The sequence below is a fragment of the Pleurodeles waltl genome, chromosome 1_1 (genome assembly GCF_031143425.1).
Source record: "Pleurodeles waltl isolate 20211129_DDA chromosome 1_1, aPleWal1.hap1.20221129, whole genome shotgun sequence".
In the NCBI taxonomy this organism is placed as follows: Eukaryota; Metazoa; Chordata; class Amphibia; order Caudata; family Salamandridae; genus Pleurodeles; species Pleurodeles waltl.
The window spans coordinates 857,890,173-858,178,530 of NC_090436.1; the positions used below are offsets into that span (position 1 = coordinate 857,890,173).

The window sequence follows — 288,358 nt, forward strand, 5'->3', positions numbered from 1 at the left end:
AGGACTCCCAGCTGACACACCCCTGTCAAGACATTGGGACTTCAGCAGCCCTCCGCAGCACCACTACAAAAGACGCTCCCTCTGCAACTTAGGAAGTATCTAGGCCACTGGATTCACCCAGCCCCTCAGAACAGTCCGAATCTTACTCGTAAGGCTGGATTTCAAGGTCCAGTGACACCTCCCATTCCTCCCCGAGACAGAGCAAATAGGAATTGGGCTCAGGATCCAATCTGAGAGGCAAGGCTCCTGTCGGCACCAGATACAACTTCGAGCAATACCCCTCCGCTCTGTTTCTGAGTCAGGGATCAAAATGGGGATGGAGTAGCAGGAGCATCTGCAGAGGCACCAGGGAAGGTCAATGTGGTATTACAGTGTCCGTCCATATCCAAAAGTAAATCCTTGGGGCTTCACTGGTGCTGGGGCCGATGCTGATGGCATGGAACCAGCAGGGGTACCCACTGACACCGCGGGCCAGATGGTGCATCAGAGGAGTCAGCCCACCCAACTATGGCGCACATGGCATCATAAAACTCCTTGAGTTGGGAGTCGCTCCGGCTCCCAGAAATTCAGGGAAGCAGGGAGTCAGCCCAGGCTCAACTGCAAAGCAAGGACTAGATGCGAAAGCTTCAGGGTCTCATCGGCCAACAAACAGAGAAGTTGAAGCAAGCTTCAATGGCTATTTGTGCTTATCAGAGTGTCCTGAACATTTGGAGTGGGTGGGACGACCTTGGACTCCACAACAGCTCCTGGGACCTTCCTCTGAAACAAGACCTTGACTGATGTGAAGTGGCACGGTGGGCCGCTGTAAGCTTGAAGCAGCACTCCCCTCAAGGCCTCCGGTTCATTACAAGGCAGTCGGAGCACGACTGCACGTCATGGTTGCGCGCGACTCACCACAAGCAAACAAGGTGCAGCCCCGTCACCGACATCGGCTGCTGACAGGCGCCACGGGGCTTGAAGCTGGTCTTCTTGTTTGACATCCTGCCACACCAGGAGGTAAACCTAATTAAAAAAAAAAGTAAAAAAAAAAATAAAAAAAAAGAAGCTCAGTCAAAAAAGACTGAAGGGGTAGTTCTTCCCAGATCTATACTTCCTGGCATGTAAAAAAAAGAACAGACATCAGGATGCCTGTGTGGCTTCTATTTAGGTGCCACAACGTCACTTCTGGCGCTGGCGGAGCTAATCAATGCCTCACGAAAAATCTTCCAGATCAGTCTGACGCCAGCGATAATTCTAACATAAGGAATCTACAACTAGAAGGCTCTATCAGATACATTTTACTGAGAATTTACAGTCAAAACAGGTGGTGTTTAAGTACAATATGTTGCCACTCCACAATCTACTCACCATAAATATCTCTATACGTCATTCAAACTGACAAACACAGCTGAGTTTCTGAATAAAAATTTGCGGTTTTCATCTTTTAGGCAAGTGATAAATAAAGCTGCGAAAATGCACTTGTATTTCAGCGACAAAAATAGCTTCATCTGCTGTTCGCATGCAAACAGTCTGAAGCCTGCTCCATACGCATGTCTTGCATCTCTGTACACATTTAAAGAGCAGGTTGTTGGTGATTCAATTTGGTTAATTACCATCACTGGCAGACCAACCGTTCTGGAAATACAGTGGCTCCACATCATGTAACCTTTGCGGATCCAAGGAGGAGGACTTTATACACTTGATCTGAAAATGCTCCAATTTACAAAAGGCATGTATCACTTTATTAAAAAAGATTTTTAACGCTGGAGCATCCGTACATATAGGGCCGCCATAATAAAAGTCTTGATCCTACTGATCCCACCCAATTAAACTGCAAGCTGATGAAACATCTATTGTTACATGAAAAACCGATTCCTATTACCAACAGTCATCAATAGACTGGGGACAAAAGCACTGGTTTGCGGTAAGTTGGACCCTCTTGATAAATCTGTACACTAATTAGAGGGTGGTATGATGTTAGCACTTTTTCACTTTACTAGTGGACTTTTCTTTTTCCTATTAATGAAATTAAACTGTTGCGGACTTTCTATATTAATGTACTGGAATTGCTGCATGTCAAAGTTCTGCCCTTCATTTTATAACAAAACTTTGTACTCATCACATGGAGGTACGACATTCGTACTATTGCATTTTACTGGTGAACTCACTTTGTTTTAACGAAGGTAAATTGTTGCTATCAGTGAACTGGAACTGTTGTATTGCACAAAGTCTTGAACATCATATTAAGTATTTCCATACTAAATTGGTTGCCTTTAAAATGACAAGCAACATTGTGTTTTAATTAACCAAAACAATAAGAATTGTATTGATTGATCATATTGCAACTAAACACCAAATTAACTTACACCAGTCAGACTTCAGACACGGTTATGGGTACTCTATGGGTTTTGGATGATACTCGTTATATTTTGGATCATGGTTTGGTCTTGACTGAAGGCACTTCTTGAGCTCTCAGAAGTCTTCAGCCTGCTTAGTATTGTAAACATTGTGGGAGGTAGTGAAAAAATGAAGGCTGTTTTGCCTCGGTTGTAAGTAAAAGGTCCCAATTTGTGAAGGAGACACTCAGATCTTTCTTTTACATGTCAGGCATTGAAAGGTTCTCTAGTGTCATACTTTTTTTTTTTTTTTTTTTTAACATTAATGTGGCACCAGTGAGGACTCTTCCAGATCCCGAGGGTAACGGCCTTGTCTAATATGCTGAAAGTGTTATGCCATTACTGCGTTATGGGCATTAAGGTCTTTCTAGTGACCCTGGGGGTCTGCATGTCACCTCACTTCAGACTTAAACTTACTGAAGGTAGAGCTCCATCCTTGAACCTCAGATTCAATCACAGGCTGGTTATTAAATCTGTGAGGATACCATCCAAAATCATCATCTCCGTGGCATCGGTAGTGTTTTCTTACTATATAATACTGTATTTAAAATCTGTTCCCTACCAGTAACACCTCCTGCAGAAAGCAAAAACATTGATTGCAAGGAATGCCTGTTCTACAGGCATCCGTCTTGTCACATATTAACGAGGAACACTCATCAATTTTAACCAGATCTTCTTGGTACCAATTGGACAGGCCCTCCTTTCGCCTGGTTTCTGGATGAAAATATCTGATCACATCCATAGGGTCATATCTTGATCCTCCACAGGGACATTAATGCTTTCAAGTTGCAATGCCTGATCTGTGACGCTGGTGACTTTCGGTAACTAGCCTATCACTTTAAAAATGTCACTTGTGGCTGCTCCAATTTTAGGGAAAAAAACTATTCTAGAAATTCTGCTAATAAACAAAATATAACTTTCTCCTGCCTCGCTCCCAAAACCTGAGAGAAGCATCAAGCAAACTTGCCTTTCAACAAGCTGTAAAACCCATATTTGTTAAGCACATTTCATAGATTATTTCTACATCCATTTTTTTTTTTTCTGGATTGCTAGTTATAGGCAATAGTTAATATTGTTTCACGATGCGTCTCCATTCTATGCAGCTTGTTCTGATTTATATAAAGGCTTCCTGTACCCATGTCAGCTCTGCACTATATAAACATTAAAAATAAAACACAAAACTGAATTTTGAAAATAGTTTATTTTCCTTTACACAACATATAAAATGACAGTGTTTGTAAACATTTGCAACATGGACTGCTACTTTGTAGCTCAGTATGTGCTAAAGAGACTGGTGTCAGAATTTATGACAAGTACTAATTTATACACGTACAAACCTAATTTTAGTGGAACATGGCAAGGAATAAGAATAAACTGACCAATTAACAGATCCCAAAATTACTTAACACTGAAGGTCCACTTCCCACCTCTATAAACATACTCAATTTAATGCTTTGCATCATATGATTGGTAGGACATCATTTCACATACAGTTAAGTTTTTTGAATAACAGATAATAGGTGTTTATTAGTCCCTGCAATGTTCTAAGATGTAACACTTGATGTTGCAAGCAAACGTCAAAAATACCCCAACTGATGTGACAATGCAAACATCAATATCTTATTAGCAATACAGATAAATAAGGCTTACAAAACTGATAGCTATCAATTTTTCCATAGTTTTTATTTTGTATATAATTTCAGTATTTTTTAATGTAACTAATTTGGCCAGATGCAGAGACGTATGCCTAACTTTGAAAAGCATAACTGAACATCCAGTTTCCCCAAATTTGCCACAAATAGTGATTACAAGTGGTTTCCAAAGCAAATGCCTTATTTGATTCGTTTCAATTTTGGGTGCGTTTGGCCACATTGTTACAAGAAGTGGTACATTCAAATGCCAACAGCCAGTCTCAAATTAAGAAAAAGCACAAAACATATGAATGATGCAGCACACACTGACAATGTACGTGTTTGTGTAAAGCCAAAATATGGCATGATAAAGTGCCCACCTGCTTTGGATTCTTTAACAGTGACAGGATATATGGCACCAAGAACCCCTTGCCATACATTATAAGAAAAGTAAAGCTGCCAGGGAGATCTGTGATCAAAAGAGGAACAAGGCTAAAAGCTGAGTTTTTTTTATAAGGTAATGGAATTCCTAAGTGACTTGTAATAAATGCTTATACATAGCAGAGGATATTTTCTATTTCTTACAGAACATAGTCAAATCATCACTCTTCAAATAAACTGTTTAAATACTTGGTATCTTGCCCTTTCAAATGAAAGAGGTACTTTGGTTACAGACATAACAAAATAAAAGTAGCGTGAAATTAAACACACCAAAAAGCAGTTCAAAATAACTAGTTACACAAATATATTAGAATCAGTTAAGCATGAGTCAGATTAAAAACATGGTGTAGCACAATCTGAAGAAACATGGAGAGAGATTCTATCTTTCCTGTAAAGACCTATAGTGTGCACAAAATAAACATGTTACCATAACCATCTCCTCTCTACTCGTCACTCTTCATTTTAGAAAGGAAAATCAGAAGAAAGACACGTCTGTTTTGGTTACCTAAACTGCTGTTATGCTGTGTGACCTGCCTTTTAACTTGGCTGCCAGCTGGTATTATGACTTCATAAGTCAACAGTAATAATGTATTACAGTTGAGCTGCTTCATCATTTCAGGTGACTAAGGACGTTACAACTTTACTGCAATAAAGCAACTGTAGAATGGCTTTTATATATGGATTGCAGGCTTCCATGTACTATAAAACTATACCAGAACTGGTTGCACAATGAAAGAGCGAAGATAAGCTTTGTTTGGGCATACAAACTATCTGCTGTGAAGCAATATATTAAGGCAAGGAAAGTTCAGACTTCTTAACCCATTCCTACTTTTTCATACCTACGTCACATTTAGCACATGACCTCCTTTTGGACCAACAAAAGTGATGATGTTAACTTCTACTAACTGTTTGATTTAAGGCACTGCAAGGAAACAGACCTCAATTGGGATTTGCCTAGTACAGCACTGAAGAAATCAACAAACCCAATATTCACGTCTAAATTCTAAGCCTTGTTTCAGATGTTGTATAACAAAGTAAATGAATTCTCCTCAAATAACCTACATTCTAATGCCATTTCATTAAAATATTCTGAATCTACATTACTTTTCTCTCCCAGACCATCTTTATTAGTACCATTATGCAATCAGCTGCTAAGCACTCTAAGAAATGGCATCAAATATAAAAGGCATCAGGGGTTACAGCAGGGTATGTAACTAGTGAAGCTGGCAGAGCAAGACCACCTGAAATAACTTGAGCTTCTAAAAGCGTGGAACTCCATACATATCACAGACTCCACCTGTAAAACTGCAATTGAAACCGGTTAATGGTGTGCATCTGCAAGTGCACTAACTCATTCCTCTTGTGCTCTGCCAATGGTTGGTGACAGGAGGAGTTCTTGAAAATGAAAACAAGTTCTCCATGATAATTCTCACAACGGACTTGATTCACAAACGTTCTACTGACCTAATAAATCCAATGTACATTAAAGTAAGCAATTTATGAAAGTAAACATAATTTATGATAGCAGAAAATCTGCAAGTATGCTCACTCCCCTTTTCAAATTAAAAGAAATATGAACTATTGGATGGAGCGTAACACAATGGGTGGGGCAAGGGCTCCAGACTTATGGCTCCAGGGTAAATAATGGTTTAGAGGGTATTTGATTCTGTGATCCAGAGAACATCAACTTTTGATCAGACTGCAGCGCCCTGACAGGATCAGTTCATCTGGCAGTTAAGAGGCATGTTTCATAACGAAGGCCTAATTACGATCAGTACTTAACTGCAGGACTGACCACTGCAATGTTTCTAAGATGTAAAAAAAAATGCGCTTATGCGTTCCACCTCCCACAACAGAAATAAGCTGGTACACAACTGAGAGAAGGCTTTGGAAATCTGAACATACGCCAATCAGGTTTGGTGAATCACCAAAACTGGGTTCATCTATGCAAATTCTTAGATAGGAGTCTGTGATGCATATATTTATGCATTTAACTGAATCATGCCAACGAGGATAGAAGGAGAACTCTATTTATTCATTTATTTGGTTTCTGTGTGTGCACACTGCTCTAGTAAATTAGAAACAAAGGCAAACATGGTATCCACCCCACAAACATCTTTTGAATTAACTCTGTACAGGCTTACTGCATGCAAATGCCTTCAGGGTATTTTCAAGGACACCAATGGTGACCTACTGGGGATGCCAAGCAGTGCTTAATTTGTAAAATAATTAGTGCCAGGACCAGGGATATTTCTCATGGGGCAACTGCTGCCTCTGCTAGTTCAGGTCCCTGCAAATGCTGCCAAATACCAGTAACAATAATACCTACTTACCACTACATTTTTTCAAATGTTACAATTGGGACTGTACTGGGTGACCCAGAGCCTCAAGAATGGCCTTATCACCCTGTTTTTTTTAATTGTATACTGAAATGTTTAACACTTTGCTCAAGTGTGGTTTTTTTAAATAAAAAAATAAAAAGACTGACAGAGCCACTGTGTGGTGTTGTAGGGCCCGTGCTTAGCCTCCATTTTAAATTTCAGCTTCATCTTGACATCTTTTTCTAATACATATTTTTCCATTAACATAAGAATGTGCTGCATGCATTAATTCTTGGTACATATTGTCACCTTATAGTCTGCACAGTTTTGTCCAGGGTCGTAAATCAGAATGCAATACCCTTGTTTTCTTTTTCTGTGCTGGTTCGGAGACATTCTGTTTGTGCAAGACAAACAAAAGTAGCTATTCTGCACCCCGGTCACAGTGCGATAAGAACAGTGTTTTATCATAAAAACAGCAAGTATGCTAGGCTCAGCAAGAGGAGCATTTCATGCTGGATTATCATGAAACCGCTATGAACTGTGAGTGACATGCAGCCCTGCTGACCCTGACCTTCATCCTGCGAAGAACGATAGCCTGTACACTTAAGCCGGTCTCTGGACACCGAAGACCAAGATATGGGGGTTAGGCTATCCCAAAGGATCTGGCAGAGGGAACTCCCTAAATGCTCGCTTTATTATAGTATTATATATAGATAGGAATTAGGTAACAATAGCAACAGTTAACATGGCTAATTATTTGCATTGTTCACCATTCTAATAATGCTGGTTACAGTAACGTCTCATCTTTCTAATAAATACAATCTTTTCAATAAACGTTTTGAAAATACATTTTTGTATCTTTCTTGTGTTAACGTGGGGCATGCAAGAGTAACAAATCACAAGGGTTAAATCTGTTTCTACAAATTCCATGGGAATCAGAGTGGTCATGTTTGAGGTTATCAATAACATCTACTACCCGGACTAGTTTTGGGGTTACAGGTGGTACCGTGAGCAAGCCAAAACAAACCAACATTTACCGATGATACAAGTATCATGAGTCTCTATATTATGAAGTACTAAACAGCTCTACTAAACTTGTAGGAACCGTATAACAGTGGTACACTGCCATAAATATGTGCTGTGTTATGAAGTAGGTGCTAGTTCAGAGTAGTGACAAACACTGGCACCAATTCAGCACCTACATTATGCTTTTCAATGTGGATCTTTTTCCCTCTTTCACCAAATTCTTGTGGGGTGGATACCGTGTTTGCCTTTATGTTTCTAATTTACTAGAGCAGTGTGTGCACACAGAAACCAAATAAATGAACAAATGCAGATCTCCTTCCATCCTTGATGGAATGAGTCAGATAAATGCATAAATATATGTATCACAGACTCCTATCTAAGAATTGCATAGATGCACCCATTTTTGGTGATTCACAGAACCTGATCGGTGTAGGATTATCTTTTCAAGTATACTCCGTTCACCATGCATAGTTAAATGGAGTGTCTACATAAAAGACAATCCAATCAGGTTTGCATGGCAGAAATGTGCAAATTCACAGTTTTTCTTTTCATTTAATTTTTTCCTAGGAGGAAATCATACTTCCAGTTGGAGAACAACTTTCCTGTACATTCCTAAGATCCTTATTCCGTGATTTAGAACCTAGGAATTTCCAGACCCAATTAGTTAGGTAATGCATGACAATTTGTATCTACTTTCATTTAACATATTTAAAGCATCCAGAATCAGAAATATATTGAGCACTATCAATAAATTACAGTGTGTTTAAAACACACATTTATAGGACAAAAAGAAAATTAAAACTAAGGATGACTTGCTCAACAGAAATAACCAGCTTACGTTGTCACCGACATGTTAATCCAGAGTGTTTCTATCTTCCTACTTGAGTCAAAATAAATGAACTGCATCAAAAACAAGGACACAGTTCGTGTGTATAGTTAGTGACCATCATTTATATTTTGGATTATTTTTCTCTATACTATGAAGATATGCAGTCTTTTTGCTACTTCACAGCACCTAAGAGGCTTCTGGTGCAAAACGTTTGATGCACCTCTGGTTAGAGAGTTGCACAGGTCAACAAAGCTGGAAGTGTGTAGCCTCTCTTCTTGATCAAGACAACTTCCAAGGATTAGTACACAGGTTTCTAAGGGTACTCTTTCTTCTTCAAAGCAATACCAGCGGCAGTAGGATAGGAGACAAAAACATTCTTGGACACCTGTGTGTTTGGAGCATTCTTGAAAGATAGAAGACTGGGTGATGGATTTAAGGTATTCTAGAGTCATGATCTGAGCACTTAAAGGATTTCAACTGATGTATTGGCGATTGAACTTGGACTGAGCAACTAATCTAGTATTGCCCAACAAACATTTTACCTGGGCAATTAGCTTCTACAGTGTGCTGGTCATCTTTCTCCACAGGATCTGCAGACACCACAAATATTTTAAATAATTATTTCCCCTCCTGTATCAAATAGTAATCATTCAAAAATGGGATGAAGACATCTGATTACTTTGTGTCCAGGCATAATCTAGTTGCTCACTTTGGGTCCTTCATTGTTTGTGCATCTCCTGTGGATGCAATGCACATACAACGTTCCAGCAGTCAAATCTGGGCTATATCAGGGCCTTTATGATGCAGATCCAGTGGTTTATATAGATGAGAAGAGATTCTTTCTTAATGTCATGATCTGCAGATGGTGGTTTCCATGACAGTGGTGATCGGCTACAAACAGTTACAGGTCAAACCAAATCCCAAGGCTTTTAACTTTCTAAACTAATCTTTTGCGCTGCCCAAATTGTAAGGCTATTGCAATGGGAAAGAGATCTCTAATGGGCGACCGCTCACTATAAATGTGGTTCTGGCATTAGTTGTCCTTTATACAGCATTTTATCAGCTTTTTAGAATTTGTGATTTTGCTTAGATGGTCTAGGCTGTTCCCCAGTTTAACGTGGATTTGTCACCCATGTACATCCGGAAATGCAGTGATACTGCAAAATATTGCTTCAAGAATTGATGCAATAGTGAGGACCCTTGAAAAAGTCAACAGGTAACATGTCCGAACAACAAGATGATGTTGACAATTCAGATACGGTGTCTCCAATTTAACAGAAATGAAGAAAAAACGCACCAGATGCCAACTTCCATCAGTCTGCAAGTAAATAAAATTATTTCCTGCTGTTACAATGCTGAATGCTTCAGAGGAGACCAGATTCGGAATTGTCAAGGCGCTCTTAGCTTAGGGGGCTAATACCAAGCAGCCAATTAGGTGATTTTGACACTGTCTGGGTAACTATCAGTACAAGTGAGAGCCACAAATTGCCAGAGATGTTTAAGCCAGTCAAATACTCTAACGCTTTTCATGCAGACGTGGTCAATTAATTCTATGTGTAAGGACAAACCTCCCAACTAGCTGTGCAAGCTCTCCCATCCATGCATTTTTCTTGTTCCTAGAGAGTACATGTAACTTTTCTCTCAGTTTTAGAAACGCTCTTTTTTTTTTTAACCAACATCTCTGGCTCGACATTTGTACTGCCACAGTGATAACTGCATTTATATTGCCCCTAATCTCGACCATCATATCATCGTCTTTGAGCTAGGCCTTGCTTGCTCAATCAAGCTACCGCGGAGAGTTAAGGAGTACATTGGGTGCTGGTTTGTATGAAACAGTATCTTTTTTGTATAGCTGAGTAAGCTGAGCATATGCAAAAGAGATCTCAATACAATGGAAGGTATGAATCCACAATAGAGAAAAATCACTGCAAGTCACAAAGTTAAGATTTTAAAAAGCAGGCTTCAAGTTTGCTCAGTGCAATAAAGCTTCCTGGGTAGGATCGGTCCCCTGTAATATTAACACACACCAATGAAAAGACCACTCTTTGGAACAACGGTTCCAAGTGATGAATTTTCTGCAACAGGGCAGCAAACGTTTATGAGAGACAAGAAAATGGCCTTTGCGCCTACTACAGAAAATTTACTAAATTCTGAAATAAACAGGATCGTAGATGAGACATGGCCTTACTTGAAATGGAAAACATTTTCATTTCAGTCATGATATATGTACAGCCATGCTGAACATCAATTGATCAAAATATACAAATGCACTGGTATGAGAAAAAAAGCCAAAAATTCCTTTAAAAAAAAAAAAAAAAACAGAAAGAAAACTGGAAGCTGCAAAAAATGGGACAAAACAAAAACAGATGTCACAAACATCCACATCATCACATTCTGTTATGCTCTAGCAGATCTATATTAAAGATTCCAATAAGTGATGCTGTGGCTCTAGATCGACAACTATGGCTATGCTTCTCTCCAGCCTCATAAGAGTCGGCCATGACAGCACAAAAGTAACATCAGTACAAGATTCCTTCCGCTTTCTTGTATCAAGAGACCTCAAAAGCCAAGTATTGTGACAATGTAAACCTTACTTCAATTCTTTGGGGGAAAGTTTCGGTCCTCTATTTGATATTCAAAATTATTTTTGCATATCTACTCCTGTTTGCCAGTACCTGCAGGCAGACTTGAGTAAGCATGGGTTATCTGAAAGCGAGACCTGTTTATAGCTCACAATGCATATTGTTAAAAAGAAAAGCGCAAGTTAGGCTTCCACAATAACCACTGTATTAGCAGTGCTACGGGTGAGGCCACAGCAGGCTTCCAGGCTTTAAGATCAGATCTGAAAAATATTAACCAGAAGCCTGTCCTCCTCTTCATTTCTTACACAATGGAATATTTTGTCTAGTCTATCATGTGCTGCAAAAGCTTGTATGTTCAAAGAAACATTAAAGGTGTTCACTTAGATAAGACTGTCTCAATCTGCTTTGCATCACTGAACCAAAGCCATCCAGACCAGACAGCTGGGAATTCAAGTGCTACGAGGGGTCTCAGTGTGGAGACATCATCCTATAGCTAAGATTTTCATGCTGGGCCAGTCAGCGTATTGGTGAAATGCTCCAAGTGCTTTATTGACCCATCACCTACAAAACATAATATGACAACTTAAACTAGCTGAACTGGAAAGAAGATAATTGCTGAGCATATGCACTGTGGAAAACACAAAAAAATTTGCAAATCACGTTCATCAGAAACTGAAACAATTGGACAAATACAGGTGAACCGAAAGCTAACAAATAGATTAACACTGGTACCCAACTTGTTAACAGAATGCAGAGACAAATATATTTGTGAATAAATTGGAAAGAGTAGATGCCACCTAAGCACTGAAAATACTGCAATGTTAACTTGACACTGCAAGACAAAGGCGCTGGACTTAGAACTCAGAATGTATGTAAGCAAACATTGCACAAACTTATGTCATCACGTTTGGTTGATAAATCAACTTGGATTTTCTCAAAACGCTGCTACCCCCATTTTAAATATTATGATCAGGGCCATACCAGGCAACTGTATTTCACTGTTCTGCCCATTGCACAGGGTTGCTATCCCACATTTTTGAGAATTCATGCAATATACAATTAGATTACCAGAGTGATGCTCAAACAACTGCCCAGGCAGAATTACAGCGAAGAATTTAGTTGTTTTTGTGTGAAATTATTTTACACTTAAAGAAAGCTGCAAGACAACTGACACTGCAAGAAAACACAATATCAGGGGTTTGGGTGGTGGCAAGAGACACAGATATAATGAGATCAGCATAATCTGGAACACACCGAGATATTCCAAACAGGGTGCCAGAAACAAAAACGTTCAATTGCACTTACACAGGTTGAACGCAAAAGTGACCTTACACGCTCTCCTAAAAACAGAACAAGAAGGTACTAACTTGTGATAAACTGTGGTTAGTAATGCAAGGCGCTCCATGTCTAAAATGGGAATCAGTATCATAATGGTATGTAGGAAAATGCAAAACATAGAGACACTAAACAGGAGATGTGATTTGTCACTGTACAAACAGCACGCAACTGCTTCAGTCATCATGTTACAAAAATGTAAAGCAAATAATAATTGTCTCCCGACAAAGGGTCTTTTTCTCTTAAGGAGAAAAGTGTGGAAATACCTGGCATAAAAAAATATAAACATCTAGCAGGCCTAAATAGACGGGATAAAGATGCATTGCTTCGAACAGTATGTCATAAGATATTAATAAATGGTTCAGCACATTACAACCCCCACACCTTCAGAAATCACCCCCGCCATACCACATTTAATAATTTTCAAACAATCCCATCACCACGACAGAGGTCACTGGGAGCTAGAACAAAATAAGGCCTTCTGAAAAACAATCAAGAGCGATCATCAAGTATGGGCACCTGTTCACTGTACAGGCTCTGCAATACTGTCATACCATAACATGTGTGTGCTGTCACATTAAGAGTAAAACCTTGTCAACATGGCACGAAATTGAGTCGTAAAAAAGGGACAGGCAATGGCTACAGATTGAGGTCGCTGAACCGCTATAAAAACTAGGTTTTTAGGATAGTTGCACTGTGCCGCTTATGGGTACAGGGGAAGATGAGGTGTGCCTGATGTTCAAAATGTACTTTTGTTATGGTCATACATTTCTGCGAAAAGAATTGAGCACTTAGAAACGGTAGCAAGCAGTGTGTGCTTAATAAGTGTTCAAGACCGCTACCTAAAATATATTTGTATAAGTGTAATAATTTTAATGAAACAGCAGTCACCATTTTTGCTTATAATAACTACAATCCATCTGAGATCACATAATATTTTGTGACACATTTCTTAAAGTTATAAACGTCTGCTTCAACTGAACTTACAATAAATATGTCTACATTCATCTTATCACATCTTACGTTTTCTGTAAAAAACATTATGGCATTTACAATCTGAAATTCTTCAAATTAAGTTAAGGAGTAGAAAGTATGGGAAAACCTGGTGCACTGGAACACATCAGTTTTCAATGCAATGCTTCCTAACTCTAGTGCAATACTTGTCTGTGAAGTATTATAGTACAGAACAAACTGATATATAACCTTTATAGTGGTTGCAGCAATTGATTCCTGACAAAAATATTCACGAAAAGAAAAATTAGGATATGGAAAAGGCTGGAGGGAAGGCATATCAATGACCGTTCATTATATTGTTTTTATTGTTGTTGAAGAACTGGTCTTTGAGTTTTACGAATTCTGGCAAATCCAGTTGATTCTTGGCCTCTTCAATGTCAGAGCGTATGGCAGAAATAAGTGCATCTGCAGAGACAGGAAAAATAAAAACATATTAAACATTTATTTTGCAAGCCATCACATTCTGCAAACATAGCAATTATAAAGTATGAAAATTAGAAGAATTGAGTGTGCTCAAAGAGCAAGATCTTACTGAAGATTAACTTGAAAAGTTAGATTTGTATTGCACATCACACACGCACACATGCATGCATGCATGTCCAGCAGTCAAATTCGAATGCCTACATTGTCAATTCAACCTCAACTGAGTAATTTCACATCTGGTAAGAAGTAAAACTCTAGACGTATCAGAACACAGGGATCATATTTACTGGTGATTAGGAGACACTATTAACCAACATTTATCTTCTTAACTAGATTTTTAAGCCTCTAATGAATTAATATATATCTTAATAATAATATGTTCTGCATGTACGTACATACGTTACACTTTATACGTCATTCTGAGAGCTCTTTCTTTAGAACTAGGTCACATGCCTCATTTTGCCGGGGGGGTTCGGCTTCAAACATATAATTGCAAGGGTCCCCATTTTATAAGCCCATTTGGGAGCTTGAAGTTAGGTTGGTGGATGTGGTGATAAACAGAAGACCTCATACTAGGTAACCCTCTCTATCACAGTGTTTTGTGATAAACTATAGGTATTTACAGTATTAACTTTCGGTTTGAGTTTTCGATGCTAATGAACTTCAGTAGTCACCAGCAGCTGGGGTATTCCTGTGGGGTGAATTGTGGGAAGATGGCACTTGAGGGACGCTGGGAGGAAATCTATCACAATCTGCAGCACTGTACACATAAGAGCTTTATAAATCTGTTAGATATCTGGCTACCATAACTTGGGCCTTCAAGAATGATTGGAATGTATAACCATTTAGGTGCACTTCAAACTTTTCTTCGCTGGAATATCAAAGGTATATACAACTGTGCTAAAGATAAGTGAATAATACAATTTTTAGAAAAAGTCATTAGGTTAATGATACTAAGGTCCATGAAACCTCTTTCTGTCTTGGAACAGTCAACCTTTTCCAAAAGTGGGGTATGAAGTGCCAATACTTATCGTTTTTGACTTGTTCATGGCAAGTGCTCATAAGAAAGTCTAATCCATGTGTTTTAAATTTCAAAAGGAGATTTTAGACTCTGTGGAGCTTTTCAATAGGGTTGAAAAAAACTAATATCGATCACTCTAAACTCTGTTAGCTGATCATGGTAAAGTATCAGGGGATTTACTGATTCTGCTATAAAACCGGCCAGAAATGTTAACGTTTCTATTAATGTAGATCTCCCTAGGGTAAGATGTATTGCACACAGTGACATAGTTGGTGTTTTGTGCACCCTAGTGACTAACAATATAATTATTACTGGGCACTCCATAATGTGCTCTTTCACTGAATTTCAATTTTACATGATTATATTTACAGACCTATAGCTATTGTAACACATAGTTGGGTTGGATTGTGCCCAGAAATTTCTCGTTTTATAGCACCTTATTAATAAATGCTCCAATTTTGAAGGTCTATATTTATCAACATGGGTGGGCAACATTGCAGACAGATTTTTTGGATTTCTCGGAGGGAAAGTCAGCTCTCTAAAATAGAATATAACTGTTTGGGAATCGCAGGAATACACATGATGGATCTTTAACAGGAGAAAGCGATTATGGGTACACTTATGATAGACATGGATAATCTTGAAAAGTGACTGAAAAGCTTGCAGGAGGATTATGCCCATATTAGAATTTCCCGTATAACTTTAGAGTACTTCCTAATCCAGAACTAAAGTAAGTGCCAAGCAAGACAAATGCTAGGGAATATTTTTTAAGTGAGAGCCGGGGGAGGTCATTTGTGTGGGATGCAGATATAGGTACAATCCAGAATAATAAAACTCGACTTACAACAACTGAAGATAAAAAGTCCCTTTTTTGAATTTTGTAACAATGCAATTACAAACAAAAAAAAACTCTCCTCAAAATTACAGCAGAGAGCAGTACATATTTCTGTTATATGACGTCCATCCACATGTCGTTTAAGTCTATTTCATCATGTGATCCCCTTTCATATGTCCTCTGGTCTACATTGAGTGGGTGTAAGTTCCCAGTATGCATCCAAATGTTTGTGACAATATGTCACATTGCAAAGCCAGTCTCCGACTTTCAACCCCCTTTCGCCCCGGTGAAGTGCAATTCTTCGCTGTGTCAACAACTGGGCCAACACAGTTAGCTTTCTGTGTGAGGACAGAATGTCTTTTACATAGCCTATGACGGTTACCATCAGGGAAAACTGAATTTGATAGCCATTGATGCCAGAGCTTATCCCTTGCGCATCAGACTATTACTTTTGTATTACTGGGCACTGCCAAGCAACATTTAAAAACAGTGCATTTAGTACGCTGCTGCTGGTGCATTTTGAATCTTGTCAGAATCCTATCTGTGTATGGAATCAGGAGACGTAAAACCGAAAAATCGCAGAAATGGCTGAAAGATAGACCGTAACTGTGCCCACAGCGGAACCCTAATGAACCAGAAGGAAGAACAAGTAATAATACCTGGGAAAGCTGGCCATATAGAAGGATTAATGCTTTTTGATACATACCATGCCACAAATCTCTCGTAGCAGGAGGCATATATTGACTGCCAGAATAACATCATCGGCTTTGTAAGGAAGGTTGAAGGATGTAAACTGCCGCTGCTCAATCTCTATGCATAAAGGAGAAGAGTATGCAGGTTTGGATGCCGTTGATGAGACAGAAGATCCTCCCGAAGAGGCATCATGAACTGAGGATTCATGCTCATGCTCAACAGCTCGGTATACCAGGCTCTCCGTGACCAATCTGGAGCCACAAGAATGAGTTGGGTTGATCCTTATCATCCTTATTAAGAACTCTGAGCTGGGGTGGTACTGGTGGAAAGGCATAAAGGAAGCCGGAGCGCCACTCGAGACAAAAAGCCTCTCCGAGCAGGAACCACCTTTGAAACTGCGGCAGTTGATGGTGTATCCTGACCACCCATGGATGCTCCTGTTGGCAGGAGGGCAAACTAAAGGAGTTAGGAGGCTGCGCCTGCTAGGGAAGTGGTGCATGGGCCCAGCCTATGGCAACCTGTCCCATTTGGTCTCTGGAAGCTTGCTGGCCGTAATGGCTAGAAAGGTCTTTACGCAGTTGGAAACCCCTTCCGTGCTCATTAAAGGGGCGAAAGGCAGACAGAGGATAGAGGCCCTAGAATCCTTAACAAGTTATAGTGCTAAGTCCACCTTCTCCCTGAAGAGACGAGAGCCATCAAAGGATATGTCCATAAGCGATGCTTGGACATCCCCGGAGAAGCCAGCAGACCTCTGCCAGGTGACGAAGAAATGGCTCTGCCAAGTGAGTCAACCATGTCCAGACCACAACGTATGAACAAACTTTGCGGCATCTCTCCTGTCGGCAATAACCTTAGAGAGCACGGCTCAGGCCTCCTCCATGATCACTGGCACCACCTGTGCAACCAAGTCCCAGATCATGTGGGAGTAACAACCAAAGAGGCACGAGGTGTTCAAGGACCACAGTGCTCGGCTGTCTGAAGAGAATATTCTCTTGCCAGAGATATCCAGCCTCTTGGATTCCCTATTAGGTGGAATGAAGGAACGCACAGGGGTTAATTCTGGAAGTGGAGGCCTGGATCACCAAGCTCGCCAAAGTGAGGGTGGTAGGTGAAGAAACTGGGGTCCACTGAAGCGGGACTGTGGCAGTGGACAATAGTCCTGTGCACAGGAGCGTGTGTACAGGGCTTGGACCCGGCCCCAAGGACGTCAGTGAGGGCTTCATTGAAAGGGAGCAAGGGTTTGGAGGGGGACGTAAAGATGCCCACCGAGAGCATCTGAAGGACCAAGACCTAAGCTGAGCTCTGCACCACCATAACAAAAGAGGCCCTTTCCTTTGTAGTCACAATAGGAGGGGATGGCCAGTGTCCGGTGAGGTGTCTAACCCACTGGCATCCGCCAGATTCTTATATCAGGTGTGCTCGATATCCTTTAATATGTGGCGATAATTACTAGGGTCATCATACTCATCCAATTCATCTTTTGTACAAGGCCTGTCAAAGACAAAAAGCCAAGGCTCCGACCCAGAAGCCATGGCACCGGACAGCACTGAACCTGGCATTATATGAAGCTGAACCTTCTCCGTGTGGAAGTCGAGGACGATGGGGATGGTATTGACTGTACCAGGGGCATTGGCGTGGAAGAGGGCACCAGAGAAGGTCTCGGTTTCGCTGCTGGCCCTGCTCCAGATCTAGCACGGATCTATGAGGACCAACTGATGCAGTGTACTGCCAACTTGAATCCAGTAGGTGCACCTCCCGAGCTCATAGGACCCTAGAGCGCTCCAGAGGATTTGGACCGCTCACAAATGAGCTGCATGGTCTCACAGAACTCACACAGTTGGGTGGGGTCGCTCCAGCAAAAATCAGGGCAGAACAGAACAGATTCTGGTTGATACTCCGTGGAGGAGTGGGGCCCGGAGTGCGAATTCTCCCTCATCTTATCCAAACATCTGGATGAATGTCTTTTTCTTGTGTGACTAACCTGACGATGACTGACTGGGATGATGCCAGTCAGGTTCTGCTCTGCAAGCGGTGCTGAGACCTTTGACGCAACCGGAATCTTGATTGTCAAGAGGCCATCCAACATTGGGCGGCGCAGAGCTTGAGGTATCGCTCCCTCAGTACCTACAGGTGCTTGGCGCAGCAATCCTGGCAGGCCTTGAGTCATGGTTTTTGTTGAGGCACCAGAGACAGACCAAGTTGAGGTATGCCAAAGTCATCTGTCTGTGACAGGCATCACTTTGTTTCAAACCAGCCAGTTTCTTGGGAGACAGCCCTGTTACACCAGGAGAAAGGATTTTTTCTCAAATGCAGTTGAGAAAACATATTAAAAAAAGCCAGTCAAAAGGAAAAGAACTGACGTCAGCTCGTCAAGGTGGCACCTATATAGACACTGCCTGAGTCACTTTCCATGGAGCCAATGCGGAGCTCGGCGCCACCACATACCGTCGCAAAGAGGTACTGTTTGAAAACTTCTAGATCCAGTCTGATGCCTGAGGGTAATTCTAAGGTAAGGACTCTGCAGCTATACTCTCTATCAGATTCAAAAGATTTGTACTCGTCAAAACATATTTACCCGTTAAATTAGAGGCATAAAAGTCTAGAGGTCAAAGTGACATTCACTATTTGGACAGAGATGTGTCCCTGTACCAGGACCAGTCTTCTGCTACATACCTAAAATAAACTTTCTTGTTGTTAAAAATGGGGGAAAATAATATTGATGAGTTTAAAGCTGAACCCCTTTTCACCAAGGACAGAAATCAGTTACCAGGATGGTCACTTAACCAATCTATTGCATATTCTCTTTTAATACCTTTGGTCAAGGATGCTGGAGGAAATTATCCAGGATAATGGAGAAAACGATATACAATTCTTTCGGAGCCAGAAAAATGTGCTTAAAAAAGCCAATAACAAGAAGTCTTGCAAAGCAAGATAGTTAAATATGCCATTAGAGTTGAGACATCTAAAATTCAAGGGTGGATTAAATAGTCAAAACATATTAAAATGGTACCAAACAGCCCACTAGAATACATTGAGAGAATGGACCAGAAGGGAATCTGGAAAGAAAATCGGTATATATGGATCAAGGTCACTAGACTGCTCTGTAGGATATACTATGGCTGCCCAAAAAAGGACAGACCATACAACCTTAACATTAGGAAGGTCACAAAGGCAGTGTTGGACATGTGGAACCAAACAGTGATGTCTCATTGATTTATTGCTCAATGCACACTCATTTGTACTTCAACCTTAAGTTCTCTCGTTGAGTGCACATTAAATGGTTTACACAAATTGGTTTCCAGAATCTGAGGTGAGAATTGTAGAGTACTATTAGATATGTTCAGATAAGGACCCACAAAGTCCATTTTAGAAGGCAAAGAGAAACTTAAACTATTTGAAAAGGGAAGAAAGGGGATGTTTACTACATCCCAAACATAGAAGAGCCACCCATGCAGACGACACATGGAAAACCTTTATCAAAGTTTTTCAGGCAGTAAAGCCACAATATCTGCCCTGTACAGAGAAATCAATGCCATGACACAGGGTTAAAGTGATGCTACCAATCACAATGGAAAGTAAATATCGGAAAACAAGTTACGCAAGATGAGTAGAATACAACAGTGGATGATTAATTGCAGGACTATGGATCACTGCTAATTATTTTTTTTAAATGCTCATTAAATATTGGAGATGTTGATGTAAACAGCTAATTTTTTACAAGAAGCAGGCCTGCTTGGAAAACTAATTATTTTGGGGCAGAATATTGGGCACTATTAAAGAAGTGATGGGTTATGCTTTAAGTTACAAAGGAGCAATGGTTAATTAGAATAATACTATAAAAACATCATCATCAGAACACTGAATGGTACATCATTTTTGATTTGGAATGTGGTTCATTTCATGAACCCATGGGCAAGTGTATAGACCTGTGGGGGCGGGGATTCCTGGGGGTCCGCAACAGCTACTCCAGGGGCCTGTCACGTCTTAGGAAATTAAGTAATATTAACACAATAACAAAGTATGTGAATAAAGAAGAAATCAAAATAGAAATTTCTAAAACGTTCTGTATATGTGAAGGAAGGTGAAATTGAAGGTTAAACATTAAGATGGTATCCTCAGACTGGTTTGTGGGAGCAGTGCAAATGCATCAAACAGAGTACATAGTATGAATGATGTGTAATCACAACTGAATTTAGAACAGATCCATCCATTCATCAATTGTGCATCTGTTTTAATCTTGTTTCTGTGCGATTGTGTATCTTTCATGGTTCAAATCAATAGCTACATCTAGGGTCTCCAGAAACAAATAATGACTCACTGAGGGTCCCAAGATTCCAATTATGACTATGTTAGGGGTTCCCAGGATTCCATTAACGATTCAGAGGGGTTCCCCAGATTGCATTAATGATTTAGTGCAGGTCCACAGACACCAAAAGATGAAGAACCAAAGGTACAGAATTTGTCATAAAGGACTTGGTTCCCTTTATAGAACAGTACATAAAAGACAACATGCATTCAATTAATATCTCCGAAGAGCTGTCTTTTTATCAATGCACAGAAGAACTTGAACAATGGATACAGAGTCCCCTTGTATAAATATACCACTGGAAGCAAATATTGTATTTATTGATAAGAAACTGCAATCATGGCTTTCTCTAGTAAAGGTCGTGACACGTTTAATTATCTAATTACTATGTCTAGCTATAGCCAAAAACTATAGCTTGTTCAGAATAACAGTATTATCTAGAATCTAAGGGGACATCGATGGGAGCAGTATGCACCCCTAACCTTACAGTTCTTTTTGCTGACCATCTTGAACGTACACTGATCTTATTACTCCTTAAACCTTTCGTAAGGTTCTTAAGTGTTTGTGAGTGCTTAATTGACAATATTTTTATTATTTGGGATGGTAATAAAGAAGAAGTTGATGAGTTCTATAAAAGGTTAGGAAAAAAACAGCAAGGATGTTCAGCCCTGGTAGGATTTGAAACTCACATTATCAGTGCAGTAATGTCTCTACGGACATTGGATTTCTCTCATGATTGATTACAAATTATTACCAACATACAGAATTACTTGGCTGCCCTAATCTAGTTTCCATCCTAGATCACTATGTGGCTCCTTATCCTTACCGCATTAGACTGAATTGTAAACTCAAAGCTGACTATTTTTGAGAATCACAAGTTCTCTAAATGAGACTTCAATAGAGAGGATATACATGCTTGCTTGTATCCCGTTCTATGAACGGGGCTTGAACCTGTCCCAGTGAGGTCTTGCTTTCACAGTCACTACCTTTAGTTCAGTATCAAACAGTCACCTGCTGCATTAAGAAAGTTTCTAACATTTTAGGCGTGGGAGACCTTGCATTGACTCTTCCATTATTTTCTTTTCATAGAAACTGTAACATCAAAGATCATTTGGTATGTGCCAACTAACCAGCCACCACTTCAAAAACTCAGGGATTATCACTGAATATTACAAATGTGGAAATAACAGCCTCTGCGCTTGTATCATAGACACTATGCTGGAATTTGAAATACAATTGTTAATGGGCTGAATACTTAGGACGATGGGCACGCTGTGTTGTACCCACAACAGTGACTGGACCATTGTATTCCTTTGATCTATGACTACCTTGAGTTTGTCCACTTTGGTGTTTTATTTTAATGGCTTATGTTTATATCTTTCTTAGCCTATATCTTTTAATATACATAATTACTGTATGTTTTTGTTATTTAACTGTTGTTTCATTATTCTCATTTGTTTTTGTTTTGTTTTTGTTTCATTCACTTTCCTCTATATTTAGTAATGCTGTGCATGAATGTCCTTTCTTTTTCCGGTCTTTTTGGTTGGTGTTTCCTGGCCTTAATGCTGAATAACACACTCATTTGGGCTCTCCAACTCTAGATATAATTTCTAGTTCTTTCGACACCACTTGTCTCATTAAATTCGATTGTTTGAACAGTATCTTCCATAGGTCTTTTTTTGGAACTTAATTCCTGCGGCGAATAACATTCTCATTTCTCTTTTTCCTCCATTTCCTTCACAATTGTTCATGTACCATCGCTCTTGCAGCTGTAGTTCGATATAGAGGTCGAAGTGGGCGAGATTGGAGAGGCATGACATGCTCACACTTATGAGTTATGAAAAACTGTTCCCCTACTTTTTGCAAAAAGACCACCGTCCCAGAACGGTTAATTTCGACAGTTTAAATGCCCCAGCAGAAGTGTCATTCACTGAATCTCCTGTGAGGTGAAACCAAAGCAGAGCAGACAGCTAAACAAGCCTTCCTGAAGGAAATGCAAATGTAAGCTATGAGTTAATCTGCAAATGTAAAGGATGCTTTGGAGCCAGTACTGGCTTAAATTGACGTAATCACTTGAAACCTTGTGATGACAAAGATTTATTTGTTTTGAACGGTAGTGCAAAGAGTTAACAACTGGGGAGTGAAGTGTGTGCTTTTAATTATAATTAAGTTTATACTGAGCTTACTACAACTGAGGGCTTGAAGGCACAGCAATTTAAAACAACTGCACTGTGTACACTCTGGATATCACTAAAATCTATTTTGGAAGCACCATTTTATCCTAAATGTTTTTGCAGTTTGTAGCAGTCTATCTTATACTGTCTGTAATGTAAGTTTAAAATAATGAATTACGTATTCACTGTGCTTTCTGTCACAGACTATGAACTCGTAGCACTAAAAATACACAAGTCACTTTTCTCCACTGCAGAAACCAAGACTTAAATCTGTGGCTCTCTGGTTACACACAGACTTCTGCAGTGTAATATAAGGGACAAAGTATTATTTTCCTGGTCTGCAGCTTTTTTACCTGTCTGCGTTTCAGCAGCTTCTGTTGACCGGATTACATGGTCTTTATCAGGCTCGCCAGTCCTTCGCCCCTTCCTGTCCAGTATTCAATTTTTGCAGACTCCTCTCTCATCACGAGCAATCTAATATGCCAGTTGTGCAAATGCTAGTAGGGCTACTCTTGCTGTCATATCTTCCTTTCTCACTCAGTTTATTTTGTCTTGAACCGTTATCCACATTTATTTTTCTTCTTCTGTCCCAAATTTCAGGCACGAGTCACCATTTTGTGAGTAGGCTATTATGTATTCTCACTTTTTCATACATGTACCTGCACACAGGTTTACACAATTATATGTAATTTTCCATCTTATCATAAGGGATCACGAAAGCTAGCCTAAATTGAAAGTACGTTGCTCTGCACATAGAGCATTATGCTTTATTGATTGTTTTATTCTGACTAGCTTTCTCATTCATCCTCTCATGACAGCCTTCTCGAGCTTCTATTGTATGCCCTTGTCCAGATGAGGACTTAGCTAATATTGTGGGTCGAAACACTGTTGACAATCAACATATTAACTGCATTGAATATATTGGTCTGTGTTGTAACTACTTACCTCTAATGAATAGGACTTAAAAATAACTCATTTTCAATCACACATGCTTTATCTTTCCATCACACTATGTATCTTTTATTCAACAGTGTGAGCTCCTTCATCATGAGCACATATTTATTTCACTAACTGAATAGTCTACATTAAACAATTTCTTCACCACAGTTTCTTGTTTGAGATTCACTATTTGATAGGGCCATTCATTGTTCAGATTGTGAAATTATGATGGTATTATTCTAATGAACCACTTCCCCTTTATAAGTGATTACCCAAGGCTCTATAGTGAATAAAAGGGTTGTCCCTAAGGGTTATGCTATAAGGTAAATATATGGCTGAGATATTAGGTAGGACCAACCAAGATTGCTTGATCACCGGCCCTGGGCATCCAACTCTCTGATATCACAAGACTAGACATTGCCAAACAACCCCCACCACATTGTGCTCATTTCATAAACTCTGGGGCCTGGAGAAGCTGACACATAACAGCATACACAAAGACTGAATTCTGTCACCCTTTGTAGCTTCTTTTGCTGTTGTCCCATGAAAATCGATTTTGAATGACTTTGCCCTCAAAGATAAAGAACTAAAGACCAGCACACCTGGCAGGGTGGCTAGGGTCGGCACTGAAGCAGATGTGGACGGCAAAGAAAATGGAATTCCCTTACAAACGTTAAAGTTATTTTGTGCCATGATTTGATGGAAAGCAGTAGGGAGAGGAGAAAGAGTTACTAGTAGGAAGGGCTTTCGCAGTTTCATTTTTCTGTTTAAATACAACATGCTTAACCAAAACAATGCCAGTGTGAACCACATTATATTGTAACAATGTGGACACTGCACTGCCAATAATACAAATAAAACCGTTTTACACCTAAAACGTTATCACATTGGAACAAAGCCCTGTGACAGGGTGCACAGTCTCAGCATTTGTATTTCTGTGATGGCAAAGAAAGACATCCACTATATGCAAAAAAAAACAAAGGATCCAGAATATGATTAACTGCATTGCATCCAACTCTGGTGCTTCAAAAATGTGCCTGCTGAGTTGTCTGCTGTGAGTGTCTACCTTTGAGTTCAGTAACTTAGAAGGAGAACTTATTTGATGTACAAGTTACTTACCTTCGGTAACGATATACCTGGTAGAGACAGTCTAGTTGAAGATTCCTTACCTTAGATTTTTTCCCCAGGCGTCAGTGTGGATCCAGAGACTTTTTCTTCGAGCAAAACCCTTGTGCGGCGACAGGTGGCATCGTCAGAGTCGTTGTCGCCATGATGATGTTGGGAGTAGAACGTAGATGCCGCCTCGGCTCAATGATGTCAGTTTCTTTTAACGACTTTCCACGCCAAAGCGCAGACCTGCAAAGAACACTGAGACTGGTGCACCAGAGCTAAGGTCCCTACAAATCAGTTCGCAAGCGGGGAGGATGGGTGGGTCAGTAAAGAACCTGCAACTAGAATATGTCTCTACCAGATATATTGTTACCAAAGGTAAGTAATTTGTACATCTGAAAGAGACTTCTAGTTCCAGATTACTTACCTTAGAATAGATGTCCAAACAATGCCATCCTGGGAGGTGGGCTGCGAACCAAGATCATACTAGAAAGTCCTGCAAGACAGAACAACCAAATTAGCCATCCCAACGGACCTTACTGTCCAGGCAGTAATGTGGAGGGATGCCCACGTCACTGCATAGCAGATATCCTGGACAGGAACTCCATGTGCTAACACAGTGGAAGCAGCAGATGCTCTGGTGGAATGAGAGCGCATGCCCACAGGGGGTTGCTTCTTAGACAAAGCATAGCACATCTTGATGCAAAGAAGCAACCCTCGGGAGATGGTATGTTTTTGCAATGCCTTCCCTTTCTTCGCACCCACATACCCAACAAAGTTGATCATCCACCCGGAAATCTTCAGTACGCTTTAGATAGAATGCCAATGCTCTTTTCCGGTCCAGACGGTGGAGCCTCTCCTCCTCATGAGAAGGATGTGGGGGTGCGTAAATGTAGGCAAGGTGATGGACTGGCCTACATAAAAAGGTGTAAAAACCTTGGGATGGAAGGAAGCCTTAGTGCATAACACCACTTTGTCAGGGTGCACAGACAAGTATGGGGCTTTGAAGAAAGCACCTGAAGCTCACTCACTCTGCGAGAAAAAGTGAGGGCAAAAAGAAAAACAGTCTTGACACTGAGGAGCCGTAAAGGGTAATTGTGCATCAGCTCGAATGGAGTACACATTAAGAAAGCAAAATTGTTGGTTAGAAGGTGATTTTGAGATTTTACACCCCATTCAGAGCACCGTCAGGCTGTTTTTGTGAATTACGAAAAGGAAGCGCCATCATACTCCACAAATGAAAATCTCCTTACTAGTGAACATAACATTTGTTTTGGAGTAGGCAGCTCTGTCCAGATTCCACACACTGTTTATTTACAACGGAGAGGGAAAGAATGGCTGAAGATTTGTTTAGTAGTTTACTAAGAGGACATACAGTCCAAGAAGCATTGAAGAGTGGCAACCAGACACATAAATAAAGTTTAGGGGATAAATTTAGGAGACTAGAAAAATAAAAAAAGACGGAAATGTCAAAGTGGTGGGATGGGACCACATTAATACAATACAAGAAATTATATAGAATCCCAAGGGGTCTCAGGTTGCAAACTTTCGCAACATGTGATGATTTAGATACAGATCTATTAACACAGTGGGATAAGGAATTTACATCAAGCTCCATGAGACTAATAAACATTCTCATTGAGAATGCAGAGAGGAAGGAGTCTAAATTACAAATAGAAATATCAACATTAGAGCAGGAAATTAAAGACACAGGTTTACTTGAAGCAATAGATAAAAATGACACTATATTGAATGAAATTTTGTCTAAATATCAGGAAGAAATCAAACAAAGGAAAGCAAGGAAACACAAGAGGGATGAATGAGACTACCAAAATGGTAGAGTCTTTACTTATGCCAGGAATTATGACTTTTCAGCTAAGGAGACTATCTCAAAAACCTCTTCGATATCTTCCTTAAGCTCAAATTCATCTTCAGTAGGCACTGGGCACATAGGAGAGAGGGAAATTAGGATCAGGGAAGGGAGCAGAAGTCACAATCACACGAATGGGAGTAATTGTTTTACAAGAAATGTTGAGAATAAAACAGGGGAATCAGCTACAAAGAAGAGAAATACCATGAAAACTAGGAGGGGGCACAGAGGAAGGAAATGGTACACACAGGGGAGGCATGAAAACGAGATCTTGGAACAAGAGGGAACAAGGACCCCCATAATGCAACAAATTAATGTAATTAATTTGTCAGAAACATTTGACCACAGATATGATCTCTTTGCTGAGTAAAGGATTAGGATTCTGCCCCACCGACAAGGGGGATATGTGTAAACAGCAAATTGACTTGTTTAAATATGTTAGATGTTTGAAAATAAAGAGATTTTTTGAAAATGTAAAAACAGTTGGGACAAAGCATTGATCCAATAAGAGAGGATAAGAAATATAATGAATTGACGATACAAGATATCCATAACACAGCAACTATAATGTCCATTACAGACTATGAGGAGGCACCAACCACTGTACAGCAGATATTGAATGATCTGAATATGTTATCAGACTTACATAAAACTAGTGGTTTGAAGAAGAAATCAAAATTGGACACCGAGAATGGGGAATGATAGCAATATTGAAGTATTTTAAAAACTAGTAAGTAGGGACTTTAAAGAACAAGTATCTAGAAGAAGGCAAAGGAGAATGAGAACTAATCTTAATATGAAAGAATGGCAAGATTTAAAAATATTACAAGATGATGAGAACATAGTAATCAGACAAGCTGATAAAGGGGGAAACATTGTAGTGATGAACAAGAATGACTATGACGAGGAGATTTATAATCAGTTAAGTGATGGGGATTGTTATGAAATTCTCCCCTCCAATCCGATATATAGACTCACTAATTTGATCAATAAACAATTAGGGATGTGGCATTAACAAGGATTATTGGATGAAGAAGAGTATGTTTATCTTAAGATAGATCGACTTAGATATCCTTGCTTTTATGCCCTCCCAAAAATACACAAGAACTGTCCCTTCCCCCCAGGGTAGACCAATTATCTCAGGAATTGGAGGACCCACAAAAAAAAATCTCAGAATTTATAGATATATTTTTACAACCACTGGTGGTGAACTTACCATCTCATATTAAGGGCACAAAACACATTTTGGGGTTAATAGGGGATATACAGTGGGAAACTGAGATGATGCTAGTAACATTGGATGTGGTAGCACTTTATACCAGTATCAGGCATGAAGTAAGTCTTGAGGCACTGAGACACATGTTAAACCGCAGATCAGTGAGTCTGCTTAAACATACTGAAATGATTATAAATATGGTGGATCTAATCTTGAATCATAATGTTTTCCTTTTTAATAATCAATGGTATAGACAAAAACAAGGAGCAGCGATGGGATTCTCCCCTTCTTATGCCAATCTCTTTATGGGATGGTTTGAGGAGAGGTGGGTCTGGGGACCCGGAGCAAAGAATTGGCAAAACTATATTTTGTACTGGGAGGTTTCATTGACGATTGCCTCATGATATGGATTGGGAATACAGAACAACTCATTGAATTTTGCGAATATCTAAATAGTAATGATGTGAATATTACATGTACTTATAAATACAGTAAAGAGAAAATAGAATTTTTAGACATAGAATTATTTATCAGTGAAGATCAAATTCAGAGTAGATTGTACAGAAAACCTACCTCATGCAATGCAATTTTACATGCCTCCAGTGCACACCCACAGCACCAAATTCAAGCAATCCCATATGGGGAATTGGCAAGGGCGAGACGCAACTGCAGTATGGATACAGATTTTGAAGAATGTTTACACGATATGACAACGCTCTGAGCAAAGAGGATACAATAGGAATATTATTTTGGATGCACAAAAAAGGATTAAGAAGATAAAGAGAACAGAGACTTCATTATCTTGCAGAAAGCCCTGAGAGGAGGATAGAGAAAGACTGCGACTTATTACAGATTATACGGACACTACTGATATAATGGGGAGAATGATGAAACGGCATTGAAATATTCTTAAACAGGATAATATTTTGAATGCTTTTATCTCTTCAGGTCCGGAAATCACATATAGAAGGGGAAGAGCATTAAGAAATTTGTTATGTCGAAGTTATCCGAAATGTAAGAGAAATGAAAATTGGCTGACTGATATGAATCAAGTTTTTTTTTAAATGTGGACAGTGTGGGGTATGCAAATGGGCCAGCCATGGCATGAAAGAATAGGTTGATCGAAGTGGTAATATTTATAGATAAAGATCACACATGACTTGTGGTACAAAATACGTAATATATGTTATTAAATGTGAATGTGAACATATATATGGTGGGAGCACAATACGTCCGTTGAGGATAAGAATTGGTGAACATTTAAGAGCATTGAGGCAAATGGATGTCAGATACCCAATTGTACAACATGTACAATCACGTGCTGCACAGGGTACACATGAAACTATAAACTTCTTTGGTTTGGAATTTGTTCCTGTGGACCCTAGGGGTGGTAACAGAGAACTGCAATTAAGATGTAGGGAATCATTATGGATCATGAAATTACAAACTGTGGGAGAAGGTTTAAATACAGATCATGAGTTAGAATATTTTTTGGGAGTCTGAGAGATTCAATATAAATTGGTTAAGTGTTACTGAATTTGTGAAATAAGATTCAATTAAGGAAACAAATAAATATATATATCCCTTGGAGTAAATGCACACTCATGTCTTTATTTAACAAATATTTCTTATAAAGGTACCATTAATATATGAAACAGAGATATTTCCTACCCAATACACTTGCCTAATATTCTTATTCATATATTAATAAGAATCAATTGACAATTTGCTTTATGACAAACATTGAATAGAAATAACCATCTTAGTTTGTGTAGGTTTACTATGCAGTCCTTTCTTTATGTTTATGCTTGAAGGACGATGTAAGAAATAGAAATAGGACAAATTCGGTGGAAGATTAGCTGCACGCACGTAGGTTTACTGTGCAATCCTTTCTTTATGTTCATGCTTGAAGGACGATGTAAGAAATAGAAATAGGACAAATCGGCAGATGATTAGCTGCATGTACAGCACGCACATAACGATATTTAAATGATGAGCGGCCGTCGGAACAATTTGATGAGCGTACTCCCATCGGAGCCGAATAAGGGAACCAAATACAATGAACAGGTAAGCGTACTGCAAGTATGTATCAGGATTATATTGCTAGGGATAGATGTTCAGAATACATTCCTGTAATTCTGGTTCGGTATTCATTGGCTAAGAACAACGAGGGAAGCATAAGTTTGGATATTATGACAATTCTTTACATACAGACGTTCGGTTAAAGCAATGAGGTACACTTGTAGTGGGATATTGGCACAATGTTAACAATAGTAATAATTATTTTTAGATAATAACAGAGTATCTTATACAGATTAGCTACCATCAATAAAGAACAAGCAAATAGGAGATATAATAGCAGGTCCTTGCTATTTCCATTAATAGATTAATGGAATAAAACAAATTAAAGGAATTAGTATCAACAACACATGAACAGTAAACATCTTGATTAGAAAACCCAACGGAGTGACTGTCGAAAACAAGACAAGGTCAGTCTACATTATAAATCAATTATTTAAAATTATCACGTGTGTGCATGTACACAGGGTGTACCACAATATGGGAGTAAGGTATTCAACAAAGAACTAATAATAACACATGATAAACAACTATATATATTTTACGAATTGGATTATATAATATTATTAATATAGGTATTATTCAATGGTTACTACTCACACTATGTAGGGAGTAATAATGTCACGTATAATATACTGACTTTAACCAAGAAATAAAAGGGTGGGTTAAGAATAATGTGAATACATCACATTAAGCCTCATAATATGTTGTGTATAAATTACAGCCCTGAGGAAGTCTGGTGGGAGATATCCCTGACAAAACATGTGATGGCTTGGCATGGAGGCCGTGGAGGCTGGTGATAGATATTGATTAATCAAAATACGAATTACATTAGAAGATATACCATGGAGAAATTAACTATATTCAATAAAGACTGATTATGGACTTATATAAGGACTATGAATGGATATCAGCTGGATGTGTGCCTGATTAATAGATTTGTACAAAAGGCATGCAGTATTCACGGATCGCAGCGCGAGTCTGGAGGAAGAAAACATTTTCTTCCCAAATTGTTCCAGCCTTTTTGATTCCCTATCTGGGGTGCGGAAGGGAATGCGCCAGAGGAAGAGGAAGCCTGAATGACAAGGCTCTCAGGCGTGGGGTGTTGGGACAGGAATTTAGGGTCGTTCAGGGTGGGCTGATGGCAGGGTGAGTTATTCCTGTTCACAGGAGCCCCTGTGTTGGGTCTGGACTAAGTACGCAATAGATCATCAGTGAGGGCTTCAATGAATGGTAGAAGGGTCTCAGATGTGGAAGCCCCTGGCTGAAGCACCTCCATTAGATTTGACCTGACCGGAAGAGTAGGCAGCTCAAGGCCAAGGACCTCAGCCTCCGGACTGACCACCATAGAATAAGTCACTCCCTCTGCTGTAACCACGGTAGGAGGAGACAGCATGCCAGTGTCTGGAGAAGTGTCCAGGAGCGTAGACAATCGAACCGGCGCTGGGGAAGGTCTCAATGGTACAACCAGCGTCAGTGCGGATCCGGAGGGGACTTCAGTGTCCGGGGCTGAAGCTGCCGACATGGAACCCGAAGGCCCCCCGACTGAACCCCTTGGGCCCCAAAGGCACCGTTTTGGGGTCGGCCTGGCCAAAAATGAGGCACATATCCTCATAAAACTCTTTCAATTGGGCAGGGGTTGCTCCAGCTCCCGGAAACTTAGGGAAGCGCGGAGCAGAACCAGATGCAGGCTCTAAAGACAGAAACCTTGAGCATCAACGCTCCTCCTGTGTCGTATCAGCCGAGCAACGGGGTGAAGTCGAAGGGTGACGGGACCACTTCGACTTCTTCTTCTTCTTACCTTGGCCCGAAAACTTCGAGGAGGAAGAATGGTGGTGGCGCCGCGAGCGGTCTCCGAGCGCCGTGCCGCCATGAGCTTGAGGGACCGCTCCCTCAAGGCCTTCGGGTTTATGACCCGGCACTTTGGGTCACTGTCGCGCTCCAGGCACCACAAACAGACCCGATGCGGATCAGTCAATGACATCATGCGGCGACAGTCCTTGCACGGTTGGAAACCGGTGTTTGGGGACCTCCTACGCACAGTAAAGTCACCAAAAAAACTCGACAAAAGTGTCGAAATCGGTCAAAGAAAGACCAGGGTAGCTGGCATGGAAAGAAAAGAACTGACGTCACTGCACTGAGGCGGCGCCTATGTACTACTCCCGACATCATCACAGTGACTACAATGCCAATGACACACACGGAGCCGACTGACGTCACCTACCGACGAACAAGTGTATGCCTCAAAGAAAAAATCTCGGGATCCAGTCTGACGCCTGGGGGAAAGTTCTAAGGTAAGGATATTATAACTACTGACCTTTCTCTAAATGTAAAACAATGCAGTGATGTTACCTGTTTGTATCAAGAGGACATCACTGGGAAACTAGTTTTAAGGCAAGATGGAACACACCCAACTGCAGCTTGTTGACAAGACACTCCGAGGGTGACCACTTCATCCAAGTTGAGACGTCATTCTAGAGATGCTTGTGATATGTGACACTCTGATTAGATAGAGGACTCACTGAACAAGATCTGGTCATCCCAGTCTCCTGAAACCTGAAACCACAGATTCCCCTGCCATTTATGAGAAGACCACCTGACTGATCCAATGTTCTGCACTAGGATGACATACGAGATTCTTCAGCCAAGAAGAATAGACTTTTGCTGGATGTGGAATTATCAGAATAAGACATTGTGATTTAAGAGCAAATAGGCAATTATCTGACGCAAAAAATATTTTGAGTTCAACAAAGTTACCAAGTCTTGAACCCGAAAATCACTTGCAACATTGACTCTGCTGCACTGGTTTGAAGCAAGGTCCTTGGGAAGGTCCAAAGTTGTCTTTGTGTCACGCCCAGCCATATGCTGACAGCTGGCCCGGAGGACCAATTGTCTGGCTAGATGGTAGATGAAGAACCCCTTGCACTAAAGAGAAGCTGCTTCCACCAGCATGCATTTAAAATAAACCATCTTTGCTGATAGGGAAGACCTTTTTAAATCAGAAGTGTTTTTTTTTTTTTTCTTGTTTTGAACCTCAGGAATAATATTTGTCTCACAAACTGGGATTTGAAAATAGACATCTTTGATGGTGTACATCCAATCTCCTTGACCTATATGAGTGGAAACGTGGAGTGCTAACATTCACAATTCTTTCTGACCCACTCATTTGTGGTCTTGCAATAAAAATAATAGTCACTATTTCTGTAGTGGTCCCTTCTTTTTGCCTACAAAGAGGTTGGGAGAGATGCCTTAGTTCCTTTAATGTTTTGAAACTCTCCCAAGTGCTATTTTCATTAGGAGAGACTGGACTTTCTGTACTAGTCAGTCCACGAATAACATCTTTACATTTTAGGTGTTGAGTGGAGAACAGCAAACTCTGATCTTGTACCAATTTTACACATTACTAAATGGTTATTTGTCTCTTGCTACCTCTGCCATGTGGGATGAAATCTGAAATGCTTTCCCTCTCACCAGGTGGTGGGTGACAGTGACAGGATCCACTGATTTGGTTGAAGTGAAGTGTATTCCCTGAGGAGAAGGGCGGCTACTGGTTACTTCTTCCTTTGATCTACTTTCACATTTGGGGGAAAAAACTGCTGATGCTGCGCTCTGAAGCAAAGTTACTGCCTCTCCTCGTATGGGACCTAAACACCCTACTGTTTTTTTCCACTGCCTCACAGCTGGACATTTGGTTGCTTCCTCAACACTTCTATTGTACCAGATGAATTTGTTTCATTCTTTGCATCTCACCTTAGGCTTAAAATCCAAAGAGGAATGACCACAATAGAGGTAGTCTCCGATACTTGTTCACAAAGAGATATGCTGTGTCCATGGCAGCACTAATGCTAATATTCCAGCTTTAAGACTTATTCTTCGCTTGAGGAGGACGTTCCATTAGGTGCTAAACGGACTCCCACAGGACCCAACTGCAGCATTTCAAAAGGGCAGATGTTAGGTGATGTCTAAGCACACTTTTGTGTCCCATAAAAATGTTCTCTTCTCTACTTCTCAGACAGCATTGGGGATGCGGAGACTACTACATCATTCCTTTACTCAGCCTCAGAATCAGTAAGAGTACATGGGCCGAACTAGAAAATAAAATCAGCCTTGTCAACAATGTTCAAACCAGCCCCAACTCTATAAAGGTGCAAATAGATTTTGACCTATGACCAGCCCAAATCTGGAGATACAAGTGCCTTACCCATTGTTTACATAAATTACTAGATCTACTCCAACCCAACTCCCTATAAAGATTCTACTATCCCTAGGTACTCAGGCAACCGGGGAACATATAAATGGGTACTATCTGGGCTCTATAAGGTTGTCACAATCCACACCTTCCTCGAACTAACCTCCAAACAATTAAAATACAAATGGACCAAACATTTGTGAACATATTATACAGAAGGTACCTGAACAGAACTTATGCTGACCCAAGACAAACCCTTTAGAGAAGCAGGTATGAATCATGCACCTTTTAATGGACTGAACAGGTGGCACTAGTCATTCAAACGACTAAAAGACAAAGGGCTAGTACAAAGGGTAGTTTCCTGGAGATGTACACACCAGAGCGGAGATATTGCACATCTACTCTGGGGTTGTCCAGGCTTGAAATTCTTCTGGACAGCGGTACTGGACACACAGGGAGGAATTTTAGATCCATCAAGACCCTCTGCAAGTCAAACAGTTCTTCTACACAAAGCTTTTCACCTTCCAGCTGTGGAGGACTGAAGCCTAGAACTGGAAACCAGGCTTCAAAAGATGTACAAAACAACATCTTGTAAAAGGGTGATTTACCAACAGGATGACCAACTTGAAAAATTCCAAATGGTCTGAGGAGCATTTAGATCAGACTCAAATCAATAGAGGAAGTAGCGTATTGCCTTTCACCTCAGAAGGGATCTTATGAAGAATGAAAAGAGTTAGACCTGTGAAAGATTTAAAAAAAATACTGACTTCTTAGAAGACAGACTTAATCAATGTTAGGCTGATGCTAAGGGATGGTTTATATACTTAGGTACAGCCATATTTTAAAGACAAGTTTGTTAAATAATAAAAAAAAAGAGTAGCATGTGACAGATATATGTGATTAAGGTTAGTGCAAAGTACAGTCCCATCATACCATCAATAACTTAGTTGTAGGGTTGATTTACATGTATCATAACAGAGAAAAGATAATTATCTCTATAAGAAAACTATTTAGATACCAACAGTTTTAGAATGATAGAAACAGAAGTGAATTATTTTACATGTGTGAATCTTAATGTAAAACATGGAAAATATGTATGACTGACATACTATTGATAATCTCAATCAAGAATTGTTAAAAACACAAAACAGACCCACAATGCAGGAGACTGCAACTAAAATGGGGCCATTTTGAATCATGGCAGCCCACTTTGCTCTGAAACAGCTGATAAGCCTGAAGCCTACCAGAGAAATGGCAGCATGGCAGAATGGCCAGTTAGGCTCTGGAGAGTTCAGAGGCAAGTTTCCACTTAAGAGTGTCTCAAATTCAGAAGCTTTATCTTTCTTCTCTAGCCTTTTGTGCCTGAACACATCCATGAACATTGTGGATGGTCACACTGCTGGCATCCATGCAAAGGAAAGCCAGGCACATCTTTCAATGTCTACATTCCTTCCCGAGAGGGGACTTTGCTCTGCCACCCACGGAGAATAGACAACAAAACTGATTTTTTTTCTATAAATAAGATGCTTTAAGCACAAACACAAGGTTTACCAGGACCGATTTTTCTGTTAGAAGGGTGCAAGAAGGGATTGATTGTATGATGTTCTCATGAGTGCAGTTCACTTAAGCGATGTGGGTTGACAATTTGTTATTCCTTTATTCCTGTCGTCGAACCCATATACCATGCACTCCAAACCAGAAAACACTTCTCTCAAACGCACCAGTAATAGACACAGATACACAGTATGCGCCCCTGCCATTCAAGCATGTAAAAATGCCCAACAAGAACAAATAGCTTCTGGAGACACAACCAAACACACTAAATATGCACATACATTATGTATACGGCTACATTTATTTTAGGTAACAAGCATTCCTAAAGATTTGCAAAGAAGCTATACATGGCGTCTACTGAAAAGACATACCTTTACCAATATCAAGTTAGGCAGCCAGTATGTACACAACTGCTCAAAAAGGTTCAGTAGTTAACTTTACATACTTATTATTTATAGTAGAATGATCATACCTGGAAATTACCACATCCATGTGCACTGTAAAAGGTGTATTGTTAGGTTCTAATAGATACATTTATACAGCATTAACAACTGTACAAAAGCAGCCAAGTCTGAGAAAACAAAGTTAAGTTTATACAAGCCTTTAACTCGATGTCATTTGTTATGTATAGTCAAACTTAAGATGATTACTTTATTTATAAAAAAATATATATTTAGAGCCAGTTGTGATCATCAAGGTACAATTTCAGATAATACATGGTAATAGTAATACATAACTTAGCAATGATTAAGTAGATTAAAACAGATCGGGGGAATACTAGTAGAAAAAGGCAAGAAAAAGTAGTTAGAAAGCATCAACAGTTACATTAACGACTGCTCTGATCACGATTAGGACGAGCCCAAATTTTGAGGGCATTAGCAGCTTCATGACCTCTAATCTTAGCAATAGCTGACTCGCAATTGCAGTCATATACTCATATATTTGGCACACTGCCTATAAACAGGATGATGGCACCCTATCTAGTTTTTACCCCAGCAATTACACTGAAAATTTCTCTTATTTCCAATTAAGACCAGCCCAGAATTTTTTGAGACATTTTGCTGCTTTAGAGCCTCTCGCCTTACCTATGGCTGACTCGTATTCATATATTTGGTGTACAATTGCCCACCAATCGGCCACCTCTGGAGGAAGAGAGGATATTCATGACCTGGCTACACATCACCGCGCAGAGACCGTAATGACTGTCATCAGTGATCTACAACAATACTTGTGCTCGGTCGTATAGCCCTGTATGATCTTGTCGGACAACTGAAAATCACAGCCTGAACCAACTATAACTGGTTGAGCCACATCTGCCCAAAATGTGTGTAACGCAGGGCAGCTTGCAAACATGTGTACAATACCTGCTGCAGAACAGCCGCACTTCAAGCATAGGGTCTTGTTTGTACTGTGGTTCGCAGTCCATTTAGCAATCCGTATACGCCCAGGCGTATTATAAAGCATACCAATTGTTTTGAACTGCTGTAGCTTTAGACTTACAGAGTGGACAGATTTTTCAACCATCTCTAAGGCACCCTGAATCTGATCTGGAGATATCTTGGAGGTGAGCACCCTGCTCCACTTAAAAGCGAGAACTGAGCTATCATCATTACTATATGTACGGAATCTCTAATATAGTGCACTGATCGAATCTTTTCCGGGTGCCCTATTTAGATACAACAAAATGTTTGATTCTTCAAAGTTAATTAACTCCTTACACCCACGCAGGAAATAATCCTGCAGCAGTAAATATATATTTAAAAAAAAGATGAGGAACATCATAAAGAACCTGAAGGCAGGCAAATGAACAAAATCCATGTATGTCAAACAGCTGCCCCAACAGTCTCTATCACCATCCTTGCCCAAGCCTTTCCCATTGAGTCATGGAATATCTTGGGAAATGATGGGTTTTCCCAAAGTGGCATATATGCATGCGGTGTAGCTAAAGAGCATTTAGAACTGGTGTCTCTCCATATACGGACAATGTCCTGATAATTTTAAATCATACCCGTTTGAAATAACTGGGATCCATGAACCTATAAAGAAGAACCCTAGCCTCAGTCCCAAGAGCAAGTTAATAGCCCAGAATGGACAGGTCTGGTTCCCGCCCAGTAAGCAGATTGCATATACGTCCGGCAAAGGCTGCCCACATTTACAATTTAAAGTCAAGTAACTGAAGCCCCCCGTTTGTACAGAAGTTTCAGATAGCGAGAAGCCTGCCTGGCCTATCTGTACCCGCAACTAAAACTACTGATGCCCTTAAGACTTTAAAAAAAAAGAAAAAAAAAAAGTCCAGAACCCAAATTGGAATAGCTCTGAGCAAGTACCGAAATTTTGGGAGAATATTTAATTTTATGATATTACAGCGGCCTATTATGCTGACAGGAAGACAATTCCATAATAGTAGTTTAGATGTTACTGTGTGCAGTAGAGGTTCGTAATTAAGTTAAAAAATATTATCAAACAGGCTGCTCATCCTGACTTCCAAATAAGTAGATGTTGCTACAACCCCCGGGATCGAATCCTCTGGCTTAAAATTTAACAGTATGTGTGTTTTCGATAGACTTAGTTTACAGCTGGAGAATGCACCAAACTTATTAGCCTCCTACGTTACACGAATAATAGCCGCTATTGGATTGGTTGTAAAAATGAAGACATCGTCAGCATAGGCTGCGAGTTTAAGTTCACAGCCATTGAGAATCAACTGGCCGAAATAATTGATTTAAGAGGAAGGACTTCAAATAGGTCTCAATATAGAGAGCAAACAGGAAGGGGGGGGGATAGGAAGAGCGGGCAACCCGGCTGACTGCTCCTAATAATCTTAAATAGTATAGAGCAATTCCCAACATAGACTAGCTTGGCCATACGGCCCGTATAGAGGGATTGTATCCACTTAAGTAATCTGCCCTTGAAACTGAAGACCCTCATCGTTACACAGAGACTTTCCCATACTACCTGGTTGAACGCCTCCTCAACGTCATAGAAACATATCGACTGTGCTGTTGTGCCGAGATCAGATTCAGCATTAGCACGACAAATCCAGCAGATAATATCTTTGCGCATATCTTTACGTCCGAGATGAACAGGGAGATAAGAACCCCTATCCTCTGGCAGCTTGTCTTTCTTCAGAAAGATGGCAATGTTACTGTGATTCCATGTGGGAGGTACATCTCCACCTACGTCAATATGACCTAGCAGGTTAATAAATTCTGGTACCAAAATATCAATAAATGTTTTATAAAATTAGAGGGAAATGGCATCTTCTCCAGCAGCTTCCCTGGAAGGCAAAGCTTTAATAGCAGCCTCTATTTCACACTCAGATATGACTATCTACAGGGAGTGCAGAATTATTAGGCAAATGAGTATTTTGACCACATCATCCTCTTTATGCATGTTGTCTTACTCCAAGCTGTATAGGCTCGAAAGCCTACTACCAATTAAGCATATTAGGTGATGTGCATCTCTGTAATGAGAAGGGGTGTGGTCTAATGACATCAACACCCTATATCAGGTGTGCATAATTATTAGGCAACTTCCTTTCCTTTGGCAAAATGGGTCAAAAGAAGGACTTGACAGGCTCAGAAAAGTCAAAAATAGTGAGATATCTTGCAGAGGGATGCAGCACTCTTAAAATTGCAAAGCTTCTGAAGCGTGATCATCGAACAATCGAGCGTTTCATTCAAAATAGTCAACAGGGTCGCAAGAAGCGTGTGGAAAAACCAAGGCGCAAAATAACTGCCCATGAACTGAGAAAAGTCAAGCGTGCAGCTGCCACGATGCCACTTGCCACCAGTTTGGCCATATTTCAGAGCTGCAACATCACTGGAGTGCCCAAAAGCACAAGGTGTGCAATACTCAGAGACATGGCCAAGGTAAGAAAGGTTGAAAGACGACCACCACTGAACAAGACACACAAGCTGAAACGTCAAGACTGGGCCAAGAAATATCTCAAGACTGATTTTTCTAAGGTTTTATGGACTGATGAAATGAGAGTGAGTCTTGATGGGCCAGATGGATGGGCCCGTGGCTGGATTGGTAAAGGGCAGAGAGCTCCAGTCCGACTCAGACGCCAGCAAGGTGGAGGTGGAGTACTGGTTTGGGCTGGTATCATCAAAGATGAGCTTGTGTGGCCTTTTCGGGTTGAGGATGGAGTCAAGCTCAACTCCCAGTCCTACTGCCAGTTCCTGGAAGACACCTTCTTCAAGCAGTGGTACAGGAAGAAGTCTGCATCCTTCAAGAAAAACATGATTTTCATGCAGGACAATGCTCCATCACATGCGTCCAAGTACTCCACAGCGTGGCTGGCAAGAAAGGGTATAAAAGAAGGAAATCTAATGACATGGCCTCCTTGTTCACCTGATCTGAACCCCATTGAGAACCTGTGGTCCATCATCAAATGTGAGATTTACAAGGAGGGAAAACAGTACACCTCTCTGAACAGTGTCTGGGAGGCTGTGGTTGCTGCTGCACGCAATGTTGATGGTGAACAGATCAAAACACTGACAGAATCCATGGATGGCAGGCTTTTGAGTGTCCTTGCAAAGAAAGGTGGCTATATTGGTCACTGATTTGTTTTTGTTTTGTTTTTGAATGTCAGAAATGTATATTTGTGAATGTTGAGATGTTATATTGGTTTCACTGGTAATAATAAATAATTGAAATGGGTATATATTTTTTTTTGTTAAGTTGCCTAATAATTATGCACAGTGATAGTCACCTGCACACACAGATATCCCCCTAACATAGCTAAAACTAAAAACAAACTAAAAACTACTTCCAAAAATATTCAGCTTTGATATTAATGAGTTTTTTGGGTTCATTGAGAACATGGTTGTTGTTCAATAATAAAATTAATCCTCAAAAATACAACTTGCCTAATAATTCTGCACTCCCTGTATAAAGCCAATGCCTGACTATATTCTAAACGGAGCAGTTTACAACCCTGTGGGTATTTCACCAGTTCAGGTTGACTGAATAATTGGGGCTGGCTATATTAGAAGATCGTGATAGAAGAGTGAAACCTGCTCTGTAATAGCCTGGTTGGCTAGTATGCAGAACTCCGTCATTACCTTTAATACTGTGGATAACACACCTGGATCTTTTATCAGAGATCTGATGAGCCAATACTCGACTGACATTTTCATCATACTCATACTGAAGTACTTTGATTTTATGATAACTGGCGGCCACCCATTCCCTGAACCCTGATCCAAAGACAACTGTTTTGAATTGCTCAAGATAAAGGGCTTGTTCGCCCGGATCTCTGGTTAGAATCATTTGGGCATACCAAAGCTCTAATTCCTGTATCCTCTGATGCAGCTGATTTAGGCCCTCCTGCATTGCCCTATTTTTATTAAAAATAAACTGAAGCATGACACCATGTATATGCTTTCAAAGCATCCCAGACGACCTGCGGAGAGACTGTTCCAGGGTTCAAACTCCCTTAAAAGCCCAGACAGAAAAGTTTGGCAGTCCGGATTAGTAAGGACATGTGGCGGGAATGTGAAGTGACGGCTTTCCCTTCTCCCTGTGGCTGCCCACAGTTTAAGAAGTATTGATATGTGGTAATTTTAGGGCTGATTTCCATTTTGGCACCCTGAACTAACTGTGCCCCAGCGAAGATCATATCTATCCTTGAATATTGTGTGTGACAGGAGGAATAGAAGATATACCCTGGTTTTGAGGGATATAGAGCCTTCCACACATCAGTCAGCCGTGCAAACGGGAAATTTCTAGGATGGATGCCTTTTTTAGCCACATGTCAGTATGAAAGACGATTAGTAGTATATCCCATAATAAATTACACAATCATCCACCAAGATTAAGCCCCTGCCTACTCTAATAACTTTAAACAGAGCAAATCAAAGATCCCCAGGTCATCAGAATTTGGACCATACACTACGCAGCCGATCTACTTCTGACCATATACGAAGAGATGAGCAATCGCCCACCTCCCCCTTGAATCAGCTGCAGTTTTAAGAACGTTAGCCTCAACATGCCTACCAAGCATATAAACCCACGCCCCCCCACCGAAATGAAAACAGACTGTCAAGTACTTATAATAGTATTATAGCCTAAATGTTTCAATAGCGAGCGGTCTTTTTTTGCCAAATGAGTCTCAGTTAGGCACAATAACTATGGTTTATACAACATTATCTCTTTTTGTACTAACTGTCGTTTGATGGGGCAATTAAGTCCAGTGAGATTCCAACACATCATTTTAAATCCCTCCACTGCTATAAGTCATAAGAGCAGCCACCCCAAAGTCACCTCTCAGATACTGACAGAAAACAAAATGAAGTACCCGTTGGGATAGCACCTTGTGATCCCTGACTCATTTTACCCCTGTGCCCCCCAAAACACCAAATAGTGAGCAGCTTTTGAGCAACACCACCCTCCACACGATTCCCCCCACACCACTCCTCCTCTCCCCATATCCATAGAAAAGAATCATCCCACCCCTAAGCGGTCAGATGGAATGACAGTACTGTGAGGTCTAAATCCCGGTACTGCCGCACCCCAAAAACCCTCAAACTGTTGCAACGCTGGCAGTTTTCCAGGTCTTCAATATTAGATTGGGCGGATTCCAGGCAGCTCTTGTGGTTTCCGACAGTCTTTACTGCAACTATTGTGGAAAACAGGCACCTTGTTGCAGTACCTCCCCACTTTTTGCCTGGCTTCTGCATGCAACTTGGAAAGGAGTGCACTCGGATCCTGCTAACCAGGTTCTCAGTGTTCTTTCCCTAAAACATTGTAAAGGTAATTGGATACACCTTCAGCTACCACTATAAGTCCCTAGTAAAAGGTAGTTAGGTACCCAGGGTATGGAGTACTAAGGGTAGGCCCCTGAGGGCAGCAGCACTGATTGTTCCACCCTCTAGGGCTATGCATCCAGATGCACCCAGCATTGCCATTGCAGGCTGGGTGTCCTGGTGCAAACCTAAAACACAAACTCAACATGGCACACTACCTGTATGCCCTGTCCACCACACACTGCATACACTATGGATAAGACACCCCTCTTGTAGGCCTTCTAGCCCTAAAGCAGGGTGCACTGTAATATATGTGAGGGCATAGCAGCATGAGCAATATGCCCCCACTGTGCCCTTGTCAAACTTGGGACATAGTGAGTGAACAGAGCAGCCATTTTAATATATGTGGTGGACACTGGTCAACACTAGTTTCCCAGCTACATGATGGCTAAGCTGAACCCGGGGTCGTTTGATATCAAACAACTCAGAATGATAAATCCAAACTAGTACAAGTACTGGATTTATCATAAAATGTACCCAGGGGTCACCTTAGAGGTGCCAACTGCAAAAGCTAACTACCTCAGCATGGTTGCTGACTAGTTCTATCCAGCCTGCCACCTCCAGACATCCAATCTGCAAACCTTAGGGGAAAACCCTGTCTCTCTGGTTGGTAAAACATTGTCCTTCCTAGGTTGAGGTGTTAACACCCCTCTCCTCCAGGAATGCTCACTGCCCTGCTGGTGAGCTTCAAAGGGCTTACCGCCCTTGAAACGCGAACCCAGGGCCTGCTGCTAGCAGCAAATGGCCTCTCCCTTTGTAAACCCCCAATTTTGGCGGAAGCAAAGGCGGGAAACCACACAAAGTGTAGGGGGAGTGGCCCCATCTGGCATGCACCACTCCTAAGGGGCTGTCTGCGAGGTGGACACTCCATTTCATTTTCCTCCATATTAGATGAAAGGAAAATAGCCAATCAGGGTTAGGGAAGTGACCCTTCCCACAGAAGTGGCCACTATAGTGGGTGTAGCCACCCAAAGGTGAGTGTCCCATTAGACTCTACCAGGTTCCTCAAAACATCCACTAAATTCAGTATTAAGTGGGTATCCTTAGCCCAAGAAGACAAATTTGAAGAACACAAAGAAGACCAGCACGAAGAAGATCCAAGGCACGAGAACTGTGGACCTGCTGCATCATGAAAAGGCGCCAAACCATGCCTGCTGCACCCTGGACCCGGCAATCGCGGTTGCGGAGAAGCTGGACACTGGACTTACCTCAAGAAACCCAGTTGACCTCCAGGCTTCACTGATCACCCAAAAACTCCTTCCAGAGTGGAGGTATCACTCTGCAACAACCCAGGGAACCAGCAACCCAGTACGGGCCACTTCACTGACCAGCCGATATCTCCTGAACCGGAAGTCGCAGCTGGACCCGATGACACACCGACAACCAGGAGGACAAACCCTGCAAGTGTGCCAAGTTTGGTGGCGCTGTGCCCTCCAGTGGCCGTACCGTACCAATACACTGGGATACTGGTCAGCTGACAGACACCAGGAAAACCAGCTCACCCAGAACTGAAAATGGACCAGGAGGAAGCCCCAGTTGAGGGACTTCGGGAACACCCCGGAACTCCCGGCAGTGTGCCCCTGTAAGCGACATTCAAAGAGGCTTACCCCTGGATCCAAAGGGCTTTTTTGCGCACAGCCTCTGGCTCACGATTCGCTCTGCACCCGGCCACCCTGTGCCCTGCAATGAAGAATCAGCTGTGCCCCAAGGGTCCCTCACCCCTTGCGTCCTCAACAATCCAAGGGGATCCCAAGGAACCACCTTTAGCTTGACCAGAGGAAACCTTTTCCAAGTGGTCCCCCTCAGAGGCTCTGCACCAGCTTCAAGTGACTTTCCACTGCTGCTCTCACCGTACCCAGGAGCCATCCGAACTTCTTCTGCTGGCACAGCGTGCCCACCGATGATCTCGATCAACCCGCAACAGCAGAACTTGGTAAAGCAACTGTGTGATTTGTTATGAATTTTTAAAAATGTCTTCTTATTGATACCTATGGCGCGTAATTATGCACAGAAAGACTGCATTTATTAAAACTTTAACAATCCATATCTTTAAAAGTACTTAACCAATTTTGCTAATCTGGGCCTTGCAATTTTTACAAAAATCTGAAGTATTTCTATAAAATGGTCTTGAGTTATTCCTCTGAATGTGTGAGTTGCATGATTGATACTGTGAGTACAACAAATGCTATGCACTTCTCCAAGATTGGCTTAACTGCTCAACCAAGCTACCTAGAGCATTAGGTGATCTAGTTTTTACCTCTGGAAATCAATGTGTGGTTGCCTGGAATCCCTGCACAGTGTGCCTAGTTTTGCACACTACATAGGGGGCCAGCCTCCTACAGCTATTCCTACTTCCTCAGCCACTGCCAGTCACTGCTGAAGCTCAACAACTTGTGTACTAAGTGCTGTGACCTTCCTGGTGACCACTTCCAGGGATTGCTGCAATGCGTGATTATATGCTCTGACTTGGGTATAATGCAGCAGTGCCTCCAAGTGCTGGACCTGCATAAGCTGTAGCATTGTGGACAGTGATGGCTCTGATACTACTGCTGACACACGAATGCTGGCTAATGCCACAGGTACAGAGTGTCCCAAAGGAGTAACGCCAGAAAAATCAGAAGTTTGTCCCCGGGTCGAACTCATTTCAAGACTGAGAGGGGTGCTGTATGGGGGTATTAGAAGTGGTATTGGAATGCAGTGTCACCAGAAGTCAGACCGACTGAGTCTCTTCCCTAAAGATTGATCCATTGAGCATGTAGCAGATGACTGTGATATCAGTGCTTACCCCCTACCCCGCCTTAGAAGCAGCACAATTCTGTAAGGAGCTACCTTTAGTGGCGCTTTTAGTGCAAGCAGGGGATAGATAGCCATGCTGGGCGCTGCCTTGGATAGACGTACCTTTCTTCATTTTGCCTCAGCCTTTCTGTGCTGGCAGCTTGCCTCAACCCCCCACCCCTCCCAGTGGCCCTTCTTTAGGATGAGGTGCCCCTCTAGACACTGCACTAGGTTTATGAGCTGCATCCTGAGCTGCATCAGCAGTATGTCACACACATTAGTAGGTTCACTAGTGACAGCAACTGATAAGGCTGATTTACTAGAGTGTTGAGTCCACAGCCCATTGAGTTAATACATGGGAGAGGGGCAAAATAGCCACAGGAGACCCTCCACATACTCAGTCTCCACCATGCCAGTCACATACTCACACTCCGTCACAGCATCATAAGACTTATCAGCTTCAGTTTCAGCAGGGGGGTCAGACATCAAACTCTATTGGCCCTTCCTCATTAACCTGGAGGACAGAGGATGCAGAAGAAACAGCGCAGGTATAAGAAACCGTTACAGGGTTACTTGTATAAAAGTCAAAGGATCAGCTGCAAGATTGTTGTTAATTGCTGCCATCAGTGAGGGAGCCACCAGAGCAAATGAGTCCACCCCAGCATGAACTGCATCCATTAATATCTTAGCCATGTCCGTGTCTGATCAGCTGTCTGCACATGCTTGGAGCAGGCTAGCCACCATATCAGTTCTCAGAAATGTAATTATCGGATGGCTGACTCGGGAAACAGACCCCTTCTCTGCTGCTAAACAAGAGCTGGCTGTAGTGCGTGAAGCATCTCCCGAAGCCTCGTCTGATGCCGTTGCAGCTACTGAAAGGGCCCCAGCAATCCGCAGAGCGTAATCGTCCTGGTCAGCGCCATGTAGCGGGCAGGGGCCGCGGGTCCAACAGCGACAGTTAGGGACCAAAAGCACCATGAAGATGAGAGGCTGCCTCGTAGCCCCAAGCCGCAAAACTGCCACATACGATTTCCCCCTGTGTACTGATGCACCAAAGAGATGCCAGAATCGGCTGTCAAAGGTGGGTGGCACTGAACTGTTGGTGTGAGCAGTCAGATGCTAGTTGAGGGAGCGCTCACAGTTGTGGCATCAGCCCGCCATCTTCCTTTCCCTTCAGGCTTAAGATAATGACTACATATATATTTGTACACACAACCAGCAGTATTAATTTCAGTAGACACAGAAGAATAAAAGGCTGAGTTGAGATGTCTGGATTTACTCATAGGCAGTGGCGGTTGGGGGCAAAAAAATAAATGTAAAAAAAATCACTCACCTAACTCGGTGTTCTGCAGCATGTCGGAGTGCGAAGACCACAGCCAACTCTTTCATCCAATTATGTTGTTCTTCTCACGCTGTTAAACAGCATGAGTAAAACATCTTGATTGGCTGCAGCGGGCTGGCTCCATACTACAAAAGGCACTGTAGGCTTGTGCCTGCTCTCTGTCTTGGACAGCCGGGTTAGAGAGGTTTGAACTGCGCATGTCGGTTTGGCCATAGGAAGGCAGCCGGACAAACCAGCATGCGCACTTCAAACTAAAGTGGCCACACCTCAATGCTGCCAATCACGGCAGCAGTGACACAGTGGCCCTGCCCTGGCCTCACACTTTGTTTGCTGGCAGAAAGCATCAAAAATAAAATGCTAATAAATTCATTTTATTATCATTTTATTTTTGATGCTTTCTGCACAGCAGTGTGGGGTGGGAGGCAACACTCCTCCACCCCCCAAGGAGGATCAGCCGCTTCTTCTTGGACACGAGACACCACACAAAACCTTGAAGGAAATACACAACAACTAAGCTATCAGGCAGCTAAGCTTTTTGTTTCACTAAAGTGTTTTATCTTCAACGTGCTACAAGGGGTGGACAGGGGAAGGCAAGGAAATTATTAGAAGGTCTGGTGAGGTCAAAGGGAACTGCAAATGGCAATACACTTGTAAAACAGCTTCAGACCTTTTTAAGATGGGAACCTGCAAACAGGGACAAAGAGGACAGGAGGCTGTAGCCCAGACAAATAACAACAAGGATTTAAGCAAATAATGCACAAGGAAGGAAAGTATTTTTGAAGTCCAGCTCTTTGGTACAAAATCTGGATATCTTTCCATAAAGGGGATGTTGCCTAATGTATCAAACAAATATATATTATACACACAGTTCCAAAACACAAGGGGGTTTCTTTCAAGATAATGGTTCTGGAAAAATGAAAATTCATATATTTGAAGCAAGAGCCCTCACTCACCTTCCGGTGACATGCTTCATCATAGGGCTCTGCTCCTCGTCAGGCCGGCGCTGCAATGCCTGACGGGCCCCACGAAGGGGCTCTTTGCCGGAGATCTTTTGAGAATAATGCACAGCCGGTCAAGGGTAATATGAGGATTGGTATTAGGGTGTTAAAAATGCCTAGAGGTACAAATTGCTATTTATTATGGTACTAATACCTCTGGCATGATTAAAAACGGCAAAAGGGGATATGGTAAAATAATGTCTACACTCCCCAGGTGACAAGAAAAAATATATAAATAATATAGAATCACTAAATCCCACAGTGGAGAATAGTGAAGGTGAACACAGGATCCCCTGCGTTACTCTATCTGATAGGTCAAAATGTTTCTCGCTGCTTAGTCAATACATGATCTTGTGCGATTCATCAGGACCTTGTCACATACCTAATCCTTTGAATAGTTAGTACCCATACTAGGGAAATCAGAAACCCTCCACATTATAAAGGTAGGGCCTCATCGGGGAAATCACCAGGCTTGAGAAATCCACTCAGGTTTCTAAGTAAATCTGCCCACTTCGGTAAACCTACGATCCTGTGAGACCCCAGAACTATGTAGTTCTGGGGTCTCCCAGGACCTCACAGAATCGTAGGTTTACCGAAGTGGACCGATATACTTACGGAAAGAAAAGGGTAAGTGTCAAAATTGTTATCAAGCCAATCTAAAACAAAGTATAAATAATAAGAACAGTGGATTTAAAGTTTAGAGCAGAGACTCTGTAAAAGAAAATTTTGCTAGAATTATTTAGAAAAAGAGTCATTGGTAACCACAACATATTCCTGTTAGTGAAAAGAAAACAAGAACCAGAGAGAGTTCTGTCATGTCTATGAGCACAACATATAGCATACAACACCAGGCCTTGAAGAAGATGTTAGAGGAGCATTTCCATTTACTAGTAATTTGCTGAAATGCAACAGGCAATTAAAAAAATGCAATTTTATTTATTTGGGAACTTAAGAACTAGCTTTCAGATAGACGTCCTAGAGAAATAGCAGTTGCACTAAAGGGAAAGGAAGTATAAAAAATGAAATTAGTTTGTTGCCAAACTTTGTACTAAAAACCCAAAGTCTTAGGCCCCCAAAACAGCAAGTGAAGTAAATTTTTGTTTGCATTTGTGTTTGCAGCCCTAGACGTATTTATACTCTTTTCACCAAATTTTATTCCAGAAAAGGAAAGACCAAGTCTCAACTAAATAACCTTCCCAAGATAAATCTGTCTTAGTTTTAAATCTGAGGGGACCTGATTGTAACCAGAATGTATAAATCAATGCTGCCTTTGGAGAGGATAATATTAGAAGAAAAAGGGAAAAGTCCTTGGAATATATTTTGCAGTGTTGGATATATTAGGGACATTAAAAACAATGTTGGTCAAAGAGCAGAAGAGAGATGGATTATGGGGAAATGAAACGGGAGCGTCATCTTCAAATAAGTCAGGTATCCACATTTTATTTCAATCCCTCTATGAGTTTAAAAAAAAACAATTTTATAAATGTATCACGCCAATAAGACATATTAAAGAATTTAAAAAAGCAGCCGGTGAATATCTGTTAGGGGACAAAGTAGGCAAAATGCTATATGGTATTGCAGAAAGTCAGGGAAATTGACACAATCATCTTTTATTTTTAAACTTTTATTACCCCACAGAAATTTAGAAAGCAATGATTCAATTATCTTAGAAAAGGAATATAGAAAGTTTATGGGCATCATAAAGATAGTGTTAAGTACAATAGGGGGAATCTAAGTGACCCTACCAAGACAAAAATAGAGTATTCTAGGAAAAAAACAAAGACTTATTTTTAAGTTGTAGCTCTTAAATATTAGTATTGGGTGAGCTATAAAGCGAATCAGTGAACCAGATACCTAGATAGTATATTTGTGAAGAGTTTCAAACAAAACCTGAATATTCAAACACAGGTCTGGAACAAAACTTGTTTAGAGGAAGGGTTTCTGTTTTACCTGAATTAATGTCATATGTTGGGATGGAAAAAATAAAGCAACTTCATCCTACAAGTTCAGCAAAGACGTTTCAGGATTTTAAATAAAAAGAAGAATATTATCATTGTATGATGACAATTTGAGATGTTTATCTTCATATGTAAAACAGATATCAATGTATTTTCTAATTTTAGAGGAAAATGGTCTAGAACCAAAACAATAACAAAGAAGATACGAGGAAATGTTGTGGAACTTCTCAGTGATGAGGAAAGAAAGAGGAGACGTTACAGTTTACAATTATAGAGGCTTAGGGGGACTTGTAAAGTAAAGAAACTGAAGGATAAGTCGTGTACTGAAACTAAGCAATTTTTAGGACATAAAACTCCGATCAAGTCTATCAAAGGATTTCTCATAATCTATAGTTTTAGTGGCTCAGGGATAATCCAAAGCAGAAACCTTGTGATGCCTGATGCAAATCTTCCTTTTATAGAGCCTAACTGTTTACGGTACAGTAATAAAGATAAAAAAGGATCCAACCTTAAAGATAAACGTTTATAATCGACATTTACAAGAAAAATGTGCCTACAGTTTTTACAAATGATAGGATCCTTGCTCTCTTTATGAATGAGACAACTTAAAGCTTCTTGCAGGGTACCTTGAGTAAAACTAGTAGAGGTTAAAGTAAATAAGTGAAATTGCTTCAGGGTAAGTAATTTAGAAAAATAATAACAGAATTCACCCGATAAACCATCAGGACCAGGAGCCTCATCTTTCTTTAAAAAAGCACTGCTAATCTCTTGGAAGGAAATATTACTGTCTACACTAGAAAAATCAGCTGAGTGTCATCTTTTATGGAAGAGAAAAAGGAATCAATAATGGATTGTTGTGGTGTGATTTGTTGTGTATAAAGTTTCTAATAAAAGTTCCAAAATTCAAGTGGGATATCACTATCTTCAAAGAGCTATGTGCCCTGTGAACTCTGCAACTCTTCTATTCACGTGTGTTGTTTCCTAACTTTTAAATGTTAGTTGGTAAATTTCCTACCTTATGTCTTCCTCCATAGTAACACGCACTACTTTTCAAAAGGACCAAGAAATCATTATAAACAGAAACTTTATTAAAACAAAATTGAGCTTTGAAAAGATCTTGTAAGACTGTGGGCAATTTTGTAAAATAACATTTGTGCTGCAACATTTTAATATTATCCGTAAATAATTTATGAGCAGACGCAAGCTTTTTCTTTTTTCTTGTAACTAATAGGCTACAATGCTTCTAGATGCTCCTTTAGAAATGCCCCAAACCAAATGAACAGAATAGGATTGCTATGAAAGTTAAAATAAGCAATGGCAAAGGCTGTAAAGGAAGAAGAAGGCAACCAATCTTGCAACAGTAATTTATTACATTTTCACCTACTGAAATCTTTACATACAGGAAGCAAATTTAAATTAGCAATAATCAAGGCATGATCAGAAAACAGAATGGATCCAATTTCAGTGCTTTTAATATTCTGGAATAATGTTTTGCTTAAACATATCTAATCTGGAAAATGAGTAGTGAAATGGAGAGAAATACATAGAATTTCTCCATACTGGATTACATATCCTCCAAGGGTCAACCAAGGCTCTTTGGGAAATATTATGATTAAATTGCTTGTGCATTATATGCAGAATTACTTTTACTGAAGATTGTCTATCAAGAAAATGATCCATAATTCAACTGCAATCACCTTCAAGGACAAAATATTGACCATCATACTGAAGACATTATTTGGAAAAAAAGGATAAACATTGCAAACAATATATTATTAACCCTGCCATACAAAAAGTCATAAAATCTTTTGCTAATGTCAAAGAAATGCTAATAGGTGTTTCCTACTGGATTCCCCCCCCCCCCCCAAGCTCCATATACGGTCCAGCTGCAAAGCACATTTCTTCAGTGATCCTTAAGCAATTGCTGAATCATTAAGGACTTTCCAGATTGCGGCATCACTCACCAGCAGGATATAAGAACACTGGTTATAAATTATGAGATCAGGGTTGTGAAGAACACCATGCTCAGTAGCTTTGTAAGTTATCCCTGTACTAATCTCTTACAAAGAATTTGTAAAATTCTATGAAATATCACCTACCTTACTTTCTCCAGCATCTAAGGCAATGAATGACCTGTAATGTATTGGGTACTCTCCACAAACTTCCTGAGTAGTAAGCAGAATGTAGCAAGCTCACCCACAGATAATATGTGAACCAACTTGAATTTGTTTTGTTCTTTTCAACATATATTACGTTTCTATGGATTGTGGCAGAGTTTTTTTGTTTGGCTCGACTGACTGTTCTGGGTTTCTGCGTGATGTTTTAGAGAGAGAAAAATGCAGAGCGAAATAAAAATGTTAACTGCGTGGTCACACAAAATGTTACATTGGAAATCTAATATGATTTGTGGACTGAGTACAGAGGTATTAGGGTAGCAGTCTATTACTTGGGAATAGTAAGTCCTTTTTGGGATGGCGACTCCAATGTGTGCCGAGTGGATAGTGTTCATTATTCATCCTAATTTGAAATGCCTGTAGGGTGAACAATTCAGTCACAGTGTATAGCTGCCTCATGGTGCACTCACTGCCATTCTGCTTATAAGTTTAACTTCACAAGGGGGCTCCTTGCCTCAATACATACATTTATTCCTTTCAGGTTTCTTGAGGCAGTCTCAGACCTCGACAGCTGAATGTAATAATACACTGGTATGTCAATTGGATCAAAACATACTTCCCTAATTCTTTGGGGAAATATTGCTGGGACATCCCTTGTACAACTAGAAGTTGTTATTGTATGGACTGGAAAGAAGAAGGACTTTAATTTACTACTAAACCCGAACTTGGAAAGTTCATACGAGATGAAGAGCCCCATTAGTTGTGTGCGAGCTAAATTGCTACACCTGAATGGATACCGAAGATTGATATACATGAAGTTAATGCCATCATGGAGGAGATACAATATATTATCTTTTATATTCCAGTTCACAATAAAGTTTAAAGAATCTATTACATACTGCTGTCTCTTGGCTGTATTGGCAGGATGGAGGAACATTTTGCTCATTTGGAATGGTGCATTTGTCCATCACTAGTCTTTTTTGTGGTAAAGCTCGCAGCTCATACTAGATCTCTGCAGATTCTAAATTACATGTGGAGGCTGCTGGTTCTTCTGCTGCTATCAGTCTAACACGAAAGTATTTTGAAAGACTGCTTCCTCCCACTATGAGGACTGCAGTTCTCATCATACTGTTTAGACCAAAAATGCCATTGACAGGTGTAGCTATTATCAGCCCGCATACCTGTTTAACAAACAATACAATCCCAGCCAAAGTGGCAATCTCACCTTTCCTACCCAATACCACTAAACTGATCGGTCTGAACCAACTGTGTTTGTCCATTCACCACTCTGACCGCATAGGTTATTATTATTTTATATATATATATATATATATATATATATATATATATATATATATATATATATATATATATATATATATGGAAAATGTCACTTACCCAGTGTACATCTGTTCGTGGCATTAGTCGCTACAGATTCACATGCTGTGCACATCCCGCCATCTGGTGTTGGGCTCGGAGTGTTACAAGTTGTTTTTCTTTGAAGAAGTCTTTTCGAGTCACGAGACCGAGGGACTCCTCCCATTTCGACTCCATTGCGCATGGGCGTCGACTCCATCTTAGATTGTTTTGCCCGCAGAGGGTGAGGTAGGAGTTGTGTATGCTAGTAATAGTGCCCATGCAATGGAGTGAATGCGTATGTACATAATAAAGTTTTAAGTAATATATTTACAAATGTACAAATGTTTAAGATCTACTTCTAAACGGCTACAGGCTCCCGGGGAGGCGGGTGGGCGCATGTGAATCGGCAGCGACTAATGCCACGAACAGATGTACACTGGGTAAGTGACATTTTCCGTTCGATGGCATGTGTAGCTGCAGATACACATGCTGTGCATAGACTAGTAAGCAGTTATCTCCCCAAAAGCGGTGGTTCAGCCTGTAGGAGTTGAAGTAGTTTGCAATAATGTTCTTAATACAGCTTGACCTACTGTTGCTTGTTGTGCAGTTAGCACATCTACACAGTAGTGCTTGGTAAATGTATGAGGCGTAGACCATGTTGCTGCCTTACATATTTCGTTCATTGGAATATTTCCTAGAAAGGCCATGGTAGCACCTTTCTTTCTGGTTGAGTGTGCCTTTGGTGTAATAGGCAGTTCTCTTTTAGCTTTAAGATAGCAGGTTTGAATGCACTTAACTATCCATCTAGCAATGCCTTGTTTTGAAATTGGATTTCCTGTATGAGGTTTTTGAAAGGCGATAAATAGTTGTTTTGTCTTTCGAATTAGTTTTGTTCTGTCGATGTAGTACATTAGTGCTCTTTTGATGTCTAATGTATGTAGTGCTCTTTCGGCTACAGAATCTGGCTGTGGGAAGAACACTGGTAATTCTACCGTTTGATTTAAGTGGAACGGTGAGATTACTTTTGGTAAAAATTTAGGATTGGTCCGTAGAACAACTTTATTTTTGTGTATTTGAATAAATGGTTCTTGAATGGTAAATGCTTGAATTTCACTCACTCTTCTTAGAGATGTGATGGCAATTAAAAATGCAACTTTCCACGTTAAGTATTGCATTTCACAAGAGTGCATGGGCTCAAAAGGTGGACCCATGAGTCGTGTTAGGACAATGTTGAGGTTCCATGAAGGAACTGGTGGTGTTCTTGGTGGTATAATTCTCTTTAGGCCTTCCATAAACGCCTTTATGACTGGTATCCTAAACAATGAAATTGAGTGCGTAATTTGTAGGTAACAGAATTTGCCGTAAGATGTATTTTAATGGAAGAGAAAGCTAGGTTAGATTTTTGCAAATGTAGTAAGTATCCTACTATTTCTTTTGCAGATGCGTGTAAAGGTTGAATTTGATTATTATGGCAGTAATAAACAAATCTTTTCCACTTATTTGCATAACAGTGTCTAGTGGTAGGTTTTCTAGCCTGTTTTATGACCTCCATACATTCCTGTGTGAGGTCTAAGTGCCCGAATTCTAGGATTTCAGGAGCCAAATTGCTAGATTCAGCGATGCTGGATTTGGATGTCTGATCTGTTGTTTGTGTTGTGTTAACAGATCTTGTCTGTTTGGCAGTTTGATATGAGGTACTACTGAAAGATCTAGTAGTGTTGTGTACCAAGGTTGCCTTGCCCATGTTGGTGCTATTAGTATGAGTTTGAGTTTGTTTTGACTCAACTTGTTTACTAGATATGGAAGAAGTGGGAGAGGGGGAAAAGCATACGCAAATATCCCTGACCAGTTTATCCATAGTGCATTGCCCTGAGACTGATGTTGGGGGTACCTGGATGCGAAGTTTTGGCATTTTGAGTTTTCTTTTGTTGCAAATAGATCTATTTGTGGCGTTCCCCACATTCTGAAGTAAGTGTTCAGTATTTGGGGGTGAATTTCCCATTTGTGGATCTGTTGGTGATCCCGAGAGAGATTGTCTGCTAACTGATTCTGAATCCCTGGAATAAATTGTGCTATTAGGCGAATGTGGTTGTGAATCGCCCAATGCCATATTTTTTGTGTTAGGAGACACAACTGTGTCGAGTGTGTTCCTCCCTGTTTATTTAGGTAATACATTGTTGTCATGTTGTCTGTTTTGACAAGAGTGTATTTGTGGGTTATTATGGGTTGAAATGCTTTCAGAGCTAGAAATACCGCTAACAGTTCTAAGTGGTTTATATGAAACTGTTTTTGGTGAATGTCCCATTGTCCTTGGATGCTGTGCTGATTGAGGTGTGCTCCCCACCCTGTCATGGATGCATCTGTCGTTATTACGCATTGTGGCACTGGGTCTTGAAAAGGCCGTCCTTGGTTTAAATTTATACTGTTCCACCATTGAAGCGAGATGTATGTTTGGCGGTCTATCAACACCAGATCTAGAAGTTGACCCTGTGCCTGTGACCACTGTGATGCTAGGCACTGTTGTAAGGGCCGCATGTGCAACCTTGCGTTTGGGACAATGGCTATGCAGGAGGACATCATGCCTAGGAGTTTCATTACTAATTTGACCTGTATCGTTTGGTTTGGATACATGGCTTGTATGACATTTTGGAATGTTTGGACTCTTTGTGGACTTGGAGTGGCAATTCCTTTTACTGTGTTGATTGTTGCTCCTAGGTATTGCTGTGTTTGAATCGGCAGAAGGTGTGACTTTGAGTAATTGATTGAGAAACCTAGTTTGTGTAGGGTTTGTATGACGTAATTTGTGTTTTGTGAACACTGTTTTTGCGTGTTGGTTTTGATTAACCAATCGTCTAGGTACGGGAACACATGTATTTGCTGCATTCTGATATGTGCAGCTACTACTGCTAGACATTTTGTAAAAACTCTTGGCGCAGTTGTTATTCCGAATGGCAACACTTTGAATAGGTAATGTATCCCTTGGAATACAAACCTTAGGTACTTCTTGTGTGAAGGATGTATTGGTATATGGAAATATGCATCCTTTAGATCCAGTGTTGTCATGTAGTCTTGTTGTTTGAGCAGTGGGATTACTTCTTGTAATGTAACCATGTGAAAATGGTCTGATCTGATGTATGTATTTACTATTCTGAGATCTAGTATGGGTCTTAGAGTTTTGTCTTTTTTGGGTATCAGAAAGTACAGTGAGTAAACTCCTGTGTTTAGTTCTTGTTTTGGTACTAACTCTATTGCTTCTTTTTGGAGCAATGCTTGAACTTCTAGTCCTAGAAGATTTATATGTTGTTTTGACATATTGTGTGTTTTCGGTGGAATGTTTGGAGGGAATTTGATAAATTCTATGCAATAACCATGCTGGATAATTGCTAAGACCCAAGTGTCTGTTGTTATTTCCTCCCAATGTTTGTAAAACTTGGTTAGTCTCCCCCCCACAGGTGTTATGTGTTGGGGATTTGTGACCTTGAAGTCACTGTTTGTTTGGAGGAGTTTTGGGACTTTGGAACTTTCCTCTGTTCCTTTGAAATTGTCCCCCTCTAGATTGTCCCCGAAAACCTCCCCGCTGATACTGGCTCTGGTAAGTGGGCTTTGTTTGTCAGGCTGTGGCTTCTGTGGTTTGCCCTCGAAATTGTGTCTTTCGAAATGTGCCTCTGCTCTGTGGGGAGTAGAGTGCGCCCATGGCTTTGGCCGTGTCAGTGTCCTTTTTAAGTTTTTCGATCGCAGTGTCCACCTCCGGCCCAAACAACTGCTGTCCGTTGAATGGCATATTCAGCACAGCTTGCTGTATCTCTGGTTTAAATCCTGATGTACGCAGCCATGCATGTCTCCTTATTGTTACAGCTGTGTTGACAGTTCTAGCAGCTGTGTCTGCAGCATCCATTGCTGACCGTATCTGATTATTTGAGATACCCTGTCCTTCTTCTACTACTTGCTGCGCTCTCTTTTGGAACTCCTTGGGTAAATGTTCAATAAGGTGTTGCATCTCATCCCAATGGGCCCTATCATATCTGGCTAGCAAAGCTTGCGAATTTGCAATACGCCACTGGTTTGCTGCCTGTGCCGCCACCCTTTTGCCTGCAGCATCGAATTTTCGACTTTCTTTATCTGGAGGTGGTGCATCTCCGGAAGTATGAGAGTTGGCTCTTTTGCGCGCTGCTCCCACTACAACAGAGTCTGGTGTTAGCTGTTGTGTAATGTACACTGGGTCTGTTGGTGGCGGTTTATATTTTTTATCTACTCTTGGAGTAATGGCTCTCCCTTTAACAGGCTCCTCAAACACTTGTTTGGAGTGTTTTAGCATTCCGGGTAGCATAGGAAGACTTTGATATTGGCTGTGTGTGGACGACAGTGTATTAAAAAGAAAGTCGTCCTCAATGGGCTCTGAATGAAGGCTGACATTATGAAATGCAGCTGCTCTTGACACCACTTGTGCGTAGCCTGTACTATCCTCTGGTGGCGATGGTTTAGCTGGATGGCATTCTGGACTATTGTCTGACACTGGTGCGTCATAAAGGTCCCATGCGTCAGGGTCATCTTGACTCATTCCTGTATGAGTTGGGGATTGCATCATTGGTGGAGTGGCTACCGGTGATGGTTGCAGAGAGTGATGTGGGGATGGTGGTGGTGTTACTTGTTTAGCCACCTTTGCGTGTGGCTGTTTGTCTTTGTCTTGGAAGGCAAGCTTGCGTTTCATTTTGACTGGAGGAAGAGTGCTGATCTTCCCTGTATCTTTTTGAATAAAGAGCCGTCTTTGTGTGTGATCTGGCTCGATTGCCTGTAATTCCTGTCCAAATCTATGTGTCTTCATTTGTGTGGACAGTCCTTGTTCCTAAGTGTAGGAACTTGTTTTCGGTTCCGAGGCCGGATATTTCGGTACCGAAACCTTTTCGGCTGCTTTTTTCAGCTCCGACGAAACCTTTTTTTACTTTCGGCGTTGTGCTCTCTCGGTGCCGACCCGTTTCGGTGCCGGTGTCTCGGTGCCGAATCTTCTCTGAGCCACTATCTCGGGCCCGAGATTGCTGTGTGCCGGTATCTCGACCGGAGTCGGATGACTTCGACACCAACTCGCCCTTTTTCGGTGCCGATGAACGGTCACCTACTTTTCGGGTTAAGCCATGGCCAGTTGGCGGTGGCGTCCCCTGGGCTTTAGCGCTTTTCTCATGAGTTTTTGTTTTCGACGTCTTACTCACGGTTTTCGGCGTTTCCTCGGGATCGATCTCCTCAGAGTCCGACTCCTGGGTGGAGAATGTTTCTTCCTCCTCCTCGAAACGCTCTTGTCCTGTCGGCGCCGACGCCATTTGCAGTCTTCTTGCTCTTCGGTCCCCGAGTGTCTTCCTGGACCGAAACGCTCGACAGGCCTCACAAGTATCCTCCTTGTGTTCTGGTGACAAACACAAGTTACAGACCAGATGTTGATCTGTATATGGATACTTGTTATGGCATTCTGGACAGAAGCGGAATGGGGTCCGTTCCATCAGCCTTGAAGAGACACGTGGCCAGGCCGACCAGGCCCCGACGGGGATGGAAGAAAACCCCGAAGGGCCACCGGAGCTCTTCTTAATTCGGTGTCGATCTGTTGTAACTAACCCGATACCGAACGCAAACAATACCGACGATTTTTCAGAGATTCTAACTAACTTTCCGACCCGAAACACGGAGCGAAAAGGAACACGTCCGAACCCGATGGCGGAAAAAAAACAATCTAAGATGGAGTCGACGCCCATGCGAGTCGAAATGGGAGGAGTCCCTCGGTCTCGTGACTCGAAAAGACTTCTTCGAAGAAAAACAACTTGTAACACTCCGAGCCCAACACCAGATGGCGGGATGTGCACAGCATGTGTATCTGCAGCTACACATGCCATCGAACATATATATATATATATATATAGGCAAATATTAAATCTGCACAGAATGCTTTTACAGCCCAACTTAAAGTTCAAAATGCCTTGTACCCAATTCACTGGGATGTCATGTGGGGTGCTCAGCATAACATTGGTGAGTCTATTCTTGCTAGGGGTTCTGCATGCATCTTCACAGGCCATTTTCAGATGCAGGAACAACTCAGAGACCAGCATTTTAGCTTTCAGTATCAGTAGACTGGTACGGAGTTTCCTTCCTTTTTGTCACAACAGTGCAACGAATTACACGTGACCCATGTGTGCTGCCAAGCACTGCCGGAAAGCATATTTTATCACTGTAGCCTAAGGAAAACTAATGAAAAGGGGCTTGAGAGGGCTTCCCCACTAGGGCGCTGGATGGAATGATTGCCCACAGTTAAACAAAGGAACCTCATTACTTCCTTGCAAAGGAAATGTAAAAATGTGTGTCCAGGCGGTGTATCACACATATCCAATCTTTTTGTTATAAATGTGAAAAGTTGTGGTGCATGATGCCAGTATCATGAATTCTTCTTGTTTCAATCATATTTGCAGGTTTGAGGGTTAAGATATCTCTCAAGACTTTTTCTGGAAATTCAATCTCTACAGCAAAATAATGGTAACGGATGATATTGCCTTTTTGTAACCAGAGCATTTCCTACTACATTCTTTTCTAGAAAATCATACATTGTCTGCACTAGCCGGTGCACAAGTTGTGGATTTCTTTTGCTAGCTGGGACGACGGATAGTGCACTCTTTAATCGTAGTACCTATTGATTCTCTACAATGTTGAGTATGCAATTATCTGCACTATGTCTTGGGATTCATATTCCTATCAAAATGAGAGATAAATAAGGCCGATGACAGTAAAGAAGCAGTCAATATTCTTTGTCAACTGTTGCTGCGGATTGGTTTAATCTTCTGCATTCCAACATTTCTGCTGATGGGCTTTTGCTTCTCATACTGCAGCCTATTATCAGGGCTGTGTACACTGTCCATGATCCTTTATACTGAGTGCTTCTTCTCAAGATTGACTGTTTTCAGGATGTGCACTGTGGCCTTAATTTAGTAGACACAGTCAACAGTATGAGATGTTTAAAACCTTTTGCCATGGTTCAAACTCTAACCCTGAGAGCCAGAAAACTGGCAGATTCCCAATGACTATGTACGTACCCTGAAAGATTTACCACATCTGCTGCTTTGTTATCCATTGCTCATAGTGACCAGCCATTCATAGACAAATCCAATACAATTAAATCCTTTATTCTTTGACCAACATTTTGAGACTTAATTAAATCAGTAAGGCAGTGAGCTGTATCATCTGCAAAGAAACAACTGTTTCTGTAGCTTCTATACGCCCTCAAGATTACATTGATTAAAGTTGGTTCTTTGTAAGTGAATAATATGAAGGATCAAGTGAATAAGATCAAGGATATAAGAAATGCTATGCACTTCTGTACACGGACTTAAGCATGCATGGCTGCATTTCTGAAATATCTAAGAGCATTGTTGAGGCGAGAGAATCAAAGATCTATATATTTGTTTGTTTTGCAAAGCGTTAGATTGTGACAGGAAACTTATTCTTGGAGGTAACTTGTGAAAAGCAACGAGACCTGTAATGGGAAATACTTCTATTAAAGGTGGGATCCCATGTATATTAAATAAGATTAGGATGTGCAGATTTTGGACATGGTACACTGAACTTTAAGCATAGGAATAAAAGATTATTTATAGATTCAACAGAACTTTTTTTTTTCTTTTTTCAACTCTGACATTCTATCTACAGGGAGTGCAGAATTATTAGGCAAGTTGTATTTTTGAGGATTAATTTTATTATTGAACAACAACCATGTTCTCAATGAACCCAAAAAACTCATTAATAGCAAAACTGAATATTTTTGGAAGTAGTTTTTAGTTTGTTTTTAGTTTTAGCTATGTTAGGGGGATATCTGTGTGTGCAGGTGACTATCACTGTGCATAATTATTAGGCAACTCAACAAAAAAATATATATACCCATTTCAATTATTTATCATTACCAGTAAAACCAATATAACATCTCAACATTCACAAATATACATTTCTGACATTCAAAAACAAAACAAAAACAAATCAGTGACCAATATAGCCACCTTTCTTTGCAAGGACACTCAAAAGCCTGCCATCCATGGATTCTGTCAGTGTTTTGATCTGTTCACCATCAACATTGCGTGCAGCAGCAACCACAGCCTCCCAGACACTGTTCAGAGAGGTGTACTGTTTTCCCTCCTTGTAAATCTCACATTTGATGATGGACCACAGGTTCTCAATGGGGTTCAGATCAGGTGAACAAGGAGGCCATGTCATTAGATTTCCTTCTTTTATACCCTTTCTTGCCAGCCACGCTGTGGAGCACTTGGACGCGTGTGATGGAGCATTGTCCTGCATGAAAATCATGTTTTTCTTGAAGGATGCAGACTTCTTCCTGTACCACTGCTTGAAGAAGGTGTCTTCCAGGAACTGGCAGTAGGACTGGGAGTTGAGCTTGACTCCATCCTCAACCCGAAAAGGCCCCACAAGCTCATCTTTGATGATACCAGCCCAAACCAGTACTCCACCTCCACCTTGCTGGTGTCTGAGTCGGACTGGAGCTCTCTGCCCTTTACCAATCCAGCCACGGGCCCATCCATCTGGCCCATCAAGACTCACTCTCATTTCATCAGTCCATAAAACCTTAGAAAAATCAGTCTTGAGATATTTCTTGGCCCAGTCTTGACGTTTCAGCTTGTGTGTCTTGTTCAGTGGTGGTCGTCTTTCAGCCTTTCTTACCTTGGCCATGTCTCTGAGTATTGCACACCTTGTGCTTTTGGGCACTCCAGTGATGTTGCAGCTCTGAAATATGGCCAAACTGGTGGCAAGTGGCATCGTGGCAGCTGCACGCTTGACTTTTCTCAGTTCATGGGCAGTTATTTTGCGCCTTGGTTTTTCCACACGCTTCTTGCGACCCTGTTGACTATTTTGAATGAAACGCTTGATTGTTCGATGATCACGCTTCAGAAGCTTTGCAATTTTAAGAGTGCTGCATCCCTCTGCAAGATATCTCACTATTTTTGACTTTTCTGAGCCTGTCAAGTCCTTCTTTTGACCCATTTTGCCAAAGGAAAGGAAGTTGCCTAATAATTATGCACACCTGATATAGGGTGTTGATGTCATTAGACCACACCCCTTCTCATTACAGAGATGCACATCACCTAATATGCTTAATTGGTAGTAGGCTTTCGAGCCTATACAGCTTGGAGTAAGACAACATGCATAAAGAGGATGATGTGGTCAAAATACTCATTTGCCTAATAATTCTGCACTCCCTGTATTGATCTTATGGATCTTAGACACTGAAATAACACTTTAGACAGATAAATAGACAGACAGAAATAGTCAAGTCTCAGTAGATTAATCCTTGCTCAACCCTTGGCAGCGTTGCAAACGAGCAGTCAGGCTTAACTTATGAGATAAGTATGAGCATTTAACACCACCAAGACAGTAAATAAGTAAAATCCAACACCAATTTATTAAGATAGAGAATATTTGTATCTTCAGAATACCACCAAAATGACAAAAGGCCAATATGAGGCACCGGAGATATGAATTTCTAAAGATTTAGGCAATAATAGCACCAAAAGGCAGCACGTGCAATCTGATGGTATCCTGTCGCACTGGGCTGGGGCAAAGTCACAAGTTCAGGCAGGCCATGAAGGAGAGCAGGCTGGCCGCAGGACCAAGATATGCCCGCTAAGTTCGTACCTTATGTCTTTGGTGCAGGGTTTGTGAGGCTTCAGCTCATCCTGCGACGGGTTACTGGGAGCTGGAAGGGCTGCGATGCAAGGTCCTGCGTCGTGTCCAGTTGCGCCGCGTCTGTTCCAATGAAGCTGTGAGATGGGGCTTTGAGAGGCTTCCCGTACTCTCCCATTGGTTTGTGTCTGTTCTAATGAGGCTACCAGCTGGTTCCTAGTTCCTTTGCGGAGATAAGTGTCCTTTACTACTGAGCAAGAGTTCAGAGTGTTTGGGTTGCCACTTGAGTGCACAGACAAAATGTCCCACAATGTACTTGCACAGTCCAGGACAGGCCTAGTTACAACTGGGGTGTCATCAATTTGGCTTTGCAGGAGACCTTTTCAGCTCGTTTGTACCTGTTGCTGGTCAAGGAATCCACTCCTTTAGTTTTGGAGCCAGGCACAGTTCTTTCTTTGTGGAGCACTGCGAGTTCAGCAGGTGCAGTCTTTCAGAGTGCAGTCCTCTCTTTGTTGCAGTCTAGGGTTCCAGCAGAGCAGTCCTTCTCTTCTTTTTCTAGCAGTGATCTGAGAAGCTCCTTGAGATCTTAAATATTTGTCCTCCATTCTGGGCTGGCAGGGGGCTATAACCAATAGGGCAGTGGTTCCCAAACTTTTTTGATCCCCGGCTCCTTTGACCTATTGGCCGTGTTGGCCACGGCTCCCCGTTATGTTACTTTTTTTGGTGGGTGGGGGAACGTAATCCCAGCCTGTACCTGTACCTACACTATTTACTGTTTGTCTTCTTTATTCTCTCCTTCACGTTGCTGAAAACCATTTATTGGAAACAATTTTTGTTACAGGGATATTATTAATGGTACTTTGGCGCCCTCCGCTGGTCAGAATAATTAATGCAGGGTGTTTTTTTCCAATACCACGAGGAAAAGCTACCGATTCAAAGCACCTCCGAGTGGTTTCCAGACTGTGTGCGGCGCCCCTGGCTAGTTTTGACGGCGCACCAGGGAGCCGCTGCGCACAGTTTGGGAACCACTGCAATAGGGTAAAAACCTACATCCCTCTGCTTTGACCACTTCCTGTGGAGTTTGGCATATTTCTGGACCAGAATAAACGAAAATGGAGAAAGTGTCTTATTGGTGCATGTCTGTGTAACCCAACCCAAAGGTGTGGCCAACAACACTTCATTGCCAGCCCCTCTCCTAATCCAATTTTATCTAATCAGGGAGGATCCCAACTGGCTAGCGATCAAGGAAGCAGGGGTGGTCTGGGTCCTGTGAAAAATGTTTTCTGCAGAGGCTCCTGCCTTTGAAGTCCAGTTTAACTACCCAGCCCCCTCTACCCGGCTTTACATGGAAGGAGCTCTCCCATCAAATGTCTGTATTGTTACAGCCCCAGGCCTTTTCACACCTACTCAGGGAGCAGCTTGGCTCAGGATGTCAAAGGATGAGCAATCAGAAGATGTTGCTATACGACTTCTTTAAGTAACGTAAGGATAGTAAGTTCTAAAACGATTTTCCTGTCATTGTTATATTTGGACTTGGCAAATTGTTTGATTTGAGATAACTATTAATTTGATGCTTTGAATGATTTGGCTAGCTAGCGCCAATCAAAAGTTAGATTTTACTAAGTTTAAAATATACTTCCCATGTTGGCCTATGGGGCTCGCAGCACTACAATAGAGAACAAGCATTTGCAATACAATGGGTCTCGCGTTTGCTTGAGTTAGAGCTTTTAGCGTTGTAAATTCCTCGCTGGATTTTTCTTGCCACATAAATTGAAAATGAAAAGTGAAACAGTTGACAGAAGCAAGCCAATTCAAAGCATCATGACCGCAATGAGAGTGAGTGCGGGCGGAGAGTTATCGGCTCCCTGAGTGAATGTCTAGAAAGGATCGTGGCTGGGATTAAAGGCAAACCGAAACTGGAGGAGGGACCACCACACGCTGTAACAGGACAAAGTGTGACATAGTGTGATGGTCAACAAAAATGTTCACTTAGTGAACTTGCGTGGGAGGGAACTCAGCACACAAAGGAGGGACATTTCACAAAATGCACCAATAAAAATGAAGCATTTAAGGCAAGCACAACAAAGAATGAATAGCAAGAGTTGGCATTATTAAAAGCCTACAGAGAGACTACAACAGGCCAGAGCGCTTGCACGCTCAACCCTAAAAAGGACTTTCGGCTGTTTTTCCTTACCATCCTTTATATTGCTCCTACTTTTTTTATAACTACGCAACTACCCTGGGGCTGGAGCCTAGGGCAGACTTAGGGATGACTTAAAAGTATTTTTTTTTAAATAGTTTTGGACTTTGGAAGTGCATTTAATTTCTAAGTCGAATGTGGACACAGTTTTATTTAAAAACCAGTCTGCAAGGCAGACCTGGCCTTCAAAATGACAGACACCACAGCAGGGCACACTTAAGTGCATTACGTCCACTGGGTTCTCTACAGCTATACTAGGGAAGTGCAGGTGGGTTGTCTCTGCCAATTAGAATTATACCAATTTACATTAGAGGATAAAGCACTGGGACTGGTTAGCAGAGCCCAGAGCACATTTGGAGTCAGTAACTACTGGCATCAGTCTGAAAATGGGGGCGATCAGTGCTAAAAGAATGGCTTTCCTAAACATGTCTTGACAGGGTGCATGCTCAGTAGGAGGTAACACCACACAAGGCCATATTCGCCATTGTTCTCTGAAATAAACATACGGCTGGCTGGAGAACATCATGTCTGATACAAAGAGGGTAAGTTGTAGAGGAGATTCTCCTCACTCTATTTGGTAAATAGACCCTAGGAACATTAGGCTGTAAGCTAGCAAGTTAAACACAGATCTGAAGTTGTCCATAAAAATACAGATCACTTTGTGGCTCACAATATTGGAACAGAGGTGTGGAATTCCTATCGCTCATTTCATAGAACTTATTTTTTTGGGGGGGAGGGGCAGGGCTAACAAGTTGTCATGCTTATTTCATTTAGTGACCCCCTACATTAGAATCCTGTTGACTGACAATTTAGAGTACCACTGTATTTATTGATCGGAGAAAGGACATTCTTTCATGAAGGCAAGTATGTATCTATTTGAATAAACTTGTACTTAGAATTCAATAATGCAAAGCCTCCACTATTAAAGCGGGTGCTCTAACTAAATGCAGTGAGCTTTGTACTAAGCTTATATTCGTCAGTACTTCTAGTATGAAAACATGCACAATTGTAAAATGTAATAATATGAGGCTATTTACAATGTTGCTATATTATATGCGAATACATCCATTAGCATGGAAGCAGGACTGATGATTTTTAGCCTTCAAAATAAACTCTTACCAAAACAAATTAATTGCAACTTAAAAAAACAAGTTTTGCCAAACTATTGTGCCACTTTAAATACCTTTGTCCGAGCCATAATTTAGCAAAACGTGTTTGATGGATACCAATATTTGAAAAGAAGGAGGACTAATGGAGAATCTGAATAAAAATCATATGGGGATCATTGTGGAACTCATGGGCTACTTCAAAATAAATCCAGGGCCCAATTCTTAAAGAAGGTCACAAAAGGGTACCCAACGGTTGCATCTGACTTTCAGGACCTAGCAAACGTTTGTGAATGACATTTTGCACGAGCAACAAACATACAAATATATATTTGTTCAAGAGAAAAGCTTGTTGGCTCAAGGAAGCATGATGCACTGGGGCGGACTGCATGACAGTGTGAGACAGGGTGCTCCCTTTCTGGTTTTCCTGTTTAAGAAGGTTTCCTTGAGCCAACGAGCTAACGAGCTCTGGTTCAGCACCTGCGTGCCAGTGAGTGTATATAAACCTGAGAGGATTTATGGCAGCATTTCCAGCAACCCTACAGACAAAGGTGCTCTCTGCAGATGAAGGGCTGAACCCAGAAACACGTGTCTGGAGATTTACAGCACTTGCTGCACCTACCAAGGTGAAAAACTAGTTTACTTTATGGATATAAAACAAACTTTGACTGCATTTACCATGATGCATGGGAGCTGACTGCATGCTGGAGTATGAAGCAGGGTGCTCCCTTTCTGGTTTTCCTTTTTCATATATTTTGGAAGAGTTCAGTGGATATTGAAAGATGGGCCAAGGAAGGAGGAGAACATGAATTCTGGCTTGTATGAAAATGGGTGAGGTGAGGGAGTGAGAATTATGCTACTTTCATTTGACATGTTACAATTATTATAAAAGGCATTCTGTAGGACAGTAAAAGAGGAAATTAAACAATTACACAACTAAAAGTACAAGTTACTTACCTTCGGTAACAAAATATCTGGTAGAGACATATTCTAGTAGTAGATTCCTCACCTTAGAATTTTCCCCCAGGCGTCAGATTGGATCCGGAGATTTTTCTTCGAGCAATACCCTTGCGCGTCGGTAGGTGTGCATCGGTCGACTCTGTAGGCATCGTGGTTGTCGTGATGACGTCGGGAGTAGTACACAGACGCCGTCCTTGCACAGTGACGTCAGTTTCTTTTAACGACTTTCCACGCCAGAGCGCAGAGCCGCTAAAAACGCTGAGAATGGTGCGCCAGAGCTAAGGACCTGGAAGGGGGAATCCCTGTCCCTAGAAATCAGTTTGCAAGCGGGGAGGATGGGTGGGCGGTAAGGAATCTGCAACAAGAATACGTCTCTACCAGATATTTCGCTACCAAAGGTAAGTAACTTGTACATCTGATAGAGACTTCTGGTTGCAGATTCCTTACCTTAGACCAGATACCAAAGCAATGCCATCCTCGGTGGTGGGCTGCGAACCAAGATCATACTAGAAAGCCCTGCAGGACAGAACAACCAAAATAGGCGTCTCGAAGGACCTGACTATCCAGGCAGTAATGCTTCGCAAACGTGTGCAGGGATGCCCACGTATCTGCCTGGCAGATATCCAGGACAGGAACGCCACGTGCTACCGCAGTGGAAGAAGCAGTTGCTCTGGTGGAATGAGCACGCAAGCCTTCAGGAGGTTGTTTCTTGGCCAGAGCGTAGCACATTTTGATGCAAAGAAGCACTCATCGAGAGATGGTACGGTTTTGCACCGCCTTCCCTTTTTTCACACCCACATACCCAATGAAGAGTTGATCGTCCACCCAGAAATCTTTAGGACGATTGAAGTAGAACACCAAAGCTCTTTTTGGGTCCAGACTGAAGAGTCTCTCCTCCTCATGGGAAGGATGTGGGGGTGCATAGAAGGTTGGCAAAGTGACAGACTGGCCTACATGAAAGGGTGTAACCACCTCAGGAAGGACGGAAGCTCTAGTGCGCAACACTACTTTGTCAGGGTGCACAGACAAGAATGGAGGATTTGAGGAAAGGGCCTGAAGCTCACTTACCCTGCGAGCAGAGGTGATAGCGACCAGACAGTTTTGAAGGTGAGGAGCCGCAAGGGACAATTATGCATTGGCTCAAAGGGGGTACACATCAAATAAGTGAGTACAAGATTAAGGTCCCACCGAGGCATGATAAATGGAGTGGGAGGAAATAAATGGGTGAGCCCTTTTAGGAATCTACTCACAATAGGAGATTTAAAGAGTGAGGGCTGATCAGGTAGCCTAAGAAAGGCCAAAATGGCAGCTAAATGCCCTTTAAGGGTGCCCAAAGCGGAGCCCTGCTGGGCTAAAGAAAGAATGAACAGAAGAACCTCTGACAGAGGGGCAGAAATGGGATCAACAGATTTGTTGGTACACCATGCCACATATTTATTCCAATGACAGGCGTATACAGTTTTAGTTGATGAACGCCTGGCAGCCAAGATAACATTGTAGACTTCGGGTGGAAGGGCAAAAGCCATCAACTGTTGCCACTCAATCTCCATGCATGAAGCCAGAGGTTGGACAGGTTTGGGTGAAGAACCGTCCCCTGTTGCTGCAACAGAAGATCCACCCAAAGGGGTCGGAGTGGAGGATCAATGGACATGCTCAGTCTTCGAGCCCAGTCCGGAGCCACCAAGATGACTTGGGACCAGTCATTCTTGATTTTCTTGAGAACTCTGGGCAGAAGAGGGATAGGCGGGAAGGCTTAAAGGAGGCCGGAGTTCCAATCGAGACGAAAGTCCAATGCGCAAAACAGCTGACATTGCGCGTTCTCTGCAGAGAGGAACAGATATAACCAAGGCTCTCCCCACTGCTGAAAGAGACCTTGCGCCACCTCCGGATGGAGACGCCATTCGTGATCCGCTGTCCATCGACGGCTGAGTTCGTCCGCTCTGGCATTGAGGGAGCCCGCCAGATGTTGAACCATCAAGGTAATGCCCTGATGTTCCAGCCATGTCTTGAGGTGTAGTGCCTCCTGACAAAGGGTCCAGGACCCTACTCCGCCCAGATTGTTGGAGTACCACATGGCGTTAGTATTGTCCGTGAACACCTGCACTACTTTCCCTTTGAGAGAGGGAAGAAATGCTTTCAACGCAAAACTGATAGCCCAGAGCTCCAGCAGATTCCGCCAGAGATCTGAGGCCTCTGAGCTCCGCCTCTCCCATGTGACCACCCCAACCTAGAAGTGACGCATCTGTCACTATAGAGAGATATGGTTGGGGGAAGGGAGAGGGATCTGTCGTGGACCCAATTTGGATTCGAAAGCCACCACTGCAGGTCTTTCGCAGTTCTCTCTGAGATCTGGACCAGGTCAGATAGATTCCCCTGATGCTGCGCCCACTGGAACTTCAGGTCCTACTGAGGAGCCCGCATATGCCATCTGGCACATGTTACTAGTAGGATGCAGGAGGCCATGAGGCCCAGCAGCCTCAGAGTCAATCTCACCGAAATCCAAGACCAAGGCCGAAAGATCGGAATCATAGCCTGAATGTCTTGGACTCGTTTGTCGGGAGGATAAGCCCGAAACTGCACTGTGTCCAGAACTGCCTCGATAAAGGGGAGCGACTGAGAGGGAGTCAGGTTTGACTTCGGCACGTTGATAGTGAACCCCAGCGTGTGCAGGAGGTTCGCCGTAGTCTGAATGTGGGAGATTACTTTCTGGGGCAAGTCTGCCTTCAAAAGCCAGTTGTCAAAGTAGGGGAAGACTGAAACCCCAAACCTGCGCAGATGAGCTGCAACCACCGACATCCCTTTCGTGAACACCCGAGGGGCACTGGTAAGGCCGAAAGGGAGCATGGTAAAATGAAAGTGCTCGTGACCTACCACAAATTGTAGGTAACGTCTGTGGGCAGGCAGGATGGGGATGTGGAAATAAGCGTCCTGCAAGTCCAACGCTACCATCCAGTCTCCTGGGTCTAAGGCAGACAGAACCTGAGCCAGGGTGAGCATTTTGAATTTCTCCTTCTTGAGAAAGTAGTTTAGGTCTAGGATAGGACGTAAGCCCTTGTCCTTCTTTGGTATCAGAAAGTTTTGGGAATAACAACCACGACCTGCTTCTGGCACAGGGACCTTTTTCTATAGCTTCCTTGGCCAAGAGAGCCACGACTTCCTGGTGGAAAAGCACCAAATGATCCTCCGGAAGGTGATTGAAGGATGGTGGCATGTGTGGTGGAGCAGATTCGAAAGGGAGGGAGTAGCCCTTTCGAACGATCTGCAAAACCCACCCGTCCATGGTGATGTGTTCCCAGTGGGGCAGGTGATGGCAAATTCATAAGGGCCCAGGCACCCCTCCAATTCCCCCCCCCCTCCCCCATATTTGTACCCATAGGAAAAAGGGTCCGATTCCGACCTGGGTCGAATAGGCCCCACCGAAGCCAAAGGCGACGTCTGCCGATGCCGCTCCAACTCAGAGTCGTCGGGGATAAGAATTGGGTCGACGTCAATAGTGGGCACCACTGACGTCGGGAGCATCGATAATCGACCCAGTGCCAGGGAAGGTCTCAAGAGTGCGACCGCGCCAGTGCGGATCCGTGCACAGATCCGTAGGTGACCTCGGGGGGTGAAGCCGCCGGCGGGGAATCTGAAGGCCCCCTCTCAGCTGAACCCCTTGGGCCCGAAGGCACCGTATTGGGGTCGGCCCGTCCAAATATGAGGCGCATGGCCTCGTAAAACTCTTTTAGTTGGGCGGGGGTCGCTCTGGCTCCGGGAAACTCAGGGAAGCGCGGAACCGACCCAGACGCAGGCTCCGAGGATGGAGGCCTAGTGCGTGGATGCTCTTCCCACGTCGCATCAGCCGAGCGACGGGGCAAAGTCGGAGAGCGATGGGACTTCTTCGACTTATTCTTACCTAGACCCGAGGATTTAGAAGAAGACGAGTGGTGATGACTCCTCGACCGATCTCGAGACCTTCCTCTCGAGCGACACCAGGACCTACGTGGAGTCGAGTGCCAGGCCGCCATTAGCTTTAGGGACCGCTCCCTCAAAGCCTTCGGGTGCATGGTCCAGCACTCGGAGCACGACTTTGGGTCTTGGTCGCGCTCGAGGCACCACAGAAACACGATGAGGATCTGTCACCGACATTGTACAATGGCATTCCTCACAAGGCTTGAACCCAGTCATCGGGGGCATCCTCGACGCACCAAAGTCGCACACAAAAAAACTTGACAAAACTGTCGAATTCGGCCAAAAAGTAGCCAGGGTAGCTCTTCTGCGGATCAGTGCGTGGCGCGGAAAGAAAAGAACTGACGTCACTGCACGAGGGCGGCATCTATGTACTACTCGGAGTCGACCGACTCCACCTACCGACACGCAAGGGTATTGCTCGAAGAAAAATCCCCGGACCCAGTCTGACGGCTGGGGGAAAATTCCAAGGTAAGGAACCTGCAACTAGAAGTCTCTATCAGATACAATGGTTGAAGCTAAAATATTACCAGATGTTGAGCACCACCCTCCTGTGCCTCTGAGGATGTGGTCAGTCTCCCTTGAGGATGTAGTGGGTCTTGGACAGGTAGCTGTGTACTCCCTCTGACAGATGTGTGTCCTACACACACATCTGGGGATATAGTATTATGGACTCTATACTAAAGGGAAATTCTCATGAATTGAGCGGTTCTGCTCTAGATTTTGTCACTTGTTTGCTTTTTGTTTGGTTGCTATTCAACTGGGGAGGACGCAATCAAGTGACTGCCCTTTATCCTCTCACTCCCTTGGACCTTTTTGAAATTTAAGGTCCGCCAGTTGTCATAATATTAGGGCTGCGGTGGCTTAGCATCAGGAAATTGGTTTGGGCATTTATCTATTTTACACAGTAAGCGCAACTGTTTAGTTGATGCCTTGGTTGCACCTATTCAAAATGTCAGTAGAAGGTTCCTCTGGTTGGCATTTGGAGAACACAACAATGTTTTGGAACCCTTTCATGCTGGTTGCGTGGCACCCCACCATGGCTAACTCCTGAATAGGACTACCTGACTGGCTACTAGAAGATATCAAATTAATCGCTGCATTAAACCTAATCCATTGCCCAGGTTGCATTTAGTGTTGAGACTACAGTTCTGCAACTTTTAGAAAGGTGCCACTATGTGCTCCAGCTAGTCAAGTGGCTTCAAACGGACTCTGGCCCGCAGACAGCTTTCTGCCCACCTGGGGAGACACGTGAACGACTCCCAGTTTAGGAATAAAGGCAGCTGCGACAAGGTGAGGTGTTATCTCCCCTCTCAGGAAAGCCACTCTAGGTGTTAGCCAAAAAGGTGAGCATCAAAGGGTAAGCCACTTTTGAAGTGCAAATGCTGATATCACTCCTGGGCAGACTGCCTTTATTTCACATAGACAAGTTGGAGACAGGGACAGAAAAGAGAAAACCCATCTCCAAACCAGTTTTCTCAAATGCGTATAACCCTTAGGTAGCCACACCTATAGGGTGGCATACCAAGCTCCTAACAGTCAAAGGACGGGTCAGACATCCTGAGAGTAGCTAGGACAGTGCACTCTGGGATTGCCAAGTGCCACACATTGCTGAACTGCGTCACCAGAAGGGAGGGGACCTGGTAGCCCATTAGCTAGTGACTGCATGGGCCCCTCAGGGCACTTTCCTAGGATAAATAAGGCACCCTGACCCGCAGATCACATCAGATTTGGAGAAAGGACTGAAGGAGGACTGCCCTCCTGCCCCTGCAACTGCACAAAGAGAGGCCACACTGTCAGAAGAACTGCAACTGCTGCAATTTGGGCTGGTGAAGTTCATACTGTGCCTGTGGCTTCTGGCTCTGGTGAAAGTTGACTCTCGGGCCCAGATCTTAGTAGCGACTCCAAGGATCAGTTGACATATACCCTAGAATCAGCTCCAGTGACAACAGAGCTGAAGAAGCCCAAACAGGCAAGTTCATAGCCACAGCAGATGTTTCACTGCTACCTGACACCATCCACTCCAAGAGTCCGATCTGCAACAGCCAAAGGTTGTGCCCGAGTATGCTGGACTTAGCCCTCACCAAACTGTTTTGCCCCACCCACTGCATCAAAGAGGACTTTGTGGGACCCCGAGCTCTGTGGCCAAAGTCACTCCACAATAACGAGGAATAACCACAAAGGAACCCCCACTGACCGCACTTTAAACGGAGCATCCATGAGCTTTATTTCATCCTGCATTCGCAGCATCAGGACCACTACATTATAGTCTATGTCTGATAGTCATTCTATAAAGGCTAGAATAGGACTGAAAAAAAGACACTGGTGGTCAAGTAACTGTTCTTCAAAGTATGCTTTCTGACCCCCTATATCTCCAACCCATCGGATCTGGTTGCCCAACCCGGGTCAGAGTAGACATACTAACTTTTACAAGCTTAAAAAAAGTTTCCACATTTTTTTTTTTGCCCAATGCTGGTTTGTGGTTGCATTTAAAAGTGATAATATATTCTGAAACTTGTATCTCCAGTGGATTTTGCTCACCAAGGTCTCTAAATATTCATAAAAATAAACTATTTTTTATAAATTGGTGTCAGATTTCTTTCATGGTGTGTGAACTTCTTATTCTGTTGTTTTGTGCTGTTAAATGCTTTACGCTGAGTTCCTTTGTTAAGCCTTGGTGCTTGAAGCCACAGCTATCCAGGGTTGAGCTAAAGGTTGTACAAACAAGCCTGACTGGACCCAAGACAGTTTTTGCAAATGTACTCCACGGTAATGCCCACAGCCATTCCATGTAATACACCTGAATTCTAACAGGGACCTCCTCATTACCATATATCGAGGCCTTCTACATCAGCATACCTCACAAACGCTCTTGAGGTAAGAGAGGGTATTTTGAGGAGTGCCACCTTAAATACTATCACCCCGGAACATTTTATTTTAGAATGCACTGATAGCACCCACTGATCATTTCTTTTCATACAACACAACACTAAACTACACCATCAACTTCAGAGCACTTCTATGGGTAGTACCTTTGCCCCAAGCCTGGCCCGCCTGTATCCCCACCAGTTCCAATGTGACTAAATACAAAATAAATTTGACGAATTTACAAAACACCATAGACTATGGTGAAGACACACTAACGATGTGCTAATAATCTGCTCAGGCTATACAATTTGTGGAGGGGGGCAACAACTGTGACCCATTCTTAAAATGCACTCATACCATTGATGCCAAAAGAATTACACTATTAGATTTGGGAGTCAGGGTGAAAGAAGGACTATTGAAACCCAACGTCTTTGAGAAACCTACTGATAAGAACAGACTTTTGCATTTTGACAGTTTTCAGCCCAGATCGGCAAAGCAAACTTTTTCCCTTTGGACAATACCTACGGTTGAGATGGAACTTCTCCAACTTACAGCCATTCAATGGACAAGCAGACGCACGGACTAAGACTAAGACTTAATGCCCACTATACCCAAATAGATTAACTAAGAAAGCTAGGAAATGTGCCTCCAACATCCGTTGTGATTGACTCTTAGAGACACATCAGAAAACATAACAGAATAGACCTACGTGTCTCACTACATTCTCACCAATAGCCCATCAAAATGCCATAATTATCAGGAAACAATAGATACTTTGTGGTACGGAGAACAACTCCCCCTATTCTGTTATAAAAGAGGTCAAAGATTCAGGGACAGACTAGCTCACACCAGAAATAAGAACATTCACACAGTAATGAAGAGAACACTGCGGATACTACCACCTGGTACTGGGCCCTAGGTAGATGCACAAAAGGATGATGGACGAAGTGCTAGAATTTTTCAAACACTAACCCCCAGTCACAGATCTTGGTTTAATCCATTGTTCTTTTGCTCACCATGCCACCTCGGTTTGGACCCAGCCATGGGCAAATCAGTCTTGACCCTGTTCCCCACTGGAACAATCCAGCCCAAACTGCCAGACCAGGTCCTCTCTGGGCCAGAAACAAGCTTCCTGCGACAAGTTTTGGGTATTACCACTCATCAGCCCGGATAGCTAGAATCCAGTGGCATAGTGAGCAAGGGACCCATGTCTAGACATACCTTGGCCATACAGTTATGAGCAGCATATCGCATGACATGAACATTTCATGCCTTTTATTTATTAGGTATATGTGTTGTCAGTCTATGTTGCCAGTCATGTGATGATTTTCTATGCTATATGCAGGGATGTGGAATTCCTATCGCCCGACGCCCGGGACATCTTGTTTGGGGTCAAGGGCAACAAGTTTTTATGTTTGCTTTGTCCTTGGGACAAGTAGGCCCAACCCTCTGCAGCACAAACCCTTTGGCTGCCTGTTTTCAGAGAGTGGAACTCTCTGCAGTTGAGGTAATGTGTTCCCAAAAGATAATGCTGTTCGAACTTGTATTTATGGTTCATTATTTGAAATCCTTCATTATTAGGGTGAGTGCTGTAAATAAATGTTTTAAGGTCACACTTCACTACTGATGTTGGTTCCAGTACAAAAAAAAAAAACGTGTATATACGTTTGAAAAGTTTGACCTATGAGGCTAAGTATAATGCTCCCAGAATGCTCTCTGGTTAGATGCAAATGAAGTGTCATTTAGTAAAATGTGTTGGTGCATGCTAGTATTTCCCAAAAATATTTCTAATGGAAAATCAGTGTAACCATTTTCAACACGATTATGGCAAGCATGAAAATAAACAAACACTGACAAAGCCAACTGATCTGACATATTTTTATAAGTCTTTTAGTTTCATCAATGCGTGTCTTGTTTTGACATGGCTTTTGTAACACTTTATTGTTGTGGGAGCTATCAGGCCCTCATCACTGTAACAAACACTGGCAAAAAAAATAAAAAACGTTTTGAACTCTAAAAGCACACGTTGCCACCAGTGGCATAACAAAGGCCCCGCAGCCGCCCTCCTGGGGGCCCTTTCAGCACAGCACCTGGCCTGAGTGAGTCTGGAGAGGGGGCTCCTCCATGTTCTTTGCAAAGGGGCACCCTCCAGTTTCGTTACGTCAATGATTGCCACTGTAGTTCCTGACACTGAACAAAACTACTTTGTGTGCCAATATGCTCCTTGTGGAAGAGCAGAATGCGATCGCTCACAGTAAAGACAGCCGAAAGAGAGAGAAATAGAAGTTAAATAAAAACAAAATGTTTTGTTAACACCAGACCTAATTAGGGACCAAGACCCACATGTAGGTAGCTGTTTGCATGTCGCAAACAGCGACTTTCGCTGTTTGCGGCGTGCAAAAAGCACATTGCGATGCACAAACCCAGTTTTGCCATTCGGTAACCTGGTTACTGAATCGCAAAACGGGTTTGCGACTCGCAATTAGGAAGGGGTGTTCCCTTCCTAATTGCGACTCGCAGTGCAATGTAGGATTGTTTTGTGACCGCGAACGCGGGCGCAAACCAATCGCAGTTTTCACCCATTTCAAATGGGTGCTAACACTTTCGCTAAAGGGGACCCCTTCCCCATTGTGAATGTCACTGTAAACATTTTTTCAGAGCAGGCAGTGGTCCTGCGGAACACTGCCTGCTCTGAAAAAATGAAAGGAAAAGTTTCATTTTTCGTTTTTGTAATGCATCTCGTTTTCCTTTAAGGAAAACAGACTGCATTACAAAAAAAAAACAGCTTTATTAAAAAGCAGTCACAGACATGGTGGTCTGCTGTCTCCAGCAGGCCACCATCCCTGTGAGGGCCGCCATTCGCAAGGGGGTTGCAAATTGCGACCCACCTCATGATTATTCATGAGGTGGGCATTTGCAAAGCCCTTGCGAATCACAGATGGTGCCATCCTACATTCGGATTTGCGACTCGCAAATTGCGAGTCTCGCTGACTCGTAATTTGCGGGTCGCAAATCTGAACCTACGGACATGTGGCCCCAAATTCTTAAAGAAAGTCACAAAAGTGCACCCATGGTATATGTCGTACCCCTATAAAATATTTGTGAACTGTATTTTAGCATGGGTAAATACGATGTGTAGATTTGCTCATGTGAAAATCTATTGAGCATTTGCAAGTTCATTTTCCCTCCAGCCACTTTCTTCCCAACCCTGGAAGAAGTTCTAATTCTGCCATTGTCAGGAGTAAATGTCCAACCTTTCTTATTATGGGAAAATATTAGAGAGAAGCTGGTGAAAATCTTTAAAACATACAGGTTAGTAGGTTTGCAGACTCAAAGGCATTTCAGCCCTGGAACTATTGCTTACTGCTTCCTCCAGCCCCAGTATGCAGATCTGCAGAAAGGTGAAAAAATAAGGAAATTGCTACAGTAGGGATTGAAACTGCAAGTATTCAAGCCCTACTAAGGTAGTAGCCCTGGCATAATCAGAGAGGCTATTATCAGAGCTCTTACATAATGAGATTGCTGCCATAATTTGTCGCCACACTACATGGCACCAAAGGGACAAGTAGATCTTTTTACAGGACAAGTAGATTTGAGAAGCAACCTGACCCCTGGACAAGTAGATATTTTAATAAATTCCACACCCCTGTATATGCTTTCTGATTTAGCAGAACCCCTAAAATGAGATTCCAGCATATGCTGATTTACTAATGTACTAATAGGTACTGTGTGCCTGGTGACATAAGAATGTTATGCATGTTCAGAACAAGGAGTTAAGAAAATTAGGATCTGGTGTCCTGAATAAAGTGCAGGACCCACTTAAGGGTTGGTTTATAGGCTGAAACATGTTGAACCCCACTGATGCACGAATACTAACTAATCTTGTGCATCAATTCAGTATTTAATCAACCTCTAAAAGTGCCCACATGAAAGGACAAACCTTGGAATTAGATACATGGATTTTTATTGAGTCTAGATCCTCCTTCCACTTTCACCCACCATCTTAAAGTATATTGGGATGACCTCTAATAAAATATGCATTAGGATTGGTGAGCACTGGAACATCATAAGGTGAAAAAAAAGAAAAAAAAAAGCTCCACTAAAATGACATCATCGTGAGAAGCCCATTCACCGCTGAAATGTTTATTGGTGAATGAAGTGTGGCTGATGATGAAGCGTGACGCCCAGGTGTGTGAGTGAGGCCACCCCATCACATTTTTAATTTGCTATAACTTCTACACGTCTAGAGATATAATATTATGAACCCTGTAGTAAAGGTAAATGCCCATTAATTGAGTAGTTTTGCTCCAGATTGACACGCTTTTTGTTTGGTTGCTATCCCAGAAGAAACACAGACTGTTAAAAGGGCAAGACGATATGTCAGAGTGGGTCCTCGTGGAATAACTTTGATTAAAGTTGATCCAAGCAGACTCAAGTTCAGAGAATGACCTTATGGAGTGGGTAGAGATGTTAAACTGGCTGACAGATTATCCTGTAGTAGGGAGGGTGACAGATGTGGCAGGATGCATATGATTAGGGGGGGGGGGGATGAGGAGTACTTGTGACAGCCTTTCAAATTTCTCTCCTGAAACATTACAGAGCAGAATCAGAAGGGGCTTAGCCATTGAGACTTCAATCAGCCCCCCCAAAAAAAGAGGCATGTAAAAAGGGTGCATATACATGGGACTGCTATATTGCTGAGGGATCTGGGACAGGAATGCATTTATGTTTGTGTGCCTCGACTATGTCAATCAAACCGCATTTTGTGCATGAGCTGTTCTTTCTATTTCTGTTGATATCTATAAAATAACTGCCATGTTGGGCAGTCTCATTTCAAACTTTAACAAGTATCTGCAATGCAATGGGTCTCGGGTTTGCTCGAGTTAGCGCTATTGGCATGGTAAATTCCTAACTGGACGTTTCTTGCCTGATAAACTGAAAAGTAAAACAGCTGACATAAGCAAGTCAATTCAAACGGATCAGCAAACGTGAATAATGGGTATCAAATTAGAACAGCGCAATTAGCCTTAGTACTTCAGTGATAACTTAAAGATACTCAATGGAGATGTGTAATGCTCATGAGTTTCTAGAAAGCTAGCACAGTTTTTTAAGCAAAAGAGGAAAAAAAATATCTTTGGTTAAATCGGAAATTTACATTTATTAATGCTTGTGTATGCTGGGAATGTTGATGTGTACATAGACAATCACTTCTTTGTGCATCAATGCACTTTAAGTAAGAGACAAACAGGAGCCCAAGTGGCAGCTGTAACAGAATTTTGCGTGTGTGCAAGTAAAAGGAGGCCTGAAATAAAATAAAAAATAAAATATTTTTTGTTTACTTACCCAACGAGTTAAAGGTTCTTTCTGGTCTAATATACCCAGCAATAACAATACTGAGTGTTTCTCCATAAAAATCTTCCTCGAAAGTATGTATAATGTGGGTTTCCTAAAACAAAACAAAATTTATTTCAAGTTTCAATACTTTGCTTGCAAATTTTCTTTTCTTTGCAGTATTAGGAGGGGCTAGTTATGAGCTTCATATACATGAATGCAAAGACATGGAGAAAAAAAAAGGAGGATCATCAGGCCCATGTGACAAACTCAAATCCCTTCTCTCTGCAACTCTACAACAAGCGGTCAGTATCATTCAGCTTTGTTCCCTCATAACTAACACTACAATAAGTTCCTAAGTTATCTCCAAACTCTCTTTAGTAGATTAAACCTCTTACTATGCACCCTGATGTTCCCTTGGTTTTGAATACTAAAACAATGGGGAAACATAAAAAAAAAAAAAAAAAAAAAAAAGTAAAAAGCTAGCCTCCAAAATTCTGTACTCGGGTCATATGCAGTTCTTAAATGGTTTTATTTATTTCCCACTCCGAGAAAACTATTTTTCAGTTATGAGATGTTACATAGGCATATCTTTCCATTTATTTTGTCCCATTTTCCAAGGAAAAAGGACTAAAAACTTTAAGCACTGAGTCAAATGGAAATGTGTCACCCCCTAGTACAGCATCTCCCCTTCCCCGTCTTCTGGAAACAGGCAAGATGGGTGGGCACAGAGCGAACAGTAATGTATTTGAGAGAACTACATTGTAAATATAAGACCATAAGACTAATAATGTAGGCCCAAATTTACACATAAAGGGCAGCTTCCATTGAAGGCCACAGAGTGGATAATACAGGTTGCTTTCTAGTGATACTGAAATTATAAATTATAACCAGCAAGTTTCTGCAAGCCAATCACAGTCATCACCCTAATTGTGACAGGCCAGCAAAAGACTACAAACCCAATCCTCCTACAGCAACCCTAAGAAATGGAAGAATGATCCACTATTAAGGTTTTTCAGTCTGTTTCTGGAACTGTGCTGGAGTGAAAAGACATATCCACTCCAGTGGTAATAGCCTACTTACTTTTTTTAAACAACCACCAAAGGATATGACTTAAAGGATCTTGGAAGAATTCATGGGTTAATTTACCCAACTTTTCCACATATGAAATAATGGCTACAAAGAAATACATCAGGTCACTCAAGTGAAGGACTGAAGAAGTATTTTAAAAAAAGTCTGAAAATTAACTCTTCCATTATCAGATCTAAATTCAAACACCTTCTTACAGTCTTACCTGAATATCATTACAATAAACACATCATACCGATAGATGTTTATTTTTCTCCTTTACTAATAAAGGAAAAAATAAATATCACTCAACTGTAGATAAACTTTCTTACAGTCACATAGAAGATTATTTATAATTTCGACAGGTGATTTCAATCAAAGCTTAAAACAGCCAACTCAACCGGGTTATATTAAGGACTTACCAGATCTCATCAACAACATTCAAGAACAATCCTTTTCAAATCCAAAAAACAAAAAGATGCATTCTGCAAACAGTAAGCTCACATACAACCTATTTACCAATCTAGGTTATGGGTCATTAACCCCTTCTGTGCAGAGGACGTAGTGGTTACGTCCTTCGGCACAGTGCTGCTGTGCCGAGGACGTAACCACTACGTCCTCGGCACACAGCCCAGAGGGAGCACTCTCGCTCCCTCTGCGTGCTTGCCCCCACCCCCCCAAAGTCAGGGCTGGAAGGGGAAGTCCTTCCCCTTCCACCCCCAACTCCCCCACCCCCCTGTGACGTCAGCGCGCGAGCTCATTAATCACAGTGTCTCCCCCATCGCGCTGGAAGCAAGAGAAATGCTGAGCATTTCTCTTTCAATCACGTGGGGGAGACCCGGAGAGGCTTCAAAGGGAAGGAAATTTATTTCCTTCCCTTTGAAGTCTCTCCCAGGGTTTCAAAAGCCTTAGGCAAGGGTCACTCCCCTAGGGGGTCAAATTATATTTAGGCCATTTCTGCCCCCAAGGGAGTTTTTTTTTTTACGTGAATTTCACGCAAGGGGAGCGACCCCTTAGGCAAGGGTCGGTCCCTGGGGGGGGTTTACTTGAGGCCATTTCTGCCCCCCCGGGGGCAGACTGGCCTATTGTTATTAGGCCGATCTGCCCCCAGGGGGGGGGGGGGGGCAGAAACCTCTAGGCGCCAGGGAAATTGTTTTTTTTTGTGTTTGTTTTTTCAGAGATGGGGAGCGACCCATTAGGCAAGGGTCGCTCCCCTGGGGGGCAAATTGTATTTAGACCATTTCTGCCCACCTTGCGGGTAGCTTGGCCGATTTTAGGTCAATCTGCCCCCAAGGGGGCAGAAACCACTAAGCACGGGGGATTCTTTTTTTGGCGCCAATGTCACGCAGGGGGAGCTACCCCGTAGGCAAGGGTCGCTCCCGGGGGGGTTGGGGGGGAATTTATTTTAGGCCATTTCTGCCCCCCCGGGGGTAGATCAGCCTATTGTTATTAGGCCGATCTGCCCCCAGGGGGGGCAGAAACCTCTAGGCGCCAGGGCAAAAAAAAAATTTGTGTTTTTTTTTTGTTTGTTTGTTTTTTCAGAGATGGGGAGCGACCCATTAGGCAAGGGTCGCCCCCATGGGGGGCAAATTGTATTTAGACCATTTCTGCCCCCCTTGGGGGCAGAAACCACTAGGCACCAGGGATTTTTTTTTTTGGCGCCAATGTCACGCAGGGGGAGCGACCCCATAGGCAAGGGTCGCTCCGGGGGGGGGGGGGTGTCAGTGCGGGGGCAAATTTATTTTAGGCCATTTCTGCCCCCCCTGGGGGCAGATCGGCCTATTGTTATTAGGCCGATCTGCCCCCTGGGGGGGGGGGGGGGGGGGGGGGCAGACACCTCTAGGCGCCAGGGCAATTATTTTTGTGTGTTTTTGTTTTGTTTGTTTTTTCAGAGATGGGGAGCGACCCATTAGGCAAGGGTCGCTCCCTTGGGGGGCAAATTGTATTTAGACCATTTCTGCCCCCCTTCGGTGCAGATTGGCCGATTTTAGGTCAATCTGCCCCCAAGGGGGCAGAAACCACTAGGCACCGGGTATTTTTTTTGGCGCCAATGTCACGCAGGGGTAGCGACCCCGTAGGCAAGGGTCGCTCGCGGGGGGATTGGGGGACCAATTTATTTTAGGCCATTTCTGCCGCCCCTGGGGCCGGCTGAGCTAGAGGCCAAAATCCACAGGTAGGAACTGTTTTCTATGAAAAAATGTGAAGTGTCCACGTTGTGTTTTGGGCCATTTCCTGTGGCGGGCGCTAGGCCTACCCACACAAGTGAGGTATCATTTTTATCTGGAGACTTGGGGGAACGCTGGGTGGAAGGAAATTTGTGGCTCCTCTCTGATTCCAGAACTTTCTGTCACCAAAATGTGAGGAAAACATGTTTTTTTAGCCAAATATTGAGGTTTGCAAAGGATTATGGGTAACAGAATCTGGTCAGAGCCCCACAAGTCACCCCATCTTGGATTCCCCTAGGTCTCTAGTTTTCAAAAATGCACAGGTTTAGTAGGTTTCCCCTAGGTGCCAGCTGAGCTAGAGGCCAAAATCTACAGGTAGGCACTTTGCAAAAAACACCTCTGTTTTCTTTAAAAAAATGTGATGTGTCCACGTTGCGTTTTGGGTCATTTCCTGTCGCGGGCGCTAGGCCTACCCACACAAGTGAGGTATCATTTTTATCGGGAGACTTGGGGGAACATAGATTAGCAAAACAAGTGTTATTGCCCCTTGTCTTTCTTTACATTTTTTCCTTCCAAATATAACAGAGTGTGTAAAAAAGACATCTATTTGAGACATGCCCTGTAATTCACATGCTAGTATGGTCACCCCGGAATTCAGAGATGTGCAAAGAACCACTGCTCCTCAACACCTTATCTTGTGCCCTTTTTGGAAATACAAAGGTTTTCTTGATAGCTATTTTTCACTCTTTATATTTCAGCAAATGAATTGCTGTATACCCGGTATAGAGTGAAATCGCACTGCAGGGTGCAGCTCATTTATTGGCTCTGGGTACCTAGGGTTCTTGATGAACCTACAAGCCCTATATATTACCGCAACCAGAGGAGTCCAGCAGACTTAACGGTATATTGCTTTTGAAAATCTGACATTGCAGGAAAAAGTTACAGAGTAAAACGTAGAGAAAAAGTGGTGTTTTTTTCACCTCAATTTCAATATTTTTCTTTTTCAGTTGTTATTTTCTGTAGGAAACTCTTGTAGGATCCACACAAATGACCCCTTGCTAAATTTAGAATTTTGTCTACTTTTCAGAAATGTTTAGGTTTCTGGGATCCAGCATTGGTTTCACGCCCATTTCTGTCACTGACTGGAAGGAGGCTGAACGCACAAAATGTTTTAAAAATGGGGTATGTCCCAGTAAAATGCCAAATTTGTGTTGCAAAATTGGGTTTTCTGGTTCAAGTCTGCCTGTTCCTGAAAGTTGGGAAGCTGGTGATTTTAGCACCGCAAACCCTTTGTTGATGCCATTTTCAGGGGAAAAACCACAAGCCTTCTTCTGCAGCCACTTTTTCCCATTTTTTTTAAAAATAAACGAAATTTTCACTGTATTTTGGCTAATTTCTTGGCCTCCTTCAAGGGAACCCACAAAGTCTGGGTACCTCTAGAATCCCTAGGATGTTGGAAAACAAGGACGCAAATTTGGCTTGGCTAGCTTATGTGGACATAAAGTTATGAGGGCCTAAGCGCGAACTGCCCCAAATAGCCAAAAAAAGGATCGGCACAGGACGGGGAAAAGGCCTGGCAGCGAAGGGGTTAAACAGAAGATTCATAAGCAGTCAACCTGCTAAAACTATTTTTCAAAATGTGAACTCAAACAATTTACTTGGCTATATGTTTGTTAATTATCCTAACTTTAACAACCGCAAAAACTTTTTAATCACTTGCGGACGTGAAAGTAATCACATCCCTAAAGAGATACACATCCTAATATCAATCAATAGCAAACAAATCAGATGAGACGCTGACCTTTATTTCTAAAACGCAAATAAAAGAAACAGACTTCACACAAACCAGATTGTCACCTGCCTCTCAAACTGAGCCAAAGACAGATAAACTGGTTATGAGACAGGGAATAATTGATTATTTATAACTTTTCATCAGAACCAATTAATCACAATAAACTTAGGAAATAAAGTGAATCATGACATAATATAACTGGTTTAATCATGTTAGAAATTGGGTCTGTAGTTGGCAGAGGTATGCACCATGTCCAAGTAGGGAATACAATCCTTATCAGGTTAAGACAGATACACAACCTAAATTACCTGTGCTCACCCTATGGTAGCTTGGCGCACAGCAGTCAGGCATAACTTAAGAGACAATGTGAAAAGTATTTGTGCAACACTTAGTTCCAGTAACACATTGAAAGACACCACAAAAAAGACTCTACATCAGTTTAGAAACTGGGAATATTGATTGGAGTAAAACAAGACGAAAATGACAAAATCCAATAGGTAGAAGTCGAGATATGACTTTTTAAAGATTCAGGGGGTCATTACAACATTGGCGGTAAAAGGCGCTTACAGCCGTGCAGAAGACCGCCAATACACCGCCACAGCCACGGAATACCGCCACAGCTAATATGACCCACATCTCAGAATCTGCCGAAATTCAGACACCCACACAAGTCCGCCACACCAAAGGTCAGTGATAAACTGGCGAAAACAAAACCTCCACTGTCACGCCAACAGAAACACGCCCATGCTATCACGACCCACGAATCCACGCAGCGGTCTTTCAACCGCGGTATTCCATTGGCGGTACACACCGCTGCGCTCAAAATACGCACACATCTCCAAAACACTGCCACATTGGACAATTCAAAATACACACACATACAAACACCACTCCCACACACCCAACACAATATAAAACACACACCCATATCACCCACAAAACCCCTACGAACCAAAAATCTGAGAGAAGGCCAGAGAGAGACTACAGCAATAGACAACCACACCACACAGAGGCACACAACACCATCACCCATAAAACATCCATGCTCAAAACACCACACACCACCACACTCATCAACACATCAACACATGCACCACCCCACACATCACCTACACCACCCCATGTCCCGCCAAAGACACCCCAGGTTTTCAGAGGAGGAGCTCAGGGTCATGGTGGAGGAAATCCTACGGGTAGAGCCACAGCTATTTGGAGCACAGCTGCAGCACACCTCCATAGCCAGGAAGATGGAGCTATGGCGAAGAATCGTGGACAGGGTCAACGCTGTGGGACAGCATCCATGAAATTGGGAGGACATCCGGAAGAGGTGGAACGACCTACGGGGGAAGGTGCGTTCAGTGGTCTCCAGGCACAACATCGCGATTCAGCGGACTGGCGGCAGACCCCCACCTCCTCCCCCACAACTAACAACATGGGAAGAGCAGGTATTGACCATCATGCATCCAGAGGGCCTCGGAGGAGTCAGTGGAGGAATGGACACTGGTAAGTCAAATCTTAACTATCATATCCTCCACCCTACCTGCATGCTATCACACACCCCTACCCTCACCCCCTCCCCTATCACTACAACTCCTCACTAATGTACTAATAACACAAACCACACATCCCAACACCAAGCCCTGCATGACACAACTAAGAATGGACACCCAGCACTAAAGCATGCTCACTGCACATACCCATAACAACCCCCCAACCATCATCATACAAGCCCCCACACAGGAATGCTTGCACTGGGGTACACGCACACCCGCCCATTGCACACCATGACACACACACATGCAATAATCATGCTCTTATACCCCTGCAGGACCACTACGTAACGTCACCACACAGGAGGGTCCAGACATCTCCACTCCACACACAGAAGAGGCCCACAGTGACGACAGCAGCTCTGGCCAACTGGAACCAGATGACCAGCCCGGATCATCGTGGGCCTCAGGACAGTCGGTTCCCCTTGCACAGGCACAGCCCAACACTGACCTTCCACCCTCTGGTAACACCAGCACAGCACCCACCCAGCGGGCCCATACCTCCGTACCCAGGACACGTCAATCAGCGGTGTGTCCACCACTACAGGTAACCCGGGGTAACCCACCACCCCAACAACAATAGGGACCTGGGGGCAGTGGTAGTGGGCACACGGTCCAGGGGACGGAGGCACAGGAACACAGGGGAACTGGGAGGGCTGCTGTGCGACAGGGGGCGGACAGGCCAAGGGAACCCACCCTCCATGAGGCCCTCTCCTCCATCATGGGAGCATACCACCACTCCCAGGAGACGATGGCGACGGTCCTGGCCAAGTTTCAGGAGACCCAGCGCCTGCAGGACGAACAGTATTTGGGGTTCAGGGAGGAGCTCAGAACCATCAGCTCCGCCCTGGGCACCATCGTAGGGGTGCTGAAGGACATACAAAAGACCATAAGGGACACTGTGGCACTCCAAGGGGCCCCTGACACTAGCATGGACGATGAACTGCCCACCACCTCCACCGGCGCTAGTGGACAGGACGCCCCCCCCACAGGACCACCACACCAGCACCCCACCCCCTGCAGATGGACAACCACCCCGCAAGCGGGCCCGGAGATCCAGGAACAGGACAGATCAAGATGACAAGACCCCCGCCAGGAAATGAGACCACCCTGATTGTCCTCCCACTGTCTCACTTTGTTACCCTGTCCAGATTGGAACTGCCCCAGCTCCACTTCCTATGCCCATATGGGCAGTGCACCTGTGAGACTAATAGACTGGACTCTGCCATGGACATTCCTCCACCATCACCCATCAATAATTAGCACTTCAATAAATACCCTTGAACCACAAAACAATCTGGAGTCAGTCTGTGATTTTGAAAATGTGTATTAGCAATGACAGTGACAAAATGCGTTTTCAAATGTAATGCCAACATACCTATGTCACACATCACAAGTCCATGAAGGATGCAAGCAGATGACACACGTTGGTAACCACACCTGTGAAACCGTAATGGAAATGTACAACTCAGTTACCAAATACTGCTACTAATTGACAGACACGATAGAGGTACAAGTGTGAAAGTGAATGTAATAGGAAAGAAATTGTTCTCACTTGTGTGTCACTGGAAATATTGCTGTATGACTGACTGACTCCCTGTTGTCTATGTCTTCTTCCTCAGCTTCCTCCTCATAACTGTCCACAGGCTCCACAGCTGCCACAACACCGTCATCTGGACCATCCTCCTGCAGAAAAGGCACCTGGCGTCGCAAAGCAAGATTGTGAAGCATCGAGCAGGCGATGATGATCTGGCACACCTTCCTTGGTGAGTAGAATAGGGAACCACCTGTCATATGGAGGCACCTGAACCTGGCCTTCAGGAGGCCGAAGGTGCGTTCGATCACCCTCCTAGTCCACCCATGGGCCTCATTGTAGCGTTCCTCTGCCCTGGTCCTGGGATTCCTCACTGGGGTCAATATCCATGACAGGTTGGGGTAACCAGAGTGCCCCAATAGCCACACCCGGTGCCTCTGGAGTTGACCCATCACATACGGGATGCTGCTATTCCGCAGGATGTAGGCGTCATGCACTGAGCCAGGGAACATAGCATTTACCTGGGAGATGTACTGGTCTGCCAAACATACCATCTGTACATTCATCGAATGATAACTCTTCTGGTTCCTGTACACCTGTTCACTCCTGCGTGGGGGGACCAGAGCTACATGGGTGCCATCAATAGCACCTATGATGTTGGGGATATGTCCCAGGGCATAGAAGTCACCTTTCACTGTAGCCAAATCCTCCACCTGAGGGAAAACGATGTAGCTCCTTACGTGTTTCAGCAGGGCAGACAACACTCTGGACAACACGTTGGAAAACATAGGCTGGCACAACCCTGATGCCATGGCCACTGTTGTTTGAAATGACCCACTTGCAAGGAAATGGAGCACTGATAGCACCTGCACTTCAGGGGGTATTCCTGTGAGATGGCGGATTGGCGAGATCAGGTCTGGCTCCAACTGGGTACACAGTTCCTGGATTGTGGCACAGTCAAACCTGTAGGTGATGATCAAATGTCGCTCCTCCATTGTTAACAGGTCCACCAGCGGTCGGTACACCAGAGGATTCCGCCATCTCCTCAAATGTCCCATCTGACGGTGCCTAAGAAGGACAACAGCGACCACAGAGTCAACAAATTCCCAGGTATGTACCCACAGCTACACAGAACACGACACCAAATACAAAACTCTTCCTGTATGTGTGTTGAGTGTAGGCCTAGGTATGTGTGACGCAGTAGTAAATGAAGCCATGTGGGCCCCTGAAATAGCGGCTGCCTGACCTCTAAAGTGGGACAATGGGATGTGAGGTATCTGCGCTGGCGTTGTACACCGTCGCAGTAGGCGGTCGTGGGCCGCAGTGCAACGCTGCATTGGTTAACATTGGACCCTACGGGTCCCAGGAACCAATGATGAAGTCCGCCGGCGGTGATGATACGCACCGCCACGGATGTCACCGCCGCGGACGTGACCGCCATTTTCTAACTGTTCAATCACTCGATACCTGATCTTCGACAGGAGAGGACCTACACTGCAAGTGCTGCTGTGACCTCGGTCTGGAAGAGACAATGGCTGCTGCGTCTGGGGAAAGGGCCACTGCCTTCACTGCTCAGGAGTTGGAGAAGCTAGTCGACGGGGTCCTCCCCCAGTACACGCTACTCTACGGTCCTCCAGACCAACAGGTAAGTGCACAGGGAGCACGTTGTATGGGCTATGCTGGGTGGAGAGGGCTGGATGTAAGTAGGAAGCGGGCATAGTTCAGCGACCATGAAGGACTGTGAATGCATGTGCCACATGGCAAGGGTAGGGATGGGGGCCACTCACTTAGACGGTGCAGTTGGTAATGACTTATCTTCTTCCCCTGTACATGTCATGTAGGTCAGCGCCCACCAGAAGGACCTTTGGCATGCCATCGCCAAGGACGTCCGGACCCTGGGGGTCCACCAGAGACGGGGCACCCACTGCCGTAAAAGATGGGAGGACATTCGCCGCTGGGGCAAGAAGACGGCGGAGGCTCAGCTGGGGATGGCCTCCCAACGTGGGAGGGGTGCCCGTTGCACCATGACACCCCTGATGTTCCGGATCCTGGCGGTGGCCTACCCTGAGTTGGATGGGCGCTTGAGGGCATCACAGCAGACACAAGGGGGTGAGTACAACATCATTCAGCGGACTTTGCGCGCAGTGGAGGGGTCTGGGTGGTGGAGGAGGGCTGTGGGTTTCCCTAGGCCAGGGTGAGTTACGTAGGCTAGGCCCCTCCGTAATGCAGGCCATGTGGCACTCCACCCCACCTCTGTAGAGTGCCAAGTACAGGTATACATGCCCCTGTGTCATCTATGTGTGCAGATGTCCACCATAGCCATGTAGGCCAGATCCCAGGAATTGCATCTGTAGAGGCCAAGAGCACGGTGTAGTGCAGGGGGCTGCTGTGTCTGTATTGTCCGCCAACGGTAGCGGTAAGCCATGCACTCAACCTGTCTTTCTTCTGTCATCCCCCCCCACTTTTTGTGCTCTCCCTGTTCTTTTGTGCATCAGCATCATCAGGCGGAGGTACAGTGGCACCGGAGCACGAGGGAGCTGCATCCCACATGGCCATGGAGGGCCACACCACGGACTCAGAATGCACCAGTGGGACAGAGGGCGAGGGGAGCTTCACGTTGGTCACCGGATCACCAAACAGCGACACGGACTCGTCCGCCGATGGGAGTTCCCTTGTGGTGGCGACACCATCTGTGCCCCCCCACTTCTACAGGTACAGCCGCCACACCCCCTACCAGCACCGCCCCCCTACCAGCACCGCCCTCCCACCAGCCCCTCAGCCTTCGCTCCGTGCCCGCTCACCCAGGAGGGTGGGCATCACCTTCGCCCCAGGCACCTCAGCCCCTGCCCCAGTCACCCCTGCTGCCCTCAGTGAGGAGGCCATTGACCTCCTCAGGTCACTCACTGTTGGGCAGTCTACCATTGTGAATGCCATCCAGGGTGTAGAAAGGGAGTTGCAACACAGTACTGCATTCCTGGAGGGCATTCATTCTGGTCAGGCTGCCCTTCATCGAACCCTGCAATCTCTGGCCTCAGCACTGATGGCAGCCATTGTCCCTGTGTGTAGCCTCCCCCCTCCAACTTCCTCCACCCAGAACCAGTCCCCTGTACCCCAGCGTATCCCAAGCACACCATCAGACAAGCATGCACACACCTCAACACACAAAAGTAGCTCAGGCAAACCTAAGCACCACACAACCCACAGGCACTCACACAAGCAACACCCACATACAGACACAGCAACATCCACTGCCTCCACTGTGTCCCCCTCCTCGTCGTCTCCCTCCTCCCTCCCAGTGTCGTCTACACTCTCACCTGCATGCACTACATCTACAGGCACTAGGACTCGCACCAGAACACCCAGCACCACACCCTGCTCACCTGCACTCACCACCCCCACTACCATTTACAAGTCCCCTGTGTCCACTCCCAGTGTGTCTGTGACGCCCCCTCCCAAAGTACACAAACGCGGGCACCCACACACCCAACATCCATCCACCTCACGACAGCCTCCAGTACCTGCACCTGCACCCAAATCACCTAAAGTTACACCTCCTACAACCACCTACTCTTCCTCCACTCCCAGACCCCCTCCAGCTACCCATCCCAGTCTTCGTCAGAAACTCTTCCTCAGCAACGTTGACATCTTTACCACCACCCCCACCCCTCCAATTCATAGGTCGCGTAGTAGCACCTCAGCCAAAAAAAGTCCGGTACCAGTGGTGCGTGTTAAAGGTGTGTGGAGTGCACCGGCCACCAGGGCAGCCAGTGTGACACGGAGCCAAAGCACTGCCAGTCCACTCCCTGTAAAGCACCTTAAGTTGGAAAGTGGCCGACGGGAGAGGGTGAAGACTCCTGCCGGCAAAACAGCTCACAAGGGTCCCGGGGGGAGTGCCGAGTCAGCTGTGACTCCTCCCAAGGTGGTGAAGGGGCAGAAGAAGTCTCCAAAGTCTGGGAAGAGCAGCACGGTGGAGAAGGCCGCCATTCTCCCCGCCGGCCGGGACGCCACCGCCAGCACTGTCGTCACTGGTCCGGAAACCACTGCCAGAGTCAGTGCCCTGGAGGGCAGCAGTATAGTCACTGGTCCGGAGACCACCGCCAGCGTCAGTGACCTGGAGGGCCCCGGCAGCCACAGCCCCGCTGGGCACTGAGGGACTGTAATGCCACACACCGCTGAACAGGTCAGAGACAGCAGAGGCAAGCACCGCTGAACAGGGCAAAGACCGCCATGGTGAAGACCGCTGAACAGGGCAAAGGACCGCTGAACAGGTCAGAGACAGCAGAGGCAAGCAACGCTGAACAGGGCAAAGACTGCCATGGTGAAGACCGCTGAACAGGCCAAAGACCGCCATGGTGAAGACCGCTGAACAGGGCAAAGACCGCCAAATCAAGCATCGTTAGCCCATGTGCAGCTGGGACAGTGACGGAACTGGGACCGTCACGGGGAGCGTGATGCACTGTGGGCACCATTCCCCCTCCAGAACCAGTGGAAACCTGCATCCACTCTGTCTGATCTTCACAGGATGAAGCACTCTGGGCACCAGTCCCCCTCCAGAACCAGTGGAGACCTGCATCCACTTGAGAGACTGTGGCTTTGCACTCCCCAGGATAAAGCAGTGGGCAAACCACCCACTGCAGAGACTTCAGAGACTGTGGCTTTGCACTCCCCAGGATTTAACAGTGGGCAAACCACCCACTGTAGAGACTTGAGAGACTGTGGCTTTGCACTCCCCATGATTGAACAGTGGGCAAACCACCCACTGTAGAGACTTGAGAGACTGTGGCTTTGCACTCCCCAGGATTGAACAGTGGGCAAGCCACCCACTGTAGAGACTTGAGAGACTGTGGCTTTGCACTCTCCAGGATGGTACAGTGGGCAAGCCACCCACTGTAGAGACTTGAGAGACTGTGGCTTTGCACTCCCCAGGATAAAGCAGTGGGCAAACCACCCATTGGAGAGTCTTGAGAGACTGTGGCTTTGCACTCCCCAGGATGGTACAGTGGGCAACCCATCCACTATAGAGACTTGAGAGACTGTGGCTTTGCACTCCCCAGGATACATCAATGGGCATGGAGCCCCGTCGTGGATCTGGCGTGGTGCTGTCATCCGGCTGAGGTGCCCCCCTTCCCTTCCCCCTGAGGTGCCTGTTGTATTTCTATCTGATGCCCCTGCAGTGTTCTCTCCGTTCCAGGACAGGTATCGTGTGTGGGCCTCGCCCATGCATTTTGGGCCCAGTGGTCCACGGACATTGAAATGTGCATACCTGTACTACTAATCGTGATGTATATATTTGGAATGTGTATATATTGATGTATATATGTGCTTACTGATTTTTGATACATTACAATGGTTGAACTCATTTCCTTCTGTCTTAGCATTTTTCCGGGGGGGGGGTTGGGGGTTGTTACTGTGATGTTCAGAAATGCATTGGTGTGTGCGATGTAGTGGGTGAGGGTCGAGTTGGGGGTGGGGGTGTCGCGTGTGTGTCCCCATGACTTTTGCCTCCCCCCTCCCCTATGTCGTAGGTGCAGTACTCACCGTTGTCTTCGGCGCCTACGTTGCTGGTGATCGTAGAGGAGCAGGAAGACAAGCGCAGGGAGTATTTGTAGTTCGGGCTCCATGGTGGGCTCCTTCCTCGTGGAGTGTGTTAAGGTGAGCGTTTTCCCATTGCAAAAGCTGTTTCCGCTGTGTTTTTGTCCACGGTGAATCCGCCCCGGAAAAGGTGGCGGATTGTGATTCTGTGGGCAGTACATAGTCTCCCGCCTGTCTGTTGGCGGTGACCGCCGCGCTTCTTGTCTGTACCGCCGTGGCGGTCGGAGTGTTAAAGTGGCTGTCTATGTTGGCGGTTTCCGCCACGGTCATAATTCCCTTTTTTTGTCCGCTGGCCTGTTTGCGGTATTACCGCAGCTTTAACACCGTCCGCCAGGGATGTAATGACCCCCTCAATGTGAAAATAGTGTTTGCAAGTCACTAGCGGTCAAAAGGTTACAAGGGACCGGTGCAAGTCCAAAGATAAGGTTGACCGCAACAGAGGGTAAGCACGCTCGAGAACCCACACAGGGGCTGCTGAAACAGTGCTTTTGATGGGCAAAGTGTCAATGTTGAGAGCACTGTGCATCAATTTTTGCAGAAATCAGCTGCAGAACCCACTATTGAGGCCCAAGGCCTAGAGAGGGCACCTCTTGCAAGGGTAGGATTCACAGACTGCAGAGTCTAGCAGCACCAGAAGAGTTGCAGGCAGTATTCGATGTCCCTGAGACTGTGGAGAACAGGGGGCAAGCTAACAAGCCCTTGGAGAATCTTTAAGGATGTACAGAACAGGTCCAGTCCTTCTCACTCCAGCCAAGAAGCAGCAGGTCAACACTGCAAAGCAAGTAGCAAAGTGGCAGTCCCACTTACAGCACAGCACACAGCAAGCAGTAGGCCAACACAGCAATGCAGTTGCCTAGTGGCAGTCCAGCCTGGAAGCTTAGCAGTCTTTATTCCTGGCAGACTGTCCATGTTTCCAGTAGAGTTCTGTTTTGGTGGGTGTTGGAGTCCAGTACTTATACCCAAATGTGCCTTTGAAGTGGGAGAGACTTCAAAGAGAACTGATGCTATAAAGTCAAATAACATTAAACTTCTTTGGTTCCAGATTCAACAAGGTACTGAGTCTCCCAGAACTTCTAACGATGGCAGTCCATTTAAAAGACCTACATACAAGTAACAAAACTGGTTCTATTCTTTTTGTCTTATGTCAAAATCGTACTCACTATAACTGAAAAATAAATTATCACCTTGATCTAAAATCCCACTTGCTATTTTTTCAACTATTGTCTTATGTCCTGGCATTCGTGACCATTCCCACATCATGGAAAGGGTCTATCATCCATCTTATTCATAAAAATGGCCAAAAAATGACCCTAATAACTATTGGCTTATATCCCTTTTAGATTGTGAAGGCAAGCTATATGCAAAACATCTACTCAATGAATTAACTATGATAAACACCTAATACTCTTCGCTCAACAATATGTTGCTCCAGTTGTATCACTGTTGATAATATTGCAGCACTGGCCATTCTAGTTAAGAAGGCATGCATAGAAAACATCACCTATTAAGTCTGCATTATCAAGTATAGTACAGCCTTCAATAAAATAAAAACATTCCTTATTACATCTTATAATAGAGCAACACTTGGCTGAGAATCCAATTAACATGCAAAAATGCTCTGACCGCCAAAATGAAAATGATAAATGACTTCTAAAACAAGGCTGCATCGTAGCCCCTTTACTGTTCTCAATAAAAATGCTGACTTAACAGAATGTCTGGATGGAGGGCAAGGTTTACCACCCCAATAACACCTAAGGAATAGTCTTATTACCATTAACTTCAAAAAGGCTGCAACACCAGTTGTTAAAAATCAATTAATGTAATCTGGAGAAATACCTATCTGTCAACTACTCAAAAACAGGGGTAATAACATTTGGGAAAAAGTCAAGTAATCGGTATGGCAACTCAGCAGTGCAACATCAGAACATGTAGCTTGATATCAATACTTAGAAGCCACCATGGACACATAGCTAGAGCAAAAATAAATCATGATTATCAAGTTTGTAATAAGTTTTGCTAGCCTCTACGGAGGAAGAGCAGTTGTTCAATCAATTACAGTTGTAAAATGAAGCTTGCCCTACTACTGCACTAGGAATTTACAATATTTAAATAGCAACAAAAAAAAAAAAAAAAAAAAAAAACAGACTTTAGTAATAAAAATATTTATGGAGAATATAAGACACCTTTTAAGCCCATGAACAGCAACTACCCATAGCAAAATTAGCTTGGATTTGAACATAAAATCACTAACTTCCACATAGCTGCAACAATAAATTATGTACGTAATACCAGTAACACCAAACTCCATGATAAAGGAGTTAATTTTTAAATAACTAAAACAAAATAAATGTGTACTTTAACAAGATTGGCAAGTACAGATAAGCAAACTTGCTGCCTTGCCGCACTCGGGGTGCAAACAATTGTTTAAAAAAACGAACTAAGGCAAAACAGTTGTGAGTAAGACATTTAAGCGCTAGCTAACTATAAAAACTCTGATGTGGTAAACAATGCCTATTTAAATATCAAACAAATGTATCTGGATTCAAACCTGGGGGCAGTTAAAATAATAAAATACCCGCGATTTAAGACAATTTTCTCTTCCACTATACCAATTTGAAGGAACCTGATGCTCTTGTTTTAAAGGAAAGAGTCCATGCCAGCTATGTGGCTATAAAGCAGAAACCCTGGACCATATCATCTGAAATTGTTAGTTTTACAAAAAAATAATATATATATATATATATATATATATATATATATATATTTGTGACTTTTCTATTGAGGCAAAAACAAAGACAGTTAAGGAGGTGATAGAATATTTTATGACACAATCGTCCGTATTAATAGCATCTTGTTTATATTAAGTTGTGATAGGGGACTAAATCCAGTTAACTGACGGACTCTCTTGTACACTTTTATAAATAAAAATGCACTTATTGTAAACAATTGTTTAATATAATAAACGTACTTACTCACTCACTAATTTGACACTTATTTTTCACTGAGCCAGCTCTAATGAGATTCAGGTTTTGAACTACCCCTGAAATTAATCACTCTACTGACAGGGCAATGCCTCCCCTGGAGGTTAGTTCCATTTACAGGAAACTGCAGTGGAAAATTACAAGGGGCCAAGACAATATACACTGCACATGCAGAAGGTGGACATTAATGGCAATGGAAATAACTGTCAACACTAGGGCAGTGTGCTCTCTACGGGCGACTAGAATGCAAAAACCCAGCACTCTCAAGATAACGTAATTTATGCATTGTGCTGATATGTTATTGCTTAACCTTTTGCATTGCAGAGTCCAATCCTGAAGACTTATTTTCAAGGTGCTTATAAATACTGTTCATTTGCAATGTATTGCTGCAGGCTTTCAGAGTGTGTCAGGGTGTGGTCACTTTCCAGGGCCTTCTAGAAGCTTTCCCTGCAGCATGCCTGGGTGTGGTTGTGGGCTGGGCCAACACTCCATAAAAGGGAGCCAGCCCAGCTCCACGTGCTCACTATTCAGAGGTCCCGGTGCAGAGCAGCAGCAACTTCCTAAGCTCCTGATCCGGTGGCCTACTTTGATCTTCCAGGCCTCTGCCCTTCATTCTACATTGGTGATCCTTATTCAAGGCGGTAAGACGGAGGGTTGGGCTGGGCCCCCGACTCAGTTATTGAGGACGCTCAAATTCTTGGGCCTAATTCTTCCATGATAAACAAATTACTCTTGTGCGCGTGAATGTGCGCTTGGGCATTTCGTGGCATTTGCATGCTGTTACTAGAATGGGCAATACGCGCAATTCTTTCTCCATGTTTAATTCATGTTATTCAGTGTGCGTTACCATTCCTTGACAGTTACATGGTGGCCTTCGAATTGGCAAGACGCGCAATTCGTTTCCTTGTGATTTAACCCTTGATATTCATTGTACCCTACCATTTCTTGACAGTTACGTGGTGGCCTTCGAATCGGCAAGAAGCGCGATTCGTTTCCGTGTGATTTAACCCTTGATATTCATTGTACCCTACCATTCCTTGGCAGTTACATGGTGGCATTTGAATCGGTAAGACGCGCAATTCGTTTTCTAGTGATTTAACCCTGGATATCCATTGCACACTACCATTCCTCAGCAGTTACATGGTGGCATTCGAATCGGCAAGAAGCGCGATTCTTTCCTCGTGCTTAATTCATGTAATTCATTGTGCGCTACCATTCCTTGGCATTTACATGGTGGCATTCGAATCGGCAAGACGCGCGATTCTTTCCTCATGCTTAATTCATGTTATTCATTGTGCGCTACCATTCTAAGGCTTTTACTTGGTAGTACTCGAGTTGACAAGTCATGTGATTTATTCCTTGAATCTACGTTGTGTTATTCATGGTGCACAATCCTTCTATGGTGTTTACTACCTATGTGAAAACCTGCAATGTGCGCAATTCATGTTCCAACATTTGGAGAGATGTTCCAGAGTTGCCAGAGTTCTAGATGTAATGTTGTGCGTTCCTAATATGTATTCTCAAAAAAGATTCATGTGATGGTTCAGAACTTATTCAGATTGTTTTCCTGATTCTCATGCAAAGGAAAGTACTTGAATTTGAAAGTTTCATTTAACCTCTCTTGATTCCCTCACAGGTATCCAGTCATCTTGAAGCCTAGTCATTTTAAGTCTATTCTTAGGTTGTTCATGTTTTCAGAATGACGATGCTTAGAGTCATAGCCTAGTACTGATTTCATGAGATGTAATTTTGATGTTGTGTGATTTAACCTTTTGCTTCCTACAGGTCTCCTTCCCAGCTGTTCCCTTCCTAATCCCCTTTTCCCCACTTGGACTCTCTTAGACTCTGTGACAAATCTAATCAGAGTATTGGAGCCGTCTTGTGGTGGAAGTGTTGGGAACGTGCACAGACCTGAGGATCTGGTGACACCGACAGAATAGTGAGAGCCCACAAATTATTATCCTCCTGGTTTGTGTATGTTCTCAGCATGGCCACACTGGACGAGCTAGTCAAGGCTATCACCCAGCTCCAGGCAGAGGTGGTATCATCAAAAGATTTGGCAACTAGCCTAGTTGAGAGAGTGAGTCAGTTACAGGATAAGGTAGAGAAGAAGGAACAAAGTCCCACAGGTGTGCCTTGGCCAGGTACTTCTTCTCAGACTTCTGGAGGTAATCCGACAAACATTTCCCTCAATGTTCCTTCAGCCATTCCTTTAGCTCCCCCAGATCGTTTCTCAGGTGACCCCTTAAAAGCGCAGTATTTCCCCGCAGACCACATACTTTACCCGATGCCCAGTCCAAAGTAGCTTTCTTGTTATAATATCTGTCTGGAGATGCAGCTACCTGGGCTATTCCTCTTGTGCGTAAAGATAGTCCCCTGTTGTACAACTGGAGAAATTTTGTTTGTGAGTTTGAGCGAGTTTTTGATCGTAGAACTGTAACACTGTCAGCAGATCGTGAATTATTAGACTTACGCCAAGGGAAACAGGACTTAGTGTCATATTTAGCCAACTTTAATCGGCTGGTCGCTGAGACACCCTGGCCTGAAGAAAAACAAGCAGCCTTGTTTTACAAGGGACTCAAAGAGGAGCTAAAAGATATCTTAGCGCAGATTAACCCGCAACCTACAGACTGTCAAGAATTAATAAACCTTGTCTTGAGGATTGATCATCGTTTAACAGAACGAAAAGGAACGCGCAAAAAGACTGAAAAATATTCCTGGCGTGTTCACGATAACAGAGACTCAAGAACTCCGAAAGAAAGAACACCAGAACCGATGGAAATTGGAACCATCATGAGACCTTTGACCAAAGATGAAAAGGACCTATGTAGAAAGAATGGACAATGTCTCTATTGTGGGCAGAAGGGTCATTTTGCCAAAGATTGTCCAATCAAACCAAAGAGCAAGCGAGGTCCAGTTCAGAAGGTTGCAGCCAATGCACAAGTCTTGTCGGAAAACTAAAGCACCCAAGATGCAGAGAAGTGTTGATCTTGGGTGTCACCGTGGACCCTTCACAATCTAGACATCTCAAAGTGGGAATAAGATGTTCAGGTTAAGAAAAAGACCTATCTCAAGAAGGCTCTAGTCGATTCTGGGGCTACTGGGAACTTTGTTGACGCCCAATTGGTTCGTGCATGGGGGATCCCACGTATTGAAAAGAAGACCCCAGAAATCATCCAGGCAGTCGATGGAAAACTCTTGACTGGAGGTCCGGTAACTCTTCAGACTGTCCCCTTGTCGGTGATTTGTGAAGATAAAAATCAAAGAAAGAAACATAAAGAGAAACTCATCCTTGACGTGATCCATGCTCCCCAGTATGGGATTATCCTTGGCTTGCCATGGTTAACTCATCACAATCCAGAGATTAATTGGGCAGAACGAAAGGTTGTGTTCTTATCTGCGCTATGTAAAGAACAATGTCTCCAAAAGGTTCAAGTATCAACAGTTTGCAACTCTTACACAGCTACTGCTGCGGAGAAAGAATTTCAGTTGCCCAAACAGTATTCATCTTACGAAGATGTATTCAATGAGAAAGAAGCTGAGAACTTACCTCCTCATAGATCTTATGACTGTCAAATTGATCTAGTCCCAGGTGCGATACTTCCCAACTGTCGTGTGTATGCCCTGTCAGAACATGAAAATCAACATTTACGAAAATACCTAGATCAGTTCTTGGAGAATGGTTTCATTCGCCCTTCTAAGTCTCCCGCAGCTTCACCTTTGTTTTTTGTTCCGAAGGCGAATGGAGAACTTTGAACTTGTATCGACTATAGGGGATTGAACAAAGTCACCATCAAGAATAAATATCCTTTGCCCCTAATTCCGGTCTTACTGGAGCAAGTAAAGAAAGTAAAAATCTACACGAAGCTTGATCTTCGAGGTGCTTATCATTTGGTCAGAATGAGAGAAGGTGACAAGTGGAAAACAGCGTTCAATACAAGATATGGCCTTTTTGAATACACAGTCATGCCTTTTGGTCTGTGTAATGCTCCAGCAGCATTTCAATTTTTCTTGAATGACGTTCTTAGAGAGTACCTCAACATATTTGCCATAGTCTACATCAATGACATTTTGATCTACTCAGACAATGCAAATGAACATGTCCAACATGTCAAGAAAATTCTAGCAGCCCTTTGAAAGCACCATTTATATTGCAAACTAACCGAGTGTGAGTTTCATGTTACCACAGTTGAGTTTTTGGGGGTTATCCTTAACCCTCAAGGGATGATGATGGCTGAAAAAAAAGTAAAGGCCATATTTGATTGGCCCACCCCAAAAACTGTTTGTGATGTACAATGTTTCGTGGGGTTCGCAAATTTTTACTGGAGATTCATAAATCATTTCTCCCAGACAGTGGTTCCTAATCACTAAGTTATTAAGGAAGAAGGAGAAATTTGTATGGTCCCCAAAAGGTGACCAAGCCTTTTCAACTTTGGAAGAAGCTTTCTCCACTGCCCCAGTCTCGACTCACCCGGACGCAGATCCCCCCTTCATAGTGGAAGCTGATGCTTCAGATGTGGCAATAGGAGCAGTCTTGTCCCAACGAAACAAGGACACTGGTCAACTTCATCCTGTAACTTACATGTCTCGGAAGTTGAATGAAGCCGAACACAACTATGTCATTGCAGAAAAAGAGCTTCTGGCGATTTGTGACGTCTTTAAAGAATGGAGACATCATTTGTTGGGTGCCAAATCCACTGTCACGGTATACACTGATCATCGCAATGTTCAATTCATGAGTTCAGCCAGACTTTTGACTCCTCAGCAATTACGCTGGATGCTGTTTTTTGCCGAATTTGATTTTGTGGTAACCTTCTAGCCTGGAAAAGATAATCGCAAAGCTGACGCCTTGTCCCGCCAAGAGTCTACCACGTTGCCTGCAGTTCAAACCTCCAGAGCTATCATTGCTCCTGACAAAGTCCTATGTATCATAAAAACGGAAGATTTCTTTGAAGACATCCGCAATTCTTTCACTGTTGAGAAATGGCAGACATGGGCCCAAGCAGATCCCAAAAGGTCAATCAAGCAAGGACTACCTTTTCATGACGCTCGTTTGCTCGTGCCCAATACCAAACTTCGCAAGATAGTGTTTTATTGGTTGCATGTTATACCTACGGCAGGTCACCCAGGTACTCCTAAAACTCTTGAATTAATCCAACGCTATTTTTGGTGCCTACCCTAACAAAAGATGTAAAGACAATGGCAAACAACTGCGAAGTCTGTGCTCGCTCTAAAACAAGTCATTCAAAACCAAAAGGGTTGTTACACCCACTCCCAACCCAAAGTCGTCCGTGGGAGCACATTTCTTTAGACTTTATTACCGGTCTGCCAATGGTTCAACAGCATTCAGTAATTCTGGTGGTAGTAGATAGTCTCACGAAATATGGACATTTCATTGCCTGTAAGAAATTGCCCACTTCCAGTGAACTGGCAACTATTTTACTGAATAGAGTGGTTCGTTTTCATGGACTGCCAAAAATGATCCTCTCCGATCGGGGGTCGCAATTTGCCTCCAATTTCTGGAAGACATGGTGTAAAACACTCCAAGTGACATCTACACTATCTACTAGCCACCATCCTCAAACAGATGGTCAAACGGAGAGACTAAATCAGACCTTGAAGCAATACCTACGTGCTTACGCTGAAAAAGCACTTCATTCTTGGAAATCAATGCTCTGGTTAGCTGCGTTAGCCTACAATAACTCATTCCACACTTCTACTGGCGTTACACCTTTTTTTGGCTTGTTTGGCTATCATCCTGACACCTTGCCCATCCCAATCCCTCAAGAAAGTTCTCTTACTCCAGCTGTGTCAGAAACCATTCAACATTTGCATCAAACTCAGAAATTGATTCAACAGCATTTAGAAAAGGCCAAACAAAGATACAAAAAACATTATGACAAGAAACATTGTGAAGGACCACAGTATCAACCAGGTGACAAAGTGGGGCTTTCCACAAAACCTACAGACTTCAAGAAGAAGCACATGTTCAACCCCAAATTCATAGGTCCTTACACTGTCCTTCAGCAAATCAATCCTGTGACCTATAAACTGCAATTGCCAAGATCATTACGGATTCATCCAGTGTTCCACACTTCACTCTTGAAAAAGGCAGTCCAGAAGGTCCGCCCTCAGCCACCTCCAGTTCTAGTACAGGGGGAAGAAAAATACTAAGTGAAGAAAGTGTTGGATTCTAAAGTGAGAGGGCGTAACCTATGGTACTTAATCTCATGGAAAGGTTATGGCCCTGAAAGTAACTCATGGGTTTCCGCATCTGATATTCATGCTCCAGTACTTGTGAGGCGCTTTCATCGTCTCAATCCAGACAAACTAGGCCCTAGAGCGCGTCTGGGAGACGGGAGTATTGTCAACACCATGGCAGTGCGCGCTCTACGGGCGACTAGAATGCAAGAACCCAGCACTCTCAAAATAACGTAATTTATGCATTGTGCTGATATGCTATTGTTTAACCTTTTCAATCCTGAAGACTTTTTTTCAAGGTGCTACAAATACTGTTCATTTGCAATGTATTACTGCAGGCTTTCAGAGTGTGGCAGGGTGTGGTCCCTTTCCAGGTCCTACTAGAAGGTTTCCCTGCAGCATGCCTGGGTGTGGTTGTGGGCTTGGCTAAGACTCCATAAAAGGGAGCCAGCCCAGCTCCACGTGCTCACTATTCAGAGGTCCCGGTGCAAAGCAGCAGCAACTTCCTGAGCTCCTGTTCCGGTGTCCTACTTTGATCTTCCAGGCCTCTGCCCTTCATTCTACATTGGTGATCCTTATTCAGGGCGGTAAGACCGAGGTTGGGCTGGGCCCCGACCCCTTTATCAAAGACGCTCAAATTCTTGGGCCTAATTCTTACATGATAAACAAATTACTCTTGTGCGTGTGAATGTGCGCTTGGGCGTTTCGTGGCATTTGCATGCTGTTACTAGAATCGGCAAGACGCACGATTCTTTCTCCGTGTTTAATTCATGTTATTCAGTGTGCGTTACCATTCCTTGACAGTTACATGGTGGCCTTCGAATCGGCAAGATGCGCGATTCGTTTCCTTGTGATTTAACCCTGGATATTCATTGTACACTACCATTCCTTGACAGTTACATGGTGGCCTTTGAATCGGCAAGACGCGCGATTCGTTTCCTTGTGATTTAACCCTTGATATTCATTGTACACTACCATTTCTTGACAGTTACATGGTGACCTTCGAATCGGCAAGACGCGCAATTCGTTTTCTAGTGATTTAACCCTTGATATTCATTGCACGCTACCATTCCTTGGCAGTTACATGGTGGCATTCAAATCAGCAAGACGCGCGATTCTTTCCTCGTGCTTAATTCATGTTATTCATTGTGCGCTACCATTCCTTGGCAGTTACATGGGGGCATTTGAATCAGCAAGACGCGCAATTCTTTCCTCGTGCTTAATTCATGTTATTCATTGTGCGCTACCATTCCTTGGCAGTTACATGGCGGCATTCGAATCGGCAAGACGCGTGATTCTTTCCTAGTGCTTAATTCATGTTATTCATTCTGCGCTACCATTCGAAGGCATTTACTTGGTAGTACTCGAGTTGACAAGTCGTGTGATTTATTCCTTGAATCTATGTTGTGTTATTCATGGTGCACAATCCTTCTATGGTGTTTACTACCTATGTGAAAACCTGCAATGTGCGCAATTCATGTTCCAACATTTTGAGAGAACAAAAAGCCAGAGTTATAGATGTAATGTTGCGCGCTCCTAATATGTATTCTCAAAAAAGATTCATATAATGGTTCAAAACTTATTCAGATTGTTTTCCTGATTCTCATGCAAAGAAAGTACTTGAATTTGAAAGTTTCATTTCACCTCTCTTGATTCCCTCACAGGTATCCAGTCATCTTAAGTCTATTCTTAGGTTGTTTATGTTTTCAGAATGACGATTCTTAGAGTCATAGCCTAGTACTGATTTCATGAGATGTAATTTTGATGTTGTGTGTTTTAACCTTTTGCTTCCTACAGGTCTCCTTCCCAGCTGTTCCCTTCCTAATCCCCTTTTCCCCACTTGGACTCTCTTAGACTCTGTGACAAATCTAATCAGAGTATTGGAGCTGTCTTGTGGTGGAAGTGTTGGGAATGTGCACGGAACCCGAGGATCTGGTGACTCTGACAATAACATCATACAATCCGTGGGACAAACACAAGAAGTTTCAAACAGTCTGGAAATCAGTAATAAACTATCTATAAGATGAAACACAATTTGAACATTGATAGCATTGAGGTTAAATTGAACTACAGAAATATTGAAACAGAGGGATGTCCAAGATAAATTAGAGGAAATTAGTAGGACTAAGTTGGTAAAGAAGACAATTTTGATGTTGATACTCTTGTCTAAGAGTCACGAGAAGAGAGGGGAGGCACAGTTACGGGAGGGAATGAGGTAAGGGGAATGGAATAAATGTTACACACAGGGGCGTAATACAGGCCCATGCAGTGCAGGAGGTCCACCATGCCTTCAAGGGGGCCCGTTTCAGTCAAAGTTCAATGAACGTCTGTGAGATACAGGAGCCTTGGGGGCCCGCATCACAATCTGCAGGGGAGTCCCATCATTTTGCATTACACAGTTACATTGGGATTGAAATCGGCAATGCAAAACCTTAGGAAAATGTTTTAGGAAAAAAATATATATTAAGAAAAAGTGATAAAAGGGACTCAAATATTTTATAGCATTCCCTGCCTCGGATTAGTCATTCTTTGGACACCAGCTCTTGAGTGAGTACAGTTAAGGTTCTGTGGATGAATCCAGAGTTTGCAAACTTCTGGGCTCTTACTTTCTGATCTCTTTTAACCCACTTCTATCTGGCCTCAAGTCGACTCATTGCTAAGAACCAGAAGTGTCAGACACCACACCTGTGGCAATTCAATTAATCCCACACTGTTTGTCAAATGCACTTAGATAGACCAGCCCTGACTTTTGTAGTTCATCTGGCTTTGGGTGCATAACAGGAAAAACAAAATACAGGTATTAGAATGCATGATATAAAAACCCTTGACAGTATGAACCCCGCATATCTGACATGCGGCAACTCAAGAAACCAAACTCAGAATGGGATGGGTTGCTTACACTAGATGTTGACAAATGGAGACTTCTTTCCATCAGCTGTGCAGTATAATTTGTTCAATTGAATTCCAGAGTCACCATGGTGATGTGCAGGAGCTTGGGCAGCTCTTTAGAAAGACCCTGCCAAGACAGAGAAAAGAAGAAAAGGGCAAGAGACAAGGGTGATGGGGGGACAGAGTAGAGCTAAGATGAAAAGAACACAGGATGAAAAGAACAAATAGGATGAAAGAGGGGAATAAAAGAGGATATCCTCCAAATATGAAGAAGCCAAAGCAGACATTGTCAGTAGGACCAAAAGCCCTCACAACACAGGAGAGTATGAATGTACCTTTCAGTCAAACAGGCAAAACACACAAGCATGGCAACTTGACCAGATACAGGCACACAAACAAGTCATGTACAGCACTAATAACCCACAACGCCTCTTCTTCAAGATACTATTCATTCTTCTGAGGGCAGGCCCCACCTTCCCATACCTCTTTGGAACTCTCTGGACCTGCACAGTACATGCACCTGGAGAAAAAAAAAAAAAAATTGCGAACCTATTCCCTTACAATTCCTCATACTGCTTAACCAACCATCTCTCCTTTGCTCCTAACCCATGCAAATCACTGTTAGCCATTCAACTCTCCTACCACACTGTTACCTTCCCGAAGCAGCAACATCGATCTTGCCCACTTTTCACTTTGAGTTCAGTTCCCTTTTCATTCCTAGTATCTTTTCTATGTCTACTTAATTAGACAATCAAATCTTCCTCAAGCAATACCTACCTACCTCCCTTTTCCACCCAAGCCCTTCTTATACTGTCTTATATCTATCCAGACAACTGCCTGTTCCTCCCGTTACTAATACCCTTCCTCCCGCTCTAGGATTCCAAAGACTCTAGAATACAGTGCCTCTTCCAAACACCCCACTTACCGTCTTGCAGACTCCTGTAAAAACATAAGAAAAGCTTGGATTCTTCAAGCTGCAATCAAGTCACAAAAACCTACATCCCCTGTCTGCCTCAGTCACAAACCACACCCGGTAGCAGCATCTCAAACCATTAACTACCTTTCTAAATGTTGCTAAAATCTCAATCTTTATGAGCTTCCCATTGCTCCCAGGGGCCTCAAACTACAGAACACAAACTCATGCTTGGCTCCGAGCTCAGAACACAGGAGTCAACAAAGGACAATTTCAATGTACAACCAAGTGATTGGCTTTTTAGAAGAAAAAAAAAAAGTTTGTTCTAATCCCAAAGCAGTGATAAATACTGCACAAGTCAATCCAGTAAGGAGAGCAGTGGATCCTTGTCACAATTCTCCGTAGTGATGCTACACCCAATGGGTCGCCCCTCTTGCCACCTCCCATACAGGAGACCCTTAACGAACTTGTTCTCCCAGCAATTATGTAAGAATCATGAATCAGGCCTAGGTGCAGATTCTGGTGCCCCACAACTGAAATGTATAATCAGTTCAAGTGTATGTCCTGTTCTTACACCTGATGGAGTAAAGGGTAGGAAGTTAGTCTAAGAGTTTCTTGCACTCGACTAGTAGAGAACCAGCGGTTCAGTTTCCTTACCGCAGACCGAGGTCTGCTGTAGCTGAAGTCAGTCCTCAGAAGCCACCTATGAGGCAGGCACAGCCTGTATTTCATCTCACACAACTTCCCGGGATTACAGTAATGGTTCTCACAGCATATAGCACTTGGGCTGTCTCCAAACTGGAGCACCCATAGCATGGGTATGAAGTGAGAGGTTTCTGCACCTGGCTGCCATCATCTGCTCAAAAGTAAATATCAGCAACAAACAAAATAGCAGGAGTGATTAGAAACTTCCTCACATTTCACAACAGAAACTGCAGGCCCACACCACATCCCTACCATCAATCCCAAGGCAGTGATTATGAAGAACCAATCAGGAGTTTCTAAAAGTAGTCCTTTGTCCATCCTCCTCACTTTACTTCTGGGATCTCTCCAACCACATGAATGCATGCAATACACTTCAGCTATCATAGGTAGCTGTTCATCTGATGTTGTGTCTAACCAAGAGTATCTTAAAGGGATCCTACTAGCTTCAGTACTCGCACCCAGAGTTTACTACTGCACAAGGGCTTTTGGTGCTCACACACCCTGCCCCCCCACCCTCACCCCCGAGGTTCTGGGCATTCACTTGAAAGAAGATCATTACATAAGTGGAGCCTGCTAGTCACGTGCTTAGTGACACAGATGTAAAGGGCGAACACAGACTACTCATTCCAGCATTGCTAAGAGTCAAGTCTGCCAACTCCCCTTCTGGATATCAGCACAAGCATGTCAGCTGCCATTCCCTGCTGGCATTGAAAAACATCAAGATATCTCTGAACTGAATCTAAATCACAGCAGACCATCTCTTCTGGGGCTTAGAAACATCAGATCTCCCATCACCGGATATCAACTAATCACTAACACAAGTATAAATCAAATCAATCAAATCAGTCAAGCAGACAAAAACACTGTTTTTACTCATTTGCAAATGATAAACTAAAGAAAAATGGGGAATCCAAATAAGATGCACACATATTGACAAACTGACAATGAACCTTTCAGAGTTCCAGAAACTGACAATTTTCATATTAAACAGGACATGGTCAGTCAGTCTGGTTTTGGAAGGTAACCCAGAAGTCCATATCCTATGGTTTTCTAAACACATTGAGGCAGTCAGGTGTTTTTGGGGTTCAGAGATCATACCCATCACTGTGAACTAGGATCACAACTAAGTAACTTTTCATTCTCTGTCAGGGGATGTCAGACTAGAATAGCAAGGTAAACAAGCCACTGACTCAGATGGGAAAAAACAGGGGGAATAGAAAATAACAATAAGTGAGCAGGTAATAAATAGAACCATAACCCAGGTGGTTGTGCATAACCAGACCCCCAGATGGCCAGATTTCAAGTTTCTGGAAGCCAACAGCTGCTGCTTTGCCTCTGGTAAAAATGAATTTGGGCTTATCTAGTAAGGGTCATTTGGCCGTTGGACAAAAAATAATAATATGAAACACAATTCACCTCACTAGTTCTGCAGATAGTGAGCCTTGTCAGACAGCCACAGAATTAACAAATAACTGTTTATAATGTCAAATATTTTGTTTTGCCCAACCAGTACACCACAGCCCTTTCTATATTCGTTGCATGGAGAACCTTCTACATTGCATAGAAAGTGCTTTGGAAAGACTAGCACAGAGACTGTCTAATAAGATGCAAGACCTGAGCTAACCTTTGGAACAAGATCCTTTGGAGATATTTTACTGCCATGGAAATTTATGTAAGGTTCCATTACACAGGTACCAGCATATTTGTGGCTCAGTGACCCTTGTATCAGATAAAATGCCTACTAGAAAATCTACTTACATTACAGGTTTTGTAGACTGGACTTGGGAAGCAGGGAACTCATCAACATTGACAGAACAATGCTCAGCTCCCAGGCCCAAGAAGACAGTAATAGCATTTAAAAGCACTTATGCAGTAAAGGAAGGAATGCAGATATTGAGAAATAAAGATAAGGCAGTACTATCTCTTCTTGACAAGTTCTCAGTATACCTGTTTTTGGACACACAGATGCAGGACCTCTTCCACTTGAAGGCATATAATGATTGGATGGAAGGAAACTTCAACTCTTTCTGGTTGCTCACCCGTTTGAATGGAAGGTTCAAATGGCTTTACTGCAGGTACTTTAAAGACAGGTGGTCAAGTTCGGGGAGGGCAAGCTGGCATTCAGGACCTCGAGAGACATGTTCCTTGCTGAATCCTAATCCAAGATTATCTGGGATTCCCTCAAAAGGAAATTAGATTTGGTTCCCTCTTGCTTGCTGAGTTTGTCATGCTACTTACTGTCTGCCTACAGAACAATGAGGGATGCAGATATGTGGGAAGAAGGACTTTAGTGCCAGATGGAGTGGTTTCCACAATGATGTGAAACAGACACTTAGATGGGAATTATTTGCCTTGGGTAGAAGATTCATTCAGGTGTGCGCTCTATCCCTTCACTGATGCATCTGTTCTTGCGGTTAAATTTGTGCAAGTTTTCTGAAATGGAATTCTTTGGAGGATGTTGTATCCCTCAGTCCACCAGGAAAAAGAAAGACTGGTGTTGGTTAGTTGAATTCTTTCTTACCATTATCAGACGTTCCTGAAGAAAACTGATGTGCTTCCTGGGTATGGAAACAATAAAAGTGAAATGGTCTATGCTCCCCAAGGAAACAAACTTGTCAATGTCAGGAAATGCCCTTTCGAAAGCTGAAACTTGGATCATACAAATTATAGTTTCTGTGTCAACATGAACAGTCTTCCATGGTTAGCACCAAAGTACTGGATGACCTGCACGAGTTGTAGCATTAATTTGGAAGAACTGATCTGAAAACTTAGTCTAGGAGGAGATTTAGCACTGTCTTAATGTAAAAGCTAAATCTGCTTTTGATGCTGAGCTCCCATTCATTAGTCGGCCCATTCAGATACAGATCGATAAAACTGCAACATCATCTAAGAACTGTCACCTCCGCTTGTGGGGCTCATTTCAGGTGCATGTGCTAAAACCTGCATTATAAGTGTTAATTACCTATCCAAAATAGGCGGTTGTTGTGATTCTTGTATATCCAGACAATAAGATATGTTTTGTAAAAGTTAATGGCCCCATCCAGTAGCTCTGGTGAAGATTGTGAAGGTTTGGTGAAGAGACAACTTTTCTCTCTTCAACCACTTGCTGGAGTACATAACTTCTAAAAATCGGCAGATAGTCGAGATGTGGGTATTTCATTTTCACCAAGTGGCAGAAATATATTTGCCCTTCTTTTGGAGTGTTGGCACCTGCCTTTAGCATTTTTCTGTAGGAGGCTTCGAAATTACTGCAGCAGCCAGTCTAAAAGCCATCAACCAATCAATTAAGTAGATTTATATAATGCAACTTATTACCCAAGAGGGTATCCAGGTACTTGAGGGTCATGAAGGTTCAGGTGACTCAAGGAGTCCGGTCTTGAGTTCCCTCAGGAACTCCAGTAAAGAGGTGGAGGTCTGTAGCTGCAGAAGGAGGTCATTCCAGGATCTCGCAGAGAGGTAGGAAAAATGTCCTCCGTTGTTGCTTCGGTGGATGCAAGGATTGTGAGCAGTGAGGAGGCGGAGCATAGATGTCTGATAGGTTGGTGGAAGTCCAGATAACAGTTGATGTTGCTGGCCCTTGGCTGTGCAGTGCTTTGTAAGCATGGATCATCAGCTTGAATTAGCATCTCTTCTGTCTGGGAAGCCAGTGGAAATTTCTGAGGTGAGGGGTGATGTGGGTCCATCTCGGGAGGTCGAGGATGAGTCTGGCAGCAGATTTCTGTATGGTCTGGAGTCTCTGTAGAAGGTGTGTGGTGATCCCAGCATAAAGTGCTTTGCTGTAGTCCAGTAGGCTGGAGAGTAGGGCCTGAGTGACAATATGTCTGGTGTTCAGAGAGCCAGTTGAAGACTTTTCATAACATACAAAGTGTCTGAAAGCAGGCAGAGGCAAATGCGTTGATCTGGGATTTCAAGATTAGTTTGTTGTCCAGGATTATGCTGACATATCTGGCGTGGTCAAGGGGTGGTATTGTTGATGAAGATCAGCACTTTCAATCTGTCCATGGTGAGCTTCAGGCTGTTGTCCTTCATCCATCTGACGATGCTCGTCATGCACCTGTGGAAGTTGGTTCTTGTGTTGGAGGGGGGGGATCTTCTGAGAGCAAGAGGATGATCTGGGTGTCGTCTGCATAGGAAATGGTGTTTAGTTTGTGGTATCTGACAATGTTGGCCAAGTGAGTCATGCAGGTGTTGATGAGGGTCAGTCTGAGAGAGGATCCTTGAGGGACACCTCAGATGATATTCTTGGGTTCGGAGGTGAATGGAGGTAGGCAGACCTTTTGTGTTCTTCTAGTGAGGAAGGAGGCACTTCACTTGAGGGTGTTTCCTTTGATACTGATGTGACGCCATCTTCTGATCAGGGTGTGATGAGATGCGGTGTCGAAAGCTGATGAGAGGTCAAGGAGGATCAGAGCCGCTGTTTCTCCTCGGTCGAGGAGGGCTCTTATGTCATTTGGTATCGATGATCAAGGAAGTCTCAGTGCTGTGGTTGGTGCAGAATCCAGATTGGGAGGTGTCTAGAAGAAGGCTCTGCTCAAGATACTTTGTGAGTTGTTGGTTGATGGCTTTTTCCAGGACTGTGACAGGGACAAGGAGATGCGTAGTAGCTTTTTAGTTCACTTGGGTCGGCATATGGTTTCTTGAGGACTGGTTTGACGTCTGCATCCTTTCAGTTTTCAGAAAAAGTGGCAATTGAGCAGTTGAAGAGGGTAGTGAGCTTGTAGCTGATCCTGCGTCTTCCAAGTTTAAAAATGTGGTGCAGACAGGCGTCCCTGAGGACTCCTGAGCGAATGGGGTTCATGATGGTGCTGGTGTCCTGGTAGGGTGAGATGGTCCCATGAGAAAAGTTGATGGTACGTGTTAATCTGGGTCAGTGCATGAAGAAGTCTGAGAGCGAGGGCTGGGGTTCGAAGTTTTTATAGATGGTGGTGATCTTGTTGTGGAAAAAGTCGATGAGTCTGTCACATAGTTCTTGGGAGGGATTGATGACATTTTCTGTGGCCACTGGATTGGCAAACTCTCTGATGATGCTGAAGAGCTCTTTGCTGTCGCTGGAACTGAACTCGATGTGGTCGGCTAGGCTTTCCTCTCTCAGTAGCAGGTGGTAGAGGTTGATGGAGTTCTCAAAGGTGGTCCTTTCTGCGGTGTCCTTACTTGTGTGCCATCTTCGTTCAAGTTTCCTGCAGTGGCGTTTTGCTGTACTCAGTTCCTTGGTGTACCATCATGCTGCTTGGTAGGTTTCCTGTGTCTGGCTGGTCTTGATGGAAGCGATGTTGGTGCAGTTGGTGATCCAGGAGTTGAGATTTTTGACTGCTTGGTCTAGGTCTGATGCAGTGATAGGGAATGTTGTCTTGAGGGCATCGGCCCTTTTGCTATCTAATACTTTGCTCCCGCTATGGTGGGGGGAGGGGGTGCTGGGTGGCTCGGCAGTAGGGGGTGTGGGGGCTGGAGATGTTGAAATGTACAAGTGGTTGGTCCAGGTGAGTTTGGTGAGGTGGCTGTACTTCACCCTGTTGCTGAAGGTGAAGATGGGGCCCAACGTGTGTCCTGCATCATGGGTGGGGCAGGTGATGAGTTGGGTGAATCCTAATGTGTTCATGCTGTTGAGGAGGATGGTGGTGTTGTTGATGTTGAGGTGAAAATTCAGATCTCCGCGGAAGATTTAGTCTTTGGAGTCAATGGTGAGAGGTACGATAAAGTCTGGGAGGACAGTGCAGAAGCTGGGGTGTTGTCCAGGTGGTCTGTAGGCGAGGGTGCATCTAATGATAGTTTTGCCGTCTGTTTGCTGTTTGAACTTGAGGTGGTCCATGGTCTGGATGGAGTCTTCAGTCTTGTGGTACAGTGAATGTTATGTTTGTGGATGATGGTGACCCCTCCTCCAGGTTTGTTGGTGAAGTCTCGGTGTGTGATCTTGTATCCATTGAGGGCTGCTGTGGCGATGTCACAAGCGGACGAGGGTGTGAGCCAGGTCTCAGTGAGGAAGACTACGTCGAGGGTGAGGGTGGTGATGAGGTCCCAGATCTTGGAGGCTTGTATGCAAAGTGAGCATGTGTTAAGGAGGAGGCAGGCAAATTGTTGTGAAGTAGGTACATTGCACTGGTTGGTTTGCATGGTGGTGGATGGTGTGTTGGTGGACAATCTGACGATGCAGGAGAAGGAGCAGTGGATGCAGGAGAAACATTCTACCATGGATTGAGGGGAGCAGCAGTTATGACGTCTGTGGTTCAGGGCTCTGAATTCGTCAGAAGTGTAGCTGCAGGGTGTAAGAGAACCATGGTTCCTGGCGATGGGTGCAGTCTTGGCTAGGAACGGGCACTGACGGGCTTGCCTTTAGAGTGTCAACAGCGCAGCCACGCTGTAGCCTCCATTACGTAGGTCCCGGGAGGAGGGATGGGTGATGGGTGGCAGTGGACGAGGTTAGCAGGAGGAGGGAAAAAGGCAGCAGCTAAACAAGCGGGGGGAAAAAGGAGGGGAAAAACTAGGCACAGGCATGCACAAAAGAAAAAAGGCACTAATGCAAAGGCACAAAAGTCAAAGAGCGGAAGATGGAAAAAAACAAAAACACAAGGAGGGCAAGAATCTGGTTGATTGTGAGCAGACAATGAGAGAGAGAGACGGCCTGGGACCTACTCAATAGGGTCGCACTGCAGACTCCATTAAATAGGTCCCGGGAGGAAGGAGGGGTGCTGGGTGGTGATGGGTGGAGCAAGAGGAGGCAGGAAACAGGCAGGGACAAAACAAGTGGGAGAAAAAGGAGGTTAAAATGAGACACAGGCAAGGCACAAAAGGTAAAAGGACCAAGCTAAAGAAAAAACTACGAACGGCAAAGATGAGTTGAAGGAGCAAATGAAGCAGAAGGAGGGCAAGAATTTGGCTGATCAGGGCCGAGAGAGAGGAGAGAAGAAAAGAGAAAAGAGAGCAGCGAGAGAAGAGAAAGAGAGACCTGAAATCTGCTCAAAGCAAAAGACTGGACACAGTGAAATGCTGATTGAAGATGAATGGAATCAGTTTCTTCATGCATTGATGAAAACATTCAGCACACCAATGCTTTTCACGGCACTGCAACTGCTGTCCTCTGATCCACCCCCGATTATGCAAGTGTTGTTACATTTTCAGGGTGCTTTGCAGTGCTGGGTTGATGGAGGAGGCTTTGCCTCAAATGTGATCCTTGCCTGTGAAAGCTGTTGGCTCCTGCTATCATTAGAAACTTTTGCTAAAACTTCCTCAGGGTATATATGCCTGGGAATTATGCCATTCTTGGAACTGAAACCGCTGTGTTAGTTCCTAGTACTGGAGCATCTGGCATACTTATTAAATGTGAACAGTGGAAATTCACTTATATTTTCATAAGTCAAACGACTTCAGGGTTTCTGCTTCACATTTCAGGTGTTGGATTTCTTCATCTGTATAAATACCAAACCAAGATATTTCAGAGAATGGCATATTCAACATTTTTGTTGTGCCTGTGAACCAAAGCCAGGAAGAACCTTCCATTGAAATACCAGATCTGTAGTCTCCTTGACTGCACGTACACTCTGGTCAGATACAACTGAGAGAGCATTTGTAATTGACAAAACACTGAGTGCAGAATTAAATGTGTTGAAAAAACAAGGGCCTGAAAACGAGAAAGAAATGCATTTATTTTTCTTTTTTGTGCTTTCTTGGAAAGCAAAAATATCTGCAGGCTTTAGCTCAATATTGCACCATCAAGTAAATATTTTTCTTGATCATCATTAGTGACCTAGGTTACCAATCTATTAAGAATAACTGAAAACCTGTTTGGAACACTTGACAATGGTCCATGTTGTAAAGTACATTCTATTTAATCTTCATACGTTCATAAATTCCTTAAATGAATAAAATGTTTAGTTTGAAATCACAAAATCGGTTTCTTTATGAATAAACTGGACAGAAAAAGGTGTATAGTAAAGGAAATGAGATGTGCAAAGATGCATTACAACAACCATTAACTTTTTCTCTTGTATTTTTTTTTACAATGGTGTGAACCGGCATCCAGTATAGTTCAGTTGCAACCTTAGAAGATAATAAATAAAATGTTTCATAGCTGCTTTGTTTAGGTAGATAAGTGGACGGAAGCGGTCCTGTTCTCATGAAGACATCAAAGCCTGTTTGGTTGACCCAGTGGTGGAGACTAGGAAATAAGTTACGAGCTACAATGTTGAATTTTTAATAAATGTGTGTTCCAAGACAAGTGATAACTCTCCCTATTCTGACACTTTCACTTGCTGAGGGTTCTCAGACTTCTCGCAGACACTCTGAGACGCTTCTCAGACTCACTTTGAGCTGTTTTAAACTTGACACTAAGATTCATTCTGAGACTATCTGCCTGAAACTTTTTTTTAACTTTTTTTGCTATGACATTTTACTGAGTTTCTCAATGCTTTCACATTTCTGAATTTACAAACTCTTTATGGGTTCTTCTAATCGATTGTTTATTATTTCCTTTACACAACCATCCTTTAGATTAGAATAGGGAATCAATTATCTGGAACGTGCTTTATGCATTGTTCTGTTTAACACTGGTTTTTATTGATCATTGATCATAAAATTTGGTACTGCCAAAGTTGAGAAACTAAGAAAATTAATAACACAAATACTAAACCTTCATCCAGCTCTCATTTTTGACACCTATAAAAACATCATTGATAAATTAATGTTTTGATTTGCAGCTTCTCCCTGCTCATACACATTCCCAAGATCTAATACCTAGAGTCCAGTAGTAAGAAGAGATTTAGTAAATGTATTCATTCTGTAACTCCGAGCTATCGCAGTCATTCCTTACGGCACAAAATCCTTTCATTTTCCCCAGTACTCCTTGGGAAGGAGATCAATGAAGCAGTCTAGGAAATTCCATAATTCTTGGTTGCACTTTCCAAAGAGGGTGGTGGAGAAACTATTATCAAGAAGCAGCAGAAATCTGCATACTTTTATCCCTATGAAATATGTCATTTTGCTTTATTTTTCTGGAGGAGCTATGATGGTGATTTAAGGACACTGTAGAGCGTTTTGGCTGCCAGGACAACAAAGAGTAATGAAGAGGTATTGTCCCTAACGAGTGACTTCAGCTTTTTAACTTCCAAATTCTTCATTACTTAACACACATCTTTCTGTGTGTAAGTAAGTTGAACAGTCACCGAACCAATACTAGCCTTGCTTGAGGAGTTGAAAGCAGGATTTCAAAAGCAAGACGTCTCATTCACAGTAGGCACTTTTGTACTGTTGAGCGTCAACATTATTTTAGTTATTTCCAGGAAGGAGACCCTATCATCCACCAATAAGAAGGATTTAGATTTAGCGTAAAGTTCTTTTGGCTTTAGTATAAACAAAATCACCTTTCAAACAAAGAAAAATAAAGCCAGCAGCCTCTAAACACAATTCCTCACAGAATATGTGTAAAAAACAATTATAATCACTCGCATTTAAATCCCTAAAGTCTGGTGGTACAATATACAATCTATAACACAGATACACTTTTAAATATATAATTAAAAATCACTCCAATTCAAAACCATATGATTGAGCAGTGCAGGATATAAATTCTTACTCTTGCACTACTGCTTCTAATTCCTGCCAGGTTTGTTATTTTATATGAAACTTCCACTGAATGATCCAGTCTCATCCTTAGATACACGTGCTTTTGTTGGAACACTTGAAAAATACCTGAACAGAAACATTATCTCTGCTGCATTCTCTAATTGTTCTGTGTATAGAGTCTTGGCTATTGAGAGCAACCTAACCTTATTATACAGATGACAATGTAACAAAAAGTGTGCCATATGCTCTTTTTCCCCACAGGCACACTTATCTGAAGACGCAGGATTTCTTCTGTTCTTAATAGCATGAAATAGGAGGCAGCCTCCTCTTGCTAATGCAAACAGTTTTCTTTCCCTCCGGTTTTCTGGTAGAACAAATGGGTATTGCATGATGAGTCAAACAGGCCAATTTAAGATCTCTGACATAAATTGGTTAGAGCAGCTATTTTCTGTTTATGCTTACTGAAACTGGTTGTTTAGGATGCCTTTTATCCCTCTTGTGTGTTAATAAGTTTATGTTTACTGTTACAGACAGCCTTCCATTTCCCAATGAATTACGTACGATGATTTGGGATTCATGGAGAATGTTCTTTCCAGGCATGATCCACTAGACTTGTGCCTTGCGATCTCAATCTTTTTAGTCCATACTTAATGGGGGGCCGCCTGACACCTAGTTTCAATCGTGGGGTAGCCTGTGTCCGATTCTAATGCTACTGCTGGGAAGTTAGATGGCAAGTTGAGCAGAGATTACCAGAACTTTCTTTCAAATCTACCTACTCCTTGCATGGACCTATCATTCATCAGAGATCTGCTCCATATGCAATTTGACTTCCGACTTTTGCCTGGAAAACCTTATCAATGAAGCTTAAGAACTGGTGACTACATTTGCGTGCTAATTGTCAGAAGGCATTTGTGGCAGCTTTAGTTTTCTCAATAGTTTATTGCATGCGAGTTTTCCTGCTTACATGTCTATTCATTATTACGCCTAGATACTTAAATGATGCCATTTCTTCCAGTTTGAGATGATTTATAAAAAAATAAATACTTCCTTGAACACTTGGTCCTAAAAGTGATTATCTTAGTCTTCCCTGTATTAATTTTTAGATTACTTGTTTTATTATACTCTTCCATTGTCACTAGATGTGCATTCAAGCCGTCAGGGGGTTCTGCTAACAAAATGGAATCATCAGCATAAAGCAGGGCAGGGACATTGAAGCTGTTTACTGTGGGGATGTTGTCAGTGGCTTTTCTAACTTTGTGGAACAGATCATTTGTATATACAGAAAACAAAGTGGGGCCAACAGACAACCTTGCTTGACACCTCTATTAGTATACAGTTTTTGCTGGTATACCCTGCTTGATTAAGGCTTACCTTGGAGGAAGTCCCAGTATACAGCAGCTGGATTAATGCCAGGAGCCTGGGCTCAATGCCCGTTCTGGTCAGTTTCTCCCAGAGTTGATTTCTTGGGACCAAATAAAAAGCCAACGAGAATCTACAAGTGCATGTACAGGGGCATTCTGATTGCGGTGGTAAATTTGTAAAGTATATGTGAGAATAGGATCAATTGTCGACAATCCTTCTCTAAATCCTCCTTGTATTGGTGAAAGAATATTCCCTTTGGTGAGTCCAGCGCCTTAAAATTACATTGGAGAAGATTTTACAGTCCATGTCAATTAAACTTACTGTTTATAAGACTTTGGGTCATCCTTTTGGCCCTTCTTACATAACAGCACGATTGTACTGTTCTGCAATGAATCTGAATAGTTATTGGTCTCTAAGATCCACAAGTAGTTTAGGACCCAGCTCTTTCCCCGTAGTACATTCATATTTCCAAACTTGCTCCAGTCGATGATCTTAATCAGGATTTAGCCAATTAAAGATTGTGGTGTACGGGCATTATATGTGGACACAGCGTAGTCTTTATTTTCAAAAAATTACAGGCTGAAGCAGAAGTGGGCCAATCGTTTGCCTTTTGCATATTTCTTGGGAGATGCATGTCTGATTGAGAGGATGCCACATGCAGCTTTCAATTCCATTAGAGCTTTGCTGTTATCTCTCACCTTAAAGTTGAAGTCGCCACAAATTAGGGTGAAAAACTTGGTATGACAGGGCAGCTGCGGTGCATCCTTAATGCGTTTTAGAAGATGAATAAACCCACCCACCTTTTTCTGTTGCACATAGGCATTTATTGTTCTTGGTGTTAGATTATCTAATAGCTTGATATCCACAACCTCAAGGTTTGCATTAACATCCTCCCTTGCTTTCGTTGACAAGTATCTGTCGGTTCGACACAATATCTGCAGGCCTCCACTGTTTCTTTGTTTCTCTGGTTCATTAGCACTTTTTGCGTTATTGATATGGCCGGGTAATAATCATGGTGATGAGGCCCATGTTTCTTGAAGTATAATTATATCATGGGATGTTAAGAAATTCAAAAAGTTAGTGTTACCCATTTTGTGGGAGATTCCTGACACATTCCAGGAGATAATGGGGCTTTTAGAATCCCATCTGCAGTTTTCAGGACCCCGTTGCATATGTCTGATATCTAGTCAGTTTTGCCTGGATTTGTTGATCCATAACATGCAGTGCCTTGGACCTGTTCACCTGACGTGCACCATCCACCAGTCTGAGCCCACCTTAACTTCCTGCTTTAACATGATTTGGTGGGTCTAGAATGTGTGGGACCTTTGACTTGTATTTCTGGGGAACGGTGTCATTCGGTCTATACCCGCCTGAGATTTTTATTTCCCCTTCAAGTGTTAGCTTACAAAAATGATTTCATATCGATATCCTTGTTCCTGGGAACATGCCCATTCGATCATCTGCTTCAGTCTGCACTATCATGTCTTTTGAGAATGGCAGTTTCATAGCGTTTACCATTGTTTGGGGGAGACTTCCGATTGCCCTGCCTTGGATTAGAGTCAATCACAATTATGGAATCCAAGAAGGGATTTGCTAGTGGCACAGTCCTGCGCATGTACTCAATTAAATTTGCACGTTCTGTACCAACTAAGATGCCGCTAGTGTTGAAAGTAAGACTAGTTTGGTAGCATCTCACAATCTGCAGGTTGTTCTATCGCTTAATTTATCAATTAGCCATTTATATGTTTTGTTTTTCAGGGACTCCCTTCCCTTCTCTCTTTGTTGACAGTGGCAGGTTACAAATAGCAACATTTCTTGTGTCTATTATCCAGTTTTGCACCACTGGATCTATGGTTCCGTACATTTTTTCTACTATCAGGAAGAGGTCTTCCCTGAAAACTGACTTCTTGATTTTCGACCATTGTGCATTCCCAACTTCATCCTTCATGACATAATCCTTTTTCACCACTGTCTTTGAGAGATGATCTGTTAAAACAGTAACATCCTCTTGCGGGGTAGTTGAACCAGAGGCAATGACTCAAATGTCTTATCTTGAGCATTAGGCCATGGTTTTGCCTCTTGTTGACGTTTTAAATTATGAGGATGGAGGACCCTATTGTAACTTTCCGATCTATTCCTATTTAAAGTTTCTTTGCTGCCCAGGCTTGCGGCCATAACTCTGTTTATTGTGCTATTATGATGCTGTACTGTTTGGTTCTCTTTTAAAGTTTGTGCCATTGGGAATGGATCCACCTTTGTGGTAGTTTCAGCACACACAGGAGTGCTCTTTTCTGTGGTAGGGAAAAAGGAACAGATAGGGGTGTTAATCTGGACGCCCTTTGATTGATAGTATGATTCCCCTAGTGTTTGTGGTTGCAAAGTGGACCCTGACGGGTACTCCAAAGATTTTATAAAATCCAATTCCATAGCTGCTTCTGCACAGTTAATTGCCATGTTTCTCACCCAGGTGGTATCCACAAAGCTGAATTTTCCTATGGGGGGCCTGTTTAAAACTTCAAGCTCCTTAAAGGACAGGTGTGAGGGAATAGCAAACAATTTCGCCGAGACATTCAGCTACTCTGAAGGAGAATCTGGTGTTCTTGCTGTATAGGATGTCATGTCGGTGTCAGAGTACAAAGATGTAGATTGAAGCAAAGTAATCTGGTGAGGTACAGTTTACAGGATCTTGGACTTTCTGTGTCTGACTTCTCTTCTTTCTTTTTAGTGAAAAAGGTAGTGGCACTTCTTTTCTCCATACTTGGAGATTCCTCACAACTTCTACTTTCATGACTCCTATGTATTTAAGGCATCCCAATTGCCCTAAGTAGGCATGAACGGTGATGGAAAAAGAACAGCTTAAGTTGATCCTGAAAGAATCTTGATGTATAGAAAATTAGTTGAGCAGCTGGTGCAGTCTGGGACTGGAGTTCTCCAGACCTTCTTACTATATGTCGGAGACTTGCATCTCAAAGTTGAGTATACCAGCACACACCACAGTTGCCCACCAAAAAAGTTCATCAATGCTCTCTTACTTTTTTGGATCAGTTGAATCACAAGGGCATTGGCAAGGGCACTGGCCTCACTTTCCATTATTTTGGTCCAAAGGACGCTCTTTCCCTATATCTAAGTCTCTAACTGGGCATCCCAAGCCATATTTGCACTTCTTACTTACTGTAGAATGAACAAAGGAGACATACAATGCAGACATTATGCTCATCTTTCCACAACTTATTCATTTTGAAAGAAGACATCAAATAGAGTCTCAGAGCTAGGAAGATGCAGGTTAGCACCTTGAAAAAAAGGGAAAATAACTTTTTTCTTTAAAGAACCGAGGCCCAAATATGTCAAGAGAGAGCAATAAACCTAAAGGAAAGGTAGATATGTCGGAGATCCTTCTCTGTGAACTGAAAAAATGGTTTGACTCTCACTGTACTGCATAATGGTGATGCTAGTGGTTTCTGGAATTCTCAAAGGTGCAGTGTCATGGGCCTAGTCCAGTAAACATTTAGAGAGATATCTGTCCTGGTGATCCACCCTGTAACCCAATTCATTTGCTGATTTTGTCAGCTTTGAGTTTTCCTGCCAATGTTTGTTTAGAGGCCAAAGAAGCATCTTTCCAAGTAAGCGGAGCAAGGCCCTGAAGCCCAGAGAATTGCTAGACGTTTCTGAATCCAAACTGGCAGCTGTGCCACCTGGCAATCGAACGAGGGATTTCAGCAGGAGTGAAAGCCTGGAAGAGAACAAACCTACAGGAAGTGACGTGATTCTACTTCAGAATTGGCTGGTGCATCGCAGATGTTCTGGAATACTGTAGCAGACCCAGAGAGCAATAGGTTCATCTAACCCCTATATTAGTTGTAAACAACCAGTCCCTCTCAACCATAAGACTGGGTCATATGCAGACAAAAGACTATGTGGGAAGCTTCATCTTTATTGTTTTGGGGGCAACACTGCACAGCACTGACATCCTCCAACATTTGCAGAAACAATATGGGGGAAACCAAACAATGGCAGTCCTCTATGGGAAGGTTTAGGACAAGAGGTTCTGGCATCCATGAAGCACTACTGTTACCATACTCTTCGCTTTGGCACAAGCATGCCTTTGACAAAATGAGCCACTCAGAAGAAAAACTGAATAATACTAGAGGAGAAAAGGGCTTTAATATCATCAGAGAGTTGGCACAAAAGCAGGATGGCATTACATATGTGGAAGCTAGTACAGAGCTCTGGTCGACAAAGGTGGCACGGTTGGAAGCACTCATGCAAAGAATAACATTTCTACAAAATGTTGAAGCCACGCAATAGGAATCCAACACCTCTTGCTAATTTCCAGTGTTTTGTAGTTACTTTCATCATTAATGTTGAGGACCACTTGGAGAAGCTGGTAAATTAAAGGAGACTGGCTAATGCCAAGTGTGGGGTTGAACGATCAAGGAGATGCCACTGAGCAAGGTTTTCATTCTTGGCAAAATGGACCCTAAATAATGTTACCCAATCTCTTACTTTAAGGAAAGCAGTGAGATTGCCTGAAAGAGCCTGTTCTTGTTGAGGATTGGGGTGGAGGGGCAGAGGTAATGGTTGTGAAATTTATTAGTTGTGTATGATGAGTGCTCCTGTGATTAACTCCAAAGCGCGGTAAGGTGTTACAAGAGGGTCAAAGGCTCTGGGAAACACTGCTAGAAGAAAGGACTGATAGAAGCTTAGGATGGACATTGAGGATGGAGCACTTGCCATTGTACATTACCTGGTTCAACCAAACGGGTTCATAGGTGACAAGGTCTTCTTATTTGGGCATGTGGAATCAGATGCTCTCCTAAAACAAAATGTGCATCCTCACTCTATGCCTATTCTAGTGGTTCGTTTTGTTATTTTCTCCTACTGTTGTCTATTCATCTTAATTGTTGCTGCTGGCTACTCCTTTGATTTGAGGGTCGAGATTTTTGCCCTCTTTGTTCAATGCGCAAACGTATGCCCGCTACCATTTGAGGAAGAGGAATGTATAATATTGTGACCAAATTTAACTAGTTAATAAACCCAATGAGTCCCTTTCTGTTCCCATATCAAGGCCCTTCTGGTGCTCTGCACCACAGATTTTCCTTTTTACCCCCAGTCAGGCTCAGGCTGTTCAGGAAGAGCTTCCCGACCAGCCTGAGCTTTTTGGTCTTTTGGGTTGTAAGGATTAGCGTGCAGCATACACTGATGCTAATGCATTCCAAAAGTGAAAGTAAAACAAGCCAAAAGGCTTGTTTCACTTTCACTGAATCACTGCTCTTGACATATTCCAGCCAACGAGCATTGATTCTTTTGGGAGAGCTATTGTTGTAAATTCTCCCCTTTCCAATGGTACCTAGCCAGTGGATCCCTCTAGGCCTCATTGCATTTGGAGCTAAAGAAAGGGGAGTGGGTGTTGCACTCTGGCATTGGCCGCCCCCCACCTCAAAATGAATAAATCAAACTTCCTTCCCATCCTCAGTGGTAGACTGGGGGTTTGTCCCCAATATGTCCCTGCAGGGGGTAGAATGTCCCCTAAACACCAGGGAATTCAAAAAGGTGCCACAACAAACAAAAGGAGGTGGCGACCCACTCTTGCATCAAGGCATGCCCCCATCCAAAAAGGGGCAATAGCATCTTTCTGCACTGCTCCCCTCCCCCGGGCAGCTAGAATGTTTGTCCCAATTGGGGAGGTTGCTCCGAATCTGCCCCTAAGGTGATAGAAAGCCCACTAGATACCAGGCATTTTGCATTTAGGGCAAAATAAAAGAGCACAGGTGTTGCACTCTGGCATTTGCCACACCCCCACCCCAAATTGAGAAACAAATCTTCCTGTCCCTCCCCCAAGGGTAGACTGGGGCTTTGCCACCATTTCGTCGCTGGGGGAGAAAGCCCAGTGGATGACAGGACTATTTTTGTTCTAGAATACAAGGGTGGGTATGGCCCATCCTGATATCAAGTCCCACCCTCAACCTTAGTCTTTCTACTCTCCTATGGACTATACCAACCCGATCCGCTATCTAGGGAAACCAACCAACCAACAAATTTCTAAAAGGTAGACCGCTAGGGGAGTTCAGGGTGGGATGCTTCACCTGTATCCCATGAAGTTTTCTTACCCACAATGCCAAGCAAACCTTAATCATTTCCTAAAAATCACAATTTTTCTTTCATTTATGTGATGTAAACGTCTGAAACCAAGAAGAAGCCACAAAATTCCTACCACCCAGTGTTATCCTACTTGTGTTGATAAAAACGCTGCACCACCTGTGTGGCTGGGCCTACTGCAAGTAACATGAATGGATCACACCAAGGTCAATGGGAGTCCCCTTGCAAGGGCTTGTTTTTAAAAAATGGCTGCGTTAAGCAGGTTTGCATGGGTGATGCCACAGCACAGCCCCAAATGCTGCAGCTACCCCTATTTGTGTCTCTTGTTCTCTTGGCCCACTAACACAAGTAGAGTACCATTCTTATCAGGGAACATGTTGCAACTCAGAGTAGTAGGAAACGTGTGGCTCCCCGCTGATTCCAGAACTTTCCATCTGAGAAATTTGAGAGGATTGTGTTTCTCTAGTCAAAGTTTAAGGTTGGTAAGACATTCTAGGTAAAAAAAGAAAAGAAAATGGTGAGAGCCACGCTAGTCACTCCCACCCTGGATTTCCCAAGGTGTCCAGTTTTAAAAAATGTTACAGTTTTGCTAGGTTTCCGTAGGAGCTGCCTCAGCTAAGGTCCAAAATCTGAGGTTTGCAAGGAATTCTAGGTTAAAAACAAAAAAGCATGGAGCCATACAAATCAACCCACCCTAGATTCCTCCAGGTATCTGGTTTTCATAAATGAGCATGTGTGCATGATTTCTCTAGGTTACGGCTGAGCCACGGCCCAAAATTCACAGCTACCCACTCTGCAAAAAAACAAAAGTCAGTTTTGAGTGAAAAAATTTGATGTATCCATACTGTGCTTTGATCTGTTTCCAGTCGTGGGCAATAGGCCTACCAAACCAGTGCGGTACCATTTTTATCAGAACACATGTGTGAGCACAGAATATTAGAACAATTTTAATTATCAATTGAATTTTGCTGCATTGGTGACTTCCAAATCAAAGTCAGTGTGTAAAAACGGAGACATTTTGAAAAATACATTTTAAATCATATGCGGGAATGTGTATCCACAAATGCAGAGAGGTACAAATAACCACTGCTCCTAAACTCCATATCGTGTGCCCATTTCAGACACACACAGGTTTCCTTAATACCCATTTTCACTCTTTATTTTTCACCATTTGAATTAGCTTATACTCTGTACACAAAGAAATACCACTGTACGGTGCAGTTCCGTTGTTGCCTCTCTGTACCTTAGTTTCTTAAAGAACCTTATATATCCCCGAACCAGAAGGTTATACAGACATAATGGTATCCTGCTTTTGTAAATCGGCCATTGTGACAAACATTTACAGATGAAAACGTTGTCACAAATGGCCGTTTTTCCTACTCATTTTCAATATTTCTTTTTTTTCAGCAGTTAGTTACTTTGGGTAAACCTTGAGGGATCTACACATATTACCCTTGCTAAATTTGGAATTTTGTCTACTTTTCAGAAAGCTTCAGCTCTCCGCGATCACCCATGTTTCACATGGGTTTCCGCCACAAACTGGAAGTAGGCTGAGAACACAAAAAAAAAAAAAAAAAAAATGGGCTTACCTCTGAAAAATGATAAAACTGTGGTAAAAATAGGTTTTTATTCAACTTTGCATGTTCCAATGAAGGGCTTGATCCCAAGCCCTTCATTGATGCCATTTTTAGGACAAAAACAACCACCAAACACTTTAATCCGGAGCACTTTTTCCTATTTTTACCACAAAACACAGAATCTAGCTTTACTTTGCCAATTTTCCCAATCTCCTAAAGGGGAATACACAAACCGTGGGTACCTTCAGAATATCCAGGATGTTGGAAAAAACGGACACAAATGTGGCCTAAAAGTGGACTAAAAGTTATGCAGCCGTAAGCACAAACTACCCAAATAGCCAAAAAAAGGGTCAGCATAGGGGTGGAGGTGGCAGGGGCATGAGGGGCAGCAGTTAAGGGATTAAGGTTGAAAGTGCTGAATAACTAACACCAAAATAACAAAATTCAGTTGGGTTTAAAAACATCCAACATATCTGCAAAGAAGGCCCAATGAAATTCTTAAAATATACAATTCTCAAAACCACATCAAAAAGTAAATGGTTTTTACTCCCTATCTTCATTGCACGGCCAGAAACCAAAATCAGCCCTTGAAATTTTTTTCAAAACAGCCTTGTACTGCTAGTTGCTGTGACTAGAATAACACCTTGTCAGCTTTCATGGTTAGGTCATGGAAGCCCATCCATCACTTTAAAAAAAAGAAAGAATAAAGAAATAAAACTGCTTGTCAGGAAAATGTCAGAGTGGTAAAATGTTAAGTCTGATTCTGTTGTGTTGGTTATGATAAGACAGACAGCAGCAGTTGCTTCAGTAATCTAACTCACTGAAATGACAGCGACTACAAGTCTACAACTCATCACTGCAAGCAGGTGGAGCAACGCAGTACAAGATAACCTTCTCAAGCAACAAATATTGCAACAATGGAGGCTGTAGCTTCATGTGAACTAGTAAGTAACGAACAGTTAGCAAGGGAAGAGACTTCATTCTGTATGAAATACTATCCTAATAACATCAGTGTGTAATGATCATATAAGAGAGATAGGTACATTCTGGAAGTTTTAGATTAATTTTCTTTATTTTGGAATTAAATGTTGACATGTACACAATGTCAATGCGGGAATAGAAAGTAGATTTTACTTTTGACACCAATTTCTGCATTTCAGCACTATGCTGAAGTGTTCTGTGGAGCTGAAGAAGCAGACAAGCAAACAACCAGTGATGGTGCAGGATGATCTACCATTAGTAGGATGCTGCATGCGCCAACAATGTGTGAGAAACTTCGGTAGCTTGTGCAGGATTGGGGCGCCAGAGAGCCAGCACACAAGATGGCCACACTCATGAGGCTCCTGCACTTGGAGGACACTGGCCGACAAAATGCCCACTCCTTGATATGCTAGGGTGCTTAGTGTCCCAGATGTCAGTGTTGATCGCAAGGGATGAGAGACTGCCAGCCTGCCAACTAAGAACACTCCAGGGCGGACTGTGCAATGGAGCATGTGACACGGCTATTCTACTGCAGTAGATCCTGCAGCCTGACTCAGGAAGTCTGAGCTGCCTTGCGGAATGCCAGGTCTGCTCCCACTGTAGGTGAGGTCGCACAACAGGGGTCCTGTTCTGGCAGTTCAAGAAGAGGCAGAGTGCTAGAAATGATGTGCACAGCCAGGGCGCGGCCATGGAGGTTCTGATAGGGCTGTGGCCTGCGTGACAGGGAGGCTAGGAACACATGCTGCAGTGAGACAAAAGAGGATAGTAGCATTGCGCTGATATGCACAGTCGGAGGACCCCCTTCACTGATACAGGAGGCACCACATAGGCATGGGACTCCAGTGGGAGAGGCCTGCACTGAACTACATAGAGGACAATCTCCCTCACAATCACTGACAGCTTGTGGTCGTCACTCTACTGCACCTGGTGCACCTCCTATTACTGCATTGGGCCCATCTGCATCATACTGAGGGATGGTCTGCTCATGGCCCTCACTCCTGAGACTAGTGGAGAAATGCCATGAGGGGGTGAGGATGGACCATCCCTTGGGTAGCGCGGCAGGCCCTGACACTAACACAACAGATAATCCTGAGCTGCAAGGAGGACCACTGAGACACAACACATCTGGTCCACCTATTTCTGCGATGTGAGGCTGCTATGTGGTTGCTCGTGTCCCCTCCTCACAGAGCATGAAGAACGCGTGTGTAAGGGCATGAGGTGGGACCATCCCACTTGCCACAAGGACACCGTTGTTGCAGGAGTCTTCCCCCCAGTTTCTGTTGTACTAGACATCCCTGTGCTTCTTGGATAATATTGAGCCACACCACTGAGAGACTGCTGTACTGCCAGGGGCACTATGGTCTACATGCCGGTGTGAACCGCAGAGATAAATGAGCCTGAAATGGGGAAGATAGAAGGTGATGCAGGACTGCCTGGCTTCAACAGAATCCAAGATGGATGCACTGGGCTCTAGAATGGGCACGATTTCCCATAAACTGGAACAGCACGACATCTGACTGCAGGAAGCAGAGCAGCATGTATCAACAGAGAGGATGAGATTGCAGAGAGTCTCTTCTCAATATGGAAAAAGTAATAAAAGGTGATAGCTGCAAAATATGAATACTTGGAGGCCAGATCGCACCGAAATAACATTGGTATGCTGGAAGTACCAGAATCAACAAGCACCCAGTGCGCCGGCCAGACACATCACTGCTCAACTATTAAACTTTTGTGACCATAAGACTGCCCGCCATATGGCTAGATAGAAACGTATATTAAACTTTCACGGGAATACAGTGTCCATCTTCCCTGACTTTACTATAGAAGTGCAGGAGGCGAGATGGACATTCACTGCTGCCAAAGAGTAAATTCAGCAAGCCAACGTGCAATCCCCAATGCTACACTTAGCTCGTCTGCATATCTGGCACCAGAGGGAAAACAAAAGGTTTTCCAAACCCTGCAGCAGGCAACAAATTAGCTGCGTAAAACAGATTAGCTGCATAAACTCTCATAGAATAAGAGCCAGGGAACCCACTGGCTGGCTAAGTCCCTGGCTTGGTCCCCACTGGCTGGTCAGGAATAAGTATGGATTAATTATGGTTACTTTAAGTGGAGTAGGGGGTATGGATCCTGCACAGTTTACTTGATGTTGTGTAGAGCTCACCAGACTGCTGCACTAAACCGGTCCACAGCCTTAACAGAAATATTCCTGCCCTCTGGGGTAAGGGAATGGAGGCATACTGCAATGGGGCTACTGAGATGCAGTCTGACGGACGTGGCGGTGTGGTTGGCGTCACAGTATCGAGCATCAGCCTGTAGCACAACACAGGGACTCAGAAGACTATATAGATTCCTCGGATGCAGACTGGGGGTCTCCCCACTAAGTTAGCCCCAAATTATGTTTCTGTTGTCTGCTCTTAAGTCACGTTTTCGTCTTATATGTAGGTTGCATGTTGTTATGAATGGGGCTGGAGATTCGTCATGGCGAACTGGGCTGCCAGTGTGGTTGGGGGAGGTTGGGAGTCTGCGGGGGGAGGCACAAAGGATGAGAAATTCAACTGCTCATAGATGTTTTGCTGCATGGCACTTACTCTGAGCAGAGGTCATGTTAAAAGTTTATACATAGACGTAGACACCCTGCAGTCCACAATATAAACATGTACAAACATAGGTTCTCCTAGGCCACTGACATGTATAACCTGGAATGTTAGAGACTGAAAAATCCCTGTAAAATGAGGCAGGTACTATCATACTTAGAAGGGCACCAGGTACAGATTGCATTCCTAGAGAAGACACACTTGGAACCCAGCACAGTAAATAGCTTTGCTACTAAATATGCTTCATATTGACTGTCATTGTATTCCTCATACTCCCCGGGGATGGCCATAATAAGCAAACAAGTAACCACATACCGGGACTGGGATCGCTCACAGATGGCTAGGGGCGTAATGCTATGCCTTTGGGGATACTGGGCACACAGAGAGTGACAACTGATACTTGTTATCGCCAGAGTATCGATGATCTGGGTTTCTCCAACAGCTTATGGGGTAAACTTCTCTCCACTGACTCATACTCATGGATTGGGGGAGGAGAACTTCAACTGTGTCCCCCACGAAGATCTGTACCAATCGTACATCCCTCTTAATTACTATGGCTTTGCATCCATGCATTTAAAAGATGATACAAGCGCACTTGTGAGATATCTGAAGGTTCAAGCGCACCACTGTACGTGAAGGCACATTTTTCTATAGGGTACACGGGGTAGTCACTTATTGACTACTGGTTGATAATGGGGGAGACGGCCATGTGGGAGTGCGGCATACATCTGCTGCGTACACGCTTTCTAATCACTCGCCTGTGTAGTTGAGCTTGGAGATCACAGGTGTCTCCTAAATGTGGCAGCAGTGGTGCCTCGCCCTAGATGATCTACTGGAGTCGGTCTTTGAGGATAACCTGCAGAGAGGGATTGTTGATTTCTTTGAGCGAAATGAGGACACTGTTGCCTCCTAGGTACAATTCAGGGTACCTATACAGCTAAACACAGTGAGATCCTCCATGGCCTTTCGTGGACACTCACGCAGTTGGAGCATGAGCTAAAGACACTCGACAGAACACTGGAGGAGAATGAATGGGGTAATACGCTAAGTAAATCAGAAGTTAAATTACTGAATGTAAGGAGACAGCCACACGAGAAAGCAAATTTAGAGGTGAATATGCGTGAGGTTTGGTGATGGGGAGAAGCCAGGTAGATAATTGGCAATGCTTATACGACACCTAAAAGCCTCTAATGACACAATAGAAATACTAATGAGAGGGGTGAATCCTGTCAGGACCCTGCTGGTATTAATAATGCCTTATGAAATGTTAAATGCTTCCGCAGGGAGCGCCTTGATGAAGTGGCTCTGGGCAGGTTGAGCAGCCACCACAGGCTCTTTCTAGAGCAACCTTTCACACTAGATGAAATACTGGTAGTCATAGGATCCTTGCCCACATGTAAGATGCTGGGCCTGAATGGCCTGCTCATGGAATTTTATAAGCGCTCTCATGGACTGCTGGTCCCAGGCTCTTGTTGGTCTCTGATGGGGCCCGACAAAGTGACTCCCTCCCCTAAACTATGTAGAAAGCAGTGACTACTGTCCTAATGGGACTCCCTGGACCTTCATGCACCTCCTATACACAAACCCTATAGCAAGGGTCAGGATCAATGGAGAGTTGTCCAGGCCATTTGCGCTTTAGCCTGGCACCAACCAGGGATGCCATTCTTCCTGCTCCTGTTTGCGCTTCCTGTGGAGCCACTGGCGGCCAGGGTGCGGCAGTAATATGCAGAACATGCTCTTCGCTACAGAAACTGGCATATATTGATATCCCCTATTTATGTGCACAAGCCAAGCGCAAATCTTAACGAGATACTGCAAGAATTTATAAAATCTAAATCACACTCAGGCATACATATCAACTAGGGGTAATCATGGATATTAGCATTAACAGCTTAGATGACAGAATTTGTCCCGGATTATTCACTGCACTGGTGCACAGAGGAATTCAAATACTTAGAGATTTGGATAAATCGAAAACAGAGACGGTGACACAGATGAACTACGGGGTTCCTCTAATCTATAGCTGCCCAAGACCTCTGCTCTCTTTGGCTGGTCACATAGGGCTTATTAAGATGGTGGTGGTCTCTAAATTGCTCCATCCATTCATCAACATACCCCTCCCACTGACCACTGCCTTTTTCATAATGCTTACATCGCATTAGGTCCACCTGGCCTGGGCTGGGAAGTTGCTGCAGGTAAAATGGGAGATACTTACACTGCCCTTCCATAAAGGGGGGGGGGGGGGGGGAGGGAGTGTTCAAAACTTCAGACCTGGATTTATTCTACCTATGTGAGCAGGCTCATTTTGGTTTCCACTGGCACCGACTTACGCTCTTCCTTCCACACTTGGCAGTGGAGACAGATTACGTGGCGCCAGTTCCACTGTCCTCCCTTATCTGCACACCAGCAACTGCTAACCCTGGACACTATGGTGCAGCAGAGAGCATAATAAATGCATGGAACAAGCTGAGAGGAAGAACTGGAGTGTAGGTACTTTACTCCCTTCATCTCTCTCCACTGAATCACCCACTGATTACAGTTACACACAAGGTTACTGCAGATGCATTTATAGGGTGAGAATCTCAGATGCTGGAAGGCGTATATGAGCAAGGGACTTTTTTGTCATTGGCTGCATATCCAGTGGATATCTGGGCACACCATAGCGATCTTCAGCTGAAGAAAATATATCCCTAGGGAACCCTTGGCTAGCATCACACTAAATAGCTTGCTTGAGGCAAGGTCCACAAAAAGCCTGAACTCCAGTGCTCTATGATAAAGCATGGCAAAGACCGTGGCCCAGACCTGGCGGTGAGAAAAGGTTGGGAGGAGGAGGAGCTGAGGAATAAAATTCCTGAGGCCCTCTGGAAACATATCTGCACTCAAACTGGTCAGGCCTCCTCCAGCAGAAGATTTTGTATAATATATTATCATATCTGCAGTCTGCCTATTGTACCCCTAAATAGTCACACAGATATAGCTTAAGACAGGATTGCTGCTGTTTGTGGTGTGGTAGACTGGATGTGGGCTTCTTGCATTTACAATGGGCGTGTCCTGTGGTTCCTAAACACTGGGAGGTCTTTGCAGCCCAGTCAGTTATGACGAGGTGTGAAATAGAGATGGAACCACATGTGGGTCTCCTAGGCTATGTGAAAGATGTGGACCTTGCAGATATGAAGAGAGTGGTGGCCTGTAGATGGGGTGGAGAATGAACCCCAAGCTCAAGCACTGGATTGTGGACCTAGTGTATTCTAATGAAAAATTAGATATGTACGCAGATATGTTGTCTTCCTCTTCCAGACCAACAGACGTTTGGCAATCCTTCAAAACATACTACTTGCAAAATGAGGGCTAGCAGGAACTGACTGCTGGTTACCTCTAAGCACAGTACTCGTTAATGATTGAACTTATACTAATGATACCCTCCCCTGGGTGAAGGGGCCGGTGACACTTACCCTGGGCGCGAGGTACCAGCCCAGCCTATATCAGACTATAGCTGCTAAACCGAGGTGCATTCGCAGAAATGCTGTATGTGTTCATTGCTCTGCACTTACTTTGTTTGTGCTATGCTTTGTACTGTCTGGGTGATGCACATGCAGTAATTGATTGCTGATACACATCTGTGCATTCCTTCACTTATGGCTGATTTTGACGAGGTGTGTTCTATGCTGCTATTACTTTGAACTTTTTTTGTCTCTCTCTTTTTTTCTCCAATACAATTTTAAGAAAAAAGAAATTGCATAAAAAGGGTAACCCGGTAATTGTGTGAATCTGGACCTGCTGAAGAATCAAACATAAGCAGTACAAATCTCACACATCTTTTAAATAGAAGCAGACTGAAGAGTTCTTTGATAGAAGCTTTCTTCCGTTGAAAAACGTAATGCAAATTTTCATTGTATTCCACCATCCTTACATTCACAAATGCTTCCAAATACTTTAACATGCCAAAGTCATGATTATATATGTACATTTCCCAGCCTCTACGTCCTCACAGCTTCTGTTTAGTGGGCCTACCTCCGTTTTTGCCCATCACTGAAGTCTACAGGCACTTAGTACCATCAACGTCCATCGCATAGTGCTCCCAGAAGCAATAACAAATTTCAACAATCTCCAAGTTAACCATAATACAGCACAATGGGCAACACTGAGTTTCTGGACACTGAACATTCACAAATAGTAAAAATAGGTTTAGAGTTTGAACACAACAGTTATCCTGAACAAGTTATGCGCTTACCGCTGACTTCTTAGTGTTTTTGTAGAATGGGTTCCAGCCAATGCTCATAACCATCTTGTGTACCTCTCCATTACCGACACAACCCCAGCCGTAGTATATGCCAGTGGCTATATCTGAAGGAAGACTGTCAACTACATCTTCAGGAAAATTAGCTGTGGATAGGTAAAAAAAAAAAAAAAAAAAACCTTATCAAAACATTGCCAATATCAATGTCATTCTATTCTTCTGTGTGTGCACGGATAATATGAAGCAACATCCTGGGAGTACTATAATAGCCACATAGTTATACTTTGCACAGATATGTTTTCATCTTGGACCCACTGCCAGTAAAGCAAGCTGAACTTACACCTCACTGTATTTCTTAATGGCGCTCAACCGAACAGTGAAAGTTTTGTGATAATGAATCACATATACAAGTCAGAACATCTTATACACTGGCATACATATCTTATCTCAGTAGCATTAGACAATGCTCTTTCCCACAACTATACTGTGGCACTAAACTACTGGAAAGAGGGGAAGCTCTGTGGGATTTTGGTCTACTTGCCAGAGGAGAAAATAAAGAGGAAGATTTGTTATCCTTGATCCCAAACAATACAACCTGGGTGTCAGACAATAGTAATTCCCTCAAACGCCTGGTGTTCAAAAGCATTTGGGTTGCCTTTAGAACAGAATCTTCTCTTGAAAAATATTGAGCAGCGGTTTATTAGGATGAAATATTTATGGATCTTTACCAGCGTGGCACACAGAGCCCGAGGGGATGGAAATCCCCTCAGGCTCCATGAGGACTTTGTTCACAGCAACTTCTGTGAACAAAAACATTGCAATGCTGGAGCTACAGGCTTCTACCAGCCATTTGAAGTCCGGAGCACTCCACGGTCTTCAATGGAGCTCCCAACATTCCAATGTTGTAATATAGCCTTAGAACCCGCTCTACCGGCTATTAAAGGCCCGCTCCTGCGTTAAAGGCCCGAGCCGAAGGCAAGGGCCTTTAACAGCCGGTAGAGCCCGCTACGGCGGGTTCTAAGGCTATTAGAACATTCTGCCACTCAGGGCAGAGTGTTCTATTAAATAAAACAAATTCCTCACGGAGCCCGAGGGGATCAAAATCCCCTCGGGCTCCGTGAGGCTTTGTTCACAGCTATTGCTGTGAACAAAGCGAACATTGGAATGTTGGCGCTGCGGGCTTTTACCGGCCAGTAAAAGCCCGCAGCACTCCATTGTTTTCAATGGAGCTGCCAACGTTCCAATGTTCTAATTAAACTTCTAGCCGCTCTGGTGAGAAGTGCTAGGTTCATATGATGCAAAGCATGGGTCATGCTTGCAGTGTTCTAAGTACATCAGCAATGCAGAAAGACCAATGCTGTGTCCAATCCAGAGTATCCAGCTCTGCTCAGTAGTGTTATAACTGTCATATTAAAAGCAGAGCAGGCGGCCTCCGCATACCACTTCGTATCAGAGTATATGATCTGCTCTGGAGGGTAAAAATGGAGTTTCAACCCCCCATTTTTCTTTTAACCTCTAGCCTCATATTTGAAAAAAAAAAAACACAGGAAAACAATGGTCACTGAACAGAATGACATTTTAAGTCACTCGTAAGGTTTACCACTTTTATCTAAGCTTTAGCTGCTTTAACATGTCCTAAAGTGCTATGTGGCATAAAAGGAGAAGAGACTTTGAATCACATGAATACCAAGTTTGCTTCACTCAGATCTCTTGGTGCAAACACCAGTAAAAGACGAACTACTTTTAATTTGCTGCAGAGACCTGCAACGTTCATTAACCACTTTCAGCAGCCTTCACTATTAAAACATATTAGTCCAATCCCTCCACCTTAAAGAACAAGTATGTGTTTGTTCATTTGAACATCAGAGCAGGGCCCTTACTTTCATAAGCTTTAGTTACGTCATGGCATTATTTATCAAGTTTTTTTTCAAGTACAGAAACGCTGGTGGTTGCATATGCAATAATGAGGCATGAATCATGCTCTGGCATATGATGAGCTGAAAAGTACAAACTATTAGCCTAGTCATCAGTCATTAAAAGTAAAAACCAAAGGATTAGGCAGAACAATTTACTACTACTCGGAAATGGTGTGGCAACGGCGCTTGCGAAAGAAAACGTGTGCAAGATCGAGTATATATTACAGAAACCCATTTCGAAATTAAAATGGACACGCAGTGAGCATTATATATATTATGCATTTATTGAAAACGTGGCCTGTTACATACAAAAAAACAGGACATATGCAAGTTGAAACTGTTAAATGTTAAAGGCGCTGGCATAAAAAAAGGGAATAAAGTCCTAATTAGGGATTCAATGTTAACATATTAAAGTGGAGGGAAAACAAGCGTACGAAACCCTGAGCAGTTTTATAAACGCATACAGCATACCTATTGTGGTGTCAAGAGACATCCCAGCGGGTGTACTTTATCCCATCAAGGTCCTAGTGGTGTGCTGGAGGGGCGTATTCCCTGAAGGTTGGTGAGAAGCTGGGCATTACCAAGCAGTACATCTGGCGTTGCAGATGTGGGCACCAATAAGACACTGCATTGAAAATTCAACCAAGGTTCACATTATGAGTTCCCCTTTAAGATCTGGTACGTGCAGTAACAACTGTTACCACACTTCGGAATTTCAAGTTTCGCATCAAGCACCACACTGCCGAAAATGTACTTACCCACATAAATTTCACCGGGGAGAGGGGTGTCTGGTAAATTTGGGATATGCAGAACAGATTTTAGTGCAGATAGCACAAAAAACTACAAAGGAATGCCCCCTATTTCAAGATCAAAGCTTGTACAACGTGCTACTTCACGCACCAAATCAATTCAGTTTGATTATGTGCAATCAATTTCAAATATCCACCCTACCGGGGCACTCAATGATGGCCTTAGTGAGAAATAAAACCACACATTCGTTTGGATTTCCTTGGTGTTTCTTGTAATGGAGTATAACATCGAAATAACTGGCAAGTTATTATTGTTTGGTCCATCCTTTTCAAAAGGCGGGAGTGCCGAAGACCTGTGTGTGCCTCTTGTGAAGCGGTGACCCACTGTTAGTTACGTTTTGTTCATTACGATGTTAAAACTGTGTTGGTTTATTCTTTTGTGCAGCTTCTGGGCCGTCTCACCACCATACTGGCCTTAATGATACTGATCTGGTTGATTGAAAGTAGCATGTCTGTTTAACACATCCTGAGCAGCTATGTGGAGCTGTTCTGGAATAATAATATGTGCCCTTTACTTTCAAGCTATCCCACTCACACTTCACCGCTGTGGTTTAGCTCGGTTATCAGTGCTGGACGATACCCAACAACCAAAAGCACTCGAACTGATCTTTCTATATGACAGTACATTCTCGATGGGTAACTATGATGAACAATCTAAGCAGTCGTTTGTTCTCAATGGAATAGCAGTAATTGGCAAAAGTGCTCTCGTTTTGTAACGTACCACTGCAAACTGGATAAAATAGTGGAAGCCGTGGCATGCTTTGTGAAACTGTTCCAGAGATTATTTCAATTCTGTCCAAGTCATGAAAATGACACCTATGTACAGGTAACTGGGCTAGAGGTTCGCATCAGTCAGAAATCCTTTCGCAGGTTTGTCATTAAGAGGTCCGTGTCCTGCAATGTAGTTCAAGGACCCATGTTTACCACTATTTTTACAGGAAATACCTTACATTGAAAACAAATTATTATGGAGTGGATGGTCAGTGGCCATCCCGATCATAAAGTCCATCCTCTTTTCCCTTTGTAGAAATCTCCAGGAAGCAACCTTCCCATCATTATATTGGTTGTACAGGTTGGGCAGCAGAGAGTTATGTGCCAACTTTCCTATCTTTCTGCATATCCCTCAAGAAGTAACTTGTATTCTGTACAAGGCTGGAATACTCAGCAGAGATCAACAACGGCAATGCCAGGAAACAATTACAGGACTCTGAGTTATCCATTAATATCAACTTCTATAGATACAACCTCATTAGAAAACGCCCAGTTGAAAGCACTGTAAGTAGACTACATAAAGGATAACTATTAAACAGAACTGAGATACCATAAAGGCCACTTTTATAATACTTTACGATACCCCCTGTTGGCTCCTACATATGCAACTGGTAATTGAAATCACTTCTAAAGACAACATGAAGACGCGTGAAGCAATTGGGAGGCGTAGGATCCACTGAACCTATACAACACATCAAATGACCAGAGACAGTTTCACCACACTCAGTTTAACTAGGTCATTGATAATTACAAACGAGATTCTCTTATCACTCCTGGAAATTACTAAAAATCCATGTGGGGTAATGGGTTAGATATGCTACAGAGAACAATGATACCCTCATTATGAGTTTTGCAGTCTTTTGGCAAGACCGCCAGTGATGGCGGTATCCTGCCATTTAACAAGTCACAAACTGAGGACTGCCCAAATACAGCCACAAATCCGACACTGCCAGGCTGACCGACGGAGGGAGAGAGACTGTCCTACCACCAGCCCAACCACACCGATAACATTCCTGCCCTCCATATCACAACCCACAAATCTGCACATCGGTCACTGAATGGCAGAAAACCATTGGCAGTGCAAACCATTGCGCTCAAAAGATCACAACCGTCAGAATCCAACACCTCATTGGACAGTATGAATACCCCACACCTGCACACATACCCACAGTACACAAACAACCCACAATCCTTTGTAACTACAACCACAGACACATATTGACAGCACGCAAATACAGATATTTAGCACCTACACACTACAGGCACACGTACAAATTGCACGCAATACACAACACACACATTACAACTGCAACCACCCCAACACATCTGCACCCCCAAATAAGCACCCAACAGACACCATCAGTCCTCAAATACCACACCCTTGCGCATATCACCCCCCCCAAACCACTACATCACCACTATGTCCCCACAAAAGCACCCACTCTTCACTGATGAAGAGTTGAGGGTCATGGTTGATGAAATCGTCAGGGTAAAGCCACAACTGTTTGGAGCACATGTCAATCAAACATCCATTGCCAAGAAAGTGGAGATATAGCGGAGGATCGTTGACGAGGGTCAACTTAGTGGGCACCCATACACGCACAAGGGAGGACATAAGGAAGAGGTGGAACGACCTTAGGGGGAAGGTGTGTTTCATTGTATAACGTCATCAGATTGCCATTAACAAGACTGGCGGTGGCCCCCCCCCCCACCTCCTCCCCCAGAGTTCACATTGTGGGAGGAGAAGGTCTTGGACATACTGCATCCTGAGGGCCTGACTGGAATCAGAGGACTCAACTCTGGTAAGTGAACAACACTCCCCAGGCACCAACCGCTCCTGGACAGCATGCATCCCCACCACCCTAACACACCCCAATCCACCCAACGCACACTTCTGCACCCCCCCAATCACCACCCCGCCCCTCCCCTGCATGCCACTCCACCCGACTTCCACTATCCCCAAACAGTCCCTCCCTGTCATATGGATACCAATCACAATGCCAAGCACCACAATTTCCACAATGCATCACTCCCTACACATCAAAAGATGACAGTCCCACTTCACAGTGGAACACCTGCACGGAAAATCATAGCACATGCAACAGCAACTGGATGCTTCAATTGCATTCTACTACATGGCAATGACAGCAATGATATCCACTATCCTGAACCCTCAATGGAACATGGAAACAATGTCACAACCGTCACCTGCAAACAATGACTGCAGTGCTGCATCTCTCATTGCCATCACTAGGAAGCAAATCAAGTTACTCCATGCATCAGACGATGACACGAACAAGTACATCTCCACAATGTAACTGTCTCCCTTTCCATCCACAGGTACCCCTGTCACTGCCACCCTGCAGAGGATGCCAGAGACAGACAGCCCTCCCCAGGATGAAGGGCCCAGTAAATGTCTGGATAGAGACTACTTGCCTGGCCCATCTGGGACAACTGGTCAGTTCACCACCACCAGTCCCACCCTGGACACATCGCAGTCCCCCACTGCAGTGGCTAAGACACCACAGCCAACCCTTTTCCCCAAACCATGTTCAATCAGCAGTGTGCCCTACAGTACAGGGACCACAGTCAAGGCACATACCCAAAACGATGAAGGTCCCGGTGCAACTGGGAGTGGGCACACTGTGCCAGGGGCACAGGCACAATGGGGACAGGGGCTGTGGGACGGCACCTGTAGCCCAAGGGATGGGGCATCCAAGGCAAACGACTAGCCAGGAGGTCCTCTCCCAAGTCCTCGGAGAATACCAGCAATACCAGGACAAGATGGGCCAGATCCTCACAACCTTGCAGGAGAACAAGAGGCTGCAGAGGAAATACCACCAGGAGTCCATGCAGCAGTTGCAGACGCTCAACACCAACATAGCCTTCACTGCACGGGTGCTCAAGGAACTCACTACCATCCAGCGTGCGTCCTCCACCCACCAGCAGACCCCTTCCACTAGCCACATTCCAACCTAGCCCTCCACTTCTGTGGCAGCTAGTGGAATGGAGGCCTTGTAAGAGGACCCGCAGACCACCGGCCTCCCTTACTCTGTAGCTAAGGAACCCACACGCAAGCGAGGTCCACCATCCAGGCATCCTGCAGGACCTGATACCAAAACCACTGCCAGGAAGTCAACCTCTTCTAAACATTCTCCCATTTGTGCCACTGACACACCCTGTTGACTGTCAACTGTCATGTCTCATTTTCCCCTGCCCCCTTGGATACTGGACCTGGACTACCTACAGCTGGGACAACTACTGTGATGATTTCACCCACCATGACCCCGCTCGTCACCCACTGAACTTGTGAATCACGTTAAACACCTTGGAGCACGGCAACTGCATACGTGTCTTTATGGTAACAAGTATGATTTTCTGTTGTACAACATGTCGTAACATTCAACCCACTGTCCTGCAAAAGTCTGTGAGATTGACAGAATGGGGAGCAATATGCAGCAGGGATGATGGTCGAGACAACATATTCTGGCTACATGTGTCAAGGGAGCCACTAGGCAGGGCAGGAAACATAGCTGCACCACACAAACGGCCTGTAAATAGACCAAGACAGGGACAACTATCACAATAGGAGTCAATGTTTGCCAGCCAATACACATGTAGTACTATGTCAAGCTCCTTAGTATGATTTGGCGAGTGGTATCTCAAACCATATTTCCATGGCAGATCCACATCCACTTGGCATCCATATGTATGGTCTTTCCATCACAGCTGACAAAACTCAAGTTGAGGAATGTTCCACAGTCAGTAAAAGTTAGGTAAAACATTCTGACATTATGGACTGAGAGGATAAGTAGCATTACTGACGACACCAAAATGTTGGTCACTTCATTCGCAGTTCAGTTGAAATAGCAGTACAGGGAACATACAGCATGGGAGGTACTTTGCAGATGTGATGCTACACAACAGCAGAGTGAAAATAGCACTCACATTTGAACAGTAACACCACCCCTGATGGGCAATATGTCCCTCCCCAACCCACCCAAAGGGATAGCTGCACTCAACACCTCCACTGATGACACACCAGGAGGTGCTATGTCACTAGGAAGACAGGAGTACAGTTCAAATACAAAACAGTCTAAACATACCTGTTCATACCTGTCCTGAGTCAGCTGCATCCTCATCACTTACTATGTCACTGTCATCAGCCACTGGTAAAGCAGACACCTCCTCTACAACCAGCAATGGGATGTGACGTCTCAGGGCCCGATTATGTAGCATGCAGCAGGCAACAATGATCTGGCAGGCGGAATCTGGTCTTCAGAAGCCCAAAGGTCCTCTCGATGACAAGCCTCGTCCAGCCGTGGGTCTCATTGAAACGGTTTTCACCATCTGTAGTTGGATATCTCACAGGTGTCAGCAGCCAGGGAAGGTTAGGATAGCCAGAGTCACCTGAGTGCACAAAGGTTGGACCCATCTCAATACGGGTAGAGACACAGGGCAGATTGTGAAGAAAGGTGAGATTACAGTGGCACACATACTATATGAATTGGATACATACCAATAAGCTAGGCCCTGTCCCTCCGCAGTTGTGCCATCATGAGTGGGACGTTGCTGTTCCTCAGAATGAAGGAGTCATGCACAGAACCAGGGTACTTGGCCGTAACTTGGGAGATATACCGGTCAGCGAGACACACCAGCTGGACATTGATGGAGTAAAAGTTTTTACAGTTCCTGTACACTTGTACATTTCTCCTGGGAGGAACCAAGGCAATGTGGTTGCCATCTACAGCCCCCTATCACATGAGGGATATGTGCCATATCATAGAAGTAAGCTTTGACAGTGGCCAAATCTGCACGTTGGGAGAACCTGATGCAGCTGGGCAGATGTTTGAGTAAAGCACCCAGAACATCCTTCAACATAAAACTGAACATCAGCTGTGACATCCCTGCTGCCAAGCCCACTGTCATCTGGAACGACCCTGAGGCAAGGAAGTGGAGCACTTTCAACATCTGTACTGTGGGAGGATGGCATAGGGAAGACGTATGGCAGGCAACAGATCCGGCTCCAAATGGGTACTCAGCTCCATGATGGTTTGATGGTTCAGACGATACGTCTGTATGACATGCCTCTCTCCCAGGGTAGTAAGGCCAACTAGAGGCCTGTACACAGAAGCATATCTCATTCTCACCATTGACGGTATCTGGGAATAGGAGAAAGGATAAGTCAAAAGGTGATGTCTTTAATGTGTGGACATAGTCAATCCATGCAGTAGTCACTATATTTCATCCGTGACGCACCTAAAATTCACCTACAATTAACTAAATACATGTAAAATGGCAGCCGCCTCTCCTGCATGCACAGGACAGATGGAAGTGACCTCATTCTGCCTGCATTAGTCACCATGGCAGTAGGCCCTCTCAGCCGCCGTGCAACTCCTCATTGGATAACATTGTTGCCTATGGGAGACTAGGCCAATGGTGATCACCGCCAGCGGTGACTGTTATGTACACAGCAGCCGTGACCGCCATTTTCAGCAGCACAGCTCACTTGACTTCTGACACTTGTGCAAGCAAGACCTCCATTGCGTGTACTGCTGTGTAATCTCTCTGGGAGCGAGAATGCAAAGTCCTGCAGGAAATAGGGCCCCAGCCTTCACCCAAGAGGAGCTGGAGTAGCTTGTGGACGGGGTCCTACACCTGCATGGACAGTTGTATGGTGCACCAAAGCAGCACGAGTCTTATGTCACTGTCCTGTCTGATAGCGATGTTAGTATGGTCATGAGATGTGTCTGCTGTGTGATGTCCACTGCTGTCCCTGTGATGCCACTCTACATGACTTTGTCCTTCTGTCTGTGTCACTCACGCAGGTCAGCACCCATCAGAAGAACGGAGTTTGGCGTGCAATTGCCAAGCAAGTGTGGACCTGGCTAGCCAGCAGAGCACCCACTGCGGAAAGCATTAGGAGGACCTGAGACGCTGTGCATGTAAGACCGCAGAGGCTTAGCTGGGGACATCGTCCCAACAAGGTAGGGGTGCCCGTCGGACCCTGACCCCTAATGGCCCGCATTTTGGCAGTGGCCTACCCTGAGGTGGATGGGCGCTTGAGGGCAGCAAAGCAGCCACAAGGGGGCAAGTCCACACTCACACCTAACTGACGTAATGCTTGAATGGCTTTGGGTTACCTACTAGTGGGAAGATGTAGCGTAGGTCATTGGTAGATGACTGTCGACTATGGGTATCAGCCACCCTGGCAGGATTGGTATCAAAGATGGGTGCACATTCCTTGCAGACAGTGACTTATGAGGGCATTTACTTCTAATTTGGGATTTGTGTGGTCACCTTCAACAAAGTTTGAGAGCCCAGATCCTACCACCAGCATCAGTACACCTGAGGTGTCAGGGCATTGCCATCAGTATCAATCAAACACTGACAGAGGTAAATAGTGAATCCTCATTCAGCTGCCTTGTACTGTATGTGTAAATAGGCACTGTGGCCCCAGATGTTACTGTGCTAAATGTTAAGTGATTAATGGGCATGCTACCTAGCCATGCAGGATTCGGTTGAGTAAGAAGTACAGAATATGTCTCCATGAATGACCATGAGAATGTGCAAAGTACCGGGCAAGTGTGACAAGTATGACCCTCATCAAGTAAATGAGTGCAAATGTTCCCACTTCAGCGGTTTACATTAGCATTGCTGTACTGTCCCCCATGGTGTCCTACTGTTTTAGCACATATAGGTGAAGGCATGGCCTGCCATGGCATAGCAGCAGATAATCATGTTGTTACTCTGTGTGAATGTTGGGTTGGTATTGACCCACTGCACCATCTTTCTCTGCTACCGTCCCTCCATCTCGGCCCCTCTCTTTGTGTGCATCAACATCATCAGGTGAAGGAGAAGGGGCACCGGCGAGTGGGGAAGCTGCAGCCCACGGGACCCAGCAGGCTGATACCAGCGGAGCAGAGGGGACGAGGGGGGACGAGGGGGGGGGGGGGGGGGGGAGGGGTGGGTAAGGATTGACCACATCTTCAGATTCCTCCTCTGATGGACGCTCCCTGGCGGTGGCGGACCCATCTGGGACCATCCCAGCACCATTCCTGGCCGCCACCCCCTTACAAGCACTGCCCTCCCTGTAGCTCGCCACCCAGTTGCCCGTGCCCGCTCACACAGGAAGGTGGGCATCGCCTTCACTGCAGGCAACTCTGCCCCTGCCCCAGTCAGCCCTGCTGCCCTCAATGAGGAGGCTATTGACCTCCTGAGATCCATCTCTGTGGGGCAATCAACCATTGTGAATGCCATCCAGGGACTGGCATCACAGATGCGGCAGTCCAATGCCTACCTGGAAGGCATTCACAGTGCCCTGGCTGCCCTGCAGAGATCCTTTCAGGCTCTAGCCTCATTGACGGCAGCCAGTGTCACTTCTTCCATCCCGCCTCCAACTACCTGTTCCCAATCCCACAGCCCGCTCCCCACACCCGTCCAAGGCACACTTTCATGCCAACATGCATCCACATCAACAGACATGGTTCGCAATGACAAACACAAGCACCACCACCGCCATGCACACACACACACACACACAACAGACAACATCCACTCCCTACATGGACTCCCTACCACCTTCCCCCTAACAGACAATACACTAGTCAAACCTGCAGTCACCACATCATCACTCCTAAATCCTGCCACATGTGCCCTCATTCCCAGTCACAAAGCAGACCCCCATACACTACATGCACACTCAGCACAACTGTCAACACCTCCACATGCAGCACATCCACCCCACCTGCAGGCACCACCACAATATACATTCACAAGTCCACCCTACCATCTCCCTGCATCTCCTCCCCGCCGCCTCCCACTACACCTGAACTCCCACACTCACCCACCTAACAGTCACACAGCACACACACGGCATGCACACTCACACCCAAGGCACATCCAGGTACACACCTCTCAACCACTCCCCCTCCCAAACGTTTTTTTCCATGACCACCCTTGTGTCCCTAAAAAACGTTTCCTGCAGGAATTTTGCAAGTTCCTTCCCACTGTCGCAGTCCCTGTTCCCCCCCAAGCGCCCTGTTACCCTCCCTAAACCCCTGCCTTCCACCTCCCAGTCCTCTCATGGTCCCCCTGGTACAAGCCATGCCCCCCCACCTCAGACTTCTACCCCCGACAAGGCCCAAGGCTACCCCTCCCAAACCCAAAGCCATGCCCCCTCCCCCAAAAGTCCAAACCTAACCCCCACAAACGAAGGGACCCCCCCCTCCAAACCCAAAACCCACCTCGCCACCACAGGTCCCTGAGGTGCCTGCATGCCCCATTGATGACCCTGTCCTGTGGAGGCCACTTTACAGTCAGGAGTCAAGAGGGGTGCCTGGTGCACCTCATACAGTTGGTCTGGCCAGTAGGCCTATGTTGTACATAGTTTTTTTTAATATATTGCCATTTCTATTTAATATATCTGTACCAGATACCCGTTGGGGTCGAGGGGAACAAACTTGTCCTGGATTTCCATCCACATGTATGTGTTGTATATGTGTGATTTGGGTGTGTGTGTGTGTGTGTGTGTGTTGGTACAGGTGTTTGTTTGCACGTGTGTGTGGCTAGCCGTGGCGGGGTTTTGTGTGGTTGTGTACTAATGTCCTTCCCTCCAGTGGGTGCTATGTGGCTGTACTTACGGTTGTTGTCTTCACTGGTGTCACTAGTTATGGAGCTGTATGGCCTGTGGGAGCAGTAGGAAGACTTCCAGTTTATGTTCCATGGCGGCTGCAGACGTGCCTGTGTTCCTGAAGATGGGTGTCCCCTTTGATGTAGTTAATTTCCGCCAGGCTTTTCGTGGCAGGGCAACCGCAGCAGAGATCCTGGCTGAGTGCAACCTTGTAATATGGTCAGCGGAAACTTGGTTCCCGCCGGCAGTGGCGAGACCACACTGGCGGTGACTTGGCTGCGTTCCGCTCGGAATACCACCATGGTCATAATATGGCGGTCTGCTCCCTAGGGCCAGCGGTGGTCCTCGGACCGCCAAACTCAGATTGAGGGCCTGAGTGTAGACAGAAGTCTGTTTTTTTTTTTTAAATGCACCCATTGACACACCAAGCACTGACGTTTTAGATTTTGTTTTTGTAAAAGCAGACTAACAATTGCTGTAGAAACAATGCACATTATGAATGCAATCAGGGGGTAAGGCTTTCACATAAGCAGTAGGCATGGGCTGGAGAAGCACTTACATAAAGACATTACAAGGCACTGATGCCTGGCATAACTCAACGAGACACATTCAAACTCAACCTATCTGTAAACAGCTGGGGATGCAATTACATGGGAATTCCAGTGCCTTCATGGTCAGTGTGTTTAATGTGTTTCTAAGCATGAATTCACCTACATGGCATTGGATAAATTCATATGTTTTCAACAAGATGTTGAGCCGAATTTAAATTATGTCCACCACTTTTTTTGTTCCTGAATTAAACATTCTTCTATGTGTGGAAAAAAGGTTTTCTCCAGTCAGCTACTTTCATCGTTCTTGAGCTATTTTGAACAACACCTGAGATAACTTTATTGCAACCTGTAGGAAATGGCCCGCTTTGCAGGGTTATTCCCAAACCTTTTGCTACTGACCTCCTCTTTTAGATCCTGTGCTGAATTTCATTGTTGCTGGCTTTTGGGCTTTGGGCACTTTACCACTGCTGACCAGTGCTAAAGTGCAAGTGCTCCATGTCTAAATTACATTGGTGAATGGTTTATCCGTGACTGGCATATCTGACGTACTAGTAAGTCGCTAATATAGTGCACCATGTGTGCCCTGGGCCTGTGAATCAAATGCTAGTATTGGGCCTGCAGAACTAATTGTGCCACCCACATGAGTAGCCCTGTAAACATGTCTCAGACCTTCCACTGCAGAGTCTGAGTGGGCAGTTTTAAACTGCCATTTTGACTTGACATGTGCACCCCCTAGCCAGGCTCAAACATTACCTTTTACTACATGCAAGTTACCCCCAAGGTGGGCCCAAGGAATCCCCATAGGCAGGATGCAGTGTATTTAAAGAGCAGGACATGTACTGGTATGTTTTACATATCCAGATAGTGAAATACAGCTAAATTTGTTTTTCACTTTTGCAAGGACTATATCTCCCATAGGGTAACATGGGGATTGTCTTGAAATGTCTTTTAAGTGTAATTCCCATTGGGGGCAGATAGACATATGGAGTCTGGGGTCTCTGAACTCTCAATTTAAAAATACATATTTTGGTGGAGTTGGATTTAAAATTGTAAGATTGGAAATGCCACTTTTAGAGAGAGGGCATTTTCTTGCTTAACCATTCTGTGCCTCTGCCTGTCTGCGGGATACACGTCTGGATGACAGTTGGGCTGTTTGTGAATTCACTCTAGACAGTCCCAGTCCGGCTTCAGAAGAAACCACAGCACCGAGACCGCCCTCCTCGCCACCACAGATGACATCAGAAGCCATCTCGACAATGGAGAAACATCAGCCCTCATCCTCCTAGACCTGTCGGCCGCCTTCGACACTGTCTGCCATCACACTCTGAAAATCCACCTCCTCGAAGCAGGGATCGAAGACCAGGCCCTCGACTGGACCACATCCTTCCTCTCCGGCAGAACCCAGAGAGTCCACCTCCCCCCGTTCCTATCCAAAGCCTCCAACATCATCTGCGGCGTACCCCAGGGCTCATCCCTCAGCCCAACACTGATCAATATCTACATGGCCCCCCTCGCACAAGTGGCCCGTCAAAACAACCTCAACATCATCTCCTACACCGACGACACCAAAGTCATCCTCTCCCTCACCAAGGACCCACACATCGCCAAAACCAACCTCCACGAGGGCCTGAAAGCCGTCGCCGACTGAATGAGAAGCAGCCAGCTGAAACTCAACTCGGACAAAACAGAGGTTCTCATCCTTGGGCCCAGCCCCTCCGATTGGGACGACTCGTGGTGGCCAGCCACGCTGGGCACCCCACCAACACCAAACGACCACGCATGAAACCTCAGCTTCATCCTCGACTTATCCCTCTCCATGTCAAAACAAGTCAACGCCGTCTCCTCTTCCTGCTACAACACCCTCCGCATGCTTCACAGAATCTATAAATGGATCCAAACCGAAACAAGAAAAACAGTACCTCAGGCCCTCGTCAGCAGCAGGCTCGAATACGGCAACGTACTCTACGCAGGCATCCCGTCCAAACACCTGCAACGCCTCCAACGCATCCAAAACGCTTCCGCCCGACTCATCCTCAACATCCCTCGCCACAGCCACACGACCCCCCATCTAAGAGACAGTCACTGGATCCCCGTCGACAAGAGGATCGCCTTCAAGCTCCTCACCCACAAAGCACTTCACAACACCGGCCCAACCTACCTGAACAGCAGACTCAGCTTCTACACCCCAACCCGACAACTCCGCTCCGCCAACCTCGCCCTCGCCTCCATCCCCCGCATCCGGCGCAGATCCTCCGGCGGTAGATCTTTCTCTTACCTCGCCGCCAAAACCTGGAACACCCTCCCATCTGACCTAAGACAGATCCAGGACCTGCTCACCTTCAGAAGACACCTCAAGACCTGGCTCTTCGATCAGCACCCTCCCTCCCCCCCAGCGCCTTGAAACCCTAACAAGTAAGTAGTGCGCTTTAGAAATAGTTTGATTGATTGATTGCCGCAAAAGGGAATCCAGGCGTTTCCTGCAAATCCTGATGGGCTAGAGTGGTGGGAGGAGCTGACACTTGCACCTCAATAAGGCTGTGCCTGTTCTTACACAAAGCAGTCTCCAACCCCCTGGAGAGCGTCTGGGACCAGGGTAGGAAAGGCAGGGTCTTGTGTACTGCAAAGACTTTTCTTTGAAGTTTGCCTGCTTCAAAGGCAGAAATGGGTATAAGTACTTGATCTCTGACCCCACAAAGTTAGAATCCTTCTGGACTGAGGACATTGGCCAGGAAGAAGAGCTGGATGCTGTAAGACGGACTGCACTCTGCCTGCTGCTTTGCTGTACTGGCCTGCTGCTTCTATCCTGCGAGTGAAAGTACTGGACTTTGCTTTTGACATTCTGCTTTCAAAGTTCCTCCAAGGGTTGGGACTGAGCTTGCCACCTGTTAAGAAGGCTCAGGGACATCAAAGACTTCATTTGCCAGCACCAGGGCTCTCTAGCGGAAAGTCCTGACTTGCCTAGTGGTGCCAAATCCAGTTTCTGGGGCTATGGGAGTGAGTTCTGGTGCAACCATGAAGAAACCATGTGACTCGACTCCAGAGCACCTTCGGAACAGACACCTGTGTCTGACTCCGCGACCCTGCCTGCACCGGAGCCGCGGTCTCCAACGACAGTGAACTTCAGCACAGGCCTTGTGCTGCCACAGCACCTCCGAGGTCCCGCTACAGCGTGTATCCCGAGTGCAGTGACACCGGCGTCCGTGACACCCCACTCCGCTGCAGCACCTGTGGCGTGATTGCGAATCCTCACATCTTTCCCTGCTGGATTCACCGACCCTGCCGGGTTGTAAGGAACGGATGCCTCGCCACTGATGCCGCATCACCTCCCCTGCAACCGTGAGGAACCAATCCCTCACCTCCCCTGCCTACCAGTAAGGAACCGATGTGTCATCTCCCTGGAAGCAGTAAGGAATCGAGACTACACTGGCTCCAGCGACGCCTCACCTCCCACACTCCATGCAACATTTATGTTTCCTTGTTTTCCAAGGTACTGTACCTGGGGTCCGAGGGACTGTGATGGGGGTTTTCTTAGCTGTGTGACTCCCTTACCCCGTCTACAGTGAGGGCCCCTACTTGGACAGGATGCAAACCACTGCACACTAGAGGCCCCATTTCTAAACCTTTACATTTTGTTTGTGAATTCAATTAAAATGTATAAAAACGTTTTTATTTGATTGAGAGAGACATTACCAATGGGAGTGGTGTCACTAGTAGAAGGATGATGTAAAAAGACAAGGAAATTTTATAAAATTTCCTTGCATAAGTTATTTGACAAGCAGATGCTGCTTGAAAGGTGCTAGTGACTGAAAAAGGAGGGTTGAGTAGAATATCGGACCAACAACTATTTAGAGTGTACACAGGATGAGAAGAGACTGGGAACTCACTGCTTTTTTGTCTTGTGTAGATTTCCACAATTTGTCTCATCTGGATTCACAAGGGCATGGGTGGAGAAATGTGGGCTGAATTTAATTTGTCCCATTTACCTGTTCCCACAGAAAAGATGAGCTTTGATGGGAATCTGTCTGTTGGTTTGTGGTGGAATACGTACTATTTCTGTGGCAGGGGAAGTGCTGCTGAAACAAGAGACAAAGATGTGACAAGATGAGGTGCTCATACTTAAAGGACAAGCAACTCCTATTTACAGCATCACAAGAAACTGCCTACTTTTTAGAAGGATTCATTTTATTTTTGAAGTTTAAGTGTTGTTCTCTTTTCGTTTGGTCTACAATGCTTTACTAAGTCTTAGCGTTTACTTTCTATACATACAGTGTTCATTTAATTTCATGAGGTGTTGAAAAAAAATGGCTGGAGATATTCTAGAGCGCTTAAAAAGGGACAGGGGAGATTTCATGGGCTAACACTTGTATGTGTTACATCCATGTGACAAGTGAAATGTCACTACAATGTTTGCACAGGTTCTGAGAAAATGTCTACGGCACAAGTACACAGAAACTGTGGACATCAACATATTAAGGTGAGTTTATAAAGTAAAAGCATTTTATAGTGCACAACACAATCAACAATGTCTCTAGGAGCTAAAGTGCCAAAAGCATCCACCTAATGCCATTAGAGAACTAGAGAACAGCCACTGGACACTAGAACAAAATAGTCTTAAGTGAGTGCACTTACGTGCACATGTCTGTTTGGCCGGCCTTTCTACACTGGCCTAACAGACATGCACACTTAGGTTTTTGTAACCCAGCTGTATTTGACAGCCGGGTTGGAGAAACAACACAGACTCACTGGGTCTGAGCAAGCCGTAACACAGCCCACTCAGGTCAACCCACGGGTTGCCCTTGTGCTTGGTAATAGCACTGAGAGCAGCGCAGGGAAAGCATAGGGAGTCTCTGAAGCTGCTGGGACCAGGAAGAGGAGTGAGAGATGGCCGGCAGCACCAGCTACGTTTATTTATTTTAATGTTAAAACCCTCCTGCGTCTGCCACGTGCCCCACATCCCCTGCACGCCCCTCCACCCATGCTCCCTCCACCCACCCCACCACTTTTAGTATGCGACGGCCGCCCCTGGCTTGCAGTTTCTAAATCATATCTCGTCTTTTCAGCAGGCATGCTCAAGAATACAGCTACAGCTCTAACACTGATCAGGACAGAGGTCTCCAAGGAAAAGGTAATTTGGGAAGCAGAGACATACCCTTTGGAGGCAGTACCATGGAACATGATGGTAGACATTGTAATGTTACTGACAGTACTTCAGGGGCTGAGCATACACTTTTGCAGTGCACGCACTGGCATACAGACCCATTGATTTAAGATGCGTACTGCGGCACAATTATCACTACCTTCTAGTGCCTAACCAGGGGGGTACATAGATTTCCTGTTTTACTTGTCTGCACTAGGGCCCATGGCATCGTTACCCTGCTTACCGCAACACTCCAACATAAAATAAAGACCATTACGATTAAGAATGAAGAATACAAATTTATTATAAATTAGTAAGCATGCCAGACTAAAAAACTTCCAAATAAAAACTATGTATCCACCATGATAATGGAAGCTATAAACTGATTGATTCCATGGCCAAGAGTGTAGTGTACATGAATGCAATTAAAAACGTATTAACACCGATGAAAGCAGTTAATATTGAACAGGCTGCCAGGTAAGACGGCCCTGCAATTTCGGCCATTTTAGTGATGTGTCAACTGGTGGTTATTTATTTCTACTGTACCATTTTCTTTGTTTTTTTTTTTACAAAATCTAGTACAAATTTTCGACAAAAAACAAACAAAAAACAACTTACAAACATGATAGAATAAATATCAATAATTTAAACGTTTATATAGTAGCAAACTTATACAGTTTTTTAAAAAAACAGCTGACTGGGGGGGTGGGCTACAAATTGGTGCCACTCAAAAACATTCTAAGACTCCACTGGTACAATTTCAGACTCCCAACGAACAAAGGATTGTCTTATTAAATGACTTTACGGACCAGACATACCCAGACAAATATACAGAACATAAACAATATTTTATTCACCAGCAAAGCTTAAAGGGCATCATATGTTTTCCAAACTTTCTTGCCAGATAAAGCGAAAACCCAATATTGTAAATCGGCAGAATCCCATTTAATAAGCTCTTGTTTCCATTCTTAACTCAGAGGGAGATCTAAATATTCCTAAACTGCTTTACAACAATAGGATTTTATGGTCATCCAAAAATATTTTTCAGCTTTACCAACGGACAGTCTTTGTAAAAATGAAATTAGTATTTTAACTTGTGACACAGCATTAAAAAAATCATAAATGTATCAAACCATCCAACACCCAATTAATTTTAAACAACATATTAGGAAAATGGTTAAAAATGTGCCATTGATGTCACTTTTGGGATTTCTTGTTGAGACTTTAGCCCTCAAAAGACCTTTAATAGAACCATTACACTTATGGTTCTTGAGCGCTCCATTACTACAAGACTGTTTGACTCATAAAATGTCCATCTTCCAAAATGGCTCATGTCTGGGTGCAAGACAGTGAAAACCGTCTGGTCTTACCACAAAGTCATAGGAAATTATATTCTAATCTTTGCATGATGATTTCTCTTGTTTTATTTATTTTTGTTTTTTTACACATGCAGAAAATAGAGATGTAAAAAAAAGATTTTAAAAACTGTGCCCTGTAGTTAGTTGTATTCTTGGGTTCTCAACCGTGGCGTAACTAAACCTGAGCCCCCGCCACCTTGCAAAGTACATGTGACACTTCTCCCCCCCCGGATCCAGGCATTCACTCTTAGGCCAGGAGCCTGCCGCCGAAGTATAGTGCTGGTCAGTGTGCAGTGCGTGACTGTGTGCTGCTGAGGGGGGCCCCTTGAACTGGAGAGCCCTCCCACACAACGGGGACCCCTGGCGGCTAGTGTTATGCCACTGGTTCTCAATGTGAAATCCTTTATCCACAATCTGTGCAGCAAAAGTGAATCTCTGCCCATAGTTCAATGCACTTAAAATTAGTCAATATAACTGTTCAAGTGGATTGATATAACTCCCTTTTTCTCAAATTGTACATTTATTATGTAGTCTGTTGCACTGGCGGCCCTCAACATTTTGAACAGGTGAAGCACTGAGCGTGAAATTGTACAGCTCCTGGAAAAGCTTTTCGAAGAGGTTGAAAACTGTATGCCTGTTTAAAGCAGTTATGCTGCAGTGAGGCTAGTTCAAACAGCAATGATGTATTAGGTAATAACTACATCCATACATTGAACACAACAGAATTAACACTAATAGCAGGTGTCCAACCGACAGCAGAAGCACTTTCCGGATGGTAAACGAGAACACTGTTAACACTTGTATGTTAAATCACTCATCCACCTATACATTCATCTCAGAAATTATGCAAAAACTCCAAATAATTGTCTGTAACCTATATGTCAATCGTGTCATAACCCTTTATGTTCTGTGAACACTGATAGCTTGTACAACTCTGCCATGCTAGATTTGTCCTAAGGAAATGGAGGCTTTTACTTACTGCCTTCTGTAAGAGAAGGAAGCTGACTTTGCTACTGTCATACAATCCCAGTTGTATGAACAAGGCAGGCCTGCACTGGTGCTGCCCAATTCAACCTGGCCTGTGATGGGAAAGGCTTGTGCCGATGCTACCCTAGCTGTACCTGTCCTGTGAAGTTGTGACGCTTTCACTGTTTCTGACCAAGGTGTACCTGTTCTATGAAGAAGGGTATTTCCAATGCTGTTGCCCCATCTTATAAAAATACAAAGAATATTTTGAATCTACCTACCTAACATGCCCAGGCCAGTCAGAATCTTTTGTTGGACCGAGGGCAAAAACTAGCTGCGAGGCACTTACCCAACGACTTTGGTTTCAGTCACAGTTTCACAGCTTGACCAAACGGTGTGCCCCTGGGAAATTATTTTATTCCCTCTGACTCCTTTTATTTGATCATCACATTTGAGAGCACCTTGAAATAATTCAGTTTAGGATGTGTGTTGTATATAAACCTCTCTCTAATATGGTTTAACAGACTCTAATGCTGCTTCATCTATAACAACAATAAAGACCTGTTTTTATCTCGTCCACGTATAATTTGAATACAGGTCTAACAGTTTAAAAAAAAAGGAGAAATAAGTCTACATTAGTGACATACATGCAATCAAACTAGGAAACCCGTACCAGGAGACTGTACAACCAGTGACCACTACTACTGTTGGATCCTTCCCAATGCAAAATATGGAAGCCACTAATGAGGCATCCCTCATTAGGTACATAAGCATTCAGCATCCTATACAAGTATATGAATGTATCTCAATTCCGTAAGAGGTTTGGCTGTTCCTTCCAGGAGTTTTGAACTTTTTTTATGTTCATGGAAATCGCACAGTAGTCATTTACCACATCTTATTTGTTAGTTAGCTATCTGTGCAATACCTGTTCTTTATGTGTGAGTGAACTGTGATATGTTCCTTCTGTAACTACCACCTGTCCTTAACTTATTTGTGTTAGGGAAGGTTGTGTTGCTAAGCATGGTATACCTTTATAGTGTTATAAGCTTAGTAGAAAACACTACTCTATACATAAGGAAAGAATTATTCACATTTCCGATGCTTGTATTAGTGCATGATGCAAGGAAAGCTCACATAACATATAAGCAAAGTTTAGTTTTGGATTTACATGTGAAACAAGCTTTTTTTTTTTTTTTTTTTTATAAATGGAGCAGTCAACGTTGCAAAATTTTAAAATAGCTGACAAGGCAACTTTGTATAATTTTACAACATAACTGACAAGTGACCAGTTCAGATGTTTTATCCACCGGCACTTTGTCTGCTGGGGGTTTTAGGCCACAGTGAAACTTTAAACAAAACAAAAAAACTACAAGCCCTACAACGTAACATGCCATTGGTTGGGGGGAAAAATAGAGGATGATATACTGTGTCACAGTGCCACAGGACAGAGTTGTGAAATGCAAAGTAAACTTTAGTTCCAGGCTTTCTTTCTGGTAGACCATCACGTGTTAAACAGTCCAGTGGGAGAGAGTGCAGAGATGAGTTTCAGATGCAATTACAAGCATGCACTGCTAATGGGGTAATGTTAACATTCCTTAGAAAACCTTCAAAAGGTGCCATTTTCCAGAACAATGCAATCAGCAACAGCTAAAAGTCTCAAGAGAAATTCAGAAAGAAAAAGTAGTCCTGTTGCTGCTATTGCCAAACACATCCTGACCTAGAACCTGGAGCGATTTAGGTGGCACGATTACAACATACTGTGAAATGCTCTGCTTGAACTGCAGCACAGTTTCAGGGGGCCACCTGTAAGCTGTTGTGCCCATTCGCTCTATTCCCATAACAGTAATGGGGTGACTGCTGACAAAAGTTGTCGACCACTGCAAAGTACAACCAGGAGGATAGAGGAACAAAGTGAGGGTGAAGGGGCTGGGGGGGAAGAGCCAGTGACAGAAAAGGGCCAAACAACTAGAGGAAAGTGAGAATCAGCAAGGGAGCTGACTAACCTATAGAAATTTAAGGTAAAGGAAGAGGGAGATCTGATGAAAAGATCATGCCAGGGCTCGAAAGGGGGGCGATCTGGATGGATTATGGATCCAGCAAGTATTATTGAGCTGGATCCAGACCAGCCCTAGTGAAATAGGTTGGCTGTGTTCAGTGCAATTTACCAGCATTAGCGCACAATTAGCAGTCACCACACTTTGTGAGCTTTGCATTCTGAGCAGCAACCTACAGGAAGTAAAGGAGACTTATTTTCAGTTTCAAATGGACCTAACACAAATGTCCGACTTAAATGGCTTTCAGCACTTGAAGTAAACTACTTCCACTTGAGTTGATGATGTAGAAGGTTTTTTCGAAGCTACATGGTTTATACAAGCTCCACCCCACCAGCAGATCACACTGCATCCCCCTGCTGTCCTTTTCCAACTGTCTCCCACTACATTCTTGTGATGATTTCAACATTCCATTTACACATCATCACTTCGAGCACATGCACATATGATGGAACCTTACAGTTAACTTCACAGATACCACATCACCTCCTCCTCCAAACATAACAACAACATAATGACTAAAGAAAAGCACATTATGACTAATCATTTCTGGAAGGTGAAATTATAAACAAATTTGCATTTAGACATGTAAAAATACTAATGTCCATTTAGACATGTACAAATACTGATGCCCCAAACAAGCTCTGTGAATTATCTGACACATAATCTTTTAGATTATTTTACACCTAGTCTTTTAGATGAGCTGGTTTCACTACCTTTCAATTAGGTCTCACCTTGACAATGAATCCAACTTTTGATCCAGAGTGACCCACCTCACTCAGGAAGTGAGCACACTTAGCAACCCTGTTAAGGTTCTAGATCCTATGACCACTCGTATTTACTGCATTTCTAAGCAACTTTATGACCTTATAGGGCCCTTTGTATTCTGAGAACACATCTTCTTTTCTAGGAGACTTGATTTTAATCCAGTCACCCACCTTCACCGACGTGTTCTTCACAGCTTCACATGCGTCAAAAATGTTTTTCCTCTTCACTTTCTGCAGCCTCTCCTTTTCTCTCCAACTCTCTAGATCTTCCACATGTTCATCTATATCTTTTCTTTTCTCCTGTGCCCATTTGAGAGCAACTTCACATATAGGCAGCCTGCCCCTGAAAAGCTGAAAAGGCGAAACCCCTGTACTAGAGTGCAGCGTTAAACGATATTCACAAACTTTCTTTCTCATCTCTTCCTCCCATCTCATACCATGTACTGAAGACAACTGTAAGCATTATTTGAGAACTTTGATAAAACGTTCAACACCATTAGACTCTGGATGGTACAGTGCTGTCTTTATGTTTGATACCTTTGTCTCTCAAAAACATCTCCACTAACTCAGAGGTCAATTGAACCTCATTGTCTGTGAGGATAGATGAAGGAAAACTCTCCCTCTCAAACAGCTCTTCCAAGAAACATATTACATCTTTAGATTCCACTGAATCTCAGGCCATTTTGAGTACATATCGATGCAGACAATGACATATTGATCATGTGACTTCATTCTCACTGGACCAAGTATAGCCAATGCTATATCCACCCACAGTCCTGCAGATTCTTCCCTTATGAATACTGGTTGCGTACTACATTTTAACACTTTATCAGACCTTGCACATTCATGACAATTTCTGACCCCCCCCTTCCACTAGCATATCCATGGCAGGCCACCAGTAGTTAGCTCTTACTCTCTCCTTAGTCTTGAAGATTCCGATATGCCTAGCATGGGCATGATTGATTGGTTTGTTTCTCAGAGTAACAGGAGGAATAAACTTGCTTCCCCTTACTAAGACGCCATCAACAACAGCTAACTCATTCCTTGCCTGCCAATAAGCTAACACATCACCACTACACTCCTGTTTCGTACCCCACTCCCTCTGTGTTAACCTGATCACCTCTTGTAAAACTTCATCCAGAAGTTCACTTCTCCATTCTGACTCATGTATCACTTCATTCGTAATCATGCACACCTTTATCTCCTCATCAAAATCTTCCCCCACAAAATACTCTCCACTTCCTATAACCCCTTCCTCATGTGGTTCACATAATCTCAAAAGACAATCTGCTTGCACATTCAAAACACTAAGGGGGTGATTCTGACCGCGGCGGTCGGCAGTCGCCGCCCGCCAAGCGGTTCCCGCCGAAAGACCGCTCCGCGGTCAAAAGACCGCGGCGGTCATTCTGGCTTTCCCGCGGGGCCGGCGGGCGACCTCCAGAAGACCGCCGGCCGGCCCAGCGGGAAAGCCCCGTCAACAAGGAAGCCGGCTCAGAATTGAGCCGGCGGAGTTGAAGGGGTGCGACGGGTGCAGTGGCACCCGTCGCGATTTTCACTGTCTGCAAAGCAGACAGTGAAAATCTTTGTGGGGCCCTCTTACGGGGGCCCCTGCAGTGCCCATGCCGTTGGCATGGGCACTACAGGGGCCCCCAGGGGCCCCTCGACACCCCACACCGCCATCCTGTTCCTGGCGGGCGAACCGCCAGGAACAGGATGGCGGTATGGGGTGTCAGAATCCCAGTGGCGGCGCAGCAAGCTGCGCCGCCATGGCGGATTCCCATGGGCAGCGGAAAGTCGGCGGTACACCGCCGGCTTTCCGCTTCTGGCCGCGGCTGTACCGCCACGGTCAGAATGCCCGGCGGAGCACCGCCAGCCTGTTGGCGGTGCTACCGCCAACCTCCGCCCTGGCGGTAATTACCGCCAGGGTCAGAATCACCCCCTAAGTATGCAAGATACTTGAAATTCATACTCTTGTAGGGCCACAACCCACTTCCGGATCAGATATGAAACCATACTGATGCCCTTCTTCATAAATACTTCTTTGAGAGGCTTGTGATCCATTACAATTTTAAACTTGTGCCCGCACAGAAACTTCCTTAACTTTCTCACCGACCAGTGCCTCTTTCTCAACAACTGAATAGTTACATTCTGCTCCCCTGAGTCCTCTTGGAATTAATAATATAGTCCTACTTTTCCCATTCACCCTTTTTATTAAAACCGCACCTAGCCCTCTAGAGCTTGCATCAACCATTATCGTGGTTTTGTCCTTTGCATTGAAACATCCTAATTCTGATGCTTTCTCCAAGCTTTCTTGTATGTCAGAAAATTCCCTCTCACATTCTGCACACAAATTATATTATTATCCTTTACATAGTAAACTTCTCATTTTTGCTGTTCTTTCAGCAAACCTAGAAAAAAAACGTATTGTAGAACTCTGCCATCCATAGAAATGCCATCAACTCTGCTTTATTGTGGGAAGGCAAAAGATTTTTGATGGTGTTTACCAACTCCCTTCTTAGTCGAATGACCCTTTCTGATATCTGGTGGCCCAAGTACTCAATATTATTCATATGTATCTTACATTTTTCCACCTTTAATGTTAAACCATTTTCTTGTAAGGACGCCAATACCTCTGTCAACCTTTGATCATGTTGTTGCAAATTAGATCCAAATACTAGAAGATCGTCTTGATACACCTTTACTCCTTTTATGCCTTTCACCACCTGTTCCATGGGCCTCAGAAATACAGAGGCAGCAGATATTAGACCAAACAGCATTCTGGGAAATGTGTACGCACCGACAGGTGTAAAAAATGTTGCAAGAGCTTGAGATGAGGGATGTACTATACTATTATCTGATGGTACACGGACGTAAGGTTAAGCGCTGAAAAGTGTTTAGCTCCATCTAAAGAACATAGCATTTCATTTATGTTAGGAAGAGGATAATGATCTACAATGACAGACTTATTAAGTTCTCTAAAATCAACGCACAATCTGGCGTCACCATTGGCCTTCCGTGCCATCACAACGGGTGCCACCCATTCTGAGGCTTCAACCTCCTCTATGATGCCATTTTTAACTAATTTGTCAACTTCTTCCTTCATTTTCTCTCTTACTACTAACGAGACCCCCCCCCCTTAGTTTAGCAATTTTAGGTTGAGCGTTTGATTTTAGTTTGATCTTGTGTACACAATTCCTAAGACAACCTAGTTATTTCTTGAACACCTCTGGAAATTTGTCAACCCAGCGACTTGTACTTTCTGTTACTCTCTCTAACTCTGGAAACTCCTTAAGCCTGACTGGGGAACTCTCATTCGAGTCAAGACAGACATTCAAATCATGCTGGTGAAACCACCTGATTAAGGAATCACCTTTTATTGAAATGTAAACCTTTGCAGGTACTATTTGTTCTTTAAGTTCTATTGTTCCCCAAAAGTAACCTAACAGTTTGATTGGTTCTCCACCTTAACCCTTAGGATTTATATCTGGTTTCATTATCTTGACTTTCCCTTTTAAGTGATGATCATAAAATGTTTTGTGTATGAGCGTAATCTTTTCCCCAGAATCAAACAAGATTTTGACAGCTTCACCATTCATCAAAATAGTGTCAATAGGACCACTAATGGGACCACAACTATTTTGTAAAATGTCATTCTCACCCACCAAATCAACCTCATTCTTCCTCTTCTCCTTGAACTTCCCTTACTTTCTTCATGTCACTTTTTGATCTACAACACACTGCTAGATGGGCTTTCTTCCCACAGTTATTACAAACTACTCCCCAACCTGGACATTTTTTTTTATTATTAGCCATATGGCCAGTTTTCCCACACCAAAAGCACCTTCCTGTAAATATTTCCCTAGACAGTAAAGTACTCTTATTTCTCATTCTGATAACATATGGAGGCACACTGGATACTCTCTTTATCTCAACTTTTTCACTCCTGTCTTTTTCAGTACATTTTTCTCCATCTGTGCTACCATTGCGAAGGATTTCTACACATCTTCTTGAATGTTCATTCATTTTCGCAATCATTAATACTTCATCTAGTGAAGGGTTGTGTTTTTACCACATATTCTCCTTGGCCTTTCGAGGGAACACCCTAACATGAACTGATCTCGTAGACGTTCCTCACACGAATTACCAAATGAAGAGGTAGAAGCAAGTTTTTGTAACTCTGTTGTGTATTTTTCTACTGTTTACCCTTGTCGCTGCATTATTTTGCCAAACTGATACCTCTCCAACATGTGCTGACTTTGGGTAGATAATGCAGGTCCAATTTCTTTATGCAAACCTCATATTCATTTAAACCCGCTGCATCACTGGCAGTAAGATCAGGAAGATTTTCAAATCCTTCTTGCCCCTCTGTTCCAAGGCAGTGCATTCATAAAGACATTTTCCTTTCTGCACTGAGGGATGTACCACAGACTTTCGCATAATTGGCGAAAACCTTCTTTAATTTCTGCCAACATACTGGTGGATCACCTGGTGAAACTAGAAAAAATAGTGCTGCTGGTACATTCTGCACAGCGTCTCTGAAACTGTACCAATTTAAGTTTGAGACAATCAATATTGCATATACAGTGAAAAGGAGAGAGCTCGCCCATCTCTTTACACCAGATTGTTCAAAATAAGATTCAAATCATTACAAGACCTTACCGTCTTTTAGCTTATTAAAAGAGTAAGCATTTTCCACAGTGAACTGGAGGCTTGGAGTTGCTAAGCAACTAATGTACTTGCAACTGACGCTTTTGCATTACTTGGCAGCAGGAGCATTAGCGTGATGACATAATTGCATGGGAACAGACGCGTTACAAGGTTAGGCAGCAGGTGCGTTAACTTCTATAGTGCGCACCGTCCTCCCACAGCCGCACATGTACCAGTACAGTTAAAGTTGCCAATCAACCAACACGCTTCCTCCTGGGAGCTTCCATGTTACTAGGCAGCAGGAGTGTTAAGGCGATGACATAACTGCTTGACAACAGTTGTGCCACAGGATTCCACAGGTGTGCTCAAGCTTGCTAATCTCTTCACACCAAATTGTTCAAAGGTGAGATTAAATCCCAACATTTTACCGTCTTTTAACAAGTTGAGTCACTGCATTGGAGCTTGTGAAATATACAATGTTTGCCCATCCCATTCTACACACTGTTTACGCATTTCATTGAATTGCAGTTTTGTGTCTCCAAAGCACGTTGTTCGTCATTTGTCACCAAAGTGAAGTAATCTACTTCCATTTGAGTTGATGATATAGAAGGTTTATTCGAAGTTACACGATTTACACAAGCTCCACCCCACCAGCAGATCACACTGTATCCTCCTGCCGTCCTTTTCCAACTGTCTCACACTACATTCTTGTGATGATGTCAACATTCCACTTACACATCATCACTTCGAGCACACGCACATATGATGGAACCTAACAGTTAACTTCTCAGATACTACAGCACTCCTTTTGTCCCATGCTGGCTGCGAGGTAGCTAGCACGTAATATCATGATATCAATTTAACTCAGGAAAACAATGGCAACCATCTTTTCACTTCACAACTGCTTAAGAACTAAACTATGATGATGTAAAGCCAAGTTATTTTTCCCCAATGTCTGCATGTTAGATTTACGCATGCACTGTAATGGTGCCAGACATATCGGTTTATGAGAAACTACACAAATAACTATGTACGTACCACTTACGTATTTATTACTGCCAAAATAACCTTTATAGTATCTTAAGAATAATAAAAGACTGAGGGAAAACACAGCGAAGTTCTAAACGTATGCCCTGCAGTGTGCATGCAGCTCCCTGATGCCACCTCATAACTCAGTAAGCGATATTACAAGATCGTATCTTGCGACCTGTAGTTAACACAAGTAACCACTGAGCTGTATACATAAAACAAACATTTGTGACCTGCGTGTGAGAGGTTTTGCAACGGACACATTAACTCTCTTTGCTGTTTTATGATGAGTCATGATGAGCAAGTCCTGCGACTGGACAGCTCACTGATCCCTCCAGCAAACATATTAACTAACAGAGGTCATACCGCTATTATACCCTGAAACTTGCTAGGTACGCAAAGATATCTGGAGCAGGTGCCATAACCCAGTTAGAAAATGTAAATGCAGAATGTTTGTGACCAAGTAACTAAGTCAGAACTCTGGCTGCTTATATATTTAGCGGTACAATATCAGTGCTTTTTTCCCCTCAGTAAATGCACAAGTAGATTTCCAGCAGAGTGCGTACCTTGTCACTCCGCCTCCATTCCGCTTTCAATCGTGACCCCAATTTCGAGCACAGGTTTATTTATGTACAACATGCCAATGGATATGAGCCCTTTGGATAAAAAATAATCTGTGCACGGCAAGAGTCTTAAATTACACACGTAGTCTTCCAATCATAAATGACTAACTCTCGGCGCGCAAAGAGAGGCCAATAATAATCAAAATCTTCGTTACGTTTTGACTGTACTTAATATATGTTTAAAGGGTCACTGGTAAAACTGTGTACGTTTAACAGAAATCCTGAGCCACCCAAGGGTAGATTTCTCTCACGTGTTCCTCTCTTGAAGAGTACCTCTAAAGCGAATCAGGTAGTACTTTGAATTCTCGATGAGGGAACCACAAACCCTACCTCCCGTGTGGGGTGAGGATTAATGTGACGTACGTGTGCGAAAACAGCTGAGATGCGCTGTGAAAAAGGATTTCATCATAGAGAAAGGGGATAACGCGCGCGCTGCCCCGACAGCAGGACTCACCAGTGGGTATCCCCAGCTCCTTTGAACCGCGGCCGAAGCCCTTCACCACCTCCCCCTCACAGAAGTAGGGTAAAGCGTTCATAGTGGCGGCTCCAAGGGTGTCCGGGAGTAGAGCACACGCTGTCACAGCACAGAGCGAACCGGCGAATGACGCGATTGGGTAATGATAGTGACAGGCAGAGGCGGCGTGACGTCGCATCGTACGTAGATCATTCACAGGCACAATCTGAAGGGCAGGGTGCCCAAGACTAAAAGAAAGACTAGACAGCCAACATTAGAGTCACTTCTCAGACTGCGGCCATCTTACATTGCTAATTTCTTTCTCGAGTAGAGTTCGAACTTTATCAAGGGCGAGCTCTCCATGTTTATCGACTCGTCATCATACGAGGGCGCAAGACAGTTCTATGATAGGAATGGAGGGAATAATTATGCTCAGACTTTCTTCTGCTTTATTGTATCAGCAGCGTTTTACCAAGTAAATGAGCCAGACTTCATATAAAATGTACAAGAACCTTTGTTCGCATACAACCTCTACTGTGGAAATTAGGGGAGATTTTGAAAAAAAGGGGGTCTTTATTTTCATCCTGGACGTACGTTGAAGCAAAGGCAATTGTGGACGGGGGACAGCTTAGATAAAAACATTTCTGGTTTAAAAAAAAAATAGAGTTTCCCTCTTGAAATAAGTTTCCTGGCATCTAGCTACTTGCCTCAACTTTGCTCCAAACATTACTTATGAGTTCAACTAATCTCCAAGACATGAACGTTATTTAGGGGTTACCAGGGGTCGCAGCTGCGACCCCCCCAGCTTGCCCCTTGCCACCCCTGGCACTACCTCTGCGACCCCTGGCACTACCTCTGCGACCCCTGGTCTCAGAGTTGGCAAAATCAGTGCCAGGAACTTATGGACGTTCTTGGGGCTCCACTTCATTGTTTTCAATAAGGTTTGTTAATTGCACTAAAAGTGAATAATATATCATTCACTATTAGTGTAATAAAAAATGAAGTACATTTAGCTGGAATATGGTCCTCCTTGGTAGCTGTGGTAAGCAAAAAACACTTTAAAATGTATGTTGTGTGCATGCTTGCGGGAGAGATTTGGCTTTTGTAAAAGAGTATGTGCATGAGTGAATATATGTTTTAGTAAGCATGTGTGTGTGTGTGAGTGAAAGTAAAGATGAAAGGACATGTGGTGTCACTTCTCCTACCCCTGGCATTTTAGTGAATTGACGTCCATGCTCCAAGACTGAAAAAACCCAGGAGATTTTGAAAATGAAAGCCACACCCTGCCTGAAAGGTCTGGGCAGGCACAAGCCCATACATGCAGACATTTTAGAAGATGAAAGTGGGAGATTTAAAAAAAAAATACTCAGGAGCATGGATTTTCCCCATTGACTTCCATAGAAATACAGGCAATTTCAGGCGTGAGACAGCCTAAATAAACCAATTTTTGGCTGACAAAAGCAGGAACCTCCCACCTGAATCAGATCTGCTGGCATGTATGCAAGTCCTAAAAAAAGAAGCGGGGGGACTAACCAAGTTAGACACTATGCAAGTAACATCAAGGCACCTGACATAGCACATGGCATCACAGCACATGACATTGCACGTGCAATCAAAAGAAGTGGCATCACAACCCATGACCTCACAGGAAGTAACATCATAAGAAGTGACATAAGATCTTAAGATCTCAAACATGTTTAGCAGGTCTATCATGAGTACATTTTTAATCATGATTTTACAAATTAGATTTTTGCCTCAGGGTTGTGGCAAAAAATTGACAAGATACCCACAAAAAATGGGCCTCAACTTGAACATTTATTTTTTTAAACACTCTGCCACAAAGACATTGACAAGAAGGAGAAATGTGGCAGTAAATCTGGTCTGCTCAATTGGTTGCAAATTCTGCATTTTAAAATATATTACGGAGTTAAGGCACCTGATGCAGATACCTTTGTGTGCCCAGTAAATATCAGGGAATACTAATAATGGTAACATACCTCTGAAGATTAACACATTTCCGAGAGATAGCTTGGATTTTTTGTTCTTTTCCCAGTTTTGAATCAAAGTAGCATAGAGGGCTAATTTGTATCCTGCTAAGCACACCATGTAACATGCAGATGACAGTTCTTTATTTTATGAAGAAAGGTAAGGGGGTTACTGCTTTTAACATAGAGATCTGTTTGTCACTTGCAGCTCATAAATTGTAATTATTCTAATATAGCACAGTGAAGTATGAAGGACATGTTACTCCAGCACCTTGTAACCATCACTGTCATACGTAACACATCCTGTACAATTGATTTACACATGTATATGATTTATTGTCATAAAATGTGTACATGTGATATAAAGCTCTGACACCCTGCATTGGGATGGGTAGTGCTATAAAAAAGTAAAACAAAACAGTGGTTCTTAAATTGTTATTTGTGTAATCAGTGGGAAATTGTGTAAATAGACCAACACATCAGACATTGTTACAGTGCATGCATATCTCTTATATACACAAACTGAATAAAGTCTCTTCATTACTAGTGAAGCAGTAACAAACTGTGCACCTTTGTTTCCCCTCTACTGCATTTGCATCTAGGTGTCAGACTCCAGATACCTGCCAACCGGATATTGGAGCAAAAAGAGGCCTGATAGCCCCTTAACTTCGGCCTTTGTTTTGGGCCCAGCTAAAATTTGAAATAACAAATTCCCCTCGCTTCCTTCACGTTGCTGCTCGGAAAGGAAAGCAGACAAAGTGGAGGCAATGCTGAATGTGTCCTGGTGTCTGAAAATTACACCAGGACTAGTTCAGCATATTTCAGCGGTGCTCAACTTCTTGGCAAGGTCGATGTCCTCCACTGTGTGAAAATAGTGGGTACATGCAGCGTGTACCTCTGACTTGTGCCCTGGGTCTGTGCAATATATGGGATAGACATGTATGTCTTGTTTTATGATTCTTGCCATTGCTCTGTGTCATTACATGTTATTATATATGATGAGTGTTAGACTTTTCATCCTTGGCGTGGTCTCCCTTAACTTTTTGCCTCTGTTTCCCAGGTTGTTGATGTGTGCTGGACTCTGATTTTGCTGTTTTTGTTACCCTGGGCACTTTACCACTGCCAACCGGTGCTAAAGTACAAGTGCTCCTTTACAAAATGTGTATGGAATTGGCTTATCCATGATTGGCATATTTGATCCACTAGTAAGTCCCTAGTAAAGTGCACTAGAGGTGCCAGGTCCTGTAAATCAAATGCTACTAGTGGGCCTGTAGCACTGGTTGTGCCACCCGCATAAGTAGCTCTGTAATCATGTCACAGACCTGCCACTGCAGTGTCTGTGTGTGCAGTTCTAACTGTAAATTCGACTTGGCAAGTGTACCCACTTGCCAGGCCTAAACCTTCCCTTTTCTTACATGTAAGAAACCCCTAATGTAGGCCCTAGGTAGCCCCAAGGGCAAGGTGCAGTGTATGGATAATGTAGGACATGTAATGTGGTTTATATGTCCTGACAGTGAAATATTGCTAAATTCGTTTTTCACTGTTGCTAGGCCTGTCCCTCTCATAGGATAACATGGGGGCTACCTTTAAATATGATTAAAGTGTAGATTCCCTTTGGGAGCGGATTGACATGTGGAGTTTGCGGTCTCTGAGCTCACAATTTAAAAATACATCTTTTAGTTAAAAGTTGATTTTGAGATTGTGTTTGAAAATGCCACTTTTAGAAAGTGGGCATTTTCTTGCTTATACCATTTCTGTGACTCTGCCTGTTTGTGGATTCCCTATCTGGGTCAGTTTGGCAGTTGGGCTGGTTGCACCTCACACTAGACAGTGACACAAAGGGAGCTGGAGTGTAGTCTGCATTTCCTGATGAGCCATCTGTGCTAGGAGGGAGGGGAGGAGCTGTGCCTGCCCTCACACAATGCAGTCTCCAACCCCCTGGTTAGTGTCTGGGGCCTGGCCTGGGCAAGGCAGGATTTCACATTCAAAAGAGACTTTGGGCCTGAATACAACTTTGGAGGAGGTGTTAATCCGTCCCAAATGTGACGGATATACCACCAGCCGTATTACGAGTTCCATAGGATATAATGGACTTGTAATACGGCTGGTGGTATATCCGTCACTTTACCGTCACTTTTGGGACGGATTAACACCTCCTCCAAAGTTGTAATCAGGCCCTTTATTTTGAAGTAGGCCTACTTCAAAGGAGAAAATGGGTATAAGAAGGTCACCCAAAACCACAGACTTTAGAACACTTCTGGAAACCAAGAGTAACCTCTGCCTGGAGAAGAGCTGAGGAAGAAGAGCTGCCCTGCCTGCGACTGTGCTTTGTGGATCTATCCTGCAGTTGCTGCTTCTGCCTGTGCAAGGGGACAAAGACTGAACTTTGTGGTATATTACTGCTTGAAGAAGATCTCCAAGGGCTTGACTTAGAGCTTGCCTCCTGTTTTTTGAAGTCTCAGGGACAGCAAAGACTTCTCTCTGCCAGCACCTGGAGTCTCTGGAGAGACACCCACTCTGCCCTGTGGTGCCCATCCAGTTCCTGGGACCCTGAAAGGAGAAGCTGGCAGCCTAAGAGGAAGAAATCCACCCACAGGACACCGTGGGGTGAAAAGAACGACGCAACTCCGATCTGCGGCTGGAAAAATGATGCGCCGCCGGCTTTGCGGCTGAAAATCGATGCTCTTCTGCAATGCTACCAAAGAAACGACGCACGGAGCTGGAGAAACGACACACAGCATCGCAGACGGAGGCTGGGAGATCGCAACCGGCGCCGTGTGGTTTTTGGATCATCGTGCAGCTGAATTTCTGACACAAACCCTCGCTGGGCGTGTAAAAACAACGCAAGGCCTGCCCGGACCCGTGTGCGGACTGAATTGACGCATCACTTTTCTGCGGAGGGAAAAATAGACGCACACCAACTCGACATAAGGGGAATCAACGCAAGATCTCACTCCTGAGTGAAATCGACGCATCACAAGCCCTTTTTGATGCACAGCCGCCCTGTGCAGGGTTATTTTTGACGCGCATCAGGTAAATTTTCACGCTAGCAGCGCTAGCGTTGTGTTTAAAACTACATGAAGGTTCTTTTTAGTTTTTAAGTGATAACATGACTTGTGTATTGTGGATTTTTTTTGTTTTGGTCTTGTTTTGGTTAGATAAATATTTCCTATTTTTCAAAACCTGTGTTGTGTCATTTTGTAGTGTTTTCATTAAGTTACTGTGTGTGTTGGCACAAATACTTTACACCTAGCACTCTGGGGTTAAGCCTAGTACTCTGCCAAGCTACCAAGGGGGTAAGTAGGGGTTAGCTGAGGGTGATTCCCTTTTACCCTGACTAGAGTGAGGGTACTTGCTTGAACAGGGGGTAACCTGACTGTCAACCAAAGACCCCATTTCTAACAATGAGGCTAGCTGTGACTTGGTGGACTGGTGCAGCTAGCATTGTTTGCCAGAGTCAGACTCTTCAATACATCTCTTCATTTTAGTTCAAGTCTTTGTCACATACTTATGTCGTAACAGTGACAACAAGTGTACCCACCTATCTTCACAGTTAGTGCATGTGATGTAGCGCTTTCCCCCTAAAACAATGTAAAGTGCTTATGATGGACCAGGGGCAGTGTTCATCAATAAGGATTTTGTTGCTCCTCAACTGGACCTCGTCAACATGTAAATTCAATATCAAATTCAATTTCAGAATTAAATGTAAAGCATATTAGGCTTCACAATAAAGGCTGGCAAATATTTAATGAAAAGCATGAAGATTTATTGAAATCTTAAAGGTAACAGAAAGCAAATTAAGTGGTAAGTCAGTCAGTCATTTGTCATTTAAATCATGGAGCTCAGAGTAAAATGCACTATATTAAACAGCAGAACAAAGTTTAATTACGCTTAAGTAAATGAGTCATAAATAAGAGGTCAGACCAACAGACTGCCACCTCCTAAAGATCAGGAGACAGCAAGTCGACACCCTCAGAAAAGGGGGCTTCTTATAATGAAAAATACAAAGGAAACTATACACAAATACAACAACATGAGGATCTCACATGTTTAACCAATCAAATTAAAGAATGAAAGGTGCAGTTATTAAAGTCACATTATTCGACGCTCTCCCACAGATTCACATACTACAGATCCCAACCTCGATGCTTCTGAGACACCTTAATAATTAGTACAGACATTACTACAAATCAGGGTTATGTTGTCATGAGAATCACATTGGGGTGAGACCTTGGGAAAAACATTCACTTTGTTAACATCATGACAATGGAGCATCATATTGTACATGAGAGAATGATGTTTCAAACCATTGTTTACAAAATAACTTGTATGCCATGTGCACGGTGAGAAAAAAGGGAGAGAGATGACTGTGTGCAAGAAATAAGATGACTGCAGACAGAAACAGCCATTTTGAAATTGAGGTCTACATCAACCAATTTGAAAATAAATTCAGCTTCTGAGCAGAATAGCTCATTATGTGCTAATTACATTTTGTTAATACAGCTATTCATTTTATTAACAGAAAAATTCTGTGTCAACCCCGATGATTTTTTAAATCATCCTAGCACCACTTCATGAATCACATTCCCTAACTATACAATATTATCGGGTTTCAGCTTCTTGCATCTGGCTTCTCCAACTCCTTCATCTCATCAAAGGACTTAGGTCGGATATCGTCCAGTTCTTAATCTTCCCTCTTCTTTTTGTCTGCTCTTTGGTGACAACTTCTCCTTACTTCCAAAATACAGTCTTTCTTTCAATGTAATGCATCTAACACCCATTATGCAAATTTTAATTATTATCATAAAGGTTAGTATCAAAATAAGTATTTCCTTTTCTAGGTTACCAATCCTTTGAAAATACTTTTCCAGTCTCACCAACCCATGAACTAACTGTTTCCCAGACACCTTTTTCTATGAGGACTTTTATCTTGCAAGTGATATTAGTAATATTGCCCACATACCTGTTAATCTCATTACTGTTATCAGGCACATTCATGCAACACTGCTGTACCTTCAACATGCAACAGGCTTCACAATCTTTTTCTAATAATATCTTTAAAGCACCTGCTTTGTTAGTAGTCAACTTGTACACCAATGTAAATAGATATATTTGCACACGTAACAGTAACACAAAAACCATTCAAGTTTCAATGATGTATTCAGATCATATTGCACATCTAATATATACAGAAACAAAAATCAAATTGTTTTGCAGTCCAATCTCCAATCAAATCTTCTTCCAATATAGGTTCCACACAAATCAGTCCAAAATATTTGTATTATCTCCACAGTCCAAAAATAGTATCTACAAGTCCAAATTGAGTTTCCTATATGATTAATTTCGGAGTTATCAATTTAGTCCAGCAACTTCCTCCTTTATCCCTTAGTCAAATTGTGTTGTCTTATGTAATTTGTTCCAAAGTTACCATTCAGTCCAGCAACTTCCTCCTTTGTCCCTTTGTCAACACGTGTTTCATCCGGGGAGTACACCAATGTAGACAATCTTTAAATCTTCACATCATGAAAAGCTCTACAAACTGTAGTAATCAATGGTACCACATTTATCCTTTACCACTAGACCAGGACTACGCTTCTCTCTTCTCACAAATGTAGTATGCTTCTCACTCAGTTCATCCACATGATAAACATAAGAAAACACTAAACATAAGTAGCAGTTAGCCACCCAATTTTGGGATAGTTTAAAGTAAGTAGTTCATCTACACACATAGTAGATCCCCTAATAATGGGCTTCACCCAGTCAAAATCATTTTATTTTCCACACAGCTATCTTCACCCTCACTCCAAACCATTAATTCTAATAATTCAGTTTGTCTCTTTCCACATATCCTACTCAGTTGTCCTCTCTAGGCATTGTCAGGACTAAGGGCATGATTTATAACCTGGATTATGGCCCATTGTCCACAGTGGCAGCAGTTCCTGTCAATGCATTTTGCTGTTTGATGGAGGCTACGGCAACAACACAGAGCCCTGCATCAAAGAGCATTTATTTTTACATTCACAAAGAAAATCCCAAAATATGATTTGCTACTTGGAAAAAAACAGTAAAGGCTCCCCTCACAGTGGGAGACTTCTCCTATGGTGAGGTTAGCGTTACCCCTTGCTCCAGGGCTTTCCTGGCAGTAATAGACAGTAAAAACTGACCTCTAATTCTCCCATCTAAATCAAGTGGGTAGAATTACAGGTCTGCCTCCAACAGCCCTTGCTCCACAGGACTGCCGGAGGGATTTAATCACAGTGGAGATGGAGCAGTCTCTGCCCTGATTAAACTTTTGCTCCACACACTTCTAAATGAGGTGGGCAGACCATTAGCTTGGCAGTACATCTACTCCATAGCCATTGTGATGGAGTATCTATACCACCAAGGTATAAATCAGCCCCTAAGTCTTCGATGCTTTTCATTTCCAAGTTTTTCGTCTTCACTATCCAACTCAACCTTTTTCTCCTCAACATTTTTACAGAATCTCATCTTTCACTCGTTTAGCTCTTTTGCAAACTCCATCTCATCTTTATTCAGTCGACATGTAAATTTATTAAGAGCTTTGTTTGGTTAATTTGCGTAATGTGCGTCATGTATCTAGACACTGTGCTCAGGCTGTGTTTTTGCTTCTATAATAAGTATGCAAAGCTGTGAGAAAGCAGAAAATTAGTTGAACTGGATGGTAGTCCTCCTCAATCAATAATGGCACTATTCCTGAGTAGGTCCAGTTAGGTCTCAATACTTTAAACCTGGCCTCAATCCTTGGTCACTGTAGCACAGAGCAGACGGGGTAACTTAGGAGAAATGTGTAAAACATTTATCAGTACCTAAACAGATAAATTGTAAAAAAACACAACACAATACAAATCCCACTCCATTTTCTAAAATAGTGGCACATTTAATGTGCAAATTGACACCCAAATGACAAATATCAGATGTAGGGAACAGAAAATATAATTTTTCATTTTTAGATGTTTCTAGCGCCCAAATGTGCAAAGCACCAATGGTGGGTATCTGGTCATATTAGACAGGGTCAAAGGTCAAGGCCAACCTTGATGGAGCCTGGGTCAGATACATGTACCAGGGTCATCCTGGTGAAAAGTTTACCTTCCGACTTAGGGCCTCATTAAGTGGTTGGCGGCCCAACTGCTGTCCTGCCAGCCCCATGGAAAGGTGACCACTGCAGAGCTGGCAGTCTCCCCCAGCCCTATTTAGATGTTTCCACTGAACTGACTGGCAGAAACCTCCATATTTGGAGGTTTTCACTGGTCAGCCCAGTGAAGGCAGTGTGGCAGTATTGGCCTCGACTCCACCTGGAACCAAGGCCAATGCTGTCGTACAGAGTGGGCCTCCAGCACCCTCGGAATACACACTGTCTGCCGTAGCAGACAGTGCGCATTCTGAGGGTGCTATGCCATACTGTCCATGGCCATGTTGTGGGCAGGGCAGGGGCTCCTCTAAGGCCCTCAGCACTGCCTTTCTGCCAGACTTTTCATGGCTGGGACTCCGTCATGAAAAGGCTGGCAGAAATGAAGTCGCGATCAGCACGGCGGTGCTGAACTCTGCACCTCCATGGCTGGACACGACTCTGACCGTTGCTATGCTGCTGGGATCCATGATCCTGGCGGTGGCAGTGGTCTCCTGGCAGTCTGACCACTAGGATTGTAATCTGGCGGTCAGACTGCCAGGAGTGCAGCGGTCTGACCGTCACTTCGGGTATGGTGATCCAAGAGACCACCGTACTCGAAATGAGGCTCTTAGTCTTTTTCTTGGGGAGAAATCTTTGTCAACTGGGTTATTGGAGGGACCCGCTGTAGGTTGGATCTGAAGAACAGCCTGTCTGTGGCAGCTTGATGGAGTTCCAGGTCCCAATTGAAACTTCACGTTGGCGGGAACCACAGGATGGTCATTGACATGAGGGGCTCCACATAGGGAAGTCCAGAGTCAGTATCCAGAAGAAAGTTCCACTTTGTGCTTGGTGAAATCCATTCATCGGGAAACTGAAGACGGTCCCTTATGCCACAGAGCCTTACAAACATTAAAGACCTTGCATTTGAAAAGAGGTTTGTTTTCACAAAGATGTGCTTTCTTTGTCCCCAGATGCTAGACAAGAATTAGAATGGTTGCTCTCCCAGATGGGTGCCAGATACGACAGAGCCACTTTTGGTTTCTCCCTGGATCTCATCATAGAGTCCAGCACCAGCTTATCAGGCTGGAGCACCACATGTGGCACTTTCCCCACAGGAGGGAAATGGTCAGAGGAAGAAAATATTCTCTGTATCAGTTGCCTTAAATCATTAGCAGGCTCTTTCACAGTTAAGTGCATAACAAGCACAGAACAAATTATTGTGTACTTCTAAGGAAGGGCAGCATTTACACATTCCATTATAAAAACAAACTGGGAAGCACAGGTTAGGGTTCGGACTGAAAGCAAAATAGGCCTGGATACCAAAATAAAAGTGGCCCCATTTGCAAATTAGATACCTCAAGAATGGACCTACAGTTGCAGATTGATGCAGTTTTGAATATGTAAAGACACAGTGTAGGTGGTTTGCAAGTTGTGGGAAACTGCAATAATTTGTGCTTGCTGCAAGCAATGTTTGTGGAAGAATTAGTTAACTCAACAGTAAAAATTGGCTTACCAGACCATAAATGGATGCCCGCAAATGGCCAGAAAAAAGGCCCACACACTGACTTGTCAGGCCAGACTTTCAGGCATTGCCAGATTACTTATAGGCCAGTCTTACCCTGCACAAATTGAAAGAATGTAGGAGACATTACCAAGGAGTTTTGGCTCTGCTGCCTAGAACATCACATTGCAAAGTATCCATCAAGCAGGAGCTATTCAGTGGCCAACTGAAACTCCAGATTTCTGAATGACTGTAGTGACTGGAGAATAGACCCGAAGACAATTCTACTTTTGATTTCTTAGCGGTGTCCTTGAGAAGAAGATCTTTTTGCACTGCAATTGAATTTTTGACCAACACATTTCTTCAGTTGGTGATCTAATCCAGGCACCCTGGCCACAGATGCATTCCTACAAGATTGAACTAAGCACACCCTCTGTGTGTTTCCTTCCTTCACAATGGTACTGCAGGTCTCCCGTCTGATGAAGCAACAACGAGCCAAACTAGTTTTCATTTCTCCGCTTTGGAGATCTCAAGTTAGGTTTCCGATTTTACTGCAAATGACAATAGCTCCACTGCTACTGAGGTTAGAACTGTTGTTGTATTGTATTGCAGCATTTATATAGCACTTACTACCCCTAAGTGGGCGCTGAAGCACTTGCCTACATGAGTAGCAGGGTACAACATGTAGGATGTATCTTTGGAAGGATGCTATTTGTGTTTTGATCCTATGTGGAAAGTCTTTTCATGCCATGCGTGAAGACCACTGAAGTGCTGTTATCGCTTTATGGGTCTCAGCGTGTAGCAGTGTGTTGGATGATGAATTGTGAGAGACAAGTTCACATGTTTATGGTTTTCAGCATGCTGGCAGCTTTGGACATCTCTGCAGGTCCCTTTCTGGTATTTCATATACTATTGTCTGCTTAGCTTGTTACTGCACTGGGGTGTCCAATCTGAGATTTTGTATATAGTTGTGGTCCTGAGCTGGCATGGTTGGAGGAAGAAAGAAGTGCAGAGCTCTGTTAGGGTGGACATTTTTATTACCAACCTATACCTGAATGTTTTTGTGAAATGTAAGGAAATGGTCAGATTGTATAGAGTTTTGGGACCTGAGATGAATAGACTATCTTAAAGTTCTCCAAATTATCCAGTAATATGTGACAGATCTCTTCATTTATTCCATGCCTGTTCCTTTGGTGAGGCTTGTTTCTTTGACTATACAGAGCTGGTGATGGACAACCCTCATATCAGATATGTCTTATGTCAATTTAAGAGGAATACAATACAATTTCTTGCTGACTGCTGCATATTATGGTATTAGTATTATTGTGGGCTATAACTGTTATATATGGAAGTACATATTTATATCATTTCACAGAGAATCAAAGGTCAGCCATTTTTTGCTTACCTGCATAAGCAGTTAGCTGGTTGAGTTGTTTGCTGTTTATGTTATGTTATGTCATTTTACATCATGTTATCTCATGTAGATTTGTAGAGCGCACTATCACCTGGGGAGGGATCCTGGCACGAACCATGTGTGAGTCTAGCCACACCCAGGGCCTAGTGGGACTACTCGAAAAGCCAGGTCTTCAGTTTCTTGTGGAATTTAAGAAGTGAGGAGGAGACTTATGTGTAGTGACTGGTTGTTTTGTGATATAGCAGCAATGTAGGTGAAGGCTCGATCACGGATATGGTTTTCTGTATGCGGGGAATTGGGGATTTGGGCCAGCGGAGGTGTCTAGAAGGTAAACTTCGTACTTGTATAGCGCACTACTCACCCGTTAGGGTCTCAAGGCGCTGTATGCATACCGCTGCGGAACCCCTCCTGGCTTTTCCCTGTGAGGTGCCCACTCCTGGGCAACCTCCAAGGTGAAGCCAGGCATCCCAGCGCTGTTGGGGCCGTTGTGGAGATTAAGCAAGCTATTGCCCAGAGTTACAGAGTGGGACCCATGAATTAGATTAGGCACCAATGCGAGAATTATCAGGTCTGAGGAAATTGAGCTCAAGACCCGCCGAGGCAGGAATTGAACCCTGGTCCCGGGCCAGATTTCTGCATCAGGGTCTGCCGCTCTAACCATTGAGCTACACTTCTCCAAGGTTTGTAAGAGGAGATGCGATTGTTGAGGTAGGCTGGGTCAGTGTTATGAAGTGCTATGAAAGTGTGGGTGGTGAGTTTGAATTGTGCTAATTTGTGAATGAAGAGCCAATGGAGTTCCTTCAGTGTGGCGTGATGTCAGTGCAGCGTGGGAAGTTGAGAGTGATTCTGGCTGCCAAGTTCTGAATGGTCTGGAGCCTTCTGGTGAGTTTCTAGTCCATCTCGGCATCAAAAAGACACACAATCATGTGTTGCAAGCTGAGGACTGCCCTTGAGAGTGCAACTGTTTTAGGGGTTCTGTAGCTGGGATGCAGATGGTGCAGTTATCTAGTAAACAGGCAAGTTTCTTTGCAAGTTTAATGCTCCTGAGTGCTTCTAATGATTACTAATAGTGAGTCCAGTGTGTGGCAGCTTGTACTGATAAAGCAGTGCCTCCTACAGATTTCTTGTTGTAAGGTGCTCTGATGATAAGTGGTGCAAACCTGGAGTGCAGTGTTCTAGTTGGTTTGTATTTCTTGAGTCTAACTTGTATGTACAGCGGTCCTTTTCCATGGGAGGTTTTGTGGACTGCATAGTGCCTGAAGATTGGTCTTCAAGATTGCCCTTCTAGCTACAGGGAGCCAGTGGAGCAATTGAAGAACTGGAGTCATGCATACTATTGGGTGGGGGTGGAGAAGAAGCTTTGCGGCAACATTTTGGTTGAGTTTTATATTGCTTATAAAGAATGCAGGTACACCCAGGTATAGGCTGTTGGCATATTTAAGCTTGGAGATTACGAGCATAAGGTTTGCAGCGTATGTTGGCATGAAAGGTATGGCAAGTGTTTTCATTGTGTAGAAGGCACTATTGGCATGCTGTATCAAGGATAGGTCTGAATCCATTGTTACTCCTAGGTTTCTAACTTCTCTGGATGTTTTCAGAGAGGCTTCAAATTCTCTAGATCAAAAGTTGATAGGCTGGCAGTTTTTCCATTGTTCACATGTCATAATCTCTGTCTTTGCGTTACTGAGCTTTAGATGGGTATTCATCATCCAAGTGTTTATGGTTCGAAGGAGGGCATTGAATTTTGAATTGTAGAGGTCTTCTCAGCTACTAATTTTCAAAATGATTTGGGCGTCACCTAAATAGTTGTAGCAGGCAAGTTTGTATGATTAATCAGATTTGGTAAAGGGTTGAACAATAGAGGTGATGTGATGGACCCCTGAGAAAAACCACAGTGTTGTGTATGAGGAGGTGATGTACGCCTGTGAGATAAGAAGCAATCCATTTTAAAGGATCTTCACAAACTCCAGTATTGTGAATTCTGTGCAGTAGCATGGGGTAGTGAACAGTGTCAAATTCAGCTGATAAATCCAGAAGTAATAAGGCAGCTACTCCCTTTTTGTCCACTGTGTGTTTTTGACCATTCCAGATGAATATGAGGGCTGATTCTGTGCCTCTGCTTGGTCTAACACCGGACTGGCCATAGTCAGACCCTGTGGCCAACTCCCACGCAGCAGGGTTTGAATGCACAGTACGTATTAGAAATACTGCTGTGAATAGCGAAATATAAAACATTAGAGTTGAATGTAGTATACAAGGAAAGAAAGAAATAGTTAGTTAAGGGTAAGATATGGTTTATTTTGTTGTCTTAACAAACTTCAAAAAATCCCTGTACAGTTAAAGTAAAATAATGATTATGAAACAAAACCTAAAACCCCTTGTAATTTTCAAGTTTTGTCTAGGTACACAGACTATAACTCATGTTCTGCTGGGACAGCTCTTGACCTCATTAATGGCATTACAGACATCTCAAATGAGACAATCATTGTCATCACTGATGACATCTCAAATGATATAATGGACAAGGTCACTTATGACATCACTGTATGAACATGTGTAAGGTATGGTGCAGAGAATGTGCACATCAAGAAAGTACAAGAAATTATTAGAGACTTTTCTACATAAGAAAGGCAAAATGTATTGTGCTGGAAAATTCTTTGTAAAATTAATTGTTAAGATTCTGGTTGCATACTAAACCACTAAGATTATGGGAACTGTCACCAGAAAACTGAGGCAGCATTAAACAGGGTCACAATAGATAGTTTATCTAATGTGTCACATATCCATCCCTATATCTATTCATCTAATCCCTAAAATAGTGTTTCATATGTACAATATGCATAGGGCCCCTGGAATTATGAAGCAAGGGAGGGCGAAACTATGTTGCAGGGTTGACCAAATTATACCTATGAAAAGGCAAATGAGGCAGCGTAAGGCAGCTCATTTTGTGATAGTATTACCTCATTATTCCGTGATTTTTACACTTGTTAATACTGTCTGGGCATAGGTTGCACCTTATTAGTCGCAGTTTAACACTTATATATAGCAATAAGCAACAGAAAGGTGGTCAGTCAACCTTTGCAAAGTGCCTTCCACTGCACAACAGCCTGTGTCTCTGTACTTTTAGTAACATTTGATTCATTTGAGATAGAAACAAAATTATTTTTTTAGGTAAAATATGCACAATATGCAGCAGATGATGGATTATGTGGCAAATGCAGAAAATCCATAATTATGCTGAAAATGCCACAGCTTCACATTCACATCATTTCAGTGGAGTGTAGTAGATGCAGTGTTTATATATACAAAAATATGAGACTTGTTGCAACACATTCATGAAACAATAATGGTTACCTACACAGGATACAAACCAGTATACCTGTACACCTCTCAACTTTCGTCATTGTGGTTCAAGAATTAGCCTCTATGTTTGTCTTCTTTCAGCAATACAGTTTTGCTTGCTCTTTCAACAGCAGGAACAGAAGGCTTTTGACCTATGCAGGTGGTCAACGCCCTGCACACTAATCCAAATGATGACAAGTGTGAAGTATTTTGGAGGAAAATCCAGCCTGCAGCACCTGATAATTCACCTAAAGATCTATTAATAGAGCTGTTGTTTCCATTGTCAGCTCCAAGCTTTAGCGAGCCACTGCCCTTTATCTAACATACTAAATTGTCTTTTAATTAATTGTGGTTTGAGAGCATCAAAAAGTAGCATTGTCCACTGTGGCTTTGGTACATGATCATCATCTAGGGTTATCTGCACACTGACGCTTGGGCGGAGCATAGGGAACAAGACACCATAATATTTCAGACAGTAAACATTTCTGTCCTCTCTCTATTTCTCCTCTTAAGACTTCCTTTCTAGGCAGGCTGTGAGAAAGGCAGTAAAAGTCATCCACTGACATGCAAGAAGTGGAAATATGATCTCCACTTTAGTATCACCTTCAAGCTACTCACCCACACATACAAGGCCATACACAATGCAGGACCAGCCTACCTGAATCACCACGTATCCTTCCACACCCCCACCGGATACCTCCACTCTGCCCAGATTGCCCTGGCCACCATCCTTCGCATTCGCACAACCACCGCCGGAGGACGATCCTTCATCTACATTGCAGCAAAGAGCTGGAACAACCTCTCCCTGCACCTCAGACAAAGCACATCACTCACCATTTTCAGGAAGAACCTCAAGACGTGGCTCTTCGAATGAGGCCCCTCCCCTCCCCGCGCCTTGAAACCCTCACAGGTGAGTAGCCACGCTTTACAAAAACTGATTGAATTGAATAGATTGAATTAAGTGGTAACCCAAAGCATCTTAATAGGTTTCTAAACCAAATAATGTCCTGCTGAAGTTTGTGCAGCCCAGACGTAGTTCTCTTGGGAGCACTACTGCTCTTTCGAAGAATGCAACAAATATGAATGACTTTGATGGCTTTGTAACTGCCCAGGGACCTCTTTTTACTTACTTTTTTTTACATGAGAGTCACCCTGCTAGTTTTATCAAGGGGAAGGTGAAATCCAACTCCATTTGTTGCTTTTGCCGTAACTCTAGGGCTCTTCTCAGGTATCTATCTACAAGGTGTCTCTTCTCTTTCAAGAAAGCTATAAGGCAACTATTTTATTTTCGCTGGCTCCCATTTAAACTCAGGTAGTGTGATGTCTTGAGCTGTTGGCAGTGCATCACCAGATTCAATCTTAGAGCTCCAGATGTACAATGTGGGGACTTGGAACGCTGGTTAATTGACATAGGCTGAGGTGTTCAATAAGGAGGACCTATCTAACCATAACTCTTGTGTAGTCCTTGGTGAATCACATTGTTACACTGGTGATGACCGGAGAAGAGTCCTGCATAAAACAGGACACCTCAACATGGAAATGTCTCAGAATGTGAACTGCAGGTGTTGGGAATTTAAAGCTGAGTGAAGTTTCTCAAAGATTCAGAGTTTGCTGTGACAACATTGTGGGAAGGAAGAACAAGCATAATATACTTCAAGTTCCAGCGAGTCAGTTTCGGTGTTTGGTGATTTTAGAGCTGTAGGCCAGCGGTAAAAAGCATCTTTTTCCCAACACAGTGTTCAGCCCAACTCATGGAAGAAACTATGCAGAGCGACGTCAGGAAGGCGTGAGAGTGCACCACTTGAGAAATGCATCTCAGTCCAACTGCCTATAGAAATGTGGGTGGAACAATGTTGGAAGAACATGAGCTTGCTGGAAGAAAAGACCTGTCACCCATAACAACATGACAGTGTGCAGTGAGCTGCGCGTGTAATGCATTTGTGTTCCTGTGTTGTATTCTGCCCTACCGCCTACAGAAAACACGGCAGAACGTCAGAAAACAAGATCTATCACCTTAGAAAAATGACACTAGGTGACCCCACTTCACCTATCTTTGGCAGTTGGGAAAATCACTATTGAAAACAGTGCTGTACAGGAATTCAAGGAGGTGAAACCGCAGCTTAAGGGGAAACCAGGTGTTCAAAGTAATGACAGGCACACCAAATCTTACTTTCCATCAAGTATCTGTCTTGTGCGGTGACTGGCACATTGGACCTAAACCGGGTAGACGGTGTGTTTGTCACTACCATTTGCCACACCTTGTAGAAATATTGACTATAAAGTCAAGTTTTCTACGCCTTGCACAATCGTAGGTGATACCGTGTGTATTACCATAAATATTTCTCAGGCTAATCAAAGTTTGTTGTGTTTTCTTTCGCATTTATTATACTTTTAAGTTTGTTAAAGTACAGGACAATAACCAAGTGATATGCAGAATGTAACAACTCCATCATTCTATTTGAGTAGCCCAGGGGACCACCTTTAAGATGCAGTAAGTGGAAAAAGATATATAGTCATTATACTAGCGTTCGTGGTACTAATCTTTGTGCGGAAAGGAATTACTCTTTGTTGATTAATTATCTTGGGGAGAGGATCAGGAAGTTTTAGAGACCTTGCCTGAACTCAGTGTGGAAGAGAGGAGGAATCTCAATGAATATGAAATCTGTTTTTTCAAGTGGATTGACATTATCTTCCACAAGTGAGTAATGGAACATTACCATTTTAGTCTAAGAGAACAAAGGGAATGAAGAATCAGTGGAAGAATATATCACAAGTTTGAGAAAACTGTCCACCACTTGTAAATTTGGAGCTACAACAGCTGAAAGGATTGAAGGTCAATTTGTACTCAACTGCAAGGGTGACAAGATGAGAGAAGAGTTATGGCTCCAAGATGAAGAAGTGTTGGCAATAGCAAAAAGAGTTGACCATATGCTGAAATGTGTCAGTGAGATGAGCAAAAATCAGAACAAATTTGACTTTCAATCACATAAGGTGGAAGAGGTTGTTTGAGAAGTCAAATGTAAAGAAGGGCATACAGATGTGCAAAGTATGTTCTCAGGAGAGTGTTTTAGGTTTGGGGTGAGTGGACATAGATGCAATATTGTATTGGATGTATAAAAAAGGGCCATTATGGAAAGTATTGCAGGAATAAAGGAAGAAGAGAGTAAAAAGAGGTGATGGAAGTGTCCCAGGAAATTATTTTTCAGATCAAAGGTCACTGTCATGATCATGCCACCAATGTGGTGATGGTAGATGATGTAGGGATCCTCATGAACTTTGATTCCTGTTCTCCTTTGACTATAACCTCTAAGTAAACTTTTGATCTTCTGTTTGATGAATAAATCAAGTTGAGAAGCAGGGATGTACAGCCATGGGGTATGGTGGAGAACTCATCAAGATGTTACGTTATTTCTGTGCCCGCATAGAAAATGGGAAGCATGTACACTGTTGGTAAAGTACAGTTATCAAAAAAGGGCATTACTTGATAAAATGGCCACATCAAAAATCATCGGGTGTTTCTTTGAATCATAAAACTAATCCCCAAGTTCAAATAGAACAAGTGATTCCACATACAGCACAGTTTATAAAGGATTTTGTATGACTGTTTGTGGATAAGTTCGGATGCCTGAAAGGTTACAAACATGTTATCAGGCTTAGTCCCATAATGGCTAATGTCAGATGTATTCCAATCAGTGTTCAAAGCAGTGTTGACTTTGAGTTGCAGAAACAAAAGAACCTTGGAGTAATTGAGCTAGTTGAAGCTTTAGAATGGTTAAACTCCACTGTGGTTGCTAAGAGAGAAAGTGGGGATATCCATCTATGTTTAGACCTGCAGGCACACAATAGGGAAGTGATAGTGAATAGATTTCCACTACACAACATAGATGAGGCCATTTCCACCATAGCATTTGCAATGTACTTTTCCACTCTAGACTTGACTGCTGCCTGTCATCAGGAAGAGTTGAATTCTAGCTCACAGGAACCTAGAGCATACATTTAACATATGAGACCTTATACATTCAAGAGAATGCTTTTTGGGCTTGTTTCTACTGATTCAGTATTCCAATGTGTGATGGATATGATATTGAAATGGGTACATGGGAGTTCTGCGTTATCAAGAGAATGTGTTAACCTATGGTAATAAAAGCATGAGAATTTAGTGCGTACTGTATTGAGTAAACTCAGGGAGACAAGGTTGGCTCTTAGGAAGGATACATGCAAATTCTTTTATGTGTGAACTGAATTATTGGGAGGGAAGGGTATTGTGCCAAAAAAGGGTATAGCGCCAAAAAAAGAGTTGGTTGAACCGACTGCTAATCTGAAGGAGCCCTGCTCAAAGAAAGAGATGGTTTCATTTGTAAGCGAGTGTTAAATATAATGAGAAATACATTAAGAATCATGCAGACAAATCAGTAGCCTTGAGATCCCTTTGAGGAAAAAATTGGGAATTTAAGTGGAGTCAAGCATGCCTAGGTGAATTTGAGGCCTTGAAAACTGAGTGAAAAAGGCACCAAGTTTACAGGCAGTCGTTCCTGGTTAGAAGACCATGATTTTCACAGAGTCTTGTTCCAGAGACCTGGAAGCAGTTTTGTTACAAAAGAGAGATGGTGTAGAGTGTTTGATAGCATGTACCTCTAGGTGTTTGAGGGGGTTCAGAAATTAAATACTCTATTATCAAAAAAGGAGCATTCACAATTTTCTGGACTTTGAGAAAGTTCAAAAATTGATTAGGGGGACCAGTTTTAAAGTCAGTTTTAATCATAAGCCATTGAAAAATGTCCTTTAGGAAGAAAGGTCTGAACTCCATTCTGTCCAGGATAAGAAGGCAGGTGATAGCTTTGTAGGAAATTTGTTTTGATGTGAAGTAAATTCTTGGTATTAGGGATGTGTCAGCTAATTGTCTGCTGCCTAGACCTGGTAATAGGGAGACTTAGAGGAGCCTCAGGATAATGGTTTAGAAGAGGAAGTGAATGTGTGTGAGGTCACATTGGGGACTGTTAATTAAGAAGAGTGGAAGGGAGAAGTAGTGAACGATACAGTGTTAATGGATGTATAGGGGATAATTTGGCTGAGTTGAATAAACTACAGACCATAATAAAGAATGAATTGTCTTTTGACAGAGGTATGTTGTTAAGGGGCACTCATTTGATTCCCCCTCTTAGTTCAAAAAGCAGGTTGGTAGGAAAAGCTCATCTTCTAGGTATTGTTAAGACCAAGGAAAGATTATGCACAAACACTTTGGCAGCCAGATATGGCTATTCGGGTAGAAAGGTCAGTTTATGAGCATCTGGAATACAAAAATAATGATAAGATCTTAACTGCTAGACAGGTACCTATGGTTTGCAGGCATCCTTCTGATCACGAGTGGGAAGAAGTTGACATTGTTGGACCCTTTAAAGGTGAACACCATACACCCTATTTGGTAGTTTTGTTGGATCTGTATTCTAGGTAGGCAGGAGTGGCCTGTGTACAAGACATTACCTCCTCAGCAGTATTTAATTTTCTGGAAGGGGTGTTCAAGAGTGATAGTTTCTCTAATCGTATTCTCTAAGACAATAGACCTTAGTTTTGTTCGAACAAAATGGAGAAACTCTTTACCTCTTATCATATTTATTCTTCTTAAGCGAAGTTCAGTCTATCACCCTGAAATGAATGGAGGTGTTGAGAACATAAATAAGATATTAATAGAATTTATTCAGTTGGCTAGGGCTCATAGTCTTGATTGGAGGAAAGAGCTACAACAAAGAATCCCTGCATATTTCGTGAATAGCTCTATCATCCACTGGTAATAGACTGTTAAAACATTTTAAAGGGAGGTCTCAAATACAGGTTTGTGTCCTGGTTGGATAGACTAGGGAAAATGTGGGGGATACATTGGGGTGGGTGCTTGTAGACAGTGTGAGACTGGCATACGCTATAAGTAGAAAAATATTTTTACCAAAAGAAATGTGTTACGAAGTTGAGATTCATGTAGGTGATTGGTTAAAAATAAGAGCTCCAGTTGGATGTGCTCAGTCGTTCAGATTTGCCATGGTACAAAGGGTCATGGAGGTATTTAGGACTGATGATGAGAAACTATGGTGAGAGAATCATGTTATGTTTCCTAATTCTGATGTACCAACAAAGGGTACAAGTGAGCATTCCCAGGAGGATATCAATAGAAGTGGAAACTATAAACGTTCTCCTGCAAATGATATGGTAAATATAAAGAGGAGTTTGAGTTCACATAAAAGACCTGCCTTTCTAGGTGAATATGCAGAAATCAAAATATCCAACAGGGATAGATATATACCAAATATCTGAGCGAAAACCTAAATTTTTCACTGAGACGTAATTTCTTTATTACAATTAAATAAATTCAATCATAGTGCCAACAGATCGCCTATACACCTAAAAAACTAATACACAAAATCTATTTATATACAAATCTTACACAAAAAGAAAACAACCAAAAATTCAATTCGGGCACCGTAATACATAAGATATAGGCTGCTTGGCCATCCAGTGGCAAGCAGTCAACAATAAAGGTAGTGGCAGTTGTACAAGGAAAGTATCTAGCAGCAGTGAGAAGAATCAATCACTGGAATAAATGTCTGATACAATCCACAGATTATTCAATCCAAGTGTTCAGGAATTCCAACAATCACTCCTCAGAAGTTATAGTTGACGCGTTTCGGCCTTAACAAATCCGGCCTCCTCAGGACAATGAAGACAGTGCCTGTATATACAACACTGCAAATTACCTAAAAACTTGTGAATCATAACAACCATTAACACCACCAGGTGTAGAAGACCCACACCTGTTCACCAAGATAACCCTCATTTGTGCATGTAAAGGAAAATATTTATTATGAAAAAATAAAGAAGTTTTTTTTTAAATTAGTCAGGCTGAACACCATAGATAGTCCATTTGGTTAATTGTAGAGATGTTATCTAGAAAAGAGTCAGTCCAAGAGATATGCCACAGAAAACTAATAAAAATAAAAATATTAATAAAGTAATAGTGATACTGGGTAGAACACCAAAAGTGTCATATTAACCTCAAAAACCCTTGAAAGGGTTGATGATAATGCTTCAATATAAATAAGAGTACATAGGAGGAACGCGTAGCCAAAGGGACTAACCTTAAGTCGGTAAATTCATAGACTACACAAGCGGTGATTCAATAATGAGCGCAACCAAAATACTGCTATTTAGACATAGACAAGAGCTTACTGAAACAAGCTCAAAAAATGACAAGAGCGCTACAAGCCGCGGGCACGCAAGAACACAAGGCGCCTACCTTTACATAAAGAAGCTGACAGCTGACTTTCTTCAACGGTTAAAGCTTCGCAGCATGCTGCGCTGAATCAGCGCGCGTTTAAATAAACATCATGCAGGGCAGTCACCTTAGCTACACGTCCTCACTAGACATCAAAGAGGTGACTTGACATGTATCTACTCCTGCAGCAAAAATGTGGGGGCCATTTTGAAGTGTGCAAACGACATAACTAAAACATTAATAAAGGACAAACTACTTAACATGCTTAGATTGTAACAAAGCACATAAAGAGCATTAAAAAGACAAAACCTGTTATCATGTTATTAGCAGTTTGGAAACTAATTACAAATATAATAGAGACGCCAATGAATAAATTTATAATCACTAAAAAAAACTGAAAAGGACTACACAAACAATACATAATTCCAGAGCTTGTAATAAATACACAATCTGTGGGGACCACTGCATAAATTATTAATAGTACCTATCTCATCGATATCTACCCCAATATAATATGCTTTTCAGAATGTCCCATATATAGTGGAAAACCACAACAATCAACATACCCAATAAAATTAAAAAAACATTGTATACATCTCTGGGACTGATTCCAATCGACATATTCTACATAACAAAAGCTATATAGATAAAGCCACTATTGAAACAATTACAGTTTAATTAGGGCCCACATTTCAGACAAATCATTTAGACCCCGCCTAGCCGTCCCAAATCTTTCTATCAGACGAGCTTCCATTCTATCCAAAACGGAAGCTATTGTGCTGCCTGTTTTTATTTTGTCAACTACATGTAGAATAGACCATCTGATGTCTTCTGGACGATGGTCCTGTTCAATGTAGTGATCAACCAGTGGGGCACCACATACCGCACATCTGATCCTGGACATATGTTGAAGAATAGGTGTTTTTGCGGGTTGTGTTGTCTGACCAATATAGGTAAGTGAACACGGACATGTGATACAATATATCACATGACGTGTGTTGCAATTTGAAAAACAACGTTGGTGGTATATTTTACCGTTCAACTCCAACTGCCTACTCTTCTCTGTATACTGGCAGGCCAGACAATTCATACATTGGAAATGGCCAATGATTGGGTGAAGAGCTAGCATACTTCTCAAATCGGCTTTCTTCTTAGTATTAGAACTAAACGGAGCATGTACTAAGGAATCATAGATGCTACTGCCTCTTTTAAAAGCAAACAGAGGTTTATCTAACCCTAGGGGAAGAAGTAACTTCCAGTTTTTTTCAATAATGGCTCTGATGCGGTTCGCTTTAGGGTTATATGTCAGTACGCACGTCAAAGGGCAAACCTTATTTTTTGATTTAGGGACTAACAGATGTTCACGTGGAGTGTACCATGCACGTTTACATGCCCCCTTAACAATTTTCTTAGGATAGCCCCTATTCATCAATCTAGATGTCAAAGCTTCTGCATTTTGGAAGTTATCTTCTTTAGTGGTACAGTTTCGGCGAATCCGAAGAAATTGGCCATAGGGTAGATTCTCCTTAAGAGACCGAGGGTGATTACTTGAAAAATGAAGTGAGGTGTTTCTGTCGGTAGGTTTTTTATATAAACTCACCGAAATATACCCTTCAGTAGATTGAATCCATAGATCCAAAAAATTGATCCGTTTAGAATCAGAAGACAACGTAAACTTAAGATCAGGTGTTAGATAATTAATCCAATGGTGAAAAGCGGAAAGGGCCTCCTGATGACCTTCCCAGATCATAAAGATGTCATCAATGTATCTTAGCCACGTTTTAATGTGGATTTGGAAAGGATTATTTGTATCAAAGATCCATTTATCTTCAAAGAATGCCATCACGAGATTCGCAATTTCGGGGGCAAAGTTGCACCCCATCGCTACACCCTTAACTTGCAGGTACAGCTCATTGTCAAATGTGAACACGTTATTTTTTAAACACAACGTGGCCAGAGCAGCCATGAAAGAAGAGGGGACCTTATGAGGAAGAGGTCTTTGATCTAAATAGACGTTCATTATTTGTAATGCCTCGTTTTGTGGAATGTTAGTATAGAGTGCCTCTATATCTAAGGTCACTAATAGTTGTGTTCTTTCATTAAAAACATTACCTTCAAGTTTATTGATCATATGCATAGAATCCCGCACATATGCTTTAGTATTGTACACTAATGGTTTAATGAAGAAATCCACATATTGGGCCAAAGGTTCTAGTAAAGAACCGCAGGCCGCAATAATTGGTCGCCCCGTAGGGTTAATAGCATCTTTGTGAATCTTGGGAAGAGTGTAGAGAAGGGGAATGCGTGATTGACTTTGATTCAGAAAATCATATTCTTTCTTACATATCCATCCTTCTCTAAGTGCATCATCAGTGATGGTAGTAATAGTAGCTGTCAATCTAGATGTGGGATCTTCTGTTATCAAACGATAATGGTCCCTGTTGTTTAGTTGGCGACGTATTTCTGTACTATATATGTCTTTGTCTAATATCACTATGCCGCCACCTTTGTCAGCTGGCTTAAAAATGATGTTATCATTTAGTGACAAAGAGAGGATGGCATTCTTCTCTTCCTTAGAGCAATTAGACTTGAAGGATACTTTAGTGTTGTTAAGTAAGTCAATTTCACGATAAACCACATCTTCAAAAATGTGTACTTCCCGAGGCATATTAGTGGTGTCAGGGCAAAAAGTAGATTTTATATGTAGCCCACTGACATTAACATAAACTACCAAAAATTCCATTCGGGCACCGTAATACATTAAATATAGGCTGCTTGGCCATCCAGTGGCAAGCAGTCAACAATAAAGGTAGTGGCAGTTGTACAAGGAAAGTATCTAGCAGCAGTGAGAAGAATCAATCACTGGAATAAATGTCCGATACAATCCACAGATTATTCAATCCAAGTGTTCAGGAATTAAGTCAAAAAATAAGGTTTGCCCTTTGACATGCGTACTGACATATAACCCTAAAGCGAATCGCGTCAGAGCCATTATTGAAAAAAACTGGAAGTTACTTCTTCCCCTAGGGTTGGATAAACCTCTGTTTGCTTTTAAAAGAGGCCGTAACATCTATGATTCCTTAGTACATGCTCCGTTTAGTTCTAATACTAAGAAGAAAGCCGATTTGAGAAGTATGCTAGCTCTTCCCCCAATCATTGGCCATTTCCAATGTATGAATTGTCTGGCCTGCCAGTATACAGAGAAGAGTAGGCAGTTGGAGTTGAACGGTAAAATACACCACCAACGTTGTTTTTCAAATTACAACACACGTCATGTGATATATTGTATCACATGTCCGTGTTCACTTACCTATATTGGTCAGACGACACAACCCGCGAAAACACCTATTCTTCAACATATGTCCAGATCAGATGTGCGGTATGTGGTGCCCCACTGGTTGATCACTACATTGAACAGGACCATCGTCCAGAAGACATCAGATGGTCTATTCTATATGTAGTTGACAAAATAAAAACAGGCAGCATGATAGCTTCCGTTTTGGATAGAATGGAAGCTCGTCTGATAGAAAGATTTGGGATGGCCAGGCGGGGTCTAAATGATTTGTCTGAAATGTGGGCCCTAATTAAACTGTAATTGTTTCAATAGTGGCTTTATCTATATAGCTTTTGTTATGTAGAATATGTCGATTGGAATCAGTCCCAGAGATGTATACAATGTTTTTTTAATTTTATTGGGTATGTTGATTGTTGTGGTTTTCCACTATATATGGGACAAGTACGAGTTTTTCTGAAAAGTATATTATATTGGGGTAGATATCGATGAGATAGGTACTATTAATAATTTATGCAGTGGTCCCCCCAGATTTTGTATTTATTACAAGCTCTGGAATTATGTATTGTTTGTGTAGTCCTTTTCAGTTTTTTTTAGTGATTATAAATTTATTCATTGGCGTCTCTATTATATTTGTAATTAGTTTCCAAACTGCTAATAACATGATAACAGGTTTTGTCTTTTTAATGCTCTTTATGTGCTTTGTTACAATCTAAGCATGTTAAGTAGTTTGTCCTTTATTAATGTTTTAGTTATGTCGTTTGCACACTTCAAAATGGCCCCCACATTTTTGTTGCAGGAGTAGATACATGTCAAGTCACCTCTTTGATGTCTAGTGAGGACGCATAGCTAAGGTGACTGCCCTGCATGATGTTTATTTAAACGCGCGCTGATTCAGCGCGGCATGCGGCGAAGCTTTAACCTTTGAAGAAAGTCGGCTGTGAGCTTCTTTATGTAAAGGTAGGCGCCTTGTGTTCTTGCGCGCCCGCGGCTTGTAGCGCTCCTGTCATTTTTTGAGCTTGTTTCAGTAAGCTCTTGTTGTCTATGTTCTAAATAGCAGTATTTTGGTTGCGCTCATCATTGAATCACCGCTTGTGCAGCCTATGAATTTACCGACTTAAAGTTAGTCCCTTTGGCTACGCGTTCCTCCTATGTACTCTTATTTATATTGAAGCATTATGATCAGCCCTTTCAAAGATTTTTGAGGTTAATATGTCACTTTTGGTGTTGTACCCAGTATCACTATTACTTTATTAATATTTTTATTTTTATTAGTTTTCTGTGGCATATCTCTTGGACTGACTCTTTTCTAGATAACATCTCTACAATTAACCAAATGGACTATCTATGGTGTTCAGCCTGACTAATTATAAAAAAAACTTCTTTATTTTTTCATAATAAATATTTTCCTTTACGTGCACAAATGAGGGTTAAATTGGTGAACAGGTGTGGGTCTTCTACACCTGGTGGTGTTTATGGTTGTTATGATTCACAAGTTTTTAGGCAATTTGCTGTGTTGTATATACAGGCACTGTCTTCATTGTCCTGAGGAGGCCGGATTTGTTAAGGCCGAAACACGTCGACTATAACTTCTAAGGAGTGACTGTTGGAATTCCTGAACACTTGGATTGAATAATCTGTGGATTGTATCGGACATTTATTCCAGTGATTGATTCTTCTCATTGCTGCTAGATACTTTCCTTGTACAACTGCCACTCCCTTTATTGTTGACTGCTTGCCACTGGATGGCCAAGCAGCCTATATTTTATGTATTACGGTGCCCGAATGGAATTTTTGGTTGTTTTCTTTTTGTGTAAGGTTTTCGCTCAGGTATTTGGTATATATCTATCCCTGTTGGATATTTTGATTTCTGCATTGTTATTGTCCCTAATCTAGTGGGGTAACAGGGACTTCCCCTCCGTCTGTTTTTTATTTTCTAGGTGAATATGTCAGTGGTTAAGTAATGTGGGTTTCAAATTCCTTTTGTTAAATCCAAAATATTCATTTGTTCAAGTTTCCTTATCAGGTAATTATTTCATTGTTTGTATATTTGCCAAGAAAGGTTTATATTGTTGTTAGTAAAGCTGTTTAACCGCTTCTGTGCCGGGGATGTAATGGTTAGGTCCACCGGCACAGTGCTCCTGTGCCGAGGACGTAACCATTACGTCCTCGCATATGAGCTCGGAGGCTCCCTCCGTGGGCTCCCCTCCCACCCACCCCTCCAAGGTTGGGATGGAAGGGGAAGGGCAACCCCCCTGGCCCCCGTGATGTCTGATGACATCAGCGCCCGATTGCACGCTGATCTTATCAGAGGCCACCTCCCCATCGCGCTGGCTCTTCCAATCATGTGATGGGGGCCTGAGAGGCTTTAAAGGGAAGGAAAGGAGTTTCCTTCCCTTTGAAGTCTCTCAGAGCATTTTAGCAGCCAGATCGTGAAGCGATCTGGCTGCTGAAATGCCCACTAGACACCAGGGATTTTTTCAAATAAGGAAATTGGCATCAGGGAGCGACCCCTTGGGCAAGGGTTGCTCCCCAGGGGGGCAATTTTTTTCAAGGCCTTTTCTCTCCCCCCTTAGGGCAGATCGGCCTATTGTTATTAGGCCGATCTACCCCCAGGGGGGTAGAAACCTCTAGGCGCCAGGGATAATTTTTTGTTTTTTAGAGTTGGGGAGCGACCCCTTAGGCAAGGGTCGCTTACCTAGGGGGCAAGTTATATTTAGGCCATTTCAGCCCCCCTTGGGAACAGTTCGGCCTATTTTTATGAGGCCAATCTGCCCCCAAGGGGGGCAGAAACCACTAGACACCAGGGAGTGTTTTTTTTAAGGCGAATTCACACAAGGGGAGCAACCCCTTATGCAAGGGTTGCTCCCCGGGAGGGGCAAATTTATTTTAAGCCATTAGATCGGCCTATTGTTATTAGGCCGATCAAAACCTCTAGGCGCCAGGGATCATTTTTTTTCCTTTCGTTTATTAGAGGTGGGGTGTGACCCCTTAGGCAAGGGTCGCTCCCCTGGGGGGCAAATTGTATTTAGGCCATTTCTGCCCCCCTTGGAGGCAGATCGGCCTATTTGTATTAGGCCAGTCCAAACAACTAGACACCAGGGATTTTTGTTTTATATACTTGCGCACAAGTGGAGCGGCCCCTTGGGCAAGGGCCGCTCACCAGGGGGGCAAAATATTTTTAGGCCTTCTATGCCCCGCTGGGGGCAGATTGGCCTATTATAATTAGGCCGCCAGGGATATATTTTTGTTTATGTTTACTTTTGTTTTTTATACATGGGGAGCAACCCCTTAGGCAAGGGTCACTTCCCTGGGGGGCAAATTGTATTTAGACCATTTCTGTCCCCCTTGCGGACAGATTGGCTGATTTTTGTTAGGCCAATTTGCCCCCAAGGGGGGCAGAAACGACTAGACACCAGGGATCTTTATTTGTTTGCGCCAATTTCACCCAAGGGGAGTGACCCCTTAGGCAAGGGTCGTTCCCCTGCGGGGGGGGATTTATTTTAGGCCATATCTGCCCCCCTCGGTGGCAGGTCGGCCTGTTTTTATTAGGCTGTTCTGCCCCCTAGGGGGGCAGAAACCTCTAGGCACCGGGTTTTTGTTTTTGCACCAATTTCACGCAAGGGGAGCGACCCCTTAGGCAAGGGTCGCTCCCCCGGGGGGCAAATTTATCTTAGGCCATTTCTTCCCCCCTTGGGGGCAGATCTGCCTATTTCTATTAGGCTAATCTGCCCCCAGGGGGGGCAGAAACCACTTAGGCACCAGGGATTGGTATGTGTGTATGTGTGTGTTTTCTTTGAGGCGGCAGCCTCCTGGGTTAGGGTCGCTCCCCATGGGTGCACATTACTGTTGGCAATATGTGCCCCCCTTGGGGGCAGATTGGCCTATTTTTGGAAGGCCCATCTGCCCCCAAGGGGTGGCAGAAAGCCCACCAGACCAGGGAAGATTTTATTCCAAAATTAGAGGCTGGGGGTATGGCCATACCCCCACCCAAAATAAATGGGGCCAAAGTTGTTCTGCCCACCAGTGGGCAGATGGGGCAATTACCCCTGATCCACACCCTAGGGGCAGAAAGTCTACTAGATGCCAGGGAATTAAAAACAAATAGTGGGGTGTTGGCTACCAACCACTATGGGCCTGGTTATGTCCCCACCCCAACTGAAGGGGGTAATAGTCTTTCAGCTCTCCCCCGCACACTAAAACATCTTATCCCACGGCAAGCAAAAGGACATTTGATTATTTTGGGTTTTGGTTTTACATTTGGGCCATGAGAGCTTGGCTAACTCTCAAAACCCTCCCACTTGGAATGGTGAGGGTTGCACTTTATGGACTTTGTGACGCTGCCATGTAGAAAAATCCACAAAGCCACACATCTGAAAACTAAACATCTGGGTGATTCCAGGGCAGTGTGTTTCACATGCACCTGCACCATTTTCTTACCCACAATGCCCTGCAAACCTCCAACTTTTCTGGAAATCACACATTTCTCCCACATTTTTGTGATGGAACCTTACGGAATCTGCAGGAATCCACAAAATACCTACCACCCAGCATTGTCTCCTCTATACCGATAAACATTCTGCTGCACTTGTCAGTCTAAAAATGTTTTTTTTCAAACTGCCCTTTTGGACCCGCTTTGGTTCCCCCTCAATTTCAACATGTTTTTGGCTCTTCCCTGTCACAAGCACTTGGCCCACCTACACAAGTGACGTATAATTTTTACCGGGAGACTGAGAGGAACGTTGGGTGGTATGAAAATTGTCCCGGAGCAATGATCCCACGCAGAAATGTGGGAAAAGTGTGATTTTATAGCTAAATTTTAGGTTTGCTGAGGATTCTTGGTAAGAAAACATTGGGGGAATCCACGCAAGTCACACCTCCCTGGACTCCCTCGGGTGTCTAGTTTTCAGAAATGTCTGGGTTTGCTAGGTTTCCCTAGATGGCTGCTGAGCCCAGGACCAAAAACGCAGATGCCCCCCGCAAAAACAAGTAGTTTTGTATTTGATAATTTTGATGTGTCCAGATAGTGTTTTGGGGGACTTCTCTTCGCGTGCAATAGGCCTACCCACAAAAGTGAGGTACCATTTTTATCGGGAGACTTGGGGGAATGCTGGTTGGAAGGAAATTTGTGGCTCCTCTCAGATTCCAGAACTTTCTGTCACCGAAATGTGAGGAAAAAGGATTTTTTAGCCAATTTTGAAGTTTGCAAAGGATTCTGGGTAACAGAACCTGGTGAGAGCCCCACAAGTCACCCTATCTTGGATTCTCCTAGGTGCCTAGTTTTAAAAAATGCACAGGTTTGGTAGGTTTCCCTGGGTGCCGGCTGAGCTAGGGGCCAAAATCCACAGCTAGGCACTTTGCAAAAAAACAAGTCTGTTTTCTTTGGGAAAATGTGATGTGTCCACGTTGTGTTTCGGGGCATTTCGTGTTGCGGGCGCTAGGCCTACCCACACAAGTGAGGTAGCATTTTTATCGGGAGACTTGGGGAAACGCTGTGTAGAAGTAAATTTGGGGCTTCTCCCAGATTCCAGAACTTTCTGTCACCGAAATGTGAGGAAAAAGTGTTTTTTGGTCAAATGTTGAGGTTTGCAAAGGATTCTGGGTAACAGAACTTGGTCAGTACCCCCCCCAAAAGTCACCCCATCTTGAATTCCCCTAGGTGTCTAGTTTTAAAAAGTGCACAGGTTTGGTAGGTTTCCCTAGGTGCCGGCTGATCTAGAGGTCAAAATCCACAGGTGGGCACTTTGAAAAAAACAGGTCTGTTTTCTATGGAAAAATGTGATATGTCCACGTTTTGGGGCATTTCCTATCGCGGGCGCTAGGCCTACCCACACAAGTGAGGTGTAATTTATATCGGGAGACTTGGGGGAACACTGGGTGGAAGGACATTTGTGGCTCCTCTCAGATTCCAGAACTTTCTGTCACCGAAATGAGAGGAAAAAGTGCTTTTTTGGCCACATTTTGAGGTTTGTAAAGGATTCTGGGTAACAGAACCTGGTCAGTACCCCCCCAAAAGTCACCCCATCTTGGATTCCCCTAGGAGTCTAGTTTTCAAAAATGCGCAGGTTTCCTAGGTTTCCCTAGGTGCTGGCTGAGCTAGAGGCCAAAGTCCACAGCTAGGTACTTTTCAAAAAACAGCTCTGCTTTCTTTGGGAAAATGTGATGTGTCCCTATTGTGTTTTGGGGCATATCCTGTCGCGGGCGCTAGGCTTACCCACACAAGTGAGGTACCATTTTTATCGGGAGACTTGGGGAAGTGCTGTGTAGAAGTAAATTTGTGGCTCCTCTCAGATTCCAGAACTTTCTGTCACCGAAATGTGAGGAAAAAGTGTTTTTTTAGCCCAATTTTGAGGTTTGCAAAGGATACTGGGTAACAGAACCTGGTGAGAGCCAGCCCCACAAGTCACCCCATCTTGGATTTCCCTAGGTGTCTAGTTTTAAAAAATGCGAAGGTTTGCTAGCTTTCCCTAGGTGCCGGATGAGCTAGTGGCCAAAATCTACAGCTAGGCACTTTGCAAAAAACAGCTATGTTTTCTTTGAGAAAATGTGATGTGCCCACATTGTGTTTTGGGGCATTTCCTGTCGCGGGCACTAGGCCTACCCACACAAGTGAGGTACCATTTTTATCGGGAGACTTGGGGGAACGCTGCGTGGGAGGACATTTGTGTCTCCTCTCAGATTCCAGAACTTTCTGTCACCGAAATGAGAGGAAAAAGTGTTTCATTTTTGCCAAATTTTGAGGTTGGCAAAGGATTCTGGGTAATAGAACCTCGTCAGTACCCCCCAAAAGTCACCCCATCTTGGATTCTCCTAGGTGTCTAGTTTTCAAAAATGTGCAGGTTTCCTAGGTTTCCCTGAGCTAGAGGCCAAAGTCCACAGCTAGTCATTTTGCAAAAAACAGCTCTGTTTTCTTTGGGAAAATGTGATGTGTCCACATTGTGTTTTGGGGCATTTTCTGTCACGGGTGCTAGGCTTACCCACACAAGTGAGGTACCATTTTTATCGGGAGACTTGGGGGAACGCTGGGTGGAAGAAAATGTGTGGCTCCTCTCAGATTCCAGAACTTTCTGTCACCGAAATGAGAGGAAAAAGTGTTTTTTTGGCCAAATTTTGAGGTTTGCAAAAGATTCTGTTTAACAGAACCTGGTCAAAGCCCCACAAGTCACCCCTTCTTGGATTCCTCTAGATGTCTAGTTTTGAAAAATGCACAGGTTTGGTAGGTTTCCTTAGGTGCCGGCTGAGCTAGATGCCAAAATCCACAGCTAGGCACTTTGAAAAAAACAGGTCTGTTTTCTTTGTGAAAATGTGATGTGTCCACGTTGTGTTTTGGGGCATTTCCTGTCGCGGGAGCTAGGCCTACCCACACAAGTGAGGTACCATTTTTATCGGGAGACTTGGGGGAACGCTGGGTGGAAGGACATTTGTGGTTCCTCTCAGATTCCAGAACTTTCTGTCACCGAAATGAGAGGAAAAAGTGTTTTTTGGGCAAAAGTTTGAGGTTTGCAAAGGATTCTGGGTAACAGAACCTGGTCAGAGCCCAACAAGTCACCCCATCTTGAATAGTTTTCAAAAATGCGAAGGGGTTTCCCTAGGTGCCGGCTGAGCTAGAGGCCAAAATCCACATCTAGGCACTTTGCAAAAAACAGCTCTGTTTTCTTTGGTAAAATGTGATGTGTCCACGTTGTGTTTTGGGGCATTTCCTGTCGTGGGCGCTAGGCCTACCCTCACAAGTGAGGTACCATTTTCATCAGGTGACTTGGGGAAACGCTGCGTGGAAGGAAATTTGTGCCTCCTCGCAGATCCCAGAACTTTCCGTCACCGAAATGAGAGGAAAAAGTGTTTTATTTGCCAAATTTTGGGGTTTGCAAAGAATTCTGGGTAACAGAACCTGGTCAGAGCCCCACGAGTCACCCCATCTTGGATTCCCCTAGGTGTCTTGTTTAAAAAAATGCGCAGGTTTGGTAGGTTTCCTTAGGTGCCGGCTGAGCTAGAGGCCAAAATCTACAGCTAGGCACTTTGCAAAAAACATGTCAGATTCAATGTAAAAATGTGATGTGTCCATGTTGTGTTTCCTCTTGCGAGCATTCGGCCTACCCACACAAGTGAGTTACCATTTTTATCGAGAGACTTAGGGGAACACAGAATAGCAAAACAAGTGATATTGCCCCTTGTCTTTCTCTACATTTGTTCCTTTCAAATGTAAGACAGTGTGTAAAAAAGAAGTCTATTTGAGAAATGCCCTGTAATTTACATGCTAGTATGGGCACCCCGAAATTCAGAGATGTGCAAATAACCACTGCTTCTCAACACCTTATCTTGTGCCCATTTTGGAAATACAAAGGTTTTCTTGATACCTATTTCTCACTTTTTATATTTCACCAAATAAATTGCAGTATGCCCAGTATACAATGAAAACCCGTTGCAAGGTGCATCTCCTTTATTTGCTCTGGGTACCTAGAGTTCTTGATGAACCTACAAGCCCTATATATCCCCACAACCAGAAAAGTCTAGCAGACGTAACGGTATATTGCTTTTAAAAATATGACATTGCAGGAAAAAGTTACAGAGTAAAATGTGGAGAACAATGGCTGTTTTTTTCACCTCAATTTCAATATTTTTTTGTTTCAGCGGCTATTGTCTGTAGGAAACACTTGTAGGATCTACACAAATTACCCCTTGCTGAACTCAGAATTATGTCTACTTTTCAGTAATGTTTAGCTTTCTGGGATCCACCATTGGTTTCACACCCATTTCTGTCACTAACTGGAAGGAGATTGAAAGCAAAAAAAAATAGTAAAAATGGGGTATGTCCCAGTAAAATGCCAAAATTGTGTTGAAAAATGTAGTTTTCTGATTCAAGTCCGCCTATTCTTGAAAGCTGGGAAGATGGTGATCTTGCCACTGCAAACCCTTTGTTGATGCCATTTTCAGGGAAAAAACCACGAGCCGCCTTCTGCAGCCCATTTTTCCCATTTGTTTGAAAAAAACAAAATGTTCACAGTATTTTGGCTAATTTTGTTATCACCAGCAAAAATAGCAAGGGGTCTGGGTCAGCTGCACATCAATCACCTGCAAGACAAGCTCCACCATCCACACCCACATCTGTGCTAGTATCCAGCATTCCCACACATATGCAAAAACATCACTCCTGGATGTCCGAACACGGGCATACCGGAGACGAACCCGGGAACATCTTATGATCCGATGCGGCATAAAGTAGGTCTGGTGTAGGTAAATGAACTGCGTAAACTTCAGACAGGCATTACATATTCAAGGGCCAGCCTCCACTGTTTATCTGTAAGGACCAGATCCAGACATGTTTCACACTTGGGTTTACTATGCAGTGCGTGGGCGTTGTCTGCAGACAGTAACTCATTATACAACATCATGATTTCTCTTCTGCCCAGCCAATGAGTTAGGACACATTGCAATCCTTAATGCAGCTGTGGCTCCTCTTGGCCCACTTCCCAGGGGCCTGGAACAATTAGCACAAATGCTTAGTATTCCAGGAAGTGGCCCACCCCCAGGTCATGTGCTTCCTGCAGATCCTGCAAGGCTCGTAGCACTCCCTCCACATAGAAGTTGCCCACTTGATTCAACCCTGCCTCGCTCCACTGGGTCAGGTCATGAGCGGCCAAGACATCCCTCACCTTCAGTATAGTCCATATCGGCAGCTGTGGCACCCTGTGGTGCCCGGGCTGGATATAATTGTTCCAGCAGAGCTCAGCTACCCAGCCAATCTGCTCAGCCCTCTCAATGGGCATCCCCTATCCAGCAGCCAGTCTAGCAATTGGGTGCCCTGGAGTTCATCTTGGAATGCCACACTCTATGCCAATGTACTGCTGGCCATCCAGCGCACAGAACACTGGAGCTGTGCTGTGGCATAATAAAGCTCCAGGTCCAGCACCCCTAGACAACCCTCCACCAGCAGCTTCTGTACCATGGCGATCAACACTTTTTCCCGATCACTTCCAGATCAAGTCCACCATCATTCTTGTCAGTTCCTTACAGAAAGACCGAGTGGGCATCGCTGGGAAGGCTGCAAATAAGTGCAGAGTCCGTGGCAAGACTAACTTCTATGCTATGGACATTTGTCCCATTGGTGAGAGGTGAAGAAGCATCCAGAAAGCTTTTACTAATGTTACTCTTGTATTTCTAATTTCTCATCTCAAGTGCCCTCAGCATGCAACATAGGTTGCCTTTCTCCTTGATTAAAGCGCTAGCGGGTTATATGGCATGGAATAGTCTACACCCTAAACTTAATCATTGGCTGTTGGTATGGGAGTATCTGTATCTGAGATTAAAGTGCTAGAAGTCAGTTTAAATCCTGTTCCAAATCTCTGGCCGTTGTTAGGGGGAAGCCTTTATCTCTGGTTAAAGTTTTTTTTGCAGCTGGTATGATCAGCAGGCTTATCAGCGATTGATGCATTAGCAGTTGGTAAGGGAGAGTCATATCCTGGACTAAGCATTTGCAGTTGGTATGGGGTAGCCTGTATCCTGGATTGAAGCACTAGCAGCCTGAATTAGATTGACTAGCCTTTATCCTTGATTGGCATTTCATTAGAAATAGCCTGTATCTTAAACCGAATGTTGCCATGTGAGTGTAATAGCATTGGCAGTCAGTATACTATAGGATGCAGTACACTATTTCTCAGCACTTAAAAGTGATCACATGGTTTTCGAAATCTGTTGTAATAATTTTAGTACAACATAAATCACATGAGGAGTGTGTCCAATATTTATCCTTATGTGGAAAAAATATGAAATAGTCCAAATGTGAATCCCAATCCTTTATTTTTCAAACTTCTTTTTAAAATTTGAAGTTCAATTGTAGCCAAGGCCAACGCATTTCATCCACTCTGGACTTCTTCAGGGTTATAAAAAAAAAAATATATATATATATTTATATACGTGACCAAGGCTGCTGTGTCAGCTGAAACGCGTTGTGCTTGTATTAAATGATTTTTGCTTTTTCTTGAATCCTGAGTGTGCGAGTCTTAACTCTTTATTTTTGGAATTTATGAATTACCGGCTTGCTCGTGCCGGGTCTCGTGCCACCCCTCTTGGGCCGACTGTGTTCTATTTTTTGAGCACTTGGATTTATTTCCATATATATATATATATATATATATATATATATATATATATATATATATATATATATATATATAAACATTTAGTATATTTATACAAGTAAAACAGTATTTTTACAAATGAAACTAAAACCACATTTCCTTAATACCAGTGATACTACTGGTAAAGAAGCAGTCCTTCATCAAGCACTTCTGCTTTTCCTTATGGAAATTTATAAACTGAACTGGTTATTTACTATAATTTCCATTCTTCCTGATGTAACTCATTCTTAATTTCTTAATGACACAATCCGAATAACAGTCTGATATTAAACTAATGTCAAAACCACAAAAACCCCAACCCAATCTTGTTGTTGATTCCATATTTTAAGGGATCATTATGCCTATACTAAAATATTCATCATGCACCACATGTATCCATAAATATAATAACATTTCAATTCATATAGCTCACAAAATATAAATGCAAATACAAAACACTGCATTTGCATAGGCACATCCCTCCAAACACATCATCCATTACTTTGTCAGTAATATCATTCTTTTACAAGTAATGCAGAAAAATTATATCCTATTATAACTTAAATAAATATCACCAATGGAATGACCAAAAAAAGTACCTCATATAATCCACCTTATTAGAGAAGAATAGTATATCATATGTATGCGTCATGATATGTTATGGACAAGAAACAAACATCTTACATACCATTTCTCCTTGTATATATTGACAATAGTTAATATCAAAAACTATTTACCAAGAGTATCAGTTTTGTTTGTCCCGTTAGGTAACCAGTTGGGCAGCGTGTTCTTGTTGTTCTCATTGCAAGTCATATTAAGAGCATTTATAATGAAGATTTTCCTTGCTTTAGAAAAGGAAAGTCTATATTTTATTGAAGACACAGAGGGAGTATTATGATTCCTTTTCTTGCTTTAATTTATTAGCAACCAAGATATCACAACAAAAACTACATCTCCCATGAGCCCATGGGAAGATGAAACCACCAAATGAAGTCATAAACAAATAGCCAATAGGGAGACTTCAAGTCCAATAACTGTCTTAACTATGAGCAACAATTCCTCTTTTCTTGCGGGAGTATGTCAAGGACAACAAAACATTGAAATAATAGCAGGGAGAATAGAAATGGCCAACAATAGAGTAAACAAGTATTAAGCGAAATCCAATATAGGAGCTGAAAAGATGTTCAACTGCTCCACAGTTTGCCAGGAAGAGAAAAGATGCCATTGATGTAGTCTTGCTGATGTAGACAAATCCTAAGGGGTGAACTTTGTAGAATGATTAACATTCTTATGTTGAATTAGTGAATGCAGGGGGAACCAGCACTGAAAAACAAAATAGGGAGGGTTAGCAAAGAGAAAGTGGTGGGATAATACTTGCCTACACATCTTTAATAAAATCTAGACGTTTCTTAACCAAAGCTAGGAAAATCTTTATTTTATTACAAGACCAGAGCCTCCTATTGTGCTTGTTTAGAGCACATTAACAACAGAGGTAGCAACATTAGAAATTGGTTTACAATAAAAGATTTTTGAAAATGGAAATATTAGACCAGAGTGACTCAAAGGGCTAGTCTTCTGGCCTCCTGATTGGAGCCTCAGGAAATATATATATATATTTTTTTTTTTTTAAAACATGTTTTTATTAGTTTTTCAAAACAAAAAGCCATACATTTCCTTGCAAATAAAGTCATTGTTACAGTTCAACATCAATTTGCGGTGTGTCATCCGGCTTTCCCCTATTAGTATCTATCTATAAACTAAACTACTAAGAACTTGTGTGCACTTCCCGGCCCGCTAAACCTGCCCGACACTGTCAATCCAACGCCACGTAAGGAGAGGCGTACAGGTGCAGCGTGGATCTATCGCCCCCGGTGATCAGAGCCCCCGACACCCCCCACACGGGAGCAGGGGGGGGGGCGAAGGAACCCAGCGTAGGAGGGAAGGGGGGAGGGGGGGGGGGGAAGAGGACAAGGCGGGAGGATCCCATGATGCAGAGCTCTGCGCTAATGTCCATTGGTCAAGTGTGCAGAACTATTGGTGCCTTGGCATGCTTGTGTTGGGGGGGGGGGGGGCGAGCCGTCAGGTCATCGGTGTTGGTGAGGTATTAATGCAAGATGTGTGTGTGCCTCCAAGTGCATTGTTATCTTTCTGCAGAGGGCTAGGCCCTCACCCCGCTAAGTGGGCACAGCTGACTATAATTCAGGGGGGTCTTTCGTCATTTTTAGCTTCCAACCTGGAGACTAATACACCCCAGGCCTCCTCTCCCATCCGACCCAGACCCCTACGGGCTAAGTTTATTAGCAACTGATGCTCAGCGCGAGCCCAGCGTAGCGTGAGGGCAAGCCAGACTTTTAAGTCAGGCATGTTACGAGCCTTCCAGCTCATAGCTATCAGTCTTTTGTAGATTACATACGCTAAGTCTACAAACCTGTGTGAGTGTTTATTTCTTTTCGTTCTTGGCCTCAGTCCAAGTAAGCAGGACCTGGGATCCATGTTCAAGTTGAGCCCCGTGATCTCCGCTAAGGTTTTAACCACCCTCTCCCAGCCCCCTCCCAGCCTCGGGCACTCCCAGACCATGTGATAGAACTGTGCTGCTGGTTTTTTGCATCTGGGGCAGGCTGGATCCGACCCGGGGAACATACGTTTGATCCTGGCCGGTGCCAGGTATGTCTGATGTAAGTAATTAAACTGTGTATATCTGAATCTAGGGTTTCTTGATACCTCTCGTGTGTGGCTCAAAGCTTTTGACCATTCTGACTCAGAGACCGGGTTGGGCAATACACTATCCCACTTCTCCCTGACTTTCTGCAGGTTGTCACCCGGGGGTTTGTTCAGAAGCTTGTAAAGGTTTGATACTGCTTTTACTTGGGAGTCACACCTCAGCATGTGATGCAGGGTAGCTGTGATATCAGGCTCTGAGTCGACTGATGCCCATGTTTTCCTGATTGCATGACATATTGCGTGATATGCCAGGAACTGCCCACGATTAATCCCTGTGAGGGCCTGTATAGCTTCGAAGGTCATCAATTTCCCTTCCTCGAAGCAATCTCCCACTTCATTTATACCCGCCTCTAGCCAAGTTATGGGTGAAAATGAACCCGCGTCTGTCCAACCGGGGAGCCACTCCAGTGGGAGGAGTGGAGAGTAAGGAAATGCTTTACTCCCCCCTTGGACATACTTCTTCCAGTATGAATGTGCCGTTAACATCAATGGATTGGTGCATGTGCTTTTATTCTGCTTATCCAGCAGCCAGGTCAGTATCGGAGAGTCTTGAAGACGGGACTTCAGCCATATAGTTTCTGCTGAACTAGGTCTATGTAGCCAATATAAAATCCACTGCAGCTGTGCTGCCGCGGAATAGAGCTCGAAGTTTGGAGCGCCCAGTCCACCCATTGCTACCGGATGGTGCAGCGTGGTCAGTGCAACCCGCCTTCTGCCCTCACCCCACACCAGCTGTAGTAGAATAGAGTTCAGACCGATAAAAAAACTTTTGGGGATAGTGATTGGTAGGGCCGCAAAATAATACAACAGTCTAGGTAATATCAACATATTTGCTATAGCTACCTTACCCAGTGGTGAGAGTGGTAATTTATTCCAGAAGCATAACGAGCTCTTTACAGAAGACACTGCTCTCCCCAGATTTCCATCCCTTAGATCTTCAGGCTTATGGTAGACATTGATCCCTAGATATTTAAATGTGTGAAAACACCATTTTAGGTGACCCGTTGGAACATTTTCTTGCCTCACAGGGGGCCAGCTGACTAGTGGGAATATACAGGATTTCCCCCAGTTAACCATTAAACCAGATAACCTTCCGAACTCAGACAGTAGCGACATCACTGGGGCCAATGCATCTTCTGCCCTGCGTACGTATATCAGGGCATCATCTGCGTATAATGATATAGAGTGGAGAGTACCATTCCTTGACACCCCCCATTCTTCTTTTTTGGCCCGGACGCGTGCAGCTAGCGGTTCCATTGCCAAGGCAAATAGGAGGGGGGAGAGCGGACAACCCTGTCTTGTTCCTCTGCAAATCGAGAAAGCATCTGATACCACTCCTCCCGTCTTTACCCTAGCCTGCGGGGCAGTATATAAAATGCGTACCCAGTTTATGAATTTTGGGCCAAGGCCCAATAACTGCATGGTGGCGAACAGGAAGTCCCATTCTAATGTATCAAACGCTTTTTCTATATCAAGCGATATCACCGCTTCCTCGAGTGCAGTCGGGAGGGAGTCACCCATCACGCTGAGCAGCCTCCGAATGTTTAGGAAGGTGCTACGTTTCGGGATGAATCCATTCTGGTCCTCGTGTACCAGGATATGCATGTAGGGAGCTAACCTATTAGCCAGAATTTTGCCCAATATCTTACAGTCCAGGTTTAACAGTGAGAGGGGCCTGTAGGATCTGACATCCGTGGGGTCACGCCCAGGCTTTGGGAGGACCACTATCATTGCTTCTCTCATCGAGGGGGGCAGGTTTCCGTTGACCTCTGCTTCCTCGAATATTTTCAGGAGATATGTGTTAAGGTGTGTCGCAAACGTGGAGTAATATTCTGACGGCAGTCCGTCCGTCCCTGGGACTTTATTCCTAGGTAATTGTTCGAGGGCCTTGTTGAGTTCCCCCAACGTGATGGGGGCTTCTAAAGACTCCCTGTCAGTGTTTGTTAGTTGGGGCAGGGGAGAGTCTGCTAGGAAGGACTCAAGCTGTTGGATGGTACATGATGTTCTTTTGGTGTATAATTGTGTATAGTATTCCCTGAACGCATCATTTATATTTACCTGTGTGGTGGCTATTGCGCCTACTCCTGTAATTATCGACCCTATTGGAGGGCACCGACGGTCCTCCCGCAACAGCCACGCGAGCAGCCTACCAGATCTATCGCCTTCCGCCTGTAGTCTAGCCATGTGATGTTTGTGATCGTGTAGGCGTAATGTAGCATCAGCCTTTGCATGTTCCGCGCGCGTTTCCCTCAGAGCCGAGTATGGCGTTACATTGCAAGCAACTGCGTTTTCTAATGCCCTTAGCTTTTCCTCCAGTTTGCTAACCTCTGCATGAAGTGTACGCCTAACCCCCCATGTAGTGGAGATACAATGCCCACGGATTACCACTTTGTGTGCATCCCATTCTGTTGCCCTTAAATTTGTGGTGCCGGTGTTAGATTCCCAATACTGTTTTAGCGCTGTCCTCAGTGCATCTATGAATGCAGGGTCGTGTAATGCTTCCACTTGTAGCCTCCACGTTGGGATAGCATGGCGCCTCCTGCCCCAATCCAAAGTGATACTGAGCGGTGAGTGATCTGATAATGTCTTGGCTAGGTAGTCTGTACCGCTGACCCCCGTGCAGATCTCCTGAGTGCCCCAGAACAAATCAATCCTTGTGTGTACCTTATGAGGAGCTGAGTAAAAAGAATACTCCCTAATTTGTGGATGTTTCATACGCCATATGTCGTGAAGGCCCATATTACTGGCCCATGACAATAGTGGACGGCCGAGGAGTCTGATTGCTGTTGAATGTGTGGGGGGATTTGACCTGTCTAATGCTGGGTCTGGCGTGCAGTTAAAGTCTCCTCCCCATATAGCAGGTGATTCGGGATGCGTTAATAGCGTTGGGGTAAGTGAACTCAGGAACTCAGATAGTGCGCTGTTAGGAGCGTATACCCCTATGATTGCCAGTTGTTTGCCGTCTAGTTTGCCCTCCACCACCACATACCTGCCCTCTTTATCTATCTTGCATGAAGTTTGAGTAAAGGGGACATTCCCTGCTATCCATATGAGAACCCCCCTCGCAAATGATGAATAGGATGTACCCACTATCTGACCTCCCCATTTAGCGCGTAGATCCTGCAAGTCTGGGTCACGCAGATGAGTCTCTTGTAAGATTGCAATATGCGTGCAATGGCGTTTAAGTCTTGTGTGCACCCTTGACCTCTTACTCGGGGTCCCCAATCCCCTGACATTCCAGGTGATTATGACATATTTGTACGCTCTATAAGCAGTGGGTTGGGCCATCATTCACTTGAGGGTAAACGAATGTCCTGTCCCCCTACCCCCAGGAGGCCTCCCCCAGCCCCCGGCCCCCCACCACACCCCCCACCCGGGTCCCACACCCCAGGGCGAATAGCTAATATTATGGTCAGGCCGGTAGTGCACAAACTAACGATTACCCACTTCCCCACTCCAACTGGATCCCAACCCCAACTGTGAATTTGCAACAAGCAACACACCCATAGTGGGTGTGGGTAAAGATATATCCGCATGGATATCTGCGGGGGGGGCAATAATACTATCCGGATGCGGCTCATTTTAGGGGCTCGCATCCTTTTGCGGACGCAGTCCGCAGTTGTCTTAGGGCACTCCAAGGGCACGGCCCCGCAGGCCTCCCCGTACCAAGCCACCACTCGCGCCTAGTACGGATAGAGGCGTTATCACCAGGAACAAACAAGCAAGGATACATAAGTTCAGGTGATGTTACCACCTATTTCAGGAGAAAGTCGCAATTTTAGATTCTGTGCTCCAGACTTGGAGGTTGGTCCCCACTCGGGGGGAAAGTTCGGTGGTGAACATTTAAAGTATGTCTGCGGATCTGGGGGTGATCTCCGGGCCCCTCACACCCTCCGTTAGTGTAGAGTCCGAGCTGAACGAGTCCGAATCCGACCCCTCCACCGGGTGGGTCCTGAGCAACTCGAAAGAATTCTGAGTTAACAGGGGGGTTTCTTTGAGGGCTCTTGCTCTCTCTTCCGCCGCCTGCTCCTCCGTGGGCTGGCCCCTGGTATGTTTCTTGGAACGTTTCCTTTGTTTCGTCGTTGTCCAGTTTGCATCCCCCCCAGCCTCCCCGCGTGGCTGGGCTACACCTTTAGCATGCATCCACGTCCAGGCATCTTCTGGTGAGGTGAACAGGTGAGTGCGTTCCTCTAAAATTACACGTAATTTGGCGGGGAACATTAGTGCATATTTTATGTCATACTCCCGGAGGCGTTGTTTGACTTGGTTAAAGGAGTTACGTTGCCTTTGTACTTCCTGGGTGAAGTCTGGATAAGCATGCACTCTCGAGTCCTCATAGCTGTATGGGCCTTTGCTACGGAACCGTTGGAGTATGGTATCCCGATCCCTGAAATTCAGAAATCTGGCTATCAGTGGTCTCGGAGGTTGGCCCGGTGCTGGAGGGCGTCCTGGTATTCTATATGCTCTCTCCACCGAGAAAAATTTGGATGGAGAGCCATTCAAAACCTCCCTGATTAACCATTGTTCCAGCAGAAGCTCCGAGCTTTGATCCAGCGTCTTTTCAGGAAAGCCAAGAAACCGAACATTGTTGCGGCGGGATCTGCCCTCCGCCTCCTCTGTTCTTCTCTGCAGTGACTTAACTTCTGCATTCAGGCGGAGAATTTGTTTTTGATTCTCCTCGACCTTTGGGGTCAGCGCACTTATTGCCTCCTCCGTTGACTTCACTTTATCAGATAGTTTGCCGTGATCTACCCTGAGGATGTTTAAGTCTTGCGATACCGTATCTATCCTGGTTTCCAACGATGTTTTGGTGTCCATGATTGCTTGTAACACTTTCTCAAATTGTGAGGAGTGAGTCATGAGTGTGGACTCCAGCGACTGTAAGGAGGGCGTATGCTGCTGGTCTCCAGGTGCCTGACCCTGCGCGTTCCGATCCTGATTCTTTGCTGATTTAGACCTCCCGGCCATTTTGACTTGTCTATCGCGACCTGGTGCCTCCTGAACTCTGGCAATCGCTTTCGTACTCTAGGCCGCGATAGCGAATAAGGCGCGCTCTTCTCCTCAGGGCCACGCCGGTACAGGCTGCAATTTTTGCGGTCTCAGGCCTACTGGTGGATTTTTAAGTGAGTTCACGGGCAATCAGGCCAGCCAGCACCACACGAGGTCAGCAATCAGTACCCAGCTCCAGTCCCTCTTCGGCACGCAGAAGAGGAGTGGGGCCCACAGTTTTGATGACTCACGGGCTCGCTCAGTACTTTCATCGCCTCATATAACATCCGGAGTATTCAGGGGCCATTTCCCAGCCCGCACTTGTAGTAGGCTACCCCCAAGCCTGCTGTTGCTTTCCTACAGGGCCCCCTGCAGGGGGAGGCACGACACCCCGCTCCTTCACTCCTCCACATCAGTCCGGGGCCCCCGTGCGCCGCCCCCCCCGCTGCTGTCTCACGAGGCCCCCCCTCACCCGATATAGGGGGGGGGAGGGGAGGAAGCCTACGGCGAACGAATATTTAGCGGGGGGGCACCCAGCGCGGGACTCATCCAATGTTGGGCTTCACGCCCTCACGAGGTGGGCCGCATCAGCTCCGCGCACCCACCTCTCTGCCCGGCTCCAGGGCCTCGTCCAGCCCGGCGCGGGCAGCAAAATGGCGGCCGCGGCACTCCGGCGCGATTCACTTGCCGGCGAGTCCTCCGCGCGGCCGCCCAACGATCACGGAGCCAGCATTGGGGCGAGAACGACCCACAGGACAGGTCCCGCCACAAGAGGTGCGGGAGCGGCGCCCCCGGAGCGCCCCGCAAGTTCTTCTTGGGCGAACCCGAGAGGAGCGCCGATTCAAGCGTCTCTCCCGGTCGCCATCTTGGCTCCGCCCCGAGCCTCAGGAAATATAAGGCTCCCAAACAGCTCCTGGACCCATCTTCAGTGGGTTCCTGACACCTAATTGGTGCCTCTCAGGTCCTGGACCCTTGCTGTGGCTCTCGAGCTTTTGGGCTCTTTGGAACCCCAAACAGGCCCATTCGTACCAGAACCGCATCGCTTGCTTGAAAAATCAGTGTGAGCTGTCGTCTCACGCAGCAGCTTTAACGGCCCACGGGGGTGGCCAACACAAAGTATCAGCCCACTTGTCTGCAACATCTGACCTGCTCTTTGCTGCAAGCTGACTGCCACCAGCGACGCTTTCCTTGCTCCTCACAGCCCTTGCCAAGGCAAACAGAACTCTTGGCACAAAACTTGAGATAGTAAAACTTCAGCAGGGCTAATATGGGGCTGTATCTGTGCTCCATTGCTGTTTGCCTGAAGTTTTGACTTTGACCTGGTCCTGCATGATCACATAGCCACAGTTGGTGCTTTCCTCTTGCCATATTGCAGCTTATTCTTTAAAAATCATAAGTCGGGTTCTACTGATTGGATTTTTGTTGTTTTGATTTCAAATAATTTATTAAACTTTACTCTATTTTTCTGAATTGGTTTGGGATTTTTCTTATATTTTGTTTTCATGTTATTACTGTTCAGTGATAGTCATAGTGACCGGACTTATAAAACGTTTGGTTACTCAGGAGTGTCCCTGCGCTGATGGCCTACTCAAATGCAGAAACAATTATTGTAGAAACAATCAGGTCCTACGCTTTTTCTTAAAGACAGGCTATAGATTAGTTTGGCGCAAATCAAGAGGTAATGTATTCCAGCCTCACAGACCAAGAGAAGAAAAGGACTGGCTGCCCGCCGTAGCCAGGTACATCCTAGGGATCTTAGCCAAAGAGTTATACCACAGTAATCTTAGTAGGAGGAGATAGAAGATACAAGCATTTCTTATACATCAGCAGGATGCCAAAACATACAACAACCAATTAAATAATATAATTGTGAAATTACATCTTGTTATCAAATTTAACCCTAGATGTTTTACAGCGGTGGCCTGGGTGTCAGGTGATGGTACCCCAGTAGGCCAGTGGACATCTAAATTTAAGATGAAATTATGTCCAAAACTAATCACTGAGGTCTTCTCAGTATAACATTTCAAATGGTTACAAGTCAGCCATTGAAAAACAGATGAGAGACATGGTTGAATCGCATTAGAGTCAATATACATCCCTTTGCTAAAAGCAAAGACAATCTTGGTGTCATCAGCATAAGAAACAATCTTAGCTCCAAAGGATTCCACTAACTTAGCGAGGGGTGCTAGGGCCAAAATTAGTGGGAGTACAAGGGTCCAATGGAGAGCCTGATTTAAGATTCAAAATCTCCCTCCTAGAATCTTCCAAGGAGATAGAGCCAAACTCAGAGAGGCAACAAGAAGGTGGAATATCCATCTGGATTGAGCTGCATGCAGTTGTATCCTGATCATTAACTGTGGGAAGGCCACTTGTATGTCCAAAACGTTATTTTGAAAAAATTGTGAGAGTTGCTCTCACCAGTCCACCAAAGCGGCCCTGCCTTTCTGGATGGCCACAAGATCAGCAAAATCTTTCACAATCTTAAAGATTTCTTTGGATTTATTGCCTGGTTTTTCTTTAGGTCTCTAATAATACTGTCTCTTTGTAAGATGTATTAAAGTCATATATTTTTTCAAAGCTGCTTTATATAGTACTTTGGATTTTGGAATATACTTTTTCCTCCATGCTCGTTCTGCCTTTTTACATATCTTTTTCTCATTTTTAGGAGCTTCCTAAAACCATGAATTGGAGATTGTTTTCCTAACAGAAACACAGGTGGAAAGAGGAGCAAGTTTTTCTACCTCAGAACGTACCCAATGATCATACTCAGAGATGGTTGTGTCAGTAGGACCCAGAATAAACAGAGTGGAGATTTCCAAAGTCAGACACAAATTATCACCTGTAATTTTGCATAAAAGGGTGAAACTGGTGCAACTTTCCACAGCCATTCCGTAAGCTCAATCATGTTGTAGACCAATTAAACTGAATCAATCAATGATCTGTCCATGCTAATGGAATAGGATCCGACAGAAGCAGATCAAAAATTACAATAACAATTGTATCTATAAGTGCTTCACTATTGAAATATTGGGGAACTATAAAATATAAATAAATATAAATAAATAAACAAATTTAAAAAAAGTACCTATGAAATTAGCTGTATGGACAGCAAATTTGGGAGTCAGAGTTTCTAATTATACGTAGATGTACATATGAGACTTTATAAATATACAATGTTATATACCTTTATTATTTTCTAGATACACGCCTTTCTATGTAATTATGTATCTATATATCTGTTACTCTACTTCAACCGTATAAAAAATAAATACATAAACAGCGGGGGAAACCCCTTCAACGTTCTCCAATTCACTACTCTATGTCTCATCTGATACCACTTTCATTATATTCTCTACTTCTACTCTCTGACTTATCCCAAACCTTATTACACCACTACAATATCCCTAATAACCCTTTCTGGACTCTTCGTTGTCTTCTATCCCTTGTTTGTCTCGTCCCAAACTTATTTGAAAAACTATGATCTCCCACATAACACTTTCTAGACTCTTTCCTCTTGTTTCCTTCCTTTCACTCATCCCAAACCTCATTTTACTACTATGATCTCCTTACTAGCCCTTTTTAAACTTTTCCCTTCTCTGTCATTCCTTTGGCTCAACCCAAACCTCTTTTTACTACTATAATTTACTAAATAACACTTTCTAGACTCTTCCTTCTTCTATCCTCCCTTTATCCTATTCAGTCCAACTAACAGACTCACATGTCCAACACTCGAAGTAACAACTTAAATATCCATATACTAATCCATCACTAATCTACTTTGTGTTTTGGAGTAGCATGCCACTCAATGAAAAGCACTTGAATGACTTGGTATAGAAATACAATTACAGTTACAATTTTTTCACCCTTTTATTCAAAGATGTTATGATTATTAATATACACTAATTGTACCTATTGGTTATGTACAGCAAATCAATGCACTAAAAGAGATTTGATGAAAGGGTAAGGTCTATAAAAGTAAAGGGCTGTGATTTTATCGATTTGACATTTTTTGTATAAATATGGTGGTTGTTTCGCCAATGAGAAAGTCCTGCCTTGAATTACGGTAGTACTATATTTTGGTTTCCATTTACAAACATTCACAATGTGGCGTGCTAGTAAAACATCAAAAGCGTGCTTCCCAACTTAGCACCTGATAAGACAATGTACTAAAAGAGACGTGATGAAATGGCACAGTTTGTAAATGTAATGGGTTCTTTTTTATCTTCAGATGTTTTTTGTTCTCAAATATTTTTAGTTTGTTATATATAAATATGACATCTGCTTTCCCATTGAGAAGGTCCTCTCTCTAGTTCTGCTATAGAAACAGCACAGTATTCTAGCAACTGTTAATAAATGCTCTCAATATGGCATTTAAATAGAACATCAAGAGTACACTGCCCTACTTGTTATCTGACAGGACGAAAAAAACTGATACTCAAAGTAAATACGTTTTGATATTAGCCAATGTCAATGGATAGGGGAGAAATGGGATGTAAAATGTTTTTTTGTTTAAGGAAAAACTTTAGTTATTGCAATAGGATTGAACTGAATCGAACCGACTATTAAATTCTGGTTACATCAGAGGTGTGATGATGTGCTGTCCATAACATATCATGACGCATACATATGAGGTACTATTCTTCTCTAATAAATGGATTATAAGAAGAACGTATTTGGTCATTGCATTTGTGATTTCTGTTTGTTATAATGCAATGTGAGTTTTCTACATTACTTGCAAACGAATGATATTACTGATAAATAATGAATCATGTGTTTGAAGAGTTGATGCCTATACATATGCAGTGGTTCATATTTGAATTTATATTTTGTGAGCTATAAGAATTGAAATTTTGTCTACTGACATGGTGTATGATAAATATTTTTGTATGGGTATAAGGATCGCTTGAAATATGGAATCAAAACAAGATTGTTTTAGGTTTGATTTTTTTGTGGTTTTGACATTATTTTGAAATCAAACGATTATTCTGATTGTGTCATAAACAATGACTTACATAAAAAAGAATGTTAATTTATAGGACGTAACCAGTTCAGTTTATGAAGTTATATATGAAAAAGAGATAGTGAGTGATGAAGCTCTGTTTCCTTTGCCAGTATTTTCACTGCCATTAAGGAAATGTTGATTTCAAATTGTATGTGTATTTTTAATTGTAAAAACATACTAAATGGACACATATGTATATGTTTGTAGCGCTGAAGAAGTTGTAGCCCCTAAGAAGTCGAGAGTGGATGGAATGCGTTGGATTTGGCTACAATTTAACTTGAAATTTTAAAAATAAGATTGCAAAAAAAGAATGCATTAAATGTTGGACACTACTCATCCTATGATTTATGGTCTACTCATATTATCACTACAGATTTTGGAAACTGATGGATTTGAGTGCTGAGTAATATTGTATTGGATCTTGGAATCAGGAATTGATTTCCTGTCAGGGATTAAATAGTGACTGGTCTCCCATACTTGTGCACTTTCTTTCATTTTGTGTGATTATGTATTTTTCTATGATAATAGGGGATAGTGATAGGTTTGGTTTTCTCTGCTGCCTTAGTCACCGATTATGAATCATTTGTAGTATACTTTAGGATGGCCTATATTCATGGATGAGCTGTTGGCTTTTGATTCGAGATAGTTTAAGTATAAATATGGCAACTTAATAATTAATATAAATATTGTTAATTGTTATCCTGTGCTTGCCTTCTGTATGATCTAGGCCAGCTTGTTTGTTAGTGTGAGTTGTTGGCTTTTTTGGAATGTGAGTCAGTATCATGTAACGAAGCACTGGCATTTTTTGCTGGGATAATCTACATTCTAGATTGTAGCATTAGCCAGTTTATAATATTGTTGTTAGTATTAACTACAATTTGTGTAGCACACAGTCTAGTTAGTATTAAGCTAGTATGGCAGTGCAGCACCTTTTGGTAGTCCAGAGTATGATAGGATAGCTATAGCATTAATGGACATATTGACATGATGCATAATATCGGATAGCCTGGATCCTGGATTGATAAATAGCCAGTTTTATCATAATATACAGTAGCTTTCATCCTAAATGTAATAATTGGCAGTTGACACAGTGTAGAAAAACTTGTGTCTATAACTGGAACATTGGTATGGTGTAGAGAAGCTGTATCCAGAATTAAGGAAAAGACAGACATATGAAATGAGATATCTTGGGCCCGTGACTGTCACATTGATAGCATAGCAAGAGGCAGCCTATGTCCTGGATTGAAACGTTGGGAGACATGTGATATGTTGTATCCTAGAAGACAGGCATGACACTTGGGCAGTCTGAATTGTATGCAATAGACTGTATCCTGGATTGAAGTGTTGGAAGTTTTATAAAAATAACCTAGCATTAAAACCTTTGTTGTTATTGCAAGGAAATTCAATATTTTATAATCTAAATCCCCAACACTGTTACCCCTTTTTTAGTAATTTTTAAATTATAAAATTGTTGATTAAGGTCAGGCAAGGCGATGTTGAAGTTCAAATATGTAATAAAATACAAGTCTTTCTGTGGTGTCTGCGAATAGCATTTGTATCCTGCGCAGACATCCAGGAAACATACACATGCCCGTGCGCGTGCTTGCACGCGCGAGGTCACACATCACAGACTAAGACCTAGGCCTTCCCAGTTAAAAAGCCTTATCTCCGCCAACAAATGTCTTGAACCCATTCAATCTACTTCTGAAATGGGAGCATCTATGTTTGATGACAAGGAACAAATTAGGGGATGATGAATAATTTCAGGACTTTCAGAGGAGTCTGCGTTCTATATCAGCCAGGCTGTGGCCCCTGATGCTACCAAGAGATAGTCCCTTGAATGGTCAAAACGGTATAGTTGGTGTGTGCAACAGAATCTCAATACCATTAGGTAGCTAATTTTATTACAGACATTGTAGATCCGGGCATGGCGTACAGAGCAGTTAACTCCTGTATGTCAGCCATTACAGCAGAGCATGAACCTGTTGCAAATGCTTATTTTGGTGAACACCCTCCAATTAGGAATTTGTTCAAAAGAGTTTGATGGTCCGTTCCTTCAGAACCTAATCATCCCTTTTTGTGGGCCATCAACATTGTCCTTAAATTCTTGGAAAATTGTTAAGCACATGCAGATTTACATAGGAAACAACTTTATACCAAGCAGACTATGCTGGTGTGTCTGCTCTTATGTCAGATTGTATCAGATGTTAAAGTACTAAATGTAGAGAGGACGAGATTTACTCTTGTCTGAAAGAATACATGGATTCCATGAGAATTTAGACCTAGGGATGCTAAGCAGCTTTAAATTTTCTATGTTCCATTGACTAAATGGATTAAGTCATCTGTACAAATTTATGTTGAATATTTCCCAGAAATAATGACATCTGCAGATTTGTCTTGACAATCCATATTCCAGAAGTTTTAATTCAAACCAGTCTCATTGGTGGCCTTACAGGTAGTGTCAAAGGTTTGAACTGGCATTATTCTTGCCTCTGATCCTGTCATAGAATGCAAACATAATGCATGGATTTATTTTGCTCTGATGCACATACTGCCAACTATGTTTGTAGGTTTGGATATTTGTTGTTTATCTAGAGATGTGATTCTATTTTTTGTTTTATGATCAGACGATGAGCAGAATTAGAAACAGAAGTGCGAGATGACTTTCTTTGGCCTGCAGCAAGAAAAAGAGGAGAAGATGGTATCTACCAAGGAGGTTATGCACCATGTTGTTTGGGAAATGGTGGTTATTGATCATGTGTTATATTGATAGTGTTGTGTTAATACTAGAAGGTTTTAGTTCTATTGTTTTAAATATGGCTGCTGTGAATAAAATGGTAAGTGAATGCATAATACTCACCTCTGTGCCCTTAACTGAATTAAAACTTGTAGGCATGAAAGCTAGGGCATTTTGTATTCAGTGTTGTGAAATTCTGGGGGTGATTCCGACCCTGGCGGTAAAAACCGCCAGGGCCGGGGTCCACGGGAGCACCGCCAACAGGCTGGCGGTGCTCCTTTGGGCATTCTGACTGCGGCGGTACAGCCGCGGCCAGAAACGGAAAGTCGGCGGTGTACCGCCGACTTTCCGCTGCCCATGGGAATCCGCCATGGGGATTCCGACCCCCATACCGCCATCCTGTTCCTGGCGGTTTCGGCCGCCAGGAACAGGATGGCGGTATGGGGTGTCGTGGGGCCCCTGGGGGCCCCTGCAGTGCCCATGCCAATGGCATGGGCACTGCAGGGGCCCCCGTAAGAGGGCCCCACTTTGAATTTCAGTGTCTGCTTAGCAGACACTGAAATTTGTGACGGGTGCTACTGCACCCGTCGCACCCCTTCCACTCCGCCGGCTCCATTCGGAGCCGGCTTCATCGTGGAAGGGTGTTTCCCACTGGGCTGGCGGGTGGCCTTTTGGCGGTCGCCCGCCAGCCCAGTGGGAAACCCAGAATGACCGCCGCGGTCTTTTGACTGCGGTACGGTCTTCTGGCGGTTCCCGCTTGGCGGGCGGCGGGCTGGAATGACCCCCTCTGCCTGCAGAGCAATCTTTTCAGTTTCCTCTGAATGCATGGAGCCTATTGAGAAGGCAAAGGAGTGAGCATCACAAAATGTGATTACTAAAATGTGCAGACAAGTGTTAGTGAAGTTATCATAACAAAAGTTGCATTAATTATAGGCAGTACTTCATTTGAGCCAGTGGTTGCAGGTGGGGCCCACCTCCCATCTTTTTGGGGGGCTGAGGCTTACTTTTATTCATCAAACTTTCACCTAGAAGAAGAGCAAGAAAGCCAGCAGAGGGGAAAAAAAGGAGGAAGAAAAATATGGGAAAACAGTGTAAAAGGGAGAAAGCAGGGCTGAAAAGGGAACCCACAAGAGTGAGATGAAGAGTCAGGGAGTGTATTGTGGTGGTTGAAGGAGGCACGAGGTGGAATCAAAAGTAGACATCCCTGGTATTTGGCATCCCTGACTTTCAGTAGTGGCACTGAGTGCTTCTTAGAACAAGTTGGGCATTAGCACTTATTCTATTACAATTTAAGCACTGAGTATAGGGAAATCTCGGATTTCCTTAATGGGTGGTGTGAACCCTGATATACCCAAGGTCATTAGACTGATATTCCCAGGGTTGGTGAAATAAATTTCCTAAAACAGCAGTTGAAAGGTGGGTTTCCGGCATCCCCTTTTACATCTTACCCTAAGACTAACATCATAAACTTGAATATAGGGAACCAGCATACCTTCCGTCAAGAAGAAGAGCAGGCCTCTACTTTAACAAATGCCCTTCAATAAGCCTTGAAAGAGTATGATACCTCTCCTCTCACTCAGTGCCCCTATTTTGCATTGGAGAAAGGGTTGGTATATATGGTAGTACCTCAAACCCAGGGATCTGCATCCCATCAGATATTTGTACCTAAGCCTTTTAGGGAAATAGTATTGAAACTGGGATATAGCCATATTACAGGGGGCCATCCAGAAGCAGAGAAAAACCTAGCATGCTATCCTGAAGCAATACTATCGGCCAGGGATTTATGCAGAAACTGCTAGGTACTCTTAGCTATGCCTTGACTGTCAGTTCGTAAATCCTGGTTATACTCCAAGCACTCCCTTGCAACCCCTGACAGTAATTAACAAATCCTTCTAAAGGATTGCGATGGACTTAGATCCCCTAGAATTCTCAGGTAGAGTTCATAAATATATCCTGGTTCTAGTGGACAGCGCTACTTGGTACCAGGAGGTATTTTATTTAAAATGGACTTCAGGTGCTCACATTTACGATATCCTTATACCTTATGTTTCCCAGGTGGGACTTCCAGAGGATATCTTGAAAGATCAGGGCACCAATTTTATGTAAAAAGGTCTAGCAAATGTGTGTGACAGACTGCCTATATGCCATATCAGAACACCTGTGTACTATCCACAAATGAATAGATTGGTTGAACATTTCAATACAATACTATAACAGATGCTTCAAAAAGCTGGCAGTAGACACTAGAAGGATTGTGATGGAGTATTACAGCTAGGTTTGTGCCACAATCCTCTACAGGGGTCTCCCCATTTGAATTACTTTGTGGCCAACAACCAAGATCAATATTTGCTATGGCCCTAGAGGAATGGGTTTAGTCAGAGGAACAGATGGTGCCCTCAGTGGAATATGTGGCAGCTTTCACTGTCCAATTACATGAACGAGGACAGATTGCAAGTACAGATCTGAAAGATGGATAAAGAACTCATGAGCAGCAATGCAATAGAGGAACCCATCTTAAAACCCTGGAAATAGTAGACAAAGTATTGATATTATTAGCAACTTCAGAAAATTTGATACTAAATGCCCGGGATCCTATGTACCCGTTCGGGGATTGAGTGCCCCAATCAGAGAGGAGAAAGAAATCCCAGGACTGACAAATAAACCTCTTAGAATGGAAGGAACAAGAGAGAGAGTGGCTTATTGGACATATGGAACAAACCCCAAAAGTAGATGATAATATGTGCCCAGTTCTGAAAAACAAGTCATGGGAGGATTTGGTCAAGAAAACATTGGTATCAGAACAAGAAAGGAAAGAGTTGGCCAAACTACTTAGGAGAACAGAAAGGTATTTTCCTCCAGTCCAAGTAAAACAATTAGTAGAACATGGTATTAACGTTTCTCCAGGAGTTCAAATCCGGGTGAAGACTTATTGTATTCCAGAAGCAGATAAAGAGGCAGTAAAAGATAAGATTAATACCATGCTGTCTAAATCTGGGTATAGTCGAGCTATGGGACATCTACTTATGCCCAGCATCAATGATCTCATTAAGCGACTAAGGTCTGCCCAGTACATTAGCGTGCTAGATCTCAGAAAGGGATAGTGAAGCTCCAACAGATCCAAAAAGGTCTTTTCAACACCATTTGGCCTCTTTCACTTTAAAAGTACTACCATTTGAAAAGGATGGAGCTCCAGCTAAATGTTAGCGATTCATCAATCAGATTGCTAAACCTTGCTAAAATTCTTCAACTGCCTACCCACACGATAGTGTTATTGTCAGTCCACATTAGGTGTCCCATTTAATACATTTTGGTATGGTGCAGGGTGCATTATGACAAGTGGGATTAACAGCAAGTCCAGCTAAGTACAAACTGTAGCTGCAACTCAAATACAATATCTAGGTGTGCTCTCAGGTTAAGAAAATTGAAGCTCTTAGTATGTTTGAGAGCCTTTAGAATAAGAAGGAGCTCTGCTCCTTCTTGAGTTTTGTGGCATACCATTGGTAGTTTGTTCCATACTTTTCAACCTTATCTGAATCACTTACACAGTTTTAAAGAAATTGTCCCTGAGTCAGTTTCCTTGGTGTCCAGAACAAGAGAATGAACTTAGGGCATTAACAACAGCTTTAACCAAAGATCTTTTTTTGAGTTTTTAGGATTAGGATAACAACCCTTTATGTTGCAAGCAGATACTTCTCAGATCGGCTTGAGGCAGTAGTGGTACAGACATGTAAGGATACTGAGCACCCAAAATTGTATTTCAGTAGCGATTTACTGTCTTATGGTCTCATATGCAACAGTTGAAAAGAGAATTCTATGTCAGGACTGGAGGCGAGGATTATGCTTAAACTTTCCTGTCTTTATTTCTCCAGCAGCTTTAAAGACAAACTAACTTTCCCAGAAGTCTGCAGGAAAGAACTACAAAATCAACAACAGAGATAGTCCATATAACGCACTCTCTCCGTCAACAGTTCCTCTTTCTTTCCTGCTCTGGCGAAGAAAGATAACCATCAGTGAGCGCTATGAATGTTTTCTATCAGTAATCAATTGTACCTTGCTTATTTAGCGTCTGCGTTTTCTTCACCACAGGAGCGCGTTCACCACCCCGCATTTTGGTCCAAATAGTCTATCAGGGATCCGCTTCATGCTGGGAGGCTTGTTGGCCCCTAGGGTGTGGGGTCCTTCTAACGTGCACATGGCGTGTCTCAATATGCCAGAGGCGTGTATTTCACAATGTTACCATAGAGACGCCTTCCTCCCGGCCGATTTCAGTCTGCCTCCAAGAGTGCCTGGAAGCCCACATGCTCTGGTTTTGGGATCAGTATCTGTGTTTGACAAGTGGAGACGCCCAGAATAAGGGTCTGTAATAAAAATTACACCTGTCAAAAAGACATTGGAAGCGCTTTGCACTTCAGCCACTTCAGGGGCTGGGCCTAGGCATGCTTCCCTGCATTACTGAAGGGAGTTTGCCCGGGGGCTTGACATCTTGAGCACTAGTGCCTTAGTAGCTCCAACATTCCTATTGGGTTTTTTCTACCCATTGAATGTTGGTGATTGTGCCTTCTCTCACAAAGGGTTCTTTACTGTTTTTCCTGTGTGCATCCCAGCTGCCTCGGGCCTTCATTTAGCACACCCCTAGGGGTCCAAAATCCTCTTTCTAAGTGCCTTTCAATGCCCTTCTTGGGTCCTGTATATATACTGAGCACTGCTTCAACTGCACTACCTTAACATTCTGCTTCGGAACCATGCAGGCATCAGACAACTATGTTGAGGAGGAAACCCTTTTGGTCCTCCCCATCGCCAATGAATTTTGTGAAGTGATTGACGCCTCCATCCACCATGATGTGGCCTCGGCCATAGAGCCCCTTTGAGAGGCGACTCCTGAAATTGGCTTACACCTGCCTAGTGCCTTTGAACCTCCCAGAGTCTCAGTCCCTATCTAAGGCCACACTAATGGGCTTAGAGCAACCAGGGCTTCTCGCTCCTAAGCACAAAATGGAGCCTGACATAGACATGACAGCCTTTGACAGGGTAAAGCAAGAGTTTTTAGAGTGCTCCACTTCTCCACTTCTGGCTGCCTCTGCAAATGTCTTATGCAACCTGGCAGAGGTTTCTGGGGTCTTGCCTTCTAAAGATGTGGATGACGACTTCCCTGGGGACTCCAATAATGAAGCTGGGCCTTCTAGACCTTGGCACCCTTCGCCATTGGTGGCCTACTTGGGCTCAGACTCCCTGTTGGGACTGAGTGAGCCTTCAGATATGCTGGGCCTGGAGGATCTAGTCCATCCCTATTCTGATAAGGTAGGATCATATGTGGCTCGCTGTCTCAGGAAGCCCCTAGAGAAAGAGGTTCGAGCAAAGCTCCGGGCGGAGTGCCCTCACCCCTCTCTGTCAGGCAAAGCTGCCTTGAACCCCAAAGTTGATTCACGCATGGCCACCTTCCTCCAAACATTTGTTTGGGATCCCGAGAAGGTATTAGATGGACTTGGAAGTCCTGCCAAGACAAACTCTTTGATGTAGTGGGTCCTCTTACCAAAAGTCCTCGAATTGGCAGAGTAGGCAATATCTTCGGGCGCCACACTTTCTTCTGAGGTTGTGACAGATTGGGCCCAGTGAGCGGTCATGTTTTAGGCAATGCTAATTGCGCAGTCTCCACAGAGAGATGCTGTTCGTTGCTCATTAAGGGGACCCTAAACTGTTGGACCTCGCCTGTATGGAGGCTGAAGTGACGGCGCAAGGGGGTCTTTTCAGGGATCCTTTTTTTTTTTTCCATAAATCTGTTTATTCAAGTTTTACAACATTACAACGTATACATGAATCATCAGAATTTGGGCTCAGTGCGTTATGCAGCAACAGTATTATTTTCCACTGTTCAGTGTCAGTATTACATAACATTGCATTTTATATAAGTTACGTTATACCATGCGAGTCATTCCTATGTTTAGTCTCAGTCCCAGATCGTCTGCAAACTGAGACCAACTGCATTTTTTTTTTGTATTATGACCATGGCGGTTACCGCCATGGTCATCCGCCGCTTCACCGTTCCGCCCGCCAGGGCGGAGCCGACCGCTGGGCTGGAGACTTGGGTCTCCAGCCCGGCTGCCCTCACAATACCACCGCCGGTATTTCGACCCGGCTTACCGCTGTGGATTTCCAGCGGTAGGAACTGCCATGAAATTCATGGCGGTAAGCCCCTATCAGTGCCAGGGAATTCATTCCCTGGCACTGATAGGGGTCTCCCCCACCCCCCCTCCCCACCCCGACCCCCAACATCACATAACTCACACACACACGACACGCACGCAGGCACCACCAACACACATACACGCACACACACCAACATACATGTCTACATCCACACACTCAGTCAGACACGCACACCCATATACAGACATACACGCACACATCCATACAGACATACATGCAGACATACACGCACTCATTCCCAACACACGCAACACACCCGCAAGCATCCACGCACTCACACCCCCCTTTACATACGCACACGCACACCCCCATGCACCCACACAACACACAACACTCCCCCACCCCCCCCTAACGGACGATCGACTTACCTTGCCCGTCGATCCTCCGGGAGGGGACGGGAGCCATGGGGGCTGCTCTGCCGACACCACACCGCCAACAGAACACCGCTGCGCCGAATCACAGGACGTGATTCGGTGGGCGGTGTTCTGTTGGCGTGGCGGTTGAGGTGGAGAAACCTCCACTACCCCGCCGCCCGCCAGTATGGCTGTTGGCGGCTCTCCGTCGTAAAAAGGACGGAGAGCAGCCAACAGTCATAATACGCCGAGCGGCAAACTGCCACTACTGGCGGTCTTCCGCACGCCGGTCCCTCGGCGGTCTTGTTAAAAGACCGCTGAGGTTGTAATGACCCCCTATGTGAACTAACCGTGTAAACTGAAAACAACTGCTGGTTGCGAATAACTACCTTATTTTTACGCATATTTGCTTTCGGATCAAACAGGAGGGCCAAACTTCTTCATTTAAACATGTCAGCGAAGGGGTGAGGTCGGGTACAAAGCATAGCAAACTATGGGGGTCATTACAACCCTGGCGGATGGTGTTAAAGCGGCGGTAAGACCGCCAACAGGCTGGCGGTCTTTTTTTTGGTATTATGACCATGGCGGTTACCGCCATGGTCATCCGCCGCTTCACCGTTCCGCCCGCCAGGGCGGAGACGACCGCTGGGCTGGAGACCTGGGTCTCCAGCCCGGCAGGTCTCACAATACCGCCGCCGGTATTTCGACCCGGCTTACCGCCGTGGATTTCCAGCGGTAGGAACCGCCATGAAATTCATAACGGTAAGCCCTATCAGTGCCAGGGAATTCCTTCCCTGGCACTGATAGGGGTCTCCCCCACCCCCCCCTCCCCGCCCCGACCCCCAACATCACATAACTCACACACACACGACACGCACGCAGGCACCACCAACACACATACACACACACACACCAACATACATGTCTACATTCATACACTCAGTCAGACACGCACACCCATATACAGACATACACGCACACATCCATACAGACATACATACAGACATACACGCACTCATTCCCAACACACGCAACACACCCGCAAGCATCCACGCACTCACACCCCCCTCTACATACACACACGCACACCCCCATGCACCCACACAACACACAACACCCCCACACCCCCCTCCCCTAACGGACGATCGACTTACCTTGTCCGTCCGGGAGGGGACGGGAGCCATGGGGGCTGCTCCGCCGACACCACACCGCCAACAGAACACCGCCGCGCCGAATCACAGGACGTGATTCGGTGGGCGGTGTTCTGTTGGCGTGGCGGTGGAGGTGGAGCAACCTCCACTTCCCCGCCGCCACCAGTATGGCTGTTGGCGGCGCTCCGTCGTAAAAAGGACGGAGAGCAGCCAACAGTCATAAAACGCTGAGCGGCAAACCGCCATTACTGGCGGTCTTCCGCACGGCGGTCCCTCGGCGGTCTTGTTAAAAGACCGCCGAGGGTGTAATGACCCCCTATGTCTTGCAATCTTCTAGTTGAGCACGAGGGCTCATCCATTCACTCATCCAAGCTCCTACCGTGGTGCAACACTCCCCCAGTGGTACTCAGGAGAACTAGTCCAAGCCTCCCTCGTCAGGATTCCCGCCCGTGTCCCGCAATTTTATCATCATTTCTTCCCAGCTAATAGACAGTGGAAACTGGCGTAGACCCAGCGCGTTCTCCCTTTTCAGCGCTGCCTCCTCTGCTCCCGCCCATACCTCAAGAGAGCGTCTCCAGGCCTGCACAGGTGGCAGGTCCGGTGATTTCCACCTATGAGTCACCAGCCGCCTTGCCACAATGAGCCCTAGGTCCGTGAAGCGTACCTCCGCTCTATGTCATTTGCTTCTAGGGAATAGTCCCAGTATGTTTGCCTCCCAGGTAAAGTGGATCTGACAGGCCGTGTAGTTTGACAAATTATCAATTAACTCTCGCCAGTAGGGGCCCAATCTAGGACAAGACCATACCATATGTAACAAGTCTGCACCAATCTCCTGACATCTAGGACAGGCCGCGTCCCGACGGGCAAAGTATTTGTTCACACGGGCTGGTGTGAGATAGGCCCTGTGGACCAGGTAGTATTGTACGAGGCGAAATCTGGAGTCGCGGGGTATGTTAAGGTGCCCCTAGAGAGCCACCCCCCACTGTGCTTCTGCAATTGGGGCGCCCGCATCTGCTTCCCATGCCGCAAGCAGTGCTCCGCCATCCAGGGGCGTATGGGTGCGCAGCGCATCTGCAAGCCAACTAATCAGGCGACGACCCCGACCCAACACCTGCAGGTAATGCATCAACAAGTGGGTGGGAGGAGCCGTCGAGATGTCTCTCCACCCAGTCCCCAGGGTCCGCAGCAAAGAGCTATATAATAGAAATTGGCCGGGAGGCAGTCCCATGTCCTGAAGCCTAGAGAACGGGATCAACCGGCCTTTTTCATGAAGATCGCCCAAAGTGAACAGTTCTGCTTTGTACCATGTCCGAAGTTCCGAATTTGATGTGACCTTGGGGCCACGCGGTGTGCCCGCCAATGCCAGGGCCGGTACAAAAGGGGTCACCTGCCTCGTCAGCCGAAGGGATCTACGAAAGCATCTATGGGCGACTTTAAGGAACAACTGTCGTGGGATTGGTGCTCGTGTGAGCAGATGAAACAGGTGTTGGATTCGCAATAGTGGCCAGGGACCACTTTCCGATGCTGTGTCAGCCAGCTGAACCTCTGCCAGCTACCTGGCTATCCACTGGAGTTGGGCCGCCAGGTAGTAGTGTTCTAAGTTAGGGACCGCTAGGCCGCCCCATCAGGCGGAAGGTACAATTTCCTCAGGGCGACTCTACATCGGCCATCGTTCCAAATAAAGTCTCTCAACCCCGTTTCCAGGGCCCTGAAGAAGCCAGGAGGAACATAGTGTGGGAGGTTAGAGAAAAAATATAGGAGGCGCGGCAGGAAGATCATCTTCAGGAGTGCTATCCTGCCCGCTACCGATAGCGGCAGTGTCCTCCAGAATGACATTTGGGACCTGACCGAGGACACCGCTTTCGTGAGGTTGCCCTCAAGCAGATCCTCCTCGCGATGGTAGATTCTGATGCCTAGAATGTGCAGGGCTGCCACAGAACGGGACTCCCGGCCAAATTAATCCTGGGGTCTGAAAGTCCCGGATCGAAAGGGAAGAGGCATGACTTAGACCAGTTTACCCTAAGGCCAGATAGCCTCGCGAAGCGTTGCAGGAGTGTCCCGACCTCTGGTGTAATTCGCGTGATGTCTCTAAAATACAGAAGGAGGTCATCAGCGTACAACGACACTGTGTGCAGACCGTCCCCAAGGGGAATTCCCCTTTCCTCGCAGGGCTGCTGCCAGAGGTTCCATGGCGAGTGAAAACAGTAAAGGCGAAAGAGGGCAGCCCTGTCTCGTGCCTCTGTATATACGAATCGGCTCTGATATTGCAGATCCCAACTTTACCCGGACCTGCGGCTTGGTGTATACCAGTTTAACCAGGCGGGCAAAGGAGGGTCCCACTCCAAGCCGCTGCAACACTCTGAACAGGTAGGGCCATTCCAGGGAATCACAGGCCTTCTCCAAGTCCAGGACAAGGCGACCCGCTCTCGGCCACGCCCGACCCGCATAATTCATGACTCAGAACAATCTTCTGATATTATGTGATGTGTCTCTTTCCGGGACAATCAGTTTTGATCAGGGTGGACTAAACCTGGGACATTCGGCGCCAGTCCCAACGCCAGTATCTTCGCTAATACTTTGTAGTCGGAGTTTAACATTGCTAGGGGCCTGTACGATCCCATCTCAGCAGGATCCCCCCCCGGTTTAGGAAGAGAGACCAGCATCGCCTCTCCCTGAGTGGCTGGTAAGTAACCCTTCCGTTCGGCGTCTTCGTATACGTGAAGCAGCTTGGGTGCCAACTGCAACGCAAAGGCTTCGTAGAAGTCTACTGGTAACCCGTTCAGGGATCCTTTTATAAAAGAGCTTGCAAAATTTGTAGTGACCTTCACGCCCTTGAACACGGCCCAGTCATTGATCAAGAAGGTCTTCCAGTCCTGCCTCTGCATTGGGGCCGGTTGTGGTAGGGGGCGCATGACTGGCCGGTTCTACGTTCAAGGCCCTCTGAGGGGAGACCTATCACCGAGGACAAGAGCATTTCTGCTTCGGGGAATTGTTCCCCACCTGAGGGGGCCAATGAGGCCCCAGAGGCTCTGCCAGAGGTCGCTTCCAAGGATCACAAACCGGTAAGTGTTACTTCTTATTCAGATCTCAAAGTGGGGGGCCACCTAGCCATGTTTCTCAAAAGTTGGGAGGCTCTTACTTCAGATGCCTGTTTCTGCAAACGGTCCAGGGTTTCCAAATAGAGTTTTACGACTCCTCTGTTCAAGTCTTGCACCCTCATCCCCTGGTTTTCTCCCATCAACAAGACAAATTAATAGACCAAGAGGTCGAGTACTTGCTACATAAATAGAAGTGATTGTGCTTTCCCAACCGCACCCACAGGGTTTTCTGAGCAACATTTTTGGATGATAAAATGGGATGGCGGTCAGCAACCAGTCATAAACTTAAAGGAATTCAATGACTGGTTGGTATAGCGTCACTTCAAGATGGAGGGAATCCATCTCCCGTCGCGACCTGCTGCACCCACACGAATTGTTGGTATAATTAGACCTCAAGGACGCATACCTCACAGTCCCCATCTTCCCCCTCTCCGGTGGTTCTTACAATTTCAATGAAGAGGGATAACCTACGAGTTCACAACCCTCCCTTTTGGTCTCTCTTCAGTGCCTTGGTGCTTCGCCAAGGTCCTAAAACCGGTGGTGTAGCATCTGAGAGCTCGGAGTTACCACCTTATTATTTATCTTGACAACGTCCTCCTGATGGCTCAATGTCTAGTCAGTTTGAGAGAACAGTTAAAAGAGACAATTCATCTCCTGGAAGGTTTGGGAATTATCATAAATGCCAAGAAGTCACTGTTGGTATCTTCCAAACAGACTATCTTCCTGGGTTTCATCATGAACTCAGTAGACAAGACTATCAGTCTTGCTTCCACAAAGATTTTGAATATCCACAGGGAGCTGAGAAAGACTTTGGCCAGAAAGGTGACATCATTAAGGCATGTGACTCTGATAGTGGGTCTTCTCTCCTCTAGCCAAGAAATCTTTCCGGGTCCACTTCATTACAGGTCCTCCAAAGACTCAAAGCCTTTCACTTGCACAGGGGCCTGGAGTATTCCAAACAGTTTCCTCTCACATAGGAGGTACAGTCAGAGATGAGCTGGGGCTAGCCCACATAGAGGCGTGGAACAGCCAGGCCATCTTTGGCTCAGACCCCGACCTGGTCATCGAGTCCGACGCCAGCAAATGAGGTTGGGGTGCATGTTGTGGCGACTCCTTCGCAGGCGGTAAGTGGTCGGCAGCAGAATAGGCTGTGCATATCAACTGCTTGGAGCTCATGTCAGGATCCTTTGTGGTGCAGTGTTGGACCAAGGAGAGGGCCAACTGTTGCGTGCTGCTGAAGATGGACAATCTCTTAGCAGTATGGTAGATAAACCACCTTGGGGTTCCTCACTACAAGGTACTTGCAGAACTTGTTAAGGAATTCTGGGGCTACTGTTTGAGCAACAATATTTTGGTCTTAGCGGAGTACCTTATGGGGCATCCAATCAAATTGCAGATTGGTGTTCCAGGGAGTGGCCAGACATTAGTTTGTGGCAACTCCATCTGAAATTTTAGTTTCAGCTAAATTCATGGTGGGGCCCGTTCTCAGTAGATCTGTTTGCATCCCACTTGGATCATCAACTTCCACTGTACCTCAGCTGAAAGCTGGGACCCCCGGCCGTGGCAACAGACACCTTCCTTTAGGATTGGGTGTGGGAAAGAGGTTACGAGTTTTCCCCCTTTGCCATGATCACAAGGTTGTCAGTGCAGGTACGGAGGCAACAGGTGGAGGTGGTTCTGATCACGGCCCTTTGTAGGTCGCAAGTGTGGCTTCTAGTTCTACTGGAAAGTTTCTTGGGATTTTCCAATCCTTCTTCCCCACACTCCCGAAATTCTTCGGAATCCCTAGGCCAGAGTCACCCATTAGTCCTCCACTAATGGCGTGGCAGATTTCCGAGAAAGGTGGAAAGTCCCAGGACTTTCACAAGAGGCTGAAAGACTCTTGGTCATAGCCTGGGCTGACAGTACCTCCAAATTATACACTTCTGAATAGTCAAGTGGGTATGTTGGTGTCTTCACACAGTGAGCATCCCATGGGGTGCGACGTTGTTTCTATTATGAATTTTTTGGCGTCCCTGGCATCTCAGGGTCTGGCCCACAAGACAATCAATTCATATCGCTCTTCTATATCGGCAGGACATTGGCCGGTTCAGGGATCTCCAGTGGGGGAACATCCGTTAATATGTAAGCTGCTGCGAGGAATTCGGATATCTCATCCCCCACAACCTCGTTATTCTGAGTTTTGGGCTGTCAATCTGGTGTTAAACCTGTTTTGGTCTTGGCAGAGGAATGAGTATATCTCCTGTAAGGCACTTTATGCAAAGCTGGTGAAGCTTTTATTCCTAGTATCATATTGCAGAGTCTCGGATGTCAGAGATCTGGTCGTTTCAGGTAGGGTTTTCACCTCCACAAGGAGTCACCTTTTAAATTCCTAGGAGGTCTAAAACAGATTCTATAATGGCTTCCTACCCCGCTTTTGATTCACATCCCAAACTCTGTGTGGTGAGATAAAGTGTACAAACAGATGACAGAGGGGTTTTGACCCCCGTGGGAACGGCAACTTCTGATATCCCTTGTACCACCTTTTAAAGCGGTGTCTTCTCAACCCCCACCCCGTTGCTCGCTGGGCCTGTTGGGTGATGCAAGAAGCAGGCATACACTTGTCGCTTTTTGGTGCCCATTCAGTCAGAGGGCCAATGGCCTCAAAAGCCTTTTCTGTAGGGGCTAAACTAGACAATATTATGAATACAGCTGACTGGTCCTCAGACTCTATGTTTAAAAGGTTTCATTTCAAACCTGTGATTGATATGGCGACATTGGTGGTGGACAAGCTTTAAACAAGCATAATTCTCGTCTCTGGTCCTGACATAGAATGTAAAATTTCCTAGCTATCGTACCAGAAAGTTTCAATTCTATTAAGGACATAAAGAAGAGGATTATTCCTGCCTTGACACATGGGTTCCCATCCCATCACAACAATTGGCCTGCACTCTTGGTCTAAGTATTTTTTCTTTTCAATCTTCAGTAGAATTGCTTGTATACCAACATGGAGTTGTATTGTTTCCTTTTTTGGTTATTGACCATTCGTGATGAAATGTCTAGCTGACGATAAGAGTTTGAATGAGGATTTGTTACTGGAGGATTGTGGTTACCTTATGTTTGTTTCTTTTTCAGGCAATGACTCCTCGAGGAGTGAATAGTGTGATGATGAAGTGTTGACTGAGAGAGTGTGTTATATGGGAAACATCTATTGTTCTTGATTGGTTGTGTTTTGTAGTTGTTTCCCCGTGGACTTCTGGGAAAATTAGTTTGTCCTTAAAGCTGCTGGAGAAATAAAGGAAGGAAAGTTTAAGCATAATCCTCACCTCCGTATCCTTAATAGCATTGAAACTTTCCGTTACAATAGCTAGGACATTTTTCATGCCTAGCAATTTGATGGGCCACAGAGGCATTATCTGTTAGGTCAACATTTTAAAGTCATGACTGATCATGCGCAACTGATCTGGATAACCCAGAATAAGGAATGCAACCATCGAGTGTTAAGATGGTTTCTAAGGTCACAACTATATTCCCTCTTGATAAGGCATCAACAAGAAAAACTAATGAGCACAGCAGATTATTTATCGAGGGTGCTTGAAACAGCCTTACCAGACATCAGGGCTCGAGGAAAAGCAAATGAGAGTGTGAGGTTGTATGGTGACCAAAGTCCCAAGCTCGAGAGGGAGAGTGACTGAGACAGGGACCTCAGTGGTTGGCAGGAGGGCCCGTAGTTGGAGGATAGGAGTAAGGTCAATAAGAGAAAATACTAAGTTGTAGCATGCCAGAACAAACTAATTATGCTTTTTTCATATGAAATCCCACTCCAGACTGAGGAGAGTAAACTCCCTTACCTAGGAAGAGAGAATGGGTAGGTTTCAGGGAACGGGTTCAATCCTGATGGCAGGGTGACATCAGAATGATGAAGATGCCATGGGCTGTTTGAAAGGAGAAGGAAGTAGGGGCTGGAGTTTTCTAAGTGGCAGAGTCACTGGACAAGAGGGACAATTGTGGAGAAAGAAGGAGGGGTAAAGATGGATTGGAAAGGCCCTGCCTTTATGAGGATGAAAGGGGAGGAACAGAAGAAAGAAAGCGGTAGGACTGGGGTATAAAAAACAGGTTTCTATCAGTAGCCACGGAGACCGACTGAGAAGCAACACTTTTCCTTACCATGGGCCCTTCTTCTTTCCTAGTGGAAGGCTCTAGAGCCCAGCAAGAGTTAGAATCTTCCCTGGATGAGAGAGGAGTCCAAATATTGTGGGACAATGGAAGTGGGACTCTATTCAAGCAAAGGGTGAGAATTAACCTCAAGGAAGTATAAACTCAGAATACAAGAGTTATGAACTGGAATTCAAAAGCAGGATTAGGATTACAACCACGACTGTAACAAATAACAGTATGAGGATAAAAGACTCATGACCTGGGGATAAGCAATGAATTAAATAAAACTGTCCATAAACTTTAGGAAACCTGTCTGGCCATGCAAGACTGGAATACTTTAAAAATTGATCAGACCGCAAAAGTATTGTGGCACGGTAGTCCAAACATCTTTCTAAAGTTATAGATATGGGACCAATTGTGGTGGTTACTCAGGAACTGGAATACGCGTCCCAAACTAGAAGTTTCATCCTTATCTATTTGTACATGAGGAGCTGCCACACACGGCAAACGACACAGCCACGATGCACCGCCATGAACAGATTTCTCCAACTGACATGGAATTTATGGAACATTCCATGTCTTATATGTGGAGATCCTTGGCACAAGCCTTGAATACTATCATTGGCATGAGTCCAGAATACTACACCAATTCATCTACTGGGCACGTATTGCAATTTCATATAGCGCAAACTCGACCCGAAGGTATTGGAGTGCTTTACATCAGCACCTGTTACATTACACAAGGACACATTCATATTTGGCAGGTAAGGGGAAATGACTTGATTTGCCCAGAATTACAGAATATTGAGCAGATGCACCTCGAAGCTGGTTCCCCAGCTCCAAGGTCGGCAGCTCTATCTTCTCCAATCTGGCACTGAGATCTAAACAGGTCCCAAATAAAACTAAACATTATAAAGCAGCATAACTTTATGAAACAAGAGTCTCATAGTAAGATCATGGACAACTATAAAGGATGAGTGGCATTTAAAAAAAAACATAAGCATCTCACCTGATGAGGCGCTAGAGTGCGGAACTGCAAGATGGCCGTGCTGTGCTAGAGCTCTGCTGGCTGAAAACAGACTCTGCCTCAGCATTACACATGTAGGGAATAAACTGTCAATCTACTCAGATTTTACTCTTGCAGTACAAGTCACCAAGAAAGAGTTTCTCCCTATCAAGCGAGATCTTCAAAAAGCAGGTATGCAATATGCGCTGCTATTCCAGGCCAAGCTCTGCATCACGTTAGAGTGCAAGTCACAGCTCTTCAATGATCCCAAAGAAGCAACAAATTCCTCTGCAACATATTGCCTTTCCCCACCTCACCCACAGAATGATGCAGATGGGAGGAGGATATCCCCCACACAATCTTAGCAATGCAGAGTAGACTATGGGATCTTGGCATACACATTGTTGCTGGACGGACAGTGGTGTACTGCATCATTGTCCTTCACATATTGAGAATGCGTTCAGATTCACCAGGCATTAGCTAGGTGAATTTCACACCCTTTTTTCTGGGGAACATAGAAGCCTGGAGTCCGACGGCAGGCTTCCATCATGTAATTTCATGTAACTCTAAATAAGAAGCAATTAACCTGTTAGGAGACCTACTTACCAATAAGATCTTGGGCACCACACAACCAATCCCCTTTGAGATGAAGATGGAACACCCTGCTCTACATTCTGCCCCTCCCCCAGATTCCATATATATTACTATTACTGCCTTCTCCAGTAGTGGTTTCTGGCCTCTGCTACACAGGGAGTTGTAGCTCTTACTTGTTAAGACCATCTTGTGTGTTTTTTTTGGAATGTCAAGAGGGGACTGTGGGTGAGGGGTAGTTTGACTTTCTACTTCTTCTAGCAGCTTTTAGGTGTTAGAGTGGGAGGAAATGTAACATGCAGTACAGTGAGCACCTAAACGATAGGTCTTGATATTCCACATGCTAACCTTGCACACTTGCAGGGTTATGGATGGCATAGGACAAACCCGTTATTTGATTGCAAGCCCCAAGCCTATATTTCCATACACGCTTATCACATCATTCAACGAGGGCAGTGTCAGGGCACTGACCTGGAATATTTGTAGTCTTAATAACTTTCGGAAGACCCAGACAGTACTAGCCTGTCTCAACAAATACAATATTGATATTGCTTTCCTGCAGGAGACCCACATCTCAAGCAGATTCAGTACAAAATGGTCTGGGGCTGCACACATGGCATCATACTCTGCCTACCCTTGAGGATCTGGCAGCTTGATCTACAACAATCTTCCCTTTAGACAGCTGCAGAATATACCAGATCCAGAAGGCTTAAGGCTGCATTATTATATTACCATGGTACTCTTTATGGTCGCTTGATTACCCTGGTATGCATCTGTGGCCCTAACTTGGACTGCCACTTCTTTTTTCAGGAACTTCAGTCTAAAGTTGCCACCATGGATCCCCAGTTGATACTTTGAGGAGGCGATTTCAATATCGTAGCTGACCCCAAACTAGTTAGATCCAGTACAACCCAACAACCACACTCAGCAGCTGTGATATAATTGTGGACCATAATAGAAGACAGGAGCCTAATTTTCATATGGTGACTAAGACATTCCCCCGACACTGATGGCACATGCATTACTAGTGAGCACAACACATAGTCACACATAGACTACTGGTTGGTAACTAAAGGCGTTAGCTCCTGGACAATGCTGACGGAACACTTGCCCCGAGGCCTAGCAGGCTATTTCCCAGTCCTTCTAGAAGTAATCACCCAGGACATCCACCACAGAGCTTTTGCCTGGTCATTGCCACCCAATGTACTGCAAGACACAGTTTTCTCGGCTGATATTTTGGCTGCAGTACAGGAATACTTCTCCCTTAATTAAAGCACAGTGGGCAGAGCTAGGACCATTTGGGAGACATTCAAGGTGGTGATTTGTTGTGTCTGTAACTCTAAGCCGCTGGGCATTCTGCACACCTAAAGAGGCCACATTGATCCTCTAGATAAGGAGATCCCTGTAATTCCACTAGATTATTTTACCTAACAAAATGTTACTTCAGTAGCCAAGATCGACACTGATCTTGAAGAATATAGTGAAACAGCACATAGGCATGTTAGCTATGCTGGCAGGGAGGTGAAGACCATAAGTCCAAGTCAAATCCTGCTCAGACAGATATTGCTTTGTTCTTGGGCACAGGGGTGCTGGTGTGGCTAGATGAGGGGCACCGGCAATACCTCAATGCAACATTAGTGGAAGAAATAGTGCAAGTGATGCATAGCCTTCTCTCTTTTAAGGCTTCCTGGGCAGATGGCCTATCTGCGCAGTTTTACAAAGAGTTTGCTCAGGTACTGGGCCCTAGACTTTTGGCAGTATATGAGGAGGCTAGGGAGGCGGGTGCATTCTCATCCATGTTATATGAGACTGTATTGTCACAATTAAACTCCCTGAAAGTTGAAATATTTATTGGCCGTGCTCCTAATTAAAATAGACAATAAAATCCAAGCTAAGGTGCTATCTAATAGGACACTCCCATTGCTTCTCATTAATTTGCCCAGCCCGGTATGCTTTATCCCTGGATTCTCTACCTCACATAACCTCCTCACTCTCTTTGCTTTTTGACACCAGATAAATCCAGATCAAAAGGTTGTATTAGTCCTGTCGGACGCCACCAAAGCTTTTGATTCACTTGAATGGCATTACCTCTTCAGGGTGCCATGTAGGCTGTAGTGGGTGTTTTATAGAGTAGGTAAAGCTCCTGTACAGTCAGCCAACTGCCCGCATCGGACTGAACGGACTAATATCTTTCCTTATCTGGATCACGAGGGCATCAGGCAAGGTTGCCCATTAGTCTCTACCCTCTTTGCTGTGGCCATGGAGCCCTCAGAAGCGAGACTTCGTTAGCATCACTTCAAAAGAGGATTTCTAGGCTCAGTAATAATTAGTATTGTTTTACGCTGATGACGACAGATTGTATATACGTCAGCCAGAGGTGAATCTTTTACCCGTCATAAGAGAATTCGTAAGGTATGGTTGGTTATCTGGCAACACCATCAATTGGGCTAAATTGCTCACTTGACTTCCCCCTCAAATGGTGCACACCGTCAAGAAGATGCCTTGGGATATAGGTGGGCCGAGATCTTGAGGCTCCTTGAGGCTCTATGGCGAGACACATATGGCACAGCTCGTACTAAATTAAAAGATCACGTGGCAAAGTGGAAACAGCTGCCGCTGTCCCTTACGGACCGGTTTGCAGTAGGAAAAATGGTTGTGTTCTGCCTCACCAGTTTCCCAATATCTTCATTCCCTTCACTAGGTACTTTTTTCAATGGATTACAATTCTGCATGGTGCTGATGACGTGCCTGGAAAACAACCCAGACTGCGCATGCTCCCGTTTGCGGAGGGTGCAAGATGGCTCCAGATTTCAAGCTGAATCATTATGTGTGCAAGCACACCAAGCTCGTCATTTGGTGTTTGGCTAATTCGATATGTTCACTATCTTCCTGTTCTCTTTCTTTCCTTCTTTCCTGCTTTATTTTCTCTTCAGCTCACTTCACTGTGAGTTACGGAAAAATTTAAACCAAGAAAGAAATATTGTAAGCAAGAAACAAGGCTAGAGAGAAAAAAAAGCAAGCAAGAAAGAAAGAAGGCAAGAGAGATAGAGTGGAAGAAGAAGGAGTGAAAGTAAGAAAGAAGGAATGAACAAGTGAATGAAAAAAGGAAACCATGAAGGAGGGAAAGAATAACTGAAAGAAAAAAGAAGGAATAAAAAAGGAAAGCAAAAACGAAGGAATAAAAAGGAAAGCAAGAAAGGGGAGAAGGAATGAAAGGAGGAGTGAAATAATGAAAGTAAAAGGAAAGAATGAAAAAAGAGAATGCACACAAAGAAAGACGGAATGAAAAATGAATGAAAAAACAAAAGAGACCGAAAAAGGAATCAAAGACAGCAAGAAACAAGGAACAAAAGAAGCAGGGAACAATACAAACAGGGAAAGAAAGAAATGAGAAAAGAAAAAAGGCAATAAAAAAGTGAGGGTGGGGGTATGTGATGACATGCAGGTGGGGTGGGGGATATAGTAGTAAAGATATGACTTACCAGAGTCCAGTCCTCCTGCTACTCCTGCTAGGCCCTCAGGATGCAGTATTGCCAAGACTTGCTCCTCCCATGCTGTTAGTTGTGGGGGAGGAGGTGGGGGTCCACCGGCAGTCCTCTGTACTGCTATCTGGTGTTTGGATACCACAGAACGCACCTTCCCCCGTAGGTCGTTCCACCTCTTCCTGATGTCATCCCGTGTTCTGGGGTGCTGTTCCACTGCATTGAACCTGTTGATGATTCTCCGCCATAGCTGCATCTTCCTAGCAATGGAGGTGTGCTGCACCTGTGATCCGAAAAGTTGTGGCTCTACCCGGATGATTTCCTCCACCATGACCCTGAGCTCCTTCTCAGAAAACCTGGGGTGTCTTTGAGGTGCCATGATGTGGTGTGGGTAATGTGTGAGGTGATGTTTGTTGTGCTGTGTGATGTGTTGTGTTGGGGTGTATTGTTTGAGGTGCGTGGATGTTGTATAAGTGATAGTGTTGTGTGCCTGTGGATGCTGGTGTTGTGTTTGCTATTCTCTCTCTCTGCTTCTTCAAAAAAAATTCTTTGTAAGGGGTCTTGGGTAATGTGGGTGTGTGTTTTATAGTGGTGTGAGTGTGTGGGTGTGGTGTGTGCATGTGTATCAGGTGTGTGTATTTTGATTTGTCCAATGTGGTTGTGCTTTGTAAATGTGTGTATTTTGAGGGCAGCAGTGTATACCGCCAATGGATTACCGCGGTTGAAAGACCGCCGCACTGATTCATGGGTCGTGATAGTGTGTTACCAGGATATGGTAGCTGTTTCACGTGGGGTGTCGCAGAGTGCACTCTCATGTTCCTTTTGCTCTTTTCTCAATACCATGATCCTCAATATGCACTACCACAGATACATGCTCCGTAATGATGAGGAAATGTGCATGGCAAAATTGCAATTTTACTGCACTGCTAAAGTTTCCCAGATAATAGGGTGCATAGATTGGACACATGTGCTCATAGGTTCCCCATCTAATCTTGAAAACCTGTTTAGGAACCATAACAAACATCCATTCCCTCAGTATACAAATGTTTTGCACTGCTCATAACAGAATAACTGACATTTTATCACAATATTCAGGGAGTACAAATGACTCATTCATGTTCAGGCACAGCGGAATATGCAGACTGGAAAGTGGGGGGTATGATGGTGGATACTTATTAGGTACTGACACATTTTTTAAATGCCGATATGTAAGTGCCTAATCTGCACAAAATATTTGTTCACTCACATCCATATATGTATCACAGGTGATAGTGTGTATGCCCTTCACCCATGGATCCTCATACCTTACCTCTCTCCAGCAACCCCAAATGAAAGACGATACAACACCACACCTTGACGCACTAGGACTGTTACTGAGTGCACATTTGGACTCCTGAAATCCAGTTTTTGCTGCCTTCATAAGAGTGGGGGAGCCTTTCAATACCAACCAGAAACTGCCCAAAAGATCATTGCAACGTGCGCCATCCTACACAACCTTACCTGCAGGAGAGGCCTACACATAGCATTGTCTGATTCGGAATCAGAGGAGGAGGACCCTGGTCCCCCGGCTCATCAACCACTAGAGAAGAACAGAGCAGCGGAGGGGGGAAGGCACAGGGACCAAATAGCAAGACACTACTTTGCACAGTAAGACATCCCTATTGGCACAATGGACACACAAAATGACGCCACAATTATTAGAATGCTCAAAGTATCCTCCCTTTAATGGCAGGGTTTACAAAAACAGTGATAGACAACCTGTCTATCCGACAAATCATAATATATGCAGTTGCATGTGTTGTGTGCGGCTACATCACAGCAAACTTAAACTAGAGAAGAGTAAAAAGCATGCCAGCCTGTCACTTTGCACTCATTTCTTAGAGGTGCATCCTGCCTGGGATGTCTTGCCCTTGCTAAGTGCAGGTTGGCAGCTGCTACCTCTTCGCAGCACACGGGCATCGGCGGCTGACCCACTACTGAGGCTTGATACATCACTGTTAAGTGCCTCACCACCAATCACACTGGCAATGTGTGCTGTTTGCATTGCCTCCAAGGCTAAGGTGACCTGTGCCAGTCCCCGTGACACAACACCACTGTAGTGGACCATCTCAACCTGGAGGGCCAGAGTACATTTGGAAAGTGTTCTTGCCTGCGCAAGCCTTCCGGTCCCTCCAACATTATGCCTTGTCTTCGTTTCCTGTGCCTTTGGGGTCTCCTGTCCTCAGCCAGCTCAGTGCACATTTGGGTAATTGCACCTGTAAGGGCATCCATTTTAGAGTCCATGCTGGACTGGTTGTCAGCCAACTGGTAGGTCATGGTGTTAGCAGCCTGAGTTATTTTCCTGTTGAACAACCTTAGCTGTTCATGTTACATCGCTGAACCTGCAGTATTGTCTCATCAGGCCCACCAAGCACCACCTAGTCGTTGGATGCCACCTGGAACCGAGATGCCTGTCTGGCTTGCAGGCGCCTATGTACCTGTTGAGTGGGGCACTGGTGCCAGAACCTTGTGACAGTAGTGCACCTAGGAGTGACTGGCTGTTGGAACTGCTGCACCTCATCTCCAGCGGGCTTTGGGGAGCTGGATGTTGCCATGGGCTGGCTATGTTATGTCCTTGGGAGACTCCTAGGCACCTCACTCTGCCCTTCCTCCATGTGGCCCTGGTCTTCTCCCCCCTCTGCAGCCCATTCCTGTGTGTCCACTGGTGTATCTAATTGACAAATGAGGTGATGAGTACAATTTATGTGTGAAATACTATCTTTTTGGTCGCTCTACATTATTCCGTTAATGTCTGACAGACCCTGCACTGTTCATGTACCGGACTACATTTCCCATAATGCAACATTTCTGACATTTTGATTATCTACGTGTACTATCTTTACATTTTTGGATGAGGGGGTGCTGCATGCATGATGACCCCAGGTATGCCATGCATTAATGTTGGCATAGTAGTAGCTTAGCACTTGCCTGGTGTTGTCGGAGGGGCTGACTTGTCCAGGAAGCCACATCCACCCACTGCCTCAGGCCCAGGGGTTGCCACAACCATAGACTCCTCTGTTTAGGAGGGAGGGCATTTGAAGGACCAACTCCAGTTTCCTGGGAGACCCACAGGAGTGGTGCCACCCTCGCTTTAGCCCTTGAGCACAGGTCATACCTTGACCTCATCTATGGACCTATCAGACACTCAGGCCCATATTTATACTTTTTGACGCAAACCAGTGCCGGCGCTGTTTGCGTCCACAACATTACCGCCAGCTAATGCCATTCCAACGCACCAGGCAGGCGCCTTATTTATGGATTGACAGTAGCCGGTGCTGCGGGCTGGTCAGAGTAAAAAAAAAAATGACTCTAACCGGGCAGTGCAGGCGTAGGGAAGAATGGGGGTTGTGCGTCAAAAAATGGTGCAAGTCAGGTTAGAGTAAAAAATCATGGCTCTAACCAGACTTGCGCCATTTTTTGACGCACAACCCCATTGAAATGACTCCTGTCTTAGCAAAGACAGGAGTTATGCCCCCATGCCCAAATGCCATGCCCATGACTTCTGTTCCCTCGGCATGGCCATTGGGCACAGTGGCATGTAGGGGGGCCCAAGTTAGGTCCCTCTATGCCACTCTAAAAAAAAAAACATACTTACCTCAACTTACATGTACTTACCTGTCCATCCATGGGTGTCCTCCAGGGGTGGGTGGGGGTGGCAGGGGGTGTCTCTGGGGGCAAGGAAGGGCACCTGTGGACTGCTTCCATGGTCAGAGACCATGGAAATGAGCCCACAGGTCCCTTAACGCCTGCCCTGACCCAGGCGTTAAAAAATAGCGCACATCAGGCTGTGCGCCATTTTTAAGGCCCGCGCCCTCTTGTGCATCAAAATGACGTGGGAGTATAAATAAGGCACATGGGTGTTTAAGTCATTTTTTGGACGGGAACACCTACCTTGCATGTCATTAACGCAAGGCGGTTTCCGGCATCTAGAAAATGACACACACTGCTGAATTTTGACGTTCGTGGGGTCGGGCGTCAAAGTATAAATATGGTGTTAGGTTTGTGCCGATTTTGCGTCATAAATATGCCCCTCAGTGCATTGATGCGCCGCTGTATGTCCTTCCATATCTTCTCCTTTTCAGATTCTGGCACAGTCATGAAGGCACGACCGAATAGCTGATCATCATTATTGCAACATTCATCTGTGAGGATTTCAAGCTCCTTCTCTGAGAACTTCAGTTTCCTGAGCCTCTCCGTCTTTCCACTGCAGAACTCTCCAATGCATTCAGCGCTGCTCTACAGGGTTCTCCTGGGCAACCACTTCCTTCGCTATTTCAAATGTTCATACATCTGGCCTTTAATGTCTTATTTACAGCTCTTTTTTAGCAACTTTAGTTCCTTAGTTTGCCCCAGGGGAATAAACCTCAATTGCTGGGTGCTTTGGTCATGGTCCCCTGCATTTGCTTGAGTTGCAAATTTCATGGCGAGTGCTTTTGTGAACAACTCCAAGTTTGCTAAGGCATTGTCAAAGGTTGCCAGGTTTGGTGAAGTATCGCCTTAACTGAGCCCAGTAGATCATTTATGGGCAAAGGGGACTATTTGATTATATTAGTGTTACTAGTAAACGTTGGATCAAGTACTTCTGTATACTGTTGGAATTCACCAGTGGCTGCCTGGAAAGTCACCTCTTGAGGGAGGTGATCACTGTCCCCCTTCTTGCCAAGGTGAAATGAAGATATGTGAGATATTAGTGGCAGGGTGGTAAAGGTGTAATGTATTATAGAACTGGCAGAGTTTGAATGGTACTAAGTGGCTGGTGGGATGTCACCTGGGAGGCATCTGTTGAGTGCACGCATTTCAAATGTTCTAGGTAGCCCAGAGCAAATTGTCTATTTTAATTACTTTGCCAGATCTATTTCTACTTTGTACTGGAATGTCCCAGTATGAAGATTGTGCTGATGTGAGTTCATCTTTAGAGGAGGAGGATCCCAAAAAATAGAGATTAAAGTCACCTGAGACCACAAGCGCTGTAATTTGTTCTTCTTGCTGGGACCTTAAGATTTCCTCTACCAGCATGCTGGACGCCTTTAGCCTAAAGATGTATTTAAGCATTGATGATTGCGCCCTCAGATTTAAACTTTCTGGCAGATGATTGTGATTCCAATTGAGTTTATGACCAATGAGTTGGAGTGTAGTGCCCTACATGTGCCCATGCTTGGTGCAGATATGTATATTTCTAGGCCACCTCTCGGATGGCGATATTTCGCTGAAATGCAGGCAGGTACGGAGAAAGTAATAAACCCCTGTACATGAAGGGGGTCTTCTAGCCATGTCCCCTGTAAGAAGATGATGTCGAAGGTTTGCAGGTAGGCTAGATCTTCTGATTCAGGTATTTTACTTGCAAGTCCACTGCTGTTCCTTGAGCACAGACATATGGATTGGAGCATTCCCCTGGTCTTTATGCAATTATCTGGGGTTTGTCACAGAATGTGCTGAGTGCAGTTTATCAATTGTGAGAGCCATCCCCAATCGTCTGGGTCGAAGGACCCGAGTGTGTGCTTTCACGGCCCTATCATGATAAGGGAAGTGGTTACCCTAATTCATAGAATGATCTCAGCCTTATTGCCCATTTCCAGAAAGTTAGCCACTCATTTAGTACTTTCTGAGCAATGTTGAACCCATCTTTAGGTTGTCTTAGTGGCTTCCTTCTCTGAGGCATTTCTATTGCAATTAATTCTATTGAGGCCAAATCAGTTGACCTTACATTTTCCAGATTGGGGATCGAGGCTAGTAACCGTATAATATCACCTTTGTTCAGAATGGCACATTTGCCTTTGGATTTGTACATACGTAAGAACACAGTACTTGTGGCTCAGGTTGTTCTGAGCTCTTGTCGACTGGGAGGGGAAGTGTCTCGCAAGCTGAAACAAGTGGTTAGTGATATGGGGAGATTTTCTGTCAGGGCATTGGGTTTAGAGACTGGTGTATGGTTTTGCTCATGTTCTGTGTGGGGCACCTCGTTTCTTATGTCTACCCACATTAGTGATTGAATGATCCCACTGTGTTCGCTTCCCGGTAGGGTACTTTGCTAATCTTTGATTTGAGGTGCATCCGCTGCCATTGTACTCTGTGGGCTGGCTAACTGTTTTCCCTCTGCTCTTGGCAGTGAACTGCTGGCATCTTCTAGGCTTTGAATATTCTCACTCAGGCCATCAGAGTTTTTGACGACACTTGCATTGGGATTGCAGCAGCTCCGCCCTCTCTGTGGTTTTTCATTATTTCCATCCTAATATTCACGGTCACTGTCCTCAGGTCTCTTGCTGTGCTGATTTCTCTCTGGCGATGAGACATGTAGAGTGGGTGATGTTACATAATTCCCGTCCCTGTGAGGCCTTGCTGCTGAGCTAAAAATGGGGTATTCTGCAAGCTCATTGGTTGCATAATTTTTTGTCTTCCAGCCTTTTCTTCATTGGTTACGTTGAACTTGAGCCTTTACACATTGCCCTGAGGCCTCTGGATGTTTGGCGAGTTTATATTAATCCTAGTTGTGATGTCCTCCTGAGTGTTTCCGTGAAAGCTAAGATTCCCTGAGAGGAATTGGGCATTGTGTATGATTACAGCCTGAATTTTCTGGTCCAGTCTTTCCTCTACTGGGGAATTTTGTATGGTAGTTTGTAATAGCCCCCAGGATTCCCAGTTAGAGTCAGAAGTCTGTACTCTTCTTATTGGGTTAGTTGTTTCTTTTACATCCATGAGTAGGTCACTCAGCATGGCAGGGTGGGAGGACAGCTTGTCCATGACCGGGGCACAGGAGCAATTTGGTTGTGGTAGTTGTACTTCGGACTGAGCTTGTTTAATCAGGTTGTTAAGAGCACTCAATTTCTCATCTATGCCAACATCAAAGACGGCAAGTGTTTTGAGCAGCGAAATCTGTATGTCCTTTTTATTCAACTGATATTGTAGGGCATCCACTGGTAGCTGAATGGCATTAAATAAGAATAGCCAGGCGCTGTTTGTCTGTGTATCCTCCTCACTCCCTGGTTTAGGTTTAGTACATTGTATACTGCTTGTGAGGGACGTACCCTGTGTCTACAAGCTACCACCGCCTCCCATTCCTGAGTTGTAAGGTAGGAGATGTTGTTTGATGTTGCCTGAATGACCTCTGGATTTTGCTGGTCCTGGTGCTCTTGAATGGCATTTGCCTCAAGGCAACATATAGGTTCAGTGGCAGTTGGCAGTGCAATGAGCTGAATTTTTGCCACAATGTCTGATACTTCCTTTGCCTGCTGTTTCGACTAGTTTGGAGGTGATGCTGTATGATACAAGGCCTTTCCTGAGATTATAGGGTCAATAGAGTTCGTATGAAGGCTTTGTGCTTCTCCTTCAGCTAAATTCTGAGGGCCAGTCATTTTTCCGCGGGATCGGTGGGAATATATATTTTTCGGTCTGTAATTGGCATGCTTACTGTGCTTCTTATGGGATCGGACCTGGAGTTGAAGCGCCATCTGGCTCCTGTGGTGAGAGCAGCTGGGCAAGAGGGCTGTAACTTGAGAATTTTGTATGGCGTAAGTCTATGTTACCACCCATGTATCCCTCCATATTTTTCTTCTGCTAGGTGATGAATTCTTGTTGTAGCTGGGTCAGCAGCCAGTTAAGCCCTCGCTGCTGGAATAAAGTGCAGATCTTGCATCCTCAGAAAACTAGAGGCCTGATTTAGATGTTGGCAGTAACAGTATCACCATTGCTTTTTCAATGGTTTTCCTGTCCCTCGGCCTGGCATCCACTTGCATTATTTAAATGTTGATGTGACCACAGCCAACAGACTGCTACAGTCCCGCTGACTCCCCCAGGAATCTCAAACCACATCAATGGCGCAATAGCAAACAGTGGCTGGAGGCAGGACTGCAGTCACTGTTACCACTGTGTTGATTTAGAAGTGCCTTCCTGCCAGGCCTATTATGGCAGGAACACCTCCAACTCAAGGCTGATGGATTGTGGGAGAAAAGGGGTGAAATCCCACCTTCTCCCCTTTTTTCTCCTACCTTTTTGACTGGAACACGACTGGAGGACTCCTGCCATTGCTGCGGACACTTCACCTCGAAGGACACCACCCCAGTCCTCACTGGACACAAAGGTGACCAATGCATGGGACTTATACATGAAGGGGTGAGCCTGTACCATCGAATGCGACCTGACCATCAACATACATGTACGTTTTTTTTTCTTTTTTCTTGGGGCTGGAATATGTGTTGACATAGGTAGTCGCATACATTGCATGCAACGCACCTATATAAACACACAAATATCCAAGGGGACATTTCCCCTTCGTTGCCAACCCACCACTGTCACTTTGCTGGTACAGTGGGAACATCTAAATAAGGTCAGCCGTATACCACCAGGACAACGGTGTCAGAGTCCAGTTGGCCAGCAATGAGAAACCGCAGTAGCAATGCTTTGTTACTAAACTACTGACATCTAAATATGGCAGGCGGCACTCTGTCAGCTCGACGAAGTACATGGGACCGTTGTGGTGGAAAGTGGTAATACCGCCAGGATCTAAATCAAGCCCCAAATTTGGTGTATGTGTTTGGCTAACCTATGCACTTTAAATGGTTAAAGCGCTTGGTGAATCTAACCAGATCAAACAGGTATTTTTCGTTAACCTGTTGTATCTCTCTGGCAGAGACTGGCTGGCCAGACAGCCCGCACGGTAAAATAGGTTTTCAAAAACTCTAAACAGTCTAGGACTCTTGCAACTGCTTAGACGAGGACCCATACCTTAACATCTCTGTGGTTAATGAATTGTGATGTAGTGTTCTTTAACATGTGAGGCTTCAATTCTTTCTTGAATTGGAGTAGAGGTCAGCAGTCCTGATGGGTATCTGGCTGTTGTTCCAAATCCCAGGTGCTTAGGTGGAAAAGGCCTGGCACCTTATCTTTTCATTCTTAGACTTCTTAGTCTGCAGACTAATAGTGTTCTGGCTGTGTGCATGCTAAGAACCACAATAGATGGTAAGCTTGTCTCTAAGACAAGCAGGGGTTCTGGGTGTGATGGTTTTGGGAATGATGCATCTAGGTTTTGAAGTTGGTCCTGGCCAGCAAGGGGAGCCAAAAGAGTTCCATCAGGATGGGGTGAAGTGATTATTTTTCTTCAGGCCCTGGTTAAGACATGCTATAGCATATAGGATGCGTCTAAAGCACACCTGTGTGGTGCCTGGGAGACCATGAAGTATAGCATTACCATCATCCAGATGCAAGATTACGAGAGCTTAAACAGCAGTTCTGAAGTTGTATTCTGGAAGAACTGTTTGACACTCCATATAAGAGAGAGATGGCCCTAGGCCCTCTTTGTTGTTTTTTCAATGTATTCCTTGAGGGTGAGAATGGTGTCCATTGTGAATCCATCTGACTTGGCTTTTGATTAAATTTGAAGCTTGAAGCTGTCCAAGTTCTTGTCATTAAATCAAGTTTATACTGTATCTTATTTGATGTCCTTGGCAAATAACAGGAATTCTGTTCTTGTTGGGTTGAGCTTCAGATGGGTGCTGTACATCTAGGTGTGGATGATACCCAAGCAGTGTTTGAGGTGTTGGCTGTCTAAAGCAGAGGAGACTGGAACACATTTTATTTCACTGTAATTTCTCTTCTTTGGTACCCTTTGTGTCAACACAGTATAAGTGCAGTCCCCTCCTGTTAGCCCTTTTCTTTGATGAATGCTTCCACGATGACCCCCTCATGCCATGGTAAGTCAGTATGCCCTTGTGACAGACTACAGTATCTCTGAACCCCCAGGATCTATTTCCACTCTTGGGTTGAGAGCATTGTCCACCTCATACAACTTCAACTTGGCATTCACTGCATGTTTCTGTCAAGAAATGGATGCAGCAAAAGTCTTTGAATATTTGAACACATGCCCCCGAGGTAGGGAGGATTTCTTTCTGCAGCCACTGTAAGAACTGGTGGAGTAACTACAACAGCAGGAACGTGTCCTTAGAAAGAAAGAACTGCTTAGAAGGGCAAAAGGTGTGGCAGAAAACCTCTGATGAATTCAGTAGGGTGGACGGTAAGGGGGACCCAAACACTGAAACAATAGCAAAGAAACCTTAGAAGGGAAAGAATAGCACAGGAACTAGCAAACCCACAAGAAGTATCTAGAGCATTGCAGCACATATTTCCTATCTCCATCCTCCCTTAAACAGTAAAACCTGCTGTGGAACTAAAGGACTGCACCAGAAATGGAATCCCAACTGTCTAGGACTGGGCTAACTGTGAAACTGTAATGCGAGGCATCATCTCGGATTGGGTTGAATTTAACAATCCAAGATGTTGCCAGCACGTGTCAGAATCTGACATGGAAAGACCCCAATGCCTCCCTCATAGCAACACAGAGACTCCTGGAGCAGTCCGCCACAACCGAAACCTGCCAGGAGCCTGGAGCTGGTAAGTAAAGGCACCTTCCCAGGAGCTCTGAACATTTAACTCATACACATGATTGGTTCCTGCGAGCAGAACGCCACATGACAGTATACCCCTTCTTCGTAGCCTCAGCCTTCCTTTGGGGTCTTTGGAAAATTTGCAATCCAATCTAGGAGCATGGAGTGCTGTAGCTGTCAAGTATTGGAGCTTTGTTGGAAAAAAATGCGAATCAACAGTGTTTGAGACTTTATATTTAGTTTGGCTAACAATTTCAACCAGTGAAGGTGGAAGAGGATTCCTAGAAAATTAATCTTAAACATATGACTTTAACTGAGACACATGGATAGTGGGATATATCTTTCAAGTAGGAGGCAAACTCAAGAGAACAGCACAGGACTGATCTTCTGGAAAATAATAAAGAGGCTAAAAATCGTGGTCTAAAACTAGAAGGTCCAGCCTTGGTAGGCAAGTAGCAAGACAACCACCAGGCCCTCTACCCCACATTATAGTTCGGTTCCTGTTGTCTGTGATTGTTTTCTTCTTCTTCTTCTTCTTCTTCTTCTTCTTCTTCTTCTTTCATCCTTGTGATAGCCTTCTCCCAATTTTCAGAGACTAGGATTATAGCCTTAGCCTGCTGTTAAAGAAGCTAAGTAACCTCTGGAACGAAATTTGGAATGTCAAGTAATTCATGTAAGATTATAGGATAAATCCCCGCAAAATGGAGGTTACCTTGGTAGCACTGAGAATACTATTATTGTACTCAAACTCTGCAAGAGACAGTAGGGCAGCCCAATTTTCACACGTAGCATTACAAAAACGCCTGCAGTATTGCTATTGTGTTTGTTTGATTCTTTCTGTGACAGCATCGGTCTGGAGGTGAAGTCCAAAGTATAAGGCTTACAATATTCCCAGAGTTGACTAGAAAGACTTCCAAAATTGGGAGATAAATTGCATACCCTGATCAGAAATAATGATTGGAGGCATCATGTAAACTGAAAATTACTTTGAGGAAACCTTGAGCCATGTTGTTAGCATTGGACAGGCTAGAAAATGCAGTGGAATGTGCAATTATTAAGAAGGCATCAATAATCACCATTAGTACTCTCTTTCCCTTAGTTGTTGGTAAATCAGTGATGAAGTTAGTGGTGATGACAAATAGAGTACCTGAGGCTGGTGCTAATAGGTTGTAATAATCATACTGGCTTCTCATGTGGAAACTTCATCTGCACACAAACTGGAAAGGATGTCACAACATGTTCCACATCTTGTATTAAAGATGGCCACCAAAAAGTTTGCGTGACTACTTCATAAGTGTTCTTTATTTTTCTCCAGTGGCTTGTTTTTAACACTTGTAGATTTAAGTGATTCAAAATGTATCTAGCCTCCAATAGAAGATGTCAATGCTCAGAACGTGCTTCCTTCAACGCCAGTAACTCTGTTTGAGAACAGAGTAATTTTGCTTCACTGCTGTGAGAAATCGAGAGTAGTTAAAAAGTGGATGCTCTTTCTTGTCATCTTCTTGTTGCTGCAGCAAAACTGCCCCAATGGCCACTGCTGACGCATCGGTTTCAATAAAGAATTTCCGAGTGGGATAAGGATGGTGGAGAACAGGATCCTTAGTACACACTGCTTTCAATGTCTGAAATTCCTTTTCTGCAGGGACGTCACAGCTGATACCATTGTTAAGGTATTCCTTCTTCAAGACTACAGATATATAACAGGCATAGGTAGAGACATTCTGTACAAATTGCAGAACCATTAATGGGCACTGCCAGTCTAACACTGCCGAGATACTCCTTTTATCCATCGTTATTGCTTGGGAAGTCAGAACAAAATGCAAATATTCTACCACCTTGGCCTCAAGAAGATATTTTTCAAGCTTGCAGGTAAGATGACTTCTTCTGAGACGTTGGAGTGCCTGCCTCACATGTTCTTTATGGCTGATCAATGAATAAAAAAAAATCTAAATGTTATCCAAATAGACAACAACAACAAAAATATCCAGGATATCATAGAACACACTTTCCATAAATGGTTAAATGATGGGGGAGGAGATGTTGCTTAGCCCAAAGGGCATCACTCTGTATTCAAGGTGTCTGTAAAGTGTTCGAAAAGCTGTTTCGCATTTGACCCCACTTCTTGTTTTTTCTCATATTTCTTTTATTGATTTTTGCAATCAAACAACAATACAGCGGCAATAGCAGCCCCTACCACTTGCAGATCCACATAGAGAGGTATTACTTAGCTAACGTGTTTCTCTGAAGGCCAGGACATGATACTCAAGCATCACAGATGAAAATGTATACTTTACACTTTGAAGTCTACTGTACACATGGAAGCGGTGACGCCCAGTAAATACCCCCCACTTAGATCGCGGCATATTCTCTTTTTACTAATCTCCAGGATCCATTTCATGCTCCACAACAGGTTCCTCACTTTCTTGTTGTAAGCGGATCTCAACCATTTTCCACTCCATTCTACCGCTATGGTCAGTCCCGCTGTATACTAACCAGTCTCTTACCCCAGATTCTGCTCTCACCCATTGTGCGAGTTCCCCCAGCCATTGTTTCTTAGTGGCTAATCAGTTAGTCATCCATCTTAATGCTATCCATTTCTTCACCACACCTGGACCCAATTCTACTACCTTCTCTGCACATTTAGTGTGTTTGGATGGGGTCACCAGGCCCAAAAGGCAATGCTGAATTGTGGACAACAATGGCAGTTTGAGCAGGCCCCCAACATCTGTATTACTTTGCCCCAGAAAGCACCCACATCCAGGCATCTCCATCACATATGAATATAAGTCCCACTAGCTGACCAGTACCTACAGCAGTGTTCCTGCTTGTCCAGGTCCAATCTGTGCAGCCATTGCAGTGCGACATAATCCCTGTGTACACATTTATAATGAATCAACTTTAACTGTCCATTGCAAGTCACCTTTCTGTAATTACCCAGCACAGAAGCCAAGTCGAGCTCACGAAACACCTTTCCCACATCCCACTCCCATTGTGCTTTCAGTGTTGTGAAGCAAGTGGGCTGTGTGTGGTACAAGCAGGATGTACAAATGTGAGATAAGCTTACGTTCTACCCCATGTCTGGCAGCATTTGATTTACTACATGTGCATCTGACTCCTGCGAGAATCCCAGACATGCTTTCTGTTAGAAATTAGGTCTTTGGTTGACAGTCAGGTTACCCCCTGTCCAAGCAAGGACCCTCACTCTGGGCAGGGTAAGTCACACACAATCCAAATTATCCTGTGCCCACCCTCTGGTAGCTTGGCACTGAGCAGTCAGGCTTAACATAGAAGGCAATGTGTAAAGTATTTGTGCAATAAATCATACAATAACACCATATAGCACCACAAAAATACACCACACAGTGTTTAGAAAAATATATAGTATTTATCTGGATATTTGAAGGTCAAAACGATCAAAGATGCAGTAAGTAAATGTAGAGATATCACTGAAAAGTGATATAAAGTGTCTTAAGTCTTTTTAAAGCAAACAAAGTCTCTTTCAAGCACAAAGTACCTGGTTCACATGAAAAATTTCCGCAAAGGGACACAGAAGAGGAAAAGCATGGAAACAAAGGAGTGTGCATCGATTTCTCGGGCCTCACACAGCGATGCGTCGGTTAGTTTCCATGCAGGGATGGCTGTGCGTCAATTTCCAGCGCTTGGTCGTGGATCCTCTTCGGGTAGCGGGGTTTGCAGATGCCCCGGGGTCTGTGCGTGGAATCCTGGGCTTGCGGAGTGAAGTCACAAGCACTGGGTCAATCCGTAGAATTTTCTCCTGCACAGCAGGCGCTGCATCGATTTCCTATCTGGAAGTCGGGCTGCGTCATCCCAGTTCAGCTGTGCATCTATCCGGTGGCCCGTGCGTCAAAGTTCCGTTCGCAACGCAGGCGCCGTGTCGATCTTCTTCTTGCGAAGACGCTCTGCGTTGTTCCAGTTCGGCGTACCGTGAATTTCTCACCGCGGGGCAGGCATGGAATCATTTTTAGCAAGCTGTGCGTCGAAGTTTCGCTGCACAAGGAGTCCAGTTGCAAGAGTGAAGTCTTTTTGGCCCTGGGACTTCAGGGAACAGGAGGCAAGCTCTATCCAAGCCCTTGGAGAGCACTTCTTCACCACAGCCAGAGAGCAGCAAGGCAGCAGGCCAACAGCAAGGCTGCAGGCCAACAGCAAGGCAGCAGTCCTTCACAGAAAGCAGTTAGGTGAGTCCTTTGGGCAGCCAGGCAGTTCTTCTTGGCAGGATGCAGGTTTTGGTTCCAGTTTTCTTCCCCAGGAAGTGTCTGTGAGGTAGAGTGTCTACCCCCAGAAGTGTCTGAGTTGGAAGGGGCAGAGGCCCTGTTTATATACCCGAATGTGCCTTTGAAGTGGGGGAGACTTCAAAGAGTGGCTTAGAAGTGCACCAGGTACCCTTTCAGTTCAATCCTGTCTGCCTGCGTCCCAGTATGGGGTGTGGCAGTCCTTTGTGTGAGAGCAGGCCCTCCACCCTACCAACCCAGGAAGACCCATTCAAAATGCAGATGTGTGCAAGTGAGGCTGAGTATCCTGTGTTTGGGGTGTGTCTGAGTGAATGCACAAGTATGTCAACTAAACCCAGCCAGACGTGGATTGTAAGGCACAGAAAGATTTAAGTACAGAGAAATGCTCACTTTCTAAACGTAGCATTTCTAAAATAGTAATATTAAATCCAACTTCACCAGTCAGCAGGATTTTATATCACCATTCTGGCCATACTAAATATGACCTTCCTACTCCTTTCAAATCAGCAGCTACCACTCAAACAATGTGTGAGGTCAGCCCCAATTTTAGCCTATGAAGGGAGCACGTGTCCTAGCAGTGTAAAAACGAATTTAGGAGTTTTACACTACCAGGACAGGTAAACTACATAGGTACATGTCCTGCATTTTGCCTACACAGTACCCTGTCCTATGGGTTACCTAGAGGATACCTTAGGGGTATCTTATATTTAGAAAAAGTGGAGTGTTAGGCTTGGGAAGTACTTTTAAATGCCAAGTCGAATTGGCAGTGAAACTGCACACACCGGCCTTGCAATGGCAGGTCTGAGACAAGGTTAAGGGGCTACTTAAGTGGGTGGCACAATCAGTGCTGCAGGCCCACTAGTAGCATTTAATCTACAGGCACTGGGCACACATAGTGCACTCTACTAGGGACTTATGAGTAAATTAAATAGTCCAATTGGGTTTGAGACAATGTCACCATGTTTTAAGTAGAGAGCTTATGCACTTTAGCACTGATTAGCAGTGGTAAAGTGTGCAGAGTCCTAAAGTCAGCAAAAATTAGGTCAGAAAAAGAGAAGGAGGAAGGCAAAAAGTCTGGGGACAACCCTGCAGAAAGGCCATTTCTAACACTTTCCTTTTGTCCACCGCCAGACCAGCGTACGTGAGGAAGCAGTTACCCATAACATCCTATTGAGTGCAAAAGTCTTCTTTTCCAAACTTCCTGCCATCTGCATATAAGTCCCCTAAACAATGTGGGCCACTTCCTTGCCCCTTTTGTCTTAGGAACATTGGTATCATGGGGCTTGCTACCGTACACCAAGGGACCAATTGTTGCAAGTAGATATCTTCCTCACTTTGTTGTGCTACATCCGGGGCTGGGCCAGGTGAGCCATTATTACTGCAACAGGATCAATATCCCTCTCCTTGAACCATGGTATTGTATCTTGAAGGTGAGCTGCCCAATAATACATCCTAAAGTTCAGAGCCTGTAGTCCCACGCTATCCCATGGGAGTCACAGAATCTCAAGGCTGATCCACACCCTCCCATGTCCTTGGTATAACAGCTGAAGTCATTCATCCAATTTACGAAAGCAGGACTTCGGCAAATGAATTGGTATGTGCTGTAGCACATTTAGCACTTGGGGAAGCATTATCATCTTGCTTGTGGCTATTCTTCCCATTGTGGGCATCGCAAATCGGAGCCATTTTCTCATGCTCTTTTCTAGGCTGTCTAAGAAAACCCCCACATTTGAGGCATAGTTCTCAGAAATATCTGAACTTAGGCAAATCCCTAGGTACTTGACAGGTGTTGTCTGTACTTTTATATTGGCTAAGTTAGTCTTGATAGCTAGTGCCGTCTGTATTGGATAGAGAACCAACTTATCGGCAGCCGTCTGGAACCCCGATTGGGCCCCAAACCTCTATTATTGTTTCATGTATCGCACCCTACGTATCTGTTGGGTTTCTCCGAATCAGCAATTTATCATCCGCATAAAGCAGGATGACCTCCCACTTGCCTCCCACCAGCATCCCGGCACCTTCATGTCTGATACATATAAGTTGAGCTACTGGTTCAATGACCATGGTGAATATCAGCCGTGAGATGGGGCACCTCACTTGGATCCCCCGATCAATAGGGCAGTCACCCAAGATTCTGTGCCCTATCTTCATTTTTGCCCTACTGTCCAGGTATAGCTGCATCACCCACCTCATGTAATCCACTCCCGAGTCATACCTGTGTAAGGCATGTTTCATAAATGTCCAGTTGACAGTGTCAAAGGCTTTGTGGGCATCCAAACTGACCACCCCACAGAGTTCCATCCCTTTTATTGCCTGCTCCATGATAAGCAAGGCTTTCCAAATATTAGTGGTGGTGGTACAACCACCCACAAACCCCGTGTGTATGATTTTCCTCAGCTAATTTAGATAGTCGTTGCACCAGTATTTTTCCCAGGATTTTCACATCTACATTGATCATTGATGGGGGGTGGTAAGATTCACAATCTGTGGGGTCTGGTTTGGGCAAAACTATGATACCGGCCTCTCTCAATAATGCTGGCAGCACACCCTTTTCAAAGGCTTTTGCGTACATGACCAGCACTGCGGTCCACAGCAGATCCACATATGTCTGGTAAACCTCAACAATAAGCCAGTCTACACATGGTATCTTACCTGTATTCATGTGTTTGACAACCGTTCCTATATATGATATGCCAAGTGGTGCGTTCAGTGCGGCTCTTGCATTCTCATTTACTTTAGGGATGTGTGCCTCATCAAGGATGGTTGCTATGCCCACATCATCAACCTGGTCTGTTTGTGCATAAAGTGTCTTCTAGACTTCTGTGAATTGGGCCAGAATAGAGGTCAGAGGTAGCCCATTCGCATCTTTGATGGATAGTACAGTGTTCCTGACTCTCTCACTATTGACTACCCAAGCTAAGAGCCTACCGGGGTGGTCTCCCTGTTCATGTTGTATTCCTGTATACAACTTGTAGTTATGTTTCCTAAAGGTGTCCCATGCCTCCTCTATCTACCCCTGCAGTCTATGTCATGTTTCACACACCTCTGCAGTATGCGGGACCTGCCTTTTGATGTGTGCTATCTGCCATTTCATTTTTGGGACTGTGTGCCCCAGGGATTTGCGCACCCCATATGTCGTGGGCAAACATTTCCCCCGCATGGTTACCTTGAAGGCCTCCCAGGGCCCAGAGCACCATAGCCAATTCCACTGTGCCTGTGTTTATTGAGAAAAATTCTTGCACCGCCTCTCTAATTTTCTCCCGGAACACCTGGTCTAGTAAAGCTCGAGGTTTTAGATGCCACTGTGGGAGAGGTGTCACATAGACTTAATCCAGCAGCTCTAACCTGAGTGGAGCATGGTCTGATAGTGTTTGGTCCAAGTACTGGGTCAACACAAATTGCACAATTTGATATGGGTGAATAAACACATAGGCGGTCATTCTGACCGCGGCGGTCGGCGGTCGCCGCCCGCCAAGCGGTTCCAGCCGAAAGACCGCAGCGGCCATTCCGGCTTTCCCGCTGGGCGACCGCCAGAAGACTGCCGGCCGGCCCAGCGGGAAAGCCCCTTCAACAATGAAGCCAGCTCGGAATGGAGCCGGCGGAGTTGCAGGGGTGCTACGGGTGCAGTGGCACCCGTCGCGATTTTCACTGTCTGCAAAGCAGACAGTGAAAATCTTTGTGGGGCCCTGTTAGGGGGCCCCTGCACTGCCCATGCCAGTGGCATGGGCAGTGCAGGGGCCCCCAGGGGCCCCACGGCACCCGTTCCCACCATCCTGGTTCTGGCAGTGGACACCGCCAGAAACAGGCTGGCGGGAAGGGGGTCGGAATCCCCATGGCGGTGCTGCAAGCAGCGCCGCCATGGCGGACTCCCTGGGCCAGCGGGAAACCGGCGGGAAACCGGCGGGAAACCGGCGGGAAACCGCCGGCTCCCCTTTTCTGACTGCGGCTTTACCGCCGCGGTCAGAATCGCCCAGGAAGCACCGCCAGCCTGTTGGCGGTGCTTCCGCTGCCCTCCGCCCTGGCGGTCATGGACCGCCAGGGTCGGAATGACCCCCGTAGTTTGTCCTAGAGAATGTCCCATGCGGGCCAGAATAGGAAGAATAGCCCCTCATAATACCATGCTGTGTCCTCCATGGTTTAAATCGTTTGAGTGTGTCCATACTCTCCAGCAGTGCTCTGGAGGATCTGCTGAGTAGTATAGCATTGGGTCTGGAACTATCTAAGTGTCTGTCCAGTACACAATTGCAGTCGCCCATCCAGAGTATGTTGTGGTGAGCATAAGGTGTCAGAAGTTGTAACACTATCTCAAAAAAATCAGCGGGCATATTTCGAAGCCCCTAGTGCCACCTTGTGCCACATTAGCATAATTTTATTTTACGCTAATGTGGCCCAAAGAGGACAAAATCTTTGCACCACATTTACAACGTGGTGTAATGCATGTATTGCACCACTTTGTAACCCTTTGCGCTACATTATGCCAGCAACAGGCATAACGTATGCAAAGAGGCATTCCCCCGTTAGCGGAGCCAAAAAATGTCACAACAGATTCCCTTGCGCCAGTTTGTACAGCACTTTTAACGCCTGCTCAGTGCAGGCGTTAAAAGGGGGCTTCCATTATTTATAATGGGCCTCTGTGTACTCTGCAGTTGTAGCACCAATATTTTGGCGCTACTCCTGCAGAGTGCATCAATAGCATCATGAAAAATGACACAATTGCCCCCTACCCTGCGCCATGGTGCACCATATTTTAAATACGGTGCACACATGGTGGCGGTAGGGGGACATAAAAGGGCGTAAGAAAAGTGGTGCTGCACCCATGCTCCCACGTGTGTTGACATTTGGATATTTGAAGCATATGTGTTTAATAACACTCTGAGTCTGCCTCCCATATCGCCCACTACACCTACATACTAGCCATCTGCCGCCTTCAGTTCAGCAGTTACACTAAGGGGGTCACTAGCGTCCACCCACAGCAGCAGCCTACATGCCAAGGAGGTGAAACTAGAGTACCATACTCCACCCCCCCAACCTGGTACGTATTTTCTTGTGTTCCTGTGGTATCAGTTGTGTCTCTTGTAGCATTACTATCTCATTCTCGTATTTCCTCGCTTAAGATGACATTCTCTGCCACTTAATGGGGTTTTGTATCCCTTTAATGTTCAAGGATAGAGCTGTCACCCCCATGTGTGTAGTGTATGTACCTCCTGTGTGCCTCGACTCAGTAACACCAGCCTGACCCTGGGGGTGCACGTGATCCAGGCTTCTCTACCTGGTTATCTAAAACAAACCCCCCCTTGAGAAACTATCTACCTGTGGTATCCTTCCTAACCCCTCCTGTGTGGCCCACCTCAACTTGGCCTCAACAATGGATACACATAATGTTATCCCACCCCCCAAACTGCTGTCAACCTTCTCTCTCCTTGTGCAATGCCACTGCCCAGTAGTCTCGCCCCTAGGTCTCAAACAAATGTTGGAGAGTAGTAGCGTATGTATATGCCTCTTTGATCACAACTGACTCACATGATCAAATGTCTCTTCCCCTGGAAATCCACTCGGAGACATGCCGGCGGCACTAGTGTGTAGTCCAGACCACAGACCCTGAGTTTGCACTTCATTTCCATGAATGACCTTGGTCTCCATTGGGTGGCTACACCGTAGTTTGGGTAGAAGGAAATCCTATTCTCATTATACTCCATGTTACGTTGAGTGGTATGCCCCCTTATCTTTGTATCATAGCATCTGAGCTATGAGCATTCATGGCAGGGCCCCTGGATTGGGTCTCCCACCCAGCCTTCTGTGAGTCCTTCCCAGCGACAGATCCCCCTCATTCCCTAGCCCAGGCAAAACTGTGGAGAGCTATGATTCTGAACTGTTCCATTAGGATGTTCTCCGTCCTTTCAGGTAGGCCAAGTATCCAGATATTGGTGTGTCTCGACCTGTCTTCCTAGTCTGCCAGTTGGGCCTCCTGCACCTGTATTCACCTTTCCTTTTGTTCCAGTTGATCAGTGTGTGTCCCCAGCACCTCATTCATGCAGTCAGCTCTAGTTCCCAAATCTTTCACACAGCCTCTTATCTTGTCCATGTCTTGGTGTAGTAGGGCCACCTTGATGGCCACTCTGTCTATTTTCTCTGTGGCAGCCTTGTTGTCTTCCAAAATTAGATTATTGATTTCCAGGTTCGCCACACAGCCTGTCAGAACCTGATGCGGAAGGAAACTACTACATCCTGCATGGCAGTGCGGAAGAAGAGACTGCTAGAGCTGGCTGTTACAACCCAAAACTGCCAAGAGCTGCAGCAGGTAAGTAAAGAGTTTGATCATGAACTCTATGTAGCTTATTCGTACATGCAGTGGGATTCTGCAGGCAAAATGCCCATGATACAGACATTTTATGTGTAGGGTCCAGCAGGCTCAAAAACAAATTTGGAGCAGGTTTTCAATCCAAGTCAAGGGGAACCACAACAAGTTTCTTCTCCTTGATTGAGTGGGGGGGGACAGACTTTTCCTTTCTGAATGCTATGGTATCAGACTTGTGCCAATAAAGATCACTGTGCGTATGAATGCCTCCAGGAACAATATCCTAAATAGTGGTGCACCCAACATATGGATTCTTAGTTTTATATTGTAATGTTCTGACAATACAGCTCAGGAACATGAGAAGATAACTACTTCTCTGTGTTTCCTGGTATGTGCTGCAGACAGAGCAGTGTCAGCGACAACACATGCATGGATGCCTTCTAATCTTGTCCACTGTCACAACATTCCTTTACTATCTCGGCTGCTTCTTCGTACATCAGCACAGTTTGTAGTCACCAAAGGCTCTACCGCTACCAGTATGCATATAAATCTTTTTCAGGCTTATCCCCATAAGCAAGCAGACCCAGAAGTTAGCACTGATCTGACAGTAACATTATATTTATTAGCAAAGTCTTTTCTTGGTGTTTTAAGACAGAGCAGGGCAGTGTGGCAACGGCTTGCAATAACAGAACACTAGACACCCACAAAATATATATCATGTCCATAAAAGATAATCTTCATTCAGCTGAAAGTTTCCCATTTTGTCTGAAGAATAGAGTAACATTGTTAAATGCCCACCACTAACTTTTGATCTGTAGCAATCAAATCTTAATGAGTTACCAACACTTGCTCAACTATGCACATTGTTGATATGTGGTAGGGCTGGCATGCTTGTAAGAGGAGTTTGAGTGCTGGGATGTGCACCGATTTTCAAACTGCATCATTTACGTAATTAATAGAGATTTTTAATCCAGTTTGGTTACTTATTTGGCCATATATTCGATGTGCTATTTCCTCAATTGATGGACTGTTTTTTTTACTCCCACTCAGGGTCTTTTGTCTGATTAAGTAACAGTGACTTTTATCCAATTGGGTGAGATTTATAATTCTGTTTGGGCAACATGTCAGTCACATATTTGATGTACTCTGTTCTCATTTTATGTACCTTTCCTTGTTAAAGGTTATAATTCCTTGAGACTATAGACTGAAACCACCAGGCACACCTCATCTCTACAGGTGGTTGTGTTTTTTGTGCAGTGAGTCTGCACTACAGGCACATCTGGTCCTCAATTACCTCTGCAATTTAGGGACTCATTGTTTTTTGTAGTATATTAAGGAATGTCATATCAAGGCTGGTACTTGTGGGCCAGATGTAGCAAACTTTTGCGAGTCGCAAATGGCCCGAATCGCAATTTACGACCACACAAAATCGGAAATGGGATGCAAAAATCCCATTTCCGACTCGCAAAATGCGGCGCGAGCCATTACCGACTCGCAAAAATAGCGACCCCATTTTGCGACCCGCAAATAGGAAGTCGCTATTTGCGAGTCGCAAACCATATGCAATAGCCACTCGCAAATTGCGACTAGTCGCAAAAAGCCCATTTTGCACTTCCAATTTACCACTAACTCAGAGCAGGTGGTAACCAGAACCAAAGTATAAAAGGAGACCCAGAAGGCACCTGGGTTACTCAAGATGGCTGAGATATATGTGATAGCAAGGAGGAGGAGAGCCACCGCCGCACAGCAGATGAGGAGGAGGAGCCAGAGACAGGAGAAGATATACAGAACCAGGCAGACACTTTTCCAACAAACTGAGGAGGAGATATATGATAAATACAGACTTAGCAGTGCAGCAATACTAGATTTAATAGATCTACTCAATCCGCAGCTTCAACGCCAGACTGTGCGCGGCTGCCCCATCCCCACACATGTGCAAGTGCTATGCTCACTGCACCTCTTGGCCTCTGGTAGCTATCAGGGGGTCATTGCAGTGGCAGGTGGGGTATCCCAAAGTGCACTCTCACGGTTCTTCAGAGCATTACTAGATGCCATACTCACACACATGTCCAGATACATATACCTACCCAGGAATGAGGCAGAAATCAACAGCACCAAGTTGGAATTCTACAGGATTGCCAACTTCCCGCATGTAATAGGGTGTGTAGACGGGACACATATACAAATATGCCCTCCTGCAAATCTGGAATATCTGTTCCGCAACCGGAAGTGTACCCACTCACTGAACATCCAGGTGGTATGTGACGCCCATTATATTTTCACTGCCAAATTTCCAGGGAGTACACATGACTCCTACATTTTCAGGCACAGTGGGATACACCAACGCCTAGAACGTGGGGAGTTTGGAGACGGATACCTCCTAGGTATAGATGAATACACCTTGAAGTCATACACACAGGTCAATGTGGAACCCATCTATGCCCAGCTAACATTGTACATTTTGTGCCAAACAGGTGGCAGTGCATATTCATTACGACCATGGATACTTACCCCGTACTTAACACCCAGCAATGAGACAGAGAGGCGATACAACAGTGCACATAGGAGGACCCGAAATATCATAGAGATGACCTTTGGACTGCTGAAGGCAAGATTCAGATGCCTCCACAGAAGTGGAGGTGCCCTCCAGTATACCCCAATAACAGCTTTCAAGATCGTTGGTGCATGCACTATACTGCACAACGTTGCCACCAGACGTGGGCTACCTCTCACCCTAGAAGACCCAGATTCGGAGGATGACGAGCAAGAGCTACCACATCGCCATCATGGGGATAGAAGCATTGCAAATCAAGGCAGACAGAGACGGGACCACATTGCAAACCAATACTTTGGAAGGTACGTGCTAACTGTCATCACACTCACTAATGTCACACACAAAGAGTCCAGGTGTGAAGGGGAACAAACAAGGAATTTAATAATGTGCACCAAAAAACTATTTACATAAACTACAGTTCAGGGGCTGTAAAAGTCCACCTGGCATGAGGACACATTGACCTCATGTGCCTCCAGTCAAGGACAGTGCGTAGCTCACACTCTACGCCGTGCTCGCCCAGCATGGCTGGTTCCTGGTGTGTCAGCAGTGCCCTGCCTTGCGCTACCACTGCGCAACACCCTGGTGTCTGTGGCTGAGACACTGCTAACGGTGGAGCCCTCCTCGCTGTCCTGCGGCGTGTCTGCCGCGCCCCTAGCCACCTGTCGTGCCTTCATTAGATCTACTGCGTGGCTGAGACGTCCCAGCCCACGTGCCACATCACTGGCAAAGTGGCCCATGTCCACCTGGAGGCTGACCGTGCGCCGTGACAGCCCAGTGGAGGCAGACATGCGGTCCCGCCGGTGGATGAGCTGCCTGTCACAGCGCCTTGCACCCTCTCTCTCAGTGATAAGTTCTGACACCAGTTGTCTCATTGAGAGCGCAAGGTCACCAACATGGGTATTTAGCTGTTGCAGCTCCATGTGTACCAGTTGCAGCCCTGTGTTCTGGTTCTGTTCCATGCGCCGCATGGCCACTGATATGTTTCTTATTTCTCGTGTCTGCAGGCGCTGACCACGCAGGAGTGCAGCCTCGGCGCGGACATGGAGGCGTCCCCTGCCTCACCGTGTGGCACTGGATGGACATTTAGACGTTGCCTGCGACGCAGTGGAGGTTCCGTGTCCTCTACACCGGCACTGTGGCTGGGACCGGGTGCTGGCTCACTCTCCAGTATGGCCACTGGTGCATCAGGAGGGGACTGTGTTTGGGTGGTGCAGGTCCCTGTGGTGGCTGGTCCTGAGTCCTGTGCTGGCTGGTGGCTGACCTGTGGCCCCTGGACGCTGTGGCTGGAGGTGGTGTCATGTGGGAGACCTGTGGGACATAGGGAACACACTGTCAGTATCTACCATCTGTTATCTACTTCCTAATAAACTGTTGCCTATCAACTGCCTACTTGACTACATTGCCCATAATGCACCATGCAGGTGGTTGCTATTCTGAAATGGAGCTATTTTGGTTGTGCATGCTGCTGTGTACTAGGTGGGTGGGGGTATGGCAGATATGGGTGTACATGCATGTCTCATGGTACTCACCGGTTGATGGTCCTGGTGCTGACGTGTCCAGCTCTCCCATCCCGGACACTGCCTCTGGCTCCAAGGTCTCCTCCACTCTTTCCTCCAAGGGTGTGGGTGGTGGTATAGTGGATGGTCCCCCTCCAGTGCCCCTCATCTCCCGGAACCGCTCTGCCACCCTCTCCTTGGTCCGGGAGCGCAGGTCATACCACCGTTTCTTCAGTTCCTCGATACTCCGGTGGCTCACACCCATGGAGTTGACCTTGTCCTGTATTTCTGTCCAAATCAATTTTTTTTCCACCTCTGGCACACTGAGGGCTGCCCTCCCAAAAAGTTGTTTGTGGTGCTGGCAGCATTCCTCAGTCAGCACCTCCAGTTCTTTTTCAGCAAATTTCAATTTTCGCTTTCTAGGAGTGTCTGCCATTGTAGCTGCTGTTCCTCCTGTTGGCAGTTCAGCAGTTTAAAATGGGTGTGGTCCTCCCTCCTCCCAGGTGTATTAGTTAACTTCCTGGCTGTGATGTCATCATCAAGAGCCAGGAAGTGTTTTCCAGAGTGTTCTGCTGCCCCTGCATTCAATTTGCGGCACAGTCGCAATTTGTGACACCCACTCGCAATTTGCGTGTTAATTTTTAGTGCGGTCGCAAAAAGCGACCTCGCAAATAGCGGACTCGCAATCTGCGGTGTGACTTCATTTGCGAGTCGCTAAATGAAGTAGCTTTTTCTTCTTGGATACCATTTAGCGAGTCAGAAATTGCGAGTCGCAACGACTCGCAATTTCCGACTCGCTAATTTTTTCCTACCTACATCTGGCCCTGTGTTACAGTCGTCTATGGACCTTTAATGGACCCCCACTCCCACAGAGTCCTCTAATATCTGAAGGAGGCTTTAGTTCATTTTTTAGGGGAGTCCTGCACCACATTGCATTGTAACCGTGTTTGTAACCACAGCTGAGCCCAGTCAGTAATATATTTATTTTCTAAATCTAGATTCAAGACCAATGATTGGTGGATCCATTCCTGAATGTACTCAATGTCATTTGCTGTATGAGTACTACCTGATGGGTAGGTTTTCCTCCTCCTGTTTTATTTTACAATACATGTGAATTATCCCAAACCCATAGACCTGTGGTTTCCTCTTTATAGGTGGTTCTCATTACTCATCCTGATGATGACCCTGTACAAATAATGATAAGGGTCAAAACGTTGACACAATAATAGTGTGCTGAATTGTTTATGTAATTCAGGAGCCTGCAACCCTATTTCAGAGTTTAAATCAAATCTCTGTGCATTGTCCACAGTCAAAATGTATGTATATATATTATATAGCACTAGCTAACTTCTTACTCACTTTCAATGCCCGTTGCGTCGTTTAGGAATACCTTTTTAATTTCGAATGTACTTGCTAACAGAAATAATGAGTTCATATTCTTATGATTCCAAATGTTGAATAATGAAATAAAAATGTACTCTTTCTGGTAGAATCAATCTACTGATAGTTGTTCACTAGGTTACCGTGGATGTTCACGATAATTTTGTATATATTGTCTAGCACCAGCGCACTTCTTTGTCATTTACCTCAATTTCACTACCCCGTTGCGTCATTCTTTAATATTGAATGTACATATTAGCAGAGCTTAATGATTCCAATTGTTGATTAATCAAATAAAACCAATCTACTTATGGCTATTCACTAGGTTATCATAGACGTTGAGGTTCACATTTCCCCCTTCAGGCACCATTGTCTAGTATGTTACCGCACTACCCATGCCCCAAGTTTACCGCGTTGCCCCTTGTTCTGTGATTATATGGGAAATGAAATAGACAGGAAGGCCATCTAAATAATATGTCAGGAAAGGTTACAAAAAGGAAGCTGTAAACTGGAAAGAAGTAAAAAAACTAATTGACAAAAGGAATTAATGATGGAAGGAAAAAAAATATAAACAAAATAGTGCATAAGCACAGTGAAACATCATCCTGTGACTTTTGCAGAGCAAATAGGTGACACTGAAAACCATAGATATGCACAGTTGTTGAAAACACTGGAAATACTCCACTGGAATTCAAAATAAATAAAAACGAAAAAGATTAATTCCTACTTAATTTTCAAGTGCATTAAGGTGACTGAAGTCTGTGGTAGAAACTGGGCATGTTGAGCTCTGTCTACCTGCAGACTGCAGGCATCCTCAGAGAACAGTGAGGGGATGAAGAATACCAAGACTTTTACTCTCAATTCCCTGCATTAGTCTTGTTGGGAAGCGATGTTGTTCCTATGTGACCTATGCTCCAAATCTCACAATGTTGTGCCTGGCAGCATTAAGGGGTTTTGCATCCAATGGGTCTCTCATTGTTGTGTGCCAACCTCCCTTCATATTTTGACACTGTTCTTTCACCTGAAAGGCTCTTGTCACATAAGTTGATCATGATTAGTTGAAGGATCATGACTGAGACCTCAAGGGTGTCTATCTTTTCAGTTAGTTGCTTCTTACCATCCAAGATAATCTTTTTCAAATTCATTTCTGAAGACCACTGGTGACTCTACGGCTTGCCATTCCATCTGTAGGAAAATGGGACATCTTGTCTAGGTTGTCTACAATGGTGTGGTTTTGGTGCACTTGTTGTATTTTCACTCCTCTAAGACTTCCAGGCATTTTATGGACTGTTGTGCAGGAGTTGTTGAAGAGAGAATGAAGATTGCCACAACTGTCTGAGAGGGTAATGCCAACAAGCAGTAAACATTGTGCTTGGGAGTCATACATATTACTGTGGGATGGTGTGAAATTACAGTAAGTATTCCTTGGTGCAAGCTCAGTTCACAGAACAGTAGCTTGTTTTTGCTTCCCAGTGAAACATAATCTTTGTAGCTGCGACACAAAAACCAGGTGGGAATACTCCTCAGCCTACAAAATAGTAACACCCCCTGCTTCATGTGGAAATACATCACCTGAAACACAATCTAGTACTGTCAGGTGGAGGAAAAGCCCATTTCCCCATTGCACCTCTTTGAGCTGTTTATGACTTCAGGCCTTTTGGAAACTGGGTCTAAGAGGAAGTGAGAAGCTATGTCAGTGTGTGAAGTGTCCATTTGCCCAGTGTGGCAGACCGGTATAAAGCTGCATTCACTTAGATGATAATCTTGACTCTCCCCAACTACTCACACTTCTGGCAGTCCCATGAATCTACCTATATCTAGTATTTCCTGTAGCACAATGCTTGGCTCGCAAAGGATTTTTCCCTCAGCTTGGGATGTGTGACATTATTGTATGATTTCAGCCTGCACTTTATTGGTGCCAGAAACATTGCACGTGCTCGCTAGTTCTGTTAGTCAAGATTGGAGTGCATTAAGATTGGAGTGCTGTTTCTGACAAGCTTATCACAGTACAAATGGTGCACAATTAGTGTTCACTTGTAACCTTATACTTCTGATTCTCTCATTGGTTTGAATAAGACCTGCCTTCTTTGTGTCTTGCAGCCAGATATAGTGGAAACAGAGTAGCTGTGCTACAATGTGTGCTATGCATCCCCACGCCATGACTTCATCTTTCTGTGTCTCATACTAGTGGACTCCATCACTCATTGCCACTTGCCTGGATCTGGGATCCCAGTACATGCCTAGCTGGCTCAGCCAGAAAATGGAGTCAGTCATGTACTGACCAGGGTCATGATGCCAGAAGGGCTCTATTGTGCTGATCTCTCTGGGCATAGAATCTTGAAAAGATACCTCCATGAGCGGTTACAAAACACTAGTCATATGTCTTGCATAGCCATATAGCCAGGAACACCCAAGAGATAAATTGTACAGATGGAAGTCGGAAAATATTATCATCCATTCATTTCCATTAGAGGAGGGTTTTAATGGATCTGAAAACATTTAAACTTTTGAGGAACCAAAAATATTTTACCTACAGTAGATCAGCCTCCCTTAAATAAGAAAAGTTGGCACTTCGCCACTTAGTGTAAAAGGAGTAAGGAAAATTGGTATTCCCCTGTTATTTCCTTGCTTACTTCCACGGACTGCCAAATTAACACACAAAATATGTGACTTGAAAGCTATGGTTATCCCCATTTTAAGCAGTGAGGTAAATATGTTTGCACAGCCTGTTGTCACATTTAATTTCCATAAACTCACCCCATGTTTTCTAAAATTATTGTTAGTACATGCCTTAATATTTTTTTGGTCACATTGTAATTCATCCATTTCATGTAAGCCTCTCTTAGCATGGATGCTGCTTTACCAAAGAGGTACTTTACTTAAGCAATGCAATAGAGCTAGCAAGGCAAAAGATGGAATCTTTTTTGAGCATCTTATCCATCTGCCTTCGAGTAAAGTGTTCACTGACAGCTTATCACACACACTGTCCCACAAGGCCCATGTGATGAGCTGTGAGATGAGCGACAGATCTCTTGTCAGGCTGCTGTTATAAGCAGAGAAGACGCATACTTGATGGAATCTCTTCTGAAGAGAGGATTTTATTGCCATTGACCCAAGCATAGCACATTCATTATCAGTTGTCACCAAGTTATAGATGGTATGCAGCATCACATACAATACACTACAAAGTACTTGGATGGCAAGTCACACACGTCTTTCTAAAGAAAGCATTTCAATTATATAAAAGTTGTGTCTTAATCTCTAAAGCTTGCCTTCATTATCCCACTCCTGAAATAAATAAACCCCAAGATCTTGCATAACAACAGACCCATCTTGAATCTGCTGTTCCTCAATAAGATCATGGAAAGAAAGGTGATAAAACAACTCAAAGAGTACCTGAAACTCAACCATCTCCTCCATGACCACTAATCTAGATTTCAAACCTACCTGTCTAACAAAAAAGTCACAGCTGAAGGGAGAAGATCCTTCTTCCACTGGCCAAAGGCAGGACAACAGCCATCATATACCTCAGCATCTATGCGGCCTATGATACTTTTCACCACACAATACTGCTGAAGAGGTTATAACAATGGTTGAGCCTACTGGAATTTGCTCATTCTTGAGTCTGATGTTTTCTCTTCAGTGGAAGTAAAAGAATTCATGATTGGAATATCTGAACTGTCCACACACCTGTTACCCAGTGGTGTTCCCCAATGAGCATCCCTCTCTTTCATCTTACTTGACATTTACATACAACCTCTGGCACAGCGACAGAAGCAGTACCTAGTAAACTTCCAAATGAACTTCAAAGACATGCAAATTAATTTCCAATTAGACAATCCAAATAACCCAACCAACATTACCTTTAGACTTCCATTGAAGAGCTTTCTTTGCATGAATGGAGCCAAAACATGCACCATCAGAATCTGCAAAAGTGAGAAAGTCTATTCTTCGACAGGCCCTATATCTCAGAACTCCTCTTTACCCACCACAAAAGTGAAGACCATGGGGATACTCTTTGATGCAGAACTTTTGTTTGTTATACAAGTCCATGCACTGGTCCAAGTTATCAATTTCCATCTATTTTTACTTTGGTAATTCCTCCCTTTACACCAAATCATCCACTGGATAGAGATGACAACAGCCATTTTCACATACATGCTGACACTTAGAAAATTAATTGCCAGGTTACAAAAACTTCAGAATCTGGAAAGCGGGATTTTGTTTAAACTACTGCAAATGCAACCTCATTAGGTCTGCCCAGAAAGCTCTGTACGGGCTACCATGTGAAGCCTGGATCAAATTCAAGGTTCTCTGTATCATCAAGAAAACCTACTGGTTTAAAGGACCAACATATCCACCAAAATGTTGCTCCTCAATATACCCTAGCTAGAAATCTCTACTCCTAGTCTAGTACCTTGATTCATCAAAGTTCCATTAAGAGGATAGAAGGGAGTGAGGCTAGTTCAAGCATTTTTGCCAGGATTGCTTTCGGTTCCTTAGTTCAGCCCTTGCTCCATACATTGCCCTATTTGGATGGGCTCTAACCTATGCATTCACTTTCTCACTGGACATTCTTACTAGTCCAATATTCTTAGGTAACCGAAGGGTTACATGAGGCATTCTATAAAAATCCTAATATGAATCAATAAATGACAGCATGTCAAGTAATGATAGTTTTAGTTTCCAGGATTATTTTGAAGTCTATTTATTAACAGAGACACGCTAAATGTATTATGCTGCTCTCTCCGCTGTTTCTGGCAGGTATCCTTGGATGATGCACAGTTTTGCTTTGATTTAAGTAGCAAAGTTTCTTTTTTCTGGCAGAACATGGAGAAGTATGTGTTCCAAGAGACTTTGTAAACTGGCAGAATACAAGAATATGAGAATCTTTTTCCCATGATCCACACTTGGCAAATTCTGCCCTCTCTATGCCAGCTTAGGGTGAGTTGGAGTTTGTTTGTGCTCCTGGGTTTTCATTGATTGAGGTTTTTAGCAAGATTTGCATTTTTACTCTGAACCATCCTAGTTTGTGCTGCCCCAATTGTGTCTCCAGTGCTTTGTGCAGTGCTTCCTTTGGGATTGTTCTAAGTTCCTGGAAAAATCCTCCTTCCCTTCTATTTATGATCTCCTATGTTAGGATTCTGTGGGTGACAGCTCCTTCCCTTTGAAGGGTGTGTCTATTTGGTCAGTGAGAGTCTGCCACTGGAGCGCATTTGGGTTGCTTTACTTTATTTAGCACCAGAACTAGATGCATTTCAGCATATTGAGCAGTGACTCCCGTCTCAGCATTGAAGGCAGACCCAAGCTGTGTCTCTGTGGCAACTGAGTTGAATACTGTGGGGACATACACTCGCTGAAAATTTGCAAATTTTTTCATTAGGTTTTGGAACCAGTAGTATGTCATTTTCGAAATACCAATCAGGTCTAATTTTTGGAAGCTCTTTCGTGGCATCACCCCTGCAAGCTGGTTACCTACCCACAATGGGATTTCTCAGGTTACTTGTACACCACATTTCAAAGTCCTTTTGGCTGTATTCCATACCTTCAATACTACCATGGCGTGGTAGAGGAGTTTTTGCAGGGCCCAGCCTCCACACAAAAACACCTAGCTTTATCTTTCACATTCCAGTCATGTTACCTTTCTCTCTCTTTTGAGCAAAGATCCAAGTATTGATCAACATTAGCTTTGTCCCTAACCAGCCATTCATTTGACAGATATAACTTCCTCAGTGTTACCCTTGGTGTTTTCTTACTGCAATATTCTCAGTTCTTCTTCAATACAATGAGCAAATTGAATCAGAATCTCAGTAGGTTTGGGTGTCAAAGCACAGGGGAACCTGGATATGAAAAGCACTGCCCAGAGATATTAATAGTTGCTCCATTAGGTCATATCCTCTCTTAGTTTTCCCAGTGACATTCATATTTAGTGCAGGGAAGGCCGGATTGGGATTGTGTGTATTCCTAGATCCACATACCAGGAAAAGAACAGATTGACTCCAGTTTATCTGAGTATTGAGTCCTAGATTCACTACGATTTGGAGCAACGCAGCCAGATAACCTTCTGCGCTGCATCAAAGAGACAAAGCAGGAATGTGCTATATTTACTAATATATAACACATTCCTGCTCACTCTCTGCGCTGGTGCACTATGTGCTGCCTAGTGCCATCACAGGAACCCTTGGGCCATGATACAAGGGTGCCTGCATTAAAGACTGGATTGTTTTGTGCAGGAAGGGGCACCTTCTTGCACAAAAAGATCCCCAGAGGCAGTTTCCTCTTTTTACGTTTGCTGCAGAATGCAGCACACTTAAAAAGAGGAACTAATGAGGAAAAATAAACATATTTCTCCTTGTTACACCTCTGTTGGGATGGCATATCATTTTGATGCATTCTCAGGTTTACTAGTCTTAGTAAATCTGGGAAAGGGCCAAACACCATGGGTGGATATGTGGGAACATCACCCAACTCCTGTTAGAGGGAAATCTGTTAATAAAATAAAACAAATCATTTTGACACAATAATATAGGTTTAATCGATTTTTAGCTGGGAACAACAGGCAGTCTCAAATAGAGGCCATGACTGAAGTTCAAAGTTCTGGTTCAAACACCAGTAGCATTTATACTGTAAAAACCACAAAAAACTGTGGTCAAGAGTTCAGCATTGACGTAAGCAACTACAAGCAGTACAGATAAGATAATGAGGTGCCTCTGGAAAGAAGCACTTGCACTTGTTGGTCTCATGGGTGGGCAAGTTACACTGACGTCATTCACCATATCTATCTTTCTGCACAACAAGGGATTATATGTTGCGTGCTGCTCATGGTAGCCCTGCCTTGCAAATACTTATCTGACCCTCACACAGTTCCCCTTAACACAATATGAATGACTTGTGGTTTTTAGGACCCCTGTGCTAAGGAAGGATACACCCTTCTGTTCACCCTGTTCATGCTAAGTGAACATTTTGAAAGCAACAGTTGGTGCAGCTTTAAAGAAAAACTCTCATTCTAATGTGGCTTTGGGCCTCTTGTGTGTTTCAGCACAGCTAACTTAACAATACAGCATGTGTATAAGTTTCCTACGTAATAAGTGTTTGTTTGTCCTAAATAAGACCTACCTTTCTATTGAACCCACAGTCTGTCTTTTTTTAACATGTCATGTATTAAGCCTTTCACTACTTACATTGGTTTACAACTATATAGCCTAAAATGTTTGTATTGAGATTTGGGGAACTTATGTTTGTTTGTATGTGATGTATTCCTATTCTTCCTACATCATTCCCCCTCTAGTTGATTATTCAACTACTTTTCCTACCTTCCCATCTACTAATGAAACTAGGGGAATCACCACATACCCACTACTCTGTCCCTCCCAATTTAGCTGTCATCCTTTTGCAACATGCTATTATTATCTGAAAAATAAGACACATCAAAAGCAACAACACAATCAAAGGCAACAAGGCCTTGAACAACCCCGACATCCAGGACGGCACCCATTCAAACCAGCCCTCGAACCACCCATCATGGGCACCCCCCTCATCGATCATTTTCTTTTGTAGATCATGCAATGTCTGAATGGCCAAAGTTAATGTCCCATTGTCCGCATTATTGGCCGGCACATAAAGATCCTCCTTCCACGGCCGTCACTAAATCAAATACATATCTGTGTTCCATTAACATCAGCCTAAGGGCACTGAGTTCTTCCTTGATAGCATTGAACCCATCTTCAGTTGCATTTATGGTCTTCATCCATTCAAAGCGCGTGATCTGCAGCCAGTGTGCAGTTGCCTTCGCCTGAATGAATGGGAGGATGCTACCAAAAAAGATTTGGGCATCATTAAATAATTTATGTTCCTGTGGAACGTCTTTCCACACTTCAGTACCAAGAAACTCAGCAGCTCGTTTTGTTTGGTAATGGTGAAGCAAGGTTGTTGGATGGCTCATGGGATGGTCATGTAACTGAGAGATGTCCACACCTGGTATTACCAGGGAGGGGGTGTGCAAAGTCACTAGGGAGCAGAGGCCATTCCAGTTCGGGGGTAGTTGCATGTGGAGCCGGGCCCCACACATCTAGTAGTGATCCATCAGGCTGGAGGTGCCACCCTGCATATCAGCGTTGTAGGTAGTGATGTTGCAGTTGAGGTTACTCCCCACCTTTACTGTCCCATTCCCTCTGAAACAAAGAGAAAACTGTGTTAATTTCATTGCTGTCTTAGGGTGTATGGTAGTCCTTGTCCATGTATATCTCTGTATGTTCGCATCCCATATTTCCTGACACTGGCCTATTATCTTATTAAAGCTTAGTGGACCTTTTGTCTTGGTACCATTTGTCATGGGCAAATACTGATCCTGTGATACTAAGAACTGGCCTGCCTGCGCAATCAGGGGGCAGGGGTTTAGCTAAATAGTTACTGCATTCAGATGATGGGTAAGACCTTCAAAAAAAACCTCGACGTAATACCCATTTTTCCCAATCTGTGTGAAACATTGTTTGCCCTGCTTCCTTCATTCTTGATATCTCTTCCATTATCTCTTGTTTTTCTGTCAGGACTTGTAGGACTTCTGGGGTGGTGTCAAGTCTAGTTGTGTTAACTCATGCAGTAGCAGGACTAACATGAGTTGGCTGTAGCTGTGCTCTCATTATGCATAAAAATAGGTGCAGGAGACAATGTGTTATGTTTGGGGATACCTTTTTAGGGAGATGCAATTTATCTACTCCAGCAGCATGGGGGATGAGAGAGCATACATAACAACTGGTGTTGGATGTGGATGTGCCTATACTGTGCATGTGCTGATACCACACATTGTCAAACAAAGCAATATGGAGAGGGTGATGGTCAGTATCATTATCAACAGTTCTACGCATGCATGTAATAATTGATATAGGATCAAAAAAATTAAAATATCCAAGGGCTAAAAGCAGCAATATCAGTGCAACGAGGAGGAAAAACAAACATAAAATACATAACTTAAAAGAAGAATTGTCTAAGATTGAAGCTTAGAGGGAGGCTTTACTCCTGTTGCTTCTCCGGTTCTCCCCTCTCTTTTTCCTGCTCGGTGTCCAAAGGGATGGATGGCACTGGGAAGGGTCCATTAAATATGCAGTTCTTCCATTGTCTTGCAAAATTGCTAAAGTTACCAAAGGTAATGGTGTTTTTTGATCCTTTACAGGAGATGTGTTGGCGCGCTTCTTGGCTGCACGTGTAAACTGTTTAGAAAAGAACTTTGCAACTTTGGCTAGCTCAGACATGTATTCATCCATTTCAGGTTGTACAACTTCAGGTGCACTCTCAGTCTCTAACTTATGTCTGGTTGGTGGCACAAATGAGCTCATTGTTCTACCTGTCACTATTTGATGAGGAGTCAAATGGTGCTCTGATCCTGGGGTATTTCTCAAAGCAAAGAGGGCTAACAGACTTGGCATTGCGGTGAACACAAGGTCCTGCTTCAATCCACCTTGAGAATGGGCAGACTACAACTATAAGATAGCGATAATGATTGCATCTGTCAATCATATCAATGTAGTCAATGTGCAGTTCCTTAAAGGGACCTTGTTGGCGAGGTATTGTAGAAGCTATTACCTTAAAGGTGGGATTTGGTAAATACTGCTGGCACACTGTGCAGGTGTGTGTGTACATTGCAATCATCTCATGTAAGTAAGGGACAAACCAATCCTGACGTATTTGGAGGGACATATTGGTGGTCATTACAAACCTGGCGGTCGGTGTTAAAGCGGCGGTAATACCGCCAACAGGCCGGCGGACAAAAAAAGGGAATTATGACCGTGGCGGAAACTGCCAACAATGACAGCCACTTTAACACTCCGACCGCCACGGCGGTACAGACAAGCAGCGCGGCGGTCACCGCCAACATACAGGCGGAACACAATGTACCGCCCACAGTATCACAACCCGCCAATCCGCCACCTTTTCCGGGGCGGATTCACCGTAGATAAAAACACGGCGGAAACAGCTTTTGCAATGGGAAAACGCTCACCTTAACACACTCCACGAGGAAGGAGGCCACCATGGAGCACGAACTACAAATACTCCCTGCGCTTGTCTTTCTGCTCCTCTACGATCACCATCTACGTAGGCGCCGAAGACAACGGTGAGTACTGCACCTATGACATAGGTGAGGGGGGAGGCAAAAGTCAGGGACACACACACGCAACACCCCCACCCCCAACCCGACCCTCACCCACTACAACACACACACCAATTCATTTCCAAACAGCACAGTAACAACCCACAACCCCCCCCGGAAGAATGCAAAGACAAAAGGAATGTAGTTCAAACATTGTAATGTATCAAAATACAGTTACTAAATATATACAGTACAGATAGATATACACATTCCAGATTTCATACATTACGAGAAGTAGTGCAGGTATGCACATATCAATGTCCGTGCACCACTGGGCCCAAAATGCATGGGCGAGGCCCACACTAGATACCTGTCCACAATCGGAGAGAACACTGCAGGGGCATCAGATAGAAATACAACAGGCACCTCAGGGGGAAGGGAAGGGGGGGGCACCTCAGCCGGATTACAGCACCACGCCAGATCCACGACGGGGCTCCATGCCCATTGATGTATCCTGGGGAGTGCAAAGCCACAGTCTCTCAAGTCTCTCCAGTGGGTGGTTTGCCCACTGCTTTATCCTGGGGAGTGCAAAGCCACAGTCTCTCAAGTCTCTCCAGTGGGTGGTTTGCCCACTGCTTTATCCTGGGAGTGCTAAGCCACAGTCTCTCAAGTCTCTCCAGTGGGTGTTTTGCCCACTGCTTTATCCTGGGGAGTGCTAAGCCACAGTCTCTCAAGTCTCTCCAGTGGGTGGCTTGCCCACTGTTACATCCTGGGGAGTGCAAAGCCACAGTCTCTCAAGTGGATAACAGTCTCCACTGGTTCTGGAGGGGGACTGGTGTCCAGACTGCATCAGGCTCCCCGTGACGGTTCCTGTTCTGTCACTGTCCCAGCTGCACATGGGATAACGATGCTTGATGTGGTGGTTTGTTCCCTGTCCAGCGGTGCTTTGGCATGTCGGTCTTTTCCCAGTTCAGCGGTGCTTTGCCATGGCGGTCTTTGCCCTGTTCAGCGGTGCTTTGCCATGGCGGTCTTTGCCCTGTTCAGCGGTGCTTTGCCATGGGGGTCTTTGCCCTGTTCAGCGGTGCTTTGCCATGGCGGTCTTTGCCCTGTTCAGCGGTGCTTTGCCATGGCGGTCTCTGACCTGTTCAGTGGTGCTTTGCCCTGTTCAGCGGTGCTTTGCCATGGCGGTCTCTGACCTGTTCAGCAGTGCTTTGCCATGGCGGTCTCTGACCTGTTCAGCAGTGCTTTGCCATGGCGGTCACTGACCTGTGCATTGGTGTGTGGTATGACGGTCCCTCATTGCCCAGCGGGGCTGTGGCTGCCGGGGCCATCCTGGGCACTGACTCTGGCGGTGGTCTCCGGACCAGTGACGATAGTGCTGCCCTCCTGGGCACTGACTCTGGCGGTGGTCTCAGGACCAGTGACGATAGTGCTGCCCTCCTGGGCACTGACTCTGGCGGTGGTCTCCGGATCAGTGACGATAGTGCTGCCCTCCTGGGCCCCCACTCTGGCGGTGGTCTCAGGACCAGTGGCGATAGTGCTGCCCTCCTGGGCACTGACTCTGGCGGTGGTCTCCGGACCAGTGACCAGTGACGATACTGCTGGCGGTGGTGTCCCGGCCGCCGGGGAGGATGGCGCCCTTCTCCGCCGTGCTGCTCTTCCCAGACTGTGCAGACTTCTTCTGGCCCTTCACCACCTTTGGAGGAGTCACAGCTGACTCTGCACTCCCCCTGGGACCCTTGTGAGCTGTTTGCTGCCAGGAGTCTTCACCCTGTCCCGTCAGCAACTTTCCAACTTGAGGTGCTTTAAAGGGGGTGGACTGGCAGTGCTTTGGCTCCGTGTCACACTGGCTGCCCTGGTGGCCGGTGCACTCCACACACCTTAACACGCATCACTGGTACTGGACTTTTTTTGGCTGAGGTGCTACTACGGGACCTATGAATTGGAGGGGCGGGGGTGGTGGCAAAGAGGTCAACGTTGCTGAGGAAGAGTTGCTGACGAAGACTGGGATGGGTAGCTGGAGGGGGTCTGGGAGTGGAGGAATAGGAGGTGGTTGTAGGAGGTGTACCTTTAGGTGATTTGGGTGCAGGTGCAGGTACTGGAGGCTGTCGTGAGGTGAATGGATGTTGGGTGTGTGGGTGCCCGCGTTTGTGTACTTTGGGAGGGAGCGTCACAGACACACTGGGAGTGGAGACAGGGGACGTGTAAATGGTAGTGGGGGTGGTGAGTGCAGGTGAGCGGGGTGTGGTGTTGGGTGTTCTGGTGCGAGTCCTAGTGCCTGTAGATGTAGTGCATGCAGGTGAGAGTGTAGACGACACTGGGAGGGAGGAGGGAAACGACGAGGAGGGGGACACAGTGGAGGCAGTGGATGTTGCTGTGTCTGTATGTGGGTGATGCTTGTGTGAGTGCCTGTGGGTTGTGTGGTGCTTATGTTTGCCTGAGCTACTTTTGTGTGTTGAGGTGTATGCATGCTTGTCTGATGGTGTGCTTGGGATAGGCAGGGGTACAGGGGTTTGGGTCTGGGTGGTGGAAGTTGGAGGGGGGGAGGCTAGACACAGGGACAATGGCTGCCATCAGTGCTGAGGCCAGAGATTGCAGGGTTCGAGGAAGGGCAGCCTGACCAGAATGAATGCCCTCCAGGAATGCATTACCGTGTTGCAACTCCCTTTCTACACCCTGGATGGCATTCACAATGGTAGACTGCCCAACAGTGAGTGACCTGAGGAGGTCAATGGCCTCCTCACTGAGGGCATCAGGGGTGACAGGGGCAGGGGCTGAGGTGCCTGGGGCGAAGGTGATGCCCACCCTCCTGGGTGAGCGGGCACGGGGCAAACGCTGAGGGGCTGCTGGGAGGGCGGTACTGCCACCACAAGGGAGCTCCCATCGGTGGACGAGTCTGTGTCACTGTTTGGTGATCCGGTGACCGACGTGAAGCTCCCCTCGCCCTCCGTCCCACTGGTGTATTCAGAGTCTGTGGTGTGGCCCTCCATGGCCATGTGGGATGCAGCTCCCTCGTGCTCCGGTGCCACTGTACCTCCGCCTGATGATGCTGATGCACAAAAAAACAGGGAGAGCACAAAAAGGGGGGGGGGGGACGACGACAGAAGAAAGACAGGTTAAGTGCATGGCTTACCGCTACCATTGGCGGACAATACAGACACAGCAGCCCCCTGCACTACGCTGTGCTCTTGGCCTTTACAGATGAAATTCCTGGGATCTGGCCTACATGGCTATGGTGGACATCTGCACACATAGGGGGTGATTCAGACCTTGGCGGACGGCGGAGGCCGTCCGCCAAGGTTCCGCCGCCGAATGACCGCACCGCGGTCAAAAGACCGCGGCGGCCATTCAGACATTTCCGCTGGGCCGGCGGGCGCTCTCCAAAAGAGCGCCCGCCGGCCCAGCCGGACTGCCCCTGCAACGAGGACGCCGGCTCAGAATTGAGCCGGCGTAGTTGCAGGGGTGCGACGGGTGCAGTTGCACCCGTCGCGTATTTCAGTGTCTGCAAAGCAGACACTGAAATACTTTGCGGGGCCCTCTCACGGGGGCACCTGCAGTGCCCATGCCATTGGCATGGGCACTGCAGGGGCCCCCAGGGGCCCCGCGGCACCCCCTACCGCCATGAACAGGATGGCGGTAGGGGGTGTCTGAATCCCCATGGCGGCGGAGCGCGCTCCGCCGCCATGGAGGATTCATTGGGGCAGCGGTAAACCGGCGGGAGACCGCCGGTTTACCCTTTCTGACCGCGGCTGAACTGCCGCGGTCAGAATGCCCTCGGGAGCACCGCCAGCCTGTTGGCGGTGCTCCCGTGGTCGGTGACCCTGGTGGTCACCGGCCGCCAGGGTCAGAATGACCCCCATAGATGCCACAGGGGCATGTATACTTGTACTTGGCACTCTACTGAGGTGGGGTGGGGTGCCACATGGCCTGCATTACGGAGGGGCCTAGCCTACGTAACTCGGCCTGGCCTAGGGAAACCCACAGCCCTCCTCCCCCACCCAGACCCCTCCACTGCGCGCAAAGTCCCCAGAATGAGAGTGTACTCACCCCCTTGTGTCTGCTGTGATGCCCTCAAGCGCCCATCCAACTCCGGGTAGGCCACCGCCAGTATCCGGAACATCAGGGGGGTCTTGGTGCGACAGGCACCCCTCCCATGTTGGGAGGCCATCCCCAGCTGAGCCTCCGCCGTCTTCTTGCTCCAGCGACGAATGTCCTCCCATCTTTTCCGGCAGTGGGTGCCCCGTCTCTGGTAGACCCCCAAGGTCCGGACGTCCTTGGCGATGGTACGCCAAATGTCCTTTTTCTGGTGGGCGCTGACCTACATGACATGCACAGAGGAAGAAAAGAAGTCATTATCAACTGCACCGTCGATGTGAGTGGCCCCCATCCCTACCCTTGCCATGTGGCACATGCATTCACAGTCTTTCATGTTCCCTGAACTCTGCCCCCTTCCAACTAACATCCAGCCCTCTCCACCCAGGCATAGCCCATACAACGTGCACCCTGTGTACCTACCTGTTGGTCTGGAGGACCGTAGAGTAGCGTGTACTGGGGGATGACCCCGTCCACGAGCTTCTCCAACTCCTGAGCAGTGAAGGTAGGGGCCCTTTCCCCAGACACAGCAGCCACTATCTCTTCCAGACCGAGGTCACAGCAGCACTTGCAGTGTAGGTATTCTCCTGTCGAAGATCAGGTATCGAGTGATTGAACATATAGAAAATGGCGGTCACGTCCGCGGCGGTGACGTCCGCGGCCATGCATATCATCACCGCCGGCGCACTTCATCATTGGCTCCTGGGACCCATAGGGTCCAATGTTAACCAATGCAGCATTGCGCCGCGGTCTACGACCGCCTACCGCGACGGTGTACAACGCCAGCGCAGATACCTCACATCCCATTGTCCCAGTTTAGAGGTCAGGCAGCCGCCATTTCAGGGGCCCACATGGCTTCATTTACTACTGCGTCACACATACCTAGGCCTACACTCAACACACATACAGGAAGAGTTTTGTGTTTGGTGTCGTGTTCTGTGTATCTGTGGGTACATACCTGCGAATTTGTTGACTCTGTGGTCGCTGTTGTCCTTCCTAGGCACCGTCAGCTGGGACATTTGGGAAGATGGCGGAATCCTCCGGTGTACCGACTGCTGGTGGACCTATTGACAATGGAGGAGCGACATTTAATCATCACCTACAGGTTTGACCGTGCCAGTATCCAGGAACTATGTACCCAGTTGGAGCCAGACCTGATGTCACCAATCCGCCATCCCACTGGAATCCCCCCTGACGTGCAGGTGCTGTCAGTGCTCCATTTCCTTGCAAGTGGGTCTTTTCAGACAACAGTGGCCATGGCATCAGGGATGTCCCAGCCTGTTTTCCAACGTGTTGTCCAGAGTGTTGTCTGCCCAGCTGAAACACGTAAGGAGATACATCGTTTTCCCTCAGGTGGAGGATTTGGCTACAGTTAAAGGTGACTTCTATGCCCTTGGACATATCCCCAACATCATAGGTGCTATTGATGGCACCCATGTAGCTCTGGTCCCCCCCCGCAGGAGTGAATAGGTGTACAGGAACCGGAAGAGTTATCATTCTATGAATGTACAGATGGTATGTTTGGCAGACCAGTACATCTCCCAGGTCAATGCTATGTTCCCTGGCTCTGTGCATGACGCCTATATCCTGCGGAATAGCAGTATCCCGTATGTGATGAGTCAACTCCAGAGGCACCGTGTGTGGCTGTTAGGGGACTCTGGTTACCCTAACCTGTCCTGGCTATTGACCCCAGTGAGGAATCCCAGGACCAGGGCAGAGGAACGCTACAATGAGGCCCATGGGCGGACTAGGAGGGTGATCGAACGCACCTTTGGCCTCCTGAAGGCCAGATTCAGGTGCCTCCATATGACAGGTGGTTCCCTATTCTACTCACTGAAGAAGGTGTGCCAGATCATCATCGCCTGCTCCATGCTTCACAATCTTGCTTTGCGACGCCAGGTGCCTTTTCTGCAGGAGGATGGTCCAGATGGCGGTGTTGTGGCAGCTGTGGAGCCTGTGGACAGTGATGAGGAAGAAGCTGAGGAAGAAGACATAGACAACAGGGAGTCTGTCATACAGCAATATTTCCAGTGACACACAGGTGAGAACATTTTATTTTACAATTACATTCACATTCACACTTCTACCTCTATCCTGTCTGTCATTTAGTAGCAGTATTTGGTAACTGAGTTGTACCTTTCCATTACGGTTTCACAGGTGTGGTTAACAACGTGTGTCATCTGCTTGCATCCTTCATGGCCTTGTGATGTGTGACATAGGTATGTTGGCATTACAGTTGAAAACGCATTTTGACACTGTCATTGATAATACAAATTTACCAAATCACAGACTGACTCCAGATTGTTTTGTGCTTCAAGGGTGTTTATTTAAGTGCTCAAAAATGGAGGGGGGTTGTAAAATGATGATGGGTGATGGTGGAGGAATGTCCATGGCAGAATCCAGTCTATTGGTCACACAGGTGCACTGCCCATATGGCATAGGAAGTGGAGCTGGGGCAGTTTAAGTATGGACAGGGTAACAAAGTGAGACAGTGGGAGGACAATCAGGGTGGTCTCATTTCCTGGCGGGGGTCTTGCCATCTTGCTCTGTCCTGTTCCTGGATCTCAGGGACCGCTTGCGGGGTGGTTCTCCGTCTGCAGGGGGTGTGGTGCTGGTGTGGTGGTCCTGTGGCAGGGCGTCCTGTCCACTAGCGCCGGCGGAGGTGGTGGGCAGTTCATCGTCCAGGCTAGTGTCAGGGGCCCCTTGGAATGCCACGGTGTCCCTCATGGTCTTCTGTATGTTCTTCAGCACCCCTACGATGGTGCCCAGGGCGGAGCTGATGGTTCTGAGCTCCTCCCTGAACCCCAAATACTGCTCTTCCTGCAGGCGCTGGGTCTCCTGAAACTTGGCCAGGACAGTCGCCATCGTCTCCTGGGAGTGGTGGTATGCTCCCATGATGGAGGAGAGGGCCTCGTGGAGGGTGGGTTCCCTGGGCTGTCCCCCCCGTCGCACAGCAGCCCTCCCAGTTCCCCTGTGTTCCCATGCCTCCGTCCCCTGGACCGTGTGCCCACTACCACTGCCCCCAGGTCCCTGTTGTTGTTGGGGTGGTGGGTTATCCTGGGTTCCCTGTAGTGGTGGACACACCGCTGAATGACGTGTCCTGGGTAAGGAGGTATGGGCCTGCTGGGTGGGTGCTGTGCTGGTGTTACCAGAGGGAGGAAGGTCAGTGTTGGGCTGTGCCTGTGCAAGGGGAATCGACTGTCCCATCTTCTGTGGGTGGAGTGGAAATGTCTGGACCCTCCTGTGTGGTGACGTTCCGCAGTGGTCCTGGAGGGATATAAGAGCATGATTATTGCATCTGTGTGTGTAATGGTGTGCAATGGGTGGGTGTGCGTGTACCCCAGTGCAAGCATTCCTGTGTGTGGGTTTGTATAATGATGGTTAGGGGGTTGTTATGGGTATGTGCAGTGAGCATGCTTTGGTGAGGGGTGACCATGCTTAGTTGTGTCATGCAGGGCTTGGTGTTGGGATGAGTGGTTTGTGTTATTCGTACATTAGTGAGGAGTTGGAGTGATAGGGGAGGGGGTGAGGGTGGGGGTGTGTGATAGCATGCAGGTAGGGTGGGGGATATGATAGTTAAGATTTGACTTACCAGTGTCCATTCCTCCACCGACTCCTCCGAGGCCCTCTGGATGGATGATGGTCAAGACTTGCTCCTCCCATGTTGTTAGTTGTGGGGGAGGAGGTGGGGGTCCGCCGCCAGTCCGCTGTACCGCGATGTTGTGCCTGGAGACCACGGAACGGACCTTCCCCCGTAGGTCGTTCCACCTCTTCCTGATGTCCTCCTGATTTCTTGGATGCTGACCCACAGCGTTGACCCTGTCCACGATTCTGCGCCATAGCTCCATCTTCCTGGCTATGGAGGTGGGCTGCACCTGTGAGCCAAATAGCTGTGGCTCTACCCGTAGGATTTCCTCCACCATGACCCTGAGCTCCTCCTCGGAAAACCTGGGGTGTCTTTGGCGTGACATTGGGTGGTGTGGGTGATGTGTGGGGTGGTGTAAGTGTTGATGTGTCTGGTGATGTGTAGTGGTGTGTGGTGTTTTGTGCGTGGAATGTTGTATGGGTGATGGTGTTGTGTGCCTCTGTGTGGTGGGGTTCTCAATTGCTGTGCTCTCTGTCTCTCGGCTTCCTCAAAATTTCTGGTCGAAGGGGTTTGTGGGTGATGTGGGTGTGTGTTTTATATTGAATTGGGTGTGTGGGAGTGCTGTTTGTATGTGTATCAGGTGTGTGTTTTTTTAATTGTCCAATGTAGCGGTGTTTTGGAGATATGTGTGTATTTTGAGCGCAGCGGTGTGTACCGCCAATGGAATACAGCGGTTGAAAGACCGCCGCGTGGATTCGTGGGTCGTGATAGCATGGGCGTGTTTCTGTTGGCGTGACAGTGGAGGAATTGTTTTTGCCAGTTTAACACTGACCTTTGGTGCGGCGGAGTTGTGTGGGTGTCTGAATTTCGGCGGATTCCGAGATGTGGGTCATAATAGCTGTGGCGGAATTCCACGGCAGCGGCGGTGTATTGGCGGTCTTCTGCACTGCCGTAAGCGGCTTTTACCGCCAATGTTGTAATGACCCCCATTGTCTCTAGCAGTACGTGAAGGAAGATGTCGCTGGTTTAGAGCTATCAGTAGCAATGCTTGGGGCATGACAGGCTTCCCTGTTGATATTTGTCTGTATATTAAATCTGTTCCTGTCTGTGTGCATCCTGTGGCTTCCCCCAACTGTTTCTCATGCTCTGGTGCATTTTCTTGTATCTCTCTTATATGCAGATGAGCTGTCTCTGTGTAATGTCTGGATGCATTCAAAGGGTCTGAAGGTGTCAATGAATCACTAGTTAACAAAACTGTGGTATGTGTGTCACTAAGAGGGCGTGTTGCTGCATCTTTGGCTGCCCAATCAGCCAGGGCATTTTCACAGGACACAAAATCCTGAGCATTAGTGTGGGCTGCACATTTCACTACTGCAACTGCATGTGGCAGTGTTAAAGCTTGTATCAAGTCATCTAAAAGGGGGCGGTGCATGACAGGGCTTCCATCAGACTTGAGAAATCCCCGTCTATTCCACAGCATAATGCTGGAATGCACTGTTGTAGTGACATGCGCTGAATCAGAGTATACTGTTATTGTTTCTCCTTCCCCTTGTTTGAGGGCTGCCACTAAAGCTACTAATTCAGCAGCCTGGGCTGAATATTGAGATGGCAAAGTTATCTGTTCAGTTATCTGCAGTGTGTCTGAAGAGTTGTGCTCATCGCTCTAACCACTGCAGCACCTGTATGTCTTACCCCTGTGTCCTGATCTATTGTGGAAGATCCATCCACAAAATATACAATACTACCTGGAATGGGGTCTTCTGTCGCTTGGCTACACTAATCTGGAATATATGTGCCACAATCATGGGCATCATCATCAGTGTCTGAAATGGGGTGTGCAAAGAAGGTAGCAGGATTGACTGTGTGGCATTTAACCACCTTCAAGGATGTTAGTGATAATGTTATCTCGTAGCCTGATACTCTCTGTGTTGTTAGTGTTGTTTTAGCTTTCTGAATTATTAAAAACACAGGATGTTCAGCATACAGGGTCAAGGGTGCACCCATGACAATGGGAGCACTTTTCTCTACTACAAAGGCTGCTGTGGCTAGTGCTTGTTCACAAGGGTAATGACTTTTCATGACAGAATCAAGTAGGCCACTGAAATATGCAATTGGTTTGTGGCCTAAAGGATACTTTTGGGTGAGGACAGCCGTCATCACCTAGCCATTACAGTGGCAATTCCTTCCTCTGTTTTCTTGGCTAGGTTCTGCTGGACCAATTTAGCTGCTGCTTTCTCTATTTTATCTTTCTCGCTCTTTTCCTTTTCTTGTCTCTTCTTACAAAAATGTATTATGTGTGCTTGTATCTCTGTCCATGGTTTGGCCTCTAAGGCAACTATATTATCTAATTTATCCTGCACTTCAGCTGGCAGACGCTTTTTCACTATATTGAAAAATAGTATTGCATTCTGTCCAGTTACATCCCAACTCTCCCCCACTTCCTGTGTCCATTTTTCCTTCATTCTGCTAAGGAATTGGGCTGGGTCCTCATTTGGCTGCATTGTTTGTGCCATAAGGGACCCAATGTCTGGCCTGTCTGGATACATTTTTCTCAGTTGTTTCCAAACAATTCCCCTTATTCTATTAAAGGGTTCCCCATCACATTTTGGGTTAGTCAATGTTACATCCTTTACTCCTGCCTTTGTGAACAGTGTGTCTGTCTCATCTCCTATAAGGAAACTTAGTAAACTCTTAATGTCCCCTATTGCAAGAGTACTCCCTGCAGTATGTTTCTCCAGAGCTGCTATCCATTTCCCAGCACCCTTAGCAAGTTGTGGCAATTGTTTTTTAAGATTTTCTTTGTCCATCTGGGGCCATGGTATATATTGAGGCACCCCTGGGCCCTTGAATATCAAGGGCAGTTGTGACAGGACTGTATTCCTATTGCCAGTAGGGTGACGAGAGTCATACTTACAAGCATATCTCTGCCACACCCTCAAACTTTTCTGCATATAGGGATAATTCCAGTAAGGATCCCCTGTGGCCTAAAAAATGCACATTTCTGCATTAGCCATGTCTCAGGGTTGAAAGGAACCCTCTCGCGGCCATGGTGTCATCTGTGATGCCAATCCTTCTGTCCAGCCTGCTGGGTTGTCAGTAAAAAAGGACAACATTATAACAACTGTTTTCATACTGAGCTACTATTTAATTGGGTGCCAAATTATTGCCAGGGCATACAGGGAATGCATGTGCCATGTCTTTCCTCAGTGTCATTTTTCCTGCCTTATCAAATGTTCCCTTTCTCTCAAATGGGCGTGTATGCGCCCCATCAAATACTAATCTCTGTAATTCTCTTGTCTTCTTTTATAAAGTCTGTCCTGTCTTATTGTTTTCTTCTCCCTCACAGGCATATTGTGACTGTTCCTTGTTATGGTCCTCAAGAAGGGACATTATTTTAACATGTTCAGTGATGTCATCTAATGCCCCCTCTGATCCTTTGTAGGATTTTTCTAAATCCAGATCTTCTTAACCTAAGCTGCTATGTGTGGAGACTGTGTCATCTAGTCCTTCTTGTTCAATTATTTGTGGCCTAGTGAGGGCCCTTGACTGCCTCAGGGGCCCTTCCTCCTTTTCCCAAGTCGCTCTTTGGTCTACCCGTCCATCTTCCTGCTCTGTGACCCACTTGCCTACACTGTTCTGCTCTGCTCCTGGGTACATGCACCTCCAGCACTCTGTGGGAGGACTTTATGGTGTGAAAGCTAACCTTCTTGTCTCATTTTTAATATTGGTACTCTGTTTTTTCAAAAACCTTCCTTTTTTCTAACCCCATCCATTCCCTGTGCCTCTCTTGATCCCTCATTAGGTATACCTCCATTTTCCCTAGTGGGGGACATCTCGTCCTCTAAATGAAGTGTAAATGTGGCATCTACTGTCCCTATGTATTTGATACTGTCCCCACCGGACATTTCCCGTGGTGTACTGGCCATTTGAGGACCTGGAGATAGGTGAACATATTCTCTATGTTTAAAAAAGATTCTAATAGTGGGCTATACTCTGGGTCTGTATATCCCACAGCAGGGGGAAGTGAAGAGGTGGGTAGTGAGTGTGGGGCACCATGTTGCAATGTATACATGCCCTGTACCTTAGCTCTGCCTAACCTTAATTGCACATCTTGATAGGGGGGTGGAGGAGCCGAAGGGAGGGTTTGGGGCTTTATATTTGACTCATTCATATTTGTTTCACAAAAGACCTCCATAGGTCTAGTGTGATCTTCCTTTTCTCTAGTTTATTTCCCTTGAATTTACTCTGTAGGAAAGTGGCAATGTGTTCTATTGTTGTATTATCAAATGTGCCCTCTGTGAGGCCACGCATGTGCAAGTTTTAATGTTGCTTTGTGCCCTTGCTTACAGTATTTTCCTATCCTGTCCCTGTCTCAGGAGAACACTTTAACCATGTGTTCTAAAGGAGACCCCATGTCTGTTTAGTGAACTTAATCCTTTATACTATATGGTTTACACTCTAAATGGACTTCTATTTACTTCCTAGGGTATTTCCATACTTCACATAAACTGTTATTGGGCGTTGAAGGTGAACATAAGATATATATATATATATATATATATATCCTTAATCTCTGAAAAACTTTGTTCATTTATATATATATTGGGTAGGTGCATTTATGTGTGGCCTAAGTGGTTTGTTTGCCTGAAAACAAACAATAATGTTATTGTGATATATACATGTTTATAAATTACTCATATCCTAAATTCCATACTGGGAGGCCCCTAATAAATGCATACAGTAGGAGGTCTAATACTAAATATGAGTCTGTTATTATTGCAGGGAATTCACGTGACTGTTGCCCATGGTTCCACTGAAAAATTGCAGTAACTTCAATATATTCACTTTCCGGCCACAAGGTGGCACCAGTGTCACACATGAAAAAAACATTTTTTATAGGCCTTCAAAGGGGTACTTGGAAAGACAACTGCAACAGGTTTTGTAGATTTCAAAATAAACTCTTTTATTCTAATTATGTGAAGATCCTGTTCACATCTATCTGAAAGGTAGTTAAATATATGTGTATGTATAGTAGCTGATAATTCTCCTTCTATTTGTATACCTTCAATATATGTGTGTATGTCCCAGTCTGTACTATTTGATAATTCATCTAGCCTCCAATCTTGAGGCTCTATAGTTTAATAATGGGGATAACAGTAGTGTCAATATTTGGTATGGGGTTCATGAGGCTCCTACACTACTTTTAACTTGGAGAATAATGTCCTTGTATTAGTTCTTTGAATATTTTTTTATAATTGTCTAACAGGCATTTCTATTATGTCAATGTAGGTTGTTTTAAGGCCTAGAGGTGATATACTATAAATACATAGGCATTCATAAACTTCTGACTTAAAAAATTATTCTATGGTATTGATATTGCTAATCTACTAAGGTCAGTTCTGCTGCAGAGGGCGACAGTCTGACCATTATAAAAATGAATATTTAATTCAGGGATGAGGAATGAATTAGTTGACTTTTTGGGACCTGCCCAATCCAGTCAATTACTTTACTTTTGAGTACACTATTATAACTTAACCTTAATAAGAATAGGAGGTCTGATACTTATTCCTAAATTATACACTAAATAACAAATTTATATATTGACATTATTATGTGGCCACATTTCTGTCTATACATGCATATACATACACAGTAAATTTTAATATACATACACAGTAATTCTTAATTTCATACTAGGGCAAACAAAATACTACTGGTCACTTCCCTCTGGATTCATAGAGGGGACAACTTTTCACTATTTTCAACTAAAAAATTGTGACTTCCAGATTTAAGATCTGGGTTAGGTTGACATGAGTGTTCTTTAAAACATACACTGATTGCTCTGCCCCCAAGTCCAACACTACTCCTGACCACTTTTGACTTACTTAGTCAAGCTCCCTGTATCTTCCGGACTTACCACCGGGATCCCTTAATATCATCTCAATTTATACACAATCTTGCATGCAAACACACAAATTACCTACATTACAGTGTCAAAATTGTAAATGTCTTTATAAAATAAAAGGAACAGACCTCGTACTTTGTCCACCTTACTACCATCACCTGAGTCCCATCTGTCCCCACAAAATCAGAGATTTTTACTTAAATGTAGGCATCTCCCTTACCTCTTTAAAATGTGCACAAATCACCTCGTGGAGACAGGCAGGGCCCCCAGTCCAGCAGTTGGTGAGATCAAAGTAGGGCTCCTAGGCTTTTAGCTCGCCAATATGTTAGAGGGAAATCTGTTAATAAAATAAAACAAATCATTTTGACACAATAATATAGGTTTAATCGATTTTCAGCTGGGAACAGGCAGTCACACATAGAGGCCATGACTGAAGTTCAAAGTTCTGGTTCAAACACCAGTAGCATTTATACTGTAAAAACCACAAAAAACTGTGGTCAAGAGTTCAGCATTGACGTAAGCAACTACAAGCAGTACAGATAAGATAATGAGGTGCCTCTGGAAAGAAGCACTTGCACTTGTTGGCCTCATGGGTGGGCAAGTTACACTGACGTCATTCACCATATCTATCTTTCTGCACAACAAGAGATTATGGGGGTCATTCCGACCCCGGAGGGCGGCGCGCGCCGCCCGCCGGGCGGAAACCGCCCAAAGACCGCACCGTGGTCAAATAACCGCAGGGGTCATTTCAACTTTCCCACTGGGCCGGCGGGCGATCTCCAAAAAATCGCCCGCCGGCCCAGCGGGAAAGCCCCTGCAAAGAGGAAGCCGGCTCCGAATGGAGCCGGCGGATTTGCAGGGGTGCGACGGGTGCAGTGGCACCCGTCGTGATTTTCACTGTCTGCTAAGCAGACAGTGAAAATCTTTGTGGGGCCCTGTTAGCGGGCCCCTGCACTGCCCATGCCAGTGGCATGGGCAGTGCAGGGGCACCCAGGGGCCTCACGACACCCTTTCCCGCCAGCCTCTTCCTGGCGGTGTAAACCGCCAGGAACAGGCTGGCGGGAAGGGGGTCGGAATCCCCATGGCGGCGCTGCAAGCAGCGCCACCATGGAGGATTCCCTGGGCCAGGGGAAAACCGGCAGGAAACCGCCGGTTCCCCTTTTCTGACCGCGGCTTTACCGCCGCGGTCAGAATGGCCCGGGAAGCACCGCCAGCCTGTTGGCGGTGCTTCCTCTGCCCTCCACCCTGGCGGTTTGAAACCGCCAGGGTCGGAATGAGGGCCTATATGTTGTGTGCTGCTCATGGTAGCCCTGCCTTGCAAATACTTATCTGACCTTCACACAGTTCCCCTTTACACAATATGAATGACTTGTGGTTTTTAGGACCCCTGTGCTAAGGAAGGATGCACCCTTCTGTTCACCCTGTTCATGCTAAATGAACATTTTGAAAGCAACAGTTGGTGCAGCTTTAAAGAAAAACTCTCATTCTAATGTGGCTTTGGGCCTCTTGTGTGTTTCAGCATAGCTAACTTAACAATGCAGCATGTGTATACGTTTCCTAAGTAATAAGTGTTTGTTTGTCCTAAATAAGACCTCACTTTTCTATTGAACCCACAGTCTGTCTTTTTTTAACATGTCATGTATTAAGCCTTTCACTACTTACATTGGTTTACAACTATATAGCCTAAAATGTTTGTATTGAGATTTGGGGAACTTATGTTTGTTTGTATGTGATGTATTCCTATTCTTCCTACATCACCCCACCAACACTATTTATCTTACAATGAAGTAAACTCTGCTATAGTGTGCATAGTGGGTCCTCTTCTGTCGGTATGGAAGAGTTGTAGCCCACTCCACTACCATATGTACCAGTGATAACAAGAGGAAGCTGATGATGAAGCATGTCACCTAAGCATGGGTGAGGGTTTCCGTCCTTGAAGTATTTTATTTTAAGAGAGAGTATTGTTTCATTTGTGAAACACTACTTTGATGGTTTTGTTCTAGATAGACCCTCTATATTTATTTGTGCTTTCTGTGTAATTTGGGATGTTGGATGAGTCTTTAAATGCTCCAACTAGCCCTCTGTGTGTTTAATTTCAACAGCCACACGATGCCCTGGAATCGCCTTCCCAATGGAGAGTTACACGAGGCAGCAACATGTGATGTCTTGCATTACTCCAGATTTACTATGCCATGCAGAGCCACACAAGGTGGCTTTACATGGCTTAGTAAATCAGAATTGAGGGTGTGCGTTTACTTGCATTACTTTACATGACATAACACCGACCAAAAGACTTTAGTAGACCTGGGCTTAGCAAAGAGACCCATTAATCCTAACATTCTTTGACTCCAATGTTGCTGGGGTTTCCCAGAAATATTAGAAGACAACCAGCATAAAAGGTAATATGATTCTCTCATCACTGTGGCCAGGTGAACCTAGTCAGGAGATCTTTTCATTTAGTCCATTTCGACAGGCCCCCTGTGGCCAATGCACAAAGTAGTGATGAATGGGAGCAGTCTTCTGTAGTCTGCTGCCAAACCAAATGTATGTGAAGCAAAAAGATTAATCTGAACATACACTATAGGCCTAATTACGACCTTAGCGGATGGGAGACTCCGTCACAAACATGACAATATCCCGCCCGCCGTTTTACAAGTTCCATAGGATATAATAGAACTTGTAATACGGCGGGCAGGATATCCGTCATGTTTGTGACAGAGTATCCCATCTGGCAAGGTCGTAATCAGGCCCTAAAATTGTATGGTTGGTGGACATATTGTTGGTCTATGAGTTTGTGCACATCTTATAAAGATTTCAAACAAACACTACCATTCAAGAGCCTTAACTGCTTCTGGAGATCATTTGCATGGCTCTTTCATCTCCTTTATTTATCAATAAGGGTTT

The 288,358-nt window shown here is 44.3% G+C and overlaps 1 protein-coding gene across 1 annotated transcript; it reads right to left on the bottom strand.

The window, feature by feature from the left end:
- Window positions 1–13,390: 13,390 nt before the first annotated feature.
- RFK (riboflavin kinase) lies at window positions 13,391–163,069 on the bottom strand. Its single transcript, XM_069229390.1, has 4 exons — window positions 162,892–163,069; window positions 133,175–133,326; window positions 79,404–79,506; window positions 13,391–13,959 (listed from the first exon to the last, which is right to left on the bottom strand). Exons 1-4 carry the CDS (start codon window positions 162,971–162,973, stop codon window positions 13,832–13,834), a joined length of 465 nt encoding a protein of 154 aa, XP_069085491.1. The 5' UTR covers window positions 162,974–163,069; the 3' UTR covers window positions 13,391–13,831.
- Window positions 163,070–288,358: the final 125,289 nt, after the last annotated feature.

Bases quoted from the DNA above. Each gene is read 5' to 3' on its own strand.
- RFK (XM_069229390.1), bottom strand. From the start codon at position 162,973: ATGAACGCTTTACCCTACTTCTGTGAGGGGGAGGTGGTGAAGGGCTTC. The intron at 133,327-162,891 runs GTGAGTCCTGCT...ACCTATCCACAG, and splicing joins GGAGCTGGGGATACCCACTG to CTAATTTTCCTGAAGATGTA. The intron at 13,960-79,403 runs GTAAGTAAACAA...CTGTCTCTGCAG, and splicing joins AAGAACCTTTAACTCGTTGG to ATGCACTTATTTCTGCCATA.